Here is a 284,354-nt window from a genome sequence, read left to right as displayed (position 1 = left end):
AATTGTATTCGAAATCCCAGAATTTCCGGAGTTTTTCTTCAATCAAGCTCCAAATAAGCGAATTAAAATATAGAATATTAAAACCAGCTGTGCCACCGTAATTATAATCAGTCCGGTCAAAGAAGCACCATTCATTCGACAGAATTATTAAGCTCCAGAAAAACTTGCACGAGTTCAGAGTTTTGAAACGTTCCAAGTGATATGGCGATCACAGTTCTCTCAGATGATGACGGAAGAATTCAATTTGTTAAATTTGATACACACTGTAATCATTTTACCCATTTATTACAATTATCCTAATACGATGAATAACAAGAGATCAGAATTCAGGGGACTAGTTCAAAGGATAGGTTCCAGTACAATGGATATCGGCGAAGCTGGATGAGATTAGTAGTAGAAACCGATATTAGTCAGACGGAGGACAAAAGCGCTGACAGTGCCGTTTAGCAATGAAACAGAGGATTCTTTGTACCCAAGGGAGAGTGGACACACGAAGACTGTAAATACTCGAAGACTGGATTACCTTCTCCTTTTCTTTCTTATACTGCAATTTCATAGAAACCGAGTCTGTAAAATAATCTCGGTTCTCCCATGCTGCTCTTATCTTCATATATTCTGCCGACCACAGATAGGAAATTTTGTTGCACACGCATATCGTCCGACTATAAAGATAGGTAATGCAGTGGAATCTCACTTGTCCGAGTAGGGACCATGGGATTTCGGATAATCGAGCAGTTCCAATGAAAAAGGTTCACCAGCTAATCCTCTCTATTTCTTTTTATTAGTTTGGGTAATAGGAACTGTCCACCTTGCACGATTGAACTAATGATACTTTACAAGTGATCGATAATAATAAATTATAATTTTAAATGTAAATTTTGGAAATTGCATGTTATGCAATTATCTTATATCGCGTAAAACTGTGAAATTGTAAAAAATACATGTACAATTTGCAGCTTGTCAATTGGCTAATAGCATTAGGTTGCTAAATTATTCTGTATGGAAGAAAATTGCTTCCGCATCGCGTTCTTCCGCATCTTATTTACTTTTATTTTACTCGACAAGAACAATAATGCGGCGAGCAATAAACTCGATTGTGAATAAGTCTTCAAAATGAACTCTCTTTTAATCGAATATTGATTGAAAAGTGTAATCTTCTCTGATGATTTGGAATTATACAGTCGCTGGAAAAATAAGACTATTTCTTTTCTGTTTCATCTCTATTCATGTTTCCAATCTCCATGGTTACTGACCGTTTACTTCGCGCGTTTACACTTAATATAATATTTAAAACAGTACTATTTTTAACTATTTTAACAGGAAGAAAGGAATCAAGGATTTTACTAATCGATTTGACCGGTTGTCCGCAACTAGCAATTATTTACAAATTTAGCAAGTGCAAATGAAACGAATAACGTTGCTTCGATTCGACCATGTGTCCGATGCATGATTATTTTGCCAACGCCCCAATTAGTAGCCCCCATGCGATTTCACGATTCTTCTTCTACGAAATCGAAATCCATCATCGGAAGTCGTTAAAACGTTGCTAATCTTGTGCGGTTCTTGATAGGAAATCCGAGTTTTTTCTCGCAATCTGCTCTCATCCATACCAACCACGTACAATCCAATTCAATTTTCATAACTCGCGTCTTTGAAATAATTTTACAACTCGCGGGTATTGTATCTGGTATAAAAGAACCACGTAATAAGAAAACCTCTGCGAAATAACAATGTATTGTTACATCAGCGGGACGCACGTGCATCGTTTCGCTGGTATTGGAAAGAATCGTAGTTTGATTATTTCATTTGTGCCTGTATGGAGAACCATGAAACGAAGTAGAGCGGTGCAATGCAATGTTTTCAGAATTTTCCGCCGCAGTAATTAATCGATTTTCACCGGGTTTTATTAAAACTTGTTAGGTAACATGCGTGGTACCGTGCAACGCATTCTACACGTGCCTTTTTAAATGATACACGAGCAATTAATTATCAAAATATCCAGGAAATGTGGTGCTGTGAAGATTTCCATGGAAATTAACTTGCGTACAGGTGATACCGGAAAGATTGAAAATATCAATTCGACGAATTAATACCAACGATGTAAATTATTTTCCCAATCGAGTTCTATGTTTGCTTATTTAATTGAAAGTTAACTCGTGTGCCTCATGACGATCGTGATAATTCTAAATCCACAACTTTTCCGTTCTTCTGTGTGTAAGGATTCGAATATTCCATCATTCGACAAAAATGAATTCTGCTCTGTTATTTTGAGGGCTCTTCGCCCAAACTATATTTCTCTATTATTAGAAAATTTATCGAAAGTGAGAGAGGAATTATTATCAATAAGCGCGCCCCCGTTTCAATATACTATAATAATTTTTCCATATAGTTGAAAGTTCTTTTTTCTCGGTTGAAGCTAAAATAAAATTCAATTATCCAAAATTTAAACCGTAACAAAGTTAAATTGCAATGTAGAAAAAGCTCGAAAAATAAAAATTCTCTATTAGTTCCTCTTCTAAAACAAATAGGCGCGATTGTATTAATCGATAAAGCGAAATTTTTATGCCCCGGGGAATGACGTCGCAACGCCAACCAACTTGAAAATCGATAGTCGAAGCTTAATGACGCCAATGATATTCCACCAACGTACGTAGCACCGTCCACGAAACTTCCTAGTTCAATTTACGCACGAAAAAGACTGCTATATTCTCGAACGAACGAAATCGATATTTCCAAGCGTGAATCACATCAACCAGAGAAACTGTATCTATGCAGAATTTTATTAACTGCAGCCGTGAGTTGAAAGATAGAGAGAAAGAGAAAGAAAGAAAAAGAGAAAGGAAGAGATTGTCCAGAAGTATTTTACCCGTTTTAAATTGTAATTTCCATTCACGTTGCTAGATTGAACAACAGGCTTTTAGTAACAGCTGCCATGGACGCTAGTAAATTGATTAAACGAACGTTTTCTTCACGCATTCCCGTACCTTCGTATTCCTGGAGTTTCATCTCGTTATTTTTAATGCGAATACTTACAGCTCGCCAGATTGTCGAATACTTAACCATCGAATAACGATCGAAATTTATTTTTCCACGTAAAAGTGGCTTGGAAAAAATATTCTTTGTCCTCGTTATTGTTGTTTCCTACTATATTACATTCTTAAAGTTTTGAAATTCCACTCAAAACGTACACGAAACTTTTTTCGAAATTAGCAGGTTCTGTTCTTTATGCAATCATATTTCGTCAGTGTTTACGATGTACTTTTGCCAAAATTACGAGACGCTAAGTGGTCTCTCCGCTTTATTATGTATTAATTCATGAAAAATGTGGACACACATTATACACAAGCTTTAGATAGCCAGGCCACTGTATATATCTTGTTTAATCCTATCACGGCCGCTATCGCACTTAGCCTCATTTAATATGATCCTAAATGTCTTGGGCTTCGATTTACGAGGTGCTAGCTCTGTCTTGTCGCGTATGGATCCGGTCGTCGTAACGGGTCATCATCGGGAATAAATACCATTGTAACGTGATATCCAATCTGGCCAGCTTGTGATTGAAACCGTGTTATAAAAGGGTTTATAGTAAACCGGTTTTTATTAAATTATTTTTCCTTTTCCAGACGCGTCTCGTCAAATTCGTTTGGCCAAACTGTATCTCGCTTCAAGGTTCACGCGTATACGTACACCACGAATAAAAATATAGAGCGATCATAAAATGAGCGAGAGCTGAGATTTACACGTTTCGATTGCACGTTTCCTTGCAGATGTAAGGATTTTGGTAAGTGTTTTTTTAGAATGCGAGCAATATGAATTCGCGAAGAATGATATCACGATGAATTGGAAAAATACTAGAAACATACAAGAATGTTAGGTGTATTTTGAAAAACAGTTCACGAGTTCCAGGTGGGAATTTTCGTGAGTCTATCTATTAAATTGTTTTCTAATGAAGAACGTATTTCATTCGAGACAAACTTTTATATTGTCTGTGCGTAACACATTATCGTAAATTGTGACTATACCGATAAGAGTCACTTTCGAAAGCTTTGATTTAGCATTCCGTTGATACACTGTTTGACTGCTGTTACGTCGCGTGAAAAGGTCCGCGCGACGTACTTTAATGTCTGACCGTCCAGACCCAAACGTCATTAGAGAACCCTCAATAAAACTAAGGCCCACCATAAACCGATTCTCATTAGCTTGCAGAAACCTTGAATCCTGCAAGCATTTTCGGTTTATAGCGGGTACTTAAAAGGTCCTTAGGTTTATTGAACGTTCTTAAATATTACGGAGTAAGCTGGTAGTTATGACGGGAAAAATTGTTAATTATATGACAGGGAAAATCAGGCATTTAGAGATTAGAAACATCTGGGTTTTCCCACGAGTCATGCCGTTAGGATGCTTCCATATCCCAACTTCAACCGTTAACGTCTTAGCTAATGGTAACGGGGATCTGTGTCCTCATGTTCATAACGGAAAGTACGAACAACGAATCAGCTTACTTCGTTCAAAACCTCCATCGTCATTGACACAGGTAGACGTACGAGTCAGTCGTTCGTAGTAGTACGAGTTAGTCGTTCGAGTAGTACGAATCAGTCAGTCGTTCGAGTCAGTCGTCAGTGCAAGCCACCCAAGTCAAACAGTCGGAGTCAAGCAGTCGACGTCTCCTCATTCAGTCTTTCGGTTGATCCTGTTGATTCGATTCAGTCAAAGTTGGATCTGATCAATCGCCACATCTACTACGACCCACGAGCCTTCCTCTCTCAGATTGGCAGTCAGAATCTGAGCAAGATCCAGGCAATCTTCAGACTCAACGACGTTACTATTGTGTGTGATTAAACGAAGCTGTTGGAGAAAAATATAATCATAACCCTACCAATCACGGAGTTATATTAATTCAACCACCCCTATTATCTTAACGGAAATCAGGGGATCGATCTACTCGCGGCGTCGATCATTAGAATCGTAACGGGAATTTACGACTCCCGTTGACGTGTTTCCTCGCGATTGCGTCTCCCCGCGATAGCTCGAAAATACATGGTCCTTCGAGCCGGATCACGTGCCAGTGTCAAGTAAGTGTCCACACACAGTGCCACGTGTTCCCTTTGAATCCAACAGCGGAAGTGTATCACTGCATTAAGGTCAGCGACGTCAGGAGCAACACCTTCAAAAGATATACACACTGGTCGAGGCACGCAACCAGGCAGCGTCCCGACGTAACTGAGTAATCAATTTAAGAAGATTTCAAGTCGATCCACATCCCGAATCATGCCGACCCCAGCTAAGATCAACAACTTGAGGAAACGACGTGATAAATTGTTCGAAGGCACGTTAACGACTATAAGGGACCGCATCGATAGATACGAACAGTCAGGCATGCAAGATCTTGCATATTTGAGATCATCTCAAGCCCTACTCAAAACCGGGTGGAAACGATTCCTATCACTCCAGGACGAGTTGGACGACATCGAGGACGAGGATATCGTTCAGGAACGCGTAGCGTCGGAACAGTACAGTTCCCTGGACGAGAGAATACAGCATCTCCGGGAAGGAAAGCCATCTTCAATCCCGCCGCCATCAAAGGGCACCGATTTTCCCGAAGCGAAAATGCATTTACCAGAAATGCGGCTACCAGCATTCGACGGGAAATTCGAAAATTGGAACGCATTTTTTAACACATTCAACTCGACTATCGACATGAACTCTCACCTAACCACCTTACAAAAATTCCATTATGTGCGGGCTTCCTTAGTAGGGGAAGCCGCGAGTTGTGTGAATTCTCTAGTTTTCCATGAGGAGAACTATCCGAAGGCGCTGAGCCTTCTCAAGCAGAGGTACGATTGTCCGCGACGCATCGTGTCATGCCATGGATTTGCAATCATTGACTACTCAAAGCTGACGCATTGTTCTCCAATGGCCCTAAGAGACTTGGCCAATGTCGTAAGACAGAACCTCGACGCACTAAGCAGTTTGGGACAAACCGTACATCCGAATAGCCTCATTCTTAATCTCATCAGCTCCAAACTACCCGATTACGTCAGGCAACAATGGGAGCTAACCTTGACCAACAAGGAGGTGCCTCAATACACCGATTTGCTAGATTACCTCGAGAATCTAGCGCTCACAGGCATCTCACCTTCCGATATCAAACAAATTAAAACACCGGACCAATCCAAAAGAATCCGACAGCGTAAGACACGAGGACAGACATTCACCGCATCCCGGGTCAAGAATTCCTGCCATTCTTGCAAGGGCCAACACTCCATTTGGCATTGCGACGCCTTCAGAGCCAAAAGCGTCAGTGAACGCTTGAAGGAGGTCAAAAGTGCACTCCTGTGTCTGAACTGCCTGAGTGCGGGACACACAACTCGGGATTGTCATGCCGGGTCTTGTAGGGTGTGTGGAGGTCGCCATCATACAATGCTACATCGGGACAGGCAAAAGGTAAGGTCGACTTCCTCCAATTCAGATCAAGGTTCCTCCCCTTCCAGCAGGAGATCATCGACATCCCCGTCAAAGACTCGGAAGGTCGCAAGGAAGCACAACCCAAGGACTTCACGGACTTCAAGTCCATCAACCAGTCCGAGACAGACACACAATTGACGCCAGGCACGCCGAACCCCAACAAGGACCGATCAAACCCGACCATCAGATCCCAAATTATTGTGCAATGACCTAGTAATTACAGCACAAGTTAACATGCTGACCGACAAACGGCAACCTATTCGTTGCCGTGCGTTGCTCGATACTGGATCCAGCATGAACTTCATTACTAGAAGACTAGCCGATTCCCTTGGAATAAAACAAAAGAAGTGTTCGGTCCCAATTGGGGTTCTCGATACTTTAACGACGACGGCAAGGCGATACATAACGGCTACGATCACGTCAACCGACGGCAGCTATGAACGTACAATAACGTTCCTCGTCATTCCGGCTATCTCGACCCTGATCCCAAGTCAACACATCGATCGCTCGACATTGGAAATACCAAAGAATATCAATCTGGCCGATCCACGATTTCATGTGCCAGGTCCGATCGATGTCTTACTGAGTTCAGGTACGACACTTGCTTCGATGTGCGTCGGACAGATTAATCTGACGCGACCAGACGAGCCGGAACTGCGTTTACAGAAAACCCGATTCGGCTGGGTAATCGGGGGGAGTCCAACTTACCAAATCGCGACAAATGCATTCCACGCCTCCACAACGGCTCTGCAAGCTGATCTCGCGCGGTTTTGGGAAATCGACGAAGGACCCCCGATTCAACATCTCTCAGAGGCAGAGCGACGATGCGAAAAACACTTCCGAGATCACGTCCGACGCACCAGCGAAGGACGATACATTGTCGCCCTTCCATTTCACAGCCAGCTCCCATCCCTTGGATCAACCAAGGCACTAGCGATGAGACGACTCGCATCACTCCACCGCCGATTCCAACGCGATAACTCATACGAAATCGCGTACAGTAATGTGATCCAAGAGTACATAGACTTGGGTCACGCGACGAAGATCGACCCTGGTCACCTCGCTAATCACGAGTATTATCTGCCACATCACAGCGTGATCAAGGAATCAAGCGACACCACTAAGCTCCGGGTTGTGTTCGATGGATCAGCGGCAAGCAACACTGGAGTATTGCTAAACGATACTTTGCTCACCGGACCAAAGTTGCAGGAGGATCTATTCGACATCCTACTTAGATTCCGGTCTCACCAGTATGTTCTAACTGGCGATATTGAAAAAATGTATCGCCAGATATTGATACGCCCAGAAGATAGGAAATATCAACAAATTCTGTGGCGCAATTCCGACGGTGAGATCGACTCCTATCAACTTAACACCGTGACGTTTGGGTTGTCAGCCGCTCCATACTTGGCCATACGGTGTCTCAAACAATTGGCAGACGACGAGGGACACCAATTCCCGCGAGCATCACTGGTATTAAAGCGAGACTTCTACGTAGACGACGCCCTCACCGGAGCTGATACGAAGGAAGAGGTACTGTCGATTCGGAAGGAGCTCACCGACCTTCTGCAATCAGGCGGCTTCAATATTAGAGGATGGGCGTCCAACGATTCGGACGTACTGAAGGGGCTATCCGAACAAGACAAATGCCGGAAGCTACAATTAGGTGAGTCTCAGACCCTAAAAACCCTCGGGGTTTTTTGGGAGTCCCAAGTTGATTCAATCCTCTATTCGGTCGATACCCTAGCTGATCTCCCACGCGTTACAAAGCGATCAATAAGTTCGGTGATCGCCAGAATTTATGATCCATTAGGATTGCTAGCTCCAGTGATAATTCGAGCAAAGATTATTTTGCAACATATATGGTCATTAAAGATCAACTGGGATGAATCACTTCCCGCGGATTTGCATACGGAATGGAGCCGGTACTACACCCAATTAGCGTTGATAAACAACGTCCGGTTTCCACGAAAAGCTGTAATACCAGCAGCGACTAGGATGGAACTCCACGGGTTTTGCGATGCCAGCGAGAAGGCTTACGGAGTCTGCGTCTATCTCCGCACCATTAGTTCCGACGGCTCCATCCAATCCCATCTACTCACCGCGAAGTCAAAGGTCGCTCCGCTCAAAACACAGACGATCCCACGACTCGAACTGAGCGGAGCACTCCGTCTGGCTACCCTGATCGCATCAATCCAGAAAGCCCTGACGATCGAGATCTCTCGGATCGTATACTGGACTGATTCCACCATCGTGCTCCAGTGGATCAAAACCTCGCCGCATATGTTAAAAACATTTGTGGCGAACCGAGTAGCCGAGATCCAACTCAAGACTAACCTCTCCGATTGGCGTCATGTACCCACCGCCGACAACCCAGCGGACCTCATCTCACGAGGTCAGACGCCCAAGGAGTTCCTGCGCCCGTCCATTTGGAAAAATGGACCATAATGGCTCCAGCAAAACGAAGAGCATTGGCCAACATGGAACCCAACTACGTCGGGCGAAATTCCTGAGCAACAGAGGTCACCCTGCCTGGCAGCGAACCCAGTCGACCATACGATATTAGAAAAATACTCGTCATGGTCAAAACTAACCAGAGTCGTCGCTCGCTGCTTTCGATGGAGACAGAAGCAAAGCCGGGCAGTATCTCTAACAGTAGATGAGCTCATTTCGGCAGAAAATAGATTGCTTAGACTCCTACAAAACATCCATTTTTCGAAGGAGATTCGCTCACTACAAAAAGATCGGACCACGTCCGTGGGAGGGAAACTCCAACGCCTAAATCCTTTCCTCGACAATGAAGGGATAATACGAGTCGGAGGATGACTCACTAACTCACAGATGCCCTTCCACCAAAGGCATCCGATCATTCTGCCAAAATCATCAGTGACTGAGCTCATTATCGACCAGGAGCATCGACGCAACCATCATTCCGGAACCCAGGCCACACTATACGCTATTAGACAACGTTATTGGCCTGTCGACGGCCGAAGCCAAGTATGGCGCACCATCAAGAACTGCGTCCGTTGTTGCCGAGCCAATCCACCATCAGTAGAATATCTGATGGGAGACCTGCCGGAGTCACGGATCACCGAGTCGCGGCCCTTTACGAACATCGGGGTTGATTATTGCGGCCCGTTCTATGTCAAGGAGAGAAGGGATCGTAATCGCCGAAGGGTAAAGGTGTACGTCGCCATATTCATATGCCTGGCTACCAAAACCGTTCATATCGAATTAGTGAGCGATCTGACAACCGACGCATTCCTTGCCGCGCTCCGCCGGTTTATCTCTCGGAGAGGACATTGTGCGACCATCCTTTCGGACAACGGAACTAACTTCGTCGGAGCAAACAGGGAGTTGAAAGAACTTCACCTCCTATTACAATCCGACGACCATCAAGAAAGGGTGCAGACCTTCCTCACCGATCGGCAGATACAGTGGTCATTCAACCCTCCGAATTCACCACATTTTGGCGGTTTATGGGAAGCCGCGGTGAAATCATTTAAACGGCATCTTATTCGCACCGTTGGCACGGAACTCTTGACCTTCGAGCATCTCAATACTCTGGTTATTGAGATCGAAGCGATGTTGAATTCCCGTCCACTTACTCCCATCTCAACAGATCCTAACGATCTCCCAGTCCTCACTCCCGGACATTTTTTGTTAGGCGACACATTTACCAACATTCGGGAACGAGATCTTAGGACAATCCAACCAAGCCACTTATCTAACTGGCAACGTATCCATCAGCTTAAGCAGGAATTTTGGAGTCGATGGCACCGAGAATATCTCAACGAATTAACCAGCCGTAGCAAATGGTACAAGGGCAAACATGGCATTCGTGAGGGCACAATCGTAATTCTCCGAGAAGACAACGTTCCACCTATGCATTGGCCCTTGGGCCGCGTCATTAAGGTCCACCCAGGAGCCGACGGAATTATACGGACAGCCACGGTGAAGACAGCGACGAGCATCCTGGATCGCGGCGTCAAACGATTGATTCCACTACCCTGTCAACCGGAATCGGAGGAACCCGGACAACCACGAACAGCGGAGAACGCAGACGAAAGTTCCCCCTGATACCATCCATGGACTTTTGATCGGGATTCTCTCAACGGGGGGAGGATGTTACGTCGCGTGAAGAGGTCCGCGCGACGTACTTTAATGTCTGACCGTCCAGACCCAAACGTCATTAGAGAACCCTCAATAAAACTAAGGCCCACCATAAACCGATTCTCATTAGCTTGCAGAAACCTTGAATCCTGCAAGCATTTTCGGTTTATAGCGGGTACTTAAAAGGTCCTTAGGTTTATTGAACGTTCTTAAATATTACGGAGTAAGCTGGTAGTTATGACGGGAAAAATTGTTAATTATATGACAAGGAAAATCAGGCATTTAGAGATTAGAAACATCTGGGTTTTCCCACGAGTCATGCCGTTAGGATGCTTCCATATCCCAACTTCAACCGTTAACGTCTTAGCTAATGGTAACGGGGATCTGTGTCCTCATGTTCATAACGGAAAGTACGAACAACGAATCAGCTTACTTCGTTCAAAACCTCCATCGTCATTGACACAGGTAGACGTACGAGTCAGTCGTTCGTAGTAGTACGAGTTAGTCGTTCGAGTAGTACGAATCAGTCAGTCGTTCGAGTCAGTCGTCAGTGCAAGCCACCCAAGTCAAACAGTCGGAGTCAAGCAGTCGACGTCTCCTCATTCAATCTTTCGGTTGATCCTGTTGATTCGATTCAGTCAAAGTTGGATCTGATCAATCGCCACATCTACTACGACCCACGAGCCTTCCTCTCTCAGATTGGCAGTCAGAATCTGAGCAAGATCCAGGCAATCTTCAGACTCAACGACGTTACTATTGTGTGTGATTAAACGAAGCTGTTGGAGAAAAATATGATCATAACCCTACCAATCACGGAGTTATATTAATTCAACCACCCCTATTATCTTAACGGAAATCAGGGGATCGATCTACTCGCGGCGTCGACCATTAGGATCGTAACGGGAATTTACGACTCCCGTTGACGTGTTTCCTCGCGATTGCGTCACCCCGCGATAGCTCGAAAATACAACTGCTGTTCCACACGGTTGAAGGTTCTTCCATCTTCGAATGAGATTTCGCGTCAACCGGGAAAGATAGCGGCGTTCGAGCGAATCCCAGCGTGAAATTGTTGGATGATTAAAGTGGCCGGAGATCGGTTTACCGGCTCTCTGTCGAATTAAACGAGACACTTCGAGTTTAAGGGATGATTCAAAGTTTGAACAGTTTCATTACACCTTGTGTTCATCCGTTCTGAATATCTCGAGTGGGTAAAATAGTAGATAAGTGAATTCAATCGACAAAAGTTCAGTTAGTCGGATATTAAATAAAACTTCCTTCCAACAAATAGAGTCCAAGTGAATGAAATCCTGCTTCTATTTCTGCAGTTCTACTTCTGTTCCCAAAATTCTATTTCCAAAAAGTTTATTTATTTAAAAACAGAATAATATTTTCGAGTAATTTCTATATTGAAAACTCCAACTTTATGACACGTCGTTGAACCACTGGCGATGATATACATTTTTAAAATCTGGGGCAGACTCTTACGTACGGCCTTAATTGTAGTTAGATCAATTAGTGACCTTGCTTAACGCTTTACGACCCTACTGAATTGTATTTCACCTACTACACTTATCGTAAATTGTCTCAAAGCTGAATGACGTCAGATTAATTGGCCCCCAACGACATGTTTTTTTGGAAAAAGGTGCATTATTGCCAACGTACACATTGCTAAGGCGATAAAATCGGGAGAGAAATTTCGAGAATGTAACGAGTCAACAATGGCTACCTTGGAACGATATCAATTGCGCTCGAGAGGCGATGAATCGTCAATTCGCGTGAACTATCATTTACAGGCATAAATTTGCTTAAATTCCTTTGCCAAAGAATTGTGTACATGTTCGTGTGTAAACACGAGTTTGCATTGTCTTTCGTGGATCGAGGGACGCCAATTATCAAGTATGCTTTTACTATTATGCAGCTCACAAAAGACCCTTGCCTATAGTGCCTGAAATACTCGAGAGTATTCCTTTTTCCACGACATTCGCGAGAATGCGCTCGCCTGGATTTATGTCGGCGCCTACTTGATTAAATTAACCGCATAAAATGCTCGCACAATTCCTTTGAATATCCTTCAATTGTGTTACATCCTTTAGGACATTTTCGTTCCAACCATTATTTTTATTGCTATGAAATTGGTTAAATATGTTAAGGTGAGATTGTCTCGTGTAACAACAACAAGAGTAGTGATTATTATGAATTTTCTTTTTAGTCTAACTATCGGTTACGCGGTAAATACTAGACCTTTTTAAGATATAAATAGATAGTTTTTAAGTACAGATGTAATTTGTTTGCTTTATTTTTAATTTAATGATAATTATTTTTCGGGTCATTATTATTTCCTTCCTCTACGTTAAGGCTGTCTCTATATAGTCGTCTTTGTCCGGATAATCCTCTCTAAATTCCTATAATCTTGGTGCTTTTGCAACACTAAACTCAAAGGAAACATAGCGACACATCTACTATCGATGCCATTAACAACCAAAGTTTCACTCAAGCTCCTCCTACTCATATTTTCTACGATACTGTACCTATTCGCGTAGGAATTTAGTAACGCACAATTGATACTGTTTTCTACGGAATTAAGAAATTTCAAGGTTCTCTTCTCTGATGAAATTTCCACATTGACTTTGTTAAGGATTATGATGGAATGAAACATTTGGTCAAAGCGAAGAGAAGTATCGTTAGCTGGAAACTCTGCTATCGGAAGCGATACCGGTGGAATTATAAGCATCAAAGCCACTCATTACGGTGGAATTATGCAGGCACGATAGAAAAAGGTATTACCACGAAAATCCACGTGTTCGGTTAACGAGGTCACCCAGCACCGCCGTTAACGTTTTTCACACGGCAGAAATGCACTCCTTTATATTCTCTTTCTTTCCGTGAATCGTGAATTTTTATTGATGGCGGTTTTATATAGCGTACGTGAAGGTATAAGCAGCGAAAATCTCATTAGATCGCTGTTGGTCCATAGTATCCAAGTCGTTTCAAGTTGCTTGTTAAAGTGCGCGCAAGAATATCGTCATCTCTTTGTTATCCTCTTATACATATACCGTTAGCTCAGCTTGAAAATAGATAAAAATCCATAATTGTTATAAAACTCCGTAAGTGCAATAATTAAAGTTCCGATAATTCTAATTAAATTTTGCCTATTCTCGCCTATTATCGAAAATGAGAGAGGAATTATTATCAATAGGCGCGCTATCAATAAGCGAGACTCTACTACGTGCGCACGTAGTGTACTCTTGATTTTGAATTATTACCGAATAATGTCGTACCTTTGAGAAGCAAATAATAATCAGTTAGAAGATTTCTAACGAACGTCATTAGAATTTTACAGACGATTCGACGAAATAGTATCTTGTGTTGACAGAAATTTTGTCTCGAGGTTTCAATTTTATCTCGGATAATGTATTTTTGAAAAACAAATAATAACCGATCAGAAAATTTCTACTATTAACGTCAATCGAATTTTATAAATCAATTCGACGAGATAGTATTCCGTGTTATCAGAAATTTACAGGAAATTTTTCAACTGTGACTCGACGTACGTAAGTCCGTAGCCAATGGAAACGTTTAGACGCTGAACAACGAGCCGCGATACGCCTCGTGAAATCGCTTACGCGTGTTCAGATTTCGTTGTTTGTGCAATCGGTACACGTAACAGACTTATTGAAGTCAGGCGCTAGAATTTCCTCCATTAGAAGAGCTGATGTGCCTGCCTTATGAAATCCATAATGTTCAATGGGAATGTCTGTCTTTTATGATGATCTTATTGCACTGTTTGAAAGCGGTATGATTAAATCGATATTATGGAAATTCTCATGAAATAGGAAATTCTTGTGGCTTTCGAAACAATTTCGATTTAGGATCGCCAGGAGTTCCGCGGCTCGGGTAATTAGCAATTGAGTAACGTGTGCTAGAATTAAGTAATCAGCCAGCGTCTCGGACACAATGCGAGCCTGGTGCAATTAAACACGCCTTAATGAAGAATAAGTCGCGAACGCTATGCTACAGCTAAATTAAATCATCAAGCTGGATATTTCTCCGTATTCCTGCTAACGTCGTTGTGTTTAATCGAGCTGATTTTGCGCAAGAGAGCGTGTAACACATTACAGAAGAAAAATAAATATTTGATGTCGGCGAGATATCGTGGACAATAAAAAAAAAAAATACTATCGAGAGAGCGGAAGGCGTTAATAGTAAAAACGTGGAGGAGATATTGCGTGAAAAGGCTTGGAGCCTTTCATAGGATGTTCTTCGTTGCTCAAACACTACCAAACAACTTCTTTATACACTGTGAAACTATCATCTTCCATATTCATCTGATTGTTCAAAGGAAAAATATGAAATAGCTAAACAAATGACGAAATTTATCGAGTACTCTTTTTCATGTATATACATGTCGGAGATGGAAAAACACCGGAACCTCTCCTTGGATTCTCGGGAATACCGTAATGTCGTAATTTAGATTAAACAAATGTCGCTCCGATTGTTCGAGGTTTATGATAGTGAGCTTGGGCTCGAGGCGACAACCAGTCGCCGAACGTAGCCGCGGTCAAGGGATGAACGTTTTGTCTAACAAAGGCATGAAGTAACTCTATAGCTCTCCTTAAAAGAAATACTTAGGACGGGGCACGACGGTAAGCATTTCAACGATTTCTGTCCCGTGGCTCGCCACACGCAGACTCTATTCTTCGAGTAAGATGATTACCAGATGTCGACGCGTCTCCACAGTACATGTTCAGCTAGCCCGAGGACCTGCTATAAATCTTAAGATCTGTTTAACTAAAGTCCTTCAAACCGACAAACAGTCCTCGTCCCAACTACGAGAAAATAGGAGAAATCTATTTTCTCACGAACGACGCTTCCTCTTCTCGAACTTTCTTTTAAGGGCGACTAGCACCCTTCCCTAACCACCAACATGGAAATTGACCAATTAACAGTAACGCCAATTTCCCTCACTTTCCGAATGAAGGCAGAAACCAGTGAAGTTCGGTGACGATGTTATCGCAGAGGAAAACTATTGCTGAGTGTTGGTCGCCTAGTGAGGTCGCTTGTGGGTGGAAAGGAACGTTGAACGTGAAAAAAACCCCGACCTTCCCATTTTTACCTTGTGCAGTAATAATCATAAGGAACGTCTCGACTTGCATATATTTTATAACAATTAAGGGCCCTAATGGTAAAATATAAATGTTTAGTTTTATAATAGTTCCTTAGGATTATTGTGGTCCAGCTAATTATATTTGCATAGCTAATGGCCGCCTCGACCGGGGAATGGATTCTGAGTCACTGGACGTAACAATAGATAAATATAGAAAATACCTAAAATACAGTAATCATAATATAGTATTTGATGAGCGAAGAAAATCTCTACATTTTTATTCAAGTCTATTTATTCAATTGCGTCGATAAACATGTTGATGAGTTGCATAAACAACTATGATCGATAGATAACAAACTTGCACAACATTCTCTCACAGGTTTTGAAAAGAAAAACAAAGAAAAACGGAAGAAATCAAGAAAGTTCCAGGAATATCTCTTTCCTCTTCCTCTTTTCTTCAAATTATATCTTTAGCGGTTCTAATGGTTTCTGGTATCTTGTGAACACACATATACATTCCACGTTGTTCAGCACGCACGTGCGCATACAAGTTGGAAAGGTTACGCAACAAGTTTGTATTCTACGAAAAATGGAATAGGCACTGCCGTGTATCAGCGCAGCTAATCGAGCAGCTTCAGCCATTCGCAAGAAAAAATTAAAAAAAGAAGGAAAGAGAGATTCTCTGATGAGGGTCGGTTATGTAACTTGGACAAGCATTACACGAAAGAGTCCAGGGAATGCAGGTCGTACTTGCAACTGTGGAACTTGCACGAGAGAAAAAAGCGGTGCAATTTTGATGGGCCCATACGTGCTCAGAAATTGTGTAAATGGCAGGGATTCGATTGCACAAACGTGTTTATCACTTCTATGACTATTACGGTGAAGGAGATCAGCCAGAAGTGATCCAGTCGTTATATCGCCTCACGATTTCCGTTCCAATCGACCGCGAAGGCGTCCAAGATTAATGGACACTATAAATTAAATCTAACGGAGGAAATTGAAATAGTTAAACCATTCTATTTATCGTTTTGAATATATGATTAAGCGGACGTAAACAAATGTGCGTTTCAGTGGCGATTTTCCGTGTTTAGTGAATCTATTTTAGACATGTATCTATATTTCAAGGTATAACTCGAGGAAAATAAATTGATCCTTTAAAGATAGATATAAGATTTTAAAGTTGGCAATAAGAAGTTAAGAAATTAGGAAATTTGTTGCACGTTGCTGAAATGTGACAAAAATTGAGTTGTTGGTAGCTAATGACAGAATGCAAAGTCAACATGACACTTGTTTATTGATTGCACGGAGATGTGTATGTATATATGTTACTTCCACCCCGAGAAAGCGAAGAAGGGGAGAAAGTTACGAGAAAATCATTGGCTTCCCGCGTGCGCCATCGCGTCGTCTATGAAGATACGAAGACAAACAGACATGAGCATCCTGTCCAACTACTTACACCTCACACCAAGTCGAACATAATTTACAGTACGTTCGTCTGTTGATTTATGATTTAAATTACCCGTGAGAGAGTACATTCGAAGACACTTAACGGAAAGAGACGTCCTGTAGCGGAAGTTCGCCATATCTCTTCACCATGAATTTCCCCGTATTTTCAAGAATAAAATGTAAATGACTAATTGAGAAAATGAAACAAGTTCCGAGCACGTGTCTTGAGTAAATAGAATTTCGAAAAAAAAAATAAAAGTAAAAAGATATTCAATTCTTTGACGATTCTCCTAACGAAGTATGAGATTTTCAATTGTTGGCGTCGATAAAAAAAAATGGAACTAAATTGCAACTTACAGTTACATGTTGATGTCGCATGACAAACTTCCTTTTATAGAGTTGATGTTGCAATATGAATTTCGACGGTTGTTTCAAGTTTATTTGTAGACATTGGCAAAATGAAGTAAGTAGATGCTGTTTAGTGTAGGAAAAAGCAGATGTTTAGTGCAGATGGAACAGGAACTGCTAGATAATGTGGAAAGAAATATTCTAAAAAGTTCGAAATGATGCATGATATTTTAGATAAATATTTAAGTATATATGGAAATATATGTATTTTGATATGATAAAAGGTTTGTTGTGTATTACTGCATTATCGTATGAAGAATTTTTTGTCTTCACTACGATGATTAGAAAAATATGTAAAACGTATCCAACATAATTAAACAATTGGAAGCTTATAAAATAATATAAAAATAAATAAGAAGTGATATAGGTAGAAACAACATATATAAATACTGCTATCTTTTAAAATACTTGCAGTACAAAAATATGCTGAAACACGATATAATAAAAAATACTTTACTCTTCGATACAAAAGTAAAAATAAAAGAATGTAATTTTGCGTTTATGTACATCACTTTTCACAGCTCATTGTCCTTTTATTTACACCATCAATCGTTTCTTTCACCCAAGCACCAATTATTCACAATTATTGTTACGATATTTAGAAATATCAATGGAACTGCAACAAACAACATATTTGTGTTATATTTAAATTTATTATCAAACGAATTAAAATAATTTGTATGTAATTACTTCATGCCACCGTTCGTATGGACCTAATAAGGTTCAAAATTTGTGACTTTACTGTAGGAGGTTCTCCGAAGCCTTGAACATTTTGCCACGACGCCCAACCAACTGTAACAATGTTTAAACAAAAATTAAGTAATATATTCCAACATACAAGTAAAAACATATACATATGATTTATATATTTTTCATACTACGCGATATATGTAAATACAATAAATAACATAACCTACAAATTCTTCATTTCTATGCAGGGGAAAAGTTCAGTATAAAAGAATAATACAAACAAAAATATGATGATATTGTGTACCTTTTGCAAGAAATCTTTCTTCGTTTAAATCGCAGATCGCATTCAAACACAACACAGTCGCTTCAAAAAGTGTCCAAAGTGTAAACGCCACATTATATCGATATGATGAATGATAACATTGAGAATATCACGCAGCGCCACTATCGTAGGGAAAGGTAAAACAGCTTCATACGCATCAAACAATCAATTTGTATTGATTAGGAACCGTCCTGCCATCTTCCGTGTTCAGATGGAAACTAGCAATTAAAAAAGTGGCGTTATGCGGGAAATTTGAATTAAAATTTATTTTTACTATGTCAAAATATATTTAGAGTAATCTCGAGCGATTTAAATATCGCTCGAGATTCCAAAAATAAGATAATCTTGGATTTCATCGATAACGTTTTACAAATGCTTGCAAAAATAGTACTATATGGAAACTAAGAGCCTTAAAACGATATTCGAAAGAATCGGTAGACTTTACAAGTAACTTAACAACGCGATAATACAACGGATGGTTGGGAGCATTATTCTATTTATAATAATTGAACGACAAAGCGCACCTTCTTGGCACTAACGCTTTTGGAACAGGAGTACGAGTGTTTCTAGACGATTCGACGCTCTCTTCTCAATTGAGTTACGTTAACGATTCATGTGTGCCGATTTAGTTATAGAACTTAGAGTTCATTTCATGCTACCCTCGATCGTTCATGACCTCTATCATCATTTTATCACGCGCCGTTCGAGGCACACGTTTATCACGTGTAAGGAAATTCGTGGATTTTAATATTCTGATATCGTTTTGCGTATGCAAAGAAAAGTCGGAATCTTCCATATCGTGATGAAAGTCACGGACGTATTTGACGTGTGCAAAAATCTTTCTTGTTTGTAGACGATAAGTATTCAGCAAAAGCTATGCTAACTCACAGCCTCGAACAAGTGTTGTATTACTGCAAAAAATTGCAACACAGACTAAACTCGCGTCGGCGGAAAGTATGCGTGAATCACGTGTACCAAATGTCACGTTTATGCAACTGTAGAAAATATTGCATTATACTAGGTTTAAAAAAAAGTTTGAGACAAAACTATCATTAATTTCAGGAAAAATTTCCAACCTGTACAATGCACGTTTTATTTGGCAACAAGACAATATAGGAAAATTGTTCCAAAGCCAATGTTTCCTCGACTAATTTAGATCTTCCACGAATTCATTCAAATCATTCATCATCCCCTAACAGATAATAATATTCTTCATATACAACGATAACGACTGCCTTAATTTTAGCTATCTATATAAATCACAAGATACTCTGATTCATTTCTCCGATAATTACGCAAATCGTATGATTACAGATCTTCTGTCACATAAAAATGTGTACTTTTCAATAAACTAGACGCAGCAATAAACATACATTATAATCAAACTTAGAGAATCAATACTAAGAAATCGTATGATTCAAATCCACATCAGTGTGCGAACTATTTCCATAATTTATGCCGTATTAGACTGTACCTGCTGCAATTTCACAGGGTAATAACGCGTTACCATTCACCGACTGAATTAAATGACGCTGAATGTGAAGTACACGAGTCTGACCGCTCATGTTCGCTAAATATCATCGGAGAAATAGAAGAAACAAACGTGGACTTTGGTCGGTTAACGAACGAAGAAAAATGAGAAGGTCGATTTGTGAACGTTAGATACCGATCAAAGCAAATATTATTTCAATCGTCGCATAATTGCAAAAGAAATGATATTCAAAGCTTGCATCTTTTCATCCAAGTAGATTGTAAATAATTATCATTTGTTATTGCAATCCTGTTTTCAGTCCGAATCATGTATTATCTAATCTATTGCCTGCAATAAATAATACTTGGGTGACGTCGAAACTGTTACCCAGGAAGCAAGAGTAAAATGCTTAAGCCGTGCAATTATGAATTACGTGATACGTTACGGTAACAATTTATGAGGCATAAGGTCCAATGATGGAACGAGAGGAAAGAATGATTCTGGTATCAGTTCGTGTGAACTGAAGGCGTGTACAATTGTACACTTAAGAACGAAATTCTATGTTGTCATCGTTTCAAGAATTAATACGTTAATGGTCCAAATTAGACTAGTTTTTATAATACAATGTCTAAGTAATGTCTATAATAATGTCTAAGTAAAGCGATTATAGTTAATCGACCAAAATAAACGTAAAGAGCACTATAACGGTGATTCGAATTTGGTGGAACGTAGCTCGCGTCTGTCGAAATTATAGTTTAGACATTGTACGATGTTATATAATAAAGATTCTACCAGATTCCTCCATGACCGCTGTTGATATTTTCACGCAGATTTGTAAAATATTATGTAAAAAGTCGCATTGTCTAAGGTTGCAGTGGCCCAGTAAATATCGACGTTTTGTCCTCAAACGTAAATACATTCGACGTGTCCCCAATATGATTGCTGTATACTAGTAGTGGGGTAAGCGAATCGTTGATTGGCCAGTTTCAACAGAGGGAGCCTACCAGGTCCGGATCGATGTTGCTAAAAGCTGCAGCAAATGGGGGAATATCAGTCGCTAGTACCACCTCGATCTGACTAGAGACGACCGTTTTCACTTCACAATTTTACTTCGTTTTCACTTTGACTTTTAAACACTTTCGTATAACTTCAGTTACAGAACGTTAGGCGGATTTGCACGCAACATACAGTGAACAAAACATCAACAAACGCAGAGATTAGAATCAGACAATAGAGAGTCGGCAGTTATATTCGAAGGTCTTTGGTGGATAAAATTAATCTGGTAAACCGGTTGTACGAGAACTGATTCTGCAGAGGCAACTCCACAGATTGTCCGTGTGAAACCACGTTGTCGTGAGCGGTAAAGGGAGAGAAAAGGAGCTAAAAAGGGTAAGGAATACCTTACATATAAATATACATAACCAAAGCAGAGTTGAAGTGGTGGCGAGAAGGGAACACCAGTGTGCTGGAAAACGGTGAGGCAGCACCGTGACTATGTAAACTACTAGGATATACTTGTGGCAGCGCGTGCGCAGAGTCGGGCAACGTCTGTATCGACAATATTTATAAAGGTACATCGTAACGTGATAGATAGATCGTCGACGATCAAACAATCAAGTGAATCGAGGGTAAAAGAAGATTTAACCAAAGAAGAGGACAAAATCGGAGAACTGGGCTTTTCTTCGAGCATAGGCAAAGAAGCACGCAAACTGGCTCCAGAGGTGAGGATCAAGCAAATTGGAATGAGGGAGGACCTGTTGTCCATAATACGGCACACAAGTAGCGATCATTTTTCGGAAGGACTCTAGTCGAAGATTGAGCAGCAAAACGGGTAAAAAGGAGACTAGCAATAGACCACTGTTTCCGAGTATTTTATACAAATAGAGGGCTCTTGTTTGCTGGATATTTCAAGCAAAAGCGTTACCAGGATCACTTTCATTCTCTTCCTGTAATTATCGACTTCTCGACTGGTCTACCTGATGACTTGTGTTTTCCTGAAGGGAAACCAAAGACCCCAATTTGAATAGTTCACCGTCGGGTTATGCCCTGGGTTGCCGCTTGTCTCGACCTGTTGGCGGCACCGATTCTGGGTTACTGTCTGGCCGTGAGGAAACTTGCACTGCAAGCCGGCTTTTTCCAAGAAGAAACGAACAAATCGATCGTAACACAAGCGGTGAACGCGATCAATACGTCGACTATACAAAAGGAGACTGCGCCGTGCGCTGATACGATGGCACCAAGCGTCGAAGAACAGCGCCAAGGTAAATCGATTAAATGGAACACTAGTAATATGAGTTTCATCTAATTGATATTATTTACTCGTACAATCACAACATGTTCGATATATTCGATAGGTGACGATGTTATTGAATAGCAATTCAATCGGTAATCAGGTTGCGAAACATTCGATGGGAAACGTTATTTATTTCTTATCTATCGAAAACGAAAGCATCGGATTACTGTGCGTTATGCAATGCAACAGTCGTCATAAAAAATTGCATGGAAATGCAATATGCAAACGAAATTAAAAAATGCCACCTGCGGAAATACCGGATGAAATAATGGCTTTTTTCATCGTTTGTTTTTCTCATTGAAACGCATTACGCTTTTTCGCTCGTTCTCTTTGAATTTCTCGATTCGTGTCAGCTAGATCTTTAGCTATTACACCGAAATTACCACGAAACCAGGCCACGGTTTCACGAATCTGTGATCTCCACTTGTAATAGGAGTGGTGACTATAAATAAAACACGATTTAAATAGATATCCGTGTCGTATGTTCGAAACGCGTGCGACGAATGAAAATTCAGCATGTAACAAATAACTTAAAATTGATAAACTTGTTGTTTTCATTCAGAGCACGGTGGTTTCTTATCAAAAGTTTCGTTTCTTTTTTCTATATCTCAGTAACTAAACGATCGTACCAGGTCCCACGAGTATCTCATCTTATCAAACTCAAGTGCTTTCGAATTTTATAAAGCTTCAATAATTTAAGCTCCTCTCTATCGTAAAATTCTGACAAGAGTTTTCGAGTACGATGAGTTCCAGAAATTATTTTGTTTTATCTAGTTCAAGTAGCTGTCAGTTCAATTTTTCTTTTTCCTTTTTTTTTTTTTTTTTAACGAAATTCTTTGGCAAATTTGGTGAAATGCGATGTAGTGGTAGCTGACGTTACAGCGCATGTTCCAATGCAACAAAATGGTTTTCTCCACAAGACCGATTATTGATTTTCTGCCACTGAGCTTGTTCTTATCCTGCGCATGACAGCATATGGAAATGACCGTGATGAATCTTCGCGAAGACGTAACGCAATTTTCATAATTAATTACTGTATTCTGACGTTACAAATTTCATTGCCATTTGTTCATAGATAAATAAATATTATCGACACGATATTCCATGGAATAATTTAGTATTCACGCATACGTTGGTAGCCGTAGCGTGGCGAGAGTACATGCGTTGTTACAATTCAACGCTTGAATAATAAATCGAGTGACGACACGTTTCAGGTCAACGTACCAACGGTTAAAGCTGGTTTCATGGGGATTCTCGATAGGTGATAGTACATCGTTCGGTATACGCGAATGATCGGTATTGATCGTGTATCGCGTGCAACAGTTTGGTAAATACGACACTCGAAGCTGCACTTTGAATTATAAAACAATATACATACATCGGTATATAATCCGATTGTTTGGGTTGAAAAACTTCCGTTTTCAATACGTTTTATTTTTCAAAGCGAAACGTGCGATTCGTTTGTATAGTCTATAAACGTGCATCGAAGCTCTTTTATCCACGGATCAAGGGGTCTAATTCGTAATTATTTTGTTGACACGCGTTAAGTCGAGAAAAACAGACACGCAAATAAAAATGAAGACAGATATCGCGAACGACGAAATCGTTTCGTGGCGTACGTGCTTTTGCTTATGGTAAAAAATCTACTCAGAGATTCGTTAAATTAGTCCAAATGTAATGACCTTTATCGCTTTTCGACCTTCGATTATTAGGCACAAGGGCATGCCGATTCGAAACAACACGCGATAACGCATATTTCTATCGCCATGTCGAATTTCGTGAACTCAGACAATTCGATAATTCTTACTCCATTTCAATTTTTTATATTGTAAACAACGAGTTAATTATAACGTTACAGACAGGTCGTCGTACGTATTTTCGTACTTGAACTTTAATCCTGTTTTGTACTTTCATTCTATACACCGCAATATATTGCGTACGATTACATATCGATTACGAACGACTACACGATATATTACATAAATTATCGCATGACATATAGAGTTTTAGAAAATATAGCAATCAAATACGTAGATCACGGATATTTATACGGTTCTGAGAAATATAGAAAAATCCAAATAATTACACAATCATATAAAACGTATATAAAAATATGAAGATGTTTGAAAAGTTCGCAACATTTCCGAGAATTGATAAGCTCTGTAATCGATTGCGATAAAATTTGAAGGGGTTAATTTATACCTTTTAGAGATTTCATAAATTTAATTTATATGAAGCAGTATTGTATTTTATATTCGATAGAATGTCAATTCTACGAAAATACATTTTATTTGAATTTCACTACGAACTTTTCAAATATATGAACTATAAAATTACTACATTTAGCGAGTGAAACAAATATTTCGCATGAATATCCGTATTCCAAAAATGAGAATAGAATAAGTCAGAATGTCGAACAAACAAAAAACAAAGTTTGTTGTTGAGATTAATACCGCGAAAGAAGCGGCAGTCGCAAAAGTGTAGTCAAAAGCTCTCGTGCATGAAGAGAGAATTCTAAATATAAAGTTCACCAACGCTCGGTTTTTAACGTGGAACCCAACAGGAAGGCGTCAGTACTCAGTTGAAATTCGCACTCTGAAGCTCGCGAATTCGTCTAGCCGGTTGTGTCATTGAAACGCATTTTTTATTATTGATTCGTCATTAGTTGATTGTCGAACAGTGTTGTTAACGATACATTGTAAAGAACATGTGTGTGATCGGTAAGGATTATTCTTCCATCGATCAATAGTGAAAACGATTTTAATCTAAATGTACGGGTAAAAAGCAGAATGCTCATGCAAATTGTTTCAACCGTTCGCGGAGAGACGCGATCGCTGGATAACGCGTCAACGAGAGTCGTAAATTCTCGTTACGATTAAACAATCGACGCCACGAACTGATTGATCCCCTATTTCTATTACGAGAATAGAGGTGGTTAGGTTTGAGTGTATATGTAACAACTATACTGGGTTGGTTGATAAAAGATTAATAAAAATAACGAAACAACAAGTTCAGTCAAAGATCAACAATTAAAAACGAAAAAGATAACAGTCAAGGTTTGTTTAGCGGTTTGCTTATAACGAGACCTATCGCACTTCGCAGCTTGAGACAGGCGTTATGTGCTAGATTCGATTCAATGTGTAACGTTCGACGTGTCACAAGGAACTAGCCGACTTTAGATGATTTCTTTGTCTCATTTTTAAGACGACCCCCACTCTACTTAGGTCACGCCACCGTTCGCGCCTATGATCACGTATGTCTATTCTTGCGTGGAAAACGTAACGGACGAAATTCGACGTTTCGAAAACTCGCTGCTTGGCGACAGCTATGCGCTCGTCGATACATTGTATATGATCCGGCGGTCAGATAAAGCGATCTGACTGCGACATTGTAGGGCCGCGAGCGACGGTTAGAAAATACAGCCTGTGGTAAGCCTCGTGGCGTAACATCCTCCCCCCGTTGAGAGGATACCGATCAAATGATATGGTGTGGAGTCAGGTGCGTCGCTGGCGGATCTCCTTCGCTCCGTGTGGGTGGTCGGACTCGTTTGGATCTGGGTGAATGGGTAAGGGGACCAGTCTTTTGACGCCACGATCCAGGGTAGTTGTTGCCGTCTGCACGGTAGCGGTCCGTATGATTCCGTCGACTCCTCTTGGATGGGCCTTGATCACGCGGCCCAAAGGCCATTGCATGGATGGTACGTTATCCTCCCTGAGGACTACAACGGTGCCTTCTCGGATGTTGTGACTGCCCTTGCTCCATTTGTTTCGGATGTTCAGCTCGTTCAGGTACTCTCGATGCCAGCGGCGCCAGAAATGTTGCTTGACCCTTTGAATGTGTTGCCAGCTGGAGAGACGATTGGATGGAGTGTCCTGGAAATCTCGTTCTCGAAAGCTTGTTAATGCATCTCCGATGAGGAAGTGACCGGGAGTAAGGACAAGAAGATCGTTTTGGTCAGATGATATTGGAGTCAGAGGACGGGAGTTGTGGATAGACTCGATTTGAATGATGAGTGTGTTAAAGTTTTCAAATCTTAAGAGCTCGTTACCTGCGACACGTCTGAGATGTCGTTTGAAGGACTTCACCGCAGCCTCCCACAACCCGCTAAAGTGAGGTGAGTTGGGAGGAATGAAGTGCCATTCGATCCGTCGATCGGCTAAAAAGGACTGAACTTTTACATTATGATCGTCGGACTGCAGGAGGTTTCGGAGCTCTCGTAATTCGTTGTTGGCGCCAACGAAGTTGGTACCGTTGTCAGAATAAATTGTTACACAGAATCCTCGGCGAGCGATGAATCTTCGCAGAGCAGCAATGAAGGCCTCGCTAGTGAGATCGGTGACCAGCTCGAGGTGGACTGCTTTAACTGCAAGACATACGAAGATTGCTACATATACCTTGATTTTGCGTCGGTTGCAATCCTTTCGTTTCTTGATGTAGAACGGTCCGCAATAATCAATTCCGACGTTGGTAAATGGACGAGATTCCGTTATCCGTGCAGCTGGAAGGTCGCCCATTACGTAATCCACTGGAGGTGGATTGGCTCGGCAGCAACGTACGCACTTCTTCAGCGTGCTCCAAACTTGACTACGGCCGTCGATAGGCCAATAAGGTCTCCTTAAGGCATATAAGGTAGCTTGAGTTCCGGAGTGGAGATTTAGGAGGTGTTCATGCTCGATAATGAGTGCTGTAACTGAGGATTTGGGTAGAATGATTGGGTGTTTCCGAGTGAAGGGCATTGGTGAGTGACTGAGTCGGCCTCCGACTCGCAATATCTCGTCCTTGTCCAGAAATGGATTGAGTCGTTGCAGCTTCCCCTTCACTGCAGAATTTCGATCTGTTCGGAGAGTACGTATTTCATCTGGAAAATAGCAGAGCTGTAACAATTTGACCAATTTGTTATGCGCATTGGTTAAATCATGTGTGGTTAGAGGTCCCCCCGGATCCTGTTTTCGTCTCCATCGGAGGCAACGAGCGGCAATTCTTATCAGCTTGGGCCAAGAAGAAAATCTCTCCAGTAGACTGTGGTCAAGTGGAGTCACGGACAGACATGTTGCCTTCTTCTGCTCTGGTATTTCAGCTAATGGTACCGGGTTCCACGTCGGCCAGTATTTTTCAGGTTGTTGGAGCGTTTCCGGTCCATGTTGCCAAATGGTTGATCGCAGGAAGTCTTCGCGTGATTGGCCTCGAGATATGAGATCTGCAGGGTTATCGGTAGTGGGAATGTGGCGCCAATCGGAGGTGTGAGTCTTCTGTTGAATCTCTGTCACACGATTCGCGACGAAGGTTTTTAGCGTATGGGGTGATGTATTAATCCAATGTAGAACGATTGTAGAATCAGTCCAGTAAACGGTCCGAGAAATGTTGCTTGGTAAGGCTTGAAGGACTGTAGTGGCCAATGATGTGAGAAGAAGTGCTCCACACAGTTCCAGCCTTGGAATGGTTTGTGATTTGAGTGGAGCCACCTTTGACCTTGCAGTGAGGAGTCGTGTCCAGACATGACCATCCGGAGTGATAGTGCGAAGGTAGACACATGCCCCATACGCCCTTTCGCTGGCGTCGCAGAATCCGTGTAATTCAATTTCCGTTGCGGTCTTGATTATAGTTTTACGTGGAAACTTCACGTTATTTAGCAAAGGTAGCTGTGAATAATATTTTCTCTTTTCTGTGTGTACGTCAGCCGGAAGAGACTCGTCCCAGTCAAGTTTTAAAGTCCAAAGTCGTTGGAGCAACATCTTAGCGCGAACGATCACTGGTGCCAGTAATCCAAGAGGGTCGTAGATCTTGGCAATTTCGGAGCTGATTGTTCTCTTCGTAATTCGAGAGGCGGTAGGATTGATTTTGACGGAATATAGGATCGAATCGTCAAAGGAATTCCAAACAACACCCAGAGTTTTGAAAGTTTGCGATTCGCCTAGTCGCAGCTTATCGTTTATGTCCTGCTCGGAAAGTCCTCGTAGCAGTTCCCGGTCGTTCGCTGCCCATTTTCGAATGTTTAAGCTGGCTAGTTTAAGCAATTCTATGAGCTCCGTTCTCAGTGATTGTGCCTCGTCCTTTGTATCAGCTCCTGTGAGAACATCGTCGACGTAGAAGTCTCGCTGTAAGACCATCGCTGCTCGTGGGTATCGATGACCCTCGTCGTCTGCCAGTTGTTTGAGGCACCGAATGGCTAGATAGGGGGCCGCTGACAGCCCGCATGTCACTGTGTTAAGTTGATATATGTCAACTTCTCCATCAGAGTTGCGCCACAAAATTTGTTGGAATTTCCGATCCTCTGGACGCACAAGAAATTGTCGATACATTTTTTCGACATCGCCTGTAATGACGTACTGATGAGAACGAAATCTTAAAAGGATAAGAAATATGTCGTCTTGTAGTTTCGGTCCGTATGAAGTACGTCGTTTAATGAAACTCCGGTGGTGGTTGGTGCAGATCCGTCAAACACAACTCGGAGTTTTGTAGTCCGGCTGGATTCTTTGATCACGCCGTGATGTGGCAGAAAATATCCGTCGTCCGTGCAGTGGTCCGTGGTAATCTTCGTCATATGTCCTAATTCCAAGTATTCTTCTATTACGGCGTGTTAGTCGGCTTCGAATTGTTTGTCTCGTTGGAATCGACGGCAGAGGGAAGTGAGTCGCTTCATTGCCATGGCTTTCGAGGATCCAAGCGGAGGAGTTGTTTCGTTGAATGGGAGAGCGACAACGTATCGCCCGTCGTTGATGCGTTGAACGTGATTTCGAAAGTGCTCCTCGCACTGTCGTTCCGTTTCCGAAATGTGTGCGGTGGGCGGTCCCTCGTCGATTTCCCAAAAACGGGCGAGGTCCACCTGTAAAGCCGTCGTGGAGGCGTGATATGCGTATGCTAATGAGTCCGATGACCCATCCGAATCGCGTTTTTTGCAGACGCAAGTCGGGCCCGTTTGCTTGACTGATATCAAGTTGGCCGACACAGAGTGATGCTAGTGTTGGTCCGGCGCTCAACAATATTTCGATCGGAGCAGGTCTATGGAATCTTGGATCGGCTAATTGGAGATTCCTAGGTATCTGTATCGTTGAGCGATCTACGGGTTGATTTGGGACCCAAGACGCGATAGTCGGTATGATTAGAAACGTCAAGTTGCGTTCGTATGTGCCGTCAATGGAGGTGATCGTGGCCGTGATGTAGCGTTTCGAGGTCGTCGATAACGTGTTGAGTGTTCCGATTGGGACCGAACATTTCCGTTGGTTGAGTTTTAATGAGTTAGCGAGTCTTTCGGTGATAAAGTTCATGCTAGAGCCGGTGTCTAGCAGAGCTCTACAACGAAATGGTTGAATTTCATTGTTCAAGATGTTGACCTGTGCTGTGACTAACAAATGGTGCTGCAATGATTCAGAAGGAAGCGAGGTCAATGAGTCCGTTTTCTGTGGTTCGGTCCCTAGCAGAGTCGTCTGATGACGTCATTGTTTTCCTTGTCGATTAGGACTGGACGATATAGTCGATCCCGAAGCCGCCGTTCGCGACAACCGAGATTCGCGTTTCGGAGATGTTCGCGGAGACGTTCGGGGAGACGCTCGGCGAGACGCTCGGGGAGATGCTCGGGGAGACGTTCGGGGAGACGAGGATGTGCGTCTCGAACGATGTGAGGAACGCGGGGTCGGTGAACTAGGCGAAGATCTACCGTTGGATGATCGGTCGCTCGACGATCGACCGCTTGATGTTCGGTTGACACGTGTTCGTGGTTTGCTACGCCCATGGTCTTGATGCAGATACGTGTGGTGTCGCTGTCTACAGATGCGATATGACCCCGCGGAGCATTGAGTAAGAGCGACGTCTAAACAATTGGTACAGAGCGACGCCCTTTTGGCGATTTCCAGGCGTTCTTTGGGCGACTTCGCTTTGAAGACATGACAATTCCATAATTCGTGTTGTCCGTGGCAGTTCGGACAAACCAACGTATTATGTGTAGTTATGAATGTATAATTTCGCGGCGCGTTCGGTCGCCGACGGTCGTGTTGATCGGACGCCCTTTTTTTTTGACGGTTGATGCTGAACACGTTCTACCGCCATTCGTCCGTGTTTTCAGAAAATCTACCAAGTGCGTGTATGACGACAGTTTCTTGTCCGGTAGTGTATGTTGCCATTTGCGAATGATGGCTGAGGGTAGCTTCGACGTGAAAAGCTTTAAGAGAACGGCGTTTGACGTGACTGGGTCCCCAAGTTTTTCTAACGCTTGGAGATTTACCTTGACTGTCTCGATAAGATCATCTATAGCTTCGGGTGTTTCCTTAGTTATCCTCGGATAGTCGAAATCAAGTCCCAGTGACGCATACAGATTTGACGGTGGCAGTCGAATTTTTCTTTAAGAACGTCAATGGCGATTGCGTAATTTGCCTCGGCGATGGCTAATGATTGTATGCTTCGCGCGGCCCATCCAGTCAGGGCTGATCGGAGATGATAAAATTTCTGAACCGGTGTTAAATGTTCATTTTGATCTATCGTTGACGAGAAGGAATCGTAAAATGACTGCCAATCCTCGAGGGCGCCGTCAAATGTAGGTATCCGAACCTCCGGTAGTTTAAGCGAAGCAGACTCGCGACCGGCGGCTGATTCACCGCTTGTCGATTGTGACGGCGTACTTCGTCGTATATTGATCAATTGTTTAGTTATTCGGCGTTGTAGTTTTTCGTATTCTTCCGCTAGTTCAATGCCGCGCGCGATCTCTCCCTTGTCTATAGCTACGATCTGGTTTTGTAAGCCACGGAGTTCCGTCTCGTAGGTTTCTAGACGATCTTTAATTTGTATCAAGTCGATCTCTTCCGGACAGCCTGATTGTTCGATGTCGTCCAGTTTTTTTGCGAAGCGTGTAAACTGGGCGATATAGTAGCCCCGGCGTCGACGCAAGGTGGCGAGTTCGTTTCCGGTTGCCATTATTTGTTATGTAATTGAGAGTGAACTCGTTTGAACTTACTTCTCTTGGCGATTGTCCACTTTGCGGCAGGAGGCTGTGTGGTTGCGTTTCAACCACCGAATTATACCTCTTCAAAGGTGACGACCCTTTACGTTACTGACCTCGCTGGGGTAGTAACGCTTCCGCTGCTAGATGTGTTGGGTTCACGTGGCACTGTATGGTAGTGGGTGTCACTGGCGTGCACTTTTCACTTGACACTGAATCCGGCTCGAAGGACCAAATGTTTCAACCGTTCGCGGAGAGACGCGATCGCTAGATAACGCGTCAACGAGAGTCGTAAATTCTCGTTACGATTAAACAATCGACGCCACGAACTGATTGATCCCCTATTTCTATTACGAGAATAGAGGTGGTTAGGTTTGAGTGTATATGAACAACTATACTGGGTTGGTTGATAAAAGATTAATAAAAATAACGAAACAACAAATTCAGTCAAAGATCAACAATTAAAAACGAAAAAGATAACAGTCAAGGTTTGTTTAGCGGTTTGCTTATAACGAGACCTATCGCACTTCGCAGCTTGAGACAGGCGTTATGTGTTAGATTCGATTCAATGTGTAACGTTCGACGTGTCACAAGGAACTAGCCGACTTTAGATGATTTCTTTGTCTCATTTTTAAGACGACCCCCACTCTACTTAGGTCACGCCACCGTTCGCGCCTATGATCACGTATGTCTATTCTTGCGTGGAAAACGTAACGGACGAAATTCGACGTTTCGAAAACTCGCTGCTTGGCGACAGCTATGCGCTCGTCGATACATTGTATATGATCCGGCGGTCAGATAAAGCGATCTGACTGCGACATTGTAGGGCCGCGAGCGACGGTTAGAAAATACAGCCTGTGGTAAGCCTCGTGGCGTAACACAAATGTTGCACGCAATATAATGCTCGCGTATATCTTTTATTTTCACTTTTACGTTCATTGTTTCCTAGAAACCTAAATATTTCATTCGACGAAAACAAAATAAAAATTTAAAACATCTTGCTCATAGCGCGCGAGAAAGAGTTCTTTTGTGAATCGAAGATGCGTCGGAGGGAAACGATAATTTTCTCACTAATTTCATTCTTACTGTTATACGATCACATTGTTCGATTTTCTATCGAATTATGTCACATACGTTCACATTGTTAACGATCATTCGACTGTTGGCTGGCTTAACAAACTAACTTGGCACCGGGTCAGATCTATCATAGCCGTTTGGGTGCATCTTCTAAAATTGGTCGTTATTATTATATTATTATACACATAAAAATAACCGGATGCTACAATGAAATGCCTTAGAAAATATCTGACTTCTATCGTAATCGCGTATTGGCGTTGTTAAATTTGTACACGATCTGTACATTTATACTCGCGTCTTTGTTGCACAATCCTTTGTCTCCTTGATGTTTATCACTGGCCATACGTCTACACATCAAGCATGTGAAAATGCAATTAATTACACGAGTATCATAGATTCTGTTGCTTTCAGAACCCAAGGATAATATCAAGGATAAAATCAATAAGGACGTCGGGGATAATGAAGTCTCCCCGAAAATTCTCAGGGGTTGTAATCGCGATGTGCGGTTTACCAGGTCGTGGAAAAAGCCAAGTGGCACAACGCCATTCGCGCAGACTCAACTGGAACGGCGATTCCACTAAAGGTTGGGAATTCTGTTTTGTTTACTGCCAATTGCTACACTTAAAAACGAAACCTGTTCATTAAATCATATTAGTCATCTTAAATAAGCGGCTTCGTAGTATTATTTCCATTCGACCAACAATTATCTGTGTTTCTTCTTTTTTTCTTTTTTTACTTCCTATTTTGTGGTTGTATTATGTGTACAAGTCACGTGTTTGATCATTAATTCGTTAGTTTTTCATTTTTCCCGTTTTTGTTTTCAACACGGTCGTTAAGAGGATTTATTACATACGCTAAATAGACTTGTTACGTAAATCAACATTTGCGGCGCTTTGAACAAATTTTAATTTCTATTTTGTAATATATTACATTGTGCTCTTCCTAGTTTTTACATTATTTCATTAACATTATTCATTAACATAAAAAGACATTATTTCATATTGTTCCTTTGTGAAATGCTAAATAATTGTTCTATATTTCATGTATAAATAAAACTATTCTTATATATTTTATACTGCATTAATTTCGTCATACCATTGTAGTAACGATGGTAATAATAAAAAATTTATAACTATTGATAAATAGTTATAATTAATTGCTAATAAAAAATAATTATTCAAATTATGTATTGCTACTAATCTTGGGGCGCCGGTCACCGGTGATCTTGATGATACCACGGCCAAGTTGAGTGCCGGCCACCGGTGACCCTGTCACGTAAAATAAGAAAGAAATTTAAAGGAAAGAAGAAAACTTTATTTTTTCCTCGTTTATACACTTCTGAACTCTAGCCGTGGCCGTTCGAGACTGAGGCTCTTACAATATTTTCTTACTCTCGGTGACATCTGTTTCTTCTTTTGTTTTTCATCCTTCATTATCCCCACTACCCTGTAGGCGTACGTGACTGTTGCTACGCTTCTAGAACATTCGGTGGAAGGACCGTTAGGACATAGATGAACCCTCAGGTACTCCGGCAATATACATTGTCGCCAAGGTCGCCATGTGTAATGTTCAAGTATCGGCTGTCTGGAGAATGTTTAGAAGTGGTCGCCTAAGGTGACGTCAGGGCAAAAGAGTTTGGGGTTACACTCCCCCCTCCTTAGAATGAACTTAGTCCTCGAAGATAGATGGATAGATAGATTCCTTTTCCTCTTTAAGATAGATGGGTGAAATTTTGCCTTGGGTGTTTCCAGGTCGAAGGTTACTTGTGAATCGTTGCTGGTGCTGGGCACAGGTAGAATCGGGGTGAATATGTTGATAGGTGCCGGGTTGATTGGCATCGGAGCGCTGGCTGATGGATTGTTATTTGTCGTGTTTCGCTTGATTTTACAACAGAATAAATGAAAATACAATTTCGGCATTCCTATTTTGTTGAGAAAGTATAAGCATATGAGAGCAATGGATAAATATCCTATAATTTGTAATATAGATATTCCCCGTGATTCAACTTGATCGATTCTACGAGCAAAAGTTAGTTGATTCGTTTGATCTTCGATTCAATCCAGAGTGTTTTTGTATCCGTAATTATCGTTAATAAGTTTTGTAGTTTTCTCTAGTTTATTTAGTAAAATAATCCAGTCTGAATCATTAGTTACATTGACTGTTTTGATTTTAATCTCGTAAGAAATTTCCTTGCTACTACCACTGATTCTCATATGGTTATTCTTGTACAATATGTCTACGGTTTTATTAGTTTGTAACAAAGATGGTTTCTCTAGTCTAACAATTCGATGTGTCTTTTCTTCGAAAATGCTCAGATCTATTGGTTTTTCTGGTATAGCTATAAAATGATTCTCAGCGTTTAATGGGATAAAAGTTATATCTTCAATGTTATAAACTACTACCTTACAGAATTTGACAGTGTTTTCTGCGCTTAAGATTTCAGGGTTACAATCGTGCTTCACTCGACGGTCGTGAATCGGCTGAGTTTGTTTGCAAATGTAAAAGTCAGATATAGAACATTGCTTATCCAAGTAGTTTTGATCGACATTGATGTAATTTAGTCCTGACGTTAAAAATATCGGATGAACTACTAAAGGTGCTAAAAACACTTTGTTCGTGAGAGATGGTATGGGATATATTTGCTCTATATCCCATTCCATGTCCATAACTGTTGGTACAGAAATTACAAAGAAAACTTTGTTTTGTCGAGTAAACAATGTGAGTTCTGAGATATCTAAAATATTTTGGAAATTCTCTTCCTTTGGTATAAAAGCGTTTCCTACTGTTTTGCTACCTAGTACTTGGGCGTAATTGTTAATAAAAGTTCCGGGATCAATAATCTGTGGGCTTATTATTCCTTGTTTTCCTAAGATGATTAAATTGAATATTTCGTCGATTTGGAAATGTAAGTCAGAGAGTGAGCTTTCTAGAGCTATGACTTTTATTAAGGTGATCTCGTTTTTGTTAAGCGTTTTAAGTTCGTTTGTTACACCTGTGTCTACTTGTTTCAGTCGCTGGATGACGTCGTTATTTAAAATTCGTTTAATCAAAGCTGTCTGGTTGGCTACTATGGTTTTTAGGCTGTTACCTTCTTCAAAGAGTTTGTCTATATTTTTGTTGATTATATCTAGATCGTTCGCGGCTAGGGTTCCAAAAAGAGTTTTACTAATAGATTCGATAGCGTCTACTAGTCCTCGTCTACTTCTGAGATGAATGTGAGCTAAGGATCGTAATTCGATGCTAAGTGTTCTGACGTTATTTAGTTTTGCTTGTAAAGAGCGTATTTCTGGTAATATGTTACAGTCTTTTCGTGTCTCGCAATGATTCCTAACTTCGGCTACTCCCTTTTCAATATATCTTACTTGTTCCAATACAGCACTAATATCTAGTCCTATAATAACATTTATGTGTTCGCTATAAAGATATGCTTTGGATCTTTTCTCATGAAATATTCCATTATTGTCAATAGGGGTTATTTTTAATCCGTTAAGGGTGGTAAAGCCGACGGCAAGGGTGATCGTCCTGAAAAATAAGGTTTTATTCTGTTACCGTGGATTTTCTTAACTCGATCTCTAATGAGAATCTCATAATACGGTGTCTTGACTGATTTAATAACGTAGGGTCCTAACCATTCGTCGTCCAATTTATCCGACTTATGATCGTTGTGAAGGAGTATACGATCTCCTTCCTTAAATAAGGTTTGAGTTCTAATGATTTTTCTTGTTTGATCTCTCATGTACCTCTTTCTACTTTGTTCAAGAGTGTTCTTCGCTATCATTCTATATTTTTGCAATTGTTTTTGCCATAGTGCAAACATTTCTTCGTAAGTGTAATTGGAAGTTCGGGATACGGAAGACGGGAGGTTGGCTTTTCTTCCAAATGTTAGTTCGAAGGGTGAAAATCCAGTTGCATCGTGTATCGCGGTATTATACCCTAGGCAAATAAAGTCTAATACCTGATCCCATTCTTTATTAGAATCGTGTAGGCTCGTGCGAATCATGTCTTTTACTGTGGCGTGTTTTCGTTCTAAGGATCCGTTAGATTGAGGATGAAAACTAGTGGTCTTTATATGTTTGATTTTAAATGCTTCCTCGAATTTTTCCATTAGTTCGCTAATAAAGTTCTGTCCCTGGTCTGTTAGTATCGTTTTGGGTGCTGAGAAGATGTAAATGTAGTGGTGCAGTAGTGCATCGATAATCGATTCGGTTCGTTGTGTTTTCAGTGGTACTAAAACGAGATATTTCGTTAGGTCATCGTGAGTCGAAAGAATGTATTGATTTCCACGTGTGGTTTTAGGCATCGGACCAATTAGATCCATGGCTATCTTTTCGTTTGGCTCTACTGATGTCTGAGGAATTACGGGTTGTTCCTTGGGTCTGATTCTAACTAGCTTTTGTCGTTGACAAGCTTCGCAATTTTTTATAAAATCTTCTATCCTTTCCATGAGGCGTGGGATTTTGAATTGGTCTTTGATTTTACTATATGTCTTTTGAATATCCAAGTGTCCACTAATGTCGTTATGGTTTTCGCGTATAATGTCTAGAGCTTGTTCGTCAGTTATGGTTTGTATTGGTTCGTATGCAAAAGTTATTTCTTCAATTTGGTCAATAATAAACATGAGTGTTATTTTGATCCTAGCTTTTTCGGCTTCGGTAAAACTATTGTCTCCTATCCCAATTTTCTTGTGTTTCTTGGTTAGTTCAAAAATTTTTCGAATCCAAGTATCTTTGTCGAATGGACCTAATGTTTCTCTATTCAATTGATAGAAGGTGTGATCGTTTGGCGTGATTTTAAGTCGTCTCGGGTGTGTCGCGTCTTCTGACCATGCGTTAAAGTGTTCTACAATATTTTCGGAGTTTGCAGGTGTGTCTGGGACTGATTTGTCGGTAATTTGGTAAATTTTTCTGGAAAGTGCGTCGGCTGCTGTGTTCTCTTTACCTTTGCAATAATGAATATCGTACTCGTATTCTTCGAGTTTAAGTCTCCATCTAATCAAACGCGAGGAAGGGTCTTTGCAATTTTTGAGCCAAGTGAGTGCTTGGTGATCGGTTCGAATAACGAATCGTCTTCCTAACAGGTATTGCCTGAGTCTCTTAACTGCCCATACGATAACTAATAATTCCTTTTCTGTGGTAGAATAATTTTTCTCTGGGGGGTTGAGTGTCCGTGATATGTAACAACAAGGATGTCCGTCTTGTGATAAGATTGCGCCTATTCCTTCATTGGAAGCGTCTGTGGTGAGTGTGAATGTTTTCGTGTAGTCTGGGTATGCTAAAACTGGGGCTGAGCATAGCTTTTCTTTTAGTGTGTCAAAGCTTGTCTGTTGCGTTTCTGTCCATCTAAAAGGATTGTCTTTCTTTGTGAGATCTGTTAATGGTTTGGCGAGTTTGGAAAAGTTTTTAATGAATTTTCTGTAGTATCCAGCTAATCCGAGAAATGACTTTACGTCTGTTTGTGTTTTGGGAATCTTAAAGTCTTTAACTGCGGAGATCTTTTTAGGATTTGACTTTATGCCCTCGTGTGTTATGACATGTCCTAAGTATTCTAATTCAGGTTTTAGAAACTCGCATTTGTCGGGTTGGATTTTTAGTCCTAACTCTTTTAATCTTTGCAATACTATAGCAAGGTTTTCATTGTGTTGTTGAATTGTACTACCGAATATTATTATGTCGTCAAGGTATACAAAGCAGTATTTGTTCAATAATCCTCGTAACGCGGTATCCATCATGCGTTGGAAGGTGGCTGGGGCGTTTTTTAAACCGAATGGCATGCGATTATAGTGAAAGTGTCCCTGAGGTGTGCTAAAGGCTGTATATTTCTTTGAGTCGGGGTCCATAGATATTTGATGGAATCCCGAAGATAAATCTAGAGCAGAGAAGAATTTGGCGTTGCCTAATTGTGATAGAATGTCGTCGATTGTCGGTAGTGGGTAGGCGTCTTGATCGGTAGGTTCATTTAATTTTCGAAAGTCGATAACTATACGCCATTTCTGTTTGCCTGATGCGTCTGATTTCTTGGGTACTACCCATACTGGACTGTTGTAAGGAGAATCTGATTCTTCAATGATATTTTTATCTAACATTTTTTTCATTTGTTTTTCAATTTCTGCTTTATGGGCCTCGGGAGGTCGGTACGATTTGGTATTGACGATTTTGTTTTCGCGTAGGGTAATAGTGTGTTTTGTTAGGTTAGTACAAGGTAGGGTATCGGATTCTAGGTCAAACACGTCTATGTAATGTAGGAGGATCTTTTCGATAGGAATACGAAGTTTGTCTTCAATATGGTCTAGTCTAATTATTTGTTTCATTTTAGCAATTTTATCGAGATCGTGTTCATAAGAAAGATCATTAGTGATTATAGTTGGTTGCTCACCAGTATTGCAGAAACATACTCTCGTCGGAACTTTATCCAGATAAATTGTTTCGATTTTGGTTTGCCCTGGGAGAATGGTTTTCGGCGCCTGGAAAAATATTTCGTTCCCGTTTAATTGTATCGATTCGTTGTTAATTCGATATGAGTAGTTAGAGAGCATAGGTAAACCAATTATTCCGTCTTCTATTAAAGGAAAATCGTCTGGCACAACGTGAAATGTGTTCATGATGTTAAAGAATTGAAAGTCTACTGTTTCGTCAGTTTGGAATTTGTCATTGCCCATGTAAAATGTTTTAGCTACTGTCATTTTAGGTTTAAATATGGCACTTGATCTTTTAACTAAATTTATTCCTGCACCGGTATCGATTAAATATCGTTTGATTTCTGTTCCCGATCGAACTCCAATGGATAGAAGTTTTCCTGTTGTTGCGTGTACTCGTACGACGTCTCTCGAGGTTCTGGTAGCGCTGTTTCCTCTTCTCGTCCCGCATTCTCCATGTTTATATTGTAGCTGCGCGGTGGCGGAAGATTTCGCTGGCTGGCCGGTTGAAAATTTTCGGCAGTAATTTGCGGTATGTCCTATTTGGTTGCACTTAAAACACTTCATTCTCCCTCCGTTGTTTATTTGAGTGCTTGTCGGCAGGCGATTGAGCGTAGTCATCGGACCGCTCCTAAGTGGGGGTTTGCGTTGTGACGATACATTCCCTCGGGCGAATGAGTGAGCTCTTATTTGCTGGCTGCACTGATTTCCGCGGTTTCGCTCAATTTCTCCGATTAATAGTTCTGCTTCGAACGCGGCATCTTGTGCTTCTTGTAAGGTGCGCGGTTTCATGCTTGATGTTCTGATTTCTATCTCGGGTTTTAAATTTAGTATGAACGTTTCGGTTGCGCGTTCGTTCTCTAGGTCTATCGCGACTGCTCGTCGAATAGGATCGCGGATTTCGTGTTGCAATGCGTATATAAGTTCATTAAGACCGTGTCGAAATCTTTTGACGTACCGTGTACTGATTCGTTAAAACTTTGCCGAGTTCTTTGTAATATATCTCGCGCACCGTTTGAAGTTACGTTAATCGATACGAACTTCCTCAGATTTTCGAATAAGGCGCCGTACGTCTCGATAACCGAATGTCTAATGCTTCTTTCGGCTTCGCCGACAATGCGTTTGGTTAAAATTAATTTCAATAAAGCACGCTTTTCCTTACATTCCGATCTAGCTTCGCTTACCCGCTTGATGAATCCCTCCACTCCAATGTCATCTTGACCGTTGAGGACTGGGATGAACTCGATGCTGGTTTTCGCGTCGAACATATGTCGTTCGTACGAGGCTGATTCTTCTTCCTCGTCCTCGGAGTTCGCTGGGTCGGAGGTTTCTGGAGTTTCTTTGATCCGAACGCGTTCTTCCGGAGATTTCACTATGCGGGTGTCCCGAGTAGTGCTTCTGCTGGCAGAACTAGTATCGTCTGTCATAATTGAGTTGAACTCAGACGTATCTACGGAGGATTGTACTCCTAGCTTGAGTTCGGCCACAGTCTTCCCTATTGGTTCTATTTCCTTGATCCGTTGAGTGCTTTCATCGCGAATTAGTTTATACAAATCATTTATAGCTGCCTTATGTTCTTCGTGCTGGCGCTGCATCATATCCAAAATTGCCCGCAGGTTTGGATCACCGCTAGTCGAAGCGACAGGTGTAATTTTCTTATCGTCCCTTTTGTCCATTTCAGAGTAATAGATCGTCGGAGTCTGACGTTATCGAATGCAATCGATCGATCCTTTTAGAGGAAATGGTTCTACTTACTAATAAAACCGTTTTTCGTAATCCAGGTTGCTTGATACACCTTTGGTCGGATGTCCCGTAGGCCAAAACCGTAATCTTGTTTTATCCAACGTTGATGTATCCTGGCAGGATCGCCAAAATGTCACGTAAAATAAGAAAGAAATTTAAAGGAAAGAAGAAAACTTTATTTTTTCCTCGTTTATACACTTCTGAACTCTAGCCGTGGCCGTTCGAGACTGAGGCTCTTACAATATTTTCTTACTCTCGGTGACATCTGTTTCTTCTTTTGTTTTTCATCCTTCATTATCCCCACTACCCTGTAGGCGTACTGACTATTGCTACGCTTCTAGAACATTCGGTGGAAGGATCGTTAGGACATAGATGAACCCTCAGGTACTCCGGCAATATACATTGTCGCCAAGGTCGCCATGTGTAATGTTCAAGTATCGGCTGTCTGGAGAATGTTTAGAAGTGGTCGCCTAAGGTGACGTCAGGGCAAAAGAGTTTGGGGTTACAAACGCAGCGTTGAGAGCTCTGGCCCAACGAGACGCGATACACGAGTGCGCTACATGGCTCGCAGGCGGAAATTCCGTAGCTGTAAGCATCAATTAGACGCGTGACAAACGTCTAGTAAAGATGTGAAATTGAATAGAATCTGGAGATAAATTCAGTATCGAAAGGAGAACGCGTGCCGTTGCATTCGATCGAAAATAATCGCAAAAGTTCAAGAGATTTCAGTATCGAATCGAGAACAACAACACACGCGATTGTATTTGATTGAAAATAATTGAAAATAGTTGAGAAAGATTCGGTATCAACACGAGAACGAGAATACGCTCGGTTATGCTTGATTGAGAGTAATCGAAAAAAGTTGAGAAAGATTCAATGTCGAAACGAATGCAAGCACGCGCGATTGCATTTGATCGAAAATAATAGAACAAAGTTAAGAAAGAATTTTAATCGTTGCGCATTTGAAGAATCCGACCGGAAGAAGAAACACGTGTTTTTTTTGTTATTATGTAACCGGAGCTGCAAGAATAGATTAGAATATTAGAACGGTCAAGGGTCGTATTTATACATAGATCGCGCTAACGGTGGACGACGCGATTAAACCGAGGCTAGTCAAGCCGGTCCACCTTTCTCCGACCGAACCGAATATCGTCGTACGAGTTTTACCTTGCTTAATATTTTTAACAACATGTACCAACGTTCCACGATAGAAACCGCAATAGTTCATGGTGTTGAAAGTAGCTTAAGATCGGCTCGTTATTTTCTCGATATTATGCGCTTTAGAAATAGTCGAGAATTGAACAAATATGACACGAATTCAATATGAAGACTACAACGGTAAAACGTGTCTTCACGTTAAATTTTAAATTCTATGTGGAAACGTATCTTAGATATTATAGGAAACTAATTATTTAATTCTGAAATTAACGGTGCATTTTTCCTTCCAAATTATATCATATTGAAATATTCCTATTTATTCTAATTTATCGTATTCTTTCTATGTGGTCTTGATATATATGTTAACAATAAGAGAAACCAACATGTAAATTCATATATAAATTACTCGCCATAATTATTAGGACATCTACACGTTATAAGCATCGATTGGAACACTTTGACACTTTTCTTTATCTGCTATATCTTACATTACAAAGTACATATGCCGCGAATGAAATAACAGATTTATAACGAAATTACTAGAAACGAAAGCACTCCATTCGTATTAAATATCAATATGTGCCCTAATATTTATGGCCGGCGGTGTTCTTAATTGAACAAAGCGATAATTAATTTTGACGAAGGGCCTATAGCAACATGAAGACACTTTCAGTATTTAAATTGCATTTATCGGGAGAGAAAAACAAAAGTATAGGTTTCATATTCAAATGTGTTTAAATAATACAAATATTAGCTTAGATCATGAATTTATAGCACGTGTCAAAATATGATATAGTTTTGGTTAATTTTGACTTGCATTCTGCTGGTTTACACAAATTATTGGAAAGCTACCTCCTTGTTGCAGCAATCTCTCCAAATATACAATACAAAGAAAGACAATTGAAAATCGATATAGTCTAATGTCTATTTAAATAAAATGCGTAGGAAGAAATATACTGAAATTTGAGTTTGCGAGTCGTCACAGTTAGTTGCATTTAAGAATTTTCCTGTTTGAAGATCCTGGACGCCACGTTGGTGATGCGAGCGCAGCGCGCCGAGGTCTTCGACTATTTTTCCGGGCAGCGGTTATCGCGTCCTCATTATCGAGTGCGTCTACGACGATCCGGTTGTACTGGAGCGAAATTACAAGGAGATATTGCGGTACAGCGCTTGCTATGTTGGCATGGATTCAATAACAGCCGAAGAAGATCTACGATTGAAGATAGCTCATTACATTCGATCTTACGAGCCAATGGATGAGAAGACGTATCCACGAATCCGTATCGACACCGGCAGCATGGATATCGAGTCCTGCATCGTGTCTGGCGATGTGGAGACAAATGTCCTTGGATATCTTGGAAGCGTCACTGTTGAGCCGCATACTCTTTATTTCTCTCGGGTTGGTAATCCATCAAATTTTACATTTGTCATCGTTTAATCCCCATCTCAAATGTTCTAATCCTAGAAGCTCAGCCTTAGCGTCTTTAGTCTTAATTATAAGAATTTTTCGACAAGTGATAATGATAACGATAATGAAGAAACGTGTTTGTTCTTAGATTACAAGCTGAGTCAAGGACAATTGAGCCAGGTCGTGGCGCTTGCAATTATTAAAAAGATTAACATACATAACTGAGCACTTCATTTAGCATGACGAGTCCTCAATTGTTTACACACAACATGTTTTAAAAGCATACGTATACGTATACGCATACGTAAAAACATACATATTGTATTTTTAAAATCTTGCTATCTTATCAGGGTTTGGTTCCAAAAGTAATTTCTTCTCGCCTGATCGTAATCTTATCATTGCTACGCCTCTCTTTTTGAACGTAATCAGAATATTCTACGATTTGGTAAAACTAAAGCTCTCCCTCTCTCTTTTGATTACAGCACGGCGAAAGCGAGTACAACGTATTGGGTAAGGTTGGTGGTGACGCAGTTTTAAGCGCACGTGGCGAGAGATATGCACAAGCGTTGGCCACCAAGTTCAACGCTATGCGTATTCCCGACCTGCGCGTGCTAACTAGTCGCCTTCGAAGGACTATCGCGACTGCTCGTGGCGTGGAATCGCCCCAAGAACACGTGACAGCACTCAACGAACTCCACGCCGGTATCTGTGAGGGGCTGTCTTATGAAGACATGCAGGAGCATTATCCGCAGGTAATTTCAGATCAAACGCGTCTTCCTCCTCGAAATTTCGTCACTGCTTGCATTGAATTACGTTTAAGGTGTTGTTGACCAAAGTGAAATAGCGAGTGAAGATAATTTATACTTTTAAGGATGATTCATCGAAAAATGTGTAAATTCGGTTTCACTTACTACTTGCCTAATCTTCTGGCTGTATTTAAACGAGCCTTCAATCGGTTGAATTTATCAATCCCTAGCTCTAAGAGCTTTAATTTATTTGTGTAGTAAATGGTAGATAGCTGTAACAGTTATCATTGTAGGTTATAGGGTATAACGGTATAAGCTTTTTGGGTATATAGAGTATATAGGGTTTATAGGGTATAAGCTTTTTGAATTAATCTAATTGTATCAGTATTATGTTAGAAACATGGTACTATAATTGACACATTTAACATTAGTATTTGATCAAAATTTTCCCAGTGATTGATTAGTTAATGCAGTTATAATTTGTATTTCAATAAGTTTGGGATCCTAGATATGGAATATTTATTATCTACTAGGTTTGTCAATTTAATTCTCTAAGCGAACAACTTTCAATCGTATCTTGGAAAATGAATAATAACATAAATCTTCACGGATGACTCAAGCATTGAATACTTGGCCACTGGGGAAAAGTATCGAGTGACTTAACGTCTGCGCTAACAGTCTGTAACTGATTAAAATTCAGTTGTATGCAAATTTATCCATTTACATCCACGAAATATTTGCTTGACTAATGAGAATGAGCGTTGAAGTTCAAAGAAATATTCCCAGTCAAGTACATAGCAGATAGAATATAATCACAATGTTTCACGTTGCTAGATCGAACTCAATCAGTCTGATTAATCTGAACGAAGTTTTAGAACATGGATAAATGAATATTATTGTTTAATCGAGCTATCGCGGGGAGACGCGGTCGTTAGAATACGCGTCAACGAGAGTCGTAAATTCCCGTTACGATTGGATTAATCGACACCACGAATAGTTCGATCCCCGTATTTCGGTTAGGATAATCGGGGTGGTTGATGCGGTATAACACTGGAAGTCAGAGTTATAATAATGTATATTTCCAACACTTTATACAATCACACAAAGTAGTAACGCCGTTGATTAAGATACAGATAACGAGAGAAGAGTTAGTCTTGAATGAGAGAAGGAGAGCTTTAGGCGCTCTAGGCCCTTGAGAGTTATAGGAACTGTCGGAGTTCTGGATAAGTGAGAGCCTTAGAAGACTCTAGGCCGTGTAGGCACCTTGAGAAATGATGAAGGAACTCAGAAAGATACAGGAACGGTGAGAGTTGTAGGAAATGCAGGAACCCTAGGCACCGTGAGAGACGATCAAACTCCAAAGTTTTATTCTAATGTGAATGCGGAGGAAAGCTTGGTATGGGTGTGCCCTTTGAACGAAGAACGCGGATTCGTTGCTTACATTTTCAGTTAGTAAAGTGAGGGAAATAATCCGCGATGTCGATTGGTTGGGACCAATGTTAGGAAGGAAGAGAGGAGGAAGAAACCTCCTACCAACTTGGGTCCTAGGCGACATTGTTTATAGGGAAACTCAGATTTTCGGTTAGGTATATCTCCGCTTTCTTCGTTATTCTTAAGAGCACATAATAAACCCAAGGACCTTTCTAAAAACCGGCCGAAAACACTTCTGGAATTAGAAAGTCTTTTCTGGCAAACAGATGTGCTTAGACCTTGTGTGCGAACAATGCAGCTAGAATTGCTACTTTATAGTGGGTCCTTGGGCCTATGGAGTGTTAGAAAGACGACAGGTAGACCGTTGGTTGGCAAGCCGCGCGCGATGGCGTGCAGATGTGTTGCACGGCGTAACATCCTCCCCCCGTTGAGAGGGCACCGATCAAAAACCTGTAGAGATAAAATTGATTAAATCTTCTATCCGCCTCCTTGTTGATTGTTGCTGCCCTGTGTACTGTGGCCGTCCAGAGGATGTAGTGGTCGCCAAGAGGAATTTGATGATACGGCTGGAAGGCCGGTGCGCTGAGGATATTTGTCTGTCCTGGAGACTGCTTCGTCGCTGCGTCGAAGGACCGTTGACTGCCTTGTAGTCTGGACCGCCGTGGTTCTTGGCATTGCCAAGAAAGTTGCCACTGAAGTTCACGGATCCAGAAATGTCGTGAAGAGCTCGGCTTACGAAGTATTGTAGGACACCTCAGACCTGGAGGTGTCGTTATACATCTCGCCGATTTCCCAATGGTAGATCATATCTGTATGGAGATGCGCTTTTCATCTGCCTTCTTCGATGTTTGTAGTTGCCTTGATGAGGCCGTCGTCGCCAGGGTAAGCTCGATGATACGACCGAAAAGCCGTTGCGTAGAGGACACCCGTCTGTCCTGGTGTCTGGTTCGCCGTTGCGTTAAGGGGCCGTTGAAGTTCACGATCCAGGATGTATCGTGAAACGGTTCGGCCCATGCAGTATCGTGGAACACCTCGACCCATGAGGTGTCCTTGAATAGTTTGCCCCAGGAGGTGTCGTTGAATGAAACTCCGGTGATGCATGGTATAGATTCGAACACGCCGCAGAGTTGTGTGTTTGATTGGGGGACTGAGCTCCCCCCGATGATCTGCCCCAATTGTGCTATCTTGTCCCACATGTCGTGGATTGTATCGTGGTAAGACCTGGAGCAGATTTCGCCTTTCTTGTATGGTATCTCTGCAACATCAGATTCGTGAAAGTATTGCATGTCATTTGGACATCCTCGTTGCTGTTTCGGCTGAGGAAGCGTGGAGGAGGTCATGGTTGATTGAGGGACGAGGCTCCCCCCGTAGACCCATCCGGATCGCGCCTTCTCGCTGATGGCTGGTAGCTGTACCGGCGTGGCCCAACAATCCGCAAGAGACAGAATCAGAGATTTGTCCCACGTAGTGCTCTGTGGGCTTAGTGGACAAGTGTTGAAATCAGCTGGCGCGTTCTGAAAACTACTAACAATTAAATGATTAGTCATAGTGGTAATAACGTGGAGATGATCCCGATTTGGGTTACTCGCAGGCGTGGCTCCTCGCCGCCGTGGCGATGGAGAATTCTTCGCGTTAGGTCGTGGAGAAAGACTCTCCGATATGATGTCCATGTCAGGTGTAACATGTAAAGTGGTGTTCTCCGTCGGCGGAGTATAACTGTTTTTGTCCTGGACGTGATTCAGTTCCTTCCTGTCTTGCAGATCTGGAGCATTCGGCTGATTCGAGACATCTTGTGTAGTTGAATCAGATGGTTGCGATGCTGACGATGGGAACGTGGTTGTCGTCAGATCGCGTGTGGGTGACACGTTATGAGTGTCACGCGGTAAGCTCAGCGTGGTATGCGACGAAATCGCCGTTTGAGTGGATGCGATGGTTTCCGTTGGCGGAATACGACCGTTGTTGTCTTGGATGAGAGTCGGTCCCTTCCGGTCCAGAGGGTCTCGAGCGATTGATTGATTCAAGACGTTGTGTAACGTCGAATCAGATGATTGCGATGCTGACGCTGCGAACGTGGTCGTCAGATCGCGGACAGTTGACATGTTGTGAGTATCACGCGGTGAGCTCCGCGTGGTATGCGACGGGATCGCCATTTGAGCTGGTGCGATGATTTCCGTCGGCGAAGTACGACCGTTGTCGTCTTGGACGGGATTCAGCTTTGTCCGATCCAGAGAATCTCGAGTGATGGACTGATTCAAGACGTTTTGTGGCGTTGAATCAGATGGTTGCGATGCTGACGATGGGAACGTGGTTGTCGTCAGATCGCGTGTGGGTGACACGTTATGAGTGTCACGCGCTGAGCTCCGCGTGGTGTGCGACGGGATCGCCATTCGAGTTACTGCGATGGTTTCCGTCGGCGGAGGTTGATCCTTGTTGTCCTGGATGGGATTCACTTCCTTCCGGTCCAGTGGATCGTGAGAGGTTGGCTGATTCAAAGCATTTCGCGGCAATTTGATACCAGTGGCTGATCCATTGTGTGCCGGTCTCGATGACCGGGGTTGTCGTGCTGTACGTTGGTTACGTCTTAGCCGATCGCATATATCGTTATACTGTTCTCTGATCTCGAGACCGCGCGTTTGTTCTTCCGGGAGTTTAAGCGACGCGGACTCGCGGCCGACGGCTGATTCGCCGCTTGTCGATTGTGACGGTATACTTCGTCGTGTATTGATTAATTGTTTGGCTACTCGGAGTTGCAGTCTTTCGTATTCTTCCGCTAGCTCACTGCCGCGCGCGATCTCTCCCTCGTCTAAAGTTACGATCTGGTGTTGTAATGCACGGAGTTCCTTCTCGACGGTTTCTAGACGTTCTTTAATTTGAAGCAAGTCGATCTCTTCCGAACAGCCTGATTGTTCAATGTCGTCGAGTTTTTTTTCGAGGCGTGTAAACTGGGCGATATAGTAGCTCCGGCGTCGACGCAAGACGGCAAGTTCGTTTCCGGTTGCCATTATTTTTTATGTAATTGATAATGAAATCGTTTGAACTTACTTCTGTTGGCGATTGTCCACTTTGTGGCAGGAGGCTGTGTGGTTGCGTTTCAACCACCGAATTATACCTCTTCAAAGGTGACGACCCTTTACGTTACTGACCTCGCTGGGGTGGTAACGCTTCCGCTGCTGGTTGTGTTGGATTCACGTGGCACTGTATGAGAGTGGGTGTCACTGGCGTGCACTTTTCACTTGACACAGTATCCGGCTCGAAGGACCATGTTTAATCGAGCTATCGCGGGGAGACGCGGTCGTTAGAATACGCGTCAACGAGAGTCGTAAATTCCCGTTACGATTAGAATAATCGACACCACGAATAGTTCGATCCCCGTATTTCGGTTAGGATAATCGGGGTGGTTGATGCGGTATAACACTGGAAGTCAGAGTTATAATAATGTATATTTCCAACACTTTATACAATCACACAAAGTAGTAACGCCGTTGATTAAGATACAGATAACGAGAGAAGAGTTAGTCTTGAATGAGAGAAGGAGAGCTTTAGGCGCTCTAGGCCCTTGAGAGTTATAGGAACTGTCGGAGTTCTGGATAAGTGAGAGCCTTAGAAGACTCTAGGCCGTGTAGGCACCTTGAGAAATGATGAAGGAACTCAGAAAGATACAGGAACGGTGAGAGTTGTAGGAAATGTAGGAACTCTAGGCACCGTGAGAGACGATCAAACTCTAAAGTTTTATTCTAATGTGAATTTTTTTTTTTTTTTTTTTTTATTTATTAGAATATTTACAATCAATTCTCGTTGAGAATTTTCAGTAACTTAATTTGGCGTGATACAATGACATGGATTATAATAGCTTTATATTGTTGATTCTAGTAGGACTAAGGGTTTAATCTAGTGGGTATTTTCTTTTTAGTCTGCGGATCTGGTCCGTCGTGTCCAGTAGTTGGGTGACTAGTGGGTTGTGGTGGTTGTTGACTCTTGTGCTATATCTGCTTCTGGACTTGTGTATTTCGTATCTTGAGGTCTCGGTGGATTGTTTCGTTGGTAACATACCAGGGTGCATTTAATAGGGATCTTAGCGTTTTCGATTGGAAGCGTTGGAGTATTTCAATGTTGGAGTTACTTGCTGTTCCCCATAGTTGGATTCCGTAGGTCCAGACAGGTTTTATTACGGCTTTGTAGAGGGTTATTTTGTTCTGTATGTTTAGTTTGGAGCGTCGGCCCGTGAGCCAATAGAATTTTCTTAGTTTTTCCTTTAGTTGCTTTGTTTTTTCCGAGATATGTTCTTTCCAAGTTAGCCTCCTGTCCAGGGTCATGCCCAGGTATCTTACGGAGTCCTTGCTTGGGATTATTGTGTTGTTAATGGTAACCTGGGGGCAGGTTTGTTTTCGGAGCGTGAAGGTTACATGGGAGGATCTTTTTCGTTTATTTTAAAACCCCATTTTTGGAACCACTTTTCCATGGAGTCGAGACTTCGCTGGAGAGTGTATGAGGCAATTGCCGGGTCTGCGTGGGTAGCTAATAGTGCTGTGTCGTCGGCAAATGTTGCTATTGTTACCTCGTTTGATATGGGTAAGTCGGCAGTGTAGATGGAGAATAGTAGGGGTCCGAGGACACTACCTTGCGGTATGCCGGATTCTATTGGGAATGTTACGGAAGTGGCGCCTAGACATTTAACTATGAATTGTCTGTTGGTAAGGTAGGATTTTAAGATGGAGTAGTATGGGTGGGGTAGGATTTTTTTAAGCTTGTAGAGTAGCCCTTCATGCCATACTTTATCGAATGCCTGTTGGATGTCTAGGAATACGGCTGAGCAGTATATTTTCTTTTCAAGGGTTTGGCTGATCATGTGGGTTATGCGGTGGATTTGCTCTACTGTTGAGTGTTGTTTTCGGAAGCCGAATTGGTGATCTGGGAGAGTTTTCAATTCTTCTAGGAGTGGAAGGAGACGATTCGTGAGCATCCTCTCGAATAGTTTAGACAGGGTAGGTAAGAGACTGATTGGGCGATAGGAGCTGGCTTCATATATTGGTTTACCGGGTTTGGGGATGAGGGTGATTAGTGAGATTTTCCACGCCTTAGGAAAGTGTTCTAGGCGGAGGATGGCGTTGAAGATTGATGCGATGAGTGCGATCCCTTTTATGGGGAGTTCCTTGATTGCTTTATTTCCTATTAGGTCGTGACCTGCTGCTTTCTTGGGGTTTAGGCGACTGATTGCTTCTATGATCTCTGCAGAAGTGAAGGGTTGAATAGGAGGGGACATTTGGAAGGGAGTGTGCAGGTATTCGGTGACGTCCGCTGCAGCTATGGAGGAATGGGATTGGAATACTTCAGTCAGGTGTTCAGCAAATATGTTGGCTTTTTCTATAGGGCTACGCGCCCATCCACCCTGCGGGCGGCGGATTGGAGGTATTATTTGTGGGGGGGCGCGTGAGTTTCCTGGAGGCTTTCCATAGTGAGTAGTTTGAGTCGGCTGTGGGGGACAGGCTGGCGAGATATTTGTGAAAACGGTCGTTATTGTAGTTCTTTATGGTTTTGGATAGTTTTCTAGTTGCGTTATTTAGTTTGCGTTTGTCCTCCGGTGTTCTATGGGTCTGCCATATCCTTCTTAGTCTACGTTTTTCTGCTATTTTTTTTTAATATGTACTGGGGGTATTCGTGATTGCTGATGGACGTTTTTGCCGGTGTGGAGACGCGGATAGCGTTTATTATGCTCGCATTTAGGTATTCCGTGGCTGCTTCGATTTCGTCATTGGTTTTTAGTGAGGTTGAGGCTGAAGTTGTGCGGGTAAAGACTTCTCTAAAGAGCTGCCAGTTGGTGTGTTGGTTATGAATGGAGCCATTAGGTGTATTCTCGATGATGGTTGAACTGACTGTTACTATCACGGGGTAATGATCAGAGGAGAGATCGGCCGAGGAATTGATTTGGACGTGTCTTGGCGAGATATTTTTGGTTATGAAGAAATCAAGGAGATCGGGTATTTTGTTTGTGTCGGTGGGCCAGTGTGTGGGTTCGTATGTGGTAAGGTAGTTGAGGTTGTTGGTTATTATGCTGTTGAGGAGGTTTTTGCCTCTTACTGTAACCAGTCTGCTACCCCATTGGGTGTGTTTAGCGTTATAGTCTCCTCCGGCTATATATCTGTTGCCCAGGGTGTCCAGGAAGTGGTCGAAGTATTCTTTGGCGATGGAGTGTCTGGGAGGGCAGTATACAGCTGAGGTGGTGATTGTACCATGATAGTCTTCTATTGCTACGTTTGTTGCTTGGAGGTAGTCTTTCTGGAATGGTGGAAGTTCGTAGTGCTTGATGTTTGCTTTGATTATGATTCCGGTGCCGCCGTGGGCCTTTCCGCTGGGGTGTTGGGTATGGTAGAACTTGTATCCGTTTATGTTCAGGTAGTTTTTGTCGGTGAAGTGGGTTTCAGATATGAGCATTATGTCGATTAGCTGGTGTTTTAGGAAGAGTTCTAGCTCAAGTTTGCGTTGCGCTAGACCATTGGCGTTCCACAGAGCTATGCGTCTTGGTTTTATTTTGTGTCTGGGCGTATTAATTTTTCCATTATGATTGTTAATAGCGATAGCAAATTGTTTATTTGCTCTGATTGTTTCTCTATTAGCTTTTCAAGTCTAGAGACGTTGTCTGTGTTAGGTGAGGTGGGGGCACTATTTTGGGGAGGATCCCTGTGGCTATTTGGTTTATTTTGAGTGCCTTGTACCGCTTGGGCATAGGAGTTTGAGGGAGTGGTGAGTTTGATAGGGCTGGGTGTTTGATTGGTTGGGGGGATTGGGATAACGGTGGATTTCGGCGAGCTGGGTGTTTGGTAATTTTCCTCTTTTGTTCTAAGTTTGGGGTATTTGCTTGAGTACAGAGTTTTGTAGGCTGAGCAGCCTTTGTAGTTGGCAGGATGATCACCTTGACAGTGGATGCACTTCGCTGGGGTTTCCGGTGATTTCCTGCACTGGTCGGTGGGGTGTGTACCTGCACATTTGACGCAGCGGAAGGTGTGGTTGCAGTATTTCTGTGTGTGCCCATATCTTTGGCACCTTTTGCATTGGACTATCTCCTTTTTGGTTTGCGGTGGTTCAAATTTAACGATGGCGTTCATTATGCGACTGATATTGTAGATTTCCTTGTTGTTTGGTTTCTGTTTTAAATCAATGAAAAATAGGGATAGCGGGTCTTTTGTGACTCTATGCCTTATGTTGCTGACATTGGTGACTTCGTGGCCGAGTTTCGATAGTTCTATTTTTAGTTCGTCGATGTCTGCGGAGTGGTGGATGTTTCGTAGCACCACCCGAAAAGGTCTTTCTTCTTTGAGTTGCTAGGTGTGGAAGTTGGCGTTCAGGGCCCTGAGTGTCTTGGTGAGCTTCCTGTAAGCTTCTGGATTCGTAGGCAGAATTTTTACCTGATTGTTGGTTATCTTCAGGTTATAGTCCTCCTTGGAGATATCTCTCTCTAAGGACTTGGTCATTGTCTGGATGTCGATGATATCGTTAATAAATATTGGTGGGGGAGGGGAGCGTCTCTGTGCGTGGTGGTTAAGTGGTGAGCCTGCGGTTTCCATGGCATCGTTGGTGGATTCCAAAATTGCGAACCTGTTGTGGGTGTTAATTTGCGTTGGTGGATGTCCGTTCGAGTTTGTGTCTGCTGGTTCGGTTTTGCGTTTTTTCGCCTTATTGGCGTCGTTGGCACGAGGGGATATGCAGAATTTCTGCCACGGGGGGAGTAGCGCGGGGTAGTGATGGGTTTGGACAGGCGAGCCTGGTCGTGATTGTTGGGCCATCATCGAGCTAGCTATTTCAATATGAATAACTAGTCGTGAGGCTATGCGGCAGGGATCGGGTTGGGGTTAGGTGCGTAGGCTTTTCTTCTCTCTGGCGGATAGGAAACACTTGGGAAGATAGGAGCACGTTGTGTTCACTTTCGACGGTTGGGCGACACGTGTTGTTTTCGAACTTCACTGGGCACTAGAGGCACGCCTGCACGCTTCGGCACTCGACAGCGAACTGATTCTAATGTGAATGCGGAGGAAAGCTTGGTATGGGTGTGCCCTTTGAACGAAGAACGCGGATTCGTTGCTTACATTTTCAGTTAGTAAAGTGAGGGAAATAATCCGCGATGTCGATTGGTTGGGACCAATGTTAGGAAGGAAGAGAGGAGGAAGAAACCTCCTACCAACTTGGGTCCTAGGCGACATTGTTTATAGGGAAACTCAGATTTTCGGTTAGGTATATCTCCGCTTTCTTCGTTATTCTTAAGAGCACATAATAAACCCAAGGACCTTTCTAAAAACCGGCCGAAAACACTTCTGAAATTAGAAAGTCTTTTCTGGCAAACAGATGTGCTTAGACCATGTGTGCGAACAATGCAGCTAGAATTGCAACTTTATAGTGGGTCCTTGGGCCTATGGAGTGTTAGAAGGACGACAGGTAGACCGTTGGTTGGCAAGCCGCGCGGGATGGCGTGCAGATGTGTTGCGCGGCGTAACAATTATAATTACAATACGAAGTTGATGTGTACTTATTAACCGTGTACTATAACGAAACTTAAATCATACCATGATTTGAATATTATATCGCAGGTCTACTTTATTAAAGCTTATGTTTAAAATCAGCCATTATTCCCTGACTTTGCATAAGCTAGGTTTTAATGCTTTGAGGACCTCGATGTACGAACCATTCCATGACTTAGGCAAAAGTCTATATACTTTAGTATATAGTACATAGATAGCGTATATACCTTCTAGATCTCTAAATCAATGCTTTTGCGTAGGAATTTGCATGGCGCGATCAAGATAAGCTGCGCTATCGTTATCCATGGGGAGAAAGCTACATCGACGCCATGCACCGCGTGGAACCGGTTATTGCTGAATTACAGAGATCCAACAACATCTTGGTCGTGTCTCATCAAGCTATTCTGCGCTGCATCATTGGCGTTTTCACAGATAAAAAACCGGAAGAGGTGCCTTACGCTGAGGTGCCACTGCATACCGTCATCCGAATCAGCAGCCAGGGTTACAATTACAAGGTGGACTTCTTCAAGTTACCCATAGAGTGCGTAAACACGATTCGCGTGAAGCCGAATAATTGTAGCGCGGACAGAACCGCGGACGATGCTCTGCTCACAGTCCCAGCACATTTCGACATACCGGATCCTTGGCGAAATCTTGGCAGCGGACCCACTCCCGTACAACAACACTGAGAAACCGCTCGGAGATCCACGATCACGTCGAAAATTCGATGTCTGTTTGTTTGTAACCCCTGGAGCTTTCAGCAGTGATGTCTTCTTGGAATATTTTTGCTTTTGAATTCAGGCAGGGGATGAAGATTTGAAATATCATGCAAGTATGGATTGAATATATTTTTAGTACGTATATATGTATAAGTAGATCGCTTTAAGGTATCTTTAAGAAATACAGATTCGATGAGACGGAAGATGATGATATCGGAGTCAATTCTAGATAAATAGATTGGATAGATCGCGTGAAAGAAACGACATGTAAATTCAAATAATCGTTATCGATACTGGAAATTTATTTCTGAAATATTCTCATGAATTTTCTCATGAATCCCGAGAAACTTAGGTCGTTTCAACTTTGACTTGTTTATCGTCGAGTTCCGTTACCTTCGCGGGATGTACTCCGATTGTCATGTTTTTCCTCGTTGATTCTGTTCCCATTGGCAATAATTTAGTATCCTGCTGCTGGAGCCCTCTATACGTTATGTTTAAGCAGTTTAATTTTAATAATCACATACAAGTCAAATGTTACATTAACTCTAATATGTCGCAGATGACTATCGCAAGAAATATTTTAATTGTACATCGTAAAATTCAGAAAGACAGGCAATCTTTTAAATTGTAGGAATGCGAAACATGTCTTTCGTATTAAATTCTATTTCAAAATATTGATATAATATATACAACGAACACACGAAAGACAGTTTTTTTAGTATTGTACTATTTATAGGTGATAGAATTTTAGATTTATGTATTTTCGTTTGCCTAGTTCCTAGCACAACGATTGTAAGCCTTGAGATTTGGACGATATTAGGATTTTTATTACTGTAAAGTACAATTGAAAGATACTATATCGTAGCGTTATATAAAGTTTGACTATAAAACGGACCTGATATCATTGTTAACAAAGAAATAACGAATATTGTATTTTTCGAGTGTGTATGAGTGTTCGAACGATAGATGTATATTTCTACGCACAAAATTAGCGGTATACTGTGCTACGGTCTCATTAAGAAATGTCAAACATTCGAGCAAAGTATTTTTCTCTACGAAGGAAAGCGCGAGAAATAATCAACAGAGGCGATTAAGAAAGAAAAAAAATCGATATCGAATGGTGCCTGCTTCTGTCGATATACTGTTACGTTTCACTTAGAGTTATATTCTATCTCGTGGACCGCATAAACATGCATAATATTTTATTAGGCATCACGTGGAAATCTCCGAGCAATCTATTTATCCAGAACAAGCTCGAGGATTCGTAAAATGTGAATAGAATAAAAAATAAATAAGCCTTACGGAACTAATTTATTCTGAGATGAACTAAGTACGGCAGAGGGCAAATTAATTTTCTATACAAGTATACAAATGGCACAAGTTATCTAGTCCATTCATTGCTGAACATTCTGGCGTTCTTTCTTTTCTCTTTTGCTATGCGGGAATCGACATAAAAAATTATACAGCGTTCTAAATGTTAAGTCGTATTAATACCTTTTAAACTCCTTTGTTTGTTTGTTTTTTAATTGTGTATTGTATTTTCGAGCTATCGCGGGGAGACGCGGTCGTTAGAATACGCGTCAACGGGAATCGTAAATTCCCGTTACGATTAGAATAATCAACACCACGAATAGTTCGATCCCCGTATTTCGGTTAGAATAATCGGGGTAGTTGTTGCGGTATAACACTGGGAGTCACAGAGTTATAATAATGTATATTTCCAACACTTTATACAATCACACAAAGTAGTAACGCCGTTGATTAAGATACAGATAACGAAAAGAAGGATTATTCTTAGATGAGAGAAGAAGAGCTATAGGAGCTCTAGGCCCTTGAGAGCTGTAGGAGCTGTCGGACTTCTGAATACTGTGAGAGCGGTAGGAGACTCTAGGCCGTGTAGGCCTAACATAACTTCCGCAATTAACATTCAATGACTCGTGTGTATGACTAGAATGATTCAATAGAAACAGGTACAGCTTTGAATAAGTTTGACTAGATAAAAAGTGATTATCAAGTAAACTGCGAACATGCATTTGTGAGAAACTTATGAACGTACGTAATATGCAAAAATATATAAAGTACGCAAAATAGAGTAGTCGTTAGAATATTTAGTAAAGCAAGTTTCTGCTTAGGTTGCATTCCTTCAGCAGTATCCATAAAACTATGAATTTGAATAAATATTCGCAGTTTACTATTCAAGACCCTGATGGAAGCTTAGACAAAGTCTTAACCACAAATCTTAAAAAATCAGCAAAAGTACAAATATTTCATAAAGTTTCACCATTGTTTCAATGAGAAACGACGAGATTCAATAAAATCAGTATCCATTTTAAATGCCCGAGTATCCATTTGGCAGTATAATCCCCAGTATCAATTTGGCAGTATAATCTCTTTGTTTACTCGCCAAATGGAGGTCCAAGCTTCTCAGCATTCTGTCTTGAATCTCCTGGTCGTGAGACGAAGTACTTTTCCATAAACCAGTTCTACAATGCGCCATTCTCGGCTCGTTCCTCGAATAAATCCCCAGACGAAAGGCAGAGTAATTCGATTGAGACGACTTCGAGTTTACATACCATTTCGTTTCGGGAACAACATTCTTCATGAACCCCACTGTAGCTCTGCGACAGGTGTCATAACCCAACAGTTGAATCTTTTTACCGTGAATCGCGTCGAATTGAGGCTTATTTAATTTGCTGTTAGTCACTCGGTTCATGATTGTTTCAACGGAGTCGGGTGTTCCGGGAAGATTCTCGAACACTTTGCGAAGAACTTCATTTGTCAGGTCTTCCTCGCTGCTGGACTCACCTGACGAAAAGTTCTAGGTGTTAACTTTGTGTCTGGTTGAATTAACTGTAAAAACGTAAAAAGGCAGAACGAGGCACGAAAACTGTTACATATCGATTCCGGTTTGTAAACCAATTTTAAAGAATTATTATTTTCTATGATAGTAACAAAAAATCAAAATCAGTAAAAATATCGATTTCCACGTCCATTATGTTTTGATTCTATACTTTGTACGGTTCTGCCTTCTTTACATTACAAAAACAATATTTAAAAAATTGTTTGCTAATATCATAACTACATCACAAGATATTTGTTTGTTTCATTATTGTAGTATCGGAAAAAAGGACAGGATTAGGATAATTTAGATTTGTAAAATTCTCCTAATACTATTTATTTAAGATAAATAAAAATAACAGAGATTAATTGGACAGAGAACGATAAATGTTCAACTTGAACTAAAACACAAAAGTCTTATTCCACTCAAATCACTCTGTAAATGAAACATTTAAGTGGGGTATAAATTACTCCGTTCTATAGTATTTCAGGGTTAAGGTTTCAATAAAAATTGATTTACGAATAAAAGAAAGATATGCTCGTGTTGCATCGTAGGTACTACGCGGTCGTAAATCCTATTCGCCGCCATGTAGCCGGAATGAAAGCAATACCATTAGCGATACTAACAGCCTGCCTTATTTGGGTGCTGGCGATTGTTCTGTCGATGCCTGCTGCTCTTTTCTCTCACGTGATGAACGTCGACATAACAACTAACTCCAGCATCCACATCTGTAACCCTTTCCCCGTGGAATTAGGCGAGTATCTCACACGCTGAAATATTGGACATTTCTCCGTGTTTTCATTTCACACCCACGAAGTCGTATTAATTTATTTCTCGTTCTGAAACGCAGGGGCAAGCTATAGGAGAGGGGTGGTGCTGTTCAAGTTCCTGGCCTATTACATCATTCCCCTATTCATCATATTAGCATTTTATTTTCAAATTGCACGACACCTTCAACTGTCCACCAGGAACATGCCCTGCGAATTATCTGCAATGCAGCGGCTGGAGCAAATTCGATCACGCAGAAAGGTTGAGTGAATCGATATTATTATGAAATTATACAATTTTCAAGTAAATCTAATTTTGACACAAAAGTTCTATATTTGGTATACAAATATTTGGTATACAGGTATACCAGTGAAAAGGTGTAGAACAGAGAAATTGAAATTGCTACCTGTATGATATTTTTATGAAATTACACTGCTTATATATGCAGTCAGCTTGGAAATAAATTTAAATTGTAATAAATTGTTACTTAGACTGTGATGTAAATTGAGTTATAGTTATAAATTATTTACTTTGAAAAAATTTCACGCTCATCATGTACCCGAGTAACAAGGTGCAAGAAGAAGCGGAATTAATTTAGCGCAAATCTCGAGTCGATGGTGCAATTGTTATAAACTATACTTTACTTACGCAATCTTCGATACGATCAATAATAAGATTATGTAATACGACCTTAAGCCAATATACGGTTAAGCATCGATGAAACAAGTCTAGTCCAACAACTAGAAGAAGGCGTTCCATAACTTCCGGGATAGAATGCTTTTGTGTTTTAGTTCAAGTTGAACATTTATCGTTCTCTGTCCAATTAATCTCTGTTATTTTTACTTATCTTAAATAAATAGTATTAGGAGAATTTTACAAATCTAAATTATCCTAATCCTATCCCTTTTTCCCGATACTACAATATCTATAATAAGATTTCGCAGGTATCTGCCTCAGATCGACCGCGACCTTAGCAGATTTAGTCATCGCTCAATTGATCCTGTAAATATGCTTTCAACGTCTCGACACCGTTGTCGTTAGATAATACGCCTTTGCCTCAGCTTTTGAAATATTACGTTAAATAAATTCTCAAGTTCGATATTTAACTTCTTTCGCAGAAGTCTTTTTTATCAGAAAGATAAATGGAGATTAGCTGGAAGAAAACGTCGCCAAGAGAAATAGTCTTTTCACAGCCGAGGAACAAATCTGGGAAGAGTGCAGGCGTTCTAGCATCTACGAAAAATAAAGAGGCGATAACTCGTAGTCGTTCGAGCGAATGGATCATTTTGATTCGCATACAGCGTGTCTTGGTATGGATTGCCAGCGGATAGTAGTTAAATCGAATCTCTCGTCCAGGCGTAATTCTCAGCCGTTATCTAGAGGTGATTTGTCATCGCTGTATTTATAGGCCAATCGATTATATTATTTGTCCGAATTGTTCCATGAAATTGTATTAATCTCGAAACTCTATTTTCACGAAACATAGCTACCGTTATTACTACTACGAAATGGCTCTTTGTTATCAAAATGGAATAGAGAACGGTTGAATGCATTTGACGGATGAAAACATTGGAAAAGTAGAAGTAAGAACCGTGGTTATTGAAGGTTCTGTCGTATCTTCGCTAGACACGCTTCGATGCCACCTTCTATCGAATTAGTCGAAGTGAATCAGAATATCGAGCCGCCTGTGAAGTGATTTTTAAATCAGACAACAAAGACTTTCTGTTATCGAGTATTTTAATACACTGACTTGGTGTATTAGATCAAGCCATTGTACTCACGTTGCATAAAAAGGAATACATTTCGATTGAAATAATAATTGGTCGAAAGACTTGATCAAATATGCGAACGATATTCATCTTAAATTGTGTACGAAGTTTTCAAATAAATTATTGTTTTATATACAACAGAAACGAGGAAGACGTAGAGTTGGCTCGTTGAAGAAACTTCATTGGTCATTGATACGTCGATGTACTTTAAGATGATCGACCGTCACTTTTCATTCAAATACAATACGGAAAGTGAAATTGGATTACATGCTAAAGATATTGCCAGAGAATATCCCGATCTATAATGATTTATAATTAGCATTCTATCCCGGAAGTTATGGAACGCCTTCTTCTAGTTGTTGGACTAGACTTGTTTCATCGATGCTTAACCGTATATTGGCTTAAGATCGTATTACATAATCTTATTATTGATCGTATCGAAGATTGCGTAAGTAAAGTATAGTTTATAACAATTGCACCATCGACTCGAGATTTGCGCTAAATTAATTCCGCTTCTTCTTGCACCTTGTTACTCGGGTACATGATGAGCGTGAAATTTTTTCAAAGTAAATAATTTATAGCTATAACTCAATTTACATCACAGTCTAAGTAACAATTTATTACAATTTAAATTTATTTCCAAGCTGACTGCATATATAAGCAGTGTAATTTCATAAAAATATCATACAGGTAGCAATTTCAATTTCTCTGTTCTACACCTTTTCACTGGTATACCTGTATACCAAATATTTGTATACCAAATATAGAACTTTTGTGTCAAAATTAGATTTACTTGAAAATTGTATAATTTCATAATAATATCGATTCACTCTACCTTTCTGCGTGATCGAATTTGCTCCAGCCGCTGCATTGCAGATAATTCGCAGGGCATGTTCCTGGTGGACAGTTGAAGGTGTCGTGCAATTTGAAAATAAAATGCTGATATGATGAATAGGGGAATGATGTAATAGGCCAGGAACTTGAACAGCACCACCCCTCTCCTATAGCTTGCCCCTGCGTTTCAGAACGAGAAATAAATTAATACGACTTCGTGGGTGTGAAATGAAAACACGGAGAAATGTCCAATATTTCAGCGTGTGAGATACTCGCCTAATTCCACGGGGAAAGGGTTACAGATGTGGATGCTGGAGTTAGTTGTTATGTCGACGTCCATCACGTCAGAGAAGAGAGCAGCAGGCATCGACAAAACAATCGCCAGCACCCAAATAAGGCAAGCTATTAGTAGCGCCAATGGTACTGCTTTCATCCCGGCTACATGGCGCCGAAGAGGATTTACGACCGCGTAGTACCTACGATGCAACACGAGCATATCTTTCTTTTATTTGTAAATCAATTTTTATTGAAACCTTAACCCTGAAATACTATAGAACGGAGTAATTTATACCCCACTTAAATGTTTCATTTACAGATGGCTGTTGTGCGTGTATTTATTACTGTTGAGAAATGGTTGTTATTTATACGTTCCGAGCTGTCTCGTGCAACAAATGTACCAACTGTAATATTAATATGTTGGCAAGATAGAAATCTTAGATTATATATAGATTTCTGTTTTACAATTTATTTATTATTTTATTTTATTTGCTTTATTACTAAATTTATTACTATTGGACAAGGGTGTTTAACGCCTTCTGTTTTATTAAACGTCACTAACGATACTAATTCAAATATGCAGATAGATCCTGATAATTATTTGACATGGAAGAAATCAAAATTATTTAGCAACGTATCGTTTGTTGGAAATAAGCGTTGTGTTAATAAAATGATATGTAATTTTCAATATAGCGTTAATTGGATTGTTTATAAATGCAGTATTGCAGGGTTAAGATTAAATGATGTCTGATTAAATGAATTCTTCAGTTATACTTTATTTTAACGTTGAACTTTCTTATTAATGTAAATTAATTGATTTTCTTAATAGCGAAAAGGAAATTGGACGTTTGAGATTTCATTTCGATTACTGATTAAAGAGTCGATTGGTCCATTAATGGGGCGGAACTTCACTAAAGTTAGGACGACCAGCCTATCCCTGAGACAACAATTTCCTCAACCGTAACTGGGTTTGACAACTTACCTCTCGGCTGATAACGCGGTCAGAGTGAAAACTGAGACACCGACTGAAATATCCTTGACGCACTCCGATAATTTGCAAACTGTCTGTCCCCACGGCCATGAATCGAATGTGAATATAACAGACGTGAGTGGTACACTCGTTAGGATCACCTGAAATAACCGAAAATTAAAATTAAAAATATACACGTGTATTTTATTGTATTGTATTTCCACGGTCAATTGTACTCGTGTTATTCAATCTACCCTTTATCGAAATTTTATTCGAATATTTTTCTGTACTTTTGCGAAATTTAATTGAATTCTACGAATATATGGGAAACGTTTTAAAATCTGTTTCGTTGAAAACCCTTTATCGAAATTTTATTTGAATATTTTTCTGTAATTTTGCGAAATTTGATTGAATTCTACGAATATATGGGAAACGTTTGAAAATCTGTTTCGTTGAAAACGACGCCTTCGACATTTCGATAGGTGAGAGCGATAAAATAAACAATACTTGATATTATATTTGTACGGCATCGAGCATATAGTAAAATTATTAGGAAAACATTTATCAGGATTCATTGTTATCGAGAAAATTAAAATAAAAACAATCCGCGATTATGATACAGAAAAATCTATTAAAATTATTCGTGATGAATTCACATCCCACGTCCTTTTATCATACTGTGTAACGTTCACTCAATTTGCGAAAAAAAGATTCCCTCATTAACTCGCTAAATTTCGTCTGTAATACGGACGTCTCTGATGAATTTCGAGATAAAAGGGGGATATTAACAGGAACGTTTTGTATTGAATATTATAATAAAAAATGTAGATTAAGCGAATTTTCTGCAATTTCATGCGGGATGTACAAATTTCGTCGTATGATCGAACACTCAATTATGGTGTTGCACTTTTTTCTCAGTGTTAATCGTGAAATACACATTTTCTTTTTGTTTAAGCATGATCGTTCGAACACTATAATCGAGAAAATATTTATTTATGATTTTCACAGATGATATCGTATGGATCGCATTAATCTTTGATTATTCTCCGTCCGGCTATAAATTGTCCATGGATCAAGATGTATAGCTACATATATCATAAAGTAAGCTCGATATCCACGAAAATAAGCGCGTTTATAATCGAACTCGCTATTGGTCCACGATTACGTGTCCAGAACAACGGAATTTTAACGTCTGATTCAAGGTCTCATATAGCATGTGCTTCTTTTAGAAATTATTTATGAAAATATTTGAATATTTCTAGATGTTCTGTCGCGCAACACATCTGCACGCCATCCCGCGCGGCTTGCCAACCAGCGGTCTACCTGCCGTCCTTCTAACACTCCATAGGCCCAAGGACCCACTATAAAGTTGCAATTCTAGCTGCATTGTTCGCACACATGGCCTAAGCACATCTGTTTGCCAGAAAAGACTTTCTAATTCCAGAAGAGTTTTCGGCCGGTTTTTAGAAAGGTCCTTGGGTTTATTATGTGCTCTTAAGAATTACGAAGAAAGCGGAGATATACCTAACGAAAAATCTGAGTTTCCCTGTAAACAATGTCGCCTAGGACCCAAGTTGGTAGGAGGTTTCTTCCTCCTCTCTTCCTTCCTAACATTGGTCCCAACCAATCGACATCGCGGATTATTGCCCTCACTTTACTAACTAAAAATGTAAGCAACGAATCCGCGTTCTTCGTTCAAAGGGCACACCCATACCAAGCTTTCCTCCGTATTCACATTAGAATAAGCTTCAGTGTTTTCCATCGTCTCTCACGGTGACTAGAGTTCCTGCATAACTCTCACCGTTCCTATATCTCTCAGAATTTCCTACCACTGTCAAAGATCTAACGCCTAACTTCTAACATTAAGTCTCATACCGTGCTACTTTCATATCTATATGATCGCAGCGTGATAAGTTATTAAGTGTTTATATCTACTCAATCGTGTATACTAAGTGTTGGAAATATATATTTTAACTCTGTGAGCCACAGTGTTATCATACCTGAATCACCCCTATTATCTTAATCGAAATACGGGGATCGAACTATTCGTGGTGTCGATCATTCTAATCGTAACGGGAATTTACGACTCCCGTTGACGCGTATTCTAACGACCGCGTCTCCCCGCGATAGCTCGAAAATACACTAGAGATTTTTATGAACGTATTACGTGTGTGATAGAAAAAATTTTGAAATTTCGTTACTAGACCATTATGATCATATTGATAATATATGTAACAAACTAAAAAACATGTATAGAAGTTACAAGATATTTATTTCAAGCATACAATTCACAGAAATCGCTATATCATATAAAAATATATTGTATTATACAAGAATAATTATACATTTCTAGGAGACTTAAATTCTTCTATATTATATGTGATAATAAAGAGTAATGTCTGCGTATTTGTACGATATAATACATTTTATCAATATAACCACGACAGTCGGTAAAGACAATAAAACTGTCATAATATATATCCAGACAAATTTTCTACGATGGGCCCTCAGATGCTTTCGTGCGTTATCGTACCTACTTACATTCTACGCGAAATCGATGACGGAGAAAGTACCGGATGTTCTGATGTTCGCTCGCGACAGATTTATACGCGCGATCCGACAGTCTGAATAAATTCGATATATTGCCGGGATACAAATGACATGGGGTCCTAGCAACATTTTCCGATTGACGGGAAATCGAAATGTAAAAAAAAGGATCCCGACGAAGGAAGGAAAGATTTTTCTCATCTATATTCGGAATATTCATGGATTGTTAGTTTTTACCATTCCAGCTTTGTCGCAATTTATTTCCAACTTATTGGACATTCATTTTGATTTATTATATATATTTAGACGCGGAATACAATGGGTAGCAGATGGCTTTTTCAAGATGTATGAATCATAACCACAAGAAGTACAATTAAATATTTATCCCTTCCGTGTTAGTAAGCTGATGAATCTTTTGATTGTGGCTTGCAAGAATAATAGTAGATTAGTTTAATTCTACCCAGTTAATTATTCATGTAGAAATATGTTTTTACAAAATTTATGCTATGAAATTTTGAATACATTTTATATTTTACGAGAGGAAACTTTCGACACGTCTTGTCCATCTGAACGTTTCTCAAACGTGCACGAAATCTTTTTCCATTTTATTCGACGTCAGAGATCCTTTTTTTTAACGTCGGTCTTAAATGATACATTAGAGATAATATATACACATATTGTACTTTCTTACCAAAATATCGCCCAGAGCCAACGAAAATATGTAGATAGTGGATGTATTTTTTGCAGCCGAATCTGCACCCAATGTAATCATCATCAGTCCGTTCCCAAATACACCCACTATCAGGATTATTAAAAATATCCCAGGTACTATGTAGGTTTCCGGGCGATGGATGTATGGAATGTACCCACTCTCCTGGACCAGGCTCGTCACATTCGAATTCAAAGCCATCTGTAAAAGAATAAATCCACGTCTATGCGTTATGTATGTAACTATGCGTTATGTATTTTATTTTCATTTTCAAACGTTGTATAAATAAATAAGTCTCTTTTATATTTATCATTCAAAATATTTTAGTTGGAAATGGAAAGGAATAAGCCTTGCGCTATAGTGTGATTTTTCATTTTCCGATACGCCGTTCCTTTTGTCCCATGCAAAACCCACGCGTCCATATCTGGATGCTCGATAACGAACCGCGGCACAATAAAAACTAATCAGATCGATCGCGTTGCTATATGACCTTTCTACCATTTTAAATTGATATAAACTCAACGACAGCGAGAACTTCGAACGCTCCACGGTACGGCATTTAGATGAGGATTTAGGACAAAAATCAGAATTTGCTGGCCGCGTTCGCACGCTTGCGGGCTACGTTTGCACGTCTGCAGGCCACTTTCTCAGCTTCTACAGTGCGGCGTTTGAATGAGGATTCGGGACAAACATTTTAAAAATATATATAATATGCAGTTTTCCAGAAACTTAATATCAGGGAATTCGATGTGAATAAAAGTCTGTTTACCAAATATCCCTTAGTATTTTCCCTACTTCCTGGTTCAGTTCAAATATTATAATTATTTATTGTTTTTGTCTAGTCTCTTTTCCTAAATTAAAAAAAATAAGATTTTTTGTCAGATATTATAAACATCTAGTAAAGAACAGAGTTTTTATGTAAAAAATTTTGTTGAGACAAGTGTGGTAAAGAATCAGCCTGCGTGACGCTGTTGAGAACTGTTCGACTCGAAAATGCTCGTCGATGCTATTTCGAAACTTCATATTCTGACGAGAAATCAATACAAAAGTAATTAGAATAGAAGCTACTATAATAGAAGCTACAAATTGTTTAGAAAGTCAATTTTCCATGGAAAAAGGTTACTATTGTTGACATGTATAGCAGCAGTCCTCAACTACCTAATGGTGAAATGAACGAATGGTTCAATATAAAAATTTACAGCTGGAAAGATAATTCCAGATTGACTATCATAATGTAAGGGTTTATAATGTAAAGTAGCAGCATTCAAAAGAACAAATAATTCTGAAGGCAAGCTGAATACGTAATTCCAATTTCTAAAAGTTTTTTCAGTTTCGTACCAATATAGACGACTGTTATCGAAAAAATTTTTCAGAAGTCGAACAATGAAAGTTGATAGAGTTGGTCAGTTTAATTTCCACGTGAATCGAATGTGTAATAGATGTCCTGATACCAATCGAATACTAACGATATCGCTTTAACGATACTTGAAAAGGAGTTCTAGCTCTTCTAATAAAGTAAAACGCAGATACACACGAATTAATGAAATCTCGTTCTACATCGTTTGATTTCCAAAGGAATTTCTTATCTTCTTAGGAAACAGTGTTTTATACGTAGTAACGATACCATCGATGAACGTATGTGTAAATTTCACGAGCTGAGTCGCGTATCTTGCACGATCGTATTCTTCGAAACTTTATGGCTCCCCATAACGATTCTCCCGTCTGTGAAACTACGTATTGTCTTGCTTCGTTACCGGCGAAGTTAAACGTGGTGTCGAAGTGATATTTCACGGATTTGATAAATAAGAGAAATGGAACGAAATCGATTGCGTTCGAAAGAAATTGCACCATCTGAGTTTAATTTATCCACGTCGCAGAAGCGCTGAAACCTCGTTATTTCACAAACATTTCCAACGATTTCATCACGCTTTCGTGATTTCGTGACTGGTAATATATTCCTTTCGATTCCCTGTTTGTAGAATTTTACGAAGATCTCTGCAGCTTCAGCGCGATGTTCCATGTCCCATGAATCAGACTAGATTTACGCCTGAACTTCGTGAACGAGTTTGAAGCGAATACAACGTGTGACGAGTTTCGTGCCATGCGTTAAAAGAGTCCAACTTAGTTTTCAAACAGTCAGTGAAACGTAAAGCAACCCTGGCCATGGTATAAAAGGATATACAGGGTGTTAAAGCTGTGGACGATATTTATAGGATTTTATATATTACATGTCAAACGTGAAGGTAATGAAAAAACGCTTATATAGAAAAATATTATTCGAGGCTTATTTTTTAATATACATAGTTGGTTAACGAATTATTTTCGAAATAAATATTTATCCAGGATAGTTATTCGAAAATCATTTTAAATTCACCGATAGCTGCATAGATCGATGAATCAGCTGATGAAACTTTCTCTTCATTCTATTCACATCTCGCGTTTCTCATTTTGAGTCAAATAGAAATTAAATATATAACAATGGTAATTCTATCGTCGTTTATTTTCTCAGGAACAAGGGACGTAAAGTTCGAGTAAAATAAAGAGAAAAAGCCGTAATTCATAAATTTTTACCGCAAAATTCAATTGTTTATGAATTGAAAAATAAGCTGTAAATCTTTTTGTGTGAGGTGATGGGCGTGATAGGTCTAGAATAATCACTCGTATCGTTAACAATAACAATTTATTAGTTTATGTTCGTGATATACACTCGTGCGTAGAACACGCGATACAATTATCGGTTCGCGGTTGCAAGTTCGAGCTCGGTGGGATACGTTTCGCGGTGCGATTCACGTCGGAACGATTGTACCAGATGTCGAGAAGTTCGGATTCGCTATTACGGCCAACTACCAACGGTCACTTCGGAATGGCGTCTCTCGCTCGTCTCGCGGCTCACGACAGAATTGAATGAATTTGTGTCGCGATGATGCTCCTTAGGAAAACTGTGCTTGGGTGTGTCTAAGGATACGAAATCATCGGATTCGTTGAGAAAAGCGTTAGTTCAGAGGGTGAGGGAAATGGACGTCGCTGTCAATTGGCTAAATCGTGAGTTGGTGGTTGGAAAGAGATGGCAACTGCCCTTGAGAGAAAGTTGCTAGCGAGGAGCGTCGTACGTGAGGAAAAGCAGATTTCCGTAGTGGGTGGTATGTGTAGGGACTATTGAGACAAAGGCTATCTGTTCCTTTAGAGAATCTTAGCTGCATGGATCCTAAGATTTATTGCGGGTCCTTAGGCTCGCTGTAAATATTCGGAGAGAGTGTATCGACATCTGGCAATCATCTGTTCGCAAGGTAGAGTCCTTGTGTAGCGAGGCACGGGACAGAAACCGTTGGGAAGTTTGCTGTCGAGTGCCGCTACAGTACCCCCTTACCAGTGACAACGTTTATCTTTTTTTCTTACATCTCGCAGGTAGTTATGACCTATTATCTTATCGCAGACCCGCCTGAAAGCGATCAGGAAAGCGAACTCTCCTGCCCGCGCGCGTGGTGTGATGAACTCCTGAGTCATCTTCGCTTTGCTGTGCCTGCTCGGCGTTTTGCGTAGTTGTGGTTTTGCGCGGTATAAACGTAACGAGGGTTTCTGCGCTGGTTTCTCGTTGCTGTTGTTCAATGTCGTCGGATACAATAAAAGCGGGTTTCAAACGATCTATGGAGACTATTACGTTTTTATTGTTTATTTTGACGGTGAAGGTCTTTGTTCCACGCTGTATAACCTGGTAAGGTCCGTCGTAAGGCGGTTGTAACGGGCCACCGCTCGCGTCGTGGCGTACGAATACGTATGGTGATGTTTCGAGCTCGCGGAACACGAAAGTTTTCTTGTCGCCGTGTCGCGTAATCGAACGAGGCCTGATTTTCTCAATTCGCTCCTTTAAACGGTTCGCGAATTCCGAGTTGGGCTGTTGCTTTGTCGGTGCGAAAAATTCTGTCGGCAATCGTATGCCGGTGCCGTAAACCATTTCAGCGGCCGTCGCGTTCAGGTCCTCCTTGATAGCGGTTCTTATGCCAAGTAAAACAATTGGTAGGATTTCTACCCAGTTGCTCGTATTGTGACATTTTATTGCTGCCTTTAATTGCCGATGTAAACGCTCTACCATCCCGTTGGACGCGGGGTGATAGGCTGTCGTGCGTAGATGCTTAATGCCGAGCAACCGGCACAGTTCGTTAAATAAGTTTGATTCGAATTGGCGTCCTTGGTCGGTTGTTATTTTTGCAGGCACGCCAAAACGAGCTATCCATGTAGAAAGGAGGGCCGAGGCAACGGTTGTCGCTTCCATGTCGGCGATGGGGATGGCTTCAGGCCAACGCGAGAAACGGTCTATGCACGTTAGACAATATCGGTAGCCTTGCGAATATTGCATCGCGATAATGTCTATGTGTACGTGCTCGAACCGGCCTGCTGTTGTTTCGAACGTTCCGACGGGTGAGGATACGTGCCTGGTGACTTTGCATCGTTGACACGGGATACATTGTCGTGCCCAAGTCCGGCAATCTTTGTTTACGGACGGCCAAATGAAACGCGACGTCACCAACTTTTGCGTGGCACGTATCCCTGGGTGGGAAAGTCCGTGGAGCGAATTGAATACGTCGCGCCGCAAAGATTTCGGTACGTACGGTCTTACAATGTCGGCTGATACGTCGCAGTATATTTCTGCGTCGTAACCGGGAAAGCGTATCTTCTTTAACCGTAACGCGGTTGTACCGGAGTTGACGATATCGCTTAGTTCGTTGTCGTTTTCTTGCGCGGCGGCGAGAGTTTGATGGTCCACGGCCTTCCCTATTGCTTCGATGCGCGACAGAGCGTCGGCTACGTTATTATCTAGCCCCTTTATGTAACGTATATCTGTGCTGAATTGACCGATGTAGTCTAGGTATCGGAATTGTCGCGGCGAACACTTTTCTAACTTTTGTCTGAACGCGTAGGTAAGAGGTTTGTGGTCGGTATATACTACGAAGTTTCTGCCTTCTAAAGCGTGTCGGAAGTGTTTGATTGCGGTGTATATTGCGAGTAGTTCGCGATCGTACGCGCTATATTTTTGCTGCGCGGGGGTCAGAGATTTCGTAGCGAACCCTAGCGGTTGCCATTCGCTATTCGCGTGTTGTTGTAATACCGCTCCCACGGCGTAGTCGGACGCATCTACCGAGAGGCTGATAGGCGCACCTGGTATCGGATGCGCCAGCATCGTGGCATCCGCGAGAGCGCGTTGCGATTCGCGAAAGCTGTTATCCGCCTGTTCCGACCACTCTATGGGCGCGTTGCCCTTTTTCGCGCCTTTTAACAAATCATTGAGCGGCTTGAGTGTTTTTGCGGCCCCCGGTATAAAACGTCGGTAGAAGTTTATCATACCGAGGTACCTACGTAGCTGCTTAGCGTTCGCGGGTTTCGACAATTTTATAATCGCTTCGACGCGTTCGGGCGGCGGTTTAATTCCGTCGGAGTTTACCGAGTATCCGAGGAAAGTAATTTCGTGCACGCCGAATTCGCATTTCGTGGGGTTTATCACGACGCCGTAATTATTGAGGCGGTCGAACAGAATTTTCAAATGTTCGCGATGTTGACTTTCGTCGTCCGATGCTATTAGGAAATCATCGATGTACGCGTAGACGAAATCGAGCCCACGTGTGATTTCGTCGACGAATCGCTGACATGTTTGCGCGGCGTTCCGAAGCCCAAACATCATGTTTGTTGCTTCGAAGAGGCCGAACGGTGTTGCTATCGCGGTTTTTTCGATGTCCTCGGGCGCGATCGGAATTTGATGGTACGCGCGGACGAGATCGATCTTTGAGAAGATTCGCTTACCAAACAGATAATGCGCGAAGTCTTCGATATGCGGCGGTGAGTACCTGTCGGGTACGGTGCGGGCGTTCAACGCGCGGTAGTCGCCGCATGGTCGCAGGTTTCCGTCCTTTTTCGGCACTACGTGCAGAGGTGATGCCCACGGGCTTTTCGATGGTCGCATCACACCCTGCTCGATCATGAGCTCGAATTCCTCCTTTACCTGTTTAAGTCGATCAGGTGCGAGACGGCGGGGTTTGTTGTAGACCGGCGGGCCAGGCGTGGTTTCGATGTGGTGTACCACGCCGTGTCGAGTCTTCTCTTTTCCAAAAATCGGTGGGCGGGTGAGGTCCGGGAATTCTGCCAGGAGTTGGTGATATGGTGATTCGCCGATAATGGTCTTAACGGACACTTCGTCTGTCGTGTCGGTGTATCCCCTCGATGACATTCGAGTTGCCGTGTCGGTGAGGCTTTTGTTTCGCGCGTCCACGAGCAACCCGTAATGGCTTAGGAAGTCCATGCCGATGATGGGGGTTTGCACGTCGGCTACCGTAAAGTTCCATCTGAATGCTCTGCGTAGGGACAGGTTTAGCTCCATCGCTAAAGTGCCGTACGTTGCGATGCGCGTCCCATTGGCAGCGAATAGTTCATACGGTGTTTTCTTTACGTCCGTGGATAGCCTGCTTCGGGGATAAACGCTGATATCAGCACCGCTGTCAACTAAGAATGAAGTCTTCGTTCTCTGGTCCAGAACAAAGATGCGGCGAGATCCTAAGCCGTTGTCGTTCGCCGCTTTTACGGACGGCTGGTGTCGTTTCCCGACTTCCACTTACAAGGGGCGTTACATTTCCTGGCGCGATCGCCAAACCTCGCATGATAGAAGCACATTCCGTCCTGGCGCGGGTTATCTCGCGAACGCGAACGGCGGCGGGGTCGGGTGAGAGAATTCGAGCGTCTTCGTGGTCGACGATGCCCGTCGATTCTCATAGCCTTCATTCCGTCTAGCGCCATATTTTGACCTGTTGAATGATACACTATAAATGTCGCCCACTTTTCCTCATCATCTTGTTACAAGTATCGTGTTAAAGATGTAGTCCTCAAAGTGTTTTTTTAATCGTCTACAATCCCAGATGAAAGGAGAACTATCGTATTACGTTCTCTTAGAGCAATTGAAAAATAACTCTCATACTTGCGATCGAAACATTCAATCTGCTAGTTTCAGACCCGTTAATGGCACCAGTACCATGCCCTCGACATTCGGAATATGGTAGGGTGAAATTGAATTACGGTTTTGGAATTTCTCGATCGCAAAGAGAAATGATCGTGATAGAAGGAGTATACCTTGTGTCAGACTCTATCAGTTGAAGTAAATTTACGGAAAACAGAATGCCACGGAAATGTGTCAAGTTTGACATAATCCAATCACATAGATTATTAGAAATATTATAATTATTAAAAATGTAACTCCCTCCGATAATGCACTAGTAAAATCATCTTGTTCCGGTATGCAAGCGATACACAATTTTATAAACTATACTATTATTATTATACTATTCTTTGCATAAGTAAAATACACAAAATTTGGCAAATATCGACAGGCATTTAGAAATCGCCCTACTACTATAGCTCGCACACGGAATTAAAAGGATTGTCATTGCATTCATAGTTGCAGTAGTATTTGCAATAATTGATATTAATGACGTTATGCGAATATTATCCGCCTTGTCGCTGAAAGTGATTATTCGAAATTGCTTCGGACTGAAATGCCGTGAATTCGTTGCGACAGAGAGTAACAGGTGTCATGTTGTAAATACAACGCAGCGGGACGCGACTAAATGTAATTTTATAATAACGACAATCCTGGTCGTACTCGCGACGAGCGAAATGGCGATTGCGATGCGCAGATTTAACGTTGTAAAAATACGTCTGTCATATACATATTCTATGGTGTGCCACGATCAACGGACTGAAACCGATTGCCGATGAAGTATGGCCGAAAAATGGACGATGTATGTATAACTACGTTTCAACGATCTATTCTAATGGGCCACGCAAATTCATTCACGTTCAAATTCGACCAGTCGTGCGAAAAACGCGATTTTATTCTTTTATTCTTAAAGGCGATAATCTGGTTTCATGTATAGAATCAGTACACAATAAAAGCAGCTGATATTACGATATTGATTTATCGTTTTCACGAGTGTTGGATTCTCTGTACCTGTTATAGGAAATTTGCCCAGTTTGATATTATACACGGATATACGATACAGAAAAATTAATAAACTAACTCGATAGTATTTCAGTCTTATGTGTATTGAATGATAAATTTGTTTTTTAGCCGATCTGGAACGAATACCTGAATCACGCTCTAAAACCAATTATATTCATACTAACATACTCCACTGTAATTCTGTTTTAGAATAGTAAAAACTTAGGTCGAATATGAGAGATGTGCTTATTTTGGAGGTTCTCTGTGTACAAACATTAGAACACTTTCCAGAAACTAATGGACAAATACCTTAGAACGAGCTAGCTTATTTCTTAGAACGAGCTAATCCGAGTGATAACAACGGTATTAAAATATATCGATTAATTTCAGGTATATTCTACGAGTTAAATAATGACGTTGATTCCAGCTCATACAATTGTTACGTTTCTGTTTTTATTCATTTTAACAAGACAATGGACAATGCGTTGGAATAAATATTTTTATATTTAATACGAAGGGAAGACATTTCTAACGAAAAAAGATGTATAATTTCAAATAGGATAATCGTATCGACGCAACGTGTATGTATAATGGTAATAACTATATTAAGATAAACCACAAATGAAATATCTTCAAGAGTGTTCTTACGCACCAGCGTATGGGAACATTTTAATCAATAAGATACATATGTATGTAGAAACCAATACCTATATAGAAGCTCCAATACATTCATAGCGTTCTGTACTGCAGATGATATTGCAATGGAAACCGAATGGTGGCCCATTAATTTCGGGATAACCAGAAATTGGTATTCGGAAAGTCCAAGCTATGGTTTAGGTTCCATTAATTATTTACTAGTCGGAACTTGTGAGTTTGAAGCGTGCTCTTTTAGAAAAAAGTTCCTGATGTATTGTCGATGTCGTGTTTACGGATGAACTAGCATTAAGTATCGATAGATGAACATACTATTTCCACGTTTGCAATGCGGAGATATTCCACAGCTTGTGTAACTTTAATTAATGTCTCAGCTTCGATTAAACTTTAAAGCGTTTTGAATGGAATATTCACGCAAGTTCGCAAATGTTGTGTCGAATTATAATGATTTGTAGAACCACGCACAGTGTCGCGAGACGTCGTCCTAACGAAGAAGATGAACGATACATCGCCGCGTCGAAGGAAATGGGGGACTGTTAAGAGGTAACCATTACAGGGAAGATCCGATCCGAAATTCACTTTACGTATATTTATCGACCATATTCTCTGTTATATTCTTTTATGAGCTATGGGATCGTTTAACTTCTCCCTAACGATCGTCTCTGTGTCACAGAAATTGCATCGATGGATCGTTTCCTTGGTGTGTAAAAGCTGAAAATTTTCTGATATGAAAGAGATATTCTCAATGCACGTTCGTAATACGTTGGTAATAAGCTCGTAGATAAAATACTACGATGCATTCAAGCTATTTGAGGCGAGTAAATGCACGATACACTATAGAAACATAATGGCGCTGGTTTCGTAGTTTTTCAAGGCAGGCTGTTTTCTTTGGTCTATAATTTATGGAATGTTCGCGCGGAGCTTCACAAAGCGGGACTCTAAGGCAGAGTTCGCGTGGCTAAAGGGTTTTCTAAAATGTAAATACCGCTTCCTGGAAGTAGACGAACATGCGAAACCACTTAGTACACGAGGTAATCTTTTGGGTATAAATTATTAATCCTTAAATGCATAGTGTCATCATTTGATAATACAACTTTTTTCTTAACATAGCAAACATATGCGAGGCATTGTGAACAGAGATAGACTAAAATATATTTCTTCTGAATGTAAGTTTATGAATAAAATTATTATACTACGCATAGTTCGATCCAAGTAACATAAAAATACTGTCAAATTAGTTTATTTCATTTGTACGTTTGATCATCCTATTGTCTTCGTCTCTTGTTACAGTCAAATGTTTTAAAAATTGTGTTATGCAATCAACGAGATAAATAACTGACTATATCTTCGCGATAATCGACCTGCAATTTGCTTATACCTTTCAGACACGTTATAGCCATCTTTGATAACAAAGTACTTTCCCAAGTAAAAAATTAAAAAAAATAAATGGCGTGAATTCGATAATTTTTCTATGATTTTGTGGTTTGATTATATCTAAGGAGAAGAATCAGGGTTTGACAAATCTATTGCGACCATTTCTCTAACTCTTTAGCTACAGAAGTGTTCCACTTCGCATTCTTCCTTCTGGTAACGCGAAAACTCATCACGACGGATATCTTGAGGTACGAAGTTAATGAGAAACTTTATCCACTTTGTGACAATCTCCAGAATATAACTTTTTCAATTAGGTACAGAATTTGAACTTTCAAATCGAAATTTCCGTTCATTAGTTCGTGTGCAAATGAACCGAACGGAAAGGGACAAGTGCCGTGCTGATGTTGAAGTTCAGCGTCCTACGAAAGTAATTCGTGAAAGTTGCGAACTGCCGAAGAAGTCGAAAAAGTTCTTAAAGGTTCGTGGATAATCTTAATTTAGTTCTAAAGCAGAAAAAACATTTGGATGCGATTAAAATTTCCGCGTGAATATAAAGGGTGATCGTTAGGAATTGATTTCTGCACGATGTCATAACGAAATTGAGAGAACATATAGAACCAAACCGAGCAAATACACCATTGAAATTGGCAAGCACCTGTCGCGTCGATATCGCGACACGCTTTTATAGGCTTTACCCTTTCATTAGCTTCCCAAATTGCAATATTCGCGAGATTGGAATCAAATTAGTGTAGTATCGGGAAAAAGGGATAGGATTAGGATAATTTAGATTTGTAAAATTCTCCTAATACTATTTATTAAGATAAATGAAAATAACAGAGATTAATTGGACAGAGAACGATAAATGTTCAACTTGAACTAAAACACAAAAGTCTTATTCCGCTCAAATCACTCTCGCAACTCTATAACTCTAACAACTCGATCTCTCTACAACGCTAGCAACTCTACAACTCTCGTCTTCGGCATCTGCATTCGCACGCTCTCGCTTCTCAACTCATACTGTACGCCTTTTGCATTCGTTCTCGCTAGCGTCTCAACTAACTCTACCCTTAGCGTCTCTTTGTCTTTTCTCGTCCCATCGAACACGTGTCCCGAAACCCCGTGGCCAGGGTCACGCAGACTCTTTCCACAAAACTGTCCACTCGAAAGGACAGACGACACATTGATGTACTCGACGGCGCCACGGTTCTCGCCACTTTGTATACGGTTCGGCCGATATCTTGGGCCTTTTGCCCACGATACTACATTAGAATTATATCTTCGACGATTATTAGAACGAGCGAAAATTTCTACGGATAGTGATCACAGAATTTGTCAATCAGCTGATAAACGTATTGAGCTAACATGATTTGCAACGGAAACCTTCCGTTTCCATATCAATTTCAAATCTATTTGGCTATGATCGCGCATCCCTCGATTGCCGCATTTTTATGGAAAACTCTGCTTCTCAAATGTACACAGGCGGGTCGAACGATGAACGGACTGTTCCATTATTCTTTCTAATAAAAAATTATTATTTTACTTTTGGAATGGACCATCGAATTCATTTATGAATAAAATTTGTGACCATGATTCTTTGTACACTTTAGAAAATTGTATGTTGACTTCCAACGTATTAAGTAGCACTCAAGTTTTGTTAATAGAATGTTCTCCTCTCGTGTCGTATTCTGGAGGGTGGTTTCATCCCTTGAACTCCAGTTATCGCGACTAACAAGAATGTGCAATTATAAATGTGACTGTTTTTCAAGCCCACAAAGTGCACCCTCGAGTTTCATCCAAGTTTTGTTATTGGGATCGAATGCAAATTTCGAATCTGTCAGATTTTTCTCTGTAAATCAGCTAAAATATCCGAAGCTATTCTCTCTAGTAACTTGTAATAACTAACCCTTACTCGAATCTCTGCCCTGGGCAATGTTCACTCCATCGATCAGCAACTTCAGTTACCGCTCATCCTCACTAAAATCTTTCCATGGCTCAATGCCTCGTGGGTGCACTTCCAGCTCCAACTGTTTTCTTGGACAGTGTCCACTAGCTACATCGATGGCGGAGAATAATCTGTCTCTCTAATCAGTCTCTCTGTAGACGCTGCCGTGTAAACTTGCAATTATTTCCTTGACAAATCACCTTCTGTGGACGACGTCCATTTCCTGGTTATTTAGTGGTTACTTTCACCAAAATTGTCGACCACTTGATCACTGCGAAACTTTCCGGGGGATTCTTAGTAGTTTCACCTACTTTCACAGACAGTGTCTATCCAAGATTGGTAAAATAAACAGACTATCGGGACCTTCTTTGGAAAGTAGAACGATTTTCGCTATCAGAGATGCAGATTCTATCAAGCAAAAGGGAGACACTCCGGAGAAAAGAAATTGACGCTAAAACATGTTCTAATAAACAAGTTCTAATAAAATATCAAAAAAAAAAAAAAATAACAAACAAAGCAATAAAAAACAAAACTGACACGAAATTCGAAGAATAAGAATAGATCAAGAATATCACCGAATAAAATACGAAAAAAAAGGTAGAAGAAAAGCCTGGATGAGAGCACTAAACTGAAGTTTTACTGATAAAGAAACAGGAACACCAAAGAGAGTAGTTCAATCAATAAAAAATAGCCTAACGATGCCAAAGATCAGTAATAAAAAAAGGTATACGAAGGGAGAGACGGAATTGCAGCACGTCTGTACTACCATTCGCGGTATGATAGCCCTGATATAGCGAAAACTTTTTACCTTGTTTTCGATTTAATCAAATTTTCAATCCCACTGAAAACTTTTAATTTCAGTTCATCCCTTAACTCGCACTACTTCGAGATTTTCTCGTTGATGGCTGTATACAGTCAAAGGCGGGGAAAAGCTAACCATTGGCAAAGGTTTATTTTTCGACAGAAAATATCTCGTTGAGACTATTCTTTTTAATCATTGCAACGCCGAGATTTCCAACGTCATTTTCTGGTAATAAATCCAGCTGATATCAACTACTGGAAGCACCGACGTGCACTAACACGTTCGTGATATTCATTTCAAAATAACGCGCGTGTGTTTTATTTTCCCTGAGCATATCATACTTTTTCATAACATCGTCGAACATTCGTCTGTTTACCGACGGAAGCAGGAAAACGAGGAAAAAATACGTAGACGAAAAGAAAAAATCTGTTTTAATAACGAACTATGAATACCTACGCAAAATTTTACGAACATGACATCATGAACGACCTATATCTTTATTTGTTGTTGAATAAAAATTAACGCTGCTGTAAACACGGTTATCATGAGATCTACAACTTCACGATCTTATTAAATATACTTCTTTTACGATATAATCGCAAAAACATTTACCGGGATTATGTATTATAATGAATATTGTGTAAATAAGGAAATTGAAATGTATCGAACAGAAATTAAAGATATTGAAATATAAGAGTCATGTACCGTAATGAATATTTTATTAAAATACGTTCAAATGTATCAAACAGAAATTAAAAATGCCGGAGGATAAGAATTATTTATTACGAGTATTTCATTTTACAAAATTGAAGCGTTTCAAACAATAATTAAATATGGGTGGAGAAGAAACATTTATAAGAGTTAGGTTTGGGTTAGATTTCTCTTACTTATCTCCCTGTCTGTCTGTCTCTCCCTCTCTTTTTCTTGGGTTTATCTTAGGGGTGCTTTAATTTGTCAATACAGAACCTTCCTTCTACATCTATCTTCTTCCCAATTAGCAATTTCATATTTCAGGTAAATAATTTCACGTCCGCGAAAGAATAGAGTTACTAAACTAACGAATTACATTACTGTCTCGGCAAAGGCGTTAAATTCTGTCGATTCATCGTCTACGAGGTACAAGCGGCTGAATGACAGCTACTTTATCGAGGGAATTGCGTTATAATGTTGTCGGCGACCGGCAAAGAGCTTTAATCCATTGATTGTCATTCGAGTAACTGAATTCGGAAACAAGCTCGTGGTAATTAAAAAGAATGTATCGCTAATGTATTTAAGATTCGATAAAAAAGAAATTTCATTTATCCTCGCCGATAAGGATAAAGGTAAATATCAAAAAGGGAACGCGTTTCAGACGACAAACTTGATTTTGATCGACTGGTCATTGAAACTTCCTGTCACGTTCTTGTTACTAGAGTTGACGTTTCGCCGTTTTAGTGCTTTCGTCCTATTATTTTATGTTACTAATTAGATCTTCTGGAAATGGCAATTATTGATATGAAAAGCGACCAGTTGACCGTCGTATTTGATTTTCTCATTAACGAGGTATTTATCGATCATGTAACAAATATCTCTTAGCCATATCGCTTTGACACAGCTGCTGATCTGTCCTTTGCACCGTGTGTAGGATTTAGTGCAATTAGCATAGTGCTTTATACGTCTCTATATAGGATCGATTTGCATTTCGTGGTACGATACCACCAGAAACGCATGTTTCGTACGTACAATTATTTTTAATTATTTTTATCAACGACAGGAAACAATCTACACATTTTGAAATTTCGTTGAAACCACAATGAAACACATTTACACCGATTGTATCGGTGAAATGTTAAAAGAATTTGTAAATGTACGTAGAAGTTTGAAAATATTTATTGCAAGCATACGCTTCATAAACATGCTCGAAGTATACGATTAGTTATCGAATCATGATAATAGTGTTTCATTACATCTCATTACCTCATTAATTAATTATTCAACAAGTTTCGTATAACATACGATAAAAGACTTTCTCCCCTATCTACGAAGAGAATTTCTCGATGAGCCTCTACTACGTAATGCTCGTTCTTTTGGATGGCGCGACTGTTCCACAGAAAAATTATACGGTTCCGTTGGAAACCGACGAAAGCAGCTGACGCGCCAGGCAGAGAGCAGAGGGAATGAAATATCACGGAGATGAACCTTGATTCTTCTGCTTAGTGGAAAGGTTATCGATCGAGAGCAGGATCAGAGGTCTTCGTCTCACGATTAATTACTCCACGAAAATATGTCAAAAGGAAAGGCGGGTCTTTAGAAGTTGGTCAAAAGTCAGGGCAATCGTATAGAAAGTATTGAATTATTATTTCCTTTGAAACGTATGTAAAAATATGTAGAGATAAAATGTTATGATAAAAATCTTATTAATTTTACTATTAAATTTGTTTTTATTTAATTTCAATATTCGATTTAGATTTTACGGGTGTTTCAGGGCGTATTATTAATTTCACAACTTGTTTAATTTTCTTACGCTAATTAATATCGATTAAATGTCCGTCTTTCTCGCCCTTTCGTAATTGTAATTTTAATCTAGATTCGCGATAAGTTGTTTTCGACGAGGTAAATTCGCGAAATAGTTTTCTTTGAAACTCCATAGTTATCCTCAGTGTTGACCCAATATTAATCTTATTCGCTTCGTGCCACGGTAATTAGCCTTCGCGTCTGGTTGCTCGTTTTGAGGATCGGGACACAGTTTCTCATTTTTAACGGGCACTTTGCGCGGTCAAGTCACGCGCGCCATTTCTTCTAGACGTGACCGATTCTTCACCAGACTTCTACTTCCATCTTTCTGGTGCCATCATGGCCAATGTGTTTCTTATTCTTCTCCAAAGACTTTCCACGTCGTCGTCATGAATTCCACGTTCGATCGATACTCGAGATCTCACGCTATTTTTCTTCCGTGCACCTCTCCAAATATCAGACACCTGACCACCGTTCGAAGAAACATGAACATCTCCATTCTGCGACTTCGATGCGAAATGTCAGTCAGTCAGAGCAATTTCGCTGGCCAGAAACACAAAACCAATTTGTTTAAATTTCCCACATTGTTTATTCGAAAATTAAACCACCTATTGCTTAATGTTCGTATCGGATATCAGTTGCCTGCATTATTCAACCAGTTTAACGTTACAATGCGCTTGTTAGTTCACGTTTGTAACAACTGTGGTCACATTTGCATACGATACGAGATTCCTCCCGGAAACTCTGGTTTTGGATCATTAAAGTTAACTCGATGCATACACAGCAGATAGAATGTTCCTTTGCCTTCAAACGAAATCAGACTTTCAATTCGTTTCATATAACAGTTTGTTGCGATATGAAGCTCTTTGCTTTCGTCGAAACGGAAGTAGATGAGATACGTTCAAGTCAGACACGTACAGTTAATGAAGTTTAATTGAATTACAGTATTGTCGTACATACTTAACACATCTTTGACCGGTCACGAGTTAACTCGTGTTTTCATGGCCAAATTGTGCACCATTACACGCAGATGATTGTTACACTTTTTATCATACGAAAAAGAAATATTAAAAGTTGAAATAAAAATATATAAAATTTATTAAAGTTTATTTATATTGTTTTACTTTCACATCCAATTACGAAACAATAACCGATGACATGAGATAAATTCTCAGTAAAATTTCCGGTCAACAATGTGTTAAATTTTATTTATTATATATCCTTGCAGTGCAATAGATTATTTACCTAATTATTGTAATTACACGTCTACTCTTTTGTGTAAACAAGCCGTATTTTCTAGTCGCTTATTTATTAGATCGATTAATCCCACAAAACAAAAAATAGACAAAACTGATGAAATTATGTAAAATAAGCGTCGATCAAAAAGTGCTTCGGCACTAAAATCTCAACAATTTCAAAAACTCCAGCTAACCATTGCGGCCTAATTCAACGATGTTTCAGCGATACCTATTTCCACTATCTGTTCGTTTATTTCTGTCCGAAATTGTAGTCGGTCGAAGAATATGGAACATTCGATAGAACTCAACTTATGGTCAAGAGCTACCAGGCTACGAACTGGTGCTTTAATTCTCAAATACAAGAAAAGGGATGGAATAATTCATAAGGGGGTTGCCGTTTCCTCAGCGTTTTGTGCGTCCGGAGTTTCCACGCGGAATAGGTCCTTTTCAAGCGGATTATTCCACAAGCTACCAAGCTAATGCAGCTTCCAAGCAGCTCGTACCTTCGTCTAGCAGTTCCTGGTACGCCTGGCCTGTAATCCGCCACTTGGGAAATATTGATCCGCCATCGAACATAAAAGGGACAAAAAGAAAAACGTGGAGAGAAGATCACAGATTTTCCTGCGGCGCGACGAAGAGATCCAAGTTGTCTTCCGCTAGACTCAACCAACCAATTTCTGCTGGCTCGACGAACGCGATTAAGGAAAATTAATTATCTCTGGTCGACCATATGAAACATTTGTTTATCCTCGTCGAGTTAAGCTTTCGTGGACTTTGATAATTAATTAGCGACATCCTCGAAGACATTACAGTCGATTAATCGGGATAATTGAGTAACCCGGCTTTCCTCGTATCATTATCTACCATTTTGGAATCCTTTCTATTCCACACAACTGGTATCTGCCTCAGCTCTACTTCAATTTCCTTGCTCTCGTCTCGACTTATCGTCCCGAATTTCCGTCTACGCTTGCCAATTTCCGTGTGTCTTCTGATTCAAGATGATCTTACGATCCTTTGCTTCGTATTAATTAAATTGGCCACGATAAGCGGGACAGCGTACGTGATATAAAGTTTTCATAAGTATTTTGACATTTTCAATAGGAAACTTGTATGTCCATATTGTACGCGCTACATGAAACATTTTGAAATTTCATTTCATTAGCACTGTAACATGACATGATTATTTTTCTTCTTTTTTGACAATTTGGAAGGATTAATTTAATAGACCAAGTGTAAAAAGATTTCGAAGAAATTGCAATTAGTCGAAAGAAGAAGAAAATAGCAAAGATCTTTCGATGTCTGTTACTTGATTCCATTGATCAACCAATTTCGATAAAATGTTCAACATATCTGTAACTGAACAACGTTATCCTCCTACGTACATGAACTATGAACTTTCGCGCATTTAGAGGAAATTTAAAAATGCAAAATTGCGCAAAATATACATACATATATATGTAAACTCCCTAGAGTTCATGTAGGATAGGGATTCTTTTCGTTTTACGGGTAGCACGACAGGCTGTGTTTCATGGACAGAACGATCTTCCTTTGTTTTACGGACGGCCATTTGAAGAAACACGTTCTTCCCAAACGAACGGACAGAGAGTTACATTAGAGACAGATAAGGTTACAGAATAGTTATTTAAGATTTTAAAGACTGAAGGAGAAATATTGGTAGCTAAGGACGTTGAAAATCGATTCTCGATTTTCAGGTAAACATTGTATCAAAGACTTGTTATTTCCCGTGTAGATAATTATCGTTATTTATTGTTATAGACGCATATTAATTGTTTATTTTTGTATTTTTAATTACTTCATAATAAAAAAACTCGATTTTCAGACTTCAGAATCGATCCCTGAATTATCCAATTATTGAACCTTATAAATCGACTTTCCCTACGCCATGTTGCTGAAAGTTAACCTACGCGTCGTCATGAACGAGAACGCAAAACAGTAGAAGATAGAGAAGATGTAGAATCTATCAGAAGACCAGAAGACGAAATATGCTGTATTTTCCCCCCGGAATATCAAGAAGAAAAGTACCATCAACAATTATTCAGTTTACCAATAGTGAAGAAGGTCGCAAACAGTCTAACCAAGGTAGGCCAATGTAGAAATATTAAACTCACAATAGATGACGAGACAGCAACATTGTATATCAATACGGATTCAAGCTTCGCATTCCGAGACATTGTCTTAGAGGAAGCAGAAATAACTCGCACAAGAAAAACAAAGACGGAAATTGACATGGTAAAACTTCTAGAGACTCTCCGAAAATGAGATAAGAGGGAAATAGAGGAAATAAACTTCAATATAGAACAATTTGAAGGAACTCGAAAAGCCACAGACTGGATATCGGAGCATGAAGAGGAATGCAAAAGATACAAAATAAAAGGTAATGAGGAAAAAGTCAAAGGTTTAAGAAAGTATCTAGGAAAAACAGCAGAAAGAAAGCAGTACCAAAGGAATCTGCTGAAAGCTGAAGGACACAACTGGGAAGATTGGAGGAAGCATTTCTCAAAACTTTTAATCCTTTGAGTGCTGTGGGCTCATATAGGTGTCTGGTGAAAGCTATCAGTAAGGACTAAGGATATATATACTCGTTTTCTGTAAGTGACTGGCATGGACTAACGACACATGTATGGGTTTCTCAATTGTTCCAAACACCTACGTAGAAGTAATACTACTACATTTGTGTGAAATAAATATAAATGCATTCCTTACGGCATTAAACAAATGCCAATAGTGTCTCCTTATTGTTGAAGTGATCACCACTTGTAAGAAAACTCTACATATGGTTTTGTTAGTTTTCTCAAGCACTGAGATTTTCACATACAATTAAATTATTAACTTGTGTTCTATTTACTAAATTTAGTTTTCTAGTTTGTTACCCAAATTCTAGTTAATTGTAAATTTCAATGTTTATAAGAAATAATTAAAAATAATTAAAAAATTTCTTCAATCATTTAATATCGCGCAAAAGAATTGCTATAACTTATAACGATTTGTGCTTTGAATAGTCAATCAACAGAGTTCAATCTACCGAAAAATTATTTCGTCCATAGCGATCGTCAGCGCTAGATACGCGCTGTAAGTACGGACGGCATAGGCCGCGAGTATTCAGCACTCAAAGGTTAAGAGTAAAGGTTGGTCGGTAATACGATATGCTTACAATTTTATATACCTTTCAGGTTCGTTCATAGAATATACAATAGAGAAAGAACGACTAATATTGGAAGTAAAAGAAGTAAAAAGAAGAATGCCTGAAGATGTGAGGGTGCACCTGATTGTCATTGGATTACCTATCGAAATCCAAGATAAAATCGAAAGAGAAAGTATACAGTCAACAAATAACCTAATGGGAATTTTGGGACAATATGAAGATTGGAGAAACTGATTCCATAAAAATTATCCGTGCAGATCGATACCCAGTAATGACATCCAAAGAAATTCGAGTATGCGAGAAAGAAGAACATTAAATTAAATTTCACCTCGACAGACTGTCCATCCTCCAATGGACTAAACGAGAGGGTAAATCAGACATTAGTAAACAGGATCAGATGTAAGATCAATTCGAAAAAAAGAGAAACTGGACAAAAATCGCAGAAGAAAGCGCAGAAGAGTACAATAACACCAGACACAGTATAACGGGATTTGCCCCAAATCATTTACTGTATGGAAAAATGATTGAAATCGTCCCTAAGGGAATAATGGAGAATAAGATAAACCTAAAAAGAGACAGAGGAGAAGCATTCAAAAACTCAACAAGAAATTTCGAACTCAACAAACAAAAATACGATAAAAAAAGAAGAGAACACGAATTTAAAATTGGTGATATAGGCTTCACCCACAACGGAAACAAAATGAATAGAAATAAGCTGGAAGAAATTAGGAAAGGACCTCTCAAAATTCTAAGAAGGATTTCAAACTTCATATATGAAGTGGATAACGGTAATCGGAGATCTGATGGGAATTTCTTCCACTCAAGTAAGCTGATCCCTTATAGAGAAGATAATTAACGATGTAATTATCAACACGAGGAGGGGAGATGTAAACTCCCTAGAGTTCATGTAGGATAGAGATTCTTTCTGTTTTAGGGGTAGCACGACAGGCTGTGTTTCACGGATAGAACGATCTTCCTTTGTTTTACGGACGACCATTTGAAGAAGCACGTTTTTCCCAAACGGACGGACAGAGAGTTACATTAGAGACAGGCAAGGTTACAGAATAGTTATTTAAGATTTTAAAGACTGAAGATTTAAGATTTAAAGATTGAAGAAGAAATATCGGTAGCTGAGGACGTTGAAAATCGATTCTCGATTTTCAGGTAAACATTCTACCAAAGACTTGTTATTTCCCGTGTTGATAATTATCGTTATTTATTGTTATAGACGCATATTAATTGTTGTTTATTTTTGTATTTTTAATTATTTCATAATAAAAAAAACTCGATTTTCAGACTTCAGAATCGATCCCGGAACTATCCAATTATTGAACGTTATATATATAATAATATAAAAAATAGTTAAAATATTCAAAGTACTATGATTTCTCTAATACTTGTTAGGTAAAACAATTTTCTACCGAGGTTCTTCTCTCTTAATTGCATTCTCGAAAATATGAATTTATATAAAAATCCGTAGTCTAGTCTAACTGATATAATATGTGTTGTTTAAATTTTACTACAGGCCCAGATAAAAAAGACGTAAAAAGTGACCTTTACTTCCTATTTCGAAATTCCAACCGTATTGCTATTTCTTCAAATTATCTTTACACGTCATCCAGTAATCTAATCTTTCTAACTTCCCCAAAAAGATGAAGTCGCTTGGCTGGATTTTAATAAAGTTATTATGTTTCAAGGAACGTGTGCTGATATTTGATCGTCATCAAGGAAGCCGTGCTTTGCTGTAATATTAATGAATCAGCGTATATTTATACTTGGGTAGATATTAAATGAAGATAATATATAGGATAAAGTGGAAGATAATATTTCAACAGATATCACAGAAATATAGTAGAAATATAGTACGATGATTATGATAATATGGACATGATACAATGGCTGAATGGATTTAATATGATTCTTTTAATTAATCGTGACGCTAGGTTTATCTCTGCATCGAATAATCAATTGGAACGTGGATATAAGGGTAAGAAAATTAAAATGGTGCGAGACAAGCGGTATGTAACTTTATAAAATTAAATCTGCTAAGGAAAATGTGCAATTTAACAGATAAAATAATTTATAATACACGCAACATGTTTATAAAATTTTTTTTATGAGACGTATTCAGATACAATACTTTCGTAAGCCCCTGTTTATTTGACAAGGTCTACAGCGTATTCACCGTTCTACTCTTTTCGCTAGATGCTGAGGGTACTCGATAATCGAGTGACTTTCGTGACTTCGAGTGATTTCACTCAACGTCCAACGAACAGCTCGAAGCCGAATACCAGGAATAGTAAGAAAGTATTTACCAATCATTTTAAAATCCTGGATAAATCACGTACATTTGTTAAAGATAAACAAAAGAACAGAATTAAATATTCCAGAGCTACAAGAGGCTCCGCCCTTTTTTTTCTTAACAAGCTCTTTACTATTCGTCATGAGAATTTAACAGCAACAATTTGTGTCTCGCGTGACTTACAAAATTTTAATAATAAGATCCAACTGTATAAGAGAGCTCTGGAATAATTTATTTCGGGTTTATTTGCATCTTATTTAAAGGGACAAAGTCCAAAGAGGGACTGATACTCTCTTTTTTTCCAGTTTCTTCTACACAGAAAGGAGGAGCAAGCTTACCCTTCGTACAATAAATAGAAGGAGCTACATACGTTTTTAATCGCGAAGATCGCGGTAAACTTACGAAATTTGGAAACGTCAAGGGTATCGTAAGGTTTCTGTGAATCCTTTTTATGGATTCCCGTGAGTCTCGATTTACTGCCGCTTTTCGTATTTCTTGTGCGTATTAAAGGACCTTGCACGACGCAATCTCAGCGGAAAATCTTAGCAATAAAACGTCCAGCTGTTAACCACAACTGGCATTGAAAAATTTGGAAATGTCGTAAAAGTCCAGATTGTCGAAGTAACACGTGCACGTTGTTCAAGTAACATCGTAAAAAACAATTTAGAGGAGACAATTATTATAATAGAATTTCTCGAATAATTAGTATGACGTGTGCCATGTGAATAAATAGTCGTGTTTGATGTGGTATTATTAGTTTCCAATCAAATTTAACTGTTCTTTTGGCAATCTACGTAAGAGATTCAAAGCAAACAAATCCATCGACTGTAAGTATTTATTAAACATTTCTAAACTCAAAATAAAAGAGGGAGAGAGAGAGAGAGAGAAAGAGAGAGACAGTAATGACTCGCCACTTTTTATTTTGCTAATCTAAAATAAATTTATTCAGCAGTTTACCAAGGCCCACCTTTACCTAGTTTGATGCAAATGAGAAACGGTAAGTGTTAGCAACACCATTTCCAAGAAACTTGAGGTACTATGTCAAACTTAGTTGACACGAGAAGCAACCACTGTACGCTTAACTGACGGTCACGGAATACATTACTTCTTGATACAATCTTCCTGCTTGATTTCCCTTTACCTTTGATTTTCTCCTACCTCTGGAAACCACTTTGGTATTTAATATTAACACAGTTCTTTAGATGGAACAACTAGCTCTCTCGATAAACTTAAATATAAATAGAGAACTTTGTTACGAATTTAATTTTAGAACAATTAGTGGAATGTTTGTCAATCTGCATTCAAAGTGAATAAAATTCGCGTTATGGAATTATTCCTTTCATAAATAAGCGAGTGGCTGCCGATTCAGATAAATTGAAAAATTAGTTGCGAAGAAGTAGAAAATGTTTTTTTTATTCCCGTAGTTTTCTTACGCCAGGCGAATTAAAATTAACAGAGTTTTCTTATCATGCAGATTTCTGCATGTTCATCTAATAAACTGGAAATTTGCCGCAAGCGGCAAGCCACGCCGATTCGCCGAAACTCTTATCGAACAAAATAACTAGAAACTTCTTCCCTCGCTCTACTTTCCATACATGCGCTAGTTTCTCTATACATATTCGTTTTTCCATTTTTGTTGCAAACGCTTCTTCGCTTCGATGATCATAGGTTGATAAATCAAAGGCTTTATTCGAGCTTATTCCAGTCGAATTTTTTCCTTAGTTTTAATCAAAATTCCCTTCCATCCGTATTAATTTTGTCACGTATAAGCAGCTGAGTTTAATTTCGCTCTTCGTGCACGAACTACAATTCGTGAAATACAATTTATATGACCATCAACTCGACGGTCCACATTTACACGAATTTTTTCGACCGTATTTTAAATGCCATGAAATATCGGACCTAGTCAGAATATAATTTCTATCAAATTATTCGCGTACATTGCAATATTATTCGCTGTATTTCTTTGCACACTATACGTAGTATCGGGTAAAATGCGATGGTCCATGAAAGTGTTCGGAGAATTATCAAACCACTTGTACGTGTGTCGTATAAAACATTTCGAAACTTTATTAGCATTGTAATGAGACTGTAATATTTGCAAAATTTTAAATGAGTATGAAATCTACTCGCAATCGTTTTGAGGGGTAGTTTCATGCATATGAATTTTCTGTTTGAAGAAACAAAGGATGATGTCTAATATAACGAAAAACGACTGTTCAAATACGTCGGTGCCTTTTATGAAGCTCGTAATCCCTTGCTCGTAAACATTTTCAGATTTCTGTCAAATTTTCCCAATATAATCGCCAGTCTTTCTTTTGATATAGGGTTAATCAAGTTTTAACATATTTCGCGCAACACACATACTATATTGAGGAAACTCGTTAATGGATAATTTACAGAAGAATATTGTCTCTAAAGCGCGATGCAAAGAAAAGACAGTGGTTCGACGATAATTCAATACGAATTACTCGTGAAAATGGATGCACGTTGCAAATGACCACGTTGTTAATTTAAAACGACGTTAACAGCATCGTGATCACACATTGTCGGACCCAAGGCATTAATGTTTAAAATTAGAAAACCACTTGCAAGTCTGGCTATATATTCGCGTGTTAGAACACTCTGGCCGAGCAAAAAATGTTTGCCTATGAATTATTCGCCACTTCTTCTGCTGCACGTATTTGCGTACATATGTGTTGCGCTCTATTTTTTTACCCCGCACGACAAAATCTTTTTCGTATGGTTCATGAAAAATCACACTTCTTGTGAACTCATAATTGGCAGATTTCTCGGTCAAGTTGATCCACAAACACATATTTCTTAAAGATACGTATACAACAATTAAATGTAAACGGAGATTTGTTTCATCTTCAGAACACCATAAATCATCTTAATCTCAAAATTATCATAAATATTGGAAAGAATACTCTACTTTGGTTATATCACATATTTTTCAATATTTGTCTGCATTTTTGTATCTTTAAATTTTTCACAAGTTCGATGATTCGTCATAAACGAAATATTTAATTGTCAGATCCTTTTGTATCCTTCGATTATCAAATTATTTTCAATATTCCGCACTACTTTTTATTCTATATATTAATTATCGTCAAATCTAAAAGTCTATCTAAAAATCTATCGTCGAGAATTATCTCGTAGTTTTTATTTCGGACCGATTTTCCGTTAAAAATTATTAAAGTAACTCCTCTGTAAGCTGCAAATGTGCTTGCAATTATTTCTAATGATATTAGAATTTTACGAACGCTTTCGTGTTTGGTCATCTTGTAAAATAAAGTCGAACGGACTTAACTCGATGTGTCCTGTTTATCGGTAACTCGATTCGTCAGAGATTTCGTAAATAATACCTTTTACTCTGCCTTCCTCTTTCCACCACTGTAGGACTTTGGCCTTCGTAGATCCGCTCCGCTTAAATTCGCCGCGTTTCACACGCGTTCAGTTCTGGCAATCCTACAATGCACACTTATGTGCTATTCACTCGTTACGTTGTCGCAACCCGGTGCTTCGTCGTTTCACGTTCCTTAGACCTTCAAGTCGACGAGATACTCTTCTTTGGCATTCAAACAAGAATCTATGGAACCAGAATATAAGAAATTAAAATGAAAATCAGCCGGCCGTAAAGAAATTCAGATTTCCATGAAAAAATTCGAATTTGTTTCTTTATTTACCACTGTGATAAAATGGTGGAGATTAGAAGGAAATCACTTAGCCGAAACATAAAATATGAAATGTCAAAGCTTGTTAATCTACGTATTACTTTTCTAACGTTTCTATCTATTATCGTGATTGCTATCGTACGTCTAATACTTTTTATTATTATTACAGGTAATTATTACTACAGGTAACTTTTTCAAATAGGGTGTTTAGAGTAGGTCGTAATCATTTATTGTTACAAGGAGAAAATCCACCGATGGATTCACTCCGAGATATCAATTCGTCGAAATCGACAGCGCGCCGTAAACTGAAGCGGAACTGGGATTCGTCGAGGATCCACGCTCCCTCGACGCAGTCGCAAAACACGATGCATCGTTTTGTCTACTCTTTCTCCTCTTTCGACGCCTGACATTGGCTGAAGGGCGCGCCTCCTCGAACCACCCGTTTTTTTTTCAAATCGTAATCAAAAACACACCTATTCGATCTAGGAAGAATGTTCACGTTAATCTATTTCTCTGTTCGACCTTTTTCTACCATATACTACAATCAAACACCCAATATTCCAATTGTATTTTTGTCAAATCAACAAATTCGGTAAGCAGATTCCGTACGATGAATTTCCTTGTATACTGAATGATGTAATTTAATCGGAGTTAATTAGAAATTCACGATAGACAGTCACGTTGAATTGTGGATAAATCATAACTGAAATATCTAATTATACAATCGGTTTAATTACATTATCATGGATGCAACATTCGTGCAAATGATACAATGAATTAGGAGTACACATAAACCGCGCGAGGATAAATATTCCGCGCCAATTTGGAATCGCTGAAGAGAGCTCGCGTTCATAAGTGGCAATGATTTCCCGTAGGAATGCATCTGTTGCATTTGGTCGTTCTGGATTAAATCAATACGACGCAACAGTAGCCAAACAGAGGCGTTATTTATTTTGCATCCTCCACCGTATTTTTCTTTCAGCATCGTCACCGATGGTCACTCCGGCGGATTAGCCACGCCAGGAATTTCTAGAATCGACCAGATTACGACTACGCAGCGCCGCGTTCCTTGTTGCGTTTGCGAATCCACTTGGAATTCAATTAGAATTCCTATGGTAAGTGACAACAACCAACAGATACACATCGAACCGTGACGCATACAGTTGTAGAATTTCAAGTTCCTCGTGCCGAAACGATTGGTAACCGTGTTCAGAAGAAAGAAAAGCACGCTAATTCTTCAGTCTGCAAGATTCGATAGTTACGATCGCCAGTTGTACACTGTTATACCGTGAATTGTGTACGAACGCGCGACGAAGATTTCAAGCATTTTGTGCTGAAATAATTGCTAATCGTACTGCACGAAGAAAAAGGAAATACGCAAATTTTTTGATATTTGAGTTTCGATAGTTGTGGATGGCAAAACGTTTGTAGATTCAATAACACGTGGCAAGGATTTCAAGTTTCTCCTGTCAAAACGATTGACGACCGAACGACGACGACGACGACAAAACGAAGGAAGGAAACAAAATTCCGGCTCTGAGTTTCGTTAGTCGCGAAACGTTCGTAGATTCGTTAACATGTGACGAAGGTTTTTAGTTTCTCGCGTAGAAATAATTGGCAAATGTGCCAAAAACATAAAACTTTGCTAATTTTTTAGTTTTCGAATTTCGTTGGTCGCGATCTTGGGACGTTCGTGAACGATTCATTAATATGTAACGAGGATTTCAAGTCTGCCACGTCGAAACGAGTAACACGAAAAAATAAAATTCCGCTAATCTCTTAATCTTCGAGTTTCGTTGGTCGCGATCGCAATTCGTTCGTACACGACTCGTATTGTGGATCGATGGTGAGATAGGAAATTGCGTTAATTTATATATTTGGTTAATTTATGCTTTCGTTGGAAATTTCGTAGCCTTTGCTCGCTATTAATCGACGAATTACTCTAATATGCTTCGCTTCTAAATTACTGTAAAAATTGCGCCGCATATACCAATGTAATTTCGGTCTATCGGGAGTGTCGATCAATTTTCCAGCGTGAATATAATTCTGCAAGTGTCGAATCATCTACCACGCAGAAATGGATCCTGTCGGTATACAGCTGCTACTGGAGGTCCGTTTGATCGATTACGATAAAAAGACGGACTTTTAATAAAATTATAGAGCCAGGAACAGGCTCTCCATTGAAAGGAGAAGATCTTCGTTCAACAAGCTTCGAGGTAAGCAGAGATATTGACTCGCCGTTGTAACAATTAATCCTATTAATTCTCGATTTGCTCGATGGTTCCTTTTCCTCACTGATACTTGCGATTTGTCCTTTGTATCGTGTTCACAATCGTTTCGTTAAAGTCCTGATAAATTTCAGTGTATTTAAATTCAACTTTCAACCCTTCAATTCCAAACGAAATATAAACAGAAGCTTCGTGGTTTTTATATATTCAACTCGTTTGATAGATATTTATTTTATCCTTTTTATCTCGGTTTAAAACGTTGATGTTTTTGTCGTCGGATTAACTAGATCAATTGACAGTGATACGTATGTTCACAGATTCGTGTTTCGTCATTTCCTGTTTGCTATCTATTTTTCCTTTTTTGTGTTCCATTCATTTTCTTTTCCAATTATATCGTCTCTACTAAACAAGCAAACAGAAAGGGAGAGGTAGAGAGAGAGAGAGATAATTTTGTGGTATTTTTGGAACAGCATCTTCTTCAGGTTATCCGAAATTTTACCACCCTTCCTTCTGTCACCAAGTTATGATTGACCCTGTTCCATCCAAACGAATAAAATGGGCGCCCCGCAATCACTGTCATCTTCATAACCCACATGCTTCAGCTACAAAAGGATAGTGGGTGGTCCAGATTTGCCGCTTATCTACCAATCGTTATGCCATCCTGTCTGGTTTGGTTAAGTAGGAAGCAAATAGGGATACCCTAAGCGGGTTTGGCGTTTCGTTGAAATCGCTATAAAGGTATACACGGTACAGTCTGGTCTCCGTGCCAACGCAAAAGGAAAATACAGCATGAAAGGAAAATACATTGGTCGATGAATGTCCCGAGGGAAGAGGAATAAGACCCGTCGACGCAAAATCTTAATGGATTTCGTGTCTATCTCAAAGAAAGCTTCTAATAATCGAATATACTAAATACCACTAACATTATGAGATATCTGAACGTGTTTCAGTGTTTATAAAAAAAGAAAACATTTGATACTTTATTTTATGTGCTCAGCAGTTCTAAAGTATATAGACTTTATAAGTATATAGACTAGGTATATAGACTAAGTATATAGACTAGTATATAGATATAAAATGTATTTTAATCAAAGAGTTATTTAAATGAACCTGCAAGCTTTTTATTCTTTATAATTGCCATAACTGCGTATAATAGAATATTACGATACAATTACATTGACATTTAGAAACCAATATGGAATAATTAATATAAATTATTAATAATTATATATAATGATTAATGGAATTATTAATTGCATATCTGCTACTATTTTATAATTACGTATCTTCAGATTTTCCAATTTGCAATATAAATTAAATTCAAGAGCAAACTGGGTATATCCAAGCTTAATTTTCCCCTCCGTTTAAATTTTTTAAATATTTGAAAAATTTCTAATTATCGATATCTCGTTTACACTGTACAATTCATTATACTATACGCCCATGAAATGAAAGGTTTGAAGTTTTCCCAATAGAAATAAATGTTTGAGGAAGTATAATTGTATGAAACGTTAAGGATCGAGGATCTAAAGAGATCATTTAAATGTATAATTATTTATTGATTCTACAAGAAACATAGTTAGTGCTGTTTCCGATTTTTAATTTATTATTGCGTACATTTCTGTAAAATTCTAGTTAACCAAAAGCGTCCAGATACTTGTGAATGGTAGTGTATGTACTCTAGTAAGGAAAAAAAAAAAAGAAAAAGAATAAAGGAAGCTAACAAGGAACGAGGGAAAAATGAATCAACGTTTATTTTAAATTCTGTATGGTAACTTTTCAGTGCAGCCGCTCGAAGTTTCCCGCGATTAATTTACACGATGTCGAGTTAGTAGAACTTCGCCGCTGGTTCAAATCCATAACTTTCGGTATGACGGCTGTGGTTTTATCGCACTCGACGCGACAGTAGTTTGTACGTAGCCTATCTGTTGGAAATTATTGAAGAGGAATTAAAGCAATCCTGATGCGTGCAATGATTGAAACCTATGTTATTATCGAAGTTAAAATGTCTCGATAATAGTATTATGCCATTTTTCTCTAACGCTATGAAAAGACGCCTTGTTGTGTTTCATAGAGGTCGCGTGTACAAAAGAGAAACTAAAAACATAGGAGTTAATTGAAACGAAGTAAAACTGGGAAGTGTATCAAAGAAACCAAAATCTCGGTATATTTTTAATTATGTTAATTGAAGCTAATTCTATTATGAGCTACGAATGTTTATGCATATTTATATTTTTGATATAATTAAAGACATCAAGTTTAATTACAGTTTAATTAAAGATTTCGCTCACTGAACATTATAACGAGTACTATATTCTGAATATTTTATATTATACTTTTGTTTATTGCGTTTTCTTTACATACTCATTTTTGCATACTAATAACTTATAACAATAATAACTTATAATGTTACTGGTAAGTTTAATTATACAAGGAGACTTTGTAACTGCATTACAATGTCTCTATACAAATTAAAATGATACTATTTGCTCCGCGCGTTAAGAGTTATGCATAGTTACGAAGGAAACAATTCCGCGCTCAATTTCGGAATCAAAGTGACATGGTATGTACACGATACGACCTATCGGGTTCGATGATGCCATTTTCACGCTACAATCGATGCAATCAAGAGCATTTAAGTTGACCAGAGCGTCGTTGGAATACCAAACGATTCCGTTACCTTATGCCAACCACTATCCGTTAAATCGCAAACGTCGATTCGTAGTATTCTGGTCGAAATGGGACAGACATTATGCAATTCACTCACAGAATTTTTCGAGGTATTTGGTTTTTAGCAATCTTCATGTAGTTTCGGATTTTTTAGAGAAATTCTTGATATTTTGTTTCTTTTATTGCCATTGGTTAATTCGTAATAGATAGTTCAACTGACCAGAAATTTACGATATCACAACATTGTCGCACTTTGCGCGCAATCACCGTTATTCCCGATATATGGTAACTGATGTCCTCTCATAGAGTCGGGAATGGTATTCTAAAAGAAATTCTGTGTCTGCGCCGTTCTAGTCGTAATTCGACGAAAGTATGCATTTCAAAACAACAAATCTCATGAAAGAACAGGTGTTATTACGGTAACATTTTCCTCTCATCGAATTCCAATTGAAAATGTCAAATTTCTTTGCATGGCGCTTCCACAGGCATTCTTTTAGAAGTATATCCCTAATATTTTTTTTTTCTAATTTAGCAGCAATTGCTAGGCTGGATTAACGATAGGTATTAAACTCATAAATAAGACCTTTACTACGGTTCACGGTATGGTTATTGAATCCCCTGGTAAAACTTCGAGAAATATTGACAATACGTTTTATGTCTTTTTATAGTATTCCAATGGATATAATGTCCGCCATTTTTTTTCAATTTATGTGTCTTTAGGAACACCGGGAGACCATGATATATTCCAAAGTGATTTTATCCCACATATTTTTTCGAATTTAATTAAGTGATACTTTACATGCATAGAAATGGTATTTTACGATGGCTTAATAAAAATTTCCTTTTGGAACCATGAAAAAGTAGACGTTCTTTTAATATCCATTTCCTTTGGTTATATCACGTAAATAAGTGCCATCTATGCTGCAATTTCATCGTAAAAGCAAGCCAAACTTTTCAGTTGAGTATTCGACGAGAGAGTTGAAGATAGCTTCCGTTAGCTAACACTGCCTCCATCTGGTGGCCGTTACATACATTATTCCCAATGCGGGAGATTCTGATCGATGAAACCCAGAATCAGCGCGCTCCATTATCCCTCCTGGATAAGAACAATCGCACCTTTCTCTACCGCAAGAGTAAAATACCAACGATAAAACACGAATCTGAATATCCCACATGCCTTCCATGAAAAGTAAGCTTTGAACGCCATCTGATACACGCTTGATCCAGGAAAAACAAGCGAAATTTTTGCCAGCTTTTTGTTACTGACATCTACGAAACGACACACTTTAGCATTTGCTGGCTGTCCGTAATTTGTCGAATAACTTTCGAATTAACCATGCAAATTTTTCGCTCGACGTGATTTGCGTGCTAGTTTTAAAGTTACTCATTCGTACAGCGATAATACCTCAAAATTGCTCCTCGCTAAGTTTACTTACAAAATTGCTATCTCGCCATACAACAGATTAAACCGACAGATCTATAATCGGCTTATGTTTGTACCGTGATAAAAAAGTTTGCTCGTATAATCGGTTAGCCAAACGAACGAGGGCGTAAGGTCCTCGCGGCGCCTGTTTCGCTGTGGATTCGTTTAGTGCCGCAAGAGAAACAAACAGTTGCTTTTTCCGTCGCAGTAAATTCATTCGTTTCACGGATCACTGTGTAGCTATGCATATATGGCCAGGTGGGAAAAGCACGACACTAGTTTGAAATGGTAGGCAGTTTCTTTGAAAGAGCTATGCCCCACTCGACCGGAATTATAAAATCAGAGTCGAGTGTTTGCACCAAATATTTGGTCGGAGAACGAAATGGCAGGGAGGAGAGAAGAGAGAGAGAGAGAGAGAGAGAGAGAGAGAGAGAGAGAGAAAGAGAGAGGGATGGGGAGAGGGGCGAGAAAACGCCTCCATTCGAGGCCACACGGTGTACACTTCACTGATCCATATTTCAGAAGACGGCCAACTTTCGTGTATTCAAAATTCAAACACATGTTCGAATCGAGTCGCGAAACTCCAATATCGAACCACCGGGACGATATTTCATATTCCATCAACAAGTCTTTTCGAATATTACATTTTTATTTGCCTCCTGGTGTTATGTAACAGCATGTTCTGTAATTCAAGTCGAGTGGTTTTCCCAGATACGAAAATTGTATTTGACGTCGTTCAAGGGAACACACTAACTTTAGAGTTTGAAACAGTGAATTTGTTTTTTGTAATTTTTGTGAAATTACTGATATCAGTTCAAATTTGTGACAAAATTACGGAAATAAATACGCGGGAAATTCTTAATTTTTATTCTAACATTTCTCTTAGATATTTTCGAAACTATGGTTCTTTACCCGGTCGTTATAACATCTACGGAACTATTGGTGAATTTTTTCAAGAAGGAATATATTTTACACAATGCACTCTACAATGTAGAACAGGATTTAAATCATTATTTATTCAGTTATTCACGACTTCCTTATTCTCTCTCCATCCTCTTTATTGCTTAATCCTTCATTGTGTCATCGGTATTTAACAATTTGCGTATTATGTGGTTGAAATAGCGGTTCAAGTAACCGCAAAATGAGTTCCATTTACCACTGTTGAAGGCGATTAAGAAATTTTAATTAAGGCCAACTACGATGGTACGTATGGACGTTTGAATATTCGCACAGTGGATAAATTCCCGGTGACGAGGACTCGTTCAAGCATGTCAACTCTTTATCTTAAACCGTTTTAATTACGATGGGACACGGAGTGGAATCCGCTAAGTCGATATGTGCAGATGGCATTGACGTGCACCTCAATACAACTACGATCACGTGAATGAAGTAAGTCTGTTCGTGGCTCCTTATTCTACTGCGAGAGTCCTTGCGTTTTGAGTATTCTCAGAAGAATCATAATGCAACGAAACGTAGCTATTACCACGCTTTTTAGCTTCAATAATTCTTATACAAGGTATTTTCTATTTTGTCGTTAAAAAGGTAAGGGAATTTTCAAGCGAAAATAAGAGAAATCTGTTGTAGCGAATTTCACAGTAAACGCTTTATTACAAAGTTATCAGCCACTATTGAACACAGTTTGAAATATAAAATATGCGCATGGGAACAAATTTGTTGTTGCAGAATATATAAAAGTAACAACGCAGGAAGAATTAACACAACTAATTAATAAGTTAGTTGTTGATATTTGATAATATTCTCGCGATATCTTCAATATAATAAATTTGATTTATTTATTTATGATTTATGACGAGTTGGTCGACTATTTTTACACATTTATGGGAATTTTCAAGCTGCAAAAATACACAGAATATAAAACATAAAAAATGTATTTGAGTATTTTATTTACAAGTTCATGTCAGGTCTTACTAACGAAATGTTGTTATTTGTTATATTTAATAAATAAAATAATTCTCTACCTCGGATGCATTTTTTAAATCAATTTTATATCCATAAAAAATATGCATTTGCATAAATAGTTTACTGCTAAATTTTATGTAATATCTTTTTCTTATTTTCACTTGTAGATTATGCTCTCATAGTTTGACTAAAAAAATTTTACGTTTTACACACCCTACGTGCGATACATATATCACATAAGCGAATTATAACTCGGCTAACATTTCTCACACGTTAATTTGGAAAAATATCGGCGATCGTACAGCAATAGAGTCAATAGGGGATCTTTTCGCTTGAAAGATCGACGAGCAACTTTTTAATTCGCTACAATCTGCAGTTGTTTCAATATTTAACCGTATCGTGATACGTTTTAGTTTGTTTGTATACAATCTGTATGAAACAGAATCATAAAGCTTTTAATCCTGTTCAAGCAATCTAGTGAACCATAATGGCATGCATTCCTTTATTGTGAATTCTGCCGTAAAAACAATAGATGTTATGAATATTTCTCATACTCTTTCTCGATTTACGTGCACATGGATTAATAAATATCTATAATAATTGTTTCGAGAACCTAAACACCCACGGAAGATATCAATTTGGGCCAGAAAAAGAACTCCACCAGTGAAAAACAGCATCGATCTCAAAAAGTAAAATTCTAGCAGTAAAAAGAAAACAGCACACGCGTAACAAAAAGGACGATCTAACAATAAAAATAAATGTTTAAGTGGGCGTAACAATATCAGGAGGATTTTAGAAATGAGAGAGACACTTTGACGATTACGAATAGAAGAAATTACAATACCAGGAAATAGTAGAAAAACCAACGTAAAGATACAAAATCAAACGGATATCATCGATCAAAAGGCGCAGAGATTGCTAAAAGAGATTGCAACGATAAATGAAGGTATTGGAGAAGAAAATTCTATCGACGAAAGAGATAGAAAGAAAGAAAGAACGTGAAAAGGAGAGGGGCGAATTGCACGATGTCTTGACTCGGAAACGATCTGCAAATTCCTAAGATATTCTAGGGTTTATAGGGGCGTATGCCAGAAATCCAAGGACGACTTAAGGTACAATGGAATTGAACTATAAAGTTTTCAACGCGAAAGTACGATAGTACCATCTACGTATACATGTTACACATCGATATCATGTTATGCGTGTAACTGAATGTCGCTTGCATCCACCCATCACCTTCTGCCATTACAATTATATTAACTTTCCATGAATATCATCGCAATAAATCAAGAATCTATTTAATGCACCGTAGCTGTAACATTTCTATGCGAACTTATATTCAGCGATTCCTTATCGGTAGAATATATTAATTTCCATCGAGATCTGATCGATGGAATGAATTATGCTTGGTTACCGCGTGACGGCCACCTCGACATCAACGTGGTAAACGACGTCAATGGTGAAACTCGATCAGGTTGATCGAAATCGAAGGATCACCGATTCACAGGGGTAGCTTGCTATATCGCGACCGGTCGACGGCCGGTGGGGGTTGCTTCCTGGGTCGCACTTTCTGGTGTGGGTAGAGCAACCACCGCCAGTAGTATCACGGTGACGAGCAGACGCGGTTGTCTTCTACCTTTCTCGCCGATTTCTTGGTTTTCGTTCAGTATCCGCTACGGCCACCCTCGAAACGACGTTCATCAATCGTAAGTAAATTGTCACTATTCTACGACACGTAAATTCCTCGAGACATTTGAATCTTCCTTCCCGGATTTTCGCCCCGTTTGTCACTTTGCCTCCTTTTGTCCTTTCGCGCGTCTTGTGTGATCAATGACGGGACGTGGAAATCAAGCGTAGATCAAAGTAAAAGTGAGGAAAAGTTTGTGTAACGATACTCTGCTCTATTGATATTTCTAGGTATGTGTGGAATTTCTGGCGCTCAATTCAAAAATAAAAGCTGCACGTTCGATCGGTAAAACAGTCGATCAACTCCTAACGTTCCGACGCAGTTACGTTGCACAAAGTGTACATTTTAATCGATAAACTTGCATGTATCGCGTAAATGATGTTTTTGTAAGAACGGTGCGTGCTTTTCATCGATTTTATTGGCTACGGGCAATCTGTTCCATAGAGTCTATTTAGATTAAACCACAGTTTTTCGTCGCGTGAGACCAGACCGCAGCATCTAACAATGCGATGTCTATAGTCACGTCATTGCATTACACGCCCCCCTCGTCGGTTAAACGATCAATTTTAATTACGCGCACGAAATTGTGCCGCTAATTTAACGAGTAACTGACATGCCAGATCTCGTCACTAATCTTCTTGTTCGACACTCAATGATGTCTCCTTCGTTTTATTCAAATTGTATGCAAATACGCGTTGGATAGTTATCGCTCCGACGAAGTTACCGCGCGGACCACGACATCTATGTTCGATATCAACGTGAAAATTCAACGACACGAACTTTGAATCGGACACAAGAGGTTAGGAATTTGCAGTTTGCTTTGCATTTTCTAACTAATATAACTAGACAGAAGCTGAACTATCTAAGGATGATAGAGCGGATGACTATTTCTGGAAATTGAATTATTATTTTATCGCTAGATAAAAAGAAACATTCACTGGCGAACACTCCCTTACCCTCACGCAGGCACTAGCTGTACACACATGCACATATCTTAACCTAAGCCTACGTGTCTCGTAAGAACTGTACCATCTCGTTGTTGTCTGCTGATTTTAAAACTAAACAGAAGCTGTATTCCTTTAAACTATTTACAATGTAACATTTATCCTAACTCATACATTAACGCTACAATTAATAAATTCAAAGAACGCCGTGTCGGGGATAGCAGAGCGTAGGTAGAGATTTCTACCAAAGCTATTAGTCGAGAAATTCTGATTAATTAACATTACAAGTGGCAATTTCCTAGAGAGAAACAAATCAGAATTATTTTGTCGAGGACTGTTACGTGTTAGAGTACGTAGGGGTATTTTGTAATTTGCATTTATCCGGTATAACTTAATATATGGAAATTTATATTTTTATTCGTGTTTTTAAATTTTGTTCATTATATTTGTCTTAATCTTGTTTCGATTAAGATTTTCATTAGAATATTTCTATACGAGTCTACCGTGTTATCTGTTTGACAGATTCAATAACAAATTAGGATTGTTCTTTCGAAATAGAATTGTGACACGTTGAATAGGAAATTTTCTAACTTGCATCCTTGTGGTGAAAAATTTATATGCTTTTCAATCTGAAAATTTTACTTAAAGGAAACTCGCCTTTCCTTTAGAACTTATGCTTTTCGTTGAATTTTGATCGATTTTCATTGTGAATTACTACGCTAATTTTGTGCAGAGAAACAAACACAGATTTGTTCTTTTGATAGAGATCTGTTTTATGTTAAATGGAAAATTCCTACGTAAAGGTTTCGTCCATGGCATTTTCCTACCGTCTTGATCGTTGAACCTCGATCGATAGAACGTCTCTAACGATATTTTAACATTCCGGTTATTTTGATAATTGAACGTTCCACGGGAGAATGATTCTCCATGACTTATTATCGTGTTTGGCCTCCTTGCTTCCGTGACGATCAATATTTGGATCGTGGCTTGCTTAGGATGCTTAAGGTTAGATTAACTCGTATTTTTATGCGTCCCCAGCTCGCGTTATCGGATCGCGCACCTTTTACGACCAATTTCCCGTTTCTTTCCGGCATTCTGCACCCGATCGCCACATTTACGGCGTCGAATCGATGAAAATGTAACACAAAGGTTGCAAAGATGGACAACGAATTACGTAACACAAAGGTTGCCAGCACCGACGAAGAATTCCGTGATGCATTCAGACAACGCGTAAGAAACCGACTCGTTCTCTCTCAGAAGCACTTTCGATTAATTTAACATCGAACTGGTCTATGAAAAGCTTTCAGAAATTACATTATTTAGGAAACCGGTGGTGAGATGCATTCGCGATTCGAACGAGATCAAAGGAATTTTCTCGAATCTTCTAATTCGATTTTAGAAAAATACGATCGCGAGCTGCCTTTATTGTTACATCCTTGCGTTCGTAGTGTCGCACGTATATTCTAAAAGTGTCACAACTGAAAACTATGAGGAAAGAACACGATAAGTTTCTTATTCTCTTTTGATAAAAAACAGCTTTATAATTCAGTACGCCGTCGATCAGCCTATTACCTCAATTGCTTTTTGACTCTGGAAGTAAACATACGTTTCCCCATTCTCTTCGCAAATTTTCGAAATTTATCTTGTTTCATTCGTTTATTCATACGGGCAATACTCTTTGGTTTAAGCATAATCAACACGAACATACATTTATCAACGTTTTACGGTTTTATCCACTTTACCCGGAAACACGTGCGTATCTCGAGAACAATAAAACAGATATTACACGATTTCGAGGGGTTTATCATGGTGATGTTTATTTCACCCCGAAGAGTCCTTGAAAAGCCCAATATTTTCTTATTCCACGTTCCTGCAACCACCATACAACATCAAAACATTTTCAGAACATTACCTGCTTCTACTACTACGTACTTTCCGCATAAAATATTATCGAAATATTAAATCTCAAACTTGATATATCGACATTATTGGCGTTATCCATTTCTCCGGTAGACTTTATACATCATTGATGGTTCTAAAAAGAGCTGTTTATGCGAGTACGTGTGTATGCACCGAAATACTATCCCTGAAACGACTAGTCGTTTCTAGATGTTTAATACAACTTCGCATCCTTCTTAAGAATTAATGTCCGGATATGGGTTTATGCAAAAAATATAAATAAGAAGCGCTTCAACGTCAGTTATGAAAATATGAAAAAAAAAGAATATAGTTCCCATTTAAAAAACACAAGCGTTACTTTCACAGGGCTTTTCAAAGTTATTCCAGCATAAAATAAATATCGGCATAATATGACCCCGTCAAAATTGTATAACATTTGCCTGAAAATCAATTTTCTTGTCTCATCTATAGTTTTCGAAATATTTCCAGATAAAACTGACACACTGTATAATTGGAATATGGCGTTTGTCATACGTGATACAAAGACGAAGACGAATGTCAAGCGTTTTAAATGTATTCTTATAAACGTGGGCAACGATTTACAGAAAAAGCGTAGCTGGCGCGTGAGCGAGTGGCGTGGTCACATATACGTTTAACACAACTAAATATCGGATGTATAGAATAAGGGAAATTTTCTGAATGTCCCCGGAGAAACATCGAGCTCCGATAGCTGCAGAATTTCCCAGCAATTTATAATATAGTCGTTTGCAATTTTGAAGACAAATGTAGTAGCATTGGCAATGAATCTATGCGGTTCCAACGTAAACAACCCGAGAGACGTTAAAAGTAAATCGTAGTTTTAAAAAATTGCTGCAGCGGAGTCGCCAATTTTAGAAACAACAAAACGAAGAATTCTATGTAGAGAGAACAGTGTTCGAGATGCGGGACAAACAGAACGGTATAGAGTTCTCTGTTAGAGGATTTTAAAAATTTGCCGACGGTCTAGCGATAATGGCGATATTCTTGTAGCTGCTTCGCAATTTGGAAGATTAGGCGTAAATATAATTATTAAGACAAAGTACTATTTTTATATTCTCATTTTATATCTCCGATTTTCTTTTAATCTCTCTTTGGCTGTTTTCTTATCTAAACTCTGTTGAAAGGATTGAAAGTGAATTAATAGATGACGTACGCTAAGAACTCTACTCAAAATCTCAGTCTGTATCGTAAAATCATTTGCAGTGTACATGGAATCGAATAACAAGTGATACAATAATAATATAAATATCAGAATTGATGAAAATTGAGATCAAGAAATAGAAGTATAAAAAGAATATTAATTATGTTACATCAGATGGACGAGAGACTTCATCGTCTAACGTTTTAAATGAAATAACAATTCTTAAACGTTTCGATAATTTCTTAGTGATTCTTCAATTTTAATCAAGTTATCATGTTTCTGTTATCTCAATTTGTATACATGTCTGACATGTTAGTGCACGTTCCATTCGAGATCGGAAGCGGAAAATTACTTTGCGCGCGATCCAAATCAAACGTGAATCTGGCGAATCGGCCAGTTAAACGTACGTTGAACTTAATTATAAATAGGTGCAACGTCTTTCGTCGTTCGATGTTCTGCGTTAGAAATTACGACGATGCATGCATTGAATTTTATTCGGCTTTTTCGGATAACAACGTTTATACGCGTGTTTCATATTTATGGAATTTTGATTACGCCTTTATGGGTACCTACGTGAGCTATACTCTCATTAAATCAAATGGGTGCCGTGTAAACCAAACGAGATTAGCTGAACGTCGTTTTGGAGCAAAGAGACTTTAAATTGCGATTATTTCCACATAACATGCAGAAAATCGTTTTCCCTAAGTCTAATCCTTGAACGAGGTGGCACGAACTTTCGTAATATCGTGACTGTTTAAGAACACGATAATTTTTTCCTCGAGAATGAATAATACAATCGTGTTGTTTGATTTTCTACATTGTGATCGATAAACTTCGCAAATGTTGGACGATAATTTTGAGCTAAATTAATCGACATCGATAATATGGTGAACGATAATGTTACGATCAGCGTGCAAACCACTAGTTTGTTCGATTTCTTTCTCGTAGAGTTTATTGGATGACAAACCTTTTAATAATTCACGTTTCCTTTGTCAGAGATGGAAGAAAGGTTGTAATAAAACCTTTTCGCATCATCTTTTGGATTCTTCTTTTCTGGCAGATTTAAATGATAATTTAATATTATTTGTCGTTGTTGATTTATACGTCAAAGTTCAGAAGCACGTAAGCTTGTTTCGAATAGAACATAATATAACTGGGAAATTAGAAATGGAAACCAGGCCAATTTTATTCTACGTTAAAGCTATCGTGCAATATCGCGATACATTTTTTTTCAATAATTAATATGCAGTAAAAGAGATGGTTTCTGTATGTGTGAAACATTGTGATACACATTTTACATAAACAATTTCAATTTCGTATAATATACATATCCAAAAAATATACATCGCTGTCCATGAGTACTAGGACACGTACAGAAAGTTAAGTAAGCCTCGGAAACTTTATTTTAACACTTTCACATCCTGTAGCATTAACGTGTTGTCCAATGCAGACCAAGTGTCCGGTGACACCACGTTGGTATTACGAGCAAATCGATCCTTTGCGTAAACTTTACGAATTTGAAACTCCGGTTGCTGATTAAAATTACTAGGAAATTTGTACACGTTGATAATATTTATGAACGAGGTCGTATGTTGAGTTCACAAGACGACAATAAGTTACAGTGATATTCATCATTTACCAATTTCAAAATGTACCTTTCCTACCTTATTTGACGCATCTAACAGTCATCTATAACAGTCTCGCGTTCCCTTAGCCTATCACGACAGCAACCATATCGAAGATAATATCGGAATATGAGTCGCGTGTTCGTTTTCACTGGCAATAAAAGGGCAGGAATTACCTGGTTTCAGAAGAAACAAACCGTATCAAAGCCTAGGATTTTTTTTCTTATTTTTAATCTCGTTGAGGATGTTACGCCGCGCAACACATCTGCACGCCATCCCGCGCGGCTTGCCAACCAACGGTCTACCTGTCGTCCTTCTAACACTCCATAGGCCCAAGGACCCACTATAAAGTTGCAATTCTAGCTGCATTGTTCGCACACATGGTCTAAGCACATCTGTTTGCCAGAAGACTTTCTAATTCCAGAAGTGTTTTCGGCCGGTTTTTAGAAAGGTCCTTGGGTTTATTATGTGCTCTTAAGAATTACGAAGAAAGCGGAGATATACCTAACGGAAAATCTGAGTTTCCCTATAAACAATGTCGCCTAGGACCCAAGTTCGTAGGAGGTTTCTTCCTCCTCTCTTCCTTCCTAACATTGGTCCCAACCAATCGACATCGCGGATTATTTCCCTCACTTTACTAACTGAAAATGTAAGCAACGAATCCGCGTTCTTCGTTCAAAGGGCACACCCATACCAAGCTTTCCTCCGTATTCACATTAGAATAAGCTTCAGAGATTGATCGTCTCTCACGGTGTCTAGAGTTCCCACAATCCCTATAACTCTCACCGTTCCTGTATCTTTCTGAGTTCCTTCATCATTTCTCAAGGTGCCTACACGGCCTAGAGTCTTCTAAGGCTCTCACTTATCCAGAACTCCGACAGTTCCTATAACTCTCAAGGGCCTAGAGCGCCTAAAGCTCTCCTTCTCTCATCCAAGACTAACCCTTCTCTCGTTATCTGTATCTTAATCAACGGCGTTACTACTTTGTGTGATTGTATAAAGTGTTGGAAATATACATTATTATAACTCTGACTCCCAGTGTTATACCGCATTAACCACCCCGATTATCCTAACCGAAATACGGGGATCGAACTATTCGTGGTGTCGATTATTCCAATCGTAACGGGAATTTACGACTCCCGTTGACGCGTATTCCAACGACCGCGTCTCCCCGCGATAGCTCGAAAAAACAGAGGAGTATCGCATTTATTAATCGTTGCCACGTTCTATGTAGCTTATTCGTCGGGAAATTTTGCTGTAACAGAGCGCGAAACGCGTTATCAGAAGCGTTAACGTTAAGTAAGAAATAAAAACGAGTTACGGTTTCTTTACTGTTTAGCGACTTAATTTGCTGCGGATGAAACAACTTTGTTCAAGTATATATTCTAGGAGGAAAGAAGTTTTCTATAAAAAGCAAAGTTTCAACAAGGGGAAACTGAACGATCTACGATCCTGAATGGATTTAATAAGTTTCGTACGGGTGGTAAAAGAAAAGAGCAAAAGGATAGTAACCCTAAATCTTGAGATAAACTGGTAATGTCGGCAAAAATCCCCTTTGTATACGTTCCACGCGAGAATTTCATAGATTATCCTGCGAAATGAGAATTAACGTGCGCCGAAATCTAGAAGAGCAACAAAACAGCGTAGGAAAAAACGAAAGAATACAAAAAGCATTTGAAGATAAATATACCAGGTCCGGAACTTACGTTCAGCTTTGATTTCCTCTAATTGAGTATGTTGAGTATGGCGATTTGTACAACTTCAATTTCGCTACCCGTTACAGCTGGTTTATTTCCGACCTAATTTCCAATGTCAACAGAAGCTACGAGAATAAAAAAGCGAAACATTTTTAGTTCAGTTTTTTCCTCTAGCTCAATTTTGCGAAAATTCGTATCGTTCTCGAAAAAAATAGAAACTATTACAAACAATTTTTATTATTTTCTTTCGAATAGAACGGGATCAGGTTCGGTTCTGTTTGATTCTAGTACCATTTGCACGCGCAAAATCCACCCTTTACGAGCTTCGGCCGAGATTTTGCCTTCAAGGCAACTCTCGAATTACGCGACCGGTTGTAAAACAACACTTCTCCTGCAACCGTGCCTTTTTCTGCAGAACGATTCGTAGAAGCAAAACTTTTTCAACCTTTTTTATAGATGGTTTTCGCGTTTAATTCTCAGGGAGCGTGAATTTTAATGTCGACATCTTCTTGACCCTTTTCAACCCCTTCAAGTGACCCTCTTGCCAGCGAAACGTTCGTCAGAGGTTAAGAATCTACGCGAATCCGTGGATTCGAACAATAAAAGCGAAAGCCACTCCTCGAAGGAACGTCATTTCCAACCAGCCGTCCTTTTACATTCCGATTTTTGTTTTAACGTTGCGCCTTAATTATCGCGATTTAATTTATTTCAGCGTTACCTTGTCGTTCAAGCTGGTCCAGTTTCGAAATGTTACGGCTTGCCAGGGTTGTCGCGTGACGTTCGAATCTATAGCTTCGATAAGAAAGTTTTTTTTAGCAGGAACATGAATGATTCATCCTGTGACCGCAAGAGTCATCATTCTCGCCACGACAATTGCGGTTGAGTGATTAAAACGGTTGAATGAGTTCCAGCGAAAATTCACGAGAGAAGATTCTGAGGATTTATGGCAGTTCGGAATTCCGTTCGTCCAGAGAGAATCAACGTTCTCACGATCCGACGTCTTTAGGATTCTTCTCGCTATGGAACGTGCTGACTTTCAGGTCGTTGAAAATTTCACTTGGCACAAACAGCCGAATTCCGGATGGTAATTTATTGAATTTTTGACGCGAGCGAATCTCCAATATTTTCGTCCAGACATTTTCATCCTTTGGTTATCGAACTAAAACTTTCGAAATTTTGTTGCTCTTTTTCTACTAGTTTAAAGCATACGAAATGTCATGTATTCAAATGAAGATCTAGTTGGACATGATTTAGGACAATATACTTTTTCAACGACTTATCTTGTTTCTCGTTATTCCACTAGATGTTACAGGGTCCTCTAGCTATTATTAATATTACGAGGGAAATTTTACAACTTACAAAGTACCAGTATAGATAAATACTCTCGCATAACAATGACAAGTTTGATAATAAAACGAATGAAATTTTACGAGTACTTAGTATCTAGTGATAATATGCACGACCAACAAAATTTATCTCATACACGCGAAATGTGTATATACGTATAATATATAGTAATTATAACAGCCAAATTACTGTACGTGGTCACAGTCCAAAAATCGTAAACTGTATTATTCACAGGTAAGGGAAACTGTTGGTAAAAAGTTTCTACTGATAAAAATTTCGTTCACGGAGGTAACCACGTATCTGTGTCCACGTATTTCATGTTCCTGGATATGTAGTTCACCGGTACATGACGTCTATGAGGAAGCATCGCTACAATACAGTCCGATTTTCCCTACGTGTTACTCCTCTTTGTCTAATTCAACGCGTTCTTCTTTCGTTTTATTTCGTCTCTCCACGACGTCTGTCGTCTCGATTTTTGAGCAAGTCCAAGGATATCGACGTTAGATCGCGAGATAAAGGTTTCTGGACAGAAAAAGAGTATCTTGTTTAATTTACCCTCGATGATTAATCCATTCTCTGTCTGCAAAATGATTAATGGCCACGAAGAGGAGAAACTTTTTTCGTTCGCACTTAGACAGTGTACTTTCGTTTGCTATGATGTTGATCGGATAACTAAAACACACAAAGTTGCGAAATGGAATTGTGCAGAATGTTGATGATTTATCAGAAAGTTCGTTTGTTGATCCTTTACCACGCCGTACTCGATAAGTTAATTCCTCATCAGTTATGGATCGTTCGGAACTCCGTCAATTTTACTTTTTTTATAGAAAAAAGGCAGATCCGTCTTAGGATCTAACAGACATTTTTTTCACTACTTTCGCAAATTAATTCTGCAGCTATAATCAAGCAAAAAATGTGGTATAATATAAATCCAGGTTGTTGGAAGCTTTATTAAAAAGGTATAATAAAAATACGAAACACGAAGTGGAAAATACTTTGACCTTTAATATGCACTTTTATATTAAAAAGAAAGGTACATCGAACAAATATTGATACACGTGTTTTGAATTAATACAGAGAGTTGATTGATACATTGAAATGAAGCACGATTAAAATGAGTTTTACGAGGAAATAAATTTAATCTTTTATCGTTATTAGGTTGGTATCGAACGGTGAACATTTTGAGATGGAGTATCTACACCAAACAAATAGTCTAATAGTCTGACTAGTGATTATAAAACTATTCTCATTTTATAGCACAGTAATCGCAAGTCCATTCCGTGACTTTTATTACAACTTTTCAGTCAAATAAATATTTTTTCCTTGATTGTAAACATATCGTATTACAACATAATGCGCTAGAAACGTTTGGTTATTGAATTTTAGGACACCCTGTACATAAACAATTAATACGCTTGTCGCTAAAATTATTTCGATATCAATTTATTTCGATATTAATTTCGTAAATCAAATTTCGCCATGCGATTGTACATATATGGAAATATTTGTATTTAACAATGCAAACTGGCGCTGTTGTAAAGATTGCTTTTATAAAAAGAAATGAACGTGTTTTTTCTGAAATTCGAATTACGGAACATGGAATATGGTGACACAATACAACGTGGGGGGAAAATAATTCTATGGGTCGAGGTTAATAAACATTGTCATGGAAGTGACAGCATAGGAGAGATGCGTAAATATACGTAATTCGATCCGAACAAAGGGAATTCGTTGGATAAAATAGAGATATAGTCGAGTAGTTTTTCGTACGTGATCGAAAAGTTATAAATATTTCGCGTCAGCTTAAGCTCCAGCTTGCTACCGGATTTGACGAAGATATCGAAACGTTCCCTCAATGAAGTTGCCGCGATGTACTTCGAATTACGATGGAAATGCAAATCGATCGACAGTCTAGCAACTAATTTAAACGTGGATTTCTTTCTTCCCCTTTAAACATTACCATTAAACCTGAATTTGATAGATTAATGTTACACGAGTGATGTTGTAGTTTCGTCAGAGTCGAAAGACTTTTGTGGAAATATGGTTTTTGATCAATCTTCTTCCAATTTTCGAAGGAACCCTGTTGGAATAAAGCTGAGTCTCATTTATATTTAAAAGAGATTTTCACGGAGAGTAGGCGAGATCTAAAGATTTTCACAGCAAAGCGTATCTTGGATCACCATAATTCTCCGTCGAAACGCTTTCGCCGCGAAAAAGAAAAAAAGAGCTGATTTATCAATCAGAAAACGTCAACTTGGTCGTCTTTTTCGAAGCTTATACGATCCATTGTAATCCTACCGAGCGAACTTCGCTGTAGTATGTATTTGAAACTCGAATAAAGTTCGGGATGCATGATAAAAAAAAAGCACTTCACCGTTCTCTTTCGATGTATGCCTTCGTCCCTTCTTTAGAATGGGATTTATTAATTTCTTTTTATCCACGAATCTTTCTAGAACGAAATAACGAGACGTGGAAAACCATTCCATCGTCCTTTTCCGATTTACAGTTGCTTCTCTCCTTTAAAATAAGATTTATTAAACTCCATGAGTCTTCGTAGAACAGAATGGTAAATCGCAGGATAAATTATATCGTAGAATAAATTATAGCGCGGACTGTTCGATTCATATTACATAGATTTTTCATTCTGAGTAGCGATAAAAATCATCGAGCAGCGAGGAGAAATTGAGTTTCATCGGCTGTAGCGATTCGTACGACGATTAAAAATATGAGGAGAAAAAATATTATTTGTTATGAACAACGTTAATTAGAAGCATATTTTTCATTTCATGTCTGATCGGTGATGTAATCATTCGTGTTCTTTGGTTGTTCCCGAGAAATGTTAAAGGGACGCTGTCGAATGAGATTAACGATGTCAGGAACGACGACGATCGTATCTTCAAAGGACGACACCAATTAACATAGACTAAGGGTGTAAGTTTCATCTAATTACATCGTGCTGCGTACAAGAATTAAAGGAATTAGTAGGTTATTTTATCGTGAAGAATTTGGATGCAACATTCTAATTGAAGATTACAACATTAGAAATTCAATAATTGGATGGTTGAAAGAAAATTTACAATTTGAAAAGTTAATTACTCATCGTTTTGTAAATTCGTTGCTGTTACTTTTCTGGAAATTTCAACGATATAAATGACGATATAAAGTAACGACTTTAAAGATACAACTTTAAAGTTGGACGCTTCGAACTTCGACTACTTTGGCACTGTTTTGCAGATTAAATATTCTCAACTGTTGTTTGTTCATTGTTAGAACTCGTTACTAAAACAATTAATCCTCTGTTCTCTGGTTTATTTTTAATATACTAATTCATTACTACGAAACTCTCGATTATTTTAGTTATTCAAAGTGCTGCAAATTTACTAATTTAGGTCAATAACAATATTCTTCGCTTCGACAAAACTTTCATCACAAGATTTTCTGATATAATACAATTGTATGCTGATTACTTTTCAAATTATTTGTTTCTTAATTAAATCTAGCTGTTACAAACCTTTGTCTGAATCAAAATCTTTGTACACGTCACGAGACATGGTTACACAGTTCATCAAATCAATAGTAATATGAGACTCTCGATTGGTATTAAGAGTGGAACAATATGAAAGGCAAAGTTCATCGGTTACAGCTATCTAGATGCTTCGACAGAATCGATTTTGGTGGAAACTGGTATCCAATAGTTGGCTTTATGTTCTTCCGGATCATCAGCTCGATACGTGGGAGAAAATCGCTCGATTAAAGCCTATTTGAACTCTCGAATTCGATAACTAGCTATTACGACTGTCAACTTCGAATTAAGTTGCTTCTCCCACGACTTTGATCTTTCGACCATTTTGTTTCCAATCGTTGGTTCGTTGGATAAGCGATACTAATGATTTTTTGATGAGAAGTTCGATAATAGGATTGCAGGTATGCAGCTATCGACGATAGCTGCAGACGAAGGCTGAATTTATGATGTCGAATAGTTGAAGCGCCGATCTGATGGAAGTTTGCCGAAGCGATTAGAATTTCGAAAGCATTACAAAGCGGTTAGTTATCTCTCTATCACTGAGAAATATGCAATTTTAATAATTGTAAAAATAAAAAATCTGGAACCTGTTGTTTTATCATTTTTGTCATATTGAATTTTATTGCGTTATGGTACCCATTTTTTAAGGCTAATTTTATTACTAGTACGCTTTGTATCAAATTTTTGGAAAATTTTATTGGATTGCAAAAAGGGATCGTATATGGCGCAATAAGGTTGATGCACAACTGTAGCATTAAACATTTCTCCTATGAATCTAATTTTATTACTATCGTGCATCGAATGTTATTACAAAGTTTACAAATTTTCATCGTTATCGCATTTGAAAAAGAACCGTACAGGTGTAATAAGCTTGGTGTATCATACTAACGTCAAACTTTCTCTTTTGAAGTCAGCATCTTGCAATTACGCTTTGCTTTAAATTTGTTTAAATTCCACCGCAGTCGAATGCAAAGAAAAATCATATACAAGTTATAATATGATTGTTGCATCGTTTGTTCTACTCTTAAGAGGAAACATTTCGAGTACTACGTTTCCAAATTGCGACAGTTGTTTCTAACGAATGAATGAAGATGACTTAACTGAACGATTAATAGACGTATTACGCGAACCTGCACATTCCCGCAGGAGATTGTCGTGTTTGTTCAGACACGAAACTTCTGCAAGGCGCGACTCGTTTGTTTGGCTTTGACGTTTGCATTCACGTCTTTGTGTTGTGCAACGTTCCCAGCAAATGGTCGCGGAAAAGATTTATCAACTAACATAATCACTGACTGGTTCGAAGTGATACAAACCTTATGATACAACATTTGGCAAGATGAGATGTCCAAAAAGATTAAAAACATTATTTTTATCATATTCGTTGGAATTGTAAGGTACATGGCAAACAAAATGCTTGCCAATTTTTTTTTTAATTCTATTATTAATCAACACAAAGAAGAATCGTGCTTTTGAAGAAAATTTTTCATTTCTGGACACTCTATCGTTTCATTTTTTAGATTATAATGCATTTTATGAGTTAGAAGCTAAACCCACGATATAGTGCAATCGAGATTATACAGAATGATCTATATCTTGACTTATAGTCAAACAACTGTTACTAATGTTACGAAGTCTTTTGTAATAACTTCATCGTTTAATTAAACATCATTTTTCTACGATTTAATTCCAAATATATTTATAAGAATTGGGTATTCTAATGAATACTCTGTTTAAAAAAATGTGGAATGTATCGAAGAGAAATTAGAAACGCTCGAACAATCCATTGTTTTCCTGAGAGAAGAAAGGCACGGGCAATATTCGTTGCAGCTCTTCGATTTTCGATAAAACGTCAAATCACCTTTGTATCCTACAGAAAATATTTCAACGATTAAATTTGCATCGAATTCGAAGCCGATGGATATTTCCGCATGATCGAACAGTTTAACGAACAGAAACTACACACTGCAAAACACTTCGTAGTAATTCATCGTTGGCTCGCAGTGTTTCACGCGTTCAACAACGGGTGAACAAGGCGATCTTTCACAACCAGATACACTTTTCCCCTTCTTGTTGGCCCGTGTCATCGTCACGAATTTCCAAAAATGATTTATAAACTTACCTCGCCTTGTCAACGAATTATTCATCGAAAATCCATAAAGCGTCCAAAATATGGAAGGATCCAATTGGAAAAATCGCGTTTATTATTCCACTTCAGAAACATGAACGTCGTTCCACGAAGCTCCGCCATAACACCTGCTGTTGTCAACCTTTTCAGGAATATATCGTTACGTTCTTTCGTTTCCTTCCATCCATTGTACATTAATTTTCCTTTGGCCGAATAACCAACTTTCTTCCCATATATTTCGTTTCTCGATTATCCAACTTTAAACAGTCGTCTCTGGCCTGTTTTCTCTCTAATTGCCGAGTAGCCGTCGGCGTGATTGCAATCTGTTCCGGTCGTTTTAATACGAAAACGTCGGAAATCCGAGCGTTGAACGTGATATTAAAATTTCTTGGTTCACCACTCGACTATTTCCCTCCTCTTCGTCGAATAGCAAATACCAACCGACCGACGAAGAATACGCAATCAAAACGACCGGGCGAGTGTAAAAAAACGTCTAGAAAGGTTGCCATTCGAATAAAAGCTACCAGGCGAGGCTTGGTTATCCCATGTTTCCATCCTTTGGGAACGTTATTTTATCCCGTTGCCTTTTTTCTCTTTCTCTCTCTCTCTCCCCGTCGCCTAGAACGATGAGACGGCATGATATCAACGACGAAAAATGGATCTGTCGGGTGTAGGACGAACCTTTCGAACCAACACTTTGGGACAAACGTTTCGCACGAATGAGGGGAAGGAACGTTCAGAAGGAACAGTTGGAACGAATACTTGGAACGAACACTTGGAACAAACGGTAGGTTGTTTTCACGAAAATAATCGGCCACCACGCTTCAATCTTGTTCTACAATCGTGCACCAAGTGTTCTTCCTATAATTGAATATCTCGTTCCGTTGTATCGGTGTATCGAACATCTTGAAGAGGCCAGGAGTTCTCTGGTTCTCTCTAACTCGCTACCGTAACACGATTGAAATATGCAGAATACGGTGTTCAGCGGTGGGAACAAATATTGGACGCTCGAAGTTTGGTATCCTCTACAATAGATGGAATGTAAATGACACGAATGTACCTATCAAATAAATTCCAAACTGTTCGGTATTTAAGCTTCAAGAGCACCAATTCATCACACCGGCGCGCAGCGTTGGATTTTATTTGTCAGTTCGAAACAATACGTGCTTTGTTTTCCTTACGCTGCTTTGTTCTTTTTATTCATCCTCTTTGTTTCAGTAGCCCAAAGTAGGGTTTTATAGGTGGGTAATTGGAGTATTATACTCTTTCTTTCTCAAACAACAGTTCGTTTTGTTCGAAGTTTTTATTCTTCTTTGGAAGTAGGAAACGGATTAGGGAATGTTTAGTAGTCAAGGGAATGTTTAGAGATTGCCAGGAACAGTCGGTACTCTCTTCAATTTCCTAAGGAACTATCCGCACGGTTCCCCGCCTTTATTTTATCGAAAGCTGAGGCACGTTTCTCAAACGAACACGACGGAGATCCACCAGGAAATAAACTTTGAAAGAGCAAAGGAACGCGACGGATCTTGGGACACGTCTTACTAAAGGATTCACTATGATTTCGTGTCGCTTTTACTGGCGGATATTGACGATGAATACTAATGCAACTATTTGATCGAATCGTGTAAAATACCTTTTGTCCGATCATCTCCATCTAATGTATTTTAATATACCTTAAAATAATAAAAGCTTAAAAATGTTCCAACGTTCAATCAATTAGGATGCAATTCGTCCATAAAAATTACGATCAAGAGATTTGCTATGATTTCAGTAAAGTAAAGCATTTCAATTTTATTATCTCAGCTTTCTCGCGCAATAATTTGCAATTTTACAATTAGTCAACTGACTGATATCCTTAAGTTTATTTATCAAAGCTGCTGGTATAGACAATTACATAGTTCAAGTTTAAAAAATGTACGTAATATCGTTATTTTTCTCTGCTTTTCAATTTACGGAGTTCATCAGCATGGTTTTCAAGCGATTAATGCAATAAAACATACTTTAAAAAGTTCTTTATCTTCAAACCGCTCGTAAACTACGAGTCAGATAAAGGAGGTACTTCTAAACTCACGCGAAGATTATTAACGCTGTTTCCAGCAGAATTATCCAAAATCCGGAAGTATGTCAACGTGATAGTGTACTTTATCTGAGAAGAAGATTATTTTTTATTTCTATAACGTCAGAACTATCAGAAGAGCCAAGCGATCAATTCATAATTCTTCGTAGACAAATTTCGTAAATTTACAACGACGCATTTTTTAAAGAATATTGATTAATTTCAACTTTGGTTCATTTCTTTGTATTATATATTTTTTCATCCTGATTCCTTTAATACGAGTTTCATCTAATTCTATACGCGATCCTCGTTAACAGATTATTTGCGTTTATAATCTTCCAATTTCACGAGAACACACTAATCACCGTCTCTAGTCATTGATTTGCCATTAATTTATACATTTTGGAAAAATTGGTATACCATTACCGCAAGTGCACATGGCAATTCAAATGGTTCCGTACAATAGCGTATATTGCCTATTAAAGATGTTAATTTATATTTCGCCGGCAGGCTTCATTTAATTACTTAATGGAGATATTGAAACGTCATATTGACATGCAATCTCGGTACTGCGCCGAATATCTAAATTTTGTGGCGTACTAACCACATAAATGTTCTCTGGAATAATACCGCAGTCTAAACAACAGAACGTACACTGGTGGCAATGCGCAACCCTCTATTGGCAGTTATAGAGGGTGGATCAACGCCGCCGACGGTCAAAAGCAGCCACTTTCTCAACTTTACGATCCTCCCGCTCGATGTTTACTCATAGCCTGGTGAAAATAGCTTTAAGACTACCGGAGGTTTCAGTTCGATATTTTTATGGGGGCCACCCTCAAGAAAGACGAAAGTCAACCTTACCGTCACACTAATTACGCAAACATCGCTGATGATTCAGTTTCTTATCTAAAACTGTTCTTTCAGTAATCGCGAGAAATTTATTTTTACGGTTAATAATTTAGTAAACAATAGTTGTGGACTATATAACGATACATATATGTAGTATCTAAATGGGTCTTTATGTTGGGTAATGATGGATTATTATGGGTAATGATGTTTTGATTTAATAAATAATATTCGAAGCAACGAAATGATTACAATGCTGTCGTACGTCTTATTTTCATACGCGGCTTTCGACTTCCCGATTCACACTCTCCGGCTTCTACACTCGCTCGCTCTCGCTTCTCACTCAAACTGCACGCTTTTTGCATCCGTTCTCTCCGGCTTCTCAACTAACACTGCCTTTAGCGTTTCTGTGTCTTTTCTCGTCCTATCGGACACGTGTCCCGAAACGCCCGTGACCAGGGTCACGCAGCCCCTTTCCGCGAAACTATCCACTTGAAAGGACCGCATTGATGTACCCGACGATGCCGCGGCTTTCGCGACTTTGTTTACGGTTCGGCCGATATCTTAGGCCTTTTGTCCACGATATTACATATATATTCCGAACGAAGTTTGTTAAATGTTACATAGGAAAAATATGATAAATGCTTTTTTGGTGATTTTCTAACTTTTACGCTACTTGATGATCAAAAGGAAACGCTTTAATATAACGGTAGAATTTTAGTGAAAGTAACGATTTTTCGAATTCAAAGAAATCTCGTTTGGAAAGAATGTTTAAGGCACTGCCGAGATGTGACAGATGTACTACAAATTAAAATGCATTTCTAGATTCGTTAAATATCAACTAACAAGCCGCTTGTTATCAAAACGTTCGTGTTCACAAAGTAAATAACAATTGATTAAACTGTGTCATTAACTATTTAATCCGAGTTCTTAACACTTAACTCGATTCTTCGAACGAGCTTTTCGAGACGCTTTAATTAAACGAAAAACCAGTGTTCCGTATTCACGTGACTTTCTAGTTAGCTCTTTGTACAATCTAGAATGTATTAATTAAGCCAGAAAGCGTAGAATTTGCTTGTAACTTTTGTTGTAATGTAACTTCCTCGGATGTAGAGATGGCGTTTTTAATTTACCCCCGTCACGATGCTAAACCGTAAACTCATTTCGCTCGCGTTTCCCTCGTCCATTGTTAAAGGTACGTAAATACCACTGTAATAAGAAATTTAATTCAATATGCCATTCTCCCACACGTTTCATTATGTTTCGAGCTTTCTATTTTCGCTTAAAGATTCTACAATGTCAATGATGTCCATCAAATTTTGATAAACTGGTTGAGAAAATGAGACGTTTAAAATTAATTTATCGACGATAGAAATGATATTTGCTGAGGGATAACCAGACAGAATTATTGGGGCGGCTTATTCGATTTCTCGAAAAACATACTGCCAAGATGTTTCTATATATATTACATATTACATACTAGTTCGTTGTCCGACGAATACAAAGAAAAAGTCGAGCAAACCTAACTAATCCTTCTATTCGTTATGGTGTAGCATAGTCAAGCTCGTAAGAGGGGTTAAGAAGCTTAGGTTAGTTCAACTTTAAGCCTATCGACATATTTCCTCAAACCAAATTGTTTTTTTTAACGGCATGGTATCTCCGTGTCTTTTGTGATTCTTTCGAGAAGATATCATCGTCTTACTGGGATTAAGTTTGTTTAACGTCCTCGGAACTCCATTTTATCATCTAGCTTTACAGTGAACGCGTCAATCGAGAAAGGATTGATGGATTGAAAAAATTGCACTTGCGTGCGATGAACGGCGTTGACGCTTGACGGCCAAATATCGTGATATTTTTCAGTTTAAAAGGACCAACATCTTTCTCAATTTCCCGTAAACCTCTCTTTTTTCGATATAATATTCAAAATATTCGGACGTTGTGTTGTCACGAATTACTCAACATTTTTATCCTTAAATATATGATCTTTTAAGATACATATAAAACGTCTGTGTCAACGATTTTGTGCCATAAAATCATTGAGAAATAGTTTTACAGGCCAGTCTCGTTTTTTTTACTCGCGATTAAAAAAAGAAGCTACAGTCATTTGAATAAAAATTATTTTATATTACAATTTTGAATTACGTATCTGAGAGATATAAATAGGTTACCTGATGACAAATTGTATTCGAAAATTGTATTCGAAATCCCAGAATTTCCGGAGTTTTTCTTCAATCAAGCTCCAAATAAGCGAATTAAAATATAGAATATTAAAACCAGCTGTGCCACCGTAATTATAATCAGTCCGGTCAAAGAAGCACCATTCATTCGACAGAATTATTAAGCTCCAGAAAAACTTGCACGAGTTCAGAGTTTTGAAACGTTCCAAGTGATATGGCGATCACAGTTCTCTCAGATGATGACGGAAGAATTCAATTTGTTAAATTTGATACACACTGTAATCATTTTACCCATTTATTACAATTATCCTAATACGATGAATAACAAGAGATCAGAATTCAGGGGACTAGTTCAAAGGATAGGTTCCAGTACAATGGATATCGGCGAAGCTGGATGAGATTAGTAGTAGAAACCGATATTAGTCAGACGGAGGACAAAAGCGCTGACAGTGCCGTTTAGCAATGAAACAGAGGATTCTTTGTACCCAAGGGAGAGTGGACACACGAAGACTGTAAATACTCGAAGACTGGATTACCTTCTCCTTTTCTTTCTTATACTGCAATTTCATAGAAACCGAGTCTGTAAAATAATCTCGGTTCTCCCATGCTGCTCTTATCTTCATATATTCTGCCGACCACAGATAGGAAATTTTGTTGCACACGCATATCGTCCGACTATAAAGATAGGTAATGCAGTGGAATCTCACTTGTCCGAGTAGGGACCATGGGATTTCGGATAATCGAGCAGTTCCAATGAAAAAGGTTCACCAGCTAATCCTCTCTATTTCTTTTTATTAGTTTGGGTAATAGGAACTGTCCACCTTGCACGATTGAACTAATGATACTTTACAAGTGATCGATAATAATAAATTATAATTTTAAATGTAAATTTTGGAAATTGCATGTTATGCAATTATCTTATATCGCGTAAAACTGTGAAATTGTAAAAAATACATGTACAATTTGCAGCTTGTCAATTGGCTAATAGCATTAGGTTGCTAAATTATTCTGTATGGAAGAAAATTGCTTCCGCATCGCGTTCTTCCGCATCTTATTTACTTTTATTTTACTCGACAAGAACAATAATGCGGCGAGCAATAAACTCGATTGTGAATAAGTCTTCAAAATGAACTCTCTTTTAATCGAATATTGATTGAAAAGTGTAATCTTCTCTGATGATTTGGAATTATACAGTCGCTGGAAAAATAAGACTATTTCTTTTCTGTTTCATCTCTATTCATGTTTCCAATCTCCATGGTTACTGACCGTTTACTTCGCGCGTTTACACTTAATATAATATTTAAAACAGTACTATTTTTAACTATTTTAACAGGAAGAAAGGAATCAAGGATTTTACTAATCGATTTGACCGGTTGTCCGCAACTAGCAATTATTTACAAATTTAGCAAGTGCAAATGAAACGAATAACGTTGCTTCGATTCGACCATGTGTCCGATGCATGATTATTTTGCCAACGCCCCAATTAGTAGCCCCCATGCGATTTCACGATTCTTCTTCTACGAAATCGAAATCCATCATCGGAAGTCGTTAAAACGTTGCTAATCTTGTGCGGTTCTTGATAGGAAATCCGAGTTTTTTCTCGCAATCTGCTCTCATCCATACCAACCACGTACAATCCAATTCAATTTTCATAACTCGCGTCTTTGAAATAATTTTACAACTCGCGGGTATTGTATCTGGTATAAAAGAACCACGTAATAAGAAAACCTCTGCGAAATAACAATGTATTGTTACATCAGCGGGACGCACGTGCATCGTTTCGCTGGTATTGGAAAGAATCGTAGTTTGATTATTTCATTTGTGCCTGTATGGAGAACCATGAAACGAAGTAGAGCGGTGCAATGCAATGTTTTCAGAATTTTCCGCCGCAGTAATTAATCGATTTTCACCGGGTTTTATTAAAACTTGTTAGGTAACATGCGTGGTACCGTGCAACGCATTCTACACGTGCCTTTTTAAATGATACACGAGCAATTAATTATCAAAATATCCAGGAAATGTGGTGCTGTGAAGATTTCCATGGAAATTAACTTGCGTACAGGTGATACCGGAAAGATTGAAAATATCAATTCGACGAATTAATACCAACGATGTAAATTATTTTCCCAATCGAGTTCTATGTTTGCTTATTTAATTGAAAGTTAACTCGTGTGCCTCATGACGATCGTGATAATTCTAAATCCACAACTTTTCCGTTCTTCTGTGTGTAAGGATTCGAATATTCCATCATTCGACAAAAATGAATTCTGCTCTGTTATTTTGAGGGCTCTTCGCCCAAACTATATTTCTCTATTATTAGAAAATTTATCGAAAGTGAGAGAGGAATTATTATCAATAAGCGCGCCCCCGTTTCAATATACTATAATAATTTTTCCATATAGTTGAAAGTTCTTTTTTCTCGGTTGAAGCTAAAATAAAATTCAATTATCCAAAATTTAAACCGTAACAAAGTTAAATTGCAATGTAGAAAAAGCTCGAAAAATAAAAATTCTCTATTAGTTCCTCTTCTAAAACAAATAGGCGCGATTGTATTAATCGATAAAGCGAAATTTTTATGCCCCGGGGAATGACGTCGCAACGCCAACCAACTTGAAAATCGATAGTCGAAGCTTAATGACGCCAATGATATTCCACCAACGTACGTAGCACCGTCCACGAAACTTCCTAGTTCAATTTACGCACGAAAAAGACTGCTATATTCTCGAACGAACGAAATCGATATTTCCAAGCGTGAATCACATCAACCAGAGAAACTGTATCTATGCAGAATTTTATTAACTGCAGCCGTGAGTTGAAAGATAGAGAGAAAGAGAAAGAAAGAAAAAGAGAAAGGAAGAGATTGTCCAGAAGTATTTTACCCGTTTTAAATTGTAATTTCCATTCACGTTGCTAGATTGAACAACAGGCTTTTAGTAACAGCTGCCATGGACGCTAGTAAATTGATTAAACGAACGTTTTCTTCACGCATTCCCGTACCTTCGTATTCCTGGAGTTTCATCTCGTTATTTTTAATGCGAATACTTACAGCTCGCCAGATTGTCGAATACTTAACCATCGAATAACGATCGAAATTTATTTTTCCACGTAAAAGTGGCTTGGAAAAAATATTCTTTGTCCTCGTTATTGTTGTTTCCTACTATATTACATTCTTAAAGTTTTGAAATTCCACTCAAAACGTACACGAAACTTTTTTCGAAATTAGCAGGTTCTGTTCTTTATGCAATCATATTTCGTCAGTGTTTACGATGTACTTTTGCCAAAATTACGAGACGCTAAGTGGTCTCTCCGCTTTATTATGTATTAATTCATGAAAAATGTGGACACACATTATACACAAGCTTTAGATAGCCAGGCCACTGTATATATCTTGTTTAATCCTATCACGGCCGCTATCGCACTTAGCCTCATTTAATATGATCCTAAATGTCTTGGGCTTCGATTTACGAGGTGCTAGCTCTGTCTTGTCGCGTATGGATCCGGTCGTCGTAACGGGTCATCATCGGGAATAAATACCATTGTAACGTGATATCCAATCTGGCCAGCTTGTGATTGAAACCGTGTTATAAAAGGGTTTATAGTAAACCGGTTTTTATTAAATTATTTTTCCTTTTCCAGACGCGTCTCGTCAAATTCGTTTGGCCAAACTGTATCTCGCTTCAAGGTTCACGCGTATACGTACACCACGAATAAAAATATAGAGCGATCATAAAATGAGCGAGAGCTGAGATTTACACGTTTCGATTGCACGTTTCCTTGCAGATGTAAGGATTTTGGTAAGTGTTTTTTTAGAATGCGAGCAATATGAATTCGCGAAGAATGATATCACGATGAATTGGAAAAATACTAGAAACATACAAGAATGTTAGGTGTATTTTGAAAAACAGTTCACGAGTTCCAGGTGGGAATTTTCGTGAGTCTATCTATTAAATTGTTTTCTAATGAAGAACGTATTTCATTCGAGACAAACTTTTATATTGTCTGTGCGTAACACATTATCGTAAATTGTGACTATACCGATAAGAGTCACTTTCGAAAGCTTTGATTTAGCATTCCGTTGATACACTGTTTGACTGCTGTTACGTCGCGTGAAAAGGTCCGCGCGACGTACTTTAATGTCTGACCGTCCAGACCCAAACGTCATTAGAGAACCCTCAATAAAACTAAGGCCCACCATAAACCGATTCTCATTAGCTTGCAGAAACCTTGAATCCTGCAAGCATTTTCGGTTTATAGCGGGTACTTAAAAGGTCCTTAGGTTTATTGAACGTTCTTAAATATTACGGAGTAAGCTGGTAGTTATGACGGGAAAAATTGTTAATTATATGACAGGGAAAATCAGGCATTTAGAGATTAGAAACATCTGGGTTTTCCCACGAGTCATGCCGTTAGGATGCTTCCATATCCCAACTTCAACCGTTAACGTCTTAGCTAATGGTAACGGGGATCTGTGTCCTCATGTTCATAACGGAAAGTACGAACAACGAATCAGCTTACTTCGTTCAAAACCTCCATCGTCATTGACACAGGTAGACGTACGAGTCAGTCGTTCGTAGTAGTACGAGTTAGTCGTTCGAGTAGTACGAATCAGTCAGTCGTTCGAGTCAGTCGTCAGTGCAAGCCACCCAAGTCAAACAGTCGGAGTCAAGCAGTCGACGTCTCCTCATTCAGTCTTTCGGTTGATCCTGTTGATTCGATTCAGTCAAAGTTGGATCTGATCAATCGCCACATCTACTACGACCCACGAGCCTTCCTCTCTCAGATTGGCAGTCAGAATCTGAGCAAGATCCAGGCAATCTTCAGACTCAACGACGTTACTATTGTGTGTGATTAAACGAAGCTGTTGGAGAAAAATATAATCATAACCCTACCAATCACGGAGTTATATTAATTCAACCACCCCTATTATCTTAACGGAAATCAGGGGATCGATCTACTCGCGGCGTCGATCATTAGGATCGTAACGGGAATTTACGACTCCCGTTGACGTGTTTCCTCGCGATTGCGTCACCCCGCGATAGCTCGAAAATACAACTGCTGTTCCACACGGTTGAAGGTTCTTCCATCTTCGAATGAGATTTCGCGTCAACCGGGAAAGATAGCGGCGTTCGAGCGAATCCCAGCGTGAAATTGTTGGATGATTAAAGTGGCCGGAGATCGGTTTACCGGCTCTCTGTCGAATTAAACGAGACACTTCGAGTTTAAGGGATGATTCAAAGTTTGAACAGTTTCATTACACCTTGTGTTCATCCGTTCTGAATATCTCGAGTGGGTAAAATAGTAGATAAGTGAATTCAATCGACAAAAGTTCAGTTAGTCGGATATTAAATAAAACTTCCTTCCAACAAATAGAGTCCAAGTGAATGAAATCCTGCTTCTATTTCTGCAGTTCTACTTCTGTTCCCAAAATTCTATTTCCAAAAAGTTTATTTATTTAAAAACAGAATAATATTTTCGAGTAATTTCTATATTGAAAACTCCAACTTTATGACACGTCGTTGAACCACTGGCGATGATATAAATTTTTAAAATCTGGGGCAGACTCTTACGTACGGCCTTAATTGTAGTTAGATCAATTAGTGACCTTGCTTAACGCTTTACGACCCTACTGAATTGTATTTCACCTACTACACTTATCGTAAATTGTCTCAAAGCTGAATGACGTCAGATTAATTGGCCCCCAACGACATGTTTTTTTGGAAAAAGGTGCATTATTGCCAACGTACACATTGCTAAGGCGATAAAATCGGGAGAGAAATTTCGAGAATGTAACGAGTCAACAATGGCTACCTTGGAACGATATCAATTGCGCTCGAGAGGCGATGAATCGTCAATTCGCGTGAACTATCATTTACAGGCATAAATTTGCTTAAATTCCTTTGCCAAAGAATTGTGTACATGTTCGTGTGTAAACACGAGTTTGCATTGTCTTTCGTGGATCGAGGGACGCCAATTATCAAGTATGCTTTTACTATTATGCAGCTCACAAAAGACCCTTGCCTATAGTGCCTGAAATACTCGAGAGTATTCCTTTTTCCACGACATTCGCGAGAATGCGCTCGCCTGGATTTATGTCGGCGCCTACTTGATTAAATTAACCGCATAAAATGCTCGCACAATTCCTTTGAATATCCTTCAATTGTGTTACATCCTTTAGGACATTTTCGTTCCAACCATTATTTTTATTGCTATGAAATTGGTTAAATATCTTAAGGTGAGATTGTCTCGTGTAACAACAACAAGAGTAGTGATTATTATGAATTTTCTTTTTAGTCTAACTATCGGTTACGCGGTAAATACTAGACCTTTTTAAGATATAAATAGATAGTTTTTAAGTACAGATGTAATTTGTTTGCTTTATTTTTAATTTAATGATAATTATTTTTCGGGTCATTATTATTTCCTTCCTCTACGTTAAGGCTGTCTCTATATAGTCGTCTTTGTCCGGATAATCCTCTCTAAATTCCTATAATCTTGGTGCTTTTGCAACACTAAACTCAAAGGAAACATAGCGACACATCTACTATCGATGCCATTAACAACCAAAGTTTCACTCAAGCTCCTCCTACTCATATTTTCTACGATACTGTACCTATTCGCGTAGGAATTTAGTAACGCACAATTGATACTGTTTTCTACGGAATTAAGAAATTTCAAGGTTCTCTTCTCTGATGAAATTTCCACATTGACTTTGTTAAGGATTATGATGGAATGAAACATTTGGTCAAAGCGAAGAGAAGTATCGTTAGCTGGAAACTCTGCTATCGGAAGCGATACCGGTGGAATTATAAGCATCAAAGCCACTCATTACGGTGGAATTATGCAGGCACGATAGAAAAAGGTATTACCACGAAAATCCACGTGTTCGGTTAACGAGGTCACCCAGCACCGCCGTTAACGTTTTTCACACGGCAGAAATGCACTCCTTTATATTCTCTTTCTTTCCGTGAATCGTGAATTTTTATTGATGGCGGTTTTATATAGCGTACGTGAAGGTATAAGCAGCGAAAATCTCATTAGATCGCTGTTGGTCCATAGTATCCAAGTCGTTTCAAGTTGCTTGTTAAAGTGCGCGCAAGAATATCGTCATCTCTTTGTTATCCTCTTATACATATACCGTTAGCTCAGCTTGAAAATAGATAAAAATCCATAATTGTTATAAAACTCCGTAAGTGCAATAATTAAAGTTCCGATAATTCTAATTAAATTTTGCCTATTCTCGCCTATTATCGAAAATGAGAGAGGAATTATTATCAATAAGCGCGCTATCAATAAGCGAGACTCTACTACGTGCGCACGTAGTGTACTCTTGATTTTGAATTATTACCGAATAATGTCGTACCTTTGAGAAGCAAATAATAATCAGTTAGAAGATTTCTAACGAACGTCATTAGAATTTTACAAACGATTCGACGAAATAGTATCTTGTGTTGACAGAAATTTTGTCTCGAGGTTTCAATTTTATCTCGGATAATGTATTTTTGAAAAACAAATAATAACCGATCAGAAAATTTCTACTATTAACGTCAATCGAATTTTATAAATCAATTCGACGAGATAGTATTCCGTGTTATCAGAAATTTACAGGAAATTTTTCAACTGTGACTCGACGTACGTAAGTCCGTAGCCAATGGAAACGTTTAGACGCTGAACAACGAGCCGCGATACGCCTCGTGAAATCGCTTACGCGTGTTCAGATTTCGTTGTTTGTGCAATCGGTACACGTAACAGACTTATTGAAGTCAGGCGCTAGAATTTCCTCCATTAGAAGAGCTGATGTGCCTGCCTTATGAAATCCATAATGTTCAATGGGAATGTCTGTCTTTTATGATGATCTTATTGCACTGTTTGAAAGCGGTATGATTAAATCGATAATATGGAAATTCTCATGAAATAGGAAATTCTTGTGGCTTTCGAAACAATTTCGATTTAGGATCGCCAGGAGTTCCGCGGCTCGGGTAATTAGCAATTGAGTAACGTGTGCTAGAATTAAGTAATCAGCCAGCGTCTCGGACACAATGCGAGCCTGGTGCAATTAAACACGCCTTAATGAAGAATAAGTCGCGAACGCTATGCTACAGCTAAATTAAATCATCAAGCTGGATATTTCTCCGTATTCCTGCTAACGTCGTTGTGTTTAATCGAGCTGATTTTGCGCAAGAGAGCGTGTAACACATTACAGAAGAAAAATAAATATTTGATGTCGGCGAGATATCGTGGACAATAAAAAAAAAAATACTATCGAGAGAGCGGAAGGCGTTAATAGTAAAAACGTGGAGGAGATATTGCGTGAAAAGGCTTGGAGCCTTTCATAGGATGTTCTTCGTTGCTCAAACACTACCAAACAACTTCTTTATACACTGTGAAACTATCATCTTCCATATTCATCTGATTGTTCAAAGGAAAAATATGAAATAGCTAAACAAATGACGAAATTTATCGAGTACTCTTTTTCATGTATATACATGTCGGAGATGGAAAAACACCGGAACCTCTCCTTGGATTCTCGGGAATACCGTAATGTCGTAATTTAGATTAAACAAATGTCGCTCCGATTGTTCGAGGTTTATGATAGTGAGCTTGGGCTCGAGGCGACAACCAGTCGCCGAACGTAGCCGCGGTCAAGGGATGAACGTTTTGTCTAACAAAGGCATGAAGTAACTCTATAGCTCTCCTTAAAAGAAATACTTAGGACGGGGCACGACGGTAAGCATTTCAACGATTTCTGTCCCGTGGCTCGCCACACGCAGACTCTATTCTTCGAGTAAGATGATTACCAGATGTCGACGCGTCTCCACAGTACATGTTCAGCTAGCCCGAGGACCTGCTATAAATCTTAAGATCTGTTTAACTAAAGTCCTTCAAACCGACAAACAGTCCTCGTCCCAACTACGAGAAAATAGGAGAAATCTATTTTCTCACGAACGACGCTTCCTCTTCTCGAACTTTCTTTTAAGGGCGACTAGCACCCTTCCCTAACCACCAACATGGAAATTGACCAATTAACAGTAACGCCAATTTCCCTCACTTTCCGAATGAAGGCAGAAACCAGTGAAGTTCGGTGACGATGTTATCGCAGAGGAAAACTATTGCTGAGTGTTGGTCGCCTAGTGAGGTCGCTTGTGGGTGGAAAGGAACGTTGAACGTGAAAAAAACCCCGACCTTCCCATTTTTACCTTGTGCAGTAATAATCATAAGGAACGTCTCGACTTGCATATATTTTATAACAATTAAGGGCCCTAATGGTAAAATATAAATGTTTAGTTTTATAATAGTTCCTTAGGATTATTGTGGTCCAGCTAATTATATTTGCATAGCTAATGGCCGCCTCGACCGGGGAATGGATTCTGAGTCACTGGACGTAACAATAGATAAATATAGAAAATACCTAAAATACAGTAATCATAATATAGTATTTGATGAGCGAAGAAAATCTCTACATTTTTATTCAAGTCTATTTATTCAATTGCGTCGATAAACATGTTGATGAGTTGCATAAACAACTATGATCGATAGATAACAAACTTGCACAACATTCTCTCACAGGTTTTGAAATGAAAAACAAAGAAAAACGGAAGAAATCAAGAAAGTTCCAGGAATATCTCTTTCCTCTTCCTCTTTTCTTCAAATTATATCTTTAGCGGTTCTAATGGTTTCTGGTATCTTGTGAACACACATATACATTCCACGTTGTTCAGCACGCACGTGCGCATACAAGTTGGAAAGGTTACGCAACAAGTTTGTATTCTACGAAAAATGGAATAGGCACTGCCGTGTATCAGCGCAGCTAATCGAGCAGCTTCAGCCATTCGCAAGAAAAAATTAAAAAAAGAAGGAAAGAGAGATTCTCTGATGAGGGTCGGTTATGTAACTTGGACAAGCATTACACGAAAGAGTCCAGGGAATGCAGGTCGTACTTGCAACTGTGGAACTTGCACGAGAGAAAAAAGCGGTGCAATTTTGATGGGCCCATACGTGCTCAGAAATTGTGTAAATGGCAGGGATTCGATTGCACAAACGTGTTTATCACTTCTATGACTATTACGGTGAAGGAGATCAGCCAGAAGTGATCCAGTCGTTATATCGCCTCACGATTTCCGTTCCAATCGACCGCGAAGGCGTCCAAGATTAATGGACACTATAAATTAAATCTAACGGAGGAAATTGAAATAGTTAAACCATTCTATTTATCGTTTTGAATATATGATTAAGCGGACGTAAACAAATGTGCGTTTCAGTGGCGATTTTCCGTGTTTAGTGAATCTATTTTAGACATGTATCTATATTTCAAGGTATAACTCGAGGAAAATAAATTGATCCTTTAAAGATAGATATAAGATTTTAAAGTTGGCAATAAGAAGTTAAGAAATTAGGAAATTTGTTGCACGTTGCTGAAATGTGACAAAAATTGAGTTGTTGGTAGCTAATGACAGAATGCAAAGTCAACATGACACTTGTTTATTGATTGCACGGAGATGTGTATGTATATATGTTACTTCCACCCCGAGAAAGCGAAGAAGGGGAGAAAGTTACGAGAAAATCATTGGCTTCCCGCGTGCGCCATCGCGTCGTCTATGAAGATACGAAGACAAACAGACATGAGCATCCTGTCCAACTACTTACACCTCACACCAAGTCGAACATAATTTACAGTACGTTCGTCTGTTGATTTATGATTTAAATTACCCGTGAGAGAGTACATTCGAAGACACTTAACGGAAAGAGACGTCCTGTAGCGGAAGTTCGCCATATCTCTTCACCATGAATTTCCCCGTATTTTCAAGAATAAAATGTAAATGACTAATTGAGAAAATGAAACAAGTTCCGAGCACGTGTCTTGAGTAAATAGAATTTCGAAAAAAAAATAAAAGTAAAAAGATATTCAATTCTTTGACGATTCTCCTAACGAAGTATGAGATTTTCAATTGTTGGCGTCGATAAAAAAAAATGGAACTAAATTGCAACTTACAGTTACATGTTGATGTCGCATGACAAACTTCCTTTTATAGAGTTGATGATGCAATATGAATTTCGACGGTTGTTTCAAGTTTATTTGTAGACATTGGCAAAATGAAGTAAGTAGATGCTGTTTAGTGTAGGAAAAAGCAGATGTTTAGTGCAGATGGAACAGGAACTGCTAGATAATGTGGAAAGAAATATTCTAAAAAGTTCGAAATGATGCATGATATTTTAGATAAATATTTAAGTATATATGGAAATATATGTATTTTGATATGATAAAAGGTTTGTTGTGTATTACTGCATTATCGTATGAAGAATTTTTTGTCTTCACTACGATGATTAGAAAAATATGTAAAACGTATCCAACATAATTAAACAATTGGAAGCTTATAAAATAATATAAAAATAAATAAGAAGTGATATAGGTAGAAACAACATATATAAATACTGCTATCTTTTAAAATACTTGCAGTACAAAAATATGCTGAAACACGATATAATAAAAAATACTTTACTCTTCGATACAAAAGTAAAAATAAAAGAATGTAATTTTGCGTTTATGTACATCACTTTTCACAGCTCATTGTCCTTTTATTTACACCATCAATCGTTTCTTTCACCCAAGCACCAATTATTCACAATTATTGTTACGATATTTAGGAATATCAATGGAACTGCAACAAACAACATATTTGTGTTATATTTAAATTTATTATCAAACGAATTAAAATAATTTGTATGTAATTACTTCATGCCACCGTTCGTATGGACCTAATAAGGTTCAAAATTTGTGACTTTACTGTAGGAGGTTCTCCGAAGCCTTGAACATTTTGCCACGACGCCCAACCAACTGTAACAATGTTTAAACAAAAATTAAGTAATATATTCCAACATACAAGTAAAAACATATACATATGATTTATATATTTTTCATACTACGCGATATATGTAAATACAATAAATAACATAACCTACAAATTCTTCATTTCTATGCAGGGGAAAAGTTCAGTATAAAAGAATAATACAAACAAAAATATGATGATATTGTGTACCTTTTGCAAGAAATCTTTCTTCGTTTAAATCGCAGATCGCATTCAAACACAACACAGTCGCTTCAAAAAGTGTCCAAAGTGTAAACGCCACATTATATCGATATGATGAATGATAACATTGAGAATATCACGCAACGCCACTATCGTAGGGAAAGTTAAAACAGCTTCATACGCATCAAACAATCAATTTGTATTGATTAGGAACCGTCCTGCCATCTTCCGTGTTCAGATGGAAACTAGCAATTAAAAAAGTGGCGTTATGCGGGAAATTTGAATTAAAATTTATTTTTACTATGTCAAAATATATTTAGAGTAATCTCGAGCGATTTAAATATCGCTCGAGATTCCAAAAATAAGATAATCTTGGATTTCATCGATAACGTTTTACAAATGCTTGCAAAAATAGTACTATATGGAAACTAAGAGCCTTAAAACGATATTCGAAAGAATCGGTAGACTTTACAAGTAACTTAACAACGCGATAATACAACGGATGGTTGGGAGCATTATTCTATTTATAATAATTGAACGACAAAGCGCACCTTCTTGGCACTAACGCTTTTGGAACAGGAGTACGAGTGTTTCTAGACGATTCGACGCTCTCTTCTCAATTGAGTTACGTTAACGATTCATGTGTGCCGATTTAGTTATAGAACTTAGAGTTCATTTCATGCTACCCTCGATCGTTCATGACCTCTATCATCATTTTATCACGCGCCGTTCGAGGCACACATTTATCACGTGTAAGGAAATTCGTGGATTTTAATATTCTGATATCGTTTTGCGTATGCAAAGAAAAGTCGGAATCTTCCATATCGTGATGAAAGTCACGGACGTATTTGACGTGTGCAAAAATCTTTCTTGTTTGTAGACGATAAGTATTCAGCAAAAGCTATGCTAACTCACAGCCTCGAACAAGTGTTGTATTACTGCAAAAAATTGCAACACAGACTAAACTCGCGTCGGCGGAAAGTATGCGTGAATCACGTGTACCAAATGTCACGTTTATGCAACTGTAGAAAATATTGCATTATACTAGGTTTAAAAAAAAGTTTGAGACAAAACTATCATTAATTTCAGGAAAAATTTCCAACCTGTACAATGCACGTTTTATTTGGCAACAAGACAATATAGGAAAATTGTTCCAAAGCCAATGTTTCCTCGACTAATTTAGATCTTCCACGAATTCATTCAAATCATTCATCATCCCCTAACAGATAATAATATTTTTCATATACAACGATAACGACTGCCTTAATTTTAGCTATCTATATAAATCACAAGATACTCTGATTCATTTCTCCGATAATTACGCAAATCGTATGATTACAGATCTTCTGTCACATAAAAATGTGTACTTTTCAATAAACTAGACGCAGCAATAAACATACATTATAATCAAACTTAGAGAATCAATACTAAGAAATCGTATGATTCAAATCCACATCAGTGTGCGAACTATTTCCATAATTTATGCCGTATTAGACTGTACCTGCTGCAATTTCACAGGGTAATAACGCGTTACCATTCACCGACTGAATTAAATGACGCTGAATGTGAAGTACACGAGTCTGACCGCTCATGTTCGCTAAATATCATCGGAGAAATAGAAGAAACAAACGTGGACTTTGGTCGGTTAACGAACGAAGAAAAATGAGAAGGTCGATTTGTGAACGTTAGATACCGATCAAAGCAAATATTATTTCAATCGTCGCATAATTGCAAAAGAAATGATATTCAAAGCTTGCATCTTTTCATCCAAGTAGATTGTAAATAATTATCATTTGTTATTGCAATCCTGTTTTCAGTCCGAATCATGTATTATCTAATCTATTGCCTGCAATAAATAATACTTGGGTGACGTCGAAACTGTTACCCAGGAAGCAAGAGTAAAATGCTTAAGCCGTGCAATTATGAATTACGTGATACGTTACGGTAACAATTTATGAGGCATAAGGTCCAATGATGGAACGAGAGGAAAGAATGATTCTGGTATCAGTTCGTGTGAACTGAAGGCGTGTACAATTGTACACTTAAGAACGAAATTCTATGTTGTCATCGTTTCAAGAATTAATACGTTAATGGTCCAAATTAGACTAGTTTTTATAATACAATGTCTAAGTAATGTCTATAATAATGTCTAAGTAAAGCGATTATAGTTAATCGACCAAAATAAACGTAAAGAGCACTATAACGGTGATTCGAATTTGGTGGAACGTAGCTCGCGTCTGTCGAAATTATAGTTTAGACATTGTACGATGTTATATAATAAAGATTCTACCAGATTCCTCCATGACCGCTGTTGATATTTTCACGCAGATTTGTAAAATATTATGTAAAAAGTCGCATTGTCTAAGGTTGCAGTGGCCCAGTAAATATCGACGTTTTGTCCTCAAACGTAAATACATTCGACGTGTCCCCAATATGATTGCTGTATACTAGTAGTGGGGTAAGCGAATCGTTGATTGGCCAGTTTCAACAGAGGGAGCCTACCAGGTCCGGATCGATGTTGCTAAAAGCTGCAGCAAATGGGGGAATATCAGTCGCTAGTACCACCTCGATCTGACTAGAGACGACCGTTTTCACTTCACAATTTTACTTCGTTTTCACTTTGACTTTTAAACACTTTCGTATAACTTCAGTTACAGAACGTTAGGCGGATTTGCACGCAACATACAGTGAACAAAACATCAACAAACGCAGAGATTAGAATCAGACAATAGAGAGTCGGCAGTTATATTCGAAGGTCTTTGGTGGATAAAATTAATCTGGTAAACCGGTTGTACGAGAACTGATTCTGCAGAGGCAACTCCACAGATTGTCCGTGTGAAACCACGTTGTCGTGAGCGGTAAAGGGAGAGAAAAGGAGCTAAAAAGGGTAAGGAATACCTTACATATAAATATACATAACCAAAGCAGAGTTGAAGTGGTGGCGAGAAGGGAACACCAGTGTGCTGGAAAACGGTGAGGCAGCACCGTGACTATGTAAACTACTAGGATATACTTGTGGCAGCGCGTGCGCAGAGTCGGGCAACGTCTGTATCGACAATATTTATAAAGGTACATCGTAACGTGATAGATAGATCGTCGACGATCAAACAATCAAGTGAATCGAGGGTAAAAGAAGATTTAACCAAAGAAGAGGACAAAATCGGAGAACTGGGCTTTTCTTCGAGCATAGGCAAAGAAGCACGCAAACTGGCTCCAGAGGTGAGGATCAAGCAAATTGGAATGAGGGAGGACCTGTTGTCCATAATACGGCACACAAGTAGCGATCATTTTTCGGAAGGACTCTAGTCGAAGATTGAGCAGCAAAACGGGTAAAAAGGAGACTAGCAATAGACCACTGTTTCCGAGTATTTTATACAAATAGAGGGCTCTTGTTTGCTGGATATTTCAAGCAAAAGCGTTACCAGGATCACTTTCATTCTCTTCCTGTAATTATCGACTTCTCGACTGGTCTACCTGATGACTTGTGTTTTCCTGAAGGGAAACCAAAGACCCCAATTTGAATAGTTCACCGTCGGGTTATGCCCTGGGTTGCCGCTTGTCTCGACCTGTTGGCGGCACCGATTCTGGGTTACTGTCTGGCCGTGAGGAAACTTGCACTGCAAGCCGGCTTTTTCCAAGAAGAAACGAACAAATCGATCGTAACACAAGCGGTGAACGCGATCAATACGTCGACTATACAAAAGGAGACTGCGCCGTGCGCTGATACGATGGCACCAAGCGTCGAAGAACAGCGCCAAGGTAAATCGATTAAATGGAACACTAGTAATATGAGTTTCATCTAATTGATATTATTTACTCGTACAATCACAACATGTTCGATATATTCGATAGGTGACGATGTTATTGAATAGCAATTCAATCGGTAATCAGGTTGCGAAACATTCGATGGGAAACGTTATTTATTTCTTATCTATCGAAAACGAAAGCATCGGATTACTGTGCGTTATGCAATGCAACAGTCGTCATAAAAAATTGCATGGAAATGCAATATGCAAACGAAATTAAAAAATGCCACCTGCGGAAATACCGGATGAAATAATGGCTTTTTTCATCGTTTGTTTTTCTCATTGAAACGCATTACGCTTTTTCGCTCGTTCTCTTTGAATTTCTCGATTCGTGTCAGCTAGATCTTTAGCTATTACACCGAAATTACCACGAAACCAGGCCACGGTTTCACGAATCTGTGATCTCCACTTGTAATAGGAGTGGTGACTATAAATAAAACACGATTTAAATAGATATCCGTGTCGTATGTTCGAAACGCGTGCGACGAATGAAAATTCAGCATGTAACAAATAACTTAAAATTGATAAACTTGTTGTTTTCATTCAGAGCACGGTGGTTTCTTATCAAAAGTTTCGTTTCTTTTTTCTATATCTCAGTAACTAAACGATCGTACCAGGTCCCACGAGTATCTCATCTTATCAAACTCAAGTGCTTTCGAATTTTATAAAGCTTCAATAATTTAAGCTCCTCTCTATCGTAAAATTCTGACAAGAGTTTTCGAGTACGATGAGTTCCAGAAATTATTTTGTTTTATCTAGTTCAAGTAGCTGTCAGTTCAATTTTTCTTTTTCCTTTTTTTTTTTTTTTTTAACGAAATTCTTTGGCAAATTTGGTGAAATGCGATGTAGTGGTAGCTGACGTTACAGCGCATGTTCCAATGCAACAAAATGGTTTTCTCCACAAGACCGATTATTGATTTTCTGCCACTGAGCTTGTTCTTATCCTGCGCATGACAGCATATGGAAATGACCGTGATGAATCTTCGCGAAGACGTAACGCAATTTTCATAATTAATTACTGTATTCTGACGTTACAAATTTCATTGCCATTTGTTCATAGATAAATAAATATTATCGACACGATATTCCATGGAATAATTTAGTATTCACGCATACGTTGGTAGCCGTAGCGTGGCGAGAGTACATGCGTTGTTACAATTCAACGCTTGAATAATAAATCGAGTGACGACACGTTTCAGGTCAACGTACCAACGGTTAAAGCTGGTTTCATGGGGATTCTCGATAGGTGATAGTACATCGTTCGGTATACGCGAATGATCGGTATTGATCGTGTATCGCGTGCAACAGTTTGGTAAATACGACACTCGAAGCTGCACTTTGAATTATAAAACAATATACATACATCGGTATATAATCCGATTGTTTGGGTTGAAAAACTTCCGTTTTCAATACGTTTTATTTTTCAAAGCGAAACGTGCGATTCGTTTGTATAGTCTATAAACGTGCATCGAAGCTCTTTTATCCACGGATCAAGGGGTCTAATTCGTAATTATTTTGTTGACACGCGTTAAGTCGAGAAAAACAGACACGCAAATAAAAATGAAGACAGATATCGCGAACGACGAAATCGTTTCGTGGCGTACGTGCTTTTGCTTATGGTAAAAAATCTACTCAGAGATTCGTTAAATTAGTCCAAATGTAATGACCTTTATCGCTTTTCGACCTTCGATTATTAGGCACAAGGGCATGCCGATTCGAAACAACACGCGATAACGCATATTTCTATCGCCATGTCGAATTTCGTGAACTCAGACAATTCGATAATTCTTACTCCATTTCAATTTTTTATATTGTAAACAACGAGTTAATTATAACGTTACAGACAGGTCGTCGTACGTATTTTCGTACTTGAACTTTAATCCTGTTTTGTACTTTCATTCTATACACCGCAATATATTGCGTACGATTACATATCGATTACGAACGACTACACGATATATTACATAAATTATCGCATGACATATAGAGTTTTAGAAAATATAGCAATCAAATACGTAGATCACGGATATTTATACGGTTCTGAGAAATATAGAAAAATCCAAATAATTACACAATCATATAAAACGTATATAAAAATATGAAGATGTTTGAAAAGTTCGCAACATTTCCGAGAATTGATAAGCACTGTAATCGATTGCGATAAAATTTGAAGGGGTTAATTTATACCTTTTAGAGATTTCATAAATTTAATTTATATGAAGCAGTATTGTATTTTATATTCGATAGAATGTCAATTCTACGAAAATACATTTTATTTGAATTTCACTACGAACTTTTCAAATATATGAACTATAAAATTACTACATTTAGCGAGTGAAACAAATATTTCGCATGAATATCCGTATTCCAAAAATGAGAATAGAATAAGTCAGAATGTCTAACAAACAAAAAACAAAGTTTGTTGTTGAGATTAATACCGCGAAAGAAGCGGCAGTCGCAAAAGTGTAGTCAAAAGCTCTCGTGCATGAAGAGAGAATTCTAAATATAAAGTTCACCAACGCTCGGTTTTTAACGTGGAACCCAACAGGAAGGCGTCAGTACTCAGTTGAAATTCGCACTCTGAAGCTCGCGAATTCGTCTAGCCGGTTGTGTCATTGAAACGCATTTTTTATTATTGATTCGTCATTAGTTGATTGTCGAACAGTGTTGTTAACGATACATTGTAAAGAACATGTGTGTGATCGGTAAGGATTATTCTTCCATCGATCAATAGTGAAAACGATTTTAATCTAAATGTACGGGTAAAAAACAGAATGCTCATGCAAATTGTTTCAACCGTTCGCGGAGAGACGCGATCGCTGGATAACGCGTCAACGAGAGTCGTAAATTCTCGTTACGATTAAACAATCGACGCCACGAACTGATTGATCCCCTATTTCTATTACGAGAATAGAGGTGGTTAGGTTTGAGTGTATATGTAACAACTATACTGGGTTGGTTGATAAAAGATTAATAAAAATAACGAAACAACAAGTTCAGTCAAAGATCAACAATTAAAAACGAAAAAGATAACAGTCAAGGTTTGTTTAGCGGTTTGCTTATAACGAGACCTATCGCACTTCGCAGCTTGAGACAGGCGTTATGTGTTAGATTCGATTCAATGTGTAACGTTCGACGTGTCACAAGGAACTAGCCGACTTTAGATGATTTCTTTGTCTCATTTTTAAGACGACCCCCACTCTACTTAGGTCACGCCACCGTTCGCGCCTATGATCACGTATGTCTATTCTTGCGTGGAAAACGTAACGGACGAAATTCGACGTTTCGAAAACTCGCTGCTTGGCGACAGCTATGCGCTCGTCGATACATTGTATATGATCCGGCGGTCAGATAAAGCGATCTGACTGCGACATTGTAGGGCCGCGAGCGACGGTTAGAAAATACAGCCTGTGGTAAGCCTCGTGGCGTAACATCCTCCCCCCGTTGAGAGGGTACCGATCAAATGATATGGTGTGGAGTCAGGTGCGTCGCTGGCGGATCTCCTTCGCTCCGTGTGGGTGGTCGGACTCGTTTGGATCTGGGTGAATGGGTAAGGGGACCAGTCTTTTGACGCCACGATCCAGGGTAGTTGTTGCCGTCTGCACGGTAGCGGTCCGTATGACTCCGTCGACTCCTCTTGGATGGGCCTTGATCACGCGGCCCAAAGGCCATTGCATGGATGGTACGTTATCCTCCCTGAGGACTACAACGGTGCCTTCTCGGATGTTGTGACTGCCCTTGCTCCATTTGTTTCGGATGTTCAGCTCGTTCAGGTACTCTCGATGCCAGCGGCGCCAGAAATGTTGCTTGACCCTTTGAATGTGTTGCCAGCTGGAGAGACGATTGGATGGAGTGTCCTGGAAATCTCGTTCTCGAAAGCTTGTTAATGCATCTCCGATGAGGAAGTGACCGGGAGTAAGGACAAGAAGATCGTTTTGGTCAGATGATATTGGAGTCAGAGGACGGGAGTTGTGGATAGACTCGATTTGAATGATGAGTGTGTTAAAGTTTTCAAATCTTAAGAGCTCGTTACCTGCGACACGTCTGAGATGTCGTTTGAAGGACTTCACCGCAGCCTCCCACAACCCGCTAAAGTGAGGTGAGTTGGGAGGAATGAAGTGCCATTCGATCCGTCGATCGGCTAAAAAGGACTGAACTTTTACATTATGATCGTCGGACTGCAGGAGGTTTCGGAGCTCTCGTAATTCGTTGTTGGCGCCAACGAAGTTGGTACCGTTGTCAGAATAAATTGTTACACAGAATCCTCGGCGAGCGATGAATCTTCGCAGAGCAGCAATGAAGGCCTCGCTAGTGAGATCGGTGACCAGCTCGAGGTGGACTGCTTTAACTGCAAGGCATACGAAGATTGCTACATATACCTTGATTTTTCGTCGGTTGCGATCCTTTCGTTCCTTGATGTAGAACGGTCCGCAATAATCGATTCCGACGTTAGTAAATGGACGAGATTCCGTTATCCGTGCAGCTGGAAGGTCGCCCATTACGTACTCTACTGGAGGTGGATTGGCTCGGCAGCAACGTACGCACTTCTTCAGCGTGCTCCAAACTTGACTACGGCCGTCGATAGGCCAGTAAGATCTCCTTAAGGCATATAAGGTAGCTTGAGTTCCGGAGTGGAGATTTAGGAGGTGTTCATGCTCGATTATGAGTGCTGTAACTGAGGATTTGGGTAGAATGATCGGGTGTTTTTGAGTGAAGGGCATTGGTGAATGACTGAGTCGGCCTCCGACTCGCAATATCTCGTCCTTGTCCAGAAATGGATTGAGTCGTTGCAGCTTCCCCTTCACTGCAGCATTTCGATCTGTGCGGAGAGTACGTATTTCATCTGGAAAATAACAGAGTTGTAACAATTTGACCAATTTGTTATGCGCATCGGTTAAATCATGTGTGGTTAGAGGTCCCCCCCGATCCTGTTTTTGCCTCCATCTGAGGCAACGAGCGGCAATTCTTATCAGCTTGGGCCAAGAAGAATATCTCTCCAGTAGACTGTGGTCAGGCGGAGTCACGGACAGACATGTTGCCTTCTTTTGCTCTGGTATTTCAGCTAATGGTACCGGGTTCCACGTCGGCCAGTATTTTTCAGGTTGTTGGAGCGTTTCCGGTCCATGTTGCCAAATGGTTGATCGCAGGAAGTCTTCGCGTGATTGGCCTCGAGATATGAGATCTGCAGGGTTATCGGTAGTGGGAATGTGGCGCCAATCGGAGGTGTGAGTCTTCTGTTGAATCTCTGTCACACGATTCGCGACGAAGGTTTTTAGCGTATGGGGTGATGTATTAATCCAATGTAGAACGATTGTAGAATCAGTCCAGTAAACGGTCCGAGAAATGTTGCTTGGTAAGGCTTGAAGGACTGTAGTGGCCAATGATGTGAGAAGAAGTGCTCCACACAGTTCCAGCCTTGGAATGGTTTGTGATTTGAGTGGAGCCACCTTTGACCTTGCAGTGAGGAGTCGTGTCCAGACATGACCATCCGGAGTGATAGTGCGAAGGTAGACACATGCCCCATACGCCCTTTCGCTGGCGTCGCAGAATCCGTGTAATTCAATTTCCGTTGCGGTCTTGATTATAGTTTTACGTGGAAACTTCACGTTATTTAGCAAAGGTAGCTGTGAATAATATTTTCTCTTTTCTGTGTGTACGTCAGCCGGAAGAGACTCGTCCCAGTCAAGTTTTAAAGTCCAAAGTCGTTGGAGCAACATCTTAGCGCGAACGATCACTGGTGCCAGTAATCCAAGAGGGTCGTAGATCTTGGCAATTTCGGAGCTGATTGTTCTCTTCGTAATTCGAGAGGCGGTAGGATTGATTTTGACGGAATATAGGATCGAATCGTCAAAGGAATTCCAAACAACACCCAGAGTTTTGAAAGTTTGCGATTCGCCTAGTCGCAGCTTATCGTTTATGTCCTGCTCGGAAAGTCCTCGTAGCAGTTCCCAGTCGTTCGCTGCCCATTTTCGAATGTTTAAGCTGGCTAGTTTAAGCAATTCTATGAGCTCCGTTCTCAGTGATTGTGCCTCGTCCTTTGTATCAGCTCCTGTGAGAACATCGTCGACGTAGAAGTCTCGCTGTAAGACCATCGCTGCTCGTGGGTATCGATGACCCTCGTCGTCTGCCAGTTGTTTGAGGCACCGAATGGCTAGATAGGGGGCCGCTGACAGCCCGCATGTCACTGTGTTAAGTTGATATATGTCAACTTCTCCATCAGAGTTGCGCCACAAAATTTGTTGGAATTTCCGATCCTCTGGACGCACAAGAAATTGTCGATACATTTTTTCGACATCGCCTGTAATGACGTACTGATGAGAACGAAATCTTAAAAGGATAAGAAATATGTCGTCTTGTAGTTTCGGTCCGTATGAAGTACGTCGTTTAATGAAACTCCGGTGGTGGTTGGTGCAGATCCGTCAAACACAACTCGGAGTTTTGTAGTCCGGCTGGATTCTTTGATCACGCCGTGATGTGGCAGAAAATATCCGTCGTCCGTGCAGTGGTCCGTGGTAATCTTCGTCATATGTCCTAATTCCAAGTATTCTTCTATTACGGCGTGTTAGTCGGCTTCGAATTGTTTGTCTCGTTGGAATCGACGGCAGAGGGAAGTGAGTCGCTTCATTGCCATGGCTTTCGAGGATCCAAGCGGAGGAGTTGTTTCATTGAATGGGAGAGCGACAACGTATCGCCCGTCGTTGATGCGTTGAACGTGATTTCGAAAGTGCTCCTCGCACTGTCGTTCCGTTTCCGAAATGTGTGCGGTGGGCGGTCCCTCGTCGATTTCCCAAAAACGGGCGAGGTCCACCTGTAAAGCCGTCGTGGAGGCGTGAAATGCGTATGCTAATGAGTCCGATGACCCATCCGAATCGCGTTTTTTGCAGACGCAAGTCGGGCCCGTTTGCTTGACTGATATCAAGTTGGCCGACACAGAGTGATGCTAGTGTTGGTCCGGCGCTCAACAATATTTCGATCGGAGCAGGTCTATGGAATCTTGGATCGGCTAATTGGAGATTCCTAGGTATCTGTATCGTTGAGCGATCTACGGGTTGATTTGGGACCCAAGACGCGATAGTCGGTATGATTAGAAACGTCAAGTTGCGTTCGTATGTGCCGTCAATGGAGGTGATCGTGGCCGTGATGTAGCGTTTCGAGGTCGTCGATAACGTGTTGAGTGTTCCGATTGGGACCGAACATTTCCGTTGGTTGAGTTTTAATGAGTTAGCGAGTCTTTCGGTGATAAAGTTCATGCTAGAGCCGGTGTCTAGCAGAGCTCTACAACGAAATGGTTGAATTTCATTGTTCAAGATGTTGACCTGTGCTGTGACTAACAAATGGTGCTGCAATGATTCAGAAGGAAGCGAGGTCAATGAGTCCGTTTTCTGTGGTTCGGTCCCTAGCAGAGTCGTCTGATGACGTCATTGTTTTCCTTGTCGATTAGGACTGGACGATATAGTCGATCCCGAAGCCGCCGTTCGCGACAACCGAGATTCGCGTTTCGGAGATGTTCGCGGAGACGTTCGGGGAGACGCTCGGCGAGACGCTCGGGGAGATGCTCGGGGAGACGTTCGGGGAGACGAGGATGTGCGTCTCGAACGATGTGAGGAACGCGGGGTCGGTGAACTAGGCGAAGATCTACCGTTGGATGATCGGTCGCTCGACGATCGACCGCTTGATGTTCGGTTGACACGTGTTCGTGGTTTGCTACGCCCATGGTCTTGATGCAGATACGTGTGGTGTCGCTGTCTACAGATGCGATATGACCCCGCGGAGCATTGAGTAAGAGCGACGTCTAAACAATTGGTACAGAGCGACGCCCTTTTGGCGATTTCCAGGCGTTCTTTGGGCGACTTCGCTTTGAAGACATGACAATTCCATAATTCGTGTTGTCCGTGGCAGTTCGGACAAACCAACGTATTATGTGTAGTTATGAATGTATAATTTCGCGGCGCGTTCGGTCGCCGACGGTCGTGTTGATCGGACGCCCTTTTTTTTTGACGGTTGATGCTGAACACGTTCTATCGCCATTCGTCCGTGTTTTCAGAAAATCTACCAAGTGCGTGTATGACGACAGTTTCTTGTCCGGTAGTTGTATGTTGCCATTTGCGAATGATGGCTGAGGGTAGCTTCGACGTGAAAAGCTTTAAGAGAACGGCGTTTGACGTGACTGGGCCCCCGAGTTTTTCTAACGCTTGGAGATTTACCTTGACTGTCTCGATAAGATCATCTATAGCTTCGGGTGTTTCCTTAGTTATCCTCGGATAGTCGAAATCAAGTCCCAGTGACGCATACAGATTTGACGGTGGCAGTCGAATTTTTCTTTAAGAACGTCAATGGCGATTGCGTAATTTGCCTCGGTGATGGCTAATGATTGTATGCTTCGCGCGGCCCATCCAGTCAGGGCTGATCGGAGATGATAAAATTTCTGAACCGGTGTTAAATGTTCATTTTGATCTATCGTTGACGAGAAGGAATCGTAAAATGACTGCCAATCCTCGAGGGCGCCGTCAAATGTAGGTATCCGAACCTCCGGTAGTTTAAGCGAAGCAGACTCGCGACCGGCGGCTGATTCACCGCTTGTCGATTGTGACGGCGTACTTCGTCGTATATTGATCGATTGTTTAGTTATTCGGCGTTGTAGTTTTTCGTATTCTTCCGCTAGTTCAATGCCGCGCGCGATCTCTCCCTTGTCTATAGCTACGATCTGGTTTTGTAAGCCACGGAGTTCCGTCTCGTAGGTTTCTAGACGATCTTTAATTTGTATCAAGTCGATCTCTTCCGGACAGCCTGATTGTTCGATGTCGTCCAGTTTTTTTGCGAAGCGTGTAAACTGGGCGATATAGTAGCCCCGGCGTCGACGCAAGGTGGCGAGTTCGTTTCCGGTTGCCATTATTTGTTATGTAATTGAGAGTGAACTCGTTTGAACTTACTTCTGTTGGCGATTGTCCACTTTGCGGCAGGAGGCTGTGTGGTTGCGTTTCAACCACCGAATTATACCTCTTCAAAGGTGACGACCCTTTACGTTACTGACCTCGCTGGGGTAGTAACGCTTCCGCTGCTAGATGTGTTGGGTTCACGTGGCACTGTATGGTAGTGGGTGTCACTGGCGTGCACTTTTCACTTGACACTGAATCCGGCTCGAAGGACCAAATGTTTCAACCGTTCGCGGAGAGACGCGATCGCTAGATAACGCGTCAACGAGAGTCGTAAATTCTCGTTACGATTAAACAATCGACGCCACGAACTGATTGATCCCCTATTTCTATTACGAGAATAGAGGTGGTTAGGTTTGAGTGTATATGAACAACTATACTGGGTTGGTTGATAGAAGTTTAATAAAAATAACGAAACAACAAGTTCAGTCAAAGATCAACAATTAAAAACGAAAAAGATAACAGTCAAGGTTTGTTTAGCGGTTTGCTTATAACGAGACCTATCGCACTTCGCAGCTTGAGACAGACGTTATGTGTTAGATTCGATTCAATGTGTAACGTTTGACGTGTCACAAGGAACTAACCGACTTTAGATGATTTCTTTGTCTCATTTTTAAGACGACCCCCACTCTACTTAGGTCACGCCACCGTTCGCGCCTATGATCACGTATGTCTAATCTTGTGTCATGTAGAATAAAAAGCAGGGGGGCTCGAACGAAAAGAAAAAAATTAAGGTAACAAAAAAAACAAGAGAATTTATTTCTTGTATTCTGTATTTACACTGACTGCGATTTTGTTCTGAGCTCCAGCCGTGACTTGCCAAGACTGAAGCTCTTACAATTTTGACTTTCGGTAACATCTGTTTCTTCTTTGTTTGTCATCCCTCAATATCCCCACTACCCTGTAGGCGTACGTGACCGTTGTCACACTTCTAGGACATTCGGTGGAAGGACCGTTAGGATACAGATGACTCATTAGGCACTTCGGCGATATACATTGCCGCCAAGGCCGCCACATCTCTATCTCCATCATCGGTCCATCGGATTTGAAGTATGCCGGTCGTGACACTTGCGTGGAAAACGTAACGGACAAAATTCGACGTTTCGAGAACTCGCTGCTTGGCGACAGCTGTGCGCTCGTCGACACATTGTATATGATCCGGCGGTCAGATAAAACGATCTGACTGCGACATTGTAAGGCCGCGAGCGATGGTTAGAAAATACAGCCTGTGGTAAGCCTCGTGGCGTAACACAAATGTTGCACGCAATATAATGCTCGCGTATATCTTTTATTTTCACTTTTACGTTCATTGTTTCCTAGAAACCTAAATATTTCATTCGACGAAAACAAAATAAAAATTTAAAACATCTTGCTCATAGCGCGCGAGAAAGAGTTCTTTTGTGAATCGAAGATGCGTCGGAGGGAAACGATAATTTTCTCACTAATTTCATTCTTACTGTTATACGATCACATTGTTCGATTTTCTATCGAATTATGTCACATACGTTCACATTGTTAACGATCATTCGACTGTTGGCTGGCTTAACAAACTAACTTGGCACCGGGTCAGATCTATCATAGCCGTTTGGGTGCATCTTCTAAAATTAGTCGTTATTATTATATTATTATACACATAAAAATAACCGGATGCTACAATGAAATGCCTTAGAAAATATCTGACTTCTATCGTAATCGCGTATTGGCGTTGTTAAATTTGTTCACGATCTGTACATTTATACTCGCGTCTTTGTTGCACAATCCTTTGTCTCCTTGATGTTTATCACTGGCCATACGTCTACACATCAAGCATGTGAAAATGCAATTAATTACACGAGTATCATAGATTCTGTTGCTTTCAGAACCCAAGGATAATATCAAGGATAAAATCAATAAGGACGTCGGGGATAATGAAGTCTCCCCGAAAATTCTCAGGGGTTGTAATCGCGATGTGCGGTTTACCAGGTCGTGGAAAAAGCCAAGTGGCACAACGCCATTCGCGCAGACTCAACTGGAACGGCGATTCCACTAAAGGTTGGGAATTCTGTTTTGTTTACTGCCAATTGCTACACTTAAAAACGAAACCTGTTCATTAAATCATATTAGTCATCTTAAATAAGCGGCTTCGTAGTATTATTTCCATTCGACCAACAATTATCTGTGTTTCTTCTTTTTTTCTTTTTTTACTTCCTATTTTGTGGTTGTATTATGTGTACAAGTCACGTGTTTGATCATTAATTCGTTATTTTTCCCGTTTTTGTTTTCAACACGGTCGTTAAGAGGATTTATTACATACGCTAAATAGACTTGTTACGTAAATCAACATTTGCGGCGCTTTGAACAAATTTTAATTTCTATTTTGTAATATATTACATTGTGCTCTTCCTAGTTTTTACATTATTTCATTAACATTATTCATTAACATAAAAAGACATTATTTCATATTGTTCCTTTGTGAAATGCTAAATAATTGTTCTATATTTCATGTATAAATAAAACTATTCTTATATATTTTATACTGCATTAATTTCGTCATACCATTGTAGTAACGATGGTAATAATAAAAAATTTATAACTATTGATAAATAGTTATAATTAATTGCTAATAAAAAATAATTATTCAAATTATGTATTGCTACTAATCTTGGGGCGCCGGTCACCGGTGATCTTGATGATACCACGGCCAAGTTGAGTGCCGGCCACCGGTGACCCTGTCACGTAAAATAAGAAAGAAATTTAAAGGAAAGAAGAAAACTTTATTTTTTCCTCGTTTATACACTTCTGAACTCTAGCCGTGGCCGTTCGGGACTGAGGCTCTTACAATATTTTCTTACTCTCGGTGACATCTGTTTCTTCTTTTGTTTTTCATCCTTCATTATCCCCACTACCCTGTAGGCGTACGTGACTGTTGCTACGCTTCTAGAACATTCGGTGGAAGGACCGTTAGGACATAGATGAACCCTCAGGTACTCCGGCAATATACATTGTCGCCAAGGTCGCCATGTGTAATGTTCAAGTATCGGCTGTCTGGAGAATGTTTAGAAGTGGTCGCCTAAGGTGACGTCAGGGCAAAAGAGTTTGGGGTTACACTCCCCCCTCCTTAGAATGAACTTAGTCCTCGAAGATAGATGGATAGATAGATTCCTTTTCCTCTTTAAGATAGATGGGTGAAATTTTGCCTTGGGTGTTTCCAGGTCGAAGGTTACTTGTGAATCGTTGCTGGTGCTGGGCACAGGTAGAATCGGGGTGAATATGTTGATAGGTGCCGGGTTGATTGGCATCGGAGCGCTGGCTGATGGATTGTTATTTGTCGTGTTTCGCTTGATTTTACAACAGAATAAATGAAAATACAATTTCGGCATTCCTATTTTGTTGAGAAAGTATAAGCATATGAGAGCAATGGATAAATATCCTATAATTTGTAATATAGATATTCCCCGTGATTCAACTTGATCGATTCTACGAGCAAAAGTTAGTTGATTCGTTTGATCTTCGATTCAATCCAGAGTGTTTTTGTATCCGTAATTATCGTTAATAAGTTTTGTAGTTTTCTCTAGTTTATTTAGTAAAATAATCCAGTCTGAATCATTAGTTACATTGACTGTTTTGATTTTAATCTCGTAAGAAATTTCCTTGCTACTACCACTGATTCTCATATGGTTATTCTTGTACAATATGTCTACGGTTTTATTAGTTTGTAACAAAGATGGTTTCTCTAGTCTAACAATTCGATGTGTCTTTTCTTCGAAAATGCTCAGATCTATTGGTTTTTCTGGTATAGCTATAAAATGATTCTCAGCGTTTAATGGGATAAAAGTTATATCTTCAATGTTATAAACTACTACCTTACAGAATTTGACAGTGTTTTCTGCGCTTAAGATTTCAGGGTTACAATCGTGCTTCACTCGACGGTCGTGAATCGGCTGAGTTTGTTTGCAAATGTAAAAGTCAGATATAGAACATTGCTTATCCAAGTAGTTTTGATCGACATTGATGTAATTTAGTCCTGACGTTAAAAATATCGGATGAACTACTAAAGGTGCTAAAAACACTTTGTTCGTGAGAGATGGTATGGGATATATTTGCTCTATATCCCATTCCATGTCCATAACTGTTGGTACAGAAATTACAAAGAAAACTTTGTTTTGTCGAGTAAACAATGTGAGTTCTGAGATATCTAAAATATTTTGGAAATTCTCTTCCTTTGGTATAAAAGCGTTTCCTACTGTTTTGCTACCTAGTACTTGGGCGTAATTGTTAATAAAAGTCCCGGGATCAATAATCTGTGGGCTTATTATTCCTTGTTTTCCTAAGATGATTAAATTGAATATTTCGTCGATTTGGAAATGTAAGTCAGAGAGTGAGCTTTCTAGAGCTATGACTTTTATTAAGGTGATCTCGTTTTTGTTAAGCGTTTTAAGTTCGTTTGTTACACCTGTGTCTACTTGTTTCAGTCGCTGGATGACGTCGTTATTTAAAATTCGTTTAATCAAAGCTGTCTGGTTGGCTACTATGGTTTTTAGGCTGTTACCTTCTTCAAAGAGTTTGTCTATATTTTTGTTGATTATATCTAGATCGTTCGCGGCTAGGGTTCCAAAAAGAGTTTTACTAATAGATTCGATAGCGTCTACTAGTCCTCGTCTACTTCTGAGATGAATGTGAGCTAAGGATCGTAATTCGATGCTAAGTGTTCTGACGTTATTTAGTTTTGCTTGTAAAGAGCGTATTTCTGGTAATATGTTACAGTCTTTTCGTGTCTCGCAATGATTCCTAACTTCGGCTACTCCCTTTTCAATATATCTTACTTGTTCCAATACAGCACTAATATCTAGTCCTATAATAACATTTATGTGTTCGCTATAAAGATATGCTTTGGATCTTTTCTCATGAAATATTCCATTATTGTCAATAGGGGTTATTTTTAATCCGTTAAGGGTGGTAAAGCCGACGGCAAGGGTGATCGTCCTGAAAAATAAGGTTTTATTCTGTTACCGTGGATTTTCTTAACTCGATCTCTAATGAGAATCTCATAATACGGTGTCTTGACTGATTTAATAACGTAGGGTCCTAACCATTCGTCGTCCAATTTATCCGACTTATGATCGTTGTGAAGGAGTATACGATCTCCTTCCTTAAATAAGGTTTGAGTTCTAATGATTTTTCTTGTTTGATCTCTCATGTACCTCTTTCTACTTTGTTCAAGAGTGTTCTTCGCTATCATTCTATATTTTTGCAATTGTTTTTGCCATAGTGCAAACATTTCTTCGTAAGTGTAATTGGAAGTTCGGGATACGGAAGACGGGAGGTTGGCTTTTCTTCCAAATGTTAGTTCGAAGGGTGAAAATCCAGTTGCATCGTGTATCGCGGTATTATACCCTAGGCAAATAAAGTCTAATACCTGATCCCATTCTTTATTAGAATCGTGTAGGCTCGTGCGAATCATGTCTTTTACTGTGGCGTGTTTTCGTTCTAAGGATCCGTTAGATTGAGGATGAAAACTAGTGGTCTTTATATGTTTGATTTTAAATGCTTCCTCGAATTTTTCCATTAGTTCGCTAATAAAGTTCTGTCCCTGGTCTGTTAGTATCGTTTTGGGTGCTGAGAAGATGTAAATGTAGTGGTGCAGTAGTGCATCGATAATCGATTCGGTTCGTTGTGTTTTCAGTGGTACTAAAACGAGATATTTCGTTAGGTCATCGTGAGTCGAAAGAATGTATTGATTTCCACGTGTGGTTTTAGGCATCGGACCAATTAGATCCATGGCTATCTTTTCGTTTGGCTCTACTGATGTCTGAGGAATTACGGGTTGTTCCTTGGGTCTGATTCTAACTAGCTTTTGTCGTTGACAAGCTTCGCAATTTTTTATAAAATCTTCTATCCTTTCCATGAGGCGTGGGATTTTGAATTGGTCTTTGATTTTACTATATGTCTTTTGAATATCCAAGTGTCCACTAATGTCGTTATGGTTTTCGCGTATAATGTCTAGAGCTTGTTCGTCAGTTATGGTTTGTATTGGTTCGTATGCAAAAGTTATTTCTTCAATTTGGTCATTAATAAACATGAGTGTTATTTTGATCCTAGCTTTTTCGGCTTCGGTAAAACTATTGTCTCCTATCCCAATTTTCTTGTGTTTCTTGGTTAGTTCAAAAATTTTTCGAATCCAAGTATCTTTGTCGAATGGACCTAATGTTTCTCTATTCAATTGATAGAAGGTGTGATCGTTTGGCGTGATTTTAAGTCGTCTCGGGTGTGTCGCGTCTTCTGACCATGCGTTAAAGTGTTCTACAATATTTTCGGAGTTTGCAGGTGTGTCTGGGACTGATTTGTCGGTAATTTGGTAAATTTTTCTGGAAAGTGCGTCGGCTGCTGTGTTCTCTTTACCTTTGCAATAATGAATATCGTACTCGTATTCTTCGAGTTTAAGTCTCCATCTAATCAAACGCGAGGAAGGGTCTTTGCAATTTTTGAGCCAAGTGAGTGCTTGGTGATCGGTTCGAATAACGAATCGTCTTCCTAACAGGTATTGCCTGAGTCTCTTAACTGCCCATACGATAACTAATAATTCCTTTTCTGTGGTAGAATAATTTTTCTCTGGGGGGTTGAGTGTCCGTGATATGTAACAACAAGGATGTCCGTCTTGTGATAAGATTGCGCCTATTCCTTCATTGGAAGCGTCTGTGGTGAGTGTGAATGTTTTCGTGTAGTCTGGGTATGCTAAAACTGGGGCTGAGCATAGCTTTTCTTTTAGTGTGTCAAAGCTTGTCTGTTGCGTTTCTGTCCATCTAAAAGGATTGTCTTTCTTTGTGAGATCTGTTAATGGTTTGGCGAGTTTGGAAAAGTTTTTAATGAATTTTCTGTAGTATCCAGCTAATCCGAGAAATGACTTTACGTCTGTTTGTGTTTTGGGAATCTTAAAGTCTTTAACTGCGGAGATCTTTTTAGGATTTGACTTTATGCCCTCGTGTGTTATGACATGTCCTAAGTATTCTAATTCAGGTTTTAGAAACTCGCATTTGTCGGGTTGGATTTTTAGTCCTAACTCTTTTAATCTTTGCAATACTATAGCAAGGTTTTCATTGTGTTGTTGAATTGTACTACCGAATATTATTATGTCGTCAAGGTATACAAAGCAGTATTTGTTCAATAATCCTCGTAACGCGGTATCCATCATGCGTTGGAAGGTGGCTGGGGCGTTTTTTAAACCGAATGGCATGCGATTATAGTGAAAGTGTCCCTGAGGTGTGCTAAAGGCTGTATATTTCTTTGAGTCGGGGTCCATAGATATTTGATGGAATCCCGAAGATAAATCTAGAGCAGAGAAGAATTTGGCGTTGCCTAATTGTGATAGAATGTCGTCGATTGTCGGTAGTGGGTAGGCGTCTTGATCGGTAGGTTCATTTAATTTTCGAAAGTCGATAACTATACGCCATTTCTGTTTGCCTGATGCGTCTGATTTCTTGGGTACTACCCATACTGGACTGTTGTAAGGAGAATCTGATTCTTCAATGATATTTTTATCTAACATTTTTTTCATTTGTTTTTCAATTTCTGCTTTATGGGCCTCGGGAGGTCGGTACGATTTGGTATTGACGATTTTGTTTTCGCGTAGGGTAATAGTGTGTTTTGTTAGGTTAGTACAAGGTAGGGTATCGGATTCTAGGTCAAACACGTCTATGTAATGTAGGAGGATCTTTTCGATAGGAATACGAAGTTTGTCTTCAATATGGTCTAGTCTAATTATTTGTTTCATTTTAGCAATTTTATCGAGATCGTGTTCATAAGAAAGATCATTAGTGATTATAGTTGGTTGCTCACCAGTATTGCAGAAACATACTCTCGTCGGAACTTTATCCAGATAAATTGTTTCGATTTTGGTTTGCCCTGGGAGAATGGTTTTCGGCGCCTGGAAAAATATTTCGTTCCCGTTTAATTGTATCGATTCGTTGTTAATTCGATATGAGTAGTTAGAGAGCATAGGTAAACCAATTATTCCGTCTTCTATTAAAGGAAAATCGTCTGGCACAACGTGAAATGTGTTCATGATGTTAAAGAATTGAAAGTCTACTGTTTCGTCAGTTTGGAATTTGTCATTGCCCATGTAAAATGTTTTAGCTACTGTCATTTTAGGTTTAAATATGGCACTTGATCTTTTAACTAAATTTATTCCTGCACCGGTATCGATTAAATATCGTTTGATTTCTGTTCCCGATCGAACTCCAATGGATAGAAGTTTTCCTGTTGTTGCGTGTACTCGTACGACGTCTCTCGAGGTTCTGGTAGCGCTGTTTCCTCTTCTCGTCCCGCATTCTCCATGTTTATATTGTAGCTGCGCGGTGGCGGAAGATTTCGCTGGCTGGCCGGTTGAAAATTTTCGGCAGTAATTTGCGGTATGTCCTATTTGGTTGCACTTAAAACACTTCATTCTCCCTCCGTTGTTTATTTGAGTGCTTGTCGGCAGGCGATTGAGCGTAGTCATCGGACCGCTCCTAAGTGGGGGTTTGCGTTGTGACGATACATTCCCTCGGGCGAATGAGTGAGCTCTTATTTGCTGGCTGCACTGATTTCCGCGGTTTCGCTCAATTTCTCCGATTAATAGTTCTGCTTCGAACGCGGCATCTTGTGCTTCTTGTAAGGTGCGCGGTTTCATGCTTGATGTTCTGATTTCTATCTCGGGTTTTAAATTTAGTATGAACGTTTCGGTTGCGCGTTCGTTCTCTAGGTCTATCGCGACTGCTCGTCGAATAGGATCGCGGATTTCGTGTTGCAATGCGTATATAAGTTCATTAAGACCGTGTCGAAATCTTTTGACGTACCGTGTACTGATTCGTTAAAACTTTGCCGAGTTCTTTGTAATATATCTCGCGCACCGTTTGAAGTTACGTTAATCGATACGAACTTCCTCAGATTTTCGAATAAGGCGCCGTACGTCTCGATAACCGAATGTCTAATGCTTCTTTCGGCTTCGCCGACAATGCGTTTGGTTAAAATTAATTTCAATAAAGCACGCTTTTCCTTACATTCCGATCTAGCTTCGCTTACCCGCTTGATGAATCCCTCCACTCCAATGTCATCTTGACCGTTGAGGACTGGGATGAACTCGATGCTGGTTTTCGCGTCGAACATATGTCGTTCGTACGAGGCTGATTCTTCTTCCTCGTCCTCGGAGTTCGCTGGGTCGGAGGTTTCTGGAGTTTCTTTGATCCGAACGCGTTCTTCCGGAGATTTCACTATGCGGGTGTCCCGAGTAGTGCTTCTGCTGGCAGAACTAGTATCGTCTGTCATAATTGAGTTGAACTCAGACGTATCTACGGAGGATTGTACTCCTAGCTTGAGTTCGGCCACAGTCTTCCCTATTGGTTCTATTTCCTTGATCCGTTGAGTGCTTTCATCGCGAATTAGTTTATACAAATCATTTATAGCTGCCTTATGTTCTTCGTGCTGGCGCTGCATCATATCCAAAATTGCCCGCAGGTTTGGATCACCGCTAGTCGAAGCGACAGGTGTAATTTTCTTATCGTCCCTTTTGTCCATTTCAGAGTAATAGATCGTCGGAGTCTGACGTTATCGAATGCAATCGATCGATCCTTTTAGAGGAAATGGTTCTACTTACTAATAAAACCGTTTTTCGTAATCCAGGTTGCTTGATACACCTTTGGTCGGATGTCCCGTAGGCCAAAACCGTAATCTTGTTTTATCCAACGTTGATGTATCCTGGCAGGATCGCCAAAATGTCACGTAAAATAAGAAAGAAATTTAAAGGAAAGAAGAAAACTTTATTTTTTCCTCGTTTATACACTTCTGAACTCTAGCCGTGGCCGTTCGAGACTGAGGCTCTTACAATATTTTCTTACTCTCGGTGACATCTGTTTCTTCTTTTGTTTTTCATCCTTCATTATCCCCACTACCCTGTAGGCGTACTGACTATTGCTACGCTTCTAGAACATTCGGTGGAAGGATCGTTAGGACATAGATGAACCCTCAGGTACTCCGGCAATATACATTGTCGCCAAGGTCGCCATGTGTAATGTTCAAGTATCGGCTGTCTGGAGAATGTTTAGAAGTGGTCGCCTAAGGTGACGTCAGGGCAAAAGAGTTTGGGGTTACAAACGCAGCGTTGAGAGCTCTGGCCCAACGAGACGCGATACACGAGTGCGCTACATGGCTCGCAGGCGGAAATTCCGTAGCTGTAAGCATCAATTAGACGCGTGACAAACGTCTAGTAAAGATGTGAAATTGAATAGAATCTGGAGATAAATTCAGTATCGAAAGGAGAACGCGTGCCGTTGCATTCGATCGAAAATAATCGCAAAAGTTCAAGAGATTTCAGTATCGAATCGAGAACAACAACACACGCGATTGTATTTGATTGAAAATAATTGAAAATAGTTGAGAAAGATTCGGTATCAACACGAGAACGAGAATACGCTCGGTTATGCTTGATTGAGAGTAATCGAAAAAAGTTGAGAAAGATTCAATGTCGAAACGAATGCAAGCACGCGCGATTGCATTTGATCGAAAATAATAGAACAAAGTTAAGAAAGAATTTTAATCGTTGCGCATTTGAAGAATCCGACCGGAAGAAGAAACACGTGTTTTTTTTGTTATTATGTAACCGGAGCTGCAAGAATAGATTAGAATATTAGAACGGTCAAGGGTCGTATTTATACATAGATCGCGCTAACGGTGGACGACGCGATTAAACCGAGGCTAGTCAAGCCGGTCCACCTTTCTCCGACCGAACCGAATATCGTCGTACGAGTTTTACCTTGCTTAATATTTTTAACAACATGTACCAACGTTCCACGATAGAAACCGCAATAGTTCATGGTGTTGAAAGTAGCTTAAGATCGGCTCGTTATTTTCTCGATATTATGCGCTTTAGAAATAGTCGAGAATTGAACAAATATGACACGAATTCAATATGAAGACTACAACGGTAAAACGTGTCTTCACGTTAAATTTTAAATTCTATGTGGAAACGTATCTTAGATATTATAGGAAACTAATTATTTAATTCTGAAATTAACGGTGCATTTTTCCTTCCAAATTATATCATATTGAAATATTCCTATTTATTCTAATTTATCGTATTCTTTCTATGTGGTCTTGATATATATGTTAACAATAAGAGAAACCAACATGTAAATTCATATATAAATTACTCGCCATAATTATTAGGACATCTACACGTTATAAGCATCGATTGGAACACTTTGACACTTTTCTTTATCTGCTATATCTTACATTACAAAGTACATATGCCGCGAATGAAATAACAGATTTATAACGAAATTACTAGAAACGAAAGCACTCCATTCGTATTAAATATCAATATGTGCCCTAATATTTATGGCCGGCGGTGTTCTTAATTGAACAAAGCGATAATTAATTTTGACGAAGGGCCTATAGCAACATGAAGACACTTTCAGTATTTAAATTGCATTTATCGGGAGAGAAAAACAAAAGTATAGGTTTCATATTCAAATGTGTTTAAATAATACAAATATTAGCTTAGATCATGAATTTATAGCACGTGTCAAAATATGATATAGTTTTGGTTAATTTTGACTTGCATTCTGCTGGTTTACACAAATTATTGGAAAGCTACCTCCTTGTTGCAGCAATCTCTCCAAATATACAATACAAAGAAAGACAATTGAAAATCGATATAGTCTAATGTCTATTTAAATAAAATGCGTAGGAAGAAATATACTGAAATTTGAGTTTGCGAGTCGTCACAGTTAGTTGCATTTAAGAATTTTCCTGTTTGAAGATCCTGGACGCCACGTTGGTGATGCGAGCGCAGCGCGCCGAGGTCTTCGACTATTTTTCCGGGCAGCGGTTATCGCGTCCTCATTATCGAGTGCGTCTACGACGATCCGGTTGTACTGGAGCGAAATTACAAGGAGATATTGCGGTACAGCGCTTGCTATGTTGGCATGGATTCAATAACAGCCGAAGAAGATCTACGATTGAAGATAGCTCATTACATTCGATCTTACGAGCCAATGGATGAGAAGACGTATCCACGAATCCGTATCGACACCGGCAGCATGGATATCGAGTCCTGCATCGTGTCTGGCGATGTGGAGACAAATGTCCTTGGATATCTTGGAAGCGTCACTGTTGAGCCGCATACTCTTTATTTCTCTCGGGTTGGTAATCCATCAAATTTTACATTTGTCATCGTTTAATCCCCATCTCAAATGTTCTAATCCTAGAAGCTCAGCCTTAGCGTCTTTAGTCTTAATTATAAGAATTTTTCGACAAGTGATAATGATAACGATAATGAAGAAACGTGTTTGTTCTTAGATTACAAGCTGAGTCAAGGACAATTGAGCCAGGTCGTGGCGCTTGCAATTATTAAAAAGATTAACATACATAACTGAGCACTTCATTTAGCATGACGAGTCCTCAATTGTTTACACACAACATGTTTTAAAAGCATACGTATACGTATACGCATACGTAAAAACATACATATTGTATTTTTAAAATCTTGCTATCTTATCAGGGTTTGGTTCCAAAAGTAATTTCTTCTCGCCTGATCGTAATCTTATCATTGCTACGCCTCTCTTTTTGAACGTAATCAGAATATTCTACGATTTGGTAAAACTAAAGCTCTCCCTCTCTCTTTTGATTACAGCACGGCGAAAGCGAGTACAACGTATTGGGTAAGGTTGGTGGTGACGCAGTTTTAAGCGCACGTGGCGAGAGATATGCACAAGCGTTGGCCACCAAGTTCAACGCTATGCGTATTCCCGACCTGCGCGTGCTAACTAGTCGCCTTCGAAGGACTATCGCGACTGCTCGTGGCGTGGAATCGCCCCAAGAACACGTGACAGCACTCAACGAACTCCACGCCGGTATCTGTGAGGGGCTGTCTTATGAAGACATGCAGGAGCATTATCCGCAGGTAATTTCAGATCAAACGCGTCTTCCTCCTCGAAATTTCGTCACTGCTTGCATTGAATTACGTTTAAGGTGTTGTTGACCAAAGTGAAATAGCGAGTGAAGATAATTTATACTTTTAAGGATGATTCATCGAAAAATGTGTAAATTCGGTTTCACTTACTACTTGCCTAATCTTCTGGCTGTATTTAAACGAGCCTTCAATCGGTTGAATTTATCAATCCCTAGCTCTAAGAGCTTTAATTTATTTGTGTAGTAAATGGTAGATAGCTGTAACAGTTATCATTGTAGGTTATAGGGTATAACGGTATAAGCTTTTTGGGTATATAGAGTATATAGGGTTTATAGGGTATAAGCTTTTTGAATTAATCTAATTGTATCAGTATTATGTTAGAAACATGGTACTATAATTGACACATTTAACATTAGTATTTGATCAAAATTTTCCCAGTGATTGATTAGTTAATGCAGTTATAATTTGTATTTCAATAAGTTTGGGATCCTAGATATGGAATATTTATTATCTACTAGGTTTGTCAATTTAATTCTCTAAGCGAACAACTTTCAATCGTATCTTGGAAAATGAATAATAACATAAATCTTCACGGATGACTCAAGCATTGAATACTTGGCCACTGGGGAAAAGTATCGAGTGACTTAACGTCTGCGCTAACAGTCTGTAACTGATTAAAATTCAGTTGTATGCAAATTTATCCATTTACATCCACGAAATATTTGCTTGACTAATGAGAATGAGCGTTGAAGTTCAAAGAAATATTCCCAGTCAAGTACATAGCAGATAGAATATAATCACAATGTTTCACGTTGCTAGATCGAACTCAATCAGTCTGATTAATCTGAACGAAGTTTTAGAACATGGATAAATGAATATTATTGTTTAATCGAGCTATCGCGGGGAGACGCGGTCGTTAGAATACGCGTCAACGAGAGTCGTAAATTCCCGTTACGATTGGATTAATCGACACCACGAATAGTTCGATCCCCGTATTTCGGTTAGGATAATCGGGGTGGTTGATGCGGTATAACACTGGAAGTCAGAGTTATAATAATGTATATTTCCAACACTTTATACAATCACACAAAGTAGTAACGCCGTTGATTAAGATACAGATAACGAGAGAAGAGTTAGTCTTGAATGAGAGAAGGAGAGCTTTAGGCGCTCTAGGCCCTTGAGAGTTATAGGAACTGTCGGAGTTCTGGATAAGTGAGAGCCTTAGAAGACTCTAGGCCGTGTAGGCACCTTGAGAAATGATGAAGGAACTCAGAAAGATACAGGAACGGTGAGAGTTGTAGGAAATGCAGGAACCCTAGGCACCGTGAGAGACGATCAAACTCCAAAGTTTTATTCTAATGTGAATGCGGAGGAAAGCTTGGTATGGGTGTGCCCTTTGAACGAAGAACGCGGATTCGTTGCTTACATTTTCAGTTAGTAAAGTGAGGGAAATAATCCGCGATGTCGATTGGTTGGGACCAATGTTAGGAAGGAAGAGAGGAGGAAGAAACCTCCTACCAACTTGGGTCCTAGGCGACATTGTTTATAGGGAAACTCAGATTTTCGGTTAGGTATATCTCCGCTTTCTTCGTTATTCTTAAGAGCACATAATAAACCCAAGGACCTTTCTAAAAACCGGCCGAAAACACTTCTGGAATTAGAAAGTCTTTTCTGGCAAACAGATGTGCTTAGACCTTGTGTGCGAACAATGCAGCTAGAATTGCAACTTTATAGTGGGTCCTTGGGCCTATGGAGTGTTAGAAGGACGACAGGTAGACCGTTGGTTGGCAAGCCGCGCGCGATGGCGTGCAGATGTGTTGCACGGCGTAACATCCTCCCCCCGTTGAGAGGGCACCGATCAAAAACCTGTAGAGATAAAATTGATTAAATCTTCTATCCGCCTCCTTGTTGATTGTTGCTGCCCTGTGTACTGTGGCCGTCCAGAGGATGTAGTGGTCGCCAAGAGGAATTTGATGATACGGCTGGAAGGCCGGTGCGCTGAGGATATTTGTCTGTCCTGGAGACTGCTTCGTCGCTGCGTCGAAGGACCGTTGACTGCCTTGTAGTCTGGACCGCCGTGGTTCTTGGCATTGCCAAGAAAGTTGCCACTGAAGTTCACGGATCCAGAAATGTCGTGAAGAGCTCGGCTTACGAAGTATTGTAGGACACCTCAGACCTGGAGGTGTCATTATACATCTCGCCGATTTCCCAATGGTAGATCATATCTGTATGGAGATGCGCTTTTCATCTGCCTTCTTCGATGTTTGTAGTTGCCTTGATGAGGCCGTCGTCGCCAGGGTAAGCTCGATGATACGACCGAAAAGCCGTTGCGTAGAGGACACCCGTCTGTCCTGGTGTCTGGTTCGCCGTTGCGTTAAGGGGCCGTTGAAGTTCACGATCCAGGATGTATCGTGAAACGGTTCGGCCCATGCAGTATCGTGGAACACCTCGACCCATGAGGTGTCCTTGAATAGTTTGCCCCAGGAGGTGTCGTTGAATGAAACTCCGGTGATGCATGGTATAGATTCGAACACGCCGCAGAGTTGTGTGTTTGATTGGGGGACTGAGCTCCCCCCGATGATCTGCCCCAATTGTGCTATCTTGTCCCACATGTCGTGGATTGTATCGTGGTAAGACCTGGAGCAGATTTCGCCTTTCTTGTATGGTATCTCTGCAACATCAGATTCGTGAAAGTATTGCATGTCATTTGGACATCCTCGTTGCTGTTTCGGCTGAGGAAGCGTGGAGGAGGTCATGGTTGATTGAGGGACGAGGCTCCCCCCGTAGACCCATCCGGATCGCGCCTTCTCGCTGATGGCTGGTAGCTGTACCGGCGTGGCCCAACAATCCGCAAGAGACAGAATCAGAGATTTGTCCCACGTAGTGCTCTGTGGGCTTAGTGGACAAGTGTTGAAATCAGCTGGCGCGTTCTGAAAACTACTGACAATTAAATGATTAGTCATAGTGGTAATAACGTGGAGATGATCCCGATTTGGGTTACTCGCAGGCGTGGCTCCTCGCCGCCGTGGCGATGGAGAATTCTTCGCGTTAGGTCGTGGAGAAAGACTCTCCGATATGATGTCCATGTCAGGTGTAACATGTAAAGTGGTGTTCTCCGTCGGCGGAGTATAACTGTTTTTGTCCTGGACGTGATTCAGTTCCTTCCTGTCTTGCAGATCTGGAGCATTCGGCTGATTCGAGACATCTTGTGTAGTTGAATCAGATGGTTGCGATGCTGACGATGGGAACGTGGTTGTCGTCAGATCGCGTGTGGGTGACACGTTATGAGTGTCACGCGGTAAGCTCAGCGTGGTATGCGACGAAATCGCCGTTTGAGTGGATGCGATGGTTTCCGTTGGCGGAATACGACCGTTGTTGTCTTGGATGAGAGTCGGTCCCTTCCGGTCCAGAGGGTCTCGAGCGATTGATTGATTCAAGACGTTGTGTAACGTCGAATCAGATGATTGCGATGCTGACGCTGCGAACGTGGTCGTCAGATCGCGGACAGTTGACATGTTGTGAGTATCACGCGGTGAGCTCCGCGTGGTATGCGACGGGATCGCCATTTGAGCTGGTGCGATGATTTCCGTCGGCGAAGTACGACCGTTGTCGTCTTGGACGGGATTCAGCTTTGTCCGATCCAGAGAATCTCGAGTGATGGACTGATTCAAGACGTTTTGTGGCGTTGAATCAGATGGTTGCGATGCTGACGATGGGAACGTGGTTGTCGTCAGATCGCGTGTGGGTGACACGTTATGAGTGTCACGCGCTGAGCTCCGCGTGGTGTGCGACGGGATCGCCATTCGAGTTACAGCGATGGTTTCCGTCGGCGGAGGTTGATCCTTGTTGTCCTGGATGGGATTCACTTCCTTCCGGTCCAGTGGATCGTGAGAGGTTGGCTGATTCAAAGCATTTCGCGGCAATTTGATACCAGTGGCTGATCCATTGTGCGCCGGTCTCGATGACCGGGGTTGTCGTGCTGTACGTTGGTTACGTCTTAGCCGATCGCATATATCGTTATACTGTTCTCTGATCTCGAGACCGCGCGTTTGTTCTTCCGGGAGTTTAAGCGACGCGGACTCGCGGCCGACGGCTGATTCGCCGCTTGTCGATTGTGACGGTATACTTCGTCGTGTATTGATTAATTGTTTGGCTACTCGGAGTTGCAGTCTTTCGTATTCTTCCGCTAGCTCACTGCCGCGCGCGATCTCTCCCTCGTCTAAAGTTACGATCTGGTGTTGTAATGCACGGAGTTCCTTCTCGACGGTTTCTAGACGTTCTTTAATTTGAAGCAAGTCGATCTCTTCCGAACAGCCTGATTGTTCAATGTCGTCGAGTTTTTTTTCGAGGCGTGTAAACTGGGCGATATAGTAGCTCCGGCGTCGACGCAAGACGGCAAGTTCGTTTCCGGTTGCCATTATTTTTTATGTAATTGATAATGAAATCGTTTGAACTTACTTCTGTTGGCGATTGTCCACTTTGTGGCAGGAGACTGTGTGGTTGCGTTTCAACCACCGAATTATACCTCTTCAAAGGTGACGACCCTTTACGTTACTGACCTCGCTGGGGTGGTAACGCTTCCGCTGCTGGTTGTGTTGGATTCACGTGGCACTGTATGAGAGTGGGTGTCACTGGCGTGCACTTTTCACTTGACACAGTATCCGGCTCGAAGGACCATGTTTAATCGAGCTATCGCGGGGAGACGCGGTCGTTAGAATACGCGTCAACGAGAGTCGTAAATTCCCGTTACGATTAGAATAATCGACACCACGAATAGTTCGATCCCCGTATTTCGGTTAGGATAATCGGGGTGGTTGATGCGGTATAACACTGGAAGTCAGAGTTATAATAATGTATATTTCCAACACTTTATACAATCACACAAAGTAGTAACGCCGTTGATTAAGATACAGATAACGAGAGAAGAGTTAGTCTTGAATGAGAGAAGGAGAGCTTTAGGCGCTCTAGGCCCTTGAGAGTTATAGGAACTGTCGGAGTTCTGGATAAGTGAGAGCCTTAGAAGACTCTAGGCCGTGTAGGCACCTTGAGAAATGATGAAGGAACTCAGAAAGATACAGGAACGGTGAGAGTTGTAGGAAATGTAGGAACTCTAGGCACCGTGAGAGACGATCAAACTCTAAAGTTTTATTCTAATGTGAATTTTTTTTTTTTTTTTTTTTATTTATTAGAATATTTACAATCAATTCTCGTTGAGAATTTTCAGTAACTGAATTTGGCGTGATACAATGACATGGATTATAATAGCTTTATATTGTTGATTCTAGTAGGACTAAGGGTTTAATCTAGTGGGTATTTTCTTTTTAGTCTGCGGATCTGGTCCGTCGTGTCCAGTAGTTGGGTGACTAGTGGGTTGTGGTGGTTGTTGACTCTTGTGCTATATCTGCTTCTGGACTTGTGTATTTCATCTTTGACTGTAGGTATCTTGAGGTCTCGGTGGATTGTTTCGTTGGTAACATACCAGGGTGCATTTAATAGGGATCTTAGCGTTTTCGATTGGAAGCGTTGGAGTATTTCAATGTTGGAGTTACTTGCTGTTCCCCATAGTTGGATTCCGTAGGTCCAGACAGGTTTTATTACGGCTTTGTAGAGGGTTATTTTGTTCTGTATGTTTAGTTTGGAGCGTCGGCCCGTGAGCCAATAGAATTTTCTTAGTTTTTCCTTTAGTTGCTTTGTTTTTTCCGAGATATGTTCTTTCCAAGTTAGCCTCCTGTCCAGGGTCATGCCCAGGTATCTTACGGAGTCCTTGCTTGGGATTATTGTGTTGTTAATGGTAACCTGGGGGCAGGTTTGTTTTCGGAGCGTGAAGGTTACATGGGAGGATCTTTTTCGTTTATTTTAAAACCCCATTTTTGGAACCACTTTTCCATGGAGTCGAGACTTCGCTGGAGAGTGTATGAGGCAATTGCCGGGTCTGCGTGGGTAGCTAATAGTGCTGTGTCGTCGGCAAATGTTGCTATTGTTACCTCGTTTGATATGGGTAAGTCGGCAGTGTAGATGGAGAATAGTAGGGGTCCGAGGACACTACCTTGCGGTATGCCGGATTCTATTGGGAATGTTACGGAAGTGGCGCCTAGACATTTAACTATGAATTGTCTGTTGGTAAGGTAGGATTTTAAGATGGAGTAGTATGGGTGGGGTAGGATTTTTTTAAGCTTGTAGAGTAGCCCTTCATGCCATACTTTATCGAATGCCTGTTGGATGTCTAGGAATACGGCTGAGCAGTATATTTTCTTTTCAAGGGTTTGGCTGATCATGTGGGTTATGCGGTGGATTTGCTCTACTGTTGAGTGTTGTTTTCGGAAGCCGAATTGGTGATCTGGGAGAGTTTTCAATTCTTCTAGGAGTGGAAGGAGACGATTCGTGAGCATCCTCTCGAATAGTTTAGACAGGGTAGGTAAGAGACTGATTGGGCGATAGGAGCTGGCTTCATATATTGGTTTACCGGGTTTGGGGATGAGGGTGATTAGTGAGATTTTCCACGCCTTAGGAAAGTGTTCTAGGCGGAGGATGGCGTTGAAGATTGATGCGATGAGTGCGATCCCTTTTATGGGGAGTTCCTTGATTGCTTTATTTCCTATTAGGTCGTGACCTGCTGCTTTCTTGGGGTTTAGGCGACTGATTGCTTCTATGATCTCTGCAGAAGTGAAGGGTTGAATAGGAGGGGACATTTGGAAGGGAGTGTGCAGGTATTCGGTGACGTCCGCTGCAGCTATGGAGGAATGGGGTTGGAATACTTCAGTCAGGTGTTCAGCAAATATGTTGGCTTTTTCTATAGGGCTACGCGCCCATCCACCCTGCGGGCGGCGGATTGGAGGTATTATTTGTGGGGGGGCGCGTGAGTTTCCTGGAGGCTTTCCATAGTGAGTAGTTTGAGTCGGCTGTGGGGGACAGGCTGGCGAGATATTTGTGAAAACGGTCGTTATTGTAGTTCTTTATGGTTTTGGATAGTTTTCTAGTTGCGTTGTTTAGTTTGCGTTTGTCCTCCGGTGTTCTATGGGTCTGCCATATCCTTCTTAGTCTACGTTTTTCTGCTATTTTTTTTTAATATGTACTGGGGGTATTCGTGATTGCTGATGGACGTTTTTGCCGGTGTGGAGACGCGGATAGCGTTTATTATGCTCGCATTTAGGTATTCCGTGGCTGCTTCGATTTCGTCATTGGTTTTTAGTGAGGTTGAGGCTGAAGTTGTGCGGGTAAAGACTTCTCTAAAGAGCTGCCAGTTGGTGTGTTGGTTATGAATGGAGCCATTAGGTGTATTCTCGATGATGGTTGAACTGACTGTTACTATCACGGGGTAATGATCAGAGGAGAGATCGGCCGAGGAATTGATTTGGACGTGTCTTGGCGAGATATTTTTGGTTATGAAGAAATCAAGGAGATCGGGTATTTTGTTTGTGTCGGTGGGCCAGTGTGTGGGTTCGTATGTGGTAAGGTAGTTGAGGTTGTTGGTTATTATGCTGTTGAGGAGGTTTTTGCCTCTTACTGTAACCAGTCTGCTACCCCATTGGGTGTGTTTAGCGTTATAGTCTCCTCCGGCTATATATCTGTTGCCCAGGGTGTCCAGGAAGTGGTCGAAGTATTCTTTGGCAATGGAGTGTCTGGGAGGGCAGTATACAGCTGAGGTGGTGATTGTACCATGATAGTCTTTTATTGCTACGTTTGTTGCTTGGAGGTAGTCTTTCTGGAATGGTGGAAGTTCGTAGTGCTTGATGTTTGCTTTGATTATGATTCCGGTGCCGCCGTGGGCCTTTCCGCTGGGGTGTTGGGTATGGTAGAACTTGTATCCGTTTATGTTCAGGTAGTTTTTGTCGGTGAAGTGGGTTTCAGATATGAGCATTATGTCGATTAGCTGGTGTTTTAGGAAGAGTTCTAGCTCAAGTTTGCGTTGCGCTAGACCATTGGCGTTCCACAGAGCTATGCGTCTTGGTTTTATTTTGTGTCTGGGCGTATTAATTTTTCCATTATGATTGTTAATAGCGATAGCAAATTGTTTATTTGCTCTGATTGTTTCTCTATTAGCTTTTCAAGTCTAGAGACGTTGTCTGTGTTAGGTGAGGTAGTGGGGAGGATCCCTGTGGCTATTTGGTTTATTTTGAGTGCCTTGTACCGCTTGGGCATAGGAGTTTGAGGGAGTGGTGAGTTTGATAGGGCTGGGTGTTTGATTGGTTGGGGGGATTGGGATAACGGTGGATTTCGGCGAGCTGGGTGTTTGGTAATTTTCCTCTTTTGTTCTAAGTTTGGGGTATTTGCTTGAGTACAGAGTTTTGTAGGCTGAGTAGCCTTTGTAGTTGGCAGGATGATCACCTTGACAGTGGATGCACTTCGCTGGGGTTTCCGGTGATTTCCTGCACTGGTCGGTGGGGTGTGTACCTGCACATTTGACGCAGCGGAAGGTGTGGTTGCAGTATTTCTGTGTGTGCCCATATCTTTGGCACCTTTTGCATTGGACTATCTCCTTTTTGGTTTGCGGTGGTTCGAATTTAACGATGGCGTTCATTATGCGACTGATATTGTAGATTTCCTTGTTGTTTGGTTTCTGTTTTAAATCAATGAAAAATAGGGATAGCGGGTCTTTTGTGACTCTATGCCTTATGTTGCTGACATTGGTGACTTCGTGGCCGAGTTTCGATAGTTCTATTTTTAGTTCGTCGATGTCTGCGGAGTGGTGGATGTTTCGTAGCACCACCCGAAAAGGTCTTTCTTCTTTGAGTTGCTAGGTGTGGAAGTTGGCGTTCAGGGCCCTGAGTGTCTTGGTGAGCTTCCTGTAAGCTTCTGGATTCGTAGGCAGGATTTTTACCTGATTGTTGGTTATCTTCAGGTTATAGTCCTCCTTGGAGATATCTCTCTCTAAGGACTTGGTCATTGTCTGGATGTCGATGACATCGTTAATAAATATTGGTGGGGGAGGGGGGCGTCTCTGTGCGTGGTGGTTAAGTGGTGAGCCTGCGGTTTCCATGGCATCGTTGGTGGATTCCAAAATTGCGAACCTGTTGTGGGTGTTAATTTGCGTTGGTGGATGTTCGTTCGAGTTTGTGTCTGCTGGTTCGGTTTTGCGTTTTTTCGCCTTATTGGCGTCGTTGGCACGGGGGGATATGCAGAATTTCTGCCACGGGGGGAGTAGCGCGGGGTAGTGATGGGTTTGGACAGGCGAGCCTGGTCGTGATTGTTGGGCCATCATCGAGCTAGCTATTTCAATATGAATAACTAGTCGTGAGGCTATGCGGCAGGGATCGGGTTGGGGTTAGGTGCGTAGGCTTTTCTTCTCTCTGGCGGATAGGAAACACTTGGGAAGATAGGAGCACGTTGTGTTCACTTTCGACGGTTGGGCGACACGTGTTGTTTTCGAACTTCACTGGGCACTAGAGGCACGTCTGCACGCTTCGGCACTCGACAGCGAACTGATTCTAATGTGAATGCGGAGGAAAGCTTGGTATGGGTGTGCCCTTTGAACGAAGAACGCGGATTCGTTGCTTACATTTTCAGTTAGTAAAGTGAGGGAAATAATCCGCGATGTCGATTGGTTGGGACCAATGTTAGGAAGGAAGAGAGGAGGAAGAAACCTCCTACCAACTTGGGTCCTAGGCGACATTGTTTATAGGGAAACTCAGATTTTCGGTTAGGTATATCTCCGCTTTCTTCGTTATTCTTAAGAGCACATAATAAACCCAAGGACCTTTCTAAAAACCGGCCGAAAACACTTCTGAAATTAGAAAGTCTTTTCTGGCAAACAGATGTGCTTAGACCATGTGTGCGAACAATGCAGCTAGAATTGCAACTTTATAGTGGGTCCTTGGGCCTATGGAGTGTTAGAAGGACGACAGGTAGACCGTTGGTTGGCAAGCCGCGCGGGATGGCGTGCAGATGTGTTGCGCGGCGTAACAATTATAATTACAATACGAAGTTGATGTGTACTTATTAACCGTGTACTATAACGAAACTTAAATCATACCATGATTTGAATATTATATCGCAGGTCTACTTTATTAAAGCTTATGTTTAAAATCAGCCATTGTTCCCTGACTTTGCATAAGCTAGGTTTTAATGCTTTGAGGACCTCGATGTACGAACCATTCCATGACTTAGGCAAAAGTCTATATACTTTAGTATATAGTACATAGATAGCGTATATACCTTCTAGATCTCTAAATCAATGCTTTTGCGTAGGAATTTGCATGGCGCGATCAAGATAAGCTGCGCTATCGTTATCCATGGGGAGAAAGCTACATCGACGCCATGCACCGCGTGGAACCGGTTATTGCTGAATTACAGAGATCCAACAACATCTTGGTCGTGTCTCATCAAGCTATTCTGCGCTGCATCATTGGCGTTTTCACAGATAAAAAACCGGAAGAGGTGCCTTACGCTGAGGTGCCACTGCATACCGTCATCCGAATCAGCAGCCAGGGTTACAATTACAAGGTGGACTTCTTCAAGTTACCCATAGAGTGCGTAAACACGATTCGCGTGAAGCCGAATAATTGTAGCGCGGACAGAACCGCGGACGATGCTCTGCTCACAGTCCCAGCACATTTCGACATACCGGATCCTTGGCGAAATCTTGGCAGCGGACCCACTCCCGTACAACAACACTGAGAAACCGCTCGGAGATCCACGATCACGTCGAAAATTCGATGTCTGTTTGTTTGTAACCCCTGGAGCTTTCAGCAGTGATGTCTTCTTGGAATATTTTTGCTTTTGAATTCAGGCAGGGGATGAAGATTTGAAATATCATGCAAGTATGGATTGAATATATTTTTAGTACGTATATATGTATAAGTAGATCGCTTTAAGGTATCTTTAAGAAATACAGATTCGATGAGACGGAAGATGATGATATCGGAGTCAATTCTAGATAAATAGATTGGATAGATCGCGTGAAAGAAACGACATGTAAATTCAAATAATCGTTATCGATACTGGAAATTTATTTCTGAAATATTCTCATGAATTTTCTCATGAATCCCGAGAAACTTAGGTCGTTTCAACTTTGACTTGTTTATCGTCGAGTTCCGTTACCTTCGCGGGATGTACTCCGATTGTCATGTTTTTCCTCGTTGATTCTGTTCCCATTGGCAATAATTTAGTATCCTGCTGCTGGAGCCCTCTATACGTTATGTTTAAGCAGTTTAATTTTAATAATCACATACAAGTCAAATGTTACATTAACTCTAATATGTCGCAGATGACTATCGCAAGAAATATTTTAATTGTACATCGTAAAATTCAGAAAGACAGGCAATCTTTTAAATTGTAGGAATGCGAAACATGTCTTTCGTATTAAATTCTATTTCAAAATATTGATATAATATATACAACGAACACACGAAAGACAGTTTTTTTAGTATTGTACTATTTATAGGTGATAGAATTTTAGATTTATGTATTTTCGTTTGCCTAGTTCCTAGCACAACGATTGTAAGCCTTGAGATTTGGACAATATTAGGATTTTTATTACTGTAAAGTACAATTGAAAGATACTATATCGTAGCGTTATATAAAGTTTGACTATAAAACGGACCTGATATCATTGTTAACAAAGAAATAACGAATATTGTATTTTTCGAGTGTGTATGAGTGTTCGAACGATAGATGTATATTTCTACGCACAAAATTAGCGGTATACTGTGCTACGGTCTCATTAAGAAATGTCAAACATTCGAGCAAAGTATTTTTCTCTACGAAGGAAAGCGCGAGAAATAATCAACAGAGGCGATTAAGAAAGAAAAAAAATCGATATCGAATGGTGCCTGCTTCTGTCGATATACTGTTACGTTTCACTTAGAGTTATATTCTATCTCGTGGACCGCATAAACATGCATAATATTTTATTAGGCATCACGTGGAAATCTCCGAGCAATCTATTTATCCAGAACAAGCTCGAGGATTCGTAAAATGTGAATAGAATAAAAAATAAATAAGCCTTACGGAACTAATTTATTCTGAGATGAACTAAGTACGGCAGAGGGCAAATTAATTTTCTATACAAGTATACAAATGGCACAAGTTATCTAGTCCATTCATTGCTGAACATTCTGGCGTTCTTTCTTTTCTCTTTTGCTATGCGGGAATCGACATAAAAAATTATACAGCGTTCTAAATGTTAAGTCGTATTAATACCTTTTAAACTCCTTTGTTTGTTTGTTTTTTAATTGTGTATTGTATTTTCGAGCTATCGCGGGGAGACGCGGTCGTTAGAATACGCGTCAACGGGAATCGTAAATTCCCGTTACGATTAGAATAATCAACACCACGAATAGTTCGATCCCCGTATTTCGGTTAGAATAATCGGGGTAGTTGTTGCGGTATAACACTGGGAGTCACAGAGTTATAATAATGTATATTTCCAACACTTTATACAATCACACAAAGTAGTAACGCCGTTGATTAAGATACAGATAACGAAAAGAAGGATTATTCTTAGATGAGAGAAGAAGAGCTATAGGAGCTCTAGGCCCTTGAGAGCTGTAGGAGCTGTCGGACTTCTGAATACTGTGAGAGCGGTAGGAGACTCTAGGCCGTGTAGGCCTAACATAACTTCCGCAATTAACATTCAATGACTCGTGTGTATGACTAGAATGATTCAATAGAAACAGGTACAGCTTTGAATAAGTTTGACTAGATAAAAAGTGATTATCAAGTAAACTGCGAACATGCATTTGTGAGAAACTTATGAACGTACGTAATATGCAAAAATATATAAAGTACGCAAAATAGAGTAGTCGTTAGAATATTTAGTAAAGCAAGTTTCTGCTTAGGTTGCATTCCTTCAGCAGTATCCATAAAACTATGAATTTGAATAAATATTCGCAGTTTACTATTCAAGACCCTGATGGAAGCTTAGACAAAGTCTTAACCACAAATCTTAAAAAATCAGCAAAAGTACAAATATTTCATAAAGTTTCACCATTGTTTCAATGAGAAACGACGAGATTCAATAAAATCCCGTCAGTATCCATTTTAAATGCCCGAGTATCCATTTGGCAGTATAATCCCCAGTATCAATTTGGCAGTATAATCTCTTTGTTTACTCGCCAAATGGAGGTCCAAGCTTCTCAGCATTCTGTCTTGAATCTCCTGGTCGTGAGACGAAGTACTTTTCCATAAACCAGTTCTACAATGCGCCATTCTCGGCTCGTTCCTCGAATAAATCCCCAGACGAAAGGCAGAGTAATTCGATTGAGACGACTTCGAGTTTACATCCCATTTCGTTTCGGGAACAACATTCTTCATGAACCCCACTGTAGCTCTGCGACAGGTGTCATAACCCAACAGTTGAATCTTTTTACCGTGAATCGCGTCGAATTGAGGCTTATTTAATTTGCTGTTAGTCACTCGGTTCATGATTGTTTCAACGGAGTCGGGTGTTCCGGGAAGATTCTCGAACACTTTGCGAAGAACTTCATTTGTCAGGTCTTCCTCGCTGCTGGACTCACCTGACGAAAAGTTCTAGGTGTTAACTTTGTGTCTGGTTGAATTAACTGTAAAAACGTAAAAAGGCAGAACGAGGCACGAAAACTGTTACATATCGATTCCGGTTTGTAAACCAATTTTAAAGAATTATTATTTTCTATGATAGTAACAAAAAATCAAAATCAGTAAAAATATCGATTTCTACGTCCATTATGTTTTGATTCTATACTTTGTACGGTTCTGCCTTCTTTACATTACAAAAACAATATTTAAAAAATTGTTTGCTAATATCATAACTACATCACAAGATATTTGTTTGTTTCATTATTGTAGTATCGGAAAAAAGGACAGGATTAGGATAATTTAGATTTGTAAAATTCTCCTAATACTATTTATTTAAGATAAATAAAAATAACAGAGATTAATTGGACAGAGAACGATAAATGTTCAACTTGAACTAAAACACAAAAGTCTTATTCCACTCAAATCACTCTGTAAATGAAACATTTAAGTGGGGTATAAATTACTCCGTTCTATAGTATTTCAGGGTTAAGGTTTCAATAAAAATTGATTTACGAATAAAAGAAAGATATGCTCGTGTTGCATCGTAGGTACTACGCGGTCGTAAATCCTATTCGCCGCCATGTAGCCGGAATGAAAGCAATACCATTAGCGATACTAACAGCCTGCCTTATTTGGGTGCTGGCGATTGTTCTGTCGATGCCTGCTGCTCTTTTCTCTCACGTGATGAACGTCGACATAACAACTAACTCCAGCATCCACATCTGTAACCCTTTCCCCGTGGAATTAGGCGAGTATCTCACACGCTGAAATATTGGACATTTCTCCGTGTTTTCATTTCACACCCACGAAGTCGTATTAATTTATTTCTCGTTCTGAAACGCAGGGGCAAGCTATAGGAGAGGGGTGGTGCTGTTCAAGTTCCTGGCCTATTACATCATTCCCCTATTCATCATATTAGCATTTTATTTTCAAATTGCACGACACCTTCAACTGTCCACCAGGAACATGCCCTGCGAATTATCTGCAATGCAGCGGCTGGAGCAAATTCGATCACGCAGAAAGGTTGAGTGAATCGATATTATTATGAAATTATACAATTTTCAAGTAAATCTAATTTTGACACAAAAGTTCTATATTTGGTATACAAATATTTGGTATACAGGTATACCAGTGAAAAGGTGTAGAACAGAGAAATTGAAATTGCTACCTGTATGATATTTTTATGAAATTACACTGCTTATATATGCAGTCAGCTTGGAAATAAATTTAAATTGTAATAAATTGTTACTTAGACTGTGATGTAAATTGAGTTATAGTTATAAATTATTTACTTTGAAAAAATTTCACGCTCATCATGTACCCGAGTAACAAGGTGCAAGAAGAAGCGGAATTAATTTAGCGCAAATCTCGAGTCGATGGTGCAATTGTTATAAACTATACTTTACTTACGCAATCTTCGATACGATCAATAATAAGATTATGTAATACGACCTTAAGCCAATATACGGTTAAGCATCGATGAAACAAGTCTAGTCCAACAACTAGAAGAAGGCGTTCCATAACTTCCGGGATAGAATGCTTTTGTGTTTTAGTTCAAGTTGAACATTTATCGTTCTCTGTCCAATTAATCTCTGTTATTTTTACTTATCTTAAATAAATAGTATTAGGAGAATTTTACAAATCTAAATTATCCTAATCCTATCCCTTTTTCCCGATACTACAATATCTATAATAAGATTTCGCAGGTATCTGCCTCAGATCGACCGCGACCTTAGCAGATTTAGTCATCGCTCAATTGATCCTGTAAATATGCTTTCAACGTCTCGACACCGTTGTCGTTAGATAATACGCCTTTGCCTCAACTTTTGAAATATTACGTTAAATAAATTCTCAAGTTCGATATTTAACTTCTTTCGCAGAAGTCTTTTTTATCAGAAAGATAAATGGAGATTAGCTGGAAGAAAACGTCGCCAAGAGAAATAGTCTTTTCACAGCCGAGGAACAAATCTGGGAAGAGTGCAGGCGTTCTAGCATCTACGAAAAATAAAGAGGCGATAACTCGTAGTCGTTCGAGCGAATGGATCATTTTGATTCGCATACAGCGTGTCTTGGTATGGATTGCCAGCGGATAGTAGTTAAATCGAATCTCTCGTCCAGGCGTAATTCTCAGCCGTTATCTAGAGGTGATTTGTATTCCATGAAATTGTATTAATCTCGAAACTCTATTTTCACGAAACATAGCTACCGTTATTACTACTACGAAATGGCTCTTTGTTATCAAAATGGAATAGAGAACGGTTGAATGCATTTGACGGATGAAAACATTGGAAAAGTAGAAGTAAGAACCGTGGTTATTGAAGGTTCTGTCGTATCTTCGCTAGACACGCTTCGATGCCACCTTCTATCGAATTAGTCGAAGTGAATCAGAATATCGAGCCGCCTGTGAAGTGATTTTTAAATCAGACAACAAAGACTTTCTGTTATCGAGTATTTTAATACACTGACTTGGTGTATTAGATCAAGCCATTGTACTCACGTTGCATAAAAAGGAATACATTTCGATTGAAATAATAATTGGTCGAAAGACTTGATCAAATATGCGAACGATATTCATCTTAAATTGTGTACGAAGTTTTCAAATAAATTATTGTTTTATATTCAACAGAAACGAGGAAGACGTAGAGTTGGCTCGTTGAAGAAACTTCATTGGTCATTGATACGTCGATGTACTTTAAGATGATCGACCGTCACTTTTCATTCAAATACAATACGGAAAGTGAAATTGGATTACATGCTAAAGATATTGCCAGAGAATATCCCGATCTATAATGATTTATAATTAGCATTCTATCCCGGAAGTTATGGAACGCCTTCTTCTAGTTGTTGGACTAGACTTGTTTCATCGATGCTTAACCGTATATTGGCTTAAGGTCGTATTACATAATCTTATTATTGATCGTATCGAAGATTGCGTAAGTAAAGTATAGTTTATAACAATTGCACCATCGACTCGAGATTTGCGCTAAATTAATTCCGCTTCTTCTTGCACCTTGTTACTCGGGTACATGATGAGCGTGAAATTTTTTCAAAGTAAATAATTTATAGCTATAACTCAATTTACATCACAGTCTAAGTAACAATTTATTACAATTTAAATTTATTTCCAAGCTGACTGCATATATAAGCAGTGTAATTTCATAAAAATATCATACAGGTAGCAATTTCAATTTCTCTGTTCTACACCTTTTCACTGGTATACCTGTATACCAAATATTTGTATACCAAATATAGAACTTTTGTGTCAAAATTAGATTTACTTGAAAATTGTATAATTTCATAATAATATCGATTCACTCTACCTTTCTGCGTGATCGAATTTGCTCCAGCCGCTGCATTGCAGATAATTCGCAGGGCATGTTCCTGGTGGACAGTTGAAGGTGTCGTGCAATTTGAAAATAAAATGCTGATATGATGAATAGGGGAATGATGTAATAGGCCAGGAACTTGAACAGCACCACCCCTCTCCTATAGCTTGCCCCTGCGTTTCAGAACGAGAAATAAATTAATACGACTTCGTGGGTGTGAAATGAAAACACGGAGAAATGTCCAATATTTCAGCGTGTGAGATACTCGCCTAATTCCACGGGGAAAGGGTTACAGATGTGGATGCTGGAGTTAGTTGTTATGTCGACGTCCATCACGTCAGAGAAGAGAGCAGCAGGCATCGACAAAACAATCGCCAGCACCCAAATAAGGCAAGCTATTAGTAGCGCCAATGGTACTGCTTTCATCCCGGCTACATGGCGCCGAAGAGGATTTACGACCGCGTAGTACCTACGATGCAACACGAGCATATCTTTCTTTTATTTGTAAATCAATTTTTATTGAAACCTTAACCCTGAAATACTATAGAACGGAGTAATTTATACCCCACTTAAATGTTTCATTTACAGATGGCTGTTGTGCGTGTATTTATTACTGTTGAGAAATGGTTGTTATTTATACGTTCCGAGCTGTCTCGTGCAACAAATGTACCAACTGTAATATTAATATGTTGGCAAGATAGAAATCTTAGATTATATATAGATTTCTGTTTTACAATTTATTTATTATTTTATTTTATTTGCTTTATTACTAAATTTATTACTATTGGACAAGGGTGTTTAACGCCTTCTGTTTTATTAAACGTCACTAACGATACTAATTCAAATATGCAGATAGATCCTGATAATTATTTGACATGGAAGAAATCAAAATTATTTAGCAACGTATCGTTTGTTGGAAATAAGCGTTGTGTTAATAAAATGATATGTAATTTTCAATATAGCGTTAATTGGATTGTTTATAAATGCAGTATTGCAGGGTTAAGATTAAATGATGTCTGATTAAATGAATTCTTCAGTTATACTTTATTTTAACGTTGAACTTTCTTATTAATGTAAATTAATTGATTTTCTTAATAGCGAAAAGGAAATTGGACGTTTGAGATTTCATTTCGATTACTGATTAAAGAGTCGATTGGTCCATTAATGGGGCGGAACTTCACTAAAGTTAGGACGACCAGCCTATCCCTGAGACAACAATTTCCTCAACCGTAACTGGGTTTGACAACTTACCTCTCGGCTGATAACGCGGTCAGAGTGAAAACTGAGACACCGACTGAAATATCCTTGACGCACTCCGATAATTTGCAAACTGTCTGTCCCCACGGCCATGAATCGAATGTGAATATAACAGACGTGAGTGGTACACTCGTTAGGATCACCTGAAATAACCGAAAATTAAAATTAAAAATATACACGTGTATTTTATTGTATTGTATTTCCACGGTCAATTGTACTCGTGTTATTCAATCTACCCTTTATCGAAATTTTATTCGAATATTTTTCTGTACTTTTGCGAAATTTAATTGAATTCTACGAATATATGGGAAACGTTTTAAAATCTGTTTCGTTGAAAACCCTTTATCGAAATTTTATTTGAATATTTTTCTGTAATTTTGCGAAATTTGATTGAATTCTACGAATATATGGGAAACGTTTGAAAATCTGTTTCGTTGAAAACGACGCCTTCGACATTTCGATAGGTGAGAGCGATAAAATAAACAATACTTGATATTATATTTGTACGGCATCGAGCATATAGTAAAATTATTAGGAAAACATTTATCAGGATTCATTGTTATCGAGAAAATTAAAATAAAAACAATCCGCGATTATGATACAGAAAAATCTATTAAAATTATTCGTGATGAATTCACATCCCACGTCCTTTTATCATACTGTGTAACGTTCACTCAATTTGCGAAAAAAAGATTCCCTCATTAACTCGCTAAATTTCGTCTGTAATACGGACGTCTCTGATGAATTTCGAGATAAAAGGGGGATATTAACAGGAACGTTTTGTATTGAATATTATAATAAAAAATGTAGATTAAGCGAATTTTCTGCAATTTCATGCGGGATGTACAAATTTCGTCGTATGATCGAACACTCAATTATGGTGTTGCACTTTTTTCTCAGTGTTAATCGTGAAATACACATTTTCTTTTTGTTTAAGCATGATCGTTCGAACACTATAATCGAGAAAATATTTATTTATGATTTTCACAGATGATATCGTATGGATCGCATTAATCTTTGATTATTCTCCGTCCGGCTATAAATTGTCCATGGATCAAGATGTATAGCTACATATATCATAAAGTAAGCTCGATATCCACGAAAATAAGCGCGTTTATAATCGAACTCGCTATTGGTCCACGATTACGTGTCCAGAACAACGGAATTTTAACGTCTGATTCAAGGTCTCATATAGCATGTGCTTCTTTTAGAAATTATTTATGAAAATATTTGAATATTTCTAGATGTTCTGTCGCGCAACACATCTGCACGCCATCCCGCGCGGCTTGCCAACCAGCGGTCTACCTGCCGTCCTTCTAACACTCCATAGGCCCAAGGACCCACTATAAAGTTGCAATTCTAGCTGCATTGTTCGCACACATGGCCTAAGCACATCTGTTTGCCAGAAAAGACTTTCTAATTCCAGAAGAGTTTTCGGCCGGTTTTTAGAAAGGTCCTTGGGTTTATTATGTGCTCTTAAGAATTACGAAGAAAGCGGAGATATACCTAACGAAAAATCTGAGTTTCCCTGTAAACAATGTCGCCTAGGACCCAAGTTGGTAGGAGGTTTCTTCCTCCTCTCTTCCTTCCTAACATTGGTCCCAACCAATCGACATCGCGGATTATTGCCCTCACTTTACTAACTAAAAATGTAAGCAACGAATCCGCGTTCTTCGTTCAAAGGGCACATCCATACCAAGCTTTCCTCCGTATTCACATTAGAATAAGCTTCAGTGTTTTCCATCGTCTCTCACGGTGACTAGAGTTCCTGCATAACTCTCACCGTTCCTATATCTCTCAGAATTTCCTACCACTGTCAAAGATCTAACGCCTAACTTCTAACATTAAGTCTCATACCGTGCTACTTTCATATCTATATGATCGCAGCGTGATAAGTTATTAAGTGTTTATATCTACTCAATCGTGTATACTAAGTGTTGGAAATATATATTTTAACTCTGTGAGCCACAGTGTTATCATACCTGAATCACCCCTATTATCTTAATCGAAATACGGGGATCGAACTATTCGTGGTGTCGATCATTCTAATCGTAACGGGAATTTACGACTCCCGTTGACGCGTATTCTAACGACCGCGTCTCCCCGCGATAGCTCGAAAATACACTAGAGATTTTTATGAACGTATTACGTGTGTGATAGAAAAAATTTTGAAATTTCGTTACTAGACCATTATGATCATATTGATAATATATGTAACAAACTAAAAAACATGTATAGAAGTTACAAGATATTTATTTCAAGCATACAATTCACAGAAATCGCTATATCATATAAAAATATATTGTATTATACAAGAATAATTATACATTTCTAGGAGACTTAAATTCTTCTATATTATATGTGATAATAAAGAGTAATGTCTGCGTATTTGTACGATATAATACATTTTATCAATATAACCACGACAGTCGGTAAAGACAATAAAACTGTCATAATATATATCCAGACAAATTTTCTACGATGGGCCCTCAGATGCTTTCGTGCGTTATCGTACCTACTTACATTCTACGCGAAATCGATGACGGAGAAAGTACCGGATGTTCTGATGTTCGCTCGCGACAGATTTATACGCGCGATCCGACAGTCTGAATAAATTCGATATATTGCCGGGATACAAATGACATGGGGTCCTAGCAACATTTTCCGATTGACGGGAAATCGAAATGTAAAAAAAAGGATCCCGACGAAGGAAGGAAAGATTTTTCTCATCTATATTCGGAATATTCATGGATTGTTAGTTTTTACCATTCCAGCTTTGTCGCAATTTATTTCCAACTTATTGGACATTCATTTTGATTTATTATATATATTTAGACGCGGAATACAATGGGTAGCAGATGGCTTTTTCAAGATGTATGAATCATAACCACAAGAAGTACAATTAAATATTTATCCCTTCCGTGTTAGTAAGCTGATGAATCTTTTGATTGTGGCTTGCAAGAATAATAGTAGATTAGTTTAATTCTACCCAGTTAATTATTCATGTAGAAATATGTTTTTACAAAATTTATGCTATGAAATTTTGAATACATTTTATATTTTACGAGAGGAAACTTTCGACACGTCTTGTCCATCTGAACGTTTCTCAAACGTGCACGAAATCTTTTTCCATTTTATTCGACGTCAGAGATCCTTTTTTTTAACGTCGGTCTTAAATGATACATTAGAGATAATATATACACATATTGTACTTTCTTACCAAAATATCGCCCAGAGCCAACGAAAATATGTAGATAGTGGATGTATTTTTTGCAGCCGAATCTGCACCCAATGTAATCATCATCAGTCCGTTCCCAAATACACCCACTATCAGGATTATTAAAAATATCCCAGGTACTATGTAGGTTTCCGGGCGATGGATGTATGGAATGTACCCACTCTCCTGGACCAGGCTCGTCACATTCGAATTCAAAGCCATCTGTAAAAGAATAAATCCACGTCTATGCGTTATGTATGTAACTATGCGTTATGTATTTTATTTTCATTTTCAAACGTTGTATAAATAAATAAGTCTCTTTTATATTTATCATTCAAAATATTTTAGTTGGAAATGGAAAGGAATAAGCCTTGCGCTATAGTGTGATTTTTCATTTTCCGATACGCCGTTCCTTTTGTCCCATGCAAAACCCACGCGTCCATATCTGGATGCTCGATAACGAACCGCGGCACAATAAAAACTAATCAGATCGATCGCGTTGCTATATGACCTTTCTACCATTTTAAATTGATATAAACTCAACGACAGCGAGAACTTCGAACGCTCCACGGTACGGCATTTAGATGAGGATTTAGGACAAAAATCAGAATTTGCTGGCCGCGTTCGCACGCTTGCGGGCTACGTTTGCACGTCTGCAGGCCACTTTCTCAGCTTCTACAGTGCGGCGTTTGAATGAGGATTCGGGACAAACATTTTAAAAATATATATAATATGCAGTTTTCCAGAAACTTAATATCAGGGAATTCGATGTGAATAAAAGTCTGTTTACCAAATATCCCTTAGTATTTTCCCTACTTCCTGGTTCAGTTCAAATATTATAATTATTTATTGTTTTTGTCTAGTCTCTTTTCCTAAATTAAAAAAAATAAGATTTTTTGTCAGATATTATAAACATCTAGTAAAGAACAGAGTTTTTATGTAAAAAATTTTGTTGAGACAAGTGTGGTAAAGAATCAGCCTGCGTGACGCTGTTGAGAACTGTTCGACTCGAAAATGCTCGTCGATGCTATTTCGAAACTTCATATTCTGACGAGAAATCAATACAAAAGTAATTAGAATAGAAGCTACTATAATAGAAGCTACAAATTGTTTAGAAAGTCAATTTTCCATGGAAAAAGGTTACTATTGTTGACATGTATAGCAGCAGTCCTCAACTACCTAATGGTGAAATGAACGAATGGTTCAATATAAAAATTTACAGCTGGAAAGATAATTCCAGATTGACTATCATAATGTAAGGGTTTATAATGTAAAGTAGCAGCATTCAAAAGAACAAATAATTCTGAAGGCAAGCTGAATACGTAATTCCAATTTCTAAAAGTTTTTTCAGTTTCGTACCAATATAGACGACTGTTATCGAAAAAATTTTTCAGAAGTCGAACAATGAAAGTTGATAGAGTTGGTCAGTTTAATTTCCACGTGAATCGAATGTGTAATAGATGTCCTGATACCAATCGAATACTAACGATATCGCTTTAACGATACTTGAAAAGGAGTTCTAGCTCTTCTAATAAAGTAAAACGCAGATACACACGAATTAATGAAATCTCGTTCTACATCGTTTGATTTCCAAAGGAATTTCTTATCTTCTTAGGAAACAGTGTTTTATACGTAGTAACGATACCATCGATGAACGTATGTGTAAATTTCACGAGCTGAGTCGCGTATCTTGCACGATCGTATTCTTCGAAACTTTATGGCTCCCCATAACGATTCTCCCGTCTGTGAAACTACGTATTGTCTTGCTTCGTTACCGGCGAAGTTAAACGTGGTGTCGAAGTGATATTTCACGGATTTGATAAATAAGAGAAATGGAACGAAATCGATTGCGTTCGAAAGAAATTGCACCATCTGAGTTTAATTTATCCACGTCGCAGAAGCGCTGAAACCTCGTTATTTCACAAACATTTCCAACGATTTCATCACGCTTTCGTGATTTCGTGACTGGTAATATATTCCTTTCGATTCCCTGTTTGTAGAATTTTACGAAGATCTCTGCAGCTTCAGCGCGATGTTCCATGTCCCATGAATCAGACTAGATTTACGCCTGAACTTCGTGAACGAGTTTGAAGCGAATACAACGTGTGACGAGTTTCGTGCCATGCGTTAAAAGAGTCCAACTTAGTTTTCAAACAGTCAGTGAAACGTAAAGCAACCCTGGCCATGGTATAAAAGGATATACAGGGTGTTAAAGCTGTGGACGATATTTATAGGATTTTATATATTACATGTCAAACGTGAAGGTAATGAAAAAACGCTTATATAGAAAAATATTATTCGAGGCTTATTTTTTAATATACATAGTTGGTTAACGAATTATTTTCGAAATAAATATTTATCCAGGATAGTTATTCGAAAATCATTTTAAATTCACCGATAGCTGCATAGATCGATGAATCAGCTGATGAAACTTTCTCTTCATTCTATTCACATCTCGCGTTTCTCATTTTGAGTCAAATAGAAATTAAATATATAACAATGGTAATTCTATCGTCGTTTATTTTCTCAGGAACAAGGGACGTAAAGTTCGAGTAAAATAAAGAGAAAAAGCCGTAATTCATAAATTTTTACCGCAAAATTCAATTGTTTATGAATTGAAAAATAAGCTGTAAATCTTTTTGTGTGAGGTGATGGGCGTGATAGGTCTAGAATAATCACTCGTATCGTTAACAATAACAATTTATTAGTTTATGTTCGTGATATACACTCGTGCGTAGAACACGCGATACAATTATCGGTTCGCGGTTGCAAGTTCGAGCTCGGTGGGATACGTTTCGCGGTGCGATTCACGTCGGAACGATTGTACCAGATGTCGAGAAGTTCGGATTCGCTATTACGGCCAACTACCAACGGTCACTTCGGAATGGCGTCTCTCGCTCGTCTCGCGGCTCACGACAGAATTGAATGAATTTGTGTCGCGATGATGCTCCTTAGGAAAACTGTGCTTGGGTGTGTCTAAGGATACGAAATCATCGGATTCGTTGAGAAAAGCGTTAGTTCAGAGGGTGAGGGAAATGGACGTCGCTGTCAATTGGCTAAATCGTGAGTTGGTGGTTGGAAAGAGATGGCAACTGCCCTTGAGAGAAAGTTGCTAGCGAGGAGCGTCGTACGTGAGGAAAAGCAGATTTCCGTAGTGGGTGGTATGTGTAGGGACTATTGAGACAAAGGCTATCTGTTCCTTTAGAGAATCTTAGCTGCATGGATCCTAAGATTTATTGCGGGTCCTTAGGCTCGCTGTAAATATTCGGAGAGAGTGTATCGACATCTGGCAATCATCTGTTCGCAAGGTAGAGTCCTTGTGTAGCGAGGCACGGGACAGAAACCGTTGGGAAGTTTGCTGTCGAGTGCCGCTACAGTACCCCCTTACCAGTGACAACGTTTATCTTTTTTTCTTACATCTCGCAGGTAGTTATGACCTATTATCTTATCGCAGACCCGCCTGAAAGCGATCAGGAAAGCGAACTCTCCTGCCCGCGCGCGTGGTGTGATGAACTCCTGAGTCATCTTCGCTTTGCTGTGCCTGCTCGGCGTTTTGCGTAGTTGTGGTTTTGCGCGGTATAAACGTAACGAGGGTTTCTGCGCTGGTTTCTCGTTGCTGTTGTTCAATGTCGTCGGATACAATAAAAGCGGGTTTCAAACGATCTATGGAGACTATTACGTTTTTATTGTTTATTTTGACGGTGAAGGTCTTTGTTCCACGCTGTATAACCTGGTAAGGTCCGTCGTAAGGCGGTTGTAACGGGCCACCGCTCGCGTCGTGGCGTACGAATACGTATGGTGATGTTTCGAGCTCGCGGAACACGAAAGTTTTCTTGTCGCCGTGTCGCGTAATCGAACGAGGCCTGATTTTCTCAATTCGCTCCTTTAAACGGTTCGCGAATTCCGAGTTGGGCTGTTGCTTTGTCGGTGCGAAAAATTCTGTCGGCAATCGTATGCCGGTGCCGTAAACCATTTCAGCGGCCGTCGCGTTCAGGTCCTCCTTGATAGCGGTTCTTATGCCAAGTAAAACAATTGGTAGGATTTCTACCCAGTTGCTCGTATTGTGACATTTTATTGCTGCCTTTAATTGCCGATGTAAACGCTCTACCATCCCGTTGGACGCGGGGTGATAGGCTGTCGTGCGTAGATGCTTAATGCCGAGCAACCGGCACAGTTCGTTAAATAAGTTTGATTCGAATTGGCGTCCTTGGTCGGTTGTTATTTTTGCAGGCACGCCAAAACGAGCTATCCATGTAGAAAGGAGGGCCGAGGCAACGGTTGTCGCTTCCATGTCGGCGATGGGGATGGCTTCAGGCCAACGCGAGAAACGGTCTATGCACGTTAGACAATATCGGTAGCCTTGCGAATATTGCATCGCGATAATGTCTATGTGTACGTGCTCGAACCGGCCTGCTGTTGTTTCGAACGTTCCGACGGGTGAGGATACGTGCCTGGTGACTTTGCATCGTTGACACGGGATACATTGTCGTGCCCAAGTCCGGCAATCTTTGTTTACGGACGGCCAAATGAAACGCGACGTCACCAACTTTTGCGTGGCACGTATCCCTGGGTGGGAAAGTCCGTGGAGCGAATTGAATACGTCGCGCCGCAAAGATTTCGGTACGTACGGTCTTACAATGTCGGCTGATACGTCGCAGTATATTTCTGCGTCGTAACCGGGAAAGCGTATCTTCTTTAACCGTAACGCGGTTGTACCGGAGTTGACGATATCGCTTAGTTCGTTGTCGTTTTCTTGCGCGGCGGCGAGAGTTTGATGGTCCACGGCCTTCCCTATTGCTTCGATGCGCGACAGAGCGTCGGCTACGTTATTATCTAGCCCCTTTATGTAACGTATATCTGTGCTGAATTGACCGATGTAGTCTAGGTATCGGAATTGTCGCGGCGAACACTTTTCTAACTTTTGTCTGAACGCGTAGGTAAGAGGTTTGTGGTCGGTATATACTACGAAGTTTCTGCCTTCTAAAGCGTGTCGGAAGTGTTTGATTGCGGTGTATATTGCGAGTAGTTCGCGATCGTACGCGCTATATTTTTGCTGCGCGGGGGTCAGAGATTTCGTAGCGAACCCTAGCGGTTGCCATTCGCTATTCGCGTGTTGTTGTAATACCGCTCCCACGGCGTAGTCGGACGCATCTACCGAGAGGCTGATAGGCGCACCTGGTATCGGATGCGCCAGCATCGTGGCATCCGCGAGAGCGCGTTGCGATTCGCGAAAGCTGTTATCCGCCTGTTCCGACCACTCTATGGGCGCGTTGCCCTTTTTCGCGCCTTTTAACAAATCATTGAGCGGCTTGAGTGTTTTTGCGGCCCCCGGTATAAAACGTCGGTAGAAGTTTATCATACCGAGGTACCTACGTAGCTGCTTAGCGTTCGCGGGTTTCGACAATTTTATAATCGCTTCGACGCGTTCGGGCGGCGGTTTAATTCCGTCGGAGTTTACCGAGTATCTGAGGAAAGTAATTTCGTGCACGCCGAATTCGCATTTCGTGGGGTTTATCACGACGCCGTAATTATTGAGGCGGTCGAACAGAATTTTCAAATGTTCGCGATGTTGACTTTCGTCGTCCGATGCTATTAGGAAATCATCGATGTACGCGTAGACGAAATCGAGCCCACGTGTGATTTCGTCGACGAATCGCTGACATGTTTGCGCGGCGTTCCGAAGCCCAAACATCATGTTTGTTGCTTCGAAGAGGCCGAACGGTGTTGCTATCGCGGTTTTTTCGATGTCCTCGGGCGCGATCGGAATTTGATGGTACGCGCGGACGAGATCGATCTTTGAGAAGATTCGCTTACCAAACAGATAATGCGCGAAGTCTTCGATATGCGGCGGTGAGTACCTGTCGGGTACGGTGCGGGCGTTCAACGCGCGGTAGTCGCCGCATGGTCGCAGGTTTCCGTCCTTTTTCGGCACTACGTGCAGAGGTGATGCCCACGGGCTTTTCGATGGTCGCATCACACCCTGCTCGATCATGAGCTCGAATTCCTCCTTTACCTGTTTAAGTCGATCAGGTGCGAGACGGCGGGGTTTGTTGTAGACCGGCGGGCCAGGCGTGGTTTCGATGTGGTGTACCACGCCGTGTCGAGTCTTCTCTTTTCCAAAAATCGGTGGGCGGGTGAGGTCCGGGAATTCTGCCAGGAGTTGGTGATATGGTGATTCGCCGATAATGGTCTTAACGGACACTTCGTCTGTCGTGTCGGTGTATCCCCTCGATGACATTCGAGTTGCCGTGTCGGTGAGGCTTTTGTTTCGCGCGTCCACGAGCAACCCGTAATGGCTTAGGAAGTCCATGCCGATGATGGGGGTTTGCACGTCGGCTACCGTAAAGTTCCATCTGAATGCTCTGCGTAGGGACAGGTTTAGCTCCATCGCTAAAGTGCCGTACGTTGCGATGCGCGTCCCATTGGCAGCGAATAGTTCATACGGTGTTTTCTTTACGTCCGTGGATAGCCTGCTTCGGGGATAAACGCTGATATCAGCACCGCTGTCAACTAAGAATGAAGTCTTCGTTCTCTGGTCCAGAACAAAGATGCGGCGAGATCCTAAGCCGTTGTCGTTCGCCGCTTTTACGGACGGCTGGTGTCGTTTCCCGACTTCCACTTACAAGGGGCGTTACATTTCCTGGCGCGATCGCCAAACCTCGCATGATAGAAGCACATTCCGTCCTGGCGCGGGTTATCTCGCGAACGCGAACGGCGGCGGGGTCGGGTGAGAGAATTCGAGCGTCTTCGTGGTCGACGATGCCCGTCGATTCTCATAGCCTTCATTCCGTCTAGCGCCATATTTTGACCTGTTGAATGATACACTATAAATGTCGCCCACTTTTCCTCATCATCTTGTTACAAGTATCGTGTTAAAGATGTAGTCCTCAAAGTGTTTTTTTAATCGTCTACAATCCCAGATGAAAGGAGAACTATCGTATTACGTTCTCTTAGAGCAATTGAAAAATAACTCTCATACTTGCGATCGAAACATTCAATCTGCTAGTTTCAGACCCGTTAATGGCACCAGTACCATGCCCTCGACATTCGGAATATGGTAGGGTGAAATTGAATTACGGTTTTGGAATTTCTCGATCGCAAAGAGAAATGATCGTGATAGAAGGAGTATACCTTGTGTCAGACTCTATCAGTTGAAGTAAATTTACGGAAAACAGAATGCCACGGAAATGTGTCAAGTTTGACATAATCCAATCACATAGATTATTAGAAATATTATAATTATTAAAAATGTAACTCCCTCCGATAATGCACTAGTAAAATCATCTTGTTCCGGTATGCAAGCGATACACAATTTTATAAACTATACTATTATTATTATACTATTCTTTGCATAAGTAAAATACACAAAATTTGGCAAATATCGACAGGCATTTAGAAATCGCCCTACTACTATAGCTCGCACACGGAATTAAAAGGATTGTCATTGCATTCATAGTTGCAGTAGTATTTGCAATAATTGATATTAATGACGTTATGCGAATATTATCCGCCTTGTCGCTGAAAGTGATTATTCGAAATTGCTTCGGACTGAAATGCCGTGAATTCGTTGCGACAGAGAGTAACAGGTGTCATGTTGTAAATACAACGCAGCGGGACGCGACTAAATGTAATTTTATAATAACGACAATCCTGGTCGTACTCGCGACGAGCGAAATGGCGATTGCGATGCGCAGATTTAACGTTGTAAAAATACGTCTGTCATATACATATTCTATGGTGTGCCACGATCAACGGACTGAAACCGATTGCCGATGAAGTATGGCCGAAAAATGGACGATGTATGTATAACTACGTTTCAACGATCTATTCTAATGGGCCACGCAAATTCATTCACGTTCAAATTCGACCAGTCGTGCGAAAAACGCGATTTTATTCTTTTATTCTTAAAGGCGATAATCTGGTTTCATGTATAGAATCAGTACACAATAAAAGCAGCTGATATTACGATATTGATTTATCGTTTTCACGAGTGTTGGATTCTCTGTACCTGTTATAGGAAATTTGCCCAGTTTGATATTATACACGGATATACGATACAGAAAAATTAATAAACTAACTCGATAGTATTTCAGTCTTATGTGTATTGAATGATAAATTTGTTTTTTAGCCGATCTGGAACGAATACCTGAATCACGCTCTAAAACCAATTATATTCATACTAACATACTCCACTGTAATTCTGTTTTAGAATAGTAAAAACTTAGGTCGAATATGAGAGATGTGCTTATTTTGGAGGTTCTCTGTGTACAAACATTAGAACACTTTCCAGAAACTAATGGACAAATACCTTAGAACGAGCTAGCTTATTTCTTAGAACGAGCTAATCCGAGTGATAACAACGGTATTAAAATATATCGATTAATTTCAGGTATATTCTACGAGTTAAATAATGACGTTGATTCCAGCTCATACAATTGTTACGTTTCTGTTTTTATTCATTTTAACAAGACAATGGACAATGCGTTGGAATAAATATTTTTATATTTAATACGAAGGGAAGACATTTCTAACGAAAAAAGATGTATAATTTCAAATAGGATAATCGTATCGACGCAACGTGTATGTATAATGGTAATAACTATATTAAGATAAACCACAAATGAAATATCTTCAAGAGTGTTCTTACGCACCAGCGTATGGGAACATTTTAATCAATAAGATACATATGTATGTAGAAACCAATACCTATATAGAAGCTCCAATACATTCATAGCGTTCTGTACTGCAGATGATATTGCAATGGAAACCGAATGGTGGCCCATTAATTTCGGGATAACCAGAAATTGGTATTCGGAAAGTCCAAGCTATGGTTTAGGTTCCATTAATTATTTACTAGTCGGAACTTGTGAGTTTGAAGCGTGCTCTTTTAGAAAAAAGTTCCTGATGTATTGTCGATGTCGTGTTTACGGATGAACTAGCATTAAGTATCGATAGATGAACATACTATTTCCACGTTTGCAATGCGGAGATATTCCACAGCTTGTGTAACTTTAATTAATGTCTCAGCTTCGATTAAACTTTAAAGCGTTCTGAATGGAATATTCACGCAAGTTCGCAAATGTTGTGTCGAATTATAATGATTTGTAGAACCACGCACAGTGTCGCGAGACGTCGTCCTAACGAAGAAGATGAACGATACATCGCCGCGTCGAAGGAAATGGGGGACTGTTAAGAGGTAACCATTACAGGGAAGATCCGATCCGAAATTCACTTTACGTATATTTATCGACCATATTCTCTGTTATATTCTTTTATGAGCTATGGGATCGTTTAACTTCTCCCTAACGATCGTCTCTGTGTCACAGAAATTGCATCGATGGATCGTTTCCTTGGTGTGTAAAAGCTGAAAATTTTCTGATATGAAAGAGATATTCTCAATGCACGTTCGTAATACGTTGGTAATAAGCTCGTAGATAAAATACTACGATGCATTCAAGCTATTTGAGGCGAGTAAATGCACGATACACTATAGAAACATAATGGCGCTGGTTTCGTAGTTTTTCAAGGCAGGCTGTTTTCTTTGGTCTATAATTTATGGAATGTTCGCGCGGAGCTTCACAAAGCGGGACTCTAAGGCAGAGTTCGCGTGGCTAAAGGGTTTTCTAAAATGTAAATACCGCTTCCTGGAAGTAGACGAACATGCGAAACCACTTAGTACACGAGGTAATCTTTTGGGTATAAATTATTAATCCTTAAATGCATAGTGTCATCATTTGATAATACAACTTTTTTCTTAACATAGCAAACATATGCGAGGCATTGTGAACAGAGATAGACTAAAATATATTTCTTCTGAATGTAAGTTTATGAATAAAATTATTATACTACGCATAGTTCGATCCAAGTAACATAAAAATACTGTCAAATTAGTTTATTTCATTTGTACGTTTGATCATCCTATTGTCTTCGTCTCTTGTTACAGTCAAATGTTTTAAAAATTGTGTTATGCAATCAACGAGATAAATAACTGACTATATCTTCGCGATAATCGACCTGCAATTTGCTTATACCTTTCAGACACGTTATAGCCATCTTTGATAACAAAGTACTTTCCCAAGTAAAAAATTAAAAAAAATAAATGGCGTGAATTCGATAATTTTTCTATGATTTTGTGGTTTGATTATATCTAAGGAGAAGAATCAGGGTTTGACAAATCTATTGCGACCATTTCTCTAACTCTTTAGCTACAGAAGTGTTCCACTTCGCATTCTTCCTTCTGGTAACGCGAAAACTCATCACGACGGATATCTTGAGGTACGAAGTTAATGAGAAACTTTATCCACTTTGTGACAATCTCCAGAATATAACTTTTTCAATTAGGTACAGAATTTGAACTTTCAAATCGAAATTTCCGTTCATTAGTTCGTGTGCAAATGAACCGAACGGAAAGGGACAAGTGCCGTGCTGATGTTGAAGTTCAGCGTCCTACGAAAGTAATTCGTGAAAGTTGCGAACTGCCGAAGAAGTCGAAAAAGTTCTTAAAGGTTCGTGGATAATCTTAATTTAGTTCTAAAGCAGAAAAAACATTTGGATGCGATTAAAATTTCCGCGTGAATATAAAGGGTGATCGTTAGGAATTGATTTCTGCACGATGTCATAACGAAATTGAGAGAACATATAGAACCAAACCGAGCAAATACACCATTGAAATTGGCAAGCACCTGTCGCGTCGATATCGCGACACGCTTTTATAGGCTTTACCCTTTCATTAGCTTCCCAAATTGCAATATTCGCGAGATTGGAATCAAATTAGTGTAGTATCGGGAAAAAGGGATAGGATTAGGATAATTTAGATTTGTAAAATTCTCCTAATACTATTTATTAAGATAAATGAAAATAACAGAGATTAATTGGACAGAGAACGATAAATGTTCAACTTGAACTAAAACACAAAAGTCTTATTCCGCTCAAATCACTCTCGCAACTCTATAACTCTAACAACTCGATCTCTCTACAACGCTAGCAACTCTACAACTCTCGTCTTCGGCATCTGCATTCGCACGCTCTCGCTTCTCAACTCATACTGTACGCCTTTTGCATTCGTTCTCGCTAGCGTCTCAACTAACTCTACCCTTAGCGTCTCTTTGTCTTTTCTCGTCCCATCGAACACGTGTCCCGAAACCCCGTGGCCAGGGTCACGCAGACTCTTTCCACAAAACTGTCCACTCGAAAGGACAGACGACACATTGATGTACTCGACGGCGCCACGGTTCTCGCCACTTTGTATACGGTTCGGCCGATATCTTGGGCCTTTTGCCCACGATACTACATTAGAATTATATCTTCGACGATTATTAGAACGAGCGAAAATTTCTACGGATAGTGATCACAGAATTTGTCAATCAGCTGATAAACGTATTGAGCTAACATGATTTGCAACGGAAACCTTCCGTTTCCATATCAATTTCAAATCTATTTGGCTATGATCGCGCATCCCTCGATTGCCGCATTTTTATGGAAAACTCTGCTTCTCAAATGTACACAGGCGGGTCGAACGATGAACGGACTGTTCCATTATTCTTTCTAATAAAAAATTATTATTTTACTTTTGGAATGGACCATCGAATTCATTTATGAATAAAATTTGTGACCATGATTCTTTGTACACTTTAGAAAATTGTATGTTGACTTCCAACGTATTAAGTAGCACTCAAGTTTTGTTAATAGAATGTTCTCCTCTCGTGTCGTATTCTGGAGGGTGGTTTCATCCCTTGAACTCCAGTTATCGCGACTAACAAGAATGTGCAATTATAAATGTGACTGTTTTTCAAGCCCACAAAGTGCACCCTCGAGTTTCATCCAAGTTTTGTTATTGGGATCGAATGCAAATTTCGAATCTGTCAGATTTTTCTCTGTAAATCAGCTAAAATATCCGAAGCTATTCTCTCTAGTAACTTGTAATAACTAACCCTTACTCGAATCTCTGCCCTGGGCAATGTTCACTCCATCGATCAGCAACTTCAGTTACCGCTCATCCTTACTAAAATCTTTCCATGGCTCAATGCCTCGTGGGTGCACTTCCAGCTCCAACTGTTTTCTTGGACAGTGTCCACTAGCTACATCGATGGCGGAGAATAATCTGTCTCTCTAATCAGTCTCTCTGTAGACGCTGCCGTGTAAACTTGCAATTATTTCCTTGACAAATCACCTTCTGTGGACGACGTCCATTTCCTGGTTATTTAGTGGTTACTTTCACCAAAATTGTCGACCACTTGATCACTGCGAAACTTTCCGGGGGATTCTTAGTAGTTTCACCTACTTTCACAGACAGTGTCTATCCAAGATTGGTAAAATAAACAGACTATCGGGACCTTCTTTGGAAAGTAGAACGATTTTCGCTATCAGAGATGCAGATTCTATCAAGCAAAAGGGAGACACTCCGGAGAAAAGAAATTGACGCTAAAACATGTTCTAATAAACAAGTTCTAATAAAATATCAAAAAAAAAAAAAATAACAAACAAAGCAATAAAAAACAAAACTGACACGAAATTCGAAGAATAAGAATAGATCAAGAATATCACCGAATAAAATACGAAAAAAAAGGTAGAAGAAAAGCCTGGATGAGAGCACTAAACTGAAGTTTTACTGATAAAGAAACAGGAACACCAAAGAGAGTAGTTCAATCAATAAAAAATAGCCTAACGATGCCAAAGATCAGTAATAAAAAAAGGTATACGAAGGGAGAGACGGAATTGCAGCACGTCTGTACTACCATTCGCGGTATGATAGCCCTGATATAGCGAAAACTTTTTACCTTGTTTTCGATTTAATCAAATTTTCAATCCCACTGTGTTGTTATTTTATGTTTTAGAGGTAGGATCGCGTTAGTTATTATTATGTTATATGGATAATAACTCCACACTTCTCGGAGCAGAAAAACCTTTATTGCACACACTTAGAAGGGTCACAAAAGAATGAATGAAACAAAAGGCAAGAGGGGGTCCTAAAACTATCGATCAGGTCTATCGACCGTGTCTAGGAACAACTTCTAGTTACTTCTTTTGTAACTAGCCGTCAGCATATAGATGGCGAGCGAGAACTCACGTTGTTATTTTCAACACCCCCTCTCAACGGAATTCGAGCGCTCGTCAAACCAATAGTCTCTAGGTGAGCATTATGACTTGGCCTTCCCAAACTTTTCGTTAACAAGTCAGCTGGCATCTCATTCGAGGGCATGTAGCAAATTCCAATGATCCCCTGTTGGAAAATCTCACGAACATAGTGATGTCGGACGTCTATGTGTTTCGTACGACCGTGGAACATTGGGTTTTGTACCAGCTTAGCTGCACTCTGGTTGTCGCAGTATATTTTGGTTGCTCTATCTCCAGCTACTGTATCGAACTTGTTTAGGAATCGTCGTAAGTATACGGCTTCTCTAGTGGCTTCTGTTAGCGCCATGTATTCGGCCTCGGTGCTGGAAATCGCCACACTTTTTTGTTTTCTAGATTCCCATGATATGGCACTATTTGATAATTTGAATATGAAGCCAGTTCTAGATTTCCTATCGACAATATCACCTCCCCAGTCGGAGTCGGTATATCCTGTTAGATCGTCACCAGTGTCTCTGAAACATAGACCAATGTTAGACGTTCCCTTAAGGTAACGTAAAACCCTTTTGGCGGATAACCAATGACTTCTCTTCGGGTTGTCATTAAAACAACTTAGCGCGCTCACAGCATACATTATGTCAGGTCTGGTAGCTATGGCAGCATACATTAGCGATCCGATCAATGACCGATAGGTGCTCGGGTCAAATTCAGGTGAGTCGTCGTCTTTACTAAGGTTTATTTTCGCTTCTAACGGAGTGAGTGCAATTTTAGCATCTCCTAGACCGAATTTCTTCACCATATCTTTAATGTATTTCTCTTGACTTACCCTAACCTCTTTGGTTTCGTTATTTTGGTAGAATTGCAGACCCAAACAAAAATTCAACTTTCCAAGGTCTCTCATTTCGAACCTTTTTATTAAGTTCTCTTTTAAATGATTAAACAACTTATGGTTGTTAGTTGCTACTATCAAGTCATCCACATAAACTGCCAGTATGAGGATTTTATCTCTATCTCTTTTTGAGTAAACACAAGGATCTTCCTCCATTTGTCTAAGGTTGAGTTCTTTCAAGAAGCCATTCAATTTATCAAACCATTGTTTACCCGATTGCTTCAATCCATATAATGACTTCTTCAAGTGATATACATGATCTTCCTTGCCCGGTACCTCGAAATACTTGGCTTGTTGCATATAAATGTCTTCCTTTAAGTCGCCGTAAGTGTACGCCATGGTTATATCCAATTGATATAAGTCCAGTTTCAATTTGGCAGCTAAAGCCATAATGACTCTAATGGAAGTCAATCGAGCCACGGGAGCGAAGGTTTCGTTGTATTCTATGCCCGGTTTTTGAGCAAAACCTCTCGCTACTAATCTAGCCTTTCTGCGCTCAACCTCTCCATTTTCCTTGTATTTGGTCTTTAAGACCCATTTTGATCCAATTGGAGATCTATTCGCTGGGCATTTGACCAATTCCCAAACATCATTCTTAATCAAGCCGTCATATTCTGTTTGCATGGCTTCCTTCCATTTTTCGGCATGGGGTCCAGATAACAATTCATCCACTGACTCGGTCAAATTATCATTGACTAATTGCACCATTTCCTGATTTATTGGGACTGTTTGGTAAATTTTTCTTGGCCTGCCTACGTTTCCTGTACGTATTATGGTTGGTCTTCCTCGCCCCCTCTTAACCACAGATCTACCTTGGCCACTATTTTCATTTTGATCCATGTTTTCATCATCATCGTGTTCTTGCTCTTGAATCTCTTCTGCGGTTTCCTCGTCAAGTTTTTGGTTTATCAATTCATATTTGAATTGTTCATGTTCATTTTCAGTTTCATCATTGTGGCATTCAATATTTTTTAGGAAGGAAACATCTCTACTTATTATAATCTTTCTTTTATTTGGATTCCATAATCTGAATGCTTTTGCTTCGTCGGCGTATCCAACAAAAATGCATTTTGTTGATCTTGCTTCAAACTTACCTTTATCGGGCCGCTTATTTAGTGCATAAGCTTCAGTGCCAAAAATTTTTAGATGATTCACACTTGGTTTCCTTTTGTGCCAAATTTCATATGGTGTTTTACCATGAACTGTTGGGCATCTATTTCTAATATATGATGCTGTGTTAACAGCTTCCGCCCAAAAATGAATAGGTAAGTTTGACTGTATCAACATACATCGTGCCATCTCCACGAGTGTCCTGTTCATTCGCTCAGCCACTCCATTTTGCTGAGGTGTATGGGGAGTTGTAAATTCCCTGCGAATACCACATTTTTCCAATTCATTTGTGAACTCCTTTCCTAGATATTCTAAACCATTGTCAGTCCTGAGGGCTTTTATCCTTTTTCCTGTTTGTCTTTCAACTAGGGCTTTAAATTTCAAGAATGCGCTCTTAACCTCATCCTTTGTCTTGAGGATATACACATGTACTAGCCTTGAAGTGTCATCTATAAAGGTGGCAAAATACCTTGCTCCGCCTACAGATGCTTGTTTTATAGGACCACATACGTCAGAATGTATCAGTTCCAATATTTCTAATTTTCTTGGTTCGGACCTCTTTGGTATTGGGATTGCTGCCTGTTTGCCTTTCAGACATACTTCGCAAGCATTCATTTTACTCTGTCTTATGTCAGGTAGACCGTTTACCATATTCTTATTTATTAATTTCCACAGGTCAGATTCGTTCAAGTGTCCATATTTGTAGTGCCAGTCCATAAGTGTATTTTTGTTTTCACACACCATACCAACATATTCAGGTCTTGTATCTACAATATACAAATCCCTTTTGCGACTTGCGGTGGTAATGATCTCATCCTTCTCCCCAAGTATTGTGGCCGTCGTATTTGTGAACATGATTCTTTTTCCTTTCGCTGTAACTTTTGATACCGAGATCAAATTTGCCTTTAATTCTGGTACGTACAATGCATTTTCCAATCGGAATTTTTCAAGTTTATTTTTTTTGTAACTAAATAGTATTGCAGTACCTTTACCTTTGATTTGTGCTAATTTGTCATTCGCTAATCTTACCCTTTGATTTTTGATTGGCTCTATGGATTCAAAACAGTTTATGTCACAGCACATGTGTGACGTCGCACCACTGTCAATGCACCATTCCTTCGGTAATTCCACATTTGTATTCAACGAGATATCAGTAATAATACTATTACCCTGATCATCTTCGTCCTGAGTGTTGGAAATATGTAGGCATTGTTCAGTGTTGGGTATTTCAGGGACTTGGGCTAGTTGAGCTTTATGATCATCATTTTTCCTTTTTAAACATTGATTCGCCTTATGTCCACGTTTGTGACAATAAAAACATTCAATGTGTTTTGCCTTATTAGCTTTAGTAAGTCCATTCTTATTTAAGAAATTTTTATTTTTGTCATACCTTTTGTATTTGTTTGAATCTTCCACTTGTAGGGCTTCCTGGTGATCGCTCGCAACATTCGAATTACGACGGGAATTAGCTTCTTCTAATAGCTTTGTCCTGAGTACTTCTGGAGTAGGCAATTGATCCCGCGATTCGATCGCACATCTAAAATTTTCATACGTGCTCGGGACGCTGTATAACAATAGGATTGACAGCAGATCATCAGCAATTTCAATGTCCATTTCCTTTAGCTTATCCACGTGGCTGAAAAAATTGTTTAAATGATCGGACATATTTTCATTACCGGACATTCTCGCGAACAATAATTGTTTCAGGAGCGTGGCCTTCCTTGCGGGTCCTTTGGATTCGTAAACCTCCTTTAATTTATTCCATATTTCGTGTGAAGTTTTGCAATGCTTCACGTGACATAGCTCACTCGAGCTCACGGCAAGAATAATATCAGCTTGGGCTTTACCATCCCTTTTATTCCATAGAGAGGCTTCATCCGCTGCTTGGGGTTTACTTATTGTACCATCCACATATTCCCATAAGTCATCCTTAACGAGTATTGCTTTCATTTGCATTTTCCACGTGTCGTAATTTTCTCTGTTTAGTTTTTCAATATTAGAACTCATTCCGCTCGACATCTTTACGTTCTTCTAATTATTGTATTATAACTCAAGCAATTTTTTTTTGATAAGGCGTCTTTACGATATTCAACACTGAATCATCGACCACGTGCTCCCCCCTTTTTTTTTTTTAGGTTATCTTCTGCGCTCCCTAATATTCTCACTATTTAAAATATTTTCAATAAAAATAATAACTAATTATCGAACCTGGGCCCATAACCTGTTGTTATTTTATGTTTTAGAGGTAGGATCGCGTTAGTTATTATTATGTTATATGGATAATAACTCCACACTTCTCGGAGCAGAAAAACCTTTATTGCACACACTTAGAAGGGTCACAAAAGAATGAATGAAACAAAAGGCAAGAGGGGGTCCTAAAACTATCGATCAGGTCTATCGACCGTGTCTAGGAACAACTTCTAGTTACTTCTTTTGTAACTAGCCGTCAGCATATAGATGGCGAGCGAGAACTCACGTTGTTATTTTCAACACACTGAAAACTTTTAATTTCAGTTCATCCCTTAACTCGCACTACTTCGAGATTTTCTCGTTGATGGCTGTATACAGTCAAAGGCGGGGAAAAGCTAACCATTGGCAAAGGTTTATTTTTCGACAGAAAATATCTCGTTGAGACTATTCTTTTTAATCATTGCAACGCCGAGATTTCCAACGTCATTTTCTGGTAATAAATCCAGCTGATATCAACTACTGGAAGCACCGACGTGCACTAACACGTTCGTGATATTCATTTCAAAATAACGCGCGTGTGTTTTATTTTCCCTGAGCATATCATACTTTTTCATAACATCGTCGAACATTCGTCTGTTTACCGACGGAAGCAGGAAAACGAGGAAAAAATACGTAGACGAAAAGAAAAAATCTGTTTTAATAACGAACTATGAATACCTACGCAAAATTTTACGAACATGACATCATGAACGACCTATATCTTTATTTGTTGTTGAATAAAAATTAACGCTGCTGTAAACACGGTTATCATGAGATCTACAACTTCACGATCTTATTAAATATACTTCTTTTACGATATAATCGCAAAAACATTTACCGGGATTATGTATTATAATGAATATTGTGTAAATAAGGAAATTGAAATGTATCGAACAGAAATTAAAGATATTGAAATATAAGAGTCATGTACCGTAATGAATATTTTATTAAAATACGTTCAAATGTATCAAACAGAAATTAAAAATGCCGGAGGATAAGAATTATTTATTACGAGTATTTCATTTTACAAAATTGAAGCGTTTCAAACAATAATTAAATATGGGTGGAGAAGAAACATTTATAAGAGTTAGGTTTGGGTTAGATTTCTCTTACTTATCTCCCTGTCTGTCTGTCTCTCCCTCTCTTTTTCTTGGGTTTATCTTAGGGGTGCTTTAATTTGTCAATACAGAACCTTCCTTCTACATCTATCTTCTTCCCAATTAGCAATTTCATATTTCAGGTAAATAATTTCACGTCCGCGAAAGAATAGAGTTACTAAACTAACGAATTACATTACTGTCTCGGCAAAGGCGTTAAATTCTGTCGATTCATCGTCTACGAGGTACAAGCGGCTGAATGACAGCTACTTTATCGAGGGAATTGCGTTATAATGTTGTCGGCGACCGGCAAAGAGCTTTAATCCATTGATTGTCATTCGAGTAACTGAATTCGGAAACAAGCTCGTGGTAATTAAAAAGAATGTATCGCTAATGTATTTAAGATTCGATAAAAAAGAAATTTCATTTATCCTCGCCGATAAGGATAAAGGTAAATATCAAAAAGGGAACGCGTTTCAGACGACAAACTCGATTTTGATCGACTGGTCATTGAAACTTCCTGTCACGTTCTTGTTACTAGAGTTGACGTTTCGCCGTTTTAGTGCTTTCGTCCTATTATTTTATGTTACTAATTAGATCTTCTGGAAATGGCAATTATTGATATGAAAAGCGACCAGTTGACCGTCGTATTTGATTTTCTCATTAACGAGGTATTTATCGATCATGTAACAAATATCTCTTAGCCATATCGCTTTGACACAGCTGCTGATCTGTCCTTTGCACCGTGTGTAGGATTTAGTGCAATTAGCATAGTGCTTTATACGTCTCTATATAGGATCGATTTGCATTTCGTGGTACGATACCACCAGAAACGCATGTTTCGTACGTACAATTATTTTTAATTATTTTTATCAACGACAGGAAACAATCTACACATTTTGAAATTTCGTTGAAACCACAATGAAACACATTTACACCGATTGTATCGGTGAAATGTTAAAAGAATTTGTAAATGTACGTAGAAGTTTGAAAATATTTATTGCAAGCATACGCTTCATAAACATGCTCGAAGTATACGATTAGTTATCGAATCATGATAATAGTGTTTCATTACATCTCATTACCTCATTAATTAATTATTCAACAAGTTTCGTATAACATACGATAAAAGACTTTCTCCCCTATCTACGAAGAGAATTTCTCGATGAGCCTCTACTACGTAATGCTCGTTCTTTTGGATGGCGCGACTGTTCCACAGAAAAATTATACGGTTCCGTTGGAAACCGACGAAAGCAGCTGACGCGCCAGGCAGAGAGCAGAGGGAATGAAATATCACGGAGATGAACCTTGATTCTTCTGCTTAGTGGAAAGGTTATCGATCGAGAGCAGGATCAGAGGTCTTCGTCTCACGATTAATTACTCCACGAAAATATGTCAAAAGGAAAGGCGGGTCTTTAGAAGTTGGTCAAAAGTCAGGGCAATCGTATAGAAAGTATTGAATTATTATTTCCTTTGAAACGTATGTAAAAATATGTAGAGATAAAATGTTATGATAAAAATCTTATTAATTTTACTATTAAATTTGTTTTTATTTAATTTCAATATTCGATTTAGATTTTACGGGTGTTTCAGGGCGTATTATTAATTTCACAACTTGTTTAATTTTCTTACGCTAATTAATATCGATTAAATGTCCGTCTTTCTCGCCCTTTCGTAATTGTAATTTTAATCTAGATTCGCGATAAGTTGTTTTCGACGAGGTAAATTCGCGAAATAGTTTTCTTTGAAACTCCATAGTTATCCTCAGTGTTGACCCAATATTAATCTTATTCGCTTCGTGCCACGGTAATTAGCCTTCGCGTCTGGTTGCTCGTTTTGAGGATCGGGACACAGTTTCTCATTTTTAACGGGCACTTTGCGCGGTCAAGTCACGCGCGCCATTTCTTCTAGACGTGACCGATTCTTCACCAGACTTCTACTTCCATCTTTCTGGTGCCATCATGGCCAATGTGTTTCTTATTCTTCTCCAAAGACTTTCCACGTCGTCGTCATGAATTCCACGTTCGATCGATACTCGAGATCTCACGCTATTTTTCTTCCGTGCACCTCTCCAAATATCAGACACCTGACCACCGTTCGAAGAAACATGAACATCTCCATTCTGCGACTTCGATGCGAAATGTCAGTCAGTCAGAGCAATTTCGCTGGCCAGAAACACAAAACCAATTTGTTTAAATTTCCCACATTGTTTATTCGAAAATTAAACCACCTATTGCTTAATGTTCGTATCGGATATCAGTTGCCTGCATTATTCAACCAGTTTAACGTTACAATGCGCTTGTTAGTTCACGTTTGTAACAACTGTGGTCACATTTGCATACGATACGAGATTCCTCCCGGAAACTCTGGTTTTGGATCATTAAAGTTAACTCGATGCATACACAGCAGATAGAATGTTCCTTTGCCTTCAAACGAAATCAGACTTTCAATTCGTTTCATATAACAGTTTGTTGCGATATGAAGCTCTTTGCTTTCGTCGAAACGGAAGTAGATGAGATACGTTCAAGTCAGACACGTACAGTTAATGAAGTTTAATTGAATTACAGTATTGTCGTACATACTTAACACATCTTTGACCGGTCACGAGTTAACTCGTGTTTTCATGGCCAAATTGTGCACCATTACACGCAGATGATTGTTACACTTTTTATCATACGAAAAAGAAATATTAAAAGTTGAAATAAAAATATATAAAATTTATTAAAGTTTATTTATATTGTTTTACTTTCACATCCAATTACGAAACAATAACCGATGACATGAGATAAATTCTCAGTAAAATTTCCGGTCAACAATGTGTTAAATTTTATTTATTATATATCCTTGCAGTGCAATAGATTATTTACCTAATTATTGTAATTACACGTCTACTCTTTTGTGTAAACAAGCCGTATTTTCTAGTCGCTTATTTATTAGATCGATTAATCCCACAAAACAAAAAATAGACAAAACTGATGAAATTATGTAAAATAAGCGTCGATCAAAAAGTGCTTCGGCACTAAAATCTCAACAATTTCAAAAACTCCAGCTAACCATTGCGGCCTAATTCAACGATGTTTCAGCGATACCTATTTCCACTATCTGTTCGTTTATTTCTGTCCGAAATTGTAGTCGGTCGAAGAATATGGAACATTCGATAGAACTCAACTTATGGTCAAGAGCTACCAGGCTACGAACTGGTGCTTTAATTCTCAAATACAAGAAAAGGGATGGAATAATTCATAAGGGGGTTGCCGTTTCCTCAGCGTTTTGTGCGTCCGGAGTTTCCACGCGGAATAGGTCCTTTTCAAGCGGATTATTCCACAAGCTACCAAGCTAATGCAGCTTCCAAGCAGCTCGTACCTTCGTCTAGCAGTTCCTGGTACGCCTGGCCTGTAATCCGCCACTTGGGAAATATTGATCCGCCATCGAACATAAAAGGGACAAAAAGAAAAACGTGGAGAGAAGATCACAGATTTTCCTGCGGCGCGACGAAGAGATCCAAGTTGTCTTCCGCTAGACTCAACCAACCAATTTCTGCTGGCTCGACGAACGCGATTAAGGAAAATTAATTATCTCTGGTCGACCATATGAAACATTTGTTTATCCTCGTCGAGTTAAGCTTTCGTGGACTTTGATAATTAATTAGCGACATCCTCGAAGACATTACAGTCGATTAATCGGGATAATTGAGTAACCCGGCTTTCCTCGTATCATTATCTACCATTTTGGAATCCTTTCTATTCCACACAACTGGTATCTGCCTCAGCTCTACTTCAATTTCCTTGCTCTCGTCTCGACTTATCGTCCCGAATTTCCGTCTACGCTTGCCAATTTCCGTGTGTCTTCTGATTCAAGATGATCTTACGATCCTTTGCTTCGTATTAATTAAATTGGCCACGATAAGCGGGACAGCGTACGTGATATAAAGTTTTCATAAGTATTTTGACATTTTCAATAGGAAACTTGTATGTCCATATTGTACGCGCTACATGAAACATTTTGAAATTTCATTTCATTAGCACTGTAACATGACATGATTATTTTTCTTCTTTTTTGACAATTTGGAAGGATTAATTTAATAGACCAAGTGTAAAAAGATTTCGAAGAAATTGCAATTAGTCGAAAGAAGAAGAAAATAGCAAAGATCTTTCGATGTCTGTTACTTGATTCCATTGATCAACCAATTTCGATAAAATGTTCAACATATCTGTAACTGAACAACGTTATCCTCCTACGTACATGAACTATGAACTTTCGCGCATTTAGAGGAAATTTAAAAATGCAAAATTGCGCAAAATATACATACATATATATGTAAACTCCCTAGAGTTCATGTAGGATAGGGATTCTTTTCGTTTTACGGGTAGCACGACAGGCTGTGTTTCATGGACAGAACGATCTTCCTTTGTTTTACGGACGGCCATTTGAAGAAACACGTTCTTCCCAAACGAACGGACAGAGAGTTACATTAGAGACAGATAAGGTTACAGAATAGTTATTTAAGATTTTAAAGACTGAAGGAGAAATATTGGTAGCTAAGGACGTTGAAAATCGATTCTCGATTTTCAGGTAAACATTGTATCAAAGACTTGTTATTTCCCGTGTAGATAATTATCGTTATTTATTGTTATAGACGCATATTAATTGTTTATTTTTGTATTTTTAATTACTTCATAATAAAAAAACTCGATTTTCAGACTTCAGAATCGATCCCTGAATTATCCAATTATTGAACCTTATAAATCGACTTTCCCTACGCCATGTTGCTGAAAGTTAACCTACGCGTCGTCATGAACGAGAACGCAAAACAGTAGAAGATAGAGAAGATATAGAATCTATCAGAAGACCAGAAGACGAAATATGCTGTATTTTCCCCCCGGAATATCAAGAAGAAAAGTACCATCAACAATTATTCAGTTTACCAATAGTGAAGAAGGTCGCAAACAGTCTAACCAAGGTAGGCCAATGTAGAAATATTAAACTCACAATAGATGACGAGACAGCAACATTGTATATCAATACGGATTCAAGCTTCGCATTCCGAGACATTGTCTTAGAGGAACCAGAAATAACTCGCACAAGAAAAACAAAGACGGAAATTGACATGGTAAAACTTCTAGAGACTCTCCGAAAATGAGATAAGAGGGAAATAGAGGAAATAAACTTCAATATAGAACAATTTGAAGGAACTCGAAAAGCCACAGACTGGATATCGGAGCATGAAGAGGAATGCAAAAGATACAAAATAAAAGGTAATGAGGAAAAAGTCAAAGGTTTAAGAAAGTATCTAGGAAAAACAGCAGAAAGATGGTACCAAAGGAATCTGCTGAAAGCTGAAGGACAACTGGGAAGATTGGAGGAAGCATTTCTCAAAACTTTTAATCCTTTGAGTGCTGTGGGCCCATATAGGTGTCTGGTGAAAGCTATCAGTAAGGACTAAGGATATATATACTCGTTTTCTGTAAGTGACTGGCATGGACTAACGACACATGTATGGGTTTCTCAATTGTTCCAAACACCTACGTAGAAGTAATACTATTACATTTGTGTGAAATAAATATAAATGCATTCCTTGCGGCATTAAACAAATGCCAATAGTGTCTCCTTATTGTTGAAGTGATCACCACTTGTAAGAAAACTCTACATATGGTTTTGTTAGTTTTCTCAAGCACTGAGATTTTCACATACAATTAAATTATTAACTTGTGTTCTATTTACTAAATTTAGTTTTCTAGTTTATTACCCAAATTCTAGTTAATTGTAAATTTCAATGTTTATAATAAATAATTAAAAATAATTAAAAAATTTCTTCAGTCATTTAATATCGCGCAAAAGAATTGCTATAACTTATAACGATTTGTGCTTTGAATAGTCAATCAACAGAGTTCAATCTACCGAAAAATTATTTCGTCCATAGCGATCGTCAGCGCTAGATACGCGCTGTAAGTACGGACGGCATAGGCCGCGAGTATTCAGCACTCAAAGGTTAAGAGTAAAGGTTGGTCGGTAATACGATATGCTTACAATTTTATATACCTTTCAGGTTCGTTCATAGAATATACAATAGAGAAAGAACGACTAATATTGGAAGTAAAAGAAGTAAAAAGAAGAATGCCTGAAGATGTGAGGGTGCACCTGATTGTCATTGGATTACCTATCGAAATCCAAGATAAAATCGAAAGAGAAAGTATACAGTCAACAAATAACCTAATGGGAATTTTGGGACAATATGAAGATTGGAGAAACTGATTCCATAAAAATTATCCGTGCAGATCGATACCCAGTAATGACATCCAAAGAAATTCGAGTATGCGAGAAAGAAGAACATTAAATTAAATTTCACCTCGACAGACTGTCCATCCTCCAATGGACTAAACGAGAGGGTAAATCAGACATTAGTAAACAGGATCAGATGTAAGATCAATTCGAAAAAAAGAGAAACTGGACAAAAATCGCAGAAGAAAGCGCAGAAGAGTACAATAACACCAGACACAGTATAACGGGATTTGCCCCAAATCATTTACTGTATGGAAAAATGATTGAAATCGTCCCTAAGGGAATAATGGAGAATAAGATAAACCTAAAAAGAGACAGAGGAGAAGCATTCAAAAACTCAACAAGAAATTTCGAACTCAACAAACAAAAATACGATAAAAAAAGAAGAGAACACGAATTTAAAATTGGTGATATAGGCTTCACCCACAACGGAAACAAAATGAATAGAAATAAGCTGGAAGAAATTAGGAAAGGACCTCTCAAAATTCTAAGAAGGATTTCAAACTTCATATATGAAGTGGATAACGGTAATCGGAGATCTGATGGGAATTTCTTCCACTCAAGTAAGCTGATCCCTTATAGAGAAGATAATTAACGATGTAATTATCAACACGAGGAGGGGAGATGTAAACTCCCTAGAGTTCATGTAGGATAGAGATTCTTTCTGTTTTAGGGGTAGCACGACAGGCTGTGTTTCACGGATAGAACGATCTTCCTTTGTTTTACGGACGACCATTTGAAGAAGCACGTTTTTCCCAAACGGACGGACAGAGAGTTACATTAGAGACAGGCAAGGTTACAGAATAGTTATTTAAGATTTTAAAGACTGAAGATTTAAGATTTAAAGATTGAAGAAGAAATATCGGTAGCTGAGGACGTTGAAAATCGATTCTCGATTTTCAGGTAAACATTCTACCAAAGACTTGTTATTTCCCGTGTTGATAATTATCGTTATTTATTGTTATAGACGCATATTAATTGTTGTTTATTTTTGTATTTTTAATTATTTCATAATAAAAAAAACTCGATTTTCAGACTTCAGAATCGATCCCGGAACTATCCAATTATTGAACGTTATATATATAATAATATAAAAAATAGTTAAAATATTCAAAGTACTATGATTTCTCTAATACTTGTTAGGTAAAACAATTTTCTACCGAGGTTCTTCTCTCTTAATTGCATTCTCGAAAATATGAATTTATATAAAAATCCGTAGTCTAGTCTAACTGATATAATATGTGTTGTTTAAATTTTACTACAGGCCCAGATAAAAAAGACGTAAAAAGTGACCTTTACTTCCTATTTCGAAATTCCAACCGTATTGCTATTTCTTCAAATTATCTTTACACGTCATCCAGTAATCTAATCTTTCTAACTTCCCCAAAAAGATGAAGTCGCTTGGCTGGATTTTAATAAAGTTATTATGTTTCAAGGAACGTGTGCTGATATTTGACCGTCATCAAGGAAGCCGTGCTTTGCTGTAATATTAATGAATCAGCGTATATTTATACTTGGGTAGATATTAAATGAAGATAATATATAGGATAAAGTGGAAGATAATATTTCAACAGATATCACAGAAATATAGTAGAAATATAGTACGATGATTATGATAATATGGACATGATACAATGGCTGAATGGATTTAATATGATTCTTTTAATTAATCGTGACGCTAGGTTTATCTCTGCATCGAATAATCAATGGGAACGTGGATATAAGGGTAAGAAAATTAAAATGGTGCGAGACAAGCGGTATGTAACTTTATAAAATTAAATCTGCTAAGGAAAATGTGCAATTTAACAGATAAAATAATTTATAATACACGCAACATGTTTATAAAATTTTTTTTATGAGACGTATTCAGATACAATACTTTCGTAAGCCCCTGTTTATTTGACAAGGTCTACAGCGTATTCACCGTTCTACTCTTTTCGCTAGATGCTGAGGGTACTCGATAATCGAGTGACTTTCGTGACTTCGAGTGATTTCACTCAACGTCCAACGAACAGCTCGAAGCCGAATACCAGGAATAGTAAGAAAGTATTTACCAATCATTTTAAAATCCTGGATAAATCACGTACATTTGTTAAAGATAAACAAAAGAACAGAATTAAATATTCCAGAGCTACAAGAGGCTCCGCCCTTTTTTTTCTTAACAAGCTCTTTACTATTCGTCATGAGAATTTAACAGCAACAATTTGTGTCTCGCGTGACTTACAAAATTTTAATAATAAGATCCAACTGTATAAGAGAGCTCTGGAATAATTTATTTCGGGTTTATTTGCATCTTATTTAAAGGGACAAAGTCCAAAGAGGGACTGATACTCTCTTTTTTTCCAGTTTCTTCTACACAGAAAGGAGGAGCAAGCTTACCCTTCGTACAATAAATAGAAGGAGCTACATACGTTTTTAATCGCGAAGATCGCGGTAAACTTACGAAATTTGGAAACGTCAAGGGTATCGTAAGGTTTCTGTGAATCCTTTTTATGGATTCCCGTGAGTCTCGATTTACTGCCGCTTTTCGTATTTCTTGTGCGTATTAAAGGACCTTGCACGACGCAATCTCAGCGGAAAATCTTAGCAATAAAACGTCCAGCTGTTAACCACAACTGGCATTGAAAAATTTGGAAATGTCGTAAAAGTCCAGATTGTCGAAGTAACACGTGCACGTTGTTCAAGTAACATCGTAAAAAACAATTTAGAGGAGACAATTATTATAATAGAATTTCTCGAATAATTAGTATGACGTGTGCCATGTGAATAAATAGTCGTGTTTGATGTGGTATTATTAGTTTCCCATCAAATTTAACTGTTCTTTTGGCAATCTACGTAAGAGATTCAAAGCAAACAAATCCATCGACTGTAAGTATTTATTAAACATTTCTAAACTCAAAATAAAAGAGAGAGAGAGAGAGAGAGAGAGAGAAAGAGAGAGACAGTAATGACTCGCCACTTTTTATTTTGCTAATCTAAAATAAATTTATTCAGCAGTTTACCAAGGCCCACCTTTACCTAGTTTGATGCAAATGAGAAACGGTAAGTGTTAGCAACACCATTTCCAAAAAACTTGAGGTACTATGTCAAACTTAGTTGACACGAGAAGCAACCACTGTACGCTTAACTGACGGTCACGGAATACATTACTTCTTGATATAATCTTCCTGCTTGATTTCCCTTTACCTTTGATTTTCTCCTACCTCTGGAAACTACTTTGGTATTTAATATTAACACAGTTCTTTAGATGGAACAACTAGCTCTCTCGATAAACTTAAATATAAATAGAGAACTTTGTTACGAATTTAATTTTAGAACAATTCAAAGTGATTAAAATTCGCGTTATGGAATTATTCCTTTCATAAATAAGCGAGTGGCTGCCGATTCAGATAAATTGAAAAATTAGTTGCGAAGAAGTAGAAAATGTTTTTTTATTCCCGTAGTTTTCTTACGCCAGGCGAATTAAAATTAACAGAGTTTTCTTATCATGCAGATTTCTGCATGTTCATCTAATAAACTGGAAATTTGCCGCAAGCGGCAAGCCACGCCGATTCGCCGAAACTCTTATCGAACAAAATAACTAGAAACTTCTTCCCTCGCTCTACTTTCCATACATGCGCTAGTTTCTCTATACATATTCGTTTTTCCATTTTTGTTGCAAACGCTTCTTCGCTTCGATGATCATAGGTTGATAAATCAAAGGCTTTATTCGAGCTTATTCCAGTCGAATTTTTTCCTTAGTTTTAATCAAAATTCCCTTCCATCCGTATTAATTTTGTCACGTATAAGCAGCTGAGTTTAATTTCGCTCTTCGTGCACGAACTACAATTCGTGAAATACAATTTATATGACCATCAACTCGACGGTTCACATTTACACGAATTTTTTCGACCGTATTTTAAATGCCATGAAATATCGGACCTAGTCAGAATATAATTTCTATCAAATTATTCGCGTACATTGCAATATTATTCGCTGTATTTCTTTGCACACTATACGTAGTATCGGGTAAAATACGATGGTTCATGAAAGTGTTCGGAGAATTATCAAACCACTTGTACGTGTGTCGTATAAAACATTTCGAAACTTTATTAGCATTGTAATGAGACTGTAATATTTGCAAAATTTTAAATGAATATGAAATCTACTCGCAATCGTTTTGAGGGGTAGTTTCATGCATATGAATTTTCTGTTTGAAGAAACAAAGGATGATGTCTAATATAACGAAAAACGACTGTTCAAATACGTCGGTGCCTTTTATGAAGCTCGTAATCCCTTGCTCGTAAACATTTTCAGATTTCTGTCAAATTTTCCCAATATAATCGCCAGTCTTTCTTTTGATATAGGGTTAATCAAGTTTTAACATGTTTCGCGCAACACACATACTATATTGAGGAAACTCGTTAATGGATAATTTACAGAAGAATATTGTCTCGAAAGCGCGATGCAAAGAAAAGACAGTGGTTCGACGATAATTCAATAGGAATTACTCGTGAAAATGGATGCACGTTGCAAATGACCACGTTGTTAATTTAAAACGACGTTAACAGCATCGTGATCACACATTGTCGGACCCAAGGCATTAATGTTTAAAATTAGAAAACTACTTGCAAGTCTGGCTATATATTCGCGTGTTAGAACACTCTGGCCGAGCAAAAAATGTTTGCCTATGAATTATTCGCCACTTCTTCTGCTGCACGTATTTGCGTACATATATGTTGCGCTCTATTTTTTTACCCCGCACGACAAAATCTTTTTCGTATGGTTCATGAAAAATCACACTACTTTTGAACTTATAATTGGCAGATTTCTCGGTCAAGTTGATCCACAAACACATATTTCTTAAAGATACGTATACAACAATTAAATGTAAACGGAGATTTGTTTCATCTTCAGAACACCATAAATCATCTTAATCTCAAAATTATCATAAATATTGGAAAGAATACTCTACTTTGGTTATACCACATATTTTTCAATATTTGTCTGCATTTTTGTATCTTTAAAATTTTCACAAGTTCGATGATTCGTCATAAACGAAATATTTAATTGTCAGATCCTTTTGTATCCTTCGATTATCAAATTATTTTCTATATTCCGCACTACTTTTTATTCTATATATTAATTATCGTCAAATCTAAAAGTCTATCTAAAAATCTATTGTCGAGAATTATCTCGTAGTTTTTATTTCGGACCGATTTTCCGTTAAAAATTATTAAAGTAACTCCTCTGTAAGCTGCAAATGTGCCTGCAATTATTTCTAATGATATTAGAATTTTACGAACGATTTCGTGTTTGGTTATCTTGTAAAATAGAGTCGAACGGACTTAACTCGATGTGTCCTGTTTATCGGTAACTCGATTCGCCAAAGACTTCGTAAATTTTTTTTTTTTATTTATTTATTGAAATTCACAATTTGTCCAATTTGGACATTTGGTGGAATTTTTTAACGGTTAAATTAGCATGTTGGTGGCTACCCCCAGCGGGGTACCATCCTCGTGTTTGTTAGGTTATGTCCTTTATAAGGTCTGCTGGGTGCTTCCTTTTTAGTCTTCTGTCCATATTTATGATTTTGTATGTTTCCGCAGCTAGCCGGTTTGGGTGTGTTGCTATTCTTGATTTATATTTCTCGAAATATCTGCTAATTTCTTCCTTGACCGTTGGCATTCCCAGGTCCCTTCGTATATCTTCGTTTCTGACGTACCAAGGTCCGTTTACTATTGTTCTGAGGATTTTAGCCTGTATTACCTCTATTTTGTTTATATGGCTCATTGCTGCCGTCCTCCATAATGGTATTCCGTACGTCCAGATTGGTTTTATGATCGTTTTATATATTTTTAATTTATTTTCTGTGCTTAGTTTAGATTTTCGGCTTGTTAGCAAATGCATTTGTCTCCTTGTTTTCTGTATTTTTTCTACTATTGATTTGATGTGTAGTTTCCAGGTGAGTTGTTGATCTAAGTGGAGTCCTAGGTATTTGACATGCTTTGTTTGCGTTATATGCGTGCCGTTCAATAGGATGTTTGGTGGTATCTTTTTTCGTAGCGTGAATGTAATATGGTTGCATTTATTGGGGTTTGCTTTTATTTGTTTTTCTTGTAGCCAATTTTCTATTTTCGAGCTATCGCGGTGAGACGCGGTCGTTAGAATACGCGTCAACGGGAGTCGTAAATTCCCGTTACGATTAGGATAATCGACACCACGAATAGTTCGATCCCCTGATTTCGATTAGGATAATAGGGGTGATTCAGTTAGTATAACACTGTGGTTCATAGAATTAAAGTATATATATTTCCAACACTTTACACAATCACACAAAGTAGTAACACCGTTGGTTAAGATACAGATAATGAAGAGAAGGATTATTCTTAGATGAGATAACGATAGGAGTTTTAGACCGTGTAGACACTTTGAGAGTGGTAGGAAACTCTGAGAGATATAGGCACCGTGAGAGCCGAAGAAATACTCTGATGTTCGTTCTGATGTGATTACGGAAGAAAGCTCGGTATGGGTGTGTCCTTTAAGCGAAGAACGCGGATTCGTTGCTTACATTTTTAGTTAGGAAGGTGAGAACAAGGATCTGCGCTACCCATTGGTTAAGACGTTAACGCTTGAAGACGGGAGATGTAAACATCCAATCGGCATGACTCATGGAAAAATCCAGACATTTCTATTCTATAAATGCCTGGTTTTCCCTATCATAAAATTACCAGTTTTTCCCGTTATAAATACCAGCTTTCTCCGTAATCTTTAAACACTCTCAATAAACCTAATGACTTGTTTAAGTACCACAGATAAACCCACAGGATTCAAGATTCCTGCAAGCTAATGAGACTTGGTTTATAGTGGGCCTTAGGTTTATTGAGGGTTTCTCTAACGGCGCTTGGGCCGTTACGGTCAGACAATAGAAGACGTCGCGCGGACCTCTTTACGCGACGTAACAAATTTTCTACTTTTATGATATGTTCATGTAGTATTTTGACTGCCGTTTCTGGGTTAGTATGCCTGACTAGTATAGCTGTGTCGTCCGCGAATGTCAATACTGTACTGTTCGTAGTTGTTGGTATGTTCGCCGTGTATATTGTGTATAGTATTGGGCCTAGAACGCTTCCTTGTGGTACCCCGGCCTTGATGTCTTTAACTTGAGAATATGTGTCCTTGATTTTTATTACGAAGGTTCTGCTGCTTAGGTAGGATTTTATTAATTGGTGTATTTGCTCCGGGAATTGTTTCCTAATTGTTTGTAGTAGACTTTCATGGTTAATTTTATCGAATGCTTTCTCTATGTCTATAAAGAGGGCTGTGCAGTATTCCTTGTTTTCTAGTGCTACTATTATTTCGTTTATAAGCCTGTGCATTTGCTCTATCGTGGAGTGTTTGTTTCTGAAACCAAATTGGTGATCCGGTATTAGTTTTTTTGTCTCTATTATTGTTTCTATCCGGCAATATGTTATTTTTTCCAGTATTTTGGAAAATACTGGAAGCAGTGATATTGGTCTGTAAGATGCAGTTTGGTGTGGGTCTTTGCCTGGTTTGTGTAACATTTTGATCTGTGCTAATTTGCATGGTTTGGGGAAGTGTTGAATTCTTAGAATTGCATTGAATATTATTGTCATTAGTTTTATTGTTTTTGGCGGAAGGTTTTTCAAGATTTTGCCATTGATTAGGTCGATTCCTGGTGCTTTGTTGTTTTTTGTTTTATCAGTTATGTTTTTAATTTCTTGTGCTGATGTTTTAGGTATGGTGTATTCCTTGTCGGTTGTGGTAATAGTGGTTTGTGGATCCTCCTCCGTATGACTTTTGAGGTTGCTGTTGTTGATAATGTGTGGTGTGAATGTGTTGCAGAGGTGGTTGGAGAATTCTTCAGCTTGTTCTTCGTTGCTCCTTGCCCATGTGTTATCTGCTTTTCTGATTGCCGGGACGGGTATTATTGGGTTCCTTATTTTTTTCGTGGCTTTCCATAGTGAATAGTTGGTGTTCTCGTGTGTGGAGAGTGTCCCTATGAACTTTGCGAATTCGTTATCGTTGTGCTCCTTTATTTTGTTTTTTATTTCCTTTGCAAGTTTGTTTAAGTGTTTTTTGTTTTCTCGGGTTCTGTATTTTTGCCATTTTGCTTTTGCTTTTCTTTTTTCTTTGATTTTGTCGAGTATTTCTTGCGGGATTGTTATTGTTTGTCTGCTGGTTGTTTCGGGTGTAGTTGTTGTCCTTGCTGCTTCTTGAATAGTTGCTGTCAATGTTGCTACTGCCTGTTCTATGTGTTCAGGAGTTTTCAACGGGATATTGCAGTTTATTTTGCTTTCTATTATTTCTTTGAAAGTTTGCCATTTGGTGGTTTTATTGCATAGTGTTTCTGGTTTGCTATAGTGTATTGGTTTGTTTCTGTATTCAATTATTATGGGTGTATGATCGGAGCTGAGCTCGAGGTTGGGTGTTATTTTTAGTTTATTTGTGTTTAGTCCCCTTGTAACTGCAAAGTCCAGAAGATCTGGTTTTTTGTTCAGGTCAGTCGGCCAATGTGTCGGTGTTCCTGTGGATAATATATTGAGGTTATTATTTCTAATGTATTTTTCCAGTGTTCTGCCTCGAGGTGTAATGTTTCTTGACCCCCAGAGCGTGTGCTTTGAGTTGTAGTCTCCCGCTCCGATGTACTTGTCCCCTAGGTCCTGGAAGTATTCTTCCCACATTTGTGTTGTTATTTTGTGTCGCGGAGGCACATATACTGCTGACAACTGGAAGTAGTTGCTGCTAGTTTGAACTGTAACAGTGGTTGCTTGTAAATATTCTTTGTTAACTTGGCTGTGTAGATAATGTTTGATATCGTTTCTGACTATCACTGCTGTCCCTCCGTGAGCTTTTCCTGAGGGGTGTTTGTATCATATATGGTGTAGTATGGTATTTTCAAGTAGCTTTTTGTAGTGAAGTGTGTTTCTGAGACAAGTAGTATGTCTATATTGTTATTGTATATGAATGTTTTAATTTCGAGGGCCCGTTGTTGTAGGCCGTTTGAGTTCCAGGCTGCTATTTTTAGAGTGTCCGTTTTTATTTTTTGCTTAGCACGTTTGTAATTAGTTGTAGCATGACTGTGATTTGTTGGGTTTTCTGTCTGAGTACTGCGTTTTGTTCGCTTATCATTCTGGTTAGCATTTCGGTGTTCTTTATGGATTGTTTGAGCAGTTCATTGATTTCTGCAGTGTCATTGTTACTATTGCTGTGGTATTGGTTGTGTGTATGTGTTGATTGGCTGGCTACTTGAGCATAGCTTAGACCACCAATGGTGTTGGTGCTGATAGGTTTGGTGTTTGTTGCTTGCTCTGTATTTGGTATTATTTCAGGTTTTGTGCTGTCCTGTTGGGCTTGTGTGTTAGTGATTGTCCTGCTTCGTAGGGGCGGGAACAGTTTACGTTGTAATTGTTTTCTTACTTCACATCCTTTATAGCTGGCTGGGTGATTTCCGTTACAGTTGTAGCATTTAACTTTTTCTATTTTTCCAGAATATGGGCAGTGTATAGTTAAGTGGTTTTTTGCGCACTTGACGCAAGCTGGGCTTCTGTTGCAATAATTTTTAGTGTGTCCGTATTGTTGACACCGCATGCATTGAGGTATATCTTTTTTGTGTCGCGGTTCCACTGTTACTATTGTGTTTAGTATTTGTTTGATATCATATATTTCCTTGTTGTTGTTTCTGGGTTCCAGTTCTATTAAGAATAGTGGTAATGGTTGCTTTGTGTCGAATCTTGTTATATTGTTTATTGTTCTTGTTTGATGACCAATTTTTGCTAACTCATCGTTTAGTTTATGTATGTTCGTTTTAGGATGCAATCCTCTTATGACAATTTTATAGCTCCTTTCAGTTTTTAGCTGATACGTGTGGTAAATAGCATTTTTTTCTTTTAATGCTTTTATAACTTTCCTAAATGTTTCTGGGGTGTTTGTTTGAATTTTTACTTGTTCCAGTTTTGTTTGCTTTATTGTGTAGTTGTTTTTCTCGTCTAGATTATTTAGTAGATCGATGAGCGGGTCTATTATTTGGGCCTCAACAAAAATTGGTGGTGGTTTTGTAATATGATTTGTTTGGATTGTGGTTTTATTTATGGGGTCAGCGTCTGTTTCTTCTGTTAGTGAGCTGAAGGAGTTGCTTAGTGGTAATTCTTGCAGCCATCGCTGCTTTTCTGTAGCTGGGTTTCCTACGGCACTCATGTCTGGAGTTGTTTTGCGTTTTTTGCTAGCCTTCGCTAGCTTCCAGCTTTCGTCCTGATAGTATCTTTCATAATCTGGATTGCTCTCTTCCTGTCCCCGCTGCTCTTTTGTTTCTTCTGTCTCCATGTTAATTTGTTTGTTTTTTTATATAATATGTTTCTCCTTTTGTTGCTATGTTTATAATTGGTATCTGCATTGCTATTTTATTTCCTCCTCACTATCACTTTGCAGCACTATTACTTTGAAGCACTTTTTCCCTGTTCACTTATACCTGGAGAGGACGACCGTCTAGACACGTCCGTCCTCCTCGGCTGCCCGAGCAGGAGTGATGAGGAAAAGTGGGCGATATTTATAGTGTATCATTCAACGGGTCAAAATATTCATACACAAAAAGATTTACAGCTTATTTTTCAATTCATAAACAATTCAATTTTGCGGTAAAAATTTATGAATTACGGCTTTTTCTCTTTATTTTACTCGAACTTTACGTCCCTTGTTCCTGAGAAAATAAACGACGATAGAATTTCCATTGTTATATACTTAATTTCTATTTAACTCAAAATGAGAAACGCGAGATGTGAATAGAATGAAGAGAAAGTTTCATCAGCTGATTCATCGATCTATGCAGCTATCGGTGAATTTAAAATGATTTTCGGATAACTATCCTGGATAAATATTTATTTCGAAAATAATTCGTGTAACCAACTATCTATATTAAAAAATAAGCCTCGAATAATATTTTTCTATATAAGCGTTTTTTCATTATCTTCACGTTTGACGCGTAATATATAAAATCCTATAAATATCGTCCACAGCTTTAACACCCTGTATATCCTTTTATACCATGGCCAGGGTTGCTTTACGTTTCACTGACTGTTTGAAAACTAAGTTGGACTCTTTTAACGCATGGCACGAAACTCGTCACACGTTGTATTCGCTTCAAACTCGTTCACGAAGTTCAGGCGTAAATCTAGTCTGATTCATGGGACATGGAACATCGCGCTGAAGCTGCAGAGATCTTCGTAAAATTCTACAAATAGGGAATCGAAAGGAATATATTACCAGTCACGAAATCACGAAAGCGTGATGAAATCGTTGGAAATGTTTGTGAAATAACGAGGTTTCAGCGCTTCTGCGACGTGGATAAATTAAACTCAGATGGTGCAATTTCTTTCGAACGCAGTCGATTTCGTTCCATTTCTCTTATTTATCAACTCCGTGAAATATCACTTCGACACCACGTTTAACTTCGCCGGTAACGAAGCAAGACAATACGTAGTTTCACAGACGGGAGAATCGTTATGGGGAGCCATAAAGTTTCGAAGAATACGATCGTGCAAGATACGCGACTCAGCTCGTGAAATTTACACATACGTTCATCGATGGTATCGTTACTACGTATAAAACACTGTTTCCTAAGAAGATAAGAAATTCCTTTGGAAATCAAACGATGTAGAACGAGATTTCATTAATTCGTGTGTATCTGCGTTTTACTTCATTAGAAGAGCTAGAACTCCTTTTCAAGTATCGTTAAAGCGATATCGTTAGTATTCGATTAGTATCAGGACATCTATTACACATTCAATTCACGCGGAAATTAAACTGACCAACTCTATCAACTTTCATTGTTCGACTTCTGAAAAATTTTTTCGATAACAGTCGTCTATATTGGTACGAAACTGAAAAAACTTTTAGAAATTGGAATTACGTATTCAGCTTGCCTTCAGAATTATTTGTTCTTTTGAATGCTGCTACTTTACATTATAAACCCTTACATTATGATAGTCAATCTGGAATTATCTTTCCAGCTGTAAATTTTTATATTGAACCATTTCATTTTACCATTAGGTAGTTGAGGACTGATGCTATACATGTCAACAATAGTAACCTTTTTCCATGGAAAATTGACTTTCTAAACAATTTGTAGCTTCTATTATAGTAGCTTCTATTCTAATTACTTTTGTATTGATTTCTCGTCAGAATATGAAGTTTCGAAATAGCATCGACGAGCATTTTCGAGTCGAACAGTTCTCAACAGCGTCACGCAGGCTGATTCTTTACCACACTTGTCTCAACAGAATTTTTTACATGAAAACTCTGTTCTTTACTAGATGTCTATAATATCTGACAAAAAATCTTTTTTTTTTAATTTAGAAAAAGGGACTAGACAAAAACAATAAATAATTATAATATTTGAACTGAACCAGGAAGTAGGGAAAATACTAAGGGATATTTGGTAAACAGACTTTTATTCACATCGAATTCCCTGATATTAAGTTTCTGGAAAACTGCATATTATATGTATTTTTAAAATGTTTGTCCCGAATCCTCATTCAAACGCCGCACTGTAGAACCTGAGAACGTGGCCTGCAAACGTGCAAACGTAGCCCGCAAGCGTGCGAACGCGGCCAGCAAATTCTGATTTTTGTCCTAAATTCTCATCTAAATGCCGTACCGTGCAGCGTTCGAAGTTCTCGCTGTCGTTGAGTTTATATCAATTTAAAATGGTAGAAAGGTCATATAGCAAAGCGATCGATCTGATTAGTTTTTATTGTGCCGCGATTCGTTATCGAACATCCAGATATGGACGCGTGGGTTTTGCATGGGACAAAAGGAACGGCGTATCGGAAAATGAAAAATGACACTATAGCGCAAGGCTTATTTCTGTCCATTTCCAACTAAAATATTTTGAAGGATAAATATAGAAGAGACTTATTTAAAGACCTGGGAAGATAAAAAGGAATAAGAAAACAGGATGGAAAGCGGAGTTAAAAGACAATTACACGAATATAATTCCAGTATATTGCATTCTTGAATCGTTTCACCAGCACCAATGTTTTCTTCTCCTTTAAAGGGTTTTCTAAGATGTTGGCGTTTTCAGATCAGGAAGATACAACGTCGCAATTTGCAATTCTAACGTGCAATCTTCAACGTATATTATACTTCGTTAATGAGCATTTTCGCTTACGTTCGTGTCTTATCTTTGCAATCGCGTACAACGTTTACCCGTTTGCGCTAACTATAGTTTCCCCTAATCTTCATGCTTGATCCCCAAGAACTCTTGTATCTCGTGTATACGCTGAGAGAAAATTTCATAGTTACGTCCCCTTTGTGCCTATCCAGCTTTCAGCTGATTGCAAAAGAGCTCGAAATTGGAAACGTCTGAAAATTTTGGCACGCAGCGTGAATTTCCTTGTAGCAATTAACAAATTTTACTGAAACGCGCCGCGTGGTAAACCACGAAAAAATTACGTTCAAAATGTCCTCGTGCTAATTTATCGTTGAGTATTATACCCTTTGGAACATTTGGAAATTTCGCTAGTAATGAGACTCGATTATCGTGATTAGATTGGTAAAACTTGGAACAGGCTAGAAGGTATCTATTGCAATTAACAATTACCTTAAACAGGTATTAATATTCAATAGCTAAAATTATTCTTTGCAATATAGTATTTACAGTTGCAATTTTGCATTATATTAATGAACTACAATATTGTTAGTATTATAAAACCGTGTTTACCATTAATTATATATTTAAGGTATACTTGTTTCAACATACAACGCTATTACTACTGTAGATTAACTATTCAACGAGCGAGGAAATAACTCGAAAGTTCAAACAAATTTGTGCTTTACAAAAGCATATATATGATCGAAATTTAAAAAGCAGACGTTGGAAAAATATTTTACATAAGGTGGTACACGGATATATATCCATCTGACGCGGGTGGCTCAACTACATTAATTCGAAAACAGGATGCTGAAGCGATGGAACCGTGATATTGCAACTTCGTCTGTAACTTGCTGGAAATAACAAACAGACGATGCAAAAGTGAATACACAAGATGTTCGTTCGCTTGAAAAAAGTATCGTGGAAAATATGCAGACGCCAAAGTATTTGAACGTGCCGTCAGATTGTCTTACATGAAGTTATTTTCGTTTTCATTACTCTCTTGTCGTGTTTAAATAGAGGAAAACACGGACCACGAACAAACAAGCCATATATTTTATATACTAATGGAATTTATAGGGATGCATAAATGTTATTTATAGAAATATTTTTCATGGAAAAAAAAACTAATATTGTAGTATCGGAAAAAGGATAGGATTAGAATAATTTAGATTTGTAAAATTCTCCTAATACTATTTATTAAGATAAATGAAAATAACAGAGATTAATTGGACAGAGAACGATAAATGTTCAACTTGAACTAAAACACAAAAGTCTTATTCCGCTCAAATCACTCTCGCAACTCTATAACTCTAACAACTCGATCTCTCTACAACGCTAGCAGCTCTACAACTCTCGTCTTCGGCATCTGCACTCGCACGCTCTCGCTTCTCAACTCATACTGTACGCCTTTTGCATTCGTTCTCGCCGGCGGCTCAACTAACACTCCCTTTAGCATCTCTTTGTCTTTTCCCGCCCTATCGCGCACGTGTCCCGAAAACGCCCGTGGCCAGGGTCACGCAGGCCTTTTCCACGAAACTGTTCACTTGAAAGGACCGACGACACATTGATGTACCCGACGATGCCGCGGCTCTCGCGACATTGTTTACGATTCGGCCGATATCTTAGGCCTTTTGTCCACGATACTACAATATTTCAATGAAATGTCGCTTGTTGGGTGTGCGAGCTTCGTTTTCCTCGTCGCTCTACCTGTGTTTTTCTATTTTAAAGAATACACATTGGATTTTTGCGGCATTGTTGGCGAATGATATTAAAACGTCGAGACAAAAATTTAATCAATAACTGAGGGAAATCGCACTCATCTCGTAAAAGGGACCTTTTTTCCCTCACGTGAAAAGAAATCCATCTGGTATCGAATGATACATCTTTTCTCTTTGCTTCTTTTACCTACAGTGGTTCGCCACGCTGCATATATTTGAATATTTATCGTAGACAACTTTTATGCATATATTGTCTGTGTTATATAAAACAGTTTGGAATTTAATTAGAACTATTAATGGGACATTATTATACGTACATAATATAAAAATGTATACATGACATAAAAATTACATGATAATAAAAAATTGCTTGAAAAATACTAAAATACTTAATACAAAAATTAGTATATATTATAAACACTTATTTTAAACACATAATGAATGTTAAAAATAGTCTGACTGAATATTTAGGCTTAACAACATGATGAATTATTTAAATAAATATTGTGATCGCTACGAAATATTAGTGGCACGCGACGATTTAAGTGTATGTCTTGTAGTTTCTATATACATTTACAGATTTCTTTCAAACCTTACCGATATAACTATAATAATTTCATATGAAACACATAATATTCATAAAAGTTTTCTATAAATATTCCAATTTTCCCAATAACTACAGAGCCGAAATACAATTTAAATATATTCGTATAGTCTCCTTATCGCTGCAAACTACAAAGCTTCCGATTACAGGGTATTATCACGTGCCATTGGGCAAATAATTTGTTTAAAACGCGCACACAGGTGTCGAGGTAGTTTTCTTGAAATATCAAAAGAAATGGACAATTTCTTTGCCTATCTACCTTCCACGGGAATGTGCAGTCTTTTCGTTTTATTTCCAGTGATAAACACACACGTAAATTCACATTCGTCCACATACCAATTTAGCTAACCTCCATGGGAATACACGAAAAGTAGAACGTTTACAATACATTCAAATGACTGTATAGTTTTACGAGGGAGAAAGGCACGTTTATTGGTATCGTTTCAATTTTTGAACTAGTAGTTGATCGTCGAAATCCTACCGATTCTCCGGCTCGATGAAAAATTGTTATCCAATCATTCGATAGTTAGACGTGGAAGCAGCGTGAGGAAATAACGATGGACAACCGGCGCAATTTGTCGAAGAGCAATCGATCGAATTAAAATAAATAGAAATATCTGATTGATGAAATTCATGTTTAATTTCATTGACAAATAAAATCTTGTCTCTCTATAAAAATGTATACGCGTAACGAATAGAGTTAGCACGCGCGTTCAACGTTTGAAAATGAAAATAAAATACATAACGCATAGTTTGCTTTGTTATTCCGCGGAAAACTAAATAAATTTGTTGGAAAAATGTTGAAGAATTTCAAGTTGTCCTTAACGCGGTAAAAGGGAGTAAATTGCAGTGACTGCGGTTGAATATTCAAGAATGGAAAAGACGTGGATTTATTCTTTTACAGATGGCTATGAATTCGAATGTGACGAGCTTGGTCCAAGAGAGTGGCTACATTCCGTACATCCATCGCCCAGAAACTTACATAGTACCTGGAATATTCTTAATAATCCTGATAGTGGGTGTATTTGGGAACGGAATGATGATGATTGCATTGGGTGCGGATTCGGCTGCAAAGAATACATCCACTATCTACATGTTTTCGTTGGCTCTGGGCGATATTTTGGTAAGAAAGGGCAGGATGTGTATATATTATCTCTAATGTATCATTCAAGACCGACGTTAAAAAAAAGTATCTCTGACGTCGAATAAAATGGAAAAAGATTTCGTGCACGTTTGAGAAACGTTCAGATGGACAAGACGTGTCGAGAGTTTCCTCTCGTAAAATATAAAATGTGTTCAAAATTTCATAGCATAAATTTTGTAACAACATATTTCTGTATGAATAATTAACTGGGTAGAATTAAACTAATCTACTATTATTCTTGCAAGCCACAATCAAAAGATTCATCAGCTTACTAACACGGAAGGGATAAATATTTAATTGTCGATGCAACCCGCTTGAAAGCGGTCAGGAAAACGAACTCTCCTGCCCGAACGCGTGGTGTAATGGGCTCTTGCGTCTCCATCGCTTTGTTGCGCTTGCTCGCTGCTTTGCGGTCGGAAGATTTTTCTAGGTACAAACACGTCGTGGGTTTGTGCACTCCTTTCTAGGTGCTCAATATCTTCCGACACGATGAAGGCGGGTTTTAGATGGTCTACGGAGACTTTCACGCTTTTGTCCTTCACCCGTATGGTAAAGGTTTTCTCCCCACGCTGTATAACCTGATAGGGGCCATCGTACGGTGGTTGCAGTGGGCCTCCGATTGCATCGTGACGTACGAAAACGTACGGCGACGTTTCTAAATCGCGGAACATGAACGTTTTCTTTTCGCCGTGTTGTGAAATCGGCAGAGGTCTAATCTTGCTCATTCGCTCTCGCAGACGGTTTGCGAATTCCGCATTGGCCGGTTGTTTTGCTGGTACAAAAATTGCGCTGGCAATCGTATACCCGTACCATAAATCATTTCGGCTGCCGTTGCGCTCAGGTCTTCCTTGATAGCGGTTCTAATGCCTAGAAGAACTATGGGAAGGCTTTCGACCCAGTTGCTCGAATTGTGGCATTTGATTGCGGCTTTAAGCCGCCGGTGGAAGTGCTCTACCATCCCGTTGGACGCGGGGTGATAGGCTGTGGTACGCAAATGCTTAATGTCGAGCATCCGGCATAGTTCTTTGAAAAGATTGGATTCGAATTGGCGTCCTTGATCTGTTGTTATTTTTGCTGGGACGCCAAACCGCGCTATCCATGTGGAAAGAAGAGCCGAGGTAACGGTCGTTGCTTCCATATCTGGTATAGGAATCGCTTCGGGCCAACGTGAAAAACGATCGATACATGTTAGACAATATCGGCAGCCTTGTGAGTATTGCATGACGATAATGTCTAAATGTATATGCTTGAATCGTCCTGCGAGCTCCCCGAATGTTCCGGTCGGCGTTGATACGTGTCTCGTTATTTTACATTGTTGACACGGGATGCATTGCCGTGTCCATGTTTGGCAATCTTTGTTTAGCGCAGGCCAAACAAAACGCGATTTTACGAGTTTTTGTGTCGCGCGTATCCCTTTGATCTGACTATGATCACGGCAAAAACGACGGATTTGGATTAACGATCGGAACCGCCTAAGGTTGTCGGATCTATAATAAGCTCGTCTTTGGGTAAACACGATTTCTTGTGTAGCGGATTTACTGGGCTAAAAATGTGAAATACACATTTTCTTTTTGTTTAAGCATGATCGTTCGAACACTATAATCGAGAAAATATTTATTTATATATTGCCGGGATACAAATGACATGGGGTCCTAGCAACATTTTCCGCTTGACGGGAAATCGAAATGTAAAGAGGATCCCGACGAAGGAAGGAAAGATTTTTCTCATCTATATTCGGAATATCTATATTCATGGATAGTTAGTTTTCACCATTCCAGCTTTGTCGCAATTTATTTTCAACTTATTGGACATTCATTTTGATTTATTATATATATTTATACGCGGAATACAATGGGTAGCAGATGGCTTTTTCAAGATGTATGAATCATAACCACAAGAAGTACAATTAAATATTTATCCCTTCCGTGTTAGTAAGCTGATGAATCTTTTGATTGTGGCTTGCAAGAATAATAGTAGATTAGTTTAATTCTACCCAGTTAATTATTCATACAGAAATATGTTGTTACAAAATTTATGCTATGAAATTTTGAACACATTTTATATTTTACGAGAGGAAACTCTCGACACGTCTTGTCCATCTGAACGTTTCTCAAACGTGCACGAAATCTTTTTCCATTTTATTCGACGTCAGAGATACTTTTTTTTAACGTCGGTCTTGAATGATACATTAGAGATAATATATACACATCCTGCCCTTTCTTACCAAAATATCGCCCAGAGCCAACGAAAACATGTAGATAGTGGATGTATTCTTTGCAGCCGAATCCGCACCCAATGCAATCATCATCATTCCGTTCCCAAATACACCCACTATCAGGATTATTAAGAATATTCCAGGTACTATGTAAGTTTCTGGGCGATGGATGTACGGAATGTAGCCACTCTCTTGGACCAAGCTCGTCACATTCGAATTCATAGCCATCTGTAAAAGAATAAATCCACGTCTTTTCCATTCTTGAATATTCAACCGCAGTCACTGCAATTTACTCCCTTTTACCGCGTTAAGGACAACTTGAAATTCTTCAACATTTTTCCAACAAATTTATTTAGTTTTCCGCGGAATAACAAAGCAAACTATGCGTTATGTATTTTATTTTCATTTTCAAACGTTGAACGCGCGTGCTAACTCTATTCGTTACGCGTATACATTTTTATAGAGAGACAAGATTTTATTTGTCAATGAAATTAAACATGAATTTCATCAATCAGATATTTCTATTTATTTTAATTCGATCGATTGCTCTTCGACAAATTGCGCCGGTTGTCCATCGTTATTTCCTCACGCTGCTTCCACGTCTAACTATCGAATGATTGGATAACAATTTCTCATAATGGTTTTAGCCCAGTAAATCCGCTACACAAGAAATCGCGTTTACCCAAAGACGAGCTTATTATAGATCCGACAACCTTAGGCGGTTCCGATCGTTAATCCAAATCCGTCGTTTTTGCCGTGATCATAGGCCCTCGAGTCAGCTACCCGAAAAGCCAACAATTGTAAACAAGGTCGAGAGCTCAGCGCCTGTTGGGATGTTTCGAGAACATCTTCGAAATTCAAATCCCAACGCCTTTCGTCAACTCCGACGCATATAAATATAGCGAACAGGGTAGCGACGCATTCTTAGTTATCGAGAGACACGAGCAGCAGCAATTAAGCGATACTTCTTGGCGCCGAACTATTAGTGACCGCGAACCGAGACAACAAGTGTATTGTATCTAATAAACTACGTAGTTAGGTATACTCTGGTGTTTGTGAAAACTAATCACTACCTTATCACCTCACGTCTATCGTTCGAACACTCATACACACTGGAAAAATACAATATTCGTTATTTCCTTGTTAACAATGATATCAGGTCCGTTTTATAGTCAAACTTTATATAACGCTACGATATAGTATCTTTCAATTGTACTTTACAGTAATAAAAATCCTAATATCGTCCAAATCTCAAGGCTTACAATCGTTGTGCTAGGAACTAGGCAAACGAAAATACATAAATCTAAAATTCTATCACCTATAAATAGTACAATACTAAAAAAACTGTCTTTCGTGTGTTCGTTGTATATATTATATCAATATTTTGAAATAGAATTTAATACGAAAGACATGTTTCGCATTCCTACAATTTAAAAGATTGCCTGTCTTTCTGAATTTTACGATGTACAATTAAAATATTTCTTGCGATAGTCATCTGCGACATATTAGAGTTAATGTAACATTTGACTTGTATGTGATTATTAAAATTAAACTGCTTAAACATAACGTATAGAGGGCTCCAGCAGCAGGATACTAAATTATTGCCAATGGGAACAGAATCAACGAGGAAAAACACGACAATCGGAGTGCACCCCGCGAAGGTAACGGAACTCGACGATAAACAAGTCAAAGTTGAAACGACCTAAGTTTCTCGGGATTCATGAGAAAATGAAAATTTCAGAAATAAATTTCCAGTATCGATAACGATTATTTGATTTTACATGTCGTTTCTTTCACGCGATCTATCCAATCCATTTATCGAAAAATATATTCTGAATTGACTCCGATATCATCATCTTCCGTCTCATCGAATCTGTATTTCTTAAAGATACCTTAAAGCGATCTACTTATACATAAAATATACATAAAACTTATACATAAATTATATACTAAAAATATATTCAATCCATACTTGCATGATATTTCAAATCTTCATCCCCTGCCTGAATTCAAAAGCAAAAATATTCCAAGAAGACATCACTGCTGAAAGCTCCAGGGGTTACAAACAAACAGACATCGAATTTTCGACGTGATCGTGGATCTCCGAGCGGTTTCTCAGTGTTGTTGTACGAGAGTGGGTCCGCTGCCAAGATTTCGCCAAGGATCCGGTATGTCGAAATGTGCTGGGACTGTGAGCAGAGCATCGTTCGCGGTTCTGTCCGCGCTACAATTATTCGGCTTCACGCGAGTCGTGTTTACGCACTCGATGGGTAACTTGAAGAAGTCCGCCTTGTAATTGTAACCCTGGCTGCTGACTCGGATGATGGTATGCAGTGGCACCAAAGCGTAAGGCACCTCTTCCGGTTTTTTATCTGTGAAAAAGCCAATGATGCAGCGCAGAATAGCTTGATGAGACACGACCAAGATGTTGTTGGATCTCTGTAATTCAGCAATAACCGGTTCCACGCGGTGCATGGCGTCGATGTAGCTTTCTCCCCATGGATAACGATAGCGCAGCTTATCTTGATCGCGCCATGCAAATTCCTACGCAAAAGCATTGATTTAGAGATGTAGAAGGTATATACGCTATCTATGTACTATATACTAAAGTATATAGACTTTTGCCTAAGTCATAGAATGGTTCGTACATCGAGGTCCCCAAAGCATTAAAACCTAGCTTATGCAAAGTCAGGGAACAATGGCTAATTTTAAACATAAACTTTAATAAAGCAGACCTGCGATATAATATTCAAATCATGGTATGATTTAAGTTTCGTTATAATACACGGTTAATAAGTACACATCAACTTCGTATTGTAATTATAATATTCATTTATCCATGTTCTAATACTTCGCCCAAATTAATCAGACTGATTGAGTTCGATCTAGCAACGTGAAACATTGTGATTATCGTCTATGTGCTATGTACTTGACTGGGAATATTTCTTTGAACTTCAACGCTCATTCTCATTAGTCAAGCAAATATTTCGTGGATGTAAGTGGATAAATTTGCATACAACTGAATTTTAATCAGTTACAGACTGTTAACGTAGACGTTAAGTCACTCGATACTTTTCCCCAGTGGCCAAGTATTCAATGCTTGAGTCATCCGTGAAGATTTATGTTATTATTCATTTTCCAAGATACGATTGAAAGTTGTTCGCTTAGAGAATTAAATTGACAAACCTAGTAGATAATAAATATTCCATATCTAGGATCCCAAACTTATTGAAATACAAATTATAACTACATTAACTAATCGATCACTGGGAAAATTTTGATCAAATACTAATCTTAAATGTGTCAATTATAGTACAATGTTTCTAACATAATACTGATACGATTAGATTAATTCAAAAAGCTTATATCCTATATACCCTAAAAGCTTATACCGTTATACCCTATAACCTACAATGATAACTGTTACAGCTATCTACCATTTACTACACAAATAAATTAAAGCTCTTAGAGCTAGGGACTGATAAATTCAACCGATTGAAGGCTCGTTTAAATACAGCCAGAAGATTAGGCAAGTAGTAAGTGAAACCGAATTTACACATTTTTCGATGAATCATCCTTAAAAGTATAAATTATCTTCATTCGCTATTTCACTAATCTACTGGCCGTGTCTGAATAAGCCTTTGGTCAACAACACTTTTTTTTTTTTTTTGCGTGGGGAGGGGAAAATGCTATTACGCATGCCCAGTGACCCGCATCACTGGGTTATGTGGGAGTCGGTCGGATGTCGTTGCCATACCCACTAAAAACCCCTCCTCCTTCTTCCTCCGCTTGGGGGGCAGACAACCCCGGTAAAACCTGTCGGCAGTCATCAGGGTTGTCCTTTCGTGCCCCGTAGTATCTACTTCTTCGGGCCGTTACTGCTCATGTCGTCCTCTCAGCCAGTTCAGAATACTGGGCTGGTCTCCTTCTGCGGTTTTTCGTTGTTTCATGTCCTTGCCCTCATTGCTCCGCGTAGTTGTTGTTTCGCTCGTTCTCCTCCTTGCTTCTTCCCAGGCCCTCGCTGTCACCCTCCTGTGACACATGACGGTCTTGCAGAATTGCCTAAATTTATTCCAGCTCTCGTCCTTGGCGGTCACCGTGGCGATCAGATTGCCCACGTCTATCTTCCCGCCCAGAGCGTTCTCCAGCTCGATCCTTCTGTCCGTCCACTTCGGGCACGCGAAGAGGGCGTGCTCTGCATCGTCGTTCGGGTCTCCACAGTCGAGACAGTTGCTGTCGCTGTCCCTGCCAATCCTTTTCCTATAGACACCGAAACTCCCATGCCCGGTTAGCAGCTGCATGGTGTGGTGATCGATGTCCATCTTCTTTTTGGTAAATAACAGCGCACTCGGTATTAGCTTCTTTGTGATATTTTCTTTTTTGTAGTTGTTCCACTCCTTCTGCCAGTCCTCTTGGGCCTTCTTGCGAATCGCCTCCAGTTCCTCCTTCAGCTTGCAGTCGTCATCCGTGCCACTCCTGGGCCCGTGGATCTTGTTCCTCTCGTAGGTCTCTCCGAGCATCTTTATCTTTATGTAAATCGGGAGATTCCCGGTCAACACGCAAAGTGCCGCGTGGGAGACGGTACGATGTGCCGTCGTTGTTATGCACAGGGCCGTTCGTTGTGCACGTTTCAGCTTTTTCCTGTTCTTATCGGTATCCGCTGCTCTAGCCCACACCGGTGCTCCGTAAGTTACGATGGACTCCCACACATTGTAGTAGAGCCTCCGAGCCAAGCTGGGCGGCCCGTTGATGTTGGGTAGAATTCCCCTAAGTGCTCCTATTAACTTGTCGGCTCTGTTACACGCCATCTCGATATGCGCACCGAACCTCCGACTGGAGTCAATGACGACTCCGAGATACCTGATGCGATCGACCGTTTCGATGTCCGAGGAGCCCAACCTGAGTTTCACCACTCTCGGCACTCGCAAGCTTGTGATGAACATGACCTCCGTCTTTTCTCTCGCCAGGGTGAGCCCGACACTCGTGCACCAGTCGTTGGCGATCCTTAGCATCGTGTTGACCTTGGCGGAGGCCTCTTCGTTCCTCCCGACGGAGCATGTGATGGCCAGATCATCCGCGAAGGCGGTTGCTCTGACCATAGGCATGTTGTCGAGTCTCTCGAGCAACCGGTCGTATACCAAGTTCCACAGGAATGGTCCGAGGATGGATCCCTGCGGGACTCCCGCCGCCACCTCGTGCTCCACCGTGCCGTGCTGGTTGCTCACGATGATCCTCCTTCCGGATAGGTAACTGCCGATTAGCCTTTTGACCTTCCATGGCAGCTTCCTCTTGTCAAATTCCTCGTATATGCTCTTCCAGCTGAGCGAATTGAAGGCATTGCTAATATCTAGGGTGATCATCAGGCATACTACCTTCTTCTGTCTGCAGATGTTGGCAAACTTCATCACCTGCGTGATGGCGTCTACCGTACTCCTCTTCTTTCTGAAGCCATATTGCCTCCGATGGAACGGGTCCATTCCGATGCATCTCTCGATGATCTTCTTAAAGCATTTTTCCCAGATCTTGCTCATGGTTGGGAGTATGCTTATCGGCCGGTACGCGTTAGGGAGACTGGGATCCTTACCCGGTTTCCTTAGCAGTATTACTCTGGCCGTCTTCCAGCAGACTGGGATCCTTCCTGTTTCAGTGATGCCGTTGAACGCCCTTGTCACGAGTTCGCTCCTGCGACTCGCTACCAGCTTCGCGATCTCGCCCGGCACGCCATCGACTCCTGCAGCCTTCTTGGTGTTCATTCTTCCGGCGGCATCGACGACATCGCCTTCTCCGATGGCGACGCTGAGGCTAATATCTCCTTCTTCTTCGGTCTCTGCCTTTTCGCGGCCCTCATAATGGGGGGGTCCGTGTCCCAAGGTGAATAGCCTCTGTAAGACTGCCTTCACCATGTCGATCGGCATGTCGTTGGTTGGTCCCTTGCTTTTACATATCTTCATGACCGTGCGATAGGGTTTGCCCCAAGGGTCGCTCTCCAGTATCTTGCAGTATTCTGCCCAGGCTGTTTTTTTGCTGCGGGCGATCTCCTTTTTTAATTGCCTTCGGATCTCCTTGTAGGCGTTGACGAGGGGCTCGGTGTTGCCGGCGTTCTTCTTCCTTTCTCTCGTCACCCTCCTGAGCGCTTTGTGCGCCTGCGCTCTCAGTTCCGCGATCATCGGGTTCCACCAGTAGTTCGCGTACTTGCGGGTCGCCGCCCTGTTCGACTTCCTTAGCATCCCTTCGCACGTACCTTCGATGCTCTTTTGCAGGGGCTCGGCCCCATCCTCTCCGATAGCCGCGTTGAGGTCTTCCTTCTTCAGAGTGTCGTCGAATCTGCTCAGGAACTCCTCCGGCGATATGTCCTTGGTCACGTACCTGTAGAACTTCGATACGGTTCGGGTCTTCCTCGCCTTAAACCTGTGGAGCACGTACAGATGGTCCGAGGCCGAGTATTTGTCCAAGACCGCGCTTCCGGCGTGTATCTCGCTGACCTTATTGGATACGCTTATTATGTCAGGGAAGCTCGTCTTCCCGTTCATGAAGAAGGTATACTTTTCCTTGAGCCTCAGTGGAAACACCCGGTGGCTGCTTAGTGCCTCCATTAAGACTCTCCCTCTCTTGTCTGTGGTCGATCCTCCCCAACAGGTTGACTTTGCGTTGAAGTCTCCGGCCACGACGACCTTGTCGTGTCTTCTAGCAGCGCTCTTCGTCATAGTCGACAGCGTGTCTATGTACTCGGAGTATGCTAGCCTATTTATGTTGGGCGAACAGTATCCGCTGAAGCAGAAGACGTCGCCGACGCGGACGCCCACTATCCCGTCGCTCTTGACCTCTGTTGTTTCATCGGGCAGTTTGCCGTTGAGGAGTGTGACCCATATCGAGGCGTCTCCTTTGGTGTCATTATACCAGTGCGGTAGCTGCCTGTTCGGCTCGGAAATTATTATTATATCCGGCCTAAGTTCGATCGCGCATTGGTGCATCATGTCCTGCGTCAGCTTGCATCTGTTGAGGTTTATCTGCAGTATCCTCATTTATTCGCTTTCAACCGCCTTCTATACTCTGGACAAGCCAGGGATCCGGTTACGTGGTCAAATTTCACACCTTTCTCCTTGCTGCAGATGGAGCAGCAGGGTGCGTTGGCGCAGGCAGCTATCGTGTGGTCTTTGGCTCCGCACTTCCTGCAAATCTCCTTTCCAGGGCTTATCGCCGTGCATTTGTTCGCGATATGACCGAACATGTGACATCTGTAGCACTTTACCACATTGGGTAGTGCCTTTATCGAGGCTATCGTCAAGCCGGTTCTGATCTTCCGGCTCGCCCCCTCTTTGGCCAGGTAGGCTTTCGGCATCGTCACTATTGCCGATTGGGTGCCCCACGGCGCCATTTTTAGGGTCTTTACTTCGACCTCAGTGATGTCGCTTATGCCCAGATGCATTCCTATCACCCTGGCTAGTTCTTCCTTGCCTACGAGCGGGTCTATATCCCTGATCTCTACGGAGGTCTTGTCGCGCATTGGTAGCGCTCTCACCTTGCCTCTTAGCGCCGTGTTCATATCCGCCGCGGTCTTTTTGGCGTTGCTACCTGCTTTCAGCTCGATTAGAATGTCACCTGTTCTGGTCCTCCTAATTCCACAGCTCTCTTTTAGGGTCTCCTTTGCCCCCATCAGGTCTTTGTAGGCCTGGATCCACTCCTTGTCTTGCCCTACTTTGACGAGGATGGCTTCGGGTCTGTTACGAATCCTCTTCGGTCCCTCCGGCCTCTTTGGCTTGTCCAATGCCGCCCTTCCTGCGTTCGCCTTACTGACCACCGTCGGGGTGTCCGTTCTTTTTCCTCTCCTTCCGCGGACAGGGATCCAGTCATCCTTTACATCGCTGTCCGTGTAGTCAGTAGTCGCTTTTGCCGAGCTGTTGCCGGCACAGGCTCCTGCGTAGGAGGCCTCCATGGTCGTTGGTCTCTTTCTCTTGGTGTCGCCCTTCCCCTCGACGGGCGATCTCTCCTTCCTTTTTCCTTCCTTCTCCTCACTCCTCCCCGGAGGGGTGGTCATCCAGGTGGCCGTGACTGTCCTAGCGTTCCTCTTGAGCCTCATCTCGTCCAACATCGAGTGGAGCTTGGACGCTTTTTTACTGATAGCGTCCCTCCTTTCCTTGATGTCGGTATCCTTTTTGCTCATGAGGTAGAGTCTGCTACCTATGTATTGGATTTCGCGGAAGACTTCTGTGATGATTTCCGTCATCGTCTTCCATTCGCTCATTTTGATGACGATACTGTCCTCGTCATTGCTTTCGGTCTCGGCCGTTGCTCTGTTCGCCATGGCCTTCCTCCTGAGACTTTCCCTTGGCGCCGCCGCTTCGCTGCCGCTGTCCGACATTTCCGCCGGTGTGTCCAGCTCCGAGGTGCTGGCCGCTTCGTCCTTCGTTGCCATCGGCTGGCTTCTGGCCAGGCTTCTCGTTGTCTTGCCCGCCCTCCCCTCCACTGGGGACTTTCTCAAATATCTGGTGATCTTGTCACCTTTCGGGATTTTTTCCTTTGCGAATCGGGTCGCCTTTACGGTGGGTGGTGTCTTATCCTTGAGTGCCTGCATTGGCATCTCGACATCCTCGATGAATCCCGCGATGTCTTCATCAAATTCGAGGTATCTTCTTGTGCTTTTTTTGCACATCTTTCCCTCTGTGACATCTGCGGGCGTTTCTTGGTCCCCGGTCGTGTTTACCGAACGAGGGGAGGCCCTGGGATCGACCTTCCCCTCGCCGTTCGTCCAGTCGTTGGGTGACCGTCGGGTCGAGCCTGGGACGCTACTCGAATCCCCGACGGGGCCTGGAAGCTCCGAAACCCCCTGAGCCGTAAGTTTACTTACCTTGTAGTACTTGTCCATATTGTGTTTATGATTTTAATATACATATATATATATGTATTTTTGAGGTGTATCCTTCCGCGTGTATGCGATTCGTGTCCTAAATACTTGCCGATGTCGTCGTAAGGTCGCCAGTCGTCTGTCTGATGACCGGATACTTAAACTCGCAGTGTCCCTATCACTGTTCGACGCGGGGAGTTTTGACTGGCCCTCCACGGGGGCGCTCTCCCGCTCCTTGGTTACCCAGGTAGCCCGCCCGGTGGCGCTTCGGTCTCGCGACCCAAGATGGCCTTCGCTCTGCCCCTAACCTCACTTTCCACACACAGCACTTTCAATCGTTTCTCTCGCTTTCATACCAGCGAGCTCCCTTATTTCTTGTATTCCCACTCATTCCGGAGCACTAGAAACTTCACTTTCGTGCACTTTCCGCCCGAGTTCTTTAATTTACCCAGATATTTCGGTTATGCCTACGGAGCGTCGTGCACGTGTCCGTTCTGCTTGCCGCCATCATCGAGACCCCGAGGTCAACAACACTTGAAACGTAATTCAATGCAAGCAGTGACGAAATTTCGAGGAGGAAGACGCGTTTGATCTGAAATTACCTGCGGATAATGCTCCTGCATCTCTTCATAAGACAGCTCCTCACAGATACCGGCGTGGAGTTCGTTGAGTGCTGTCACGTGTTCTTGGGGCGCTTCCACGCCACGAGCAGTCGCGATAGTCCTTCGAAGGCGACTAGTTAGCACGCGCAGGTCGGGAATACGCATAGCGTTGAACTTGGTGGCCAACGCCTGTGCATATCTCTCGCCACGTGCGCTTAAAACTGCGTCACCACCAACCTTACCCAATACCTTGTACTCGCTTTCGCCGTGCTGTAATCAAAAGAGAGAGGGAGAGCTTTAGTTTTATCAAATCGTAGAATATTCTGATTACGTTCAAAAAGAGAGGCGTAGCAATGATAAGATTACGATCAGGCGAGAAGAAATTACTTTTGGAACCAAACCCTGATAAGATAGCAAGATTTTAAAAATACAATATGTATGTTTTTACGTATGCGTATACGTATACGTATGCTTTTAAAACATGTTGTGTGTAAACAATTGAGGACTCGTCATGCTAAATGAAGTGCTCAGTTATGTATGTTAATCTTTTTAATAATTGCAAGCGCCACGACCTGGCTCAATTGTCCTTGACTCAGCTTGTAATCTAAGAACAAACACGTTTCTTCATTATCGTTATCATTATCACTTGTCGAAAAATTCTTATAATTAAGACTAAAGACGCTAAGGCTGAGCTTCTAGGATTAGAACATTTGAGATGGGGATTAAACGATGACAAATGTAAAATTTGATGGATTACCAACCCGAGAGAAATAAAGAGTATGCGGCTCAACAGTGACGCTTCCAAGATATCCAAGGACATTTGTCTCCACATCGCCAGACACGATGCAGGACTCGATATCCATGCTGCCGGTGTCGATACGGATTCGTGGATACGTCTTCTCATCCATTGGCTCGTAAGATCGAATGTAATGAGCTATCTTCAATCGTAGATCTTCTTCGGCTGTTATTGAATCCATGCCAACATAGTAAGCGCTGTACCGCAATATCTCCTTGTAATTTCGCTCCAGTACAACCGGATCGTCGCAGACGCACTCGATAATGAGGACGCGATAACCGCTGCCCGGAAAAATAGTCGAAGACCTCGGCGCGCTGCGCTCGCATCACCAACGTGGCGTCCAGGATCTTCAAACAGGAAAATTCTTAAATGCAACTAACTGTGACGACTCGCAAACTCAAATTTCAGTATATTTCTTCCTACGCATTTTATATAAATAGACATTAGACTATATCGATTTTCAGTTGTCTTTCTTTGTATTGTATATTTGGAGAGATTGCTGCAACACGGAGGTAGCTTTCCAATAATTTGTGTAAACCAGCAGAATGCAAGTCAAAATTAACCAAAACTATATCATATTTTGACACGTGCTATAAATTCATGATCTAAACTAATATTTGTATTATTTAAACACATTTGAATATGAAACCTATACTTTTGTTTTTCTCTCCCGATAAATGCAATTTAAATACTGAAAGTGTCTTCATGTTGCTACAGGCCCTTCGTCAAAATTAATTATTGCTTTATTCAATTAAGAACACCGCCGGCCATAAATATTAGGGCACATATTGATATTTAATACGAATGGAGTGCTTTCGTTTCTAGTAATTTCTAGTAAAGAAAAGTGTCAAAGTGTTCCAATCGATGCTTATAACGTGTAGATGTCCTAATAATTATGGCGAGTAATTTATATATGAATTTACATGTTGGTTTCTCTTATTGTTAACATATATATCAAGACCACATAAAAAGAATACGATAAATTAGAATAAATAGGAATATTTCAATATGATATAATTTGGAAGGAAAAATGCACCGTTAATTTCAGAATTAAATAATTAGTTTCCTATAATATCTAAGATACGTTTCCACATAGAATTTAAAATTTAACGTGAAGACACGTTTTACCGTTGTAGTCTTCATATTGAATTCGTGTCATATTTGTTCAATTCTCGACTATTTCTAAAGCGCATAATATCGAGAAAATAACGAGCCGATCTTAAGCTACTTTCAACACCATGAACTATTGCGGTTTCTATCGTGGAACGTTGGTACATGTTGTTAAAAATATTAAGCAAGGTAAAACTCGTACGACGAGATTCGGTTCGGTCGGAGAAAGGTAGACCGGCTTGACTAGCCTCGGTTTAATCGCGTCGTCCACCGTTAGCGCGATCTATGTATAAATACGACCCTTGACCGTTTTAATATTCTAATCTATTCTTGCAGCTCCGGTTACATAATAACAAAAAAAACACGTGTTTCTTCTTCCGGTCGGATTCTTCAAATGCGCAACGATTAAAATTCTTCCTTAACTTTGTTCTATTATTTTCGATCAAATGCAATCGCGCGTGCTTGCATTCGTTTCGACATTGAATCTTTCTCAACTTTTTTCGATTACTCTCAATCAAGCATAACCGAGCGTATTCTCGTTCTCGTGTTGATTCCGAATCTTTCTCAACTATTTTCAATTATTTTCAATCAAATACAATCGCGTGTGTTGTTGTTCTCGATTCGATACTGAAATCTCTTGAACTTTTGCGATTATTTTCGATCGAATGCAACGGCACGCGTTCTCCTTTCGATACTGAATTTATCTCCAGATTCTATTCAATTTCACATCTTTACTAGACGTTTGTCACGCGTCTAATTGATGCTTACAGCTACGGAATTTCCGCCTGCGAGCCATGTAGCGCACTCGTGCATCGCGTCTCGTTGGGCCAGAGCTCTCAACGCTGCGTTTGTCACGTAAAATAAGAAAGAAATTTAAAGGAAAGAAGAAAACTTTATTTTTTCCTCGTTTATACACTTCTGAACTCTAGCCGTGGCCGTTCGAGACTGAGGCTCTTACAATATCTTCTTACTTTCGATGACATCTGTTTCTTCTTTTGTTTTTCATCCTTCATCATCCCCACTACCCTGTAGGCGTACGTGACTGTTGCTACGCTTCTAGAACATTCGGTGGAAGGACCGTTAGGACATAGATGAACCCTCAGGTACTCCGGCAATATACATTGTCGCCAAGGTCGCCATGCGTAATGTTCAAGTATCGGCTGTCTGGAGAATGTTTAGAAGTGGTCGCCTAAGGTGACGTCAGGGCAAAAGAGTTTGGGGTTACACTCCCCCCTCCTTAGAATGAACTTAGTCCTCGAAGTTCCTTTTCCTCTTTAAGATAGATGGGTGAAATTTTGCCTTGGGTGTTTCCAGGTCGAAGGTTGTGAATCGTTGCTGGTGCTGGGCACAGGTAGAATCGGGGTGAATATGTTGATAGGTGCCGGGTTGATTGGCATCGGAGCGCTGACTGGTGGATTGTTATTTGTCGTGTTTCGCTTGATTTTACAACAGAATAAATGAAAACACAATTTCGGCATTCCTATTTTGTTGAGAAAGTATAAGCATATGAGAGCAATGGATAAATATCCTATAATTTGTAATATAGATATTCCCCGTGATTCAACTTGATCGATTCTATGAGCAAAAGTTAGTTGATTCGTTTGATCTTCGATTCCATCCAGAGTGTCTTTGTATCCGTAATTATCGTTAATAAGTTTTGGAGTTTTCTCTAGTTTATTTAGTAAAACAATCCAGTCTGAATCATTAGTTACATTGACTGTTTTGATTTTAATCTCGTAAGAAATTTCCTTGCTACTACCACTGATTCTCATATGGTTATTCTTGTACAATATGTCTACGGTTTTATTAGTTTGTAACAAAGATGGTTTCTCTAGTCTAACAATTCGATGTGTCTTTTCTTCGAAAATGCTCAGATCTATTGGTTTTTCTGGTATAGCTATAAAATGATTCTCAGCATTTAATGGGATAAAAGTTATATCTTCAATGTTATAAACTACCACCTTACAGAATTTGACAGTGTTTTCTGCGCTTAAGATTTCAGAGTTACAATCGTGCTTCACTCGACGGTCGTGAATCGGCTGAGTTTGTTTGCAAATGTAAAAGTCAGATATAGAACGGCATTGCTTATCCAAGTAGTTTTGATCGACATTGATGTAATTTAGTCCTGACGTTAAAAATATCGGATGAACTACTAAAGGTGCTAAAAACACTTTGTTCGTGAGAGATGGTATGGGATATATTTGCTCTATATCCCATTCCATGTCCATAACTGTTGGTACAGAAATTACAAAGAAAACTTTGTTTTGTCGAGTAAACAATGTGAGTTCTGAGATATCTAAAATATTTTGGAAATTCTCTTCCTTTGGTATAAAAGCGTTTCCTACTGTTTTGCTACCTAGTACTTGGGCGTAATTGTTAATAAAAGTCCCGGGATCAATAATCTGTGGGCTTATTATTCCTTGTTTTCCTAAGATGATTAAATTGAATATTTCGTCGATTTGGAAATGTAAGTCAGAGAGTGAGCTTTCTAGAGCTATGACTTTTATTAAGGTGATCTCGTTTTTGTTAAGCGTTTTAAGTTCGTTTGTTACACCTGTGTCTACTTGTTTCAGTCGCTGGATGACGTCGTTATTTAAAATTCGTTTAATCAAAGCTGTCTGGTTGGCTACTATGGTTTTTAGGCTGTTACCTTCTTCAAAGAGTTTGTCTATATTTTTGTTGATTATATCTAGATCGTTCGCGGCTAGGGTTCCAAAAAGAGTTTTACTAATAGATTCGATAGCGTCTACTAGTCCTCGTCTACTTCTGAGATGAATGTGAGCTAAGGATCGTAATTCGATGCTAAGTGTTCTGACGTTATTTAGTTTTGCTTGTAAAGAGCGTATTTCTGGTAATATGCTACAGTCTTTTCGTGTCTCGCAGTGATTCCTAACTTCGGCTACTCCCTTTTCGATATATCTTACTTGTTCCAATACAGCACTAATATCTAGTCCTATAATAACATTTATGTGCTCGCTATAAAGATATGCTTTGGATCTTTTCTCATGAAATATTCCATTATTGTCAATAGGGGTTATTTTTAATCCGTTAAGGGTGGTAAAGCCGACGGCAAGGGCGATCGTCCTGAAAAATAAGGTTTTATTCTGTTACCGTGGATTTTCTTAACTCGATCTCTAATGAGAATCTCATAATACGGTGTCTTGACTGATTTAATAACGTAGGGTCCTAACCATTCGTCGTCCAATTTATCCGACTTATGATCGTTGTGAAGGAGTATACGATCTCCTTCCTTAAATAAGGTTTGGGTTCTAATGATTTTTCTTGTCTGATCTCTCATGTACCTCTTTCTACTTTGTTCAAGGGTGTTCTTCGCTATCATTCTATATTTTTGCAATTGTTTTTGCCATAGTGCAAACATTTCTTCGTAGGTGTAATTGGAAGTTCGGGATACGGAAGACGGGAGGTTGGCTTTTCTTCCAAATGTTAGTTCGAAGGGTGAAAATCCAGTTGCATCGTGTATCGCGGTATTATACCCTAGGCAAATAAAGTCTAATACCTGATCCCATTCTTTATTAGAATCGTGTAGGCTCGTGCGAATCATGTCTTTTACTGTGGCGTGTGTTCATTCTAAGGATCCGTTAGATTGAGGATGAAAACTAGTGGTCTTTATATGTTTGATTTTAAATGCTTCTTCGAATTTTTCCATTAGTTCGCTAATAAAGTTTTGTCCCTGGTCTGTCAGTATCGTTTTGGGTGCTGAGAAGATGTAAATGTAGTGGTGTAGTAGTGCATCGATAATCGATTCGGTTCGTTGTGTTTTCAGTGGTACTAGAACGAGATATTTCGTTAGGTCATCGTGAATCGAAAGAATGTATTGATTTCCACGTGTGGTTTTAGGCATCGGACCAATTAGATCCATGGCTATCTTTTCGTTTGGCTCTACTGGTGTCTGAGGAATTACGGGTTGTTCCTTGGGTCTGATTCTAACTAGCTTTTGTCGTTGACAAGCTTCGCAATTTTTTATAAAATCTTCTATCTTTTCCATGAGGCGTGGGATTTTGAATTGGTCTTTGATTTTACTATATGTCTTTTGAATACCCAAGTGTCCACTAATGTCGTTATGGTTTTCGCGTATAATGTCTAGAGCTTGTTCGTCAGTTATGGTTTGTATTGGTTCGTATGCAAAAGTTATTTCTTCAATTTGGTCATTAATAAACATGAGTGTTACTTTGATCCTAGCTTTTTCGGTTTCGGTAAAACTATTGTCTCCTATCCCAATTTTCTTGTGTTTCTTCGTTAGTTCAAAAATTTTTCGAATCCAAGTATCTTTGTCGAATGGACCTAATGTTTCTCTATTCAATTGATAGAAGGTGTGATCGTTTGGCGTGATTTTAAGTCGTCTCGGGGGTGTCGCGTCTTCTGACCATGCGTTAAAGTGTTCTACAATATTTTCGGAGTTTGCAGGTGTGTCTGGGACTGATTTGTCGGTAATTTGGTAAATTTTTCTGGAAAGTGCGTCGGCTGCTGTGTTCTCTTTACCTTTGCAATACTGAATATCGTACTCGTATTCTTCGAGTTTAAGTCTCCATCTAATCAAACGCGAGGAAGGGTCTTTGCAATTTTTGAGCCAAGTGAGTGCTTGGTGATCGGTTCGAATAACGAATCGTCTTCCTAACAGGTATTGCCTGAGTCTCTTAACTGCCCATACGATAACTAATAATTCCTTTTCTGTGGTAGAATAATTTTTCTCTGGGGGGTTGAGTGTCCGTGATATGTAACAACAAGGATGTCCGTCTTGTGATAACATTGCGCCTATTCCTTCATTGGAAGCGTCTGTGGTGAGTGTGAATGTTTTCGTGTAGTCTGGGTATGCTAAGACTGGGGCTGAGCATAGCTTTTCTTTTAGTGTGTCAAAGCTTGTCTGTTGCGTTTCTGTCCATCTAAAAGGATTGTCTTTCTTTGTGAGATCTGTTAATGGTTTGGCGAGTTTGGAAAAGTTTTTAATGAATTTTCTGTAGTATCCAGCTAATCCGAGAAATGACTTTACGTCTGTTGGTGTTTTGGGAATCTTAAAGTCTTTAACTGCGGAGATCTTTTTAGGATTTGGCTTTATGCCCTCGTGTGTTATGACATGTCCTAAGTATTCTAATTCAGGTTTTAGAAACTCGCATTTGTCGGGTTGGATTTTTAGTCCTAACTCTTTTAATCTTTGCAATACTATATCAAGGTTTTCATTGTGTTGTTGAATTGTACTACCGAATATTATTATGTCGTCAATGTATACAAAGCAGTATTTGTTCGATAATCGACGAGCAGTCGCGATAGACCTAGAGAACGAACGCGCAACCAAAACGTTCATACTAAATTTAAAACCCGAGATAGAAATCAGAACATCAAGCATGAAACCGCGCACCTTACAAGAAGCACAAGATGCCGCGTTCGAAGCAGAACTATTAATCGGAGTAATTGAGCGAAACCGCGGAAATCAGTGCAGCCAGCAAATAAGAGCTCACTCATTCGCCCGAGGGAATGTATCGTCAGAACGCAAACCCCCACTTAGGAGCGGTCCGATGACTACGCAAAATCGCCTGCCGACAAGCACTCAAATAAACAACGGAGGGAGAATGAAGTGTTTTAAGTGCAACCAAATAGGACATACCGTAAGTTACTGCCGAAAATTTTCAACCGGCCAGCCAGCGAAATCTTCCGCCACCGCGCAGCTACAATATAAACATGGAGAATGCGGGACGAGAAGAGGAAACAGCGCTACCAGAACCTCGAGAGACGTCGTACGAGTACACGCAACAACAGGAAAACTTCTATCCATTGGAGTTCGATCGGGAACAGAAATCAAACGATATTTAATCGATACCGGTGCAGGAATAAATTTAGTTAAAAGATCAAGTGCCATATTTAAACCTAAAAAGACAGTAGCTAAAACATTTTACATGGGCAATGACAAATACCAAACTGACGAAACAGTAGACTTTCAATTCTTTAACATCATGAACACATTTCACGTTGTGCCAGACGATTTTCCTTTAATAGAAGACGGAATAATTGGTTTACCTATGCTCTCTAACTACTCATATCGAATTAACAACGAATCAATACAATTAAACGGGAACGAAATATTTTTCCAGGCGCCGAAAACCATTCTCCCAGGGCAAACCAAAATCGAAACAATTTATCTGGATAAAGTTCCGACGAGAGTATGTTTCTGCAATACTGGTGAGCAACCAACTATAATCACTAATGATCTTTCTTATGAACACGATCTCGATAAAATTGCTAAAATGAAACAAATAATTAGACTAGACCATATTGAAGACAAACTTCGTATTCCTATCGAAAAGATCCTCCTACATTACATAGACGTGTTTGACCTAGAATCCGATACCCTACCTTGTACTAATCTAACAAAACACACTATTACCCTACGCGAAAACAAAATCGTCTATACCAAATCGTACCGACCTCCCGAAGCCCATAAAGCAGAAATTGAAAAACAAATGAAAAAAACGTTAGATAAAAATATCATTGAAGAATCAGATTCTCCTTACAACAGTCCAGTATGGGTAGTACCCAAGAAATCAGACGCATCAGGCAAACAGAAATGGCGTATAGTTATCGACTTTCGAAAATTAAATGAACTTACCGATCAAGACGCCTACCCACTACCGACAATCGACGACATTCTATCACAATTAGGCAACGCCAAATTCTTCTCTGCTCTAGATTTATCTTCGGGATTCCATCAAATACCTATGGACCCCGACTCAAAGAAATATACAGCTTTTAGCACACCTCAGGGAAACTTTCACTATAATCGCATGCCATTCGGTTTAAAAAACGCCCCAGCCACCTTCCAACGCATGATGGATACCGCGTTACGAGAATTATTGAACAAATACTGCTTTGTATACATTGACGACATAATAATATTCGGTAGTACAATTCAACAACACAATGAAAACCTTGATATAGTATTGCAAAGATTAAAAGAGTTAGGACTAAAAATCCAACCCGACAAATGCGAGTTTCTAAAACCTGAATTAGAATACTTAGGACATGTCATAACACACGAGGGCATAAAGTCAAATCCTAAAAAGATCTCCGCAGTTAAAGACTTTAAGATTCCCAAAACACCAACAGACATAAAAGTCATTTCTCGGATTTGCTGGATACTACAGAAAATTCATTAAAAACTTTTCCAAACTCGCCAAACCATTAACAGATCTCACAAAGAAAGGCAATCCTTTTAGATGGACAGAAACGCAACAGACAAGCTTTGACACACTAAAAGAAAAGCTATGCTCAGCCTCAGTTTTAGCATACCCAGACTACACGAAAACATTCACACTCACCACAGACGCTTCCAATGAAGGAATAGGCGCAATGTTATCACAAGACGGACATCCTTGTTGTTACATATCACGGACACTCAACCCCCCAGAGAAAAATTATTCTACCACAGAAAAGGAATTATTAGTTATCGTATGGGCAGTTAAGAGACTCAGGCAATACCTGTTAGGAAGACGATTCGTTATTCGAACCGATCACCAAGCACTCACTTGGCTCAAAAATTGCAAAGACCCTTCCTCGCGTTTGATTAGATGGAGACTTAAACTCGAAGAATACGAGTACGATATTCAGTATTGCAAAGGTAAAGAGAACACAGCAGCCGACGCACTTTCCAGAAAAATTTACCAAATTACCGACAAATCAGTCCCAGACACACCTGCAAACTCCGAAAATATTGTAGAACACTTTAACGCATGGTCAGAAGACGCGACACCCCCGAGACGACTTAAAATCACGCCAAACGATCACACCTTCTATCAATTGAATAGAGAAACATTAGGTCCATTCGACAAAGATACTTGGATTCGAAAAATTTTTGAACTAACGAAGAAACACAAGAAAATTGGGATAGGAGACAATAGTTTTACCGAAGTCGAAAAAGCTAGGATCAAAGTTACACTCATGTTTATTAATGACCAAATTGAAGAAATAACTTTTGCATACGAACCAATACAAACCATAATTGACGAACAAGCTCTAGACATTATACGCGAAAACCATAACGACATTAGTGGACACTTGGGTATTCAAAAGACATATAGTAAAATCAATGACCAATTCAAAATCCCACGCCTCATGGAAAGGATAGAAGATTTTATAAAAAATTGCGAAGCTTGTCAACGACAAAAGCTAGTTAGAATCAGACCCAAGGAACAACCCGTAATTCCTCAGACACCAGTAGAGCCAAACGAAAAGATAGCCATGGATCTAATTGGTCCGATGCCTAAAACCACACGTGGAAATCGATACATTCTTTCGATTCACGATGACCTAACGAAATATCTCGTTTTAGTACCACTGAAAACACAACGAACCGAATCGATTATCGATGCACTACTAGACCACTACATTTACATCTTCTCAGCACCCAAAACGATACTAACAGACCAGGGACAGAACTTTATTAGCGAACTAATGGAAAAATTCGAGGAAGCATTTAAAATCAAACATATAAAGACCACTAGTTTTCATCCTCAATCTAACGGATCCTTAGAACGAACACACGCCACAGTAAAAGACATGATTCGCACGAGCCTACACGATTCTAATAAAGAATGGGATCAGGTATTAGACTTTATTTGCCTAGGGTATAATACCGCGATACACGATGCAACTGGATTTTCACCCTTCGAACTAACATTTGGAAGAAAAGCCAACCTCCCGTCTTCCGTATCCCGAACTTCCAATTACACCTACGAAGAAATGTTTGCACTATGGCAAAAACAATTGCAAAAATATAGAATGATAGCGAAGAACACTCTTGAACAAAGTAGAAAGAGGTACATGAGAGATCAGACAAGAAAAATCATTAGAATAAAAAATAAAAAAATAATAATAAAAATAAAAAATAAAATAAAAATAAAACCTTATTTTTCAGGACGATCACCCTTGCCGTCGGCTTTACCACCCTTAACGGATTAAAAATAACCCCTATTGACAATAATGGAATATTTCATGAGAAAATATCCAAAGCATATCTTTATAGCGAACACATAAATGTTATTATAGGACTAGATATTAGTGCTGTATTGGAACAAGTAAGATATATTGAAAAGGGAGTAGCCGAAGTTAGGAATCATTGCGAGACACGAAAAGACTGTAACATATTACCAGAAATACGCTCTTTACAAGCAAAACTAAATAACGTCAGAACACTTAGCATCGAATTACAATCCTTAGCTCACATTCTTCTCAGAAGTAGACGAGGACTAGTAGACGCTATCGAATCTATTAGTAAAACTCTTTTTGGAACCCTAGCCGCGAACGATCTAGATATAATCAACAAAAATATAGACAAACTCTTTGAAGAAGGTAACAGCCTAAAAACCATAGTAACCAACCAGACAGCTTTGATTAAACGAATTTTAAATAACGACGTCATCCAGCGACTGAAACAAGTAGACACAGGTGTAACAAACGAACTTAAAACGCTTAACAAAAACGACATCACCTTAATAAAAGTCATAGCTCTAGAAAGCTCACTCTCTGACTTACATTTCCAAATCGACGAAATATTCAATATAATCATCTTAGGAAAACAAGGAATAATAAACCCACAGATTATTGATCCCGGAACTTTTATTAACAATTACGCCCAAGTACTAGGTAGCAAAACAGTAGGAAACGCTTTTATACCAAAGGAAGAGAATTTCCAAAATATTTTAGATATCTCAGAACTCACATTGTTTACTCGACAAAACAAAGTTTTCTTCGTAATTTCTGTACCAACAGTTATGGACATGGAATGGGATATAGAGAAAATATATCCCATACCATCTCTCACGAACAAAGTGTTTTTAGCACCTTTAGTAGTTCATCCGATATTTTTAACGTCAGGACTAAATTACATCAATGTCGATCAAAACTACTTGGATAAGCAATGCCGTTCTATATCTGACTTTTACATTTGCAAACAAACTCAGCCGATTCACGACCGTCGAGTGAAGCACGATTGTAACCCTGAAATCTTAAGCGCAGAAAACACTGTCAAATTCTGTAAGGTAGTAGTTTATAACATTGAAGATATAACTTTTATCCCAATAAACGCTGAGAATCATTTTATAGCTATACCAGAAAAACCAATAGATCTGAGCATTTTCGAAGAAAAGACACATCGAATTGTTAGACTAGAGAAACCATCTTTGTTACAAACTAATAAAACCGTAGACATATTGTACAAGAATAACCATATGAGAATCAGTGGTAGTAGCAAGGAAATTTCTTACGAGATTAAAATCAAAACAGTCAATGTAACTAATGATTCAGACTGGAGTATTTTACTAAATAAACTAGAGAAAACTCCAAAACTTATTAACGATAATTACGGATACAAAATCACTCTGAATGGAATCGGAGATCAAGCGAATCAACTAACTTTTGCTCGTAGAATCGATCAAGTTGAATCACGGGGAATATCTATATTACAAATTATAGGATATTTATCCATTGCTCTCATATGCTTATACTTTCTCAACAAAATAGGAATGCCGAAATTGTGTTTTCATTTATTCTGTTGTAAAATCAAGCGAAACACGACAAATAACAATCCATCAGCCAGCGCTCCGATGCCAATCAACCCGGCACCTATCAACATATTCACCCCGATTCTACCTGTGCCCAGCACCAGCAACGATTCACAAGTAACCTTCGACCTGGAAACACCCAAGGCAAAATTTCACCTATCTATCTTAAAGAGGAAAAGGAACTTCGAGGACTAAGTTCATTCTAAGGAGGGGGGAGTGTAACCCCAAACTCTTTTGCCCTGACGTCACCTTAGGCGACCACTTCTAAACATTCTCCAGACAGCCGATACTTGAACATTACACATGGCGACCTTGGCGACAATGTATATTGCCGGAGTACCTGAGGGTTCATCTATGTCCTAACGGTCCTTCCACCGAATGTTCTAGAAGCGTAGCAACAGTCACGTACGCCTACAGGGTAGTGGGGATAATGAAGGATGAAAAGCAAAAGAAGAAACAGATGTCACCGAGAGTAAGAAAATATTGTAAGAGCCTCAGTCTCGAACGGCCACGGCTAGAGTTCAGAAGTGTATAAACGAGGAAAAAATAAAGTTTTCTTCTTTCCTTTAAATTTCTTTCTTATTTTACGTGACAGGGTCACCGGTGGCCGGCACTCAACTTGACCGTGGTATCATCGAGGTCACCGGTGACCGGCGCCCCAAGATTAGTAGCAATACATAATTTGAATAATTATTTTTTATTAGCAATTAATTATAAATATTTATCAATAGTTATAAATTTTTTATTATTACCATCGTTACTACAATGGCATGACGAAATTAATGCAGTATAAAATATATAAGAATAGTTTTATTTATACATGAAATATAGATAGGTCCCGGGACGTAATAAAATAGAACAATTATTTAGCATTTCACAAAGGAACAATATGAAATAATGTTTTTTTATGTTAATGAATAATGTTAATGAAATAATGTAAAAACTAGGAAGAGCACAATGTATTATATTACAAAATAGAAATTAAAATTTGTTCAAAGCGCCGCAAATGTTGATTTACGTAACAAGTCTATTTAGCGTATGTAATAAATCCTCTTAATGACCATGTTGAAAACAAAAACGGGAAAAATGAAAAACTAACGAATTAATGATCAAACACGTGACTTGTACACATAATACAACCACAAAATAGGGAGTAAAAAAAGAAAAAAAAGAAGAAACACAGATAATTGTTGGTCGAATGGAAATAATACTACGAAGCCGCTTATTTAAGATGACTAATATGATTTAATGAACAGGTTTCGTTTTTAAGTGTAGCAATTGGCAGTAAACAAAACAGAATTCCCAACCTTTAGTGGAATCGCTGTTCCAGTTGAGTCTGCGCGAATAGCATTGTGCCACTTGGCTTTTTCCACGACCTGGTAAACCGCACATCGCGATTACAACCCCTGAGAATTTTCGGGGAGACTTCATTATCCCCGACGTCCTTATTGATTTTATCCTTGATTTTATCCTTGGGTTCTGAAAGCAACAGAATCTATGATACTCGTGTAATTAATTGCATTTTCACATGCTTGATGTGTAGACGTATGGCCAGTGATAAACATCAAGGAGACAAAGGATTGTGCAACAAAGACGCGAGTATAAATGTACAGATCGTGAACAAATTTAACAACGCCAATACGCGATTACGATAGAAGTCAGATATTTTCTAAGGCATTTCATTGTAGCATCCGGTTATTTTTATGTGTATAATTGTTGAGAGATGCTCAGTTGGTATGACCGCTAGTTGCCAAAAGGTTACTAGGGTTATGTTGGTACGACTCCTCACGACGCTCTTTTGTCTTAGGAGTCGACCACGTGTTAATTGCTAAGACGCATTGGGAGAGTTTAGACGTTAGCTGTGTGATTTGGTGTTTTGTACAAGAGAGAAAATAAAAGGTGTGATAACCAATCCGAGTGGATCAGCTTGGTTATCAACCCCAACCTATATAATATAACAGGTTATGGGCCCAGAGCAGTAAACTGCGGCAGGAGAGATATATATTTTTGAGTTTTGAATTTTTTTTTGTGTGAAATTATCCGAGGAGAAAGCACACTATGTCCGACCAAGAAAGCATGGCCGATGTGGACAGGGAGATGAACCCAATCTTGAGGAAAGGAAATTACGAATACTGGAGAACAATGACGGAAGCTTCGTTGGTTTTTCTGGGCTGCTGGGATGCCGTACAGCCAGGATTTACGCCAGCGGAAATGATGAAGCCAGAATGTATAAAGATGGACAACAAAGCACGTGCGTATATTTTCCGGCATGTACGCCGCCAATACCTTGGAGATATCAGAACCCTGAAAACAGCAAGGGAGTGCTGGAAAGCATTAGAAAATATCCACGGGAGATCCACGGCAATGGACATTGTATTATGCATGCGAGAACTAGGAACAATGGAGAAGACCCCTAGCATGGACGTGTCCGAGTATTGCGGGAGGATACAAGATCTATGCGACAAATTATCCAGCGTAGGTATAAAAATCGAAGACCACGTTAGGGCGTGTTTTCTCTTAGCCGGCCTCGTGGCGGACCCAGATTACTCAACCTATCTCAGAACAACGAGAATCGATAAAGATCTGAGCGCGAGTGTTGTAAAATCTGATTTATTACTCGAGGAGAGGAGACTCGATGCGGCGAAAGGATCATCCGAAAGGGGCAGCGCAATGGCGACCCGGAAACAAGGGAAGTCCAAGCAGCACAAAGATGGCGCCAGGCCGAAGACAAAGGACGCACATGATCAGAAGTGCTACATATGTGGCAAAATGGGTCACATATCGTATCAATGCCGAGACCAAAAGGGAGACAAGGAGGAAAGGAACCAGAAGGAGAAAAGGAGGGATAGAGGATCGGAAGAAAGGCCAAAGTCTAAGGGACTTATATCGACTCTGGCTTTGTCTTCGATCAGCCATATGAGTAGGGGGATGATAAGTTACCTGGACTCAGGCGCCTCAAACCACATGACACCGGACAGACACCGATTCGTAGAATTCACGCCCGCGACGGGACAGATCAGAATCGGCAAGGGGTACCTGGAAGTCAAGGGAAGGGGAACAATCATCGTAAAGATGGCGGAGTCCTGTGGTGGCTGGACGCTATCCCTATCCAACGCTCTATGGGTGCCCGAGCTAGACGTAAATCTAATTTCGGTTAGACAACTAGCAAAAAAGGGCGTCACCATGGTGTGCACTAGGGATGAAGCCATTGGAACACACGATGACGGAGATGTCGTATTCAACTCAAAGGTTGGAGACGACGTATACTATCTGGAGACAATACCTGCGGAGGAGCACATGGCAGGCCTCTCCGTGGAGCATGATCAGGAGAAAGCTAGCCAGGATGAAGGAGACATTGAGGTAGTTGAGGCAAGGGCATACAAGGGTACCACATCGTGGCACGAGAGATTGGGTCACTTGCATGGAAATGCAATGAGAAAGATTCCTATAGAAAGTGTGAAGGAGGAGTCCAAGAGACAAGACGAGCTATGTGGAGTCTGCGTAAAAGGAAAGATGACAAGGGTGCCATTCCCGAAGACAGCCCACCACATGTGCCAACGTCCTCTAGAAATCGTACACAGCGATGTCAGTGGCAGAGCCCAGTGCAGATCGTTAGGTGGAGGTAATTATTTTGTAACGTTCATAGATGATTTCTCCAGGTACATGTACGTTAGGATCATCAGTAGGAAGAGCGAGGTATTCAGGTGCTTCAAGGAATACCAGATGGAAGTAGAAGCCCTACATCAATCGAGAATCTGTGCCCTTCAGACAGATAACGGAGGAGAGTATACAGGGGTTGACTTTGAGAACTATTTAAAGGAGAGAGGTATCTTGCACAGAAAGACTGTTCCGAGGAACCCTGAGCAAAATGGAGTTTCAGAACGGGCGAACAGGACACTGGTCGAGATGTCTAGATGCCTATTAATCCAATCAGGGCTCCCTGACTATCTGTGGGGAGAGGCGGTGAACACTGCATGCCATATCAGGAACCTATGCCCATCCACTGCTATCGGAGATAAGATCCCACTAGAACTGTGGAAAGGTAAGGGATGCGACATCCAAGGGGAGATCAATAGGCTAAGGGTATTCGGATGCAGGGTCTGGTACCTAAAAAGCCCAGGTGAAGGTAAATTCGACAGCAGGGCAGATGAAGGGATATTTGTAGGTTATGACAGACAGGTCAAGGGATATAGAATCTACCTACCGAAGACCAAAAGGGTAATAATTTCTTGTCATGTCAGGTTCGAGGAAAACGTATTCCCCTATAAGCGTATGAAAGTGGATGCAAAGAATATCAAAAGGAGATTCACCGAATGGATATGGGATGTTGAAAACTTCGAACTCCAAGGAGGAGGTAATACAACCGATATAGAGACTCAAAGCGACGGTGAAAACGATGAGGGACACAGTGACTACTTCCTGGATAGCCTAACAAATGAAAATAGTCAGCAAGAAGTTGTGAGTGCACCAATCGTACCTAGAAGATCAGCGAGATTGCACAAACCAAAGACGTGCAATAGGTGTGCCTGTGTTGCGACAGCTTGTAGAAAGCAAGGTTCATGTGAGTCAGTGAATGTGCACGATGCTCTGAAAGGGCCAGATGCTCAAAAGTGGATAGATGCAATTGCGAAGGAGTTAGAAAATCTAGCGAACAAAGATGTGTGGGATATAGTGGAGAGACCTTTAGATAGAAATGTGATAGATTGTAGGTGGGTGCTAGTCATGAAAAGAGACCCAGATAGGCATAAAGCTAGACTTGTAGCCCGAGGATTCTGGCAAAGGCCTGGAGTAGACTATTCCGAAACCTTTAGCCCAATGGTAAAGCGTAGGACACTAAGGATATTGCTTGCTCTGTGTGCGGAAAATGAGTGGTGTTACGAACATATTGATGTGGAGTGTGCGTATCTAAACAGTCCTTTGGATGAGGACATATATATGGAGCAACCTGATTTCTACAAGGTTCCGGGGAAGGATAGAACTCAGTATGTGTGTAAACTTAAAAAGAGTTTATATGGTTTGAAGCAAGCGGGGAGAGTGTGGTTTAAGTATATAAGTTGTATCTTGAGAGATATGAATCTGAACCCATGTGTGAGTGATCCATGCATGTATGTGAATAAATCCAAGGATCTCATTGTGGCTGTGTATGTGGATGATATCCTTGTATTCGGTACGGAGGCTATGATTCACACGTTTAAAACTAGGATTAAGGAGAAACTAGATGTGAGGATGCTAGGAAGCGATACTCAATTCCTATCCATCCACTTGAGTAAGCCAAACAGCACTACCGTGGTGTTCGACCAATCCAGGCAGATAAGTCAAATGTTGGAGCTGTTTGACATTACTCAGGAGGTTGGAGTGTCTACACCACTAGCCAAGGAGTGCGAGGCTGGTCTAGACATTGTAAATAGTGAACCAGTAGACAATAAGTTGTACGAACAGGCTGTGGGGCATATAATGTACATCGCCACAGTAAGCCGTCCTGATGTCGCGTGCGTAATAGGAAAATTAAGCCAAAGATGTGCGAATCCGACGGTGTCTGACTGGAAGGCAGTGAAACGTGTTTTTAGGTACCTGTTGAAAACTAAAGACTTAAAGTTAGTATACCAAAGGACAGGGCAACCTTTAAAGGTGTTTTGTGATTCAGACTTTGCAGGCTGTGCAATAGATAGGAAGTCTAGAAGCGGTTATGTTTTTATACTTGCTGGTGGGGCGGTGTCTTGGTTGTCGAAGAAACAACCAATCATATCTCAATCGACATGCGAGGCAGAGTTTGTAGCGATGCAAGAGGCAGCTAGAGAGACTGTGTGGATGTCCTTATTACTAAGGGAGTTAGGTCAATCGTCATATTGTCCGCGTCCATGCAAAATTTTTTGTGACAACATTGGAGCGATCTCATGGTCCAAGGATGAAGTAGTGGCCGAGAGTTCTAAACATGTTCAAGTGCGTTACTTTTATGTTAAGAACTGTGTGTCGAAAGGGATACTGGATTATATCTACATATCTAGTTCTGAGAACGTTGCCGACATTCTTACCAAAGGGTTAAATAGAGTTAAGACCCAGTATTTTACCAAAGCTATGGGGCTTTTGGAAACTAGCGATCAAAGGGGAGTGTTGAGAGATGCTCAGTTGGTATGACCGCTAGTTGCCAAAAGGTTACTAGGGTTATGTTGGTACGACTCCTCACGACGCTCTTTTGTCTTAGGAGTCGACCACGTGTTAATTGCTAAGACGCATTGGGAGAGTTTAGACGTTAGCTGTGTGATTTGGTGTTTTGTACAAGAGAGAAAATAAAAGGTGTGATAACCAATCCGAGTGGATCAGCTTGATTATCAACCCCAACCTATATAATATAACAATAATAATATAATAATAACGACCAATTTTAGAAGATGCACCCAAACGGCTATGATAGATCTGACCCGGTGCCAAGTTAGTTTGTTAAGCCAGCCAACAGTCGAATGATCGTTAACAATGTGAACGTATGTGACATAATTCGATAGAAAATCGAACAATGTGATCGTATAACAGTAAGAATGAAATTAGTGAGAAAATTATCGTTTCCCTCCGACGCATCTTCGATTCACAAAAGAACTCTTTCTCGCGCGCTATGGACAAGATGTTTTAAATTTTTATTTTGTTTTCGTCGAATGAAATATTTAGGTTTCTAGGAAACAATGAACGTAAAAGTGAAAATAAAAGATATACGCGAGCATTATATTGCGTGCAACATTTATGTTACGCCACGAGGCTTACCACAGGCTATATTTTCTAACCATCGCTCGCGGCCTTACAATGTCGCAGTCAGATCGTTTTATCTGACCGCCGGATCATATACAATGTATCGACGAGCGCACAGCTGTCGCCAAGCAGCGAGTTCTCGAAACGTCGAATTTTGTCCGTTACGTTTTCCACGCAAGTGTCACGACCGGCATACTTCAAATCCGATGGACCGATGATGGAGATAGAGATGTGGCGGCCTTGGCGGCAATGTATATCGCCGAAGTGCCTAATGAGTCATCTGTATCCTAACGGTCCTTCCACCGAATGTCCTAGAAGTGTGACAACGGTCACGTACGCCTACAGGGTAGTGGGGATATTGAGGGATGACAAACAAAGAAGAAACAGATGTTACCGAAAGTCAAAATTGTAAGAGCTTCAGTCTTGGCAAGTCACGGCTGGAGCTCAGAACAAAATCGCAGTCAGTGTAAATTCAGAATACAAGAAATAAATTCTCTTGTTTTTTTTGTTACCTTAATTTTTTTCTTTTCGTTCGAGCCCCCCTGCTTTTTATTTTACATGACACAAGATTAGACATACGTGATCATAGGCGCGAACGGTGGCGTGACCTAAGTAGAGTGGGGGTCGTCTTAAAAATGAGACAAAGAAATCATCTAAAGTCGGTTAGTTCCTTGTGACACGTCGAACGTTACACATTGAATCGAATCTAACACATAACGTCTGTCTCAAGCTGCGAAGTGCGATAGGTCTCGTTATAAGCAAACCGCTAAACAAACCTTGACTGTTATCTTTTTCGTTTTTAATTGTTGATCTTTGACTGAACTTGTTGTTTCGTTATTTTTATTAAACTTTTATCAACCAACCCAGTATAGTTGTTCATATACACTCAAACCTAACCACCTCTATTCTCGTAATAGAAATAGGGGATCAATCAGTTCATGGCGTCGATTGTTTAATCGTAACGAGAATTTACGACTCTCGTTGACGCGTTATCTAGCGATCGCGTCTCTCCGCGAACGGTTGAAACATTTGGTCCTTCGAGCCGGATTCAGTGTCAAGTGAAAAGTGCACGCCAGTGACACCCACTACCATACAGTGTCACGTGAACCCAACACAACTAGCAGCGGAAGCGTTACTACCCCAGCGAGGTCAGTAACGTAAAGGGTCGTCACCTTTGAAGAGGTATAATTCGGTGGTTGAAACGCAACCACACAGCCTCCTGCCGCAAAGTGGACAATCGCCAACAGAAGTAAGTTCAAACGAGTTCACTCTCAATTACATAACAAATAATGGCAACCGGAAACGAACTCGCCACCTTGCGTCGACGCCGGGGCTACTATATCGCCCAGTTTACACGCTTCGCAAAAAAACTGGACGACATCGAACAATCAGGCTGTCCGGAAGAGATCGACTTGATACAAATTAAAGATCGTCTAGAAACCTACGAGACGGAACTCCGTGGCTTACAAAACCAGATCGTAGCTATAGACAAGGGAGAGATCGCGCGCGGCATTGAACTAGCGGAAGAATACGAAAAACTACAACGCCGAATAACTAAACAATCGATCAATATACGACGAAGTACGCCGTCACAATCGACAAGCGGTGAATCAGCCGCCGGTCGCGAGTCTGCTTCGCTTAAACTACCGGAGGTTCGGATACCTACATTTGACGGCGCCCTCGAGGATTGGCAGTCATTTTACGATTCCTTCTCGTCAACGATAGATCAAAATGAACATTTAACACCGGTTCAGAAATTTTATCATCTCCGATCAGCCCTGACTGGATGGGCCGCGCGAAGCATACAATCATTAGCCATCACCGAGGCAAATTACGCAATCGCCATTGACGTTCTTAAAGAAAAATTCGACTGCCACCGTCAAATCTGTATGCGTCACTGGGACTTGATTTCGACTATCCGAGGATAACTAAGGAAACACCCGAAGCTATAGATGATCTTATCGAGACAGTCAAGGTAAATCTCCAAGCGTTAGAAAAACTCGGGGGCCCAGTCACGTCAAACGCCGTTCTCTTAAAGCTTTTCACGTCGAAGCTACCCTCAGCCATCATTCGCAAATGGCAACATACAACTACCGGACAAGAAACTGTCGTCATACACGCACTTGGTAGATTTTCTGAAAACACGGACGAATGGCGATAGAACGTGTTCAGCATCAACCGTCAAAAAAAAAGGGCGTCCGATCAACACGACCGTCGGCGACCGAACGCGCCGCGAAATTATACATTCATAACTACACATAATACGTTGGTTTGTCCGAACTGCCACGGACAACACGAATTATGGAATTGTCATGTCTTCAAAGCGAAGTCGCCCAAAGAACGCCTGGAAATCGCCAAAAGGGCGTCGCTCTGTACCAATTGTTTAGACGTCGCTCTTACTCAATGCTCCGCGGGGTCATATCGCATCTGTAGACAGCGACACCACACGTATCTGCATCAAGACCATGGGCGTAGCAAACCACGAACACGTGTCAACCGAACATCAAGCGGTCGATCGTCGAGCGACCGATCATCCAACGGTAGATCTTCGCCTAGTTCACCGACCCCGCGTTCCTCACATCGTTCGAGACGCACATCCTCGTCTCCCCGAACGTCTCCCCGAGCATCTCCCCGAGCGTCTCGCCGAGCGTCTCCCCGAACGTCTCCGCGAACATCTCCGAAACGCGAATCTCGGTTGTCGCGAACGGCGGCTTCGGGATCGACTATATCGTCCAGTCCTAATCGACAAGGAAAACAATGACGTCATCAGACGACTCTGCTAGGGACCGAACCACAGAAAACGGACTCATTGACCTCGCTTCCTTCTGAATCATTGCAGCACCATTTGTTAGTCACAGCACAGGTCAACATCTTGAACAATGAAATTCAACCATTTCGTTGTAGAGCTCTGCTAGACACCGGCTCTAGCATGAACTTTATCACCGAAAGACTCGCTAACTCATTAAAACTCAACCAACGGAAATGTTCGGTCCCAATCGGAACACTCAACACGTTATCGACGACCTCGAAACGCTACATCACGGCCACGATCACCTCCATTGACGGCACATACGAACGCAACTTGACGTTTCTAATCATACCGACTATCGCGTCTTGGGTCCCAAATCAACCCGTAGATCGCTCAACGATACAGATACCTAGGAATCTCCAATTAGCCGATCCAAGATTCCATAGACCTGCTCCGATCGAAATATTGTTGAGCGCCGGACCAACACTAGCATCACTCTGTGTCGGCCAACTTGATATCAGTCAAGCAAACGGGCCCGACTTGCGTCTGCAAAAAACGCGATTCGGATGGGTCATCGGACTCATTAGCATACGCATTTCACGCCTCCACGACGGCTTTACAGGTGGACCTCGCCCGTTTTTGGGAAATCGACGAGGGACCGCCCACCGCACACATTTCGGAAACGGAACGACAGTGCGAGGAGCACTTTCGAAATCACGTTCAACGCATCAACGACGGGCGATACGTTGTCGCTCTCCCATTCAACGAAACAACTCCTCCGCTTGGATCCCCGAAAGCCATGGCAATGAAGCGACTCACTTCCCTCTGCCGTCGATTCCAACGAGACAAACAATTCGAAGCCGACTAACACGCCGTAATAGAAGAATACTTGGAATTAGGACATATGACGAAGATTACCACGGACCACTGCACGGACGACGGATATTTTCTGCCACATCACGGCGTGATCAAAGAATCCAGCCGGACTACAAAACTCCGAGTTGTGTTTGACGGATCTGCACCAACCACCACCGGAGTTTCATTAAACGACGTACTTCATACGGACCGAAACTACAAGACGACATATTTCTTATCCTTTTAAGATTTCGTTCTCATCAGTACGTCATTACAGGCGATGTCGAAAAAATGTATCGACAATTTCTTGTGCGTCCAGAGGATCGGAAATTCCAACAAATTTTGTGGCGCAACTCTGATGGAGAAGTTGACATATATCAACTTAACACAGTGACATGCGGGCTGTCAGCGGCCCCATATCTAGCCATTCGGTGCCTCAAACAACTGGCAGACGACGAGGGTCATCGATACCCACGAGCAGCGATGGTCTTACAGCGAGACTTCTACGTCGACGATGTTCTCACAGGAGCTGATACAAAGGACGAGGCACAATCACTGAGAACGGAGCTCATAGAATTGCTTAAACTAGGCGGCTTAAACATTCGAAAATGGGCAGCGAACGACCGGGAACTGCTACGAGGACTTTCCGAGCAGGACATAAACGATAAGCTGCGACTAGGCGAATCGCAAACTTTCAAAACTCTGGGTGTTGTTTGGAATTCCTTTGACGATTCGATCCTATATTCCGTCAAAATCAATCCTACCGCCTCTCGAATTACGAAGAGAACAATCAGCTCCGAAATTGCCAAGATCTACGACCCTCTTGGATTACTGGCACCAGTGATCGTTCGCGCTAAGATGTTGCTCCGACGACTTTGGACTTTAAAACTTTACTGGGACGAGTCTCTTCCGGCTGACGTACACACAGAAAAGAGAAAATATTATTCACAGCTACCTTTGCTAAATAACGTGAAGTTTCCACGTAAAACTATAATCAAGACCGCAACGGAAATTGAATTACACGGATTCTGCGACGCCAGCGAAAGGGCGTATGGGGCATGTGTCTACCTTCGCACTATCACTCCGGATGGTCATGTCTGGACACGACTCCTCACTGCAAGGTCAAGGGTGGCTCCACTCAAATCACAAACCATTCCAAGGCTGGAACTGTGTGGAGCACTTCTTCTCACATCATTGGCCACTACAGTCCTTCAAGCCTTACCAAGCAACATTTCTCGGTCCGTTTACTGGACTGATTCTACAATCGTTCTACATTGGATTAATACATCACCCCATACGCTGAAAACCTTCGTCGCGAATCGTGTGACAGAGATTCAACAGAAGACTCACACCTCCGATTGGCGCCACATTCCCACTACCGATAACCCTGCAGATCTCATATCTCGAAGCCAATCACCCGAAGACTTCCTGCGATCAACCATTTGGCAACATGGACCGGAAACGCTCCAACAACCTGAAAAATACTAGCCGACGTGGAACCCGGTACCATTAGCTGAAATACCAGAGCAGAAGAAGGCAACATGTCTGTCCGTGACTCCACTTGACCACAGTCTACTGGAGAGATTTTCTTCTTGGCCCAAGCTGATAAGAATTGCCGCTCGTTGCCTCCGATGGAGACGAAAACAGGATCCGGGGGGACCTCTAACCACACATGATTTAACCAATGCGCATAACAAATTGGTCAAATTGTTACAGCTCTGCTATTTTCCAGATGAAATACGTACTCTCCGAACAGATCGAAATTCTGCAGTGAAGGGGAAGCTGCAACGACTCAATCCATTTCTGGACAAGGACGAGATATTGCGAGTCGGAGGCCGACTCAGTCACTCACCAATGCCCTTCACTCGGAAACACCCAATCATTCTACCCAAATCCTCAGTTACAGCACTCATTATCGAGCATGAACACCTCCTAAATCTCCACTCCGGAACTCAAGCTACCTTATATGCCTTAAGGAGACCTTATTGGCCTATCGACGGCCGTAGTCAAGTTTGGAGCACGCTGAAGAAGTGCGTACGTTGCTGCCGAGCCAATCCACCTCCAGTGGATTACGTAATGGGCGACCTTCCAGCTGCACGGATAACGGAATCTCGTCCATTTACCAACGTCGGAATTGATTATTGCGGACCGTTCTACATCAAGAAACGAAAGGATTGCAACCGACGCAAAATCAAGGTATATGTAGCAATCTTCGTATGTCTTGCAGTTAAAGCAGTCCACCTCGAGCTGGTCACCGATCTCACTAGCGAGGCCTTCATTGCTGCTCTGCGAAGATTCATCGCTCGCCGAGGATTCTGTGTAACAATTTATTCTGACAACGGTACCAACTTCGTTGGCGCCAACAACGAATTACGAGAGCTCCGAAACCTCCTGCAGTCCGACGATCATAATGTAAAAGTTCAGTCCTTTTTAGCCGATCGACGGATCGAATGGCACTTCATTCCTCCCAACTCACCTCACTTTAGCGGGTTGTGGGAGGCTGCGGTGAAGTCCTTCAAACGACATCTCAGACGTGTCGCAGGTAACGAGCTCTTAAGATTTGAAAACTTTAACACACTCATCATTCAAATCGAGTCTATCCACAACTCCCGTCCTCTGACTCCAATATCATCTGACCAAAACGATCTTCTTGTCCTTACTCCCGGTCACTTCCTCATCGGAGATGCATTAACAAGCTTTCGAGAACGAGATTTCCAGGACACTCCATCCAATCGTCTCTCCAGCTGGCAACACATTCAAAGGGTCAAGCAACATTTCTGGCGCCGCTGGCATCGAGAGTACCTGAACGAGCTGAACATCCGAAACAAATGGAGCAAGGGCAGTCACAACATCCGAGAAGGCACCGTTGTAGTCCTCAGGGAGGATAACGTACCATCCATGCAATGGCCTTTGGGCCGCGTGATCAAGGCCCATCCAAGAGGAGTCGACGGAATCATACGGACCGCTACCGTGCAGACGGCATCAACTACCCTGGATCGTGGCGTCAAAAGACTGGTCCCCTTACCCATTCACCCAGATCCAAACGAGTCCGACCACCCACACGGAGCGAAGGAGATCCGCCAGCGACGCACCTGACTCCACACCATATCATTTGATCGGTGCCCTCTCAACGGGGGGAGGATGTTACGCCACGAGGCTTACCACAGGCTGTATTTTCTAACCGTCGCTCGCGGCCCTACAATGTCGCAGTCAGATCGCTTTATCTGACCGCCGGATCATATACAATGTATCGACGAGCGCATAGCTGTCGCCAAGCAGCGAGTTTTCGAAACGTCGAATTTCGTCCGTTACGTTTTCCACGCAAGAATAGACATACGTGATCATAGGCGCGAACGGTGGCGTGACCTAAGTAGAGTGGGGGTCGTCTTAAAAATGAGACAAAGAAATCATCTAAAGTCGGCTAGTTCCTTGTGACACGTCGAACGTTACACATTGAATCGAATCTAACACATAACGCCTGTCTCAAGCTGCGAAGTGCGATAGGTCTCGTTATAAGCAAACCGCTAAACAAACCTTGACTGTTATCTTTTTCGTTTTTAATTGTTGATCTTTGACTGAACTTGTTGTTTCGTTATTTTTATTAATCTTTTATCAACCAACCCAGTATAGTTGTTACATATACACTCAAACCTAACCACCTCTATTCTCGTAATAGAAATAGGGGATCAATCAGTTCGTGGCGTCGATTGTTTAATCGTAACGAGAATTTACGACTCTCGTTGACGCGTTATCCAGCGATCGCGTCTCTCCGCGAACGGTTGAAACAATTTGCATGAGCATTCTGCTTTTTACCCGTACATTGAGATTAAAATCGTTTTCACTATTGATCGATAGAAGAATAATCCTTACCGATCACACACATGTTCTTTACAATGTACCGTTAACAACACTGTTCGACAATCAACTAATGACGAATCAATAATAAAAAATGCGTTTCAATGACACAACCGGCTAGACGAACTCGCGAGCTTCAGAGTGCGACTTTCAACTGAGTACTAATGCCTTCCTGTTGGGTTCCACGTTAAAAACCGAGCGTTGGTGAACTTTATATTTAGAATTCTCTCCTCATGCACGAGAGCTTTTGACTACACTTTTGCGACTGCCGCTTCTTTCGCGGTATTAATCTCAACAACAAACTTTGTTTTTTGTTTGTTCGACATTCTGACTTATTCTATTCTCATTTTTGGAATACGGATATTCATGCGAAATATTTGTTTCACTCGCTAAATGTAGTAATTTTATAGTTCATATATTTGAAAAGTTCGTAGTGAAATTCAAATAAAATGTATTTTCGTAGAATTGACATTCTATCGAATATAAAATACAATACTGCTTCATATAAATTAAATTTATGAAATCTCTAAAAGGTATAAATTAACCCCTTCAAATTTTATCGCAATCGATTACAGAGCTTATCAATTCTCGGAAATGTTGCGAACTTTTCAAACATCTTCATATTTTTATATACGTTTTATATGATTGTGTAATTATTTGGATTTTTCTATATTTCTCAGAACCGTATAAATATCCGTGATCTACGTATTTGATTGCTATATTTTCTAAAACTCTATATGTCATGCGATAATTTATGTAATATATCGTGTAGTCGTTCGTAATCGATATGTAATCGTACGCAATATATTGCGGTGTATAGAATGAAAGTACAAAACAGGATTAAAGTTCAAGTACGAAAATACGTACGACGACCTGTCTGTAACGTTATAATTAACTCGTTGTTTACAATATAAAAAATTGAAATGGAGTAAGAATTATCGAATTGTCTGAGTTCACGAAATTCGACATGGCGATAGAAATATGCGTTATCGCGTGTTGTTTCGAATCGGCATGCCCTTGTGCCTAATAATCGAAGGTCGAAAAGCGATAAAGGTCATTACATTTGGACTAATTTAACGAATCTCTGAGTAGATTTTTTACCATAAGCAAAAGCACGTACGCCACGAAACGATTTCGTCGTTCGCGATATCTGTCTTCATTTTTATTTGCGTGTCTGTTTTTCTCGACTTAACGCGTGTCAACAAAATAATTACGAATTAGACCCCTTGATCCGTGGATAAAAGAGCTTCGATGCACGTTTATAGATTATACAAACGAATCGCACGTTTCGCTTTGAAAAATAAAACGTATTGAAAACGGAAGTTTTTCAACCCAAACAATCGGATTATATACCGATGTATGTATATTGTTTTATAATTCAAAGTGCAGCTTCGAGTGTCGTATTTACCAAACTGTTGCACGCGATACACGATCAATACCGATCATTAGCGTATACCGAACGATGTACTATCACCTATCGAGAATCCCCATGAAACCAGCTTTAACAGTTGGTATTTTAACCTGAAACGTGTCGTCACTCGATTTATTATTCAGGCGTTGAATTGTAACAACGCATGTACTCTCGCCACGCTACGGCTACCAACGTATGCGTGAATACTAAATTATTCCATGGAATATCGTGTCGATAATATTTATTTATCTATGAACAAATGGCAATGAAATTTGTAACGTCAGAATACAGTAATTAATTATGAAAATTGCGTTACGTCTTCGCGAAGATTCATCACGGTCATTTCCATATGCTGTCATGCGCAGGATAAGAACAAGCTCAGTGGCAGAAAATCAATAATCGGTCTTGTGGAGAAAACCATTTTGTTGCATTGGAACATGCGCTGTAACGTCAGCTACCACTACATCGCATTTCACCAAATTTGCCAAAGAATTTCGTTAAAAAAAAAAAGGAAAAAGAAAAATTGAACTGACAGCTACTTGAACTAGATAAAACAAAATAATTTCTGGAACTCATCGTACTCGAAAACTCTTGTCAGAATTTTACGATAGAGAGGAGCTTAAATTATTGAAGCTTTATAAAATTCGAAAGCACTTGAGTTTGATAAGATGAGATACTCGTGGTACGATCGTTCAGTTACTGAGATATAGAAAAAAGAAACGAAACTTTTGATAAGAAACCACCGTGCTCTGAATGAAAACAACAAGTTTATCAATTTTAAGTTATTTGTTACATGCTGAATTTTCATTCGTCGCACGCGTTTCGAACATACGACACTGATATCTCTTTAAATCGTGTTTTATTTATAGTCACCACTCCTATTACAAGTGGAGATCACAGATTCGTGAAACCGTGGCCTGGTTTCGTGGTAATTTCGGTGTAATAGCTAAAGATCTAGCTGACACGAATCGAGAAATTCAAAGAGAACGAGCGAAAAAGCGTAATGCGTTTCAATGAGAAAAACAAACGATGAAAAAAGCCATTATTTCATCCGGTATTTCCGCAGGTGGCATTTTTTAATTTCGTTTGCATATTGCATTTCCATGCAATTTTTTATGATGACTGTTGCATTGCATAACGCACAGTAATCCGATGCTTTCGTTTTCGATAGATAAGAAATAAATAACGTTTCCCATCGAATGTTTCGCAACCTGATTACCGATTGAATTGCTATTCAATAACATCGTTACCTATCGAATATATCGAACATGGTGTGATTGTACGAGTAAATAATATCAATTAGATGAAACTCATATTACTAGTGTTCCATTTAATCGATTTACCTTGGCGCTGTTCTTCGACGCTTGGTGCCATCGTATCAGCGCACGGCGCAGTCTCCTTTTGTATAGTCGACGTATTGATAGCGTTCACCGCTTGTGTTACGATCGATTTGTTCGTTTCTTCTTGGAAAAAGCCGGCTTGCAGTGCAAGTTTCCTCACGGCCAGACAGTAACCCAGAATCGGTGCCGCCAACAGGTCGAGACAGGCGGTAACCCAGGGCATAAACCGACGATGAACTATTCAAATTGGGATCTTTGGTTTCCCTTCCCTTCCAAGGAAAACACAAGTCAACAGGTAGACCAGTCGAGAAGTCGATAATTACAGGAAGAGAATGAAAGTGATCCTGGTAACGCTTTTGCTTGAAATATCCAGCAAACAAGAGCCCTCTATTTGTATAAAATACTCGGAAACAGTGATCTATTGCTAGTCTCCTTTTTACCCGTTTTGCTGCTCAATTTTCGGCTAGAGTTCTTCCGAAAAATGATCGCTAATTGTGTGCCGTATTATGGGCAACAGGTCCTCCCTCGTTCCAATTTGCTTGATCCTCACCTCTGGAGCCAGTTTGCGTGCTTCTTTGCCTATGCTCGAAGAAAAGCCCAGTTCTCCGATTTTGTCCTCTTCTTTGGTTAAATCTTCTTTTACCCTCGATTCACTTGATTGTTTGATCGTCGACGATCTATCTATCACGTTACGATGTACCTTTATAAATATTGTCGATACAGACGTTGTCCGACTCTGCGCACGCGCTGCCACAAGTATATGCTAGTAGTTTACATAATCACGGTGCTGCCTCACCGTTTTCCAGCACACTGGTTTTCCCTTCTCGCCACCACTTCAACTCTGCTTTGGTTATGTATATTTATATGTAAGGAATTCCTTACCCTTTTTAGCTCCTTTTCTCTCCCTTTACCGCCCACGACAACGTGGTTTCACACGGACAATCTGTGGAGTTGCCTCTGCAGAATCAGTTCTCGTACAACCGGTTTACCAGATTAATTTTATCCACCAAAGACCTTCGAATATAACTGTCGACTCTCTATTGTCTGATTCTAATCTCTGCGTTTGTTGATGTTTTGTTCACTGTATGTTGCGTGCAAATCCGCCTAATCCGGTTCTGTAACTGAAGTTATACGAAAGTGTTTAAAAGTCAAAGTGAAAACGAAGTAAAATTGTGAAGTGAAAACGGTCGTCTCTAGTCAGATCGAGGTGGTACTAGCGACTGATATTCCCCCATTTGCTGCAGCTTTTAGCAACATCGATCCGGCCCTGGTAGGCTCCCTCTGTTGAAACTGGCCAATCAACGATTCGCTTACCCCACTACTAGTATACAGCAATCATATTGGGGACACGTCGAATGTATTTACGTTTGAGGACAAAACGACGATATTTACTGGGCCACTGCAACCTTAGACAATGCGACTTTTTACATAATATTTTACAAATCTGCGTGAAAATATCAACAGCGGTCATGGAGGAATCTGGTAGAATCTTTATTATATAACATCGTACAATGTCTCAACTATAATTTCGACAGACGCGAGCTACGTTCCACCAAATTTGAATCACCGTTATAGTGCTCTTTACGTTTATTTTGGTCGATTAACTATAATCGCTTTACTTAGACATTATTATAGACATTACTTAGACATTGTATTATAAAAACTAGTCTAATTTGGACCATGAACGTATTAATTCTTGAAACGATGACAACATAGAATTTCGTTCTTAAGTGTACAATTGTACACGCCTTCAGTTCACACGAACTGATACCAGAATCATTCTTTCCTCTCGTTCCATCATTGGACCTTATGCCTCATAAATTGTTACCGTAACGTATCACGTAATTCATAATTGCACGGCTTAAGCATTTTACTCTTGCTTCCTGGGTAACAGTTTCGACGTCACCCAAGTATTATTTATTGCAGGCAATAGATTAGATAATACATGATTCGGACTGAAAACAGGATTGCAATAACAAATGATAATTATTTACAATCTACTTGGATGAAAAGATGCAAGCTTTGAATATCATTTCTTTTGCAATTATGCGACGATTGAAATAATATTTGCTTTGATCGGTATCTAACGTTCACAAATCGACTTTCTCATTTTTCTTCGTTCGTTAACCGACCAAAGTCCACGTTTGTTTCTTCTATTTCTCCGATGATATTTAGCGAACATGAGCGGTCAGACTCGTGTACTTCACATTCAGCGTCATTTAATTCAGTCGGTGAATGGTAACGCGTTATTACCCTGTGAAATTGCAGCAGGTACAGTCTAATACGGCATAAATTATGGAAATAGTTCGCACACTGATGTGGATTTGAATCATACGATTTCTTAGAATTGATTCTATAAGTTTGATTATAATGTATGTTTATTGCTGCGTCTAGTTTATTGAAAAGTACACATTTTTATGTGACAGAAGATCTGTAATCATACGATTTGCGTAATTATCGGAGAAATGAATCAGAGTATCTTGTGATTTATATAGATAGCTAAAATTAAGGCAGTCGTTATCGTTGTATATGAAAAATATTATTATCTGTTAGGGGATGATGAATGATTTGAATGAATTCGTGGAAGATCTAAATTAGTCGAGGAAACATTGGCTTTGGAACAATTTTCCTATATTGTCTTGTTGCCAAATAAAACGTGCATTGTACAGGTTGGAAATTTTTCCTGAAATTAATGATAGTTTTGTCTCAAACTTTTTTTTAAACCTAGCATAATGCAATATTTTCTACAGTTGCATAAACGTGACATTTGGTACACGTGATTCACGCATACTTTCCGCCGACGCGAGTTTAGTCTGTGTTGCAATTTTTTGCAGTAATACAACACTTGTTCGAGGCTGTGAGTTAGCATAGCTTTTGCTGAATACTTATCGTCTACAAACAAGAAAGATTTTTGCACACGTCAAATACGTCCGTGACTTTCATCACGATATGGGAGATTCCGACTTTTCTTTGCATACGCAAAACGATATCAGAATATTAAAATCCACGAATTTCCTTACACGTGATAAACGTGTGCCTCGAACGGCGCGTGATAAAATGATGATAGAGGTCATGAACGATCGAGGGTAGCATGAAATGAACTCTAAGTTCTATAACTAAATCGGCACACATGAATCGTTAACGTAACTCAATTGAGAAGAGAGCGTCGAATCGTCTAGAAACACTCGTACTCCTGTTCCAAAAGCGTTAGTGCCAAGAAGGTGCGCTTTGTCGTTCAATTATTATAAATAGAATAATGCTCCCAACCATCCGTTGTATTATCGCGTTGTTAAGTTACTTGTAAAGTCTACCGATTCTTTCGAATATCGTTTTAAGGCTCTTAGTTTCCATATAGTACTATTTTTGCAAGCATTTGTAAAACGTTATCGATGAAATCCAAGATTATCTTATTTTTGGAATCTCGAGCGATATTTAAATCGCTCGAGATTACTCTAAATATATTTTGACATAGTAAAAATAAATTTTAATTCAAATTTCTCGCATAACGCCACTTTTTTAATTGCTAGTTTCCATCTGAACACGGAAGATGGCAGGACGGTTCCTAATCAATACAAATTGATTGTTTGATGCGTATGAAGCTGTTTTACCTTTCCCTACGATAGTGGCGCTGCGTGATATTCTCAATGTTATCATTCATCATATCGATATAATGTGGCGTTTACACTTTGGACACTTTTTGAAGCGACTGTGTTGTGTTTGAATGCGATCTGCGATTTAAACGAAGAAAGATTTCTTGCAAAAGGTACACAATATCATCATATTTTTGTGTGTATTATTCTTTTATACTGAACTTTTCCCCTGCATGGAAATGAAGAATTTGTAGGTTATGTTATCTATTGTATTTACATATATCGCGTAGTATGATAAATATATAAATCATATGTATATGTTTTTACTTGTATGTTGGAATATATTACTTAATTTTTGTTTAAACATTGTTACAGTTGGTTGGGCGTCGTGGCAAAATGTTCAAGGCTTCGGAGAACCTCCTACAGTAAAGTCACAAATTTTGAACCTTATTAGGTCCATACGAACGGTGGCACGAAGTAATTACAAACAAATTATTTTAATTCGTTTGATAATAAATTTAAATATAACACAAATATGTTGTTTGTTGCAGTTCCATTGATATTCCTAAATATCGTAACAATAATTGTGAATAATTGGTGCTTGGGTGAAAGAAACGATTGATGGTGTAAATAAAAGGACAATGAGCTGTGAAAAGTGATGTACATAAACGCAAAATTACATTCTTTTATTTTTACTTTTGTATCGAAGAGTAAAGTATTTTTTATTATATCGTGCTTCAGCATATTTTTGTACTGCAAGTATTTTAAAAGATAGCAGTATTTATATATGTTGTTTCTACCTATATCACTTCTTATTTATTTTTATATTATTTTATAAGCTTCCAATTGTTTAATTATGTTGGATACGTTTTACATATTTTTCTAATCATCGTAGTGAAGACAAAAAATTCTTCATACGATAATGCAGTAATACACAACAAACCTTTTATCATATCAAAATACATATATTTCCATATATACTTAAATATTTATCTAAAATATCATTCATCATTTCGAACTTTTTAGAATATTTCTTTCCACGTTATCTAGCAGTTCCTGTTCCATCTGCACTAAACATCTGCTTTTTCCTACACTAAACAGCATCTACTTACTTCATTTTGCCAATGTCTACAAATAAACTTGAAACAACCGTCGAAATTCATATTGCAACATCAACTCTATAAAAGGAAGTTTGTCATGCGACATCAACATGTAACTGTAAGTTGCAATTTAGTTCCATTTTTTTTTATCGACGCCAACAATTGAAAATCTCATACTTCGTTAGGAGAATCGTCAAAGAATTGAATATCTTTTTACTTTTATTTTTTTTTCGAAATTCTATTTACTCAAGACACGTGCTCGGAACTTGTTTCATTTTCTCAATTAGTCATTTACATTTTATTCTTCAAAGTACGGGGAAATTCATGGTGAAGAGATATGGCGAACTTCCGCTACAGGACGTCTCTTTCCGTTAAGTGTCTTCGAATGTACTCTCTCACGGGTAATTTAAATCATAAATCAACAGACGAACGTACTGTAAATTATGTTCGACTTGGTGTGAGGTGTAAGTAGTTGGACAGGATGCTCATGTCTGTTTGTCTTCGTATCTTCATAGACGACGCGATGGCGCACGCGGGAAGCCAATGATTTTCTCGTAACTTTCTCCCCTTCTTCGCTTTCTCGGGGTGGAAGTAACATATATACATACACATCTCCGTGCAATCAATAAACAAGTGTCATGTTGACTTTGCATTCTGTCATTAGCTACCAACAACTCAATTTTTGTCACATTTCAGCAACGTGCAACAAATTTCCTAATTTCTTAACTTCTTATTGCCAACTTTAAAATCTTATATCTATCTTTAAAGGATCAATTTATTTTCCTCGAGTTATACCTTGAAATATAGATACATGTCTCACGTCTAAAATAGATTCACTAAACACGGAAAATCGCCACTGAAACGCACATTTGTTTACGTCCGCTTAATCATATATTCAAAACGATAAATAGAATGGTTTAACTATTTCAATTTCCTCCGTTAGATTTAATTTATAGTGTCCATTAATCTTGGACGCCTTCGCGGTCGATTGGAGCGGAAATCGTGAGGCGATATAACGACTGGATCACTTCTGGCTGATCTCCTTCATCGCAATAGTCATAGAAGTGATAAAAACGTTTGTGCAATCGAATCCCTGCCATTTACACAATTTCTGAGCACGTATGGGCCCATCAAAATTGCACCGCTTTTTTCTCTCGTGCAAGTTCCACAGTTGCAAGTACGACCTGCATTCCCTGGACTCTTTCGTGTAATGCTTGTCCAAGTTACATAACCGACCCTCATCAGAGAATCTCTCTTTCCTTCTTTTTTTAATTTTTTCTTGCGAATGGCTGAAGCTGGCCAAGCATCATTTACAATTTGATCTGAACATTCACTATCCAATATCCAATCTATTTTTCGCGAATCGCTGGTATATACTGTGATAGTATCCTTACTATTATCGCGCTGCACTCGCGTTAGGAAGGAGTTCAATTCCTTGGTCGTCGTAGTCCACGCTGTTTGAATAATTTGCGTCTTGTTGACTTGCCCCATTGTAGCGTTGCTGCCAACCTCTGCTTCGTCCTCGTTGACCAAATCCACGCTGAACATATCCTCGTCTTCTTTGGCCAGAATCTCGTCCGCCGCGACCCCTATTTTGCTATGGCTGATACGCACCTCCTTGCCATTGCGCTCCTCCATTGTTTCCGCCTCTGCATGTATTTGTGCAATTTCTTATCACGTGGCCGTACTTTCCATAGCCATGGCACTTTATTTCTCTCTTTTCTTAACTTTGAAAACATTTGACCATTTCCTATCACTTTTACTCTCGCTACGCATTTCCCACATTATAATTTTATTTTTTAAAAAATCACAAGTTCAGTCACTTTCTTTCAATGAGTAGATTAAGTCACCAACATAAATCAATGATTCTGGTAGTGTTTTCAGCATGTAATCGAGTTTTTCACGTTCACTTACGTTTGCACCAGCACTCTTTAATTCAATTATCTTCTTCTCAAATTACGTGAAAAATGAACTTGATTCCTCAAAATCTTTCAACCTTATCATGTCGAGTCTACGTCTTATACAAAGTTGCAATGCTGTTGATTCCTTCATATACATCTCATCAAATTTTTTAATTATTTTGTAAGCAGTGTCTTGATCACCAACAAATTCTAATTGCTCATTTGTTATACTACAATAGATGTAGTTCATCGCCCATTGATTCTTTTCATCCCAATTATCTTTCGCATCCGTGTCCATTTTCTCTCGTGTAGCCGGTTCATAACATTTTTTACACTTTAAATACATTAATATTCTTTTCTTCCACGCTTTGTAATCACGTACATCGAATACTTGAATTTTAATTTTATCGTCCATTGGCATCTTGATTCGTCTTTTCATCTTCACCCTTTTTTCAAAAATAATTCTCCTCACTATACAGATTCCTTTTATCTGCTTCGCCAACAGCCTTTTTATCTCTTCAGAACATATTTCCAATTCTTTCAAAATGAACCTTTTTTATACATTCACTCCCGGTTACACGTGGTCCCATAACCTTAAATCTCGTTGTATTTTCGAGCTATCGCGGGGAGACGCGGTCGTTAGAATAGACATAAACGTTGAATAGACATAAACACTTAATAACTTATCACGCTGCAAGGATATAGATATGAAAGTAGCACGGTATGAGACTTAATGTTAGAAGTTAGATGTTAGATCTTTGACTGTGGTAGGAAACTCTGAGAGATATAGGAACGGTGAGAGTTATGCAGGAACTCTAGTCACCGTGAAAGACGATGGAAAACTCTGAAGCTTATTCTAATGTGAATACGGAGGAAAGCTTGGTATGGGTGTGCCCTTTGAACGAAGAACGCGGATTCGTTGCTTACATTTTTAGTTAGTAAAGTGAGGGTAACAATCCGCGATGTCGATTGGTTGGGACCAATGTTAGGAAGGAAGAGAGGAGGAAGAAACCTCCTACCAACTTGGGTCCTAGGCGACATTGTTTACAAGGAAACTCAGATTTTTCGTTAGGTATATCTCCGCTTTCTTCGTAATTCTTAAGAGCACACAATAAACCCAAGGACCTTTCTAAAAACCGGCCGAAAACTCTTCTGGAATTAGAAAGTCTTTTCTGGCAAACAGATGTGCTTAGGCCATGTGTGCGAACAATGCAGCTAGAATTGCAACTTTATAGTGAGTCCTTGGGCCTATGGAGTGTTAGAAGGACGGCAGGTAGACCGTTGGTTGGCAAGCCGCGCGGGATGGCGTGCAGATGTGTTGCGCGACAGAACACTCGTCAACCACGATTTTCGCTACCATGTTGAGAATTGTGGATCTTGATGGCCGAAATATTGTTATGGAATCATTAAATTTACGCTGGCCATTACTATTAACGTAGACACATATTTATTTTATAAAAGATTTCTAGAATATTTATTGATATACACTTGCGCGCGTCTCAGCACTTTTATTCATACCCGACCTTTTGAATACTGTTAACCGATAGAACTGTTTACATTCGTCTGTTTCTCAGTCGCCGCGCACACACATATCTCCACACAGTGATATCCCGTTACAAAGATCTCCACTACGCACTCGACCTAGTCCAGCACAAAAATTATACATATCTCAATAGTTATGAAATATGTATTTCCAACAACTTTGTACAACAACACAAGTTAGTAACTCCGCCGTTTATGATATAGGTGACGAAGAAATGGATTGATCTGATATGAGAGAATCCGGATAGATATATTGACTGATCTGAAAACCTAGATTGAGTATGCATAGATAGGTGGTCTTCGAAGAAGTCATGGGTGTAGAGAGTATTCGAACCGAGATATAACTCGAATTCCCCTCTTTTATACTTATGGAGGAAAGCTCGGTATGTAGGTAATTTTTGAACGAATGAAGCTGATTCGTTATTCAGTCTTTTCGTTATGAAACGGGAGGATATGGATCCGCGATACCCTTTGGGTATGACCAGTGTTGATGAATAAAGATAGAAGGAATAGGCATCCTACCAACGTGGCTCATGGGTGACCTTGTTCATGGGAAAGTCCTGGGATTTCCATTAGGTAAATGACCCGTTTAATATTATGTAATTACCGTTTTTCCCATTATATAACTTTCCCGTAATTTCTAAGAGCGTAGAATAAACATAAGGTCTTTTCTAAGGAATACACATCAATCGAAAACATTTAAGAAATTGGACGTGCAAGATGTAAAACACCATCTAGAATTACTTAAAAAGTCTAAGATTATGGTGTATCCTTAGGTTTGTTGAGGGTCTAAATAACGGTCAGCAGGCCCTTACCGGCTAAATACCGAGGGACGTCGCACGGTTCCTATCACGCAACGTAATAGTTGATATAGTGAAAAAACGGCTGGTGTGCACTATATTTGACAGCAAATATGGACTGGTTGTCGGCATATATGCTATAGAGACGGAGACACATTGATCTGAATGTTTATTCCTGAATACGCAATACTTCATTTACGCTGCACTTCACAAGGTCCAGAGTGGACGTAGCGCAAAGCGGCTGGTGTGTTCTGTATTTGCCTGCAAATCTAGAGTATAACGCGAATCGAAATGTCGGCATATCTGCGATAGAAGCGGAGATACGTTGATTTGAATATTTAAGCATGACTATGCGAAACTCCAATTACATTGCATTTGACAGTAACCAAATATAAAATAGTGTTAGGAAGATGATACATTGAAACTGTACATGTGAATGTGTGTGTAGGCGTCAGAGAGTGTCCAGGCCTTGGTTCGGCCAAAGGGCAATTGGCAGCCGTTAGAAACATTTGAAAGGGTCGGTTGACAACAAACGTGCGTGCGACTAGGTTTTCGATGTCTTCAGAGTATAAGATATATTTATAACTGTTGTGTGTTAAATAAAGGAAATTATTTGTGTTTCCGACTCCCTCCTATATCTTTACAAATAGCACAAACCGGCTAATGTGTGCTATACTTGGCAGTAAATGTGGAGTCTAACGCGCATCAATTCACCGTCATATCTGCACTAGAAACAGAGATACATTGATTTGTATGTTTAAGACTGAATATGCAAATTTGCAACTACACAGAATTTGATCGGGTCCAGAGTTGACATGGCACAAACCGGCTGATTTGGCAGCATATGTGGAGTATTATGCGCATCTAATAGTCGACATATCTGCAACAGTAATTGAAATACGTTGACTTGAATATTTAAGGCTGAATATGAAAAACTGCAATTACACTGGATTTCTCTATGACTAGAGATGACATAGCATAGATGGGATGATGTGCGCTGTATTTGGCAGCACATGCGAAGTATAACGCTGCTTTAATTGTATACATATCAGCAATAGAAACGGAGATACGTTGCTTTGAATATTCAAGCATGAATATGCAATGCTGAAATTACGTTGGATTTGTCGGAGACCAGAGATGACATAGCTCAAAGCAGCTGATGTGGGCTGTATTTGGCAGCAATTATGGAGTATAAGATGCATCGAGTTCTCAGCATGTGTGCTTTAAAAGCGGAGAAACGTTGATTCTGTGGCGGCACTGGACAAGCCAAATACCACCATTCGACTCTAACTAGTGTCGAACGACGGCAGCGCAGTGGTTAACGTCTTAGGTTGCGAACGTTCGGAACCCGGGTTCGAATCCCGGCGACCGGAGTCCGATTTTACTTCTTACGCACCAAAAAACGGAGGAAAAATCAGCAGTACCCCGGCAGCGACATCTACAGCCACTAGTGACAATTACACCGGACGAGGCCCAACTACTACAACTATCACACTCGTCCAATATATATATGTCGAAGATGAAAGAACACGGGAACCTTCCCTTCGGAAATTTGGGAAGACCCCTAGTACTGTAATTTAGATTTCACCATAGCCGAATTAAGAAACTGTTGTCATTCGATTCGACTGTACTTATTTGAGATTTATGATAGTGCGCTCGGGCTCGAGGCGACAACCAGTCGCCGAACGTAGTCGCGGTCAAGGGATGAGCGTTTTGTCTAACAAAGGCATGAAGTAACTCTATAGCTCTCCTTAAAAGAAATACTTAGGACGGGGCACGACGGTAAGCATTTCAACGATTTCTGTCCCGTGGCTCGCCACACGCAGACTCTATTCTTTGAGTAAGATGATTAACAGATGTCGACGCGTCTCCACAGTACATGTTCAGCTAGCCCGAGGACCCGCTATAAATCTTAAGATCTGTTTAACTAAAGTCCTTCATACCGACAAACAGTCCTCGTCCCAACTACGAGAAAATAGGAGAAATCTATTTTTCTCACGAACGACGCTTCCTCTTCTCGAACTTTCTCTTCAGGGCGGCTAGCACCCTTCCCTAACCACCAACATGGAAATTGGCCTATTAACAGTAACGCCAATTCCCCTCACTTTCCGAATGAAAGCTTTTCTCCACGAATCCGATGATTTCGTGCCCTTAGGCACACCCATCATAGTTTTCCTCGACAGCGTTACCGGGATGGAGAACCACTCTCCCGTACGATCTCAAAGACGATTCAAGTAACCCTCAGATACGTAGTGATTGCCCCATGCATTAACATTGAGTACAACTTAGACGTTGAAGAAAAGTAGAGTTCGTCATTCCCTTGACCGCGGATTCGTTAGTGAGCCTAGGATCATTGTCATTAGCTTCTCGAGTATCTAATTATCGCGATTACTTGTCCAATTCCATCATAGTCATATTTGCACTGGTAAATATCTCCCCTATTGCATAATGATCACGTCTAGCGCCAATAGGAATTCGTTTCACGCCCCTAACCCTAACTCAAATCTTAACGTCAACCCGACATATATATGTCGAATTGTCGTTTGGATTTCGAGCGCGAGACAATTCTTCGTTAGCATTTGCCATCATGATGTTCAATAAAGGTTGTGTTTACATAAAATTATATTTCTTTACAAAGTTTGATAAATAATTAGTTTAACGGTTAACTAAGATAACAAACAATAAGTAAACAAATGCTTTAAATAATATTCTTGGGTTCTGTAACGAATCCACGGTCAACGGGAAACTTTCTGTACGTTTTAATATATTTTTGATAGCTCACTGACACGTTCACTCAGGCACAGGGTTTCTCTAAGACTGACTCCAAGACGATGACAGTAAACTCTCCAAGGAGATTGCAAAATAAAAGACAGATACAGTTACATATATCAAATACATATCGATCGGGAATATCAACAAATTCCCAAGCGCCGTAACTAGGCAGTTCCACATAAACCAGCATTGCTCCTGATCAAGACTTGATTGTTTATACAGCGTATCCCTTAACACTGGAACCTCCTTTGTAAAACATTTCGTTCATCCCGTGACCGTGGCTACGTTCGGCGACCAGTTATGTCACCCCGAGCCCAAGTATTGAGAAATCTTCCAAAAGAAAGGCTCGATGTCTCTACATCTCCGACATATATATCACGCACCACACGGCCACCTCAATTCAAATATCTGAGACCAAATATGTAAAACAGCAATTACGATGGATGTCACATGGTCCAGAGTTGACACAGCGCAATCCAGTTAATGCGCCCTGTATTCGGCAGCAAATGTGGTATATAACGCGCATCGTATGGCCAGTGTTTCTGCAAAACAAGCGGAGATACCTTGATTCGAATATGTAAGCATTAATATTCAAAACTGCAGTCACGCTGTATTTTACCCAGTCCAGTCTTGACAATGTGCAAACGGGCTGATGTGTGCTGTATTTGCCAGCAAATATGCAGTATTACGTGCATCCTATTGTCGACATACCTACAATGGATACGGAGATACTTTCACTTGAATATTTAGGATTGAATATGCAGAACTACAAATACGCTGGATTTGACTCGTTCCGTATTTAACATGGCTTAAACCAGATGAAGCGCACAGTATATGGCAGTCAATGTGTAATATAACGCGCATCGTATTGTCGACATTTGTGCTATTGAAGCGGAGTCACGTTGATTTGAATATTTAAGCCTGAACATAAAAAAATTGCATTTGGATTGGATTTGGCAGGGACCAGAGTTGACATAGCGCAAACCAGATTATGTGAGCTGTATTTAGTAGCAACTACGGAGTATAACGCGCATCGAATTGTCGACATATCTGCGATAGAAGCGGAGTCACGTTCATCTGAATAGATATGCATTAATATGCAAAACAGCAATGACGCTGGGTTTTACAGAGCCCAGAGTTGACATAGCCCAACCCAGCTGATGTGTGGTGGGTATAACATCAGATGTGCAATGTAACGAGCATCGAATTGTAGCCATATGTGCTATACAAACGGAGTTGAGTTGATTTGAATATAGCAACCTGAATAAGCAAAACTGCAACTACGCTGGATCTTGCTGGGTCCAGATTTTACATAGCGTAAACCGGATGATGTGCACTATACTTGGAATCAGATGTGGAATATAACGCGCATCGTATGGCCAATGTTTCTGCAAAACAAGCGGAGATACCTTGATTCGAATATGTAAGCATTAATATCCAAAACTGCAGTCACGCCGGATTTCACCGAGTCCAGTCTTGACAATGTGCAAATGGGCTGATGTGTGCTGTATTTGCCAGCAAATGTGCAGTATTACGTGCATCCTATTGTCGACATATGTGCTATTGAAACGGAGTCACGTTGATTTGGATATTTAATCCTGAATAAGTGTAACTGCAACTACGCTGGATTTCACAGGATCCAGGGTTGACAGAGTGCAAACCAGCTGTTTTGCGCTGTAGTTGGCAGTTAATGTTGTGTTTAGCGCACATAGAACTGTCGGCATATCTGCAGTAGAAGCAGAAATACGTTGTTTCGAATACTTAGTCCTGTGTTACGTCGGGCGACACTCTGCCTAGACAGACCACACTACCGCGGGCAAGATGGCAACCAGATGTCCGCAGATCCCTCCTGCATACCCCAAAGTAAATCCCAAGAATTTTCTAGCTAAGGTCCTTTAAACCGAACAAATATCCTTTCACTGAAGTGTTTTCTGAAGTTTATTGTTCGCAACGGGTCGACACGGGAAAGGTGCCCTTTCTCGCGTACGAGGTCTTCCACTAGCGACGTTATCTAGAGGGCGGATGGCATATTTCCTCACCCACAACCATAGTAAAAACCCAATTAACAAGGGAGCCTAATTCCGCCACTCTCCGAGCCAGAACTGTCGTCAACAAATCCGATGGTACCGTGCGCTAGACATATCATCCTTAGTTTTCCTCTGCCACAGCATCGTTACCGAAACTTACTGATTTCCTATCTTTCAGACAGTCAACTTGTCTTTGTACAGGTACACCCTTAGTTCAGTCACTTACTTAACTAATACATACGCACCAGCGAAGCTATCTTCGTTACAAAGTTGTTGGAATTAAATGTGATTAGTAACTTGTTATATGAGTGTCATGGTCAATTTAAGCTAACCTAACCGGAATAGGGGATCGATCATTTCGTGACGTCGATTATGTAATCGTAACGGGAATTTACGACACCTGTTGGCGTGCTTCCTCGCAATCGCGTCTCTCCGCGAGTGATCGAAACATCCTGAATATGCAAAACTGCAACTATACTCAACTTGGCTGGGTCCAGATTTTACAAAGCTCAAATCAGCTCATGTGCACTGTATTTGGCAGCGAATGTAGAATATAACTCGCATTGCACTGTCGATATATCTGTAATAGGATCGGAGATACGTTGATTTGAATACTTAATCCTGAATATGCAAGATTGCAAATACGCTGGGTTTGAACGAGACCAGAGTGGGCATAGTATAAACTGCCTTATTTGGCAGCAAACGTGAAAGAAACAGCGCATGGTATTTTCGATATATCTGCACTAGAATCGGAGATACGTTGATTTGAATATATGAGCCTGAATATTCGCAGCAGCAATTATGCGCAAAACCGCGGAAACAACTGTCAACGTATCTGCAATAGAAACGGTTTCACGTTGACCTGAATTTTTAATTCAATATACATAACTGCAATTGTGCGGAATTTCACAGGGTCCAGAGTTGACATAGCGCAAACCTGCTGATGTGTGCTGTACTTCGCATTAGATGTGGATTATAACGCGCATCGTATGGCCAATGTTACTGCAAAACAAGCGGAGATACCTTGATTCGAATATGTAAGCATTAATATCCAAAACTGCAGTCACGCTGGATTTCACCGAGTCCAGAGTTGACAATGTGCAAACGGTCCGATGTGTGCTATTTTTGGCAGCAAATGTGAAGTACAACACGCATCCTATTGTCGACATACCTACAATGAAAACGGAGATGCATTCACTTGAATATTTAGGCTTGAATGTGCAAAACTACAAATACGCTGGATTTGACTCGTTCCGTACTTAACATGGCTTAAACCAGCTGAAGCGCACAGTATATGGCAGTCAATGTGGAATATAACGCGCATCGTATTGTCGACATATCTGCAATAGAAACTGAGTCACATTGATCTGAATATTGAATCCCGATCATGCATTACTGCATTTACGCTTGACTTCACAGGGTCCGGAATTGAAATAGCGCAAACCAGTTGATGTGAGCTGTATTTAGTAGCAACTACGGAGTATAACGCGCATCAAATTGTCGACATATCTGCAATCGAAACGGATTACTATTTATGTGAAACTATTGATAAAATGTAAACTTTTGTCAGTAGGCAATTCGATAAAGACTTCCGGCTCCTCGGGCTGGTACGAATATTTCAATGTCCCCATGTGCCAAACCGTTGGTTCGTGACACACTTTTACGCGTACCTGGCTCGCTGCGCTCGCTCGAAAACTCTAGCCTAACCTAAAACCTATCCCTCTTGCGTTCGATATTCGATATGGAGGAGACATATTTCAAATTTGGGAACGTGTCGGATCGGTTGTGAGGTGGGGCTAGATTTTTACGAGCGAGCGGAGCGAGCGTGCAACGATCACAATTTCCAAGATATACATATACCTTTTATTGCTTTGTATATATTTCCTGTTATTACCTAAATTTGTCAGCGATTTCGGACCTCACGTTGCACTGTACTATGTGGAAATATTGCTATTTATGTGAAACTATTCATAAACTTTAAACTTATGTCAGTAGGCAATTCGATAAACACTTCCGGCTCCTCGGGCTGGTGCGAATATTTCAATGTCCCCATGTGCCAAACGGTTGGTTTGTGACACGCCTTTACGCGTCCCTCGCTCGCTGCGCTCGCTCGAAAACTATAGCGTAACCTAAAAATAATCCCTTTTGCGTTCATTATTCGATATGGAGGCGACTTATATCAAATTTGGGAGCGTGTCTGATCGGTTGCGAAGTTGGACTAGATTTTTACGAGCGAACGGAGCAAGTGAGCAACGATCACAATGTCCAAGCTTTACATATACCTTATATTTCCTTGCATATATTTCGTGGTATTACCTAATTTTGTCAGCAATTTCGGACATCACATCGAACAGTACTTCGTGGAAATAGTACCATTTATGTGAAACTATTGATAAACTGTAAACTTTTGTCAGTAGGCAATAGGATAAAGACTTCCGGCTCCTCGGGCAGGTGCGAATATTTCAATGTCCCCATGTGCCAAACGGTTGGATTGTGACACACCTTTACGCATCCCTCGCTCGCCGTGCTCGCTCGAAAACTGTAGCCTAACCTAAAACCAATCCCTCTTGCGTTCGTTATTCGATAAGGAGGCGACTTATTTCAAATTTGCGAACGTGTCGGATCGGTAGTGAGTTTGGACTAGATTTTTACGAGCGAGCGCAGCGATCGAGCAACGATCACAATTTCCAAGCTATACATATACCTTATATTGCCTTGCATATATTTCCAGTTATTACCTAATTTTGTCAGCGATTTCGGACCTCATGTTGCACTGTACTGTGTGGAAATATTGCTATTTATGTGAAACTATTCATAAACTGTAAACTTTTGTCAGTAGGCAATTCGATAAAGACTTCCGGCTCCTCGGGCAGGTGCGAATATTTGAATGTCCCCATGTGCCAAACGGTTGGAATGTGACAAACCTTATCGCGTCCCTCGCTCGCCGTGCTCGCTCGAAAACTGTAGCCCAACCTAAAACCAATCCCGTTTGCGTTCATTATTCGATATGGAGGCGACTTATTTCAAATTTGGGAACGTGTCGGATCGGTTGTGAGGTTAGACTAGATTTTGACGAGCGAGCGGAGCGAGGGATTAATGATTACAATTTCCAAGCTATACATATACCTTATAATGCCTTGCATATATTTCCAGTTATTACCTAATTTTGTCAGCGATTTCGGACCTCATGTTGCACTGTACTATGTGGAAATATTGCTATTTATGTTAAACTATCGATAAACTGTAAACTTTTGTCAGTAGGCAATACGATAAAGACTTCCGGCTCCTCGGGCAGGTGCGAATATTTCAATGTCCCCATTTGCCAAACGGTTGGTTTGTGACACACCTTTACGCATCCCTCGCTGCCCGTGCTCGCTCGAACACTGTAGCCTAACCTAAAACCAATCCCTCTTGCGTTCGTCATTCGATATGGAGGCGACTTATTTCAAATTTGGGAACGCGTCGGGTAGGTTGTGAGGTTAGACTAGATTTTTACGAGCGAGCGGAGCGAGCGAGCAACGATCACAATTTCCAAGCTATACATATACCTTATATTGCTTTGCATATATTTCGTGTTATTATCTATTTTTGTCAGCAATTTCGGACATCACATCGAACAGTACTACGTGGTAATAGTACCATTTACGTGAAACTATTGATAAAGTGTAAACTTTTGTCAGTAGGCAATAGGATAAAGACTTCCGGCTCCTCGGGCAGGTGCGAATATTTCAATGTCCCCATTTGCCAAACGGTTGGTTTGTGACACACCTTTACGCATCCCGCGCTCGCCGTGCTCGCTCGAACACTGTAGCCTAACCTAAAACCAATCCCTCTTGCGTTCGTCATTCTATATGGAGGCGACTTATTTCAAATTTGGGAACGCGTCGGGCAGGTTGTGAGGTTAGACTAGATTTTTACGAGCGAGCGGAGCGAGCGAGCAACGATCACAATTTCCAAGCTATACATATACCTTATATTGCCTTGCATATATTTCCAGTTATTACCTAATTTTGTCAGCGATTTCGGACCTCATGTTGCACTGTTCTATGTGGAAATATTGCTATTTATGTGAAACTATTCACAAACTTTAAACTTTTGTCAGTAGGCAATTCGATAAACACTTCCGGCTCCTCGGGCTGGTGCGAATATTTCAATGTCCCCATGTGCCAAACGGTTGGTTTGTGACACGCCTTTACGCGTCCCTCGCTCGCTGCGCTCGCTCGAAAACTATAGCGTAACCTAAAAACAATCCCTCTTGCGTTCGTTATTCGATATGGAGGCGACTTATATCAAATTTGGGAGCGTGTCTGATCGGTTGCGAAGTTGGACTAGATTTTTACGAGAGAGCGGAGCGAGCGGGCAACGATCACAATTTCCAAGCTATACATATACCTTATATTGCCTTGCATACACTTCGTGTTATTACCTATTTTTGTCAGCAATTTCGGACATCACATTGCACTGTACTATGTGGAAATAGTACTATTTATGTGAAACTATTCATAAACTTTAAACATTTGTCAGTAGGGAATTCGATAAACACTTCCGGCTCCTCGGGCTGGTGCGAATATTTCAATGTCCCTATGTGCCAAATGGTTGGTTTGTGACACACCTTTACGCGTCCCACGCTCGCTGCGCTCGCTCGAAAACTAGAGCCTAACCTAAAACCAATCCCTCTTGCGTTCGTCATTCGACATGGAGGCGACTAATTTCAAATTTGCGTACGTGTCGGATCGGTTGCGAAGTTGCACTAGATTTTTACGAGCGAGCGGAGCGAGCGAGCAACGATCACAATTTCCAAGCTATACATATACCTTATATTGCCTTGCATATATTTCGTGTTATTATCTATTTTTGTCAGCAATTTCGGACATCACATTGCACTGTACTATGTGGAAATAGTACTATTTATGTGAAACTATTCATAAACTTTAAACATTCTCAGTAGGCAATTCGATAAACACTTCCGGCTCCTCGGGCTGGTGCGAATATTTCAATGTCCCTATGTGCCAAATGGTTGGTTTGTGACACACCTTTACGCGTCCCTCGCTCGCTGCGCTCGCTCGAAAACTATAGCATAACCTAAAACCAATCCCTCTTGCGTTCGTCATTCGATATGGAAGCGACTAATTTCAAATTTGCGTTCGTGTCGGATCGGTTGTGAGGTTGGACTACATTTTTCCGAGCGAGCGTAGCTAGCGAGCAACGATCACAATTTCCAAGCTATACATATACCTTATATTGCCTTGCATATATTTCCAGTTATTACCTAATTTTGTCAGCGATTTCGGACCTCATGTTGCACTGTACTGTGTGGAAATATTGCTATTTATGTGAAACTATTCATAAACTGTAAACTTTTGTCAGTAGGCAATTCGATAAAGACCTCCGGCTCCTCGGGCTGGTGCGAATATTTCAATGTCCCCATGTGCCAAACGGTTGGTTTGTGACACACCTTTACGCATCCCTCGCTCGCCGTGCTCGCTCGAACACTGTAGCCTAACCTAAAACCAATCCCTCTTGCGTTCGTCCTTCGATATGGAAGCGACTAATTTGAAATTTGCGTACGTGTCGGATCGGTTGTGAGGTTGGACTAGATTTTACAGAGCGAGCGTAGCGAGCGAGCAACGATCACAATTTCCAAGCTATACATATACCTTATATTGCCTTGCATATATTTCTAGTTATTACCTAATTTTGTCAGCGATTTCGGACCTCATGTTGCACTGTACTATGTGGAAATATTGCTATTTATGTGAAACTATCGATAAACTGTAAACTTTTGTCAGTAGGCAATTCGATAAAGACTTCCGGCTCCTCGGTCTGGTGCGAATATTTCAATGTCCCCATATGCCAAACGGTTGGATTGTGACACACGTTTACGCGTCCCTCGCTCGCTGTGCTCGCTCGAAAACTGTGGCCTAACCTAAAACCAATCCCGATTGCGTTCATTATTCGATATGGAGGCGACTTATTTCAAATTTGGGATCGTGTCTGATCGGTTGTGAAGTTGGACTAAATTTTTACGAGCGAGCGGAGCGAGCGAGCAACGATCACATTTCCAAGCTATACATATACCTTATATTCCCTTGCATATATTTCGTGGTATTACCTAATTTTGTCAGCAATTTCGGACATCACATCGAACCGTACTACGTGGAAATAGTACCATTTATGTGAAACTATTGATAAACTGTAAACTTTTGTCAGTAGGCAATAGGATAAAGACTTCCGGCTCCTCGGGCAGGTGCGAATATTTCAATGTCCCCATGTGCCAAACGGTTGGATTGTGACAAACCTTATCGCATCCCTCGCTCGCCGTGCTCGCTCGAAAACTGTAGCCTAACCTAAAACCAATCCCGTTTGCGTTTATTATTCGATATGGAGGCGACTTATTTCAAAATTGGGAACGTGTCGGATCGGTTGTGAGGTTAGACTAGATTTTGACGAGCGAGCGGAGCGAGGGATTAATGATTACAATTTCCAAGCTATACATATACCTTATAATGCCTTGCATATATTTCCAGTTATTACCTAATTTTGTCAGCGATTTCGTACCTCATGTTGCACTGTACTGTGTGAAAATATTGCTATTTATGTGAAACTATTCATAAACTGTAAACTTTTGTCAGTAGGCAATTCGATAAAGACTTCCGGCTCCTCGGTCTGGTGCGAATATTTCAATGTCCCCATATGCCAAACGGTTGGATTGTGACACACGTTTACGCGTCCCTCGCTCGCTGTGCTCGCTCGAAAACTGTGGCCTAACCTAAAACCAATCCCGATTGCGTTCATTATTCGATATGGAGGCGACTTATTTCAAATTTGGGATCGTGTCTGATCGGTTGTGAAGTTGGACTAAATTTTTACGAGCGAGCGGAGCGAGCGAGCAACGATCACATTTCCAAGCTATACATATACCTTATATTCCCTTGCATATATTTCGTGGTATTACCTAATTTTGTCAGCAATTTCGGACATCACATCGAACCGTACTACGTGGAAATAGTACCATTTATGTGAAACTATTGATAAACTGTAAACTTTTGTCAGTAGGCAATAGGATAAAGACTTCCGGCTCCTCGGGCAGGTGCGAATATTTCAATGTCCCCATGTGCCAAACGGTTGGATTGTGACAAACCTTATCGCATCCCTCGCTCGCCGTGCTCGCTCGAAAACTGTAGCCTAACCTAAAACCAATCCCGTTTGCGTTTATTATTCGATATGGAGGCGACTTATTTCAAAATTGGGAACGTGTCGGATCGGTTGTGAGGTTAGACTAGATTTTGACGAGCGAGCGGAGCGAGGGATTAATGATTACAATTTCCAAGCTATACATATACCTTATAATGCCTTGCATATATTTCCAGTTATTACCTAATTTTGTCAGCGATTTCGGACCTCATGTTGCACTGTACTGTGTGAAAATATTGCTATTTATGTGAAACTATTCATAAACTGTAAACTTTTGTCAGTAGGCAATTCGATAAAGACTTCCGGCTCCTCGGTCTGGTGCGAATATTTCAGTGTCCCCATATGCCAAACGGTTGGTTTGTGACACACCTTTACGCGTCCCTCGCTCGCTGTGCTCGCTCGAAAACTGTAGCCTAACCTAAAACCAATCCCGTTTGCGTTCATTATTCGATATGGAGGCGACTTATTTCAAATTTGGGATCGTGTCTGATCGGTTGTGAAGTTGGATTAGATTTTTACGAGAGAGCGGAGCGAGCGAGCAACGATCACATTTCCAAGCTATACATATACCTTATATTCCCTTGCATATATTTCGTGGTATTACCTAATTTTGTCAGCGATTTCGGACCTCATGTTGCACTGTACTGTGTGGAAATATTGCTATTTATGTGAAACTATTCATAAACTGTAAACTTTTGTCAGTAGGCAATTCGATTAAGACCTCCGGCTCCTCGGGCTGGTGCGAATATTTCAATGTCCCCATGTGCCAAACGGTTGGTTTGTGACACACCTTTACGCATCCCTCGCTCGCCGTGCTCGCTCGAACACTGTAGCCTAACCTAAAACCAATCCCTCTTGCGTTCGTCCTTCGATATGGAAGCGACTAATTTGAAATTTGCGTACGTGTCGGATCGGTTGTGAGGTTGGACTAGATTTTACAGAGCGAGCGTAGCGAGCGAGCAACGATCACAATTTCCAAGCTATACATATACCTTATATTGCCTTGCATATATTTCCAGTTATTACCTAATTTTGTCAGCGATTTCGGACCTCATGTTGCACTGTACTATGTGGAAATATTGCTATTTATGTGAAACTATCGATAAACTGTAAACTTTTGTCAGTAGGCAATAGGATAAAGACTTCCGGCTCCTCGGGCTGGTGCGCATATTTCAATGTCCCCATGTGCCAAACGGTTGGTTTGTGACACGCCTTTACGCGTCCATTGCTCCCTGCGACCGCTTGAAAACTACAACCTAACCTAAAACCAACCATTCTCGCATTCGTTATTCGATAAGGAGGCGACTTATTTCAAATTTGCGAACGTGTCGGATCGGTTGTGAGGTTGGACTAGATTTTTACGAGCGAGCGCAGCGAGCGAGCAACGATCACAATTTCCAAGCTATACATATACCTTATATTGCCTTGCATATATTTCCAGTCATTACCTAATTTTGTCAGCGATTTCGTACCTCATGTTGCACTGTACTGTGTGAAAATATTGCTATTTATGTGAAACTATTCATAAACTGTAAACTTTTGTCAGTAGGCAATTCGATAAAGACTTCCGGCTCCTCGGTCTGGTGCGAATATTTCAATGTCCCCATATGCCAAACGGTTGGATTGTGACACACGTTTACGCGTCCCTCGCTCGCTGTGCTCGCTCGAAAACTGTGGCCTAACCTAAAACCAATCCCGATTGCGTTCATTATTCGATATGGAGGCGACTTATTTCAAATTTGGGATCGTGTCTGATCGGTTGTGAAGTTGGACTAAATTTTTACGAGCGAGCGGAGCGAGCGAGCAACGATCACATTTCCAAGCTATACATATACCTTATATTCCCTTGCATATATTTCGTGGTATTACCTAATTTTGTCAGCAATTTCGGACATCACATCGAACCGTACTACGTGGAAATAGTACCATTTATGTGAAACTATTGATAAACTGT

General features: G+C 39.9%; 8 protein-coding genes and 4 long non-coding RNA genes across 14 annotated transcripts; 8 read left to right on the top strand and 4 right to left on the bottom strand.

Annotated features, from left to right (window-relative positions):
• Positions 1-5,268: 5,268 nt before the first annotated feature.
• LOC126927528 (uncharacterized) lies at positions 5,269-6,679 on the top strand. Its single transcript, XM_050743614.1, has 2 exons — positions 5,269-6,396; positions 6,470-6,679. The coding sequence occupies exons 1-2, from the start codon at positions 5,269-5,271 to the stop codon at positions 6,677-6,679; spliced, it is 1,338 nt and encodes a 445-aa protein (XP_050599571.1).
• A 20-nt stretch (positions 6,680-6,699) lies between these two features.
• LOC126927527 (uncharacterized) lies at positions 6,700-8,913 on the top strand. The gene has a single exon (XM_050743613.1). It carries the CDS (start codon positions 6,700-6,702, stop codon positions 8,911-8,913), a length of 2,214 nt encoding a protein of 737 aa, XP_050599570.1.
• A 393-nt stretch (positions 8,914-9,306) lies between these two features.
• Positions 9,307-10,545, top strand: LOC126927526 (uncharacterized). Its single transcript, XM_050743612.1, has one exon. It carries the CDS (start codon positions 9,307-9,309, stop codon positions 10,543-10,545), a length of 1,239 nt encoding a protein of 412 aa, XP_050599569.1.
• Positions 10,546-18,207: 7,662 nt separating this feature from the next.
• LOC126927532 (uncharacterized) lies at positions 18,208-21,806 on the bottom strand. 2 transcript variants are annotated; one of them, XR_007715566.1, is made up of 3 exons: positions 20,812-21,806; positions 18,531-18,766; positions 18,208-18,328 (listed from the first exon to the last, which is right to left on the bottom strand). It is a non-coding gene; the product is annotated as an uncharacterized LOC126927532 (long non-coding RNA). The 2 variants fall into 2 exon arrangements; XR_007715567.1 differs by having other exon boundaries at positions 21,024-21,806.
• Positions 18,796-19,931, bottom strand: LOC126927535 (uncharacterized). The gene is made up of 2 exons (XR_007715570.1): positions 19,625-19,931; positions 18,796-19,543 (listed from the first exon to the last, which is right to left on the bottom strand). It is a non-coding gene; the product is annotated as an uncharacterized LOC126927535 (long non-coding RNA).
• A 19,197-nt stretch (positions 21,807-41,003) lies between the features above and the next one.
• Positions 41,004-170,542, top strand: LOC126927529 (6-phosphofructo-2-kinase/fructose-2,6-bisphosphatase-like). 2 transcript variants are annotated; one of them, XM_050743616.1, is made up of 4 exons: positions 41,004-41,061; positions 156,657-157,038; positions 157,530-157,799; positions 167,994-170,542. In XM_050743616.1, the coding sequence occupies exons 2-4, from the start codon at positions 156,823-156,825 to the stop codon at positions 168,420-168,422; spliced, it is 915 nt and encodes a 304-aa protein (XP_050599573.1). In that variant the 5' UTR covers positions 41,004-41,061; positions 156,657-156,822; the 3' UTR covers positions 168,423-170,542. The 2 variants fall into 2 exon arrangements, with proteins under 2 accessions (XP_050599573.1, XP_050599572.1); XM_050743615.1 differs by lacking the exon at positions 41,004-41,061 and adding an exon at positions 155,010-155,069.
• On the top strand, positions 47,314-54,412 carry LOC126927525 (6-phosphofructo-2-kinase/fructose-2,6-bisphosphatase 4-like). Its single transcript, XM_050743611.1, has 3 exons — positions 47,314-47,318; positions 53,793-53,922; positions 53,984-54,412. Exons 1-3 carry the CDS (start codon positions 47,314-47,316, stop codon positions 54,410-54,412), a joined length of 564 nt encoding a protein of 187 aa, XP_050599568.1.
• On the bottom strand, positions 129,203-132,285 carry LOC126927534 (uncharacterized). The gene is made up of 4 exons (XR_007715569.1): positions 132,157-132,285; positions 131,853-131,954; positions 131,112-131,778; positions 129,203-129,530 (listed from the first exon to the last, which is right to left on the bottom strand). It is a non-coding gene; the product is annotated as an uncharacterized LOC126927534 (long non-coding RNA).
• Positions 170,543-201,808: 31,266 nt separating the features above from the next.
• On the top strand, positions 201,809-206,939 carry LOC126927533 (uncharacterized). Its single transcript, XR_007715568.1, has 4 exons — positions 201,809-202,070; positions 202,199-202,753; positions 203,545-204,340; positions 205,214-206,939. It is a non-coding gene; the product is annotated as an uncharacterized LOC126927533 (long non-coding RNA).
• A 17,615-nt stretch (positions 206,940-224,554) lies between these two features.
• Positions 224,555-234,814, bottom strand: LOC126927530 (6-phosphofructo-2-kinase/fructose-2,6-bisphosphatase-like). Its single transcript, XM_050743617.1, has 4 exons — positions 234,727-234,814; positions 232,814-233,195; positions 232,053-232,322; positions 224,555-225,152 (listed from the first exon to the last, which is right to left on the bottom strand). Exons 2-4 carry the CDS (start codon positions 233,027-233,029, stop codon positions 224,724-224,726), a joined length of 915 nt encoding a protein of 304 aa, XP_050599574.1. The 5' UTR covers positions 233,030-233,195; positions 234,727-234,814; the 3' UTR covers positions 224,555-224,723.
• A 4,754-nt stretch (positions 234,815-239,568) lies between these two features.
• On the top strand, positions 239,569-245,207 carry LOC126927524 (uncharacterized). The gene is made up of 3 exons (XM_050743609.1): positions 239,569-240,150; positions 242,882-244,386; positions 245,122-245,207. Exons 1-3 carry the CDS (start codon positions 240,134-240,136, stop codon positions 245,205-245,207), a joined length of 1,608 nt encoding a protein of 535 aa, XP_050599566.1. The 5' UTR covers positions 239,569-240,133.
• Positions 245,208-265,113: 19,906 nt separating this feature from the next.
• On the top strand, positions 265,114-265,719 carry LOC126927536 (immediate early response 3-interacting protein 1-like; the record flags this gene model as incomplete). Its single annotated transcript, XM_050743618.1, has 3 exons — positions 265,114-265,237; positions 265,440-265,541; positions 265,616-265,719. Coding segments are annotated over 3 exons (297 nt in total), but the record flags the coding sequence as incomplete, so codon positions are not given.
• Positions 265,720-284,354: the final 18,635 nt, after the last annotated feature.

The sequence above is a fragment of the Bombus affinis genome, unplaced genomic scaffold (assembly GCF_024516045.1).
Source record: "Bombus affinis isolate iyBomAffi1 unplaced genomic scaffold, iyBomAffi1.2 ctg00000128.1, whole genome shotgun sequence".
NCBI classification, from domain to species: domain Eukaryota; kingdom Metazoa; phylum Arthropoda; class Insecta; order Hymenoptera; family Apidae; genus Bombus; species Bombus affinis.
The sequence above is the reverse complement of the archived record's forward strand: the minus strand, read 5'-3'. Positions and strand labels throughout refer to the sequence as shown.

What these genes read in the sequence shown, in the direction of transcription:
- LOC126927528 (XM_050743614.1), top strand. Translation starts at nt 5,269, where the DNA reads ATGCCGACCCCAGCTAAGATCAACAACTTGAGGAAACGACGTGATAAA. An exon ending in GTCATGCCGGGTCTTGTAGG is followed by an intron (nt 6,397 to 6,469) that starts GTGTGTGGAGGT and finishes CCTCCAATTCAG; the next exon opens with ATCAAGGTTCCTCCCCTTCC.
- LOC126927527 (XM_050743613.1), top strand. Translation starts at nt 6,700, where the DNA reads ATGCTGACCGACAAACGGCAACCTATTCGTTGCCGTGCGTTGCTCGAT.
- LOC126927526 (XM_050743612.1), top strand. Translation starts at nt 9,307, where the DNA reads ATGCCCTTCCACCAAAGGCATCCGATCATTCTGCCAAAATCATCAGTG.
- LOC126927525 (XM_050743611.1), top strand. An exon ending in GCAAAAGTCTATATACTTTA is followed by an intron (nt 53,923 to 53,983) that starts GTATATAGTACA and finishes GCTTTTGCGTAG; the next exon opens with GAATTTGCATGGCGCGATCA.
- LOC126927529 (XM_050743616.1), top strand. Translation starts at nt 156,823, where the DNA reads ATGGATTCAATAACAGCCGAAGAAGATCTACGATTGAAGATAGCTCAT. An exon ending in ATACTCTTTATTTCTCTCGG is followed by an intron (nt 157,039 to 157,529) that starts GTTGGTAATCCA and finishes TTTTGATTACAG; the next exon opens with CACGGCGAAAGCGAGTACAA. An exon ending in TGCAGGAGCATTATCCGCAG is followed by an intron (nt 157,800 to 167,993) that starts GTAATTTCAGAT and finishes GCTTTTGCGTAG; the next exon opens with GAATTTGCATGGCGCGATCA.
- LOC126927530 (XM_050743617.1), bottom strand. Translation starts at nt 233,029, where the DNA reads ATGGATTCAATAACAGCCGAAGAAGATCTACGATTGAAGATAGCTCAT. An exon ending in ATACTCTTTATTTCTCTCGG is followed by an intron (nt 232,323 to 232,813) that starts GTTGGTAATCCA and finishes TTTTGATTACAG; the next exon opens with CACGGCGAAAGCGAGTACAA. An exon ending in TGCAGGAGCATTATCCGCAG is followed by an intron (nt 225,153 to 232,052) that starts GTAATTTCAGAT and finishes GCTTTTGCGTAG; the next exon opens with GAATTTGCATGGCGCGATCA.
- LOC126927524 (XM_050743609.1), top strand. An exon ending in GAATCAACTAACTTTTGCTC is followed by an intron (nt 244,387 to 245,121) that starts GTAGAATCGATC and finishes TTTACGTGACAG; the next exon opens with GGTCACCGGTGGCCGGCACT.